Below are 288,358 nucleotides of genomic sequence, written 5' to 3'. Positions count from 1 at the left end.
GCAGAGGGTTGAGGCAACAGTGCATGAAGCCCAGACCTGAAGTGACTGACTTGGCCACATCCACACGGCTTTCTTGGCCACAGTTGCGGGCCAAGGTACCCAGGTCCATGAGGATATCCACCAACACCACCAGGTGGTAGGGAGTCCAGCAGAGGGCAAAGGCCACCACTACGACCACCACCAGCCGCATGGCCCTCAGGCGCCTCTGGCTCCTGGAGAGCAGCAGCACTGCCAGGATGCGGGCATAGCAATAGGCCATAACCAGCAGAGGCAGCAGGAAGCCAGCCACTAGCTGCAGTAGGCGCAGAGCTGTGTGACCTGCCTGCAAGAAGCTGTACTGGCAATGGGTGGCGTTAAGCCTCTCGTCGTGGTGAGCTGACAGGAAGATGAAGTCCGGTAGGGCAAAGAGCAGGCAGAGGCCCCACACAACTACACAGGTAAGGACCACGCGTGCCCGGGGGCCCCGGCGGTAGAGCTGGGTTGCATGCACTATGCTCAGGTAGCGGTCAAAGCTGATGCAGGCCAGCAGGAGGGCCCCTGCATAGAAGTTGATGTTGAAGAGGGCACCTGCCAATTTGCAGAGGCAGGAGCCAAAGATCCACTGGTCGGCAGCATCCACTGCCCAGAGCGGGAGGGTCAGCACCAGTAAGGTGTCAGCCACGGCCAGGTGGAGTAGGAAGGTGTCGGTGCTGCTCAGGGCTGCCCGCTGGCTCAGCAGCACAGCTGCCACAGCACCATTGCCCAGCAGACCCAGCAGAAAAAGGAGACTGTAGAGGGCTGGCAGGAAGGCCTTGTCGAAGTTCAAGCTGAAGTCCTGCAAGCAGGGTGGGGAGGTGCAGCAGGTGCCATTCTCATTATCTGGATAGTCGTAGGAACAACTACTGTTTTCCAGGAGGATGGCAAAATCTGAGGCATCCAGTACCTGGCGTCCGCTCACCTGCCGAGGAAGAGATGGAGGGAGAGCCCCTTTGAGGTCTGGCGGACACTTCTTTCTCATGTAATTAGCTGCTGAGCAGTGCCCCCTGCCCCCAGGTCTGGGGAGACCCTGCACCGGCCCCACCTTTTCTTCAGGATACACCTGAACTCCAGCTACCTTCCTAGCTACCGGGATAGTGACTGCCGTTCTCAGAGGCTGCTTTTCTCACCCTTTTGGGCCATCCTGTGGGTGCTGGGGGTGCAGGTGATGGGCCAGAGAAAAGGCCTCCCACTAGTGTCCAGAGCTCTCCTGCCGCTCTCTCCTTTCTCCTTTCACGGCCACGCCTAGTTCAGGCACCTTTCTTAGCAGTCGCCTGCTGCTCCATGCTGTCTCCTACTTATGGCTCTGTTTTTCTCTCCTCAGCTCATCTGAGGTCCCCAGCTTCCTGCCCACCGCAGGGCCTTTGTGTAAGTCAGTATAGCCACCCCTCTCCCAGCCCTGCTTTCTGTCTGTTTCCTCCCCTCCCCTGTATACAGGTTTGTGCACCTATTTATTTAGCTGTCCACTGGGTCTCCCCCTACCCCAAACTCGAGGAGCAATCTTTTGTCCCCTCACAGCTGCCCTCAAACGACCCCAGAACTGCAAGGTTTCCTAGGGCCAACTCAGTTCAGTAGACAGGACTCAAAGTCCAAGTCAGGGCTGGAGGGAGCCTTAGAGGTCCCCGTAGTTAAGCCACCATCCTCTGCAGCTTTCAGCTGAGGCACTGGAGTCAGACAGGGGAAGAGACTCACCCATGGTCTGACCAAGCTGAGTTCCCAATTCCCTATTTAGTGCTTCCACCGTAACCCCGACACCTCCACCTACCTGCTCACCCCAGCCCTCCACTGACTGAGCAGTGGGCCAACTCCGGAATAGCCTACTACCCTTGGCCGTCTAGCAGAGGCTGTAGCCTAGCCTGGCTGGGCAGCAGTACTTACCTCAGAGACCATGTTACCTGCTGCTCGGGCTGCTGGGCTGTGTGCTGCTTGCTTCTCTGCTTTGCTGCTTGTAGTTGGGAACCTGTGCTGCACAGAGGAAGTGAGGGTTTCACACGGTTTTCGTAGCAGCTTCTTCCAGGAGGTTATACCTACTCCAGACTTCCTCAGCACCCACACCAAATAGTTACTATCTCACCCATTTCAGGGAACCAAGCAAACACTCCTGGGACCAGAAAGGCCATGTCCTTGGGCAGAACACAGGATGGTGGGTGGGGGCAGGTCTTTGGAGGGCAGAGATCTGAAAGAGAAGCTGCCACAGCTGTGAGGGAAAGGCTGCCTTGGTGCCAGGGACAAGAACTGCTTCTCCAGTACTGCTGTGATCGGTGCCCGGAAAATGGGAACTTGTGCTTCCTCTGTGTGGGGCTGGAGTTGCTCTTGGCTTGTTCGCAAAGACTGTATCGTGTAATGGATTGCGTCTATAGCGAATACTGTTTTTCTTCCCCAATTAAAATAGTTAAAAGAAATTCAGCACGTGAAGTCCAGTTCTTTGTCATCACCCACCGTGCAAATCGACAAAGGAAAGGGAAAAGAGCTAGTGTGATGGTGCTACTTGCTGTACACTACATGTTACTTTACGTGTCATCTGCCTGCTTCCAACCACACAAATCCTTTGTGGGTTGTCTTCGTGGGTGACTAAGAAATGAGAGAAGCCTCACCAGCTGCAGCAAGTAACAGTGGGTGCCAGGATTGATTTTGTGGCCGTCTGGTTCTTGTTTTACCACTTATTATGCTACCTATGATTTCTTTGAAATACAGTGACATTATCACGTAGTTAAAAATAAACAAACGGCAGCTACATGTTTGACCACGGATGCATCTAGAAAACTCAATGGCCACATGGTAGAAGAGACAGATTACACAATACTGTGGTGAGGTTGACATCACCTAGGGAAATTCTAAACACCACCAAACAGCAATACCCTATTGTCTTGGATATGGATGTTTGTCTTAAACATTTAAAACAGAGACTTGAAGACACCACAAGATCATTGAGAGCAGGTGCTTTTGGGGTTAGAAAGGAGGAATATATAGGGGCCTCCTGACTGATGGTTCTGGTCCATACTATCAGTCACTGTACGGCACAAAGTAGCAGAAATAGTTTTCTTTCTCATTTTGGTGAAAGTAGATAGTTTTGGAAGTATCTTGTGTTATAAGAAGTTGATAATCCAGCACGTGTTTGTAAAATATAGGAGGGTATTTCAAAAGGTTTGTGGAAAATGGAATTAAAAGGTCAGTTGTTTTTGGTGCAAAAAAAATGAATTATATGCATAGCCTTTACATAATATGCGTTTTCCATGAACTTTTTGAAGATCCCTCTGTTGCAGTGTTACTGGCCCATGTGATGTATAAAAGAATGGTCTCAGGAATCCTGGTCTCCTTCTTGATTCTCTGCGTCTTTGTTACATGGGGATAATGAACTCCCACCTTCTCAGGCTGCTGGAAAGCATAGCTGAGGAGAGGTTTGGGCAAGAGCTTTGTGAAGATGAAACGTTCCAGCATCTTGATATCAGGGCTGGCTCCTGATAGACCACCTGCGGCTGTGGGAATGGACAGCTCATGCTACACACAGGTGACCTTTGTACCATGATAAACAGGGAAGAACTTCTCTGGGCTGTACTCTGTTGAAGCTATGTCACAGTTCGAGCCACCAGGAACCTGTCATATCAAGGGAGTCCGCGAGAGAGTGATGTGTGTTAGTGTGAACTTGGCCAGAGGGCTGCTCCTTCCAGAAAGGCCACCTCTTACCCTGTTGTGTAATTCTGGGCAGATCATTTGATCTCTCTGTTTTCTCATCTGATAGGGTTGCCCTGTGGACTGCAAAAGATATGTATCGAATGTGTCTAGCACAGGTGAAAACCAGTGCCTGGTGAATACCAGTCTCTGCCCCCTGCAGAGAATCTCTAAATCAATCCCTCCCAAGTCCTACAGTGGTAGATCTGTGGCTGGCTTCCTTTGTCCTTCAAAACTAAACAGTCTTAGATGAGTTCTGTGTCATGGGGCTGAGCCAAGTCCTTATCCAGTCCTTCAATTTGGTCTTTTCTAGTCCCAAGAATCTTCCAGACCACATTAGGGCCAGACCCAACCCTTGGGGAGAGCCACCTAGCCAAAAGTTTACCATTGCCTTCTAACTCATGTGCCCTGTGCCCTGGCCCTCCAGAACATCCAGTGGGGAAGCCCAAGGAGGAAGTTAGTCAGAGCGAAGCTGCTCGGGGCCCAGCCTGTGGTCAAGGTGTGAAATGTGCACCTGGCTTTTTTCAGCTGCCCCTCCCCATGTTATTTTTCATTCTTTCACACCTCTGGGCTGTGGTCTAGGGAGATGGGAGGCTCAGAGTTCTGAGCCCTGAGCCAGGTTCCTCACAGGAAGGAGGGCCCCTACAGCTGTCTGTCGGACCAGCTGGCTGGGAACAGGGGCAATTTCTCCCTCTTCCTTTTCCCTCCCAGTTCCTTCACGGCCTCTCTCACAGGTCTTTTAAGTGTGTCTCAGAGCCCTGTTCCCAAAGCTTCTGCACTCAGCTGCCAGCTCCTGGCTGTCAGAGGAGCAGGCTCAGTCAAGCCAGAACTTTCCTCTGAGGCTCAGGCTGGCATTGAGCCTGTATTACCCGGAGTTAGGAAGTCACAGCCGCACACAGGGGAACACATTTGTCAGACCGTGCTGGGACTCCTGGCTTCCTTTTGCTGGCTCTGAACTCTCCATGGGAAGGAGAGTTTAAATCACAGGGAATCTCAGGCACTGGGGATTATCTCCTTCTACTGCCTGATGTCCAGATTTCCTGAAGTTTCAAGTCCTGCTAGGAGGCAAGTGCTTTCTAAGTGCTGGGGCCATGATTGGGGCCTCAGAAATCTTGGGTGGAGACACGCAGTCCTGGCCCATGAGAATTCCGGGAAGCTATTGGTGGTGTTCTCTTTTTGGGAACTAGGTGCGATCCAAAAGGAGGTGAAGGTAGAGGTGGGTCTTTCAGCATGTTGCTGATGTTTTTTTTCAGGCAGCAAAAGGAGACAAAGGAATTCAGAGCCTAGGAACACCAGCTGCTGAAACCAGGAAGTAGGCAAGAGTTTGTTACTGCAGGTGCAGTCAGTCTGGGTGGAACAGAAAGAGAGGGAGAGGTGGCTGGAGAGTAATTCTGGACCCAAGACCCATCACCAAGCACAATTACGTTCCTGCCAGTCTGTCCCCAGCATTATCTGGAAACAGTTAAATAGAAATGGCTTCTATTCTGCAAGCCCTTCCCGCCATACACATGATCTCATAATCTTTTTCACCTCCCTAATGAGGCAGAGGTTTACAATACCCATTTTACAAAAGGGAGATGGAAGTTCAGAGAAGTAAAGTGAATTGTGCAAGGTTACCCAAGAGGATTTGTCAGAAGATTCCAATCAAAGCTGCTTTCTGGGCCAGGCCAAGGTCAGGAGCCTAAGACTTTGGGTCTTTCACGCTAGTGGCAGGGGCCCAAGCACTTGGGCAGTTACCTTCTGCCTTCACAGGTGCATCAGCAGAAAGGAAGTTGGGTTAGAAGCAGAGCAGCTGGGACTCAAACAGGTGTTTCACCAATATATGCTGCCAGTCTTGTACTATACTTGATCTTAGCCAAAAGGCTGAGAAGCGATGCTGCCAGTCTTGTGACAGTTTAATCTGATGCACCACAACGCTGGCCTCACAGGTTGCTTTTTTTTTTTTCTTTCCTTCCTAAAAATTTATCTATTTATTTGAAAGTTACAAAGAGAGAAGGAGAGACAGAGATCTTTCAACCATTGAATCACTCTCCAAATGGTCAGAATGGCTGGGGCTGGGCCAGGCCAAAGCCAAAAGCCAGAAACTTCTGGGTATCCCATATGGGTGGAAGCTTCTCAAATACTTGGATCATCTTCCATTGTTTTTCCAGGTGCATTAGCAAAGAGCTGGATCAAGAAACGGAGCAGCCAGGGCTTGAACATGTGTCCATATGCAATGAGAATGTTGCCAGCTGTGGCTTAGCTTGAAGCACCACAACAGCATCACCCAAGCTAAAATTTTAAAATAACTTTTAGAAAAAAACCAGGCTGGTATGGTGTAGTGAGTCAAATGGCCACTTGTAACACCAGCATATCATACCAAAGTTTTGCTTTGTGTCCTGGATGCTCTGTTTTAGATCCAGCTTTCCATTAATGATCATAGGGAAGGCAGCACATTATGGTCCAGGTGGTTGGACTCTTGCCAACCACATGGGAGGTCAGTATGCTTCTCTGGCTTTAACCCACTCCAGATCTGGCTGTTGAGGCCAATTGGAGAGTGAATCAGCAGGTCTAATATCTCTCTATCACTTGCCTTTCAAAATAAGTAAATAAATCTGCTGGGCCCAGCGTGGTAGCCTAGTGAGTAAGGTCCTTGCCTTGCATGTGCCAGGATCCCATATGGGCACTGGCTATGTCCCGGTGGCCCTACTTCCTATCCAGCTCCCTGCATGTGGCCTGAAAACACAGTTGATGATGGCCCAAGGCCTTGGGACCCTGCACCCATGTGGGAGACCTGGAAGAGGCTCCTGGCTCCTGGTTTTAGATTGGCTCAGCTTTGGCTGTTGTAGCCACTTAGGGAGTGAATCACCAGATGGAAGATCTTCCTCTCTTTCCTTCTCTTTGTATATCTGCCTTTCCAATAAAAATAAATAAATCCTAAAAAGTCTTTAAAAATAAATCTGCAAAAACGTTTCAAAAAAGACTTACTTATTTAGCAGGTAGAGCTACAGAAATACATGAGAGGGTTAGAGAGAGATAAAGAGGTCTTTTATCTGTTCACTTTCCAAATTGTCATGATGATTGGAGCTGTGCCAGGGCAAGGCCAGAAACTATGAACTCTATCTGGGTCTCCCATGTAGGTAGAAGGGGCCCAAACACTTAAGCCATTTTCTGCTGCCTTTCCAGGGGCATCAGTAGTGAGCTGAATTAGAAGTCTAGCAGTGGAACTTGAACTGGAACTCTGATATGGAATACTGACATTGTAGATAGTGGTTTAACCTACTGTGCCATAATCCTAGCTTCCCATTTTTAAATTTTCACTTTTATTTGAAAGAAAGAGAAATGGATTGACCTTTCATCCTCTGGTCCACTTTTCAAATGTCCAAAACAGCCATGTCTGTGCCAGGCTGAAACCAGCAGCCAGGGACTCAGTGGGAATATCTGATGTGGGCAGTAGGGGCTTAATTACTTGAGCCATCACAAATGCCTTTAAATATGTGCATCAACAGGAAGCTGGTGTCAAGAACCAAAGGTTGGCATCAAATCCAAACACATTGGTATAAGATGTAAGCATCCCAAATAGTGTCTTAATTGCTGTGCTAAATACTCATCCCAGTGTTCTTTATTTTTACTTTAATGGTTGCCATCACCATGTATGTGAGCTGATATCTCATTGTGTTTTTTAAGATTTATTTTAATTTTTATTTTAAAGGCATAGCTATACAGAGAGAGAGACGGAGATATTCTATCTACTGATTCACTCTCCAAATGCCCACAACAGCTGGAACTGAGCTAAATTAAGCCAGGAGGTCTGCCATACAAGTACAGGGTCCCCAGGCTTTTTGCTATCCTCCACTGCTTTTTCAGGCCCTAAGCAGCGAGCTGGATGGGAGGTGGAGCAGCCAGGACACAAACCATATGGGATGTTGGCATTTGAGGCAGAGAATTAGCCTGAAATGCCACCATGCTGGCCCCTTTAATTGTGGCTTTGAGTTATATTTCTCTGCTTATTAATGTCTCAAACATATGCCTCCCAACTTATCTTTCAATTTTATTTCCATGACTTTTTAAAGTGTCCTCATAGTTGATGTCTTAACTATGCCGGTACTGTTCTTAGTGCTTTATTGGGGTGAATTAATTTAATATCTATAATTATATTATTATCACCATAATTTTACAGATGACAGGAACACAGAAAGTTTAAGGAACTTGCCTGAAATCATACAAATGGTAAGTGGCAGAGACTCCATGCTATTATCATTTGTATTATAATTCTTTTTGGTTAAAGGGAACCTAGATTAAGTGTGAGGTTCAGAAAGAACTCCCTTGCCCTTATTTGTAATGATTTATCCAGAGGCTGTTTTCATGTACTAGCTGTGTGATTAAGTAATCATAGAGAAGCATAAGATTAAACCAAAATATTGTGACAATTGGTGACTTTTGTATACAGTCTGGAAATTAGAAAAGAATCTGTATCCCTGATATTTTGCTTATGTGAATGTTAAAGGATGTCCTTGTTTGTAGGATGCATGCATTGAAATATTTAGGAATAAGTAAAAGATTCTCACATATGTAACTTAGTATCTCGAGACCTGCAACTCAAATACAAAGAGTGAAAGGATAAAGCACATGAGATGGCAGTGAGTTGGTAGGAGTGGTATGAGGCAAGGGCTGAAGGGAAATAAAGGGTCGCATCCTGTTCTTGCATCTTTTCTGTAAGTTTGAATCATATCAAAATAAAAGTTACCCACAGAGCCTCTGTTATGCAGGATGTATTTGGAGTCAGTGCTACTATCAAGATACGTTTACAAGCTTATGAGAGGGAGACAGGGTCAGATATGCCTAGGAACCAATGTTCCCTGGCCCAGTATGATCTGCACTCCATACTGGTTTCTGCACTTGCCAGTGGGCTTTAGTTTGCCAGGCCCCGCCTGGTCTGCCCCAACTCACACACTTGCTGATGGATGCAGCTAACTTGCCTAGCCTTCCCAACATCCAGGCCTGAACCACATGCTCATCAGCAGAAGCTGTGATCCACTAGGGGAATTTCCCAGGTTCCCCCACTTGGCCCACTCCCAGATTTAGATCTCATGCATGCCAGTGGTTGCTAGGCCCTTGCTCAGCTAAGCCTGACACATCCATCGCTGTCTTTGTATGAGTTGGTGCAGCGTGGCCTGCCCCACACCTTGTTTTAGGGTGCTCATGTGGGTGCTGCAGCCTGGACCTGCCCCACTTGTTCCCAGTCCCAGCACCAGGGAGCATTGGTGAGTTACATGGTCACACCTAGCTCAACCCATCACCATCCCAATTCTCAAGCTAACCAGCAGGACTTGTAGTTCCATAGGGTTGGGCCCACATATTCCCCACAGAATCTACCCCTGGACCTGGTTCTCCTTCTTGCTAGTTGGTGTCATGGCTCAGTCTGATGTGACCCATTCCCTGATCTTACACTCACTGTCAGGTACTCGGATCTAGCCCTGCCAGACAGGCCATCAGCCACAGCTTCATGTGAGCTGGTGTGTGGTAGTCAGCCGTGTTCCATGCTAACAAGCCCAACCCAGGACTCCCATGTGGGCTGGAGCATTGGTCCAACTCCTACAGATCTTCCAGTCTTTCCCCTCCAAACCACCAGGTTTCAGTTCCCTCGCTTAACTGCAAGTACAGTGGCTTTGTCGCTGAGTGTCCCTCAGGATTAATTCCTCACCTACACTCACAGTGACCTAGGATGTCCCTAGGCAGTAATTGATATCCCAAGATCCCAGAGCTCACTGCTGGGCGACCAGTGGGCAGAGCCTGGCGCCATTGGCACACTGGCCGCCCACATGCCCAGGACCCTCCCCCTACTCAGCAGCAGTAGATGGGGAGCTAGGATTCCCAGCAGGCATTCTGGTGTAGCACAGGTTCTCTCAGCCTCAGCTGTGTGGCCTGGAGAGTAAGGTACCCATTCCGTTGTTCAGACTTACCTGGGTTCCCGAAAATACAACTTTGCATCTGTTTGACAGTCCTTGGAGTTGAGATGCTCACCAACAGGGTCAAGGTCACCCCACCTTTGGGTGCTGGTATAGCTGAGGTCCACAGGTCACCCCTTCCCCTATGCAAAGCCAGCTAGCCTTGGGTTCCTTCCTCAAAAAATGACATGAAAACCCATCCTGGGAGGTTTCTGGGCTCTGCGTGTTATTTGCTGCCCCATGTTGGAGAGATGTATGAACAAACCACGTTCAAATGTCCTATTTATTCAGGCTCATGATGGGACTTCAGGATCTCTGTTGTCTCTGGCTGTTACTGATGCTAACAGCACATGGCTCCTTGACTTTGCCCGGGGATATGCCCTGTCTGTGCTGCCCAGGGTTCTGTGCCAGGGGTTAAAAACTGCTAGAGAGGATTATACTTAGTGCTGTTCCAGGCAGGCACAGGTGCATCGCCATGGCCTTTCTGGGATGAGGCCCCGTTCACTGGGCTACAGTGGACTATGGGTGGCAGTTGGAAGGGTTTCAAATAGGAAGGCTGTTCAGGATGTGTGGGGGAGTACAAGCCAGACCCATGGGACCGTAGTTTGATTGATTTAAAAATCATCCTTGGAGTATGGCATGAACATCCTCTGGAACTTCTACTAGCATGTCTAGTGCCTGCGTATTTTGAAACAATGGGCTTAATAACCCTAACACAGGGGCCCTAGAAATGATTTTTAAAACAAACAAACAAAAAAACTGATCAACATCTGTTCCAGCTTGTTCTATAAAGGAGAATGCTCTGTTCCAGCTTGTTCTTAAGAACCTGATACAGAAGCTTTGATCATTCTCTGCAACCTTATCTGAGAAATGCTGAAGCAGTCTTAAGGTTGTAGGATTAGGAATCTGCTACAGGACCTTATCCTCTCTGGGGCTAGTCTCTACAAGCACTGAACAATTAACTCCCTGGCAGACTAACCATGCATTCTCCTTATATACCTGGTAGCCACATTTTGCTAGAAAGGTAATAGTGTTACTTAAATGTCAGAGTCTCAGATGGGGGGGGGGGTACAGATGAGCAAATTATCTACATTCGAGTTAGATTGTTTAGGTTCTTCAAGAGAACGTACTCATATGAAGTGATGGTGTCACAGGCAGATTTACTCCTTACACCACAGTTCCAGGCTTTGATTTCAAATTTTCAAAAAGATTTATTATTTATTTGAAAGTGGAGTGACATAGAGAACGGGAGAGGAAAAGGGAGAGATCTCTTCCATCTACTGGCTCATTCCTCAAATGGCTGGATTGACTGGAGCTGGGCCAGAGTGAAGTCAGAAGCCTGGAACTCCATCTGGAACTCTTACATGGGTACAGGGATTCCATGCACCTGGACCATCTTTCACTGCTTTCCAAGGCTTATTATCAGGGAGCTAGATTGGAAACACATCATCCAGGGTTCAATCAATGCTTCTGTTAGATACTGGTATAGCTGATGGAGGTTTAATTCATTGCGCAACAATGATAGTCCCAAGATTTCAATTTTGTATACAATTATTCACATTTTCCTATGAATGACTTAAAATCCCCTGTATACATGAAGGTACTTGGAACAATGCTTGCCACATGGTAGTGTTGTGGTTGAATTACTAGCTTCTCTCTTGACTGAGGTCCTGTTGTAGAAGCAGATTCATTTGCATTGAAGTATCTCATGCCCCAAAATAGCATGCATAAGCTTGGGCTCTGAGTTAAGAACTCAATCAGGCAGAGTCCATGTAAGTCTGGGCAGAGGTGCCAATGTCTGGATCTACCAGCCATGTGGCTGTCTCTGGGAGAATCCATGTCAGGCCAGACTTCCTGCTGGAGAACCTAGCGCGCAGTCCACCACTGCCAAGTGGTGGGTGAATCCTGGGCTTGCTGGTGGCCAGAGCACTAACAGCACTGAGCTTTGTCTGCTGGCTGCCTGGTGGTAAGCTCTGGGATCTTGGGGTGTGGGATTATTGCCTAGGGACATCCGTGGATAAGATCACTGTACGTGTAGGTGAGGAATTAATCCTGAGGGACACCCAGTGACAGGGTCATCATACTTGCAGTTAAGCGAGGGAAATGAGACCTGGTGGTTTGAAGGGGAGAAGCTGGAAGATCTGTAGGGGTCAGACCATTGCACCAGCCCACATGGGAGTCCTGGGTTGGGCTTGTTAGCATGAAACATTGCTGACCACCCCATGCCAGTCAACATGCATGCTAGGGCTGTGTACTTGTTTAGCAGGACTAGATCTCAGTACCTGACAGTGAGTGTCAGAACAAGAAATGGGCCATGACACTAACCAGCACGCAAGAGAACCAGGTCCTGGAGATAGATTCTGTGGGGGATATGTGGGCCTAACCATGTGGAAATATAAGTCTTGCTGCTTAGCTCAAGAGTTGGGGCAGTGATGGGCTGAGCTAGGTGTGACCATGGAACCTGCCAACACTCACAAGTACAGGGACAGAGAATGGGCTGGGCAGGTCCAAGCTGCAGCACCCGAATGTGCATCCTAACACAGGGTGTGGGGCGGGCTGGGCCCCAACATTCATCAGCTCATACAAGGCCAAAATGGAGGGGCAGGCTAAGCTGAGCAAGGGCATAGCACCCACTGGCATGCATGAAATCTGGGTCTGGGAGTGGGCCAAGTGGGGGAACAGGGGAAGCTCACATGGTGGGTCATAGCTCCTGTTGGTGAGTATGTGGTCCAGGCCTGTGGGTCGGGCAAGCTGGGCAAGGTAGCTCCAACTGTAGGCTAATGTGAGGGTTGGTTTTGAAAGGGGGTAGACTGGGCAGAGCTGAGCAAACCTTAGCTCCCCAGCAATTGCAGAAACCAGGCTGGAGCACAGGTCATGCAACACCCATTGGTTTGAGTGGAAGACAGGGCTGGAGACAGAACTGACCCAGCAATTGCAACCACCAGCATGTGCATAAGCTGATTGGTGCGCTGGACTGTACTGGACCCTGTACTGGCATGCACACACAAGAATCAGGTCTGGTATCACCACAGGAAAAGTTTCTTTGGTGATTCCCCCAACTGAACTGCTGATCTCAGGACCCCAACCATGGAGGATATTGCAGGTTCCGTGGTCTGACTGTGAAGGACAGGTATCAGAGCTGGGTCTCTTCAGTGGCTTAGATGGAGCAGTGGACAGCATATCCATGTGCACATGGAGGATATGGCAGAGGAGTCTGCAGAGGACACCTGGTACCATAACAGAGGTTTGTAGACAGAACAAATCTAAACTACCCCAGCCAAGTGTTGGCAGTGAGTATCTGAGCAAACAGACTCTGAGGTAGACTATGTGAACCAGTGGATTCTGGAGAGATTTAATTGTGCTTGGAGTGGCAAGATCAGCAGTAATTCAGAACTGTTGAACTAACAAAGCCTCTTTAACAGGACCCTTGAAGCATGCCCCACATCGGGGACCCCTGTGTGGTGTCGGGTGATATTTTCCATCTCAGGACACAGAAGTGTTTGGGAGGCTCAGTGTGGCTTTTCCCCTTATCTCTTCCCTTTACCCAGATACAGGAAGGAAAAAAAAAGAATGTGGAAATGCTGATCATTTACCTTCCTGTAGCCCATGACTCTTATCACCCTAATCAACTATGTAAAAATCATCAAAATTAAAGATAATTATTTAAAAAAAAAGAAGTAAAGCAAAACTCTAACACCCAGGTTGGATAATACAGCAAGCTGTCTTTTTAAGTTCCTGTGCCTGGCTGGCTGGCTGTCAATTTAAAGCTGGGGTGAAGCAGAACTGGGCTCAGAAGCTTGGGCTTGTCTATAGAAGTCAGGACTTAAAACAACCTGATGAGGCCTGTGTTGTGGTACAGTGAGTTAACCGATCACCTGCAAAGCTGGCACCCCACGTGAGTGCCTGGTGTGTTCAAGGCCCAGCTGCTTTGCTTTTTGGTTTAATTTCTCATTAATGCACTCAAAAAAGAGCAGCAGAAGATGGTTCGAGTACCTGGGCCACTGTCAGCCATAAGGATGGGTTTTGGCTTCCTGGCTTTGACCTGGAACATATGAGGATGAGATTTTATGTTCCTGGCTTTGGCTTAGAACTTATGAAGACAGAGTTTTCTGTTCCTCACTTTGACCTGATCCAGCTCTGACCATGGCGGCCGCTTGGAGAGTGAACCCGAGGATGTGAAATCACGATCTGTCCCTGTCATTTTGCCTTTCAAATAAAGAAAATAAACCTAAAAAGGAGCTTAAGGAGACACTGGAATTGAAAAGATGCTCTCCTTGTGGACTCATGAATTCCACACTACTATATTACCAGATTATTTGCTAATGTAGCCAGGTGGGTGTCTGGACATGAGTAAGCAGATGGTGGCAACAAAAATATTAATCAGCAAGGCTTAGACAGTGCTGACTGTGCTGAATGATTTTTTAAAAAGCAATGTACTTATTTGTTTTGAAATTGGAGTGACAGAGATAAAGATATAGATAGATAGATAGATAGATAGATAGATAGATAGATAGACAGACAGATAGGGAGAGAGGCTACTTCTAGCTTTTTGTTTATTCTGTAAATGCCCACAAACTAGCTTTGTCTGGGCCAAGCCAAACCTAGTAGCTGAAAGCTCAGTCCAGGCCTCCCATATGAGTGGCAAGGTAGAACAAGTTGAGCTATCTCTGTTACCACCCAGAATGCGAATTAACACGAAGCTAGAATCAAGAAGTAGAGATATGATTGAATCCAGGTATTCCAATGTGGAATGTGGACATCTAAACTGGTATCTTAACCACAAGCTAAATGCTTGCTCTGAGACATGCTCTATTTTTATTTCTATTTTTAATATGAGGCTAAGAAACTTGCCCAAGGTCAAATAACTCACAAGCGACAGAGTCTGGATTTTAATCCAAATCATCTGGCTTCAAAGTCCACACTCTAAGCCACTCTGTCTCCTGCTTCTGGGAACACATTTTACCTTGTGTACATCTTACCTACCCCTAGCAGGATTGAAAAAGGTTGTTATGTGAACTTAGGCAGAGCAGAAGGCCTGGAAGCTGACTTGTGGTTTGGCCTGGTTAGGGGGCACTGCTCATTATGCAAATCCCCATGGCTCTGGAAAGGGGCAGTGCAGGAACTGGAGTGAAGCCAAGACAGGGCCCCTTCCTGGAACAAGGCAGCTGCTCAGTGGGGCCTTCCACACTTGGAGGTCAGGACAGAGGGTGAGAGACAAGAGGCTTAAGAATCAGTAACTGGAAGTATTTCCATAGAAACCAACAGTATGGTAAAGCTCAAAGCTGAGTTTGTTTGCTTCCCCCAGGGTAGGGGGAAAGCGGCAGGCAAATAGTATTTTTAAAAATACAAAATTCAAGGATGGCTTAGCAAAAACCCTCTGTGGAACTCAGATACATTTTTAGCATATTTGCTAGTGAATAGTGGTCTTTCACATAACTGCTTGGGTAGTTATAAATTATGTAGCTTGTAATCTAGCTTGGGCAGCACTTGAGAATAAATAAGTACAGGGTAATTGGGTTGGTAGGAAGGCAGTTCTGGAAGAGGGGAGACAATTTGGGGTAGGTAGGTGCAGAAAGAACAGTTACAGAGCACAATGGTATGAGCTGAAGTGGAGGTGACCGTGGTAACAGGGAAGGGAGAGAAAAGATGATTTAGAGCAAGTCCACAGCTTTACTTGGCCCCTTCCAGCAGAATCTGCCTTTATCAGATCTCTACCCACTCATCCATCCATGAAAATGGCATCTGCTATAGTCCATAGTCTTGCCCCTCTGGCCCTCGTGCCATGGCTGGGAAATCAGGCGATAGTCAAAGGAGGGACTAGAGTCATAATCTTGATTATCTGGCCAAGAACTTTTACTTTCTCACACAAGATCTGTTGCTATTACTGTAATAGCAACCCCAAAATACAAACTGGCTGCAGAAAACCTTCTGGCCGACGGCAATCCTGAGAATGGAAATTTTTCTGTTGACCTGGCCTTCAGGGCCTTCCATGATCTGCCGTGTGTGCCTGCCCTGGCTGATTCTGAACTCTACTTTATGCACCTTTATAGCCTACCCTGCTGGGTCATGGGTTCTTGCAAACTTGTCCCATATTTTCACTGTATAGCTGCTCTCTATATGGGTCCCGCCTATCTTCTGGGATGTAGAGATTTAGCTCAGAACCCTTTATGAATGAATTTTTAAAAATCCCATTTTGTGATTGAGTGGCTTTGCTTGAGAGCCCTGACAGGAAGGATAGGTGAAGAGATCCAGGGAGGAAGAGGAAGGTCGTAGTATCCCATGCTCACAGTCTAAACCCAGAAACAGGTCCAAGGAGCTGTGAAGGACTAATCTTTGATTAGAACTGTCCTTTACCCTCTGACCTTCTGCCTCCAAGTTTCTCATCTTCAGAATCCACTGTTTCTCTTGGGAATCAGTGAACAAGTCTAGAAACGTCAAGGCAGGCTCTGGAGGGCTTAAATTAGCATCCAACTGGGTGCAGTAAACATGTAGTGTGGTCATGGCCAGTGGGCTTTGTTTGGTCTTAAGGCGTGCTTTTCAATCCTCCATTGGCTCCTTAATAACCAATAGTGAAATTCGGGCAAGTCATTAAAAAAAAAAAAAGGTTTATTTTATTATTCTTTGGAAAAGCAGGGTTATAGAGAGGGAAGACACAGAGAGATTTCCTACCCACTGGTTTGCTTCTCAAATGGCTGCAATGGCAGATCTGAACCTAGGAGTAAGGAGTTTTTTTGGGGTTTCCCATATTGGTTCAGGGACCCTAGCACTTGGTCTTTCTTCAGCTGCTTTCTGAGGCGCATTAGTAGGAAGCTGGATCAGAAATTAAACAGGCTGGACTCAAACTGGCACCCACATGGGATGTTGGCATTGCAGGCAGAGGATTAGCCTACTGTACCACAGTGCTGGCTCCTGCCCTTGAGCAAGTCATTTGACTTCTCTGAGCCTAAAATTACTTATCTGCAAAGTGGAGATACCAGAGAGTACTTCAAAAAGTTCATTAATTATATTTCCAGGGCCTTGAATTGCTCCTGACACAGAGTAGGTGCTCATTCAATAAGCAAAGATTTATTTAAAGATCCCGTAAATCAGTCAGTATTAAGTTTGAAAGTGAATGAATAGTAGGTTCTAATGGGGTAGAGCTGTAAATACTGATGTATGTCTGTCTTAGGAATAAAGGTCTTGCACACATGTAGCCTGTAGGGAAATTTGGTTGAGGGTTGCTGGCTAGCATACGACTCACTTGAAGGTGTGCCCTGCTGGGCAATTATTTGGGGCCTGTGTTTGGGAAACAATGCCCACTAACTGAGGTTTCAGGGTATTTTTCTGTAAGGAAGTTAACAGAATCATCTGGGGGCTGGTTTTGTTTAGCACATTAGGCTACCTTCTGCAACACTGCCATTCCATATGGGAGAGCCGGTTTGAGTCTTAGACGTACTGCTTCCATTCCAGCTCGCTGCTCATGCATCTAGGAAAGCACTGGAAGATGGTCCAAGTGCTTAGGCCTTCTACCAATCATAAGGGAGACCCAGATGGAATTCTGAGCTCCTGGCCATTTGGGGAGTGACCCAGTAGATGCAAGATGGATTTCTGTGTTGCTCCCTCTTTTTTTCTATAGCTTTTACTTTCAAATAAATAAATTTATTTACTTTTATTAGAAAGGCAGATTTATAGAGAGAAGAGACAGAGAGAAAGGTCTTCCATTTGCTGGTTCATTCCTCAAATGGTCACAATGGTTGGAGTTGAGTTGATCTGAAGCTAGGTGCCAGGAGCTTCTTCCAGGCCTCCTATATAGGTATGTAGGGTCCCAAGGACTTAGGCCATGTCTCATTGGTTTTTCCAGGCAACACAAAGGGAGCTGGATGGGAAGTGGAGCTGCTGGGACACAAACCAGAACCCACATGGGATGCTGGCACTTCTAGGTGGAGGATTAGCCTGTTGAGCCATGGTACCGGCCTTAAAGATCCTTAACTTAATTACATCCAAAGAGACTTCTTCCCAAATAAGATAATGAAGATCAGGACTGGACTTAAGAGAATAGTTCGGGAGTGGTCATTTGGTGTAGCAGTTAAGATGCTGCTTGGGACACCTTCGTCCCAGTCAGAGTATCTGGGTTGAGTCCTAGCTGCTTCACTTCTGATTCAGCTTTCCACTAATGTACATACTTGGAAGTAGCAGATGGTAGTTCAAGTACTTGGGTCCTTCCACCTATGAGGGAGATTCAGATTGAGTTCCAGGCTCCTGGATTCAGCCTGACCTAGCTCTGGCTTTTGTGAGCATCTGAGGAGTAAAGCGGGCGACAGAAGGTCTCTCTCTCCGTCTGTTTTTCAGCCTTTCAAATAAAATGAAAACATGTTTTAAAGAAATAAGGTACTTTAAAAAGTTTATGGGAAAATGAATTTAAAAGATGTTTGTTTTGGCACAAAAGGTTAGAATTCACAATACTTTTATTTGGATAACATGTATCTCCACAAGCTTTTTAAGAACTTTTGTACATGAATTTCAATTTTTTTAAACAAAATGTGATTATTTTAAATTCAATTATCCATGAAGTTTTTGAAGTCACTGCTTATCTTTAGAAGTCATTATCAGCCACCCATAGTCACATCCTTCTGTGTTTTTCACATTTGTTTTATTATTAGTACAGACCATATTTTGAAAAATGGTGAATTGAGGAAAATGGGCTTTTATATCAGCAGTAGCCAGGACTGGGCAAAGCCAAAGCCAGGAGCTGAGAACTCATTCCAAGTCTCTTACACATGTGGTGGGGACACAACTACTTGAGCCGTCACCTGCTATCTCTCAGGGTGTACATTAACAGAAAATTAGAATTGTGTGGAGCTGGGATTCAAACTTGGGCATTCTGATATGGAATGTGGGCATCCCAATTGCAGCCTAGTGAGGTCAAATGACTTCCAAAATTGTCCTGTAGAAAAGTAATAGTGGAGATTTGAGTATAGAAGAAACAACTTCTTTGTACCAGCCTGGTGGCTCAAGAGTCTAATCCTCTACCTGTAAGTGCCAGCCTCCTTATGGGTGTCAGTTCTAGTCCTATCTATTTCACTTCTGATCCAGCTCTTTGCTTATGGACTAGGAAAGCAGTGGAGGATGGCTCAAGTGTTTGGGACCCTGCACCCACATGAGAGGCTTGGAAGAAACTACTGGCTCCTGTCTTTGGATCGGCTCAGCTCTGTCTTTTGCATGCATTTGGGGAACAAAGCAGCAGGTGGAAGATCTCCCTCTCTCTGTCTCTCCTTACATCTGCAGATCTGCCCTTCAAATAAAAATGAAGAAATCTTTCTTTTTTTTTAAAAAAAGAAGAAATGAGTTTTTGAAAAACTGGGAAGGATATTACATGGAATATATATTTAGCCTAGAGGTTAAGATAACAATGTCCCACACTGGAGTATTCGGATTTGATTCCTGGCTCTGGCTCATGACTCCAGGTTCTGGTAATGCAGATTCTGGGGAGTAGCTATGATAGCTGAAGTAACTGAGCCCCCACCGCTCATGCAGGAAACCAGGATGGAGTTCCTGGCCTTGGCCCCAGCCCAATTCGGCTGTAGCGGGCTACTGAGGAATGAACCAGGGGGATAGACACTTTCTTGCTGTCTTCTCTGGCTCTCAAATAAAGAAAAAAGATTTTTAAATGAACATGTGGCCAAGTAACACTTTAAAAAAAAAAGAATGCAACACTTTCTAGGCCTGCCTCATAATGGGAGAGATGGGACTTGATACTGACCATGCTCTTTTGTTGATTCTTTTTATGTGTCAAGTACTGGGACCCACCATGCACAAAGATGTGGAGAGGTAATTACATTTGATGGAGAGTAATGACTAGCTGTGCTTCTCATTTAATTAGGCCAGGAAGGGTGCCTGGGTATGGGTGGTTTTCAAGAGCTCTCCAGGTAATTGTAATGCACATGAAGAGTAGAAAACCACTAAACAATGGTGTTGAGGCAAGGATTTCCAAACAGCTGTTAATGAATATTATCTTTAAGAGTAATAACAAGGTTCATAACATTGACATCAATAATTAGTCCTCTTGACCTTCTCAGTGAGATAATGGTGAACTTGAAAGAGCCAGAGAATAGCGGCTGCTACCCAGGAGAAGGTGCTTAGCAGGCTTGGAGTGCAGTGGAAAGCACATTGGAACATGCGTTGTTGGAGCTGCCTCAGCCTCCAGATGACACACTGCAGGGCCAGGGAAAAGGGATGCAGGGAAGCAGTAGAAGGAAAAACTGCCAAGAGTTTCCTTGGAAATAAATAGGGAAGATTTCTCATTATCTGTTTTTTGACAAGAGGAAAGTCCTTGGTCAGGGCTCAATGCTTATGAGCAAATTCTTCCTTCTGCCCCAGGAGGACAAGCACAGTCGCAACGATGGCTGAGGCTGGGGTTAGGAGTCTACAACAATGCTCCATCGGCCCAAAAGAGAAGGTGACTCCTAGGATGGTGCCAAAGTATTAAATGGACATGTGAATGAAGTTCATTGTAACTAGAATGAAGCCCCATGTAGGATTGGCTTAAAATCTTTTGAAGGACCCCTCTTGGGTTACCACTTCCATGGGAGGGCACAAAAACTAGGACAGGGGCTGGGGTGGCTAGACAGAGAGGCACTCAACAACAACCGTGAGAGCTTGGTTGTTGAGCTGGTTAGATGGCTCTAAGCTTCAATGCCATTTGCCATGTATGAGAGCCAAGGGGGATGTGGGACGGACTGAACTAGTCTGCTACACAGACTGGCAAACCAGAGTAGGGGGTGAACCTGGTGGGGGTTACTGTGGGTTGCTCTCATCAGGATGCAGCTCCCACTGGTTTATGTGAGGGCCGATTATGCGCTGTAGAGAACCAGTCTGGACTGCAACACACCGTTGGTTCCAGTGGAAGTCCAGGCTGAAAACAGAACCAACCCAGCGATTGCAACTACCAGCTGACCGAGGTGTTGGACTGTGCTGGGCCCTGTACTTGCTAGTGCATACAAGAATCTGGCCTGAGAACACCTCAGATGAAGTTTCTTTGGCGATCTCCCCAATTGAAATGCCGGACTCAGAACCCTAACCATGAAAGGACAGCAGATGGAACAAGTTAATCAACCACCTCAGCTATAGGTTGGCAACGAAATACTGGGCAAATAAAGATGCTATGATGGACAATGTCAATACGTGGATTTTTCAACGACCTCATCTTGTTTGGAGGGGCGAGACTGGCAGCAATTCATAACTGATGAACTATTGAAACCACTTGAGCTAATGCACCCTGTGGGAAGTTAACAGGTGATGTCTCAGTACTTAGGTCTCTGTAACCCATGGGAGACCTGGATTGAACTCTTGGTTTCTTCGTTCATCCTGGACCAGTACTGGCTATTGTGATATCTGGGGAGTAAACTAGATGCTAGGGTTTGTTTTTGTTCCCCTCTCTCCATCTCTCAAAAAAATAAATAAAAATTTAGAAAATTTGAAATTACTTTGGATCATGATAAATAACAGGAAACATATGAAATTTATGTGTGGGACATTATCTTCTTCCCCCACAATTATGGGATGGGTCAAGGACTGTATATTAATCTGGAATTGAATTATTTGTTTGAGTCATGCAATTCAAACAATGGGATTAAGACAAGTGGTTTTCCTTTGGCAGCCAACATGTAATGTTTTTGAAGCATTTTTTCATTTAGAAAATAAAAGATTTGGGCCCAGCACAGCAGCCTAGTGGCTAAATCCTTATCTTATATCCATGGGGATTCCATCTGGTCACCGGTTCTAATCCCGGCTGCCCTACTTCTCATCCAGCTCTCTGCTTGTGGCCTGGGAAAGCAGTAGAGGATAGGTCAAAACCTTGGGACCCTGTACCAGTTTGAGAGACCTGGAAGAAACTTTTTGCTCCTTGCTTTGGATGGACTCAGCTCTGATAATTGCAGCTACTTGGGGAGTGGACCAGCAGATGGAAGATTTTTTTTTTTAAGATTTATTCATTTTTACTTGAAAGTCGGATATACAGAGAGGAAGAGAGACAGAAAGATCTATCCACTGGTTCACTCCCCAAATGGCCACGGTGGTTGGACCTGAGCCAATCGGAAGCCAGGAGCCAGGAGCCTCTTCCAGGTCTCCCATGTGGGTGCAGGATCCCAAGACTTTGGGCTGTCCTCTACTGCTTTCCCAGGCCACAAGCAGGGAGCTGGATGGGAAGCGGGGCCGTCAGCACATGAACTGGCGCCCATAAAGGACCCCAGTGTGTGCAAGACGAAGACTTCAGTTGCTAGGCTACTGCACTGGGCCTGGAAGATCTTTCTCTCTGTCACTCCTCTCTGGAAATCTGCCTTTGTAATAAAAAAATAAAATAAATCTTAGACAAAAAAGAACAAAAAGATGAGATATAATAAGAGAGAGTGTGTCTTTCACAATTTGGTTTATTCCCTAATTGACTGTGACAGGGTTGGACTGAACTTAAGCCAGGAGCCAGGAGCTTCATCTAGGTCTCCTGTGTGGGTGTAAGGAGGGCACCAACTTGGGCCATCTTCTGTTGCTTTCCCAGGAGCAATAGTAGCGAGCTGTATCACAAGTGAAGCAGCTGGGGCGCAATCTGGTGCCCATATGAACTGCTAATGTTGCAGGCAGCGTGGCTTTATCCACTATGCCTTCAGCAAACAATTTTTGTGTGTGTGATAAAATGCACATATCTTAAAATTAGCCATGTTTCCTGTTGTAAGTGCACAGTTAAGTGGCATTAAGTACGTTACATCTTCCAGCACTTATTGCCACCCTCCATTTCTAGAACCTTTCCCATTTTACAGGAGAGCGGCTCCACCTGATATCTCTATTGGAAGGATTTGGAAGTCCTTTGCAAAAACCCTGTTGAGATTCCTTGTTTTTGTAAACCACCTTCTTCTGGTCTTAGGCAGAAGGTATTGGAACCAGAGTAGAAGGGTGGCAGGGGCAGTAAACCCTACTTCCACTCAGATGGCTGAACAGAGAAGTGTGATTTCTGCACTGCATGTCTCTATCTGTCACTTCCTGTGTGGTCATGGACAAATCACAATGTTTGAGCTTCTGTTTCTTCCACTGGAAAATGTGCAAATTGATAATAGCCATTCTCAGAGGTAGTTGTGAGGATTCTGAGAGAGGTAGTTAAAGCATTCTGTAACTGGTTTTCTGCAGCACATGAAGAACCTCCAAAGAATCATTTTAGTCAAAAGTAGCTCAGAGCATAGACAAAAAAAAAAAAAATTGATGGGGACCAGTGTCATGGTGTGGTGGATTGATCTGCTACTTGCGATGCTGGCGTCCTATATGGGCAACAGTTAATGTTCTAGTTACTCAATTGCCAGTCCAAATCTCTGTTAATTTTCTTGAGTAAGCAGTGGATGAAGGCCCAAGTGCTTGAGTTTCTGCACTCATGTGGGAGACATGGGTAGGACTTCTGGATCTTAGTTTCGGCCTGGCACATCCCAGAATGCTGTGACCATCTGGGATGTGAGCTAGTGGATGGAAGACATTTCTCTCTCCTCTCCTGTCTCTGTAACTATGCTTTTCAAATAAGTATAAATGAATTCTTAAAAGAAACCCAGAATTTCCATCGTCAAAAATCATAATAAAAAAGGAACCTGGTCCACAAAGATTAAAATCTCCCATTCTTTTCCCAGTGTATAAACTAACCTGCTGCTTAATTCTGCCTCAAAGTGTTTTCACATGTAGGACACTGACCTCCTTTCTTCGTGCCATCTGTTGTCACATGCCCCATCTCCAGCCCCATTATCGTCAGCGCCAGCAATGCACCAAGTTCCTTCAATGACATGATTAAGCAGATATTTGACTTGTAGTTCTATGTATTCAAATTTTACCTCTACCATTTCCTACCTGTGTGTGTTTGGACTGGTTACTAAACTTCTCAGTGCCTCAATTTCTTCACCTTCTATTTCCCAGGTATGTGATGAGGATCACATGAAACTGTTCCTTTCAATTTCAGTCATCTCCATCTGTGCTCTCATTCAGCCTCCCACACACTTCATCACACCTAGGATGTCACTGCCCTCACTCAATCAGTTTTATTTTCGAGATTTTAAACTTGGAAGTTCTGTTTTCGAAGTGTAACTTCTAATTCGGTTAATATATTACTCACTCTGTTTCTAAATCATCCTTCTCCCATCCCGTATTTTTCTGGTCTCAGTCATGCCTCTACCGAGTCAGAACTCACTGCCAGCCATTTCACCATGCACTCACTGTCAATGCACATTCCTTACACTATCTTCCCCTGGATGATTTCCAGGCCTGGATAGCACTCTGCTTACTCTGATGGCTTCCAAACATCCAAGTTTGCAGATGAAAAGTGCTTCCCTTCCATGCTATGGGAGCAGCCTCAATATCAAAAAGTCTCTGTCCCTCCCTGGACTGCTTTTCCATGGCTAAGGAAGATTGTTCACCTCTGACCAGCGCCGTGATTCCCAGCCCGTTGTTTGTCTTCTAGACCTCCCCGCAATACAGTGGTTCTCAACAGCATTCACCTCTTCAGTTGTTCCTTTTGTCTCTTCTTTTCCTCAGTACGTAGTAAACTGAGGACGTTTGTATGTGGCTTTAACTTTTTCTAGTCCCTTCCTCAATCATGATGCTTTCCTCTCTTGCCACTCATCATATTCTTGATTTAAATATGAGATTGAGAGATTAACTTGCTTTTACATTTTTATTTGTTTTGTATTTTAAAATATTTATTTAAGTAAATCAATATTTGAAAGCCATCGTGACAGAGAGCCAGTGGGGTGGGGTAGAGAGACAGAAAAGGATCTTCCATCTGCTGGTTCACTCCCTAAATGATCACAATGGTCAGCACTGAGTCAAGTCAAAGCCGAAAACCTGAAACTCCATCCAAGTCTCACACACAGGTGGCAGGGTCCAAATATTTGGATCACCATCTGCTGTGTTTTCAGGTGCATTATCAAGGAGCAAGACCAGAAGTGGAGCAGTTGGGACTTGAACTAGCACTCCAATATGGGATGCTGGAGTCGCAAGCAGAGACTTAACCTTCTGTGCCACAATTCTGATTCCCTCCTTTTAAAAAGCATTTAAAAATTTGATTTGTTTATTTAACTTAATTTGAAAAAGAGAGGGAGAGAAAGAGGAACCTTTTATTGTTGATTCACTTACTAAATGCTCACAACAGCGAGGGCTGATCCAGGACAAAGCCAGGAACCCAGAACTCAATCCAGGTTTCTCATGTAGGTGGCAGGAATCTAAGCACTTGAGTCATCATCTATTGCTTTCCACAGTGTGTATCAGCAGGGAGCTGGAATAACACAGCTGGAATAACAGCTGGAATAACACAGCTGGAACACGAACCAAGCTACCCCGGCGATTTCTCTTGACTGTCAAAGAGTAAATATTTTTGCATTTGTGGGTCAAGAGACAAGTCAAGGTAATTATATAGGTATTTATACAATGGTACTTCAATGGGTTCATGGAAATGGAATTAAAATGGCTTATTTTGAGGTGAAAGATTTTTGAATTACAGGCGTATTTTTTCATAATATATATTTGCATGAACTTTTGCAGACCATTTGTATGAACATTTAAAAATAGAAAAATATTTTTTGTTTTTCAAGTCATCAAAAAGCAGATGGTGCACAGTAGGATAACTCATAACAATTAATTTAATTTCTCGAAATAGCTAATACAGAGGATCATGAGTGTTCCCAACATGGAGAAATAATAAACGTTTGAGGTGATGCATATGCTAGTTAATTTGATCATTGCAAAAGATACACATAAGGCATTGAAATATCAACCTGTATCCTACATATATGTAATATATGTACAAATATTTTGTGTCAGTTAAGAATAAAAAATACATTTTAAAAGCAGAAAAAAAATAACAACCAAAACTGGTGGTGGAAGTAAGCCTTTGATCTAGTATGGTGCAAGTTGAAATGTCCACATCCTGGGTCTGACATTGTGACACAGTGGGTTAAGGTGCTGATGGTGATACTAGCATCTCATAACAGAATTCCCATTAGAGTCCCTAACTCTTCTACTTCCTTTCTCTTTCCTTTTAGGATTTATTTTATTTATTTGAAAGGTAGAGTTACAGAGAGAGAGAATGGGGCACATATACACACAGACATACACACACACATTCTTCAACAAGTGGGGGAACAGGGGAAGCTCACATGGTGGGTCATAGCTCCTGTTGGTGAGTATGTGGTCCAGACCTGTGGGTCGGGCAAGCTGGGCAAGGTAGCTCCAACTGTAGGCTAATGTGAGGGTTGGTTTTGAAAGGGGGTAGACTGGGCAGAGCTGAGCAAACCTTAGCTCCCCAGCAAGTGCAGAAACCAGGCTGGAGCACAGGTCATGCTGGGCTAGGCTGTCACACCTACAGAGTTTCATGAGCCAGGGATGGGAGCAGACCGAGCAGGGCCAGGTTCCAGCACCCACCAGTCTGAGCTGGGACTGAGGGCAGGCTGGGTCAGGCCAGGCTATCACATGCAAAGGCCAAGACAAGGGAGAGATTATGCCAGGCTGGGTCAGAACCACCACTGGTACGTGCAGGATCTATGACTGGGAACAGTCCTGGTTGCGGAGCTAAGGGGGCACCCTTGCTGGGTTGTGGGTCCCACTGGTGAGTGCAATGGCAGGAATGAGGCCTACTATCTGGTCTGGACATGACTTCAGTCTCACTTGGCACAAGCATGTACTGGGTCTGGGGTGTGCTATACTGGGCTAGACTTGAGCACCAACTGGTGATTGTGAGAACCAGGGTAGATGTAAGGCTGGCTGGGCTAGGTCTCTGCCCCTACTGAGCCATGTATGAGCTGTGTCTGGGTGTGGAGCAGGCTTGACTGGGCTGTAACACCTAACAGTAAAAACTGGAATGGATTAAGGTCTGTCAAGAAGGCCACTGTTCCTGCTAGGATAGGAGGTGTCGAATTAAGGAGAGCTGACCCATGGACCCACCAAGGTGGATTTGGGCGATGGATTGTGCCAGACCCTGTATTGGCAAGCACACACAAGAATCAGGTCTGGGATCACCTCAGATGAAGTTTCTTTGGGGATCCTCCCAACTGAACTGCTGAACTCAGAACCCCAACCATGGAGAGAATTGCAGGTTCCGTAGTCTGACCGTGGTGTGCATGTATCAGAGCTGGGCCACCTCAGTAGCTTAGACAGAGCAGTGGACAGCATATCCAGTTGCATATGGAAGAAATGGCAGTACACTGAAGACTGCAGAGGACACTTGGTAGTATAACAGAGGATTGAGGACATAACAAATCAATCAGCTGCCCTAGCCAAGTGTTGGCAGTGAATATCTGGGCAGAGACTCTGGACTGTGTCAACTAGTGAATTCTGGAGAGGTTAAATCGTGCTTGGAGTGACTAGATCAGCAGTAATTCAGAACTGTTGAACTATCAAAGCCTCTTTAACAGGACCCTTGAAGCATGCCCCACATTGGAAACTCTGGGATGGCATTGGTTGGCTTTCCTCCATCCCAGGATATAGAGGTGTTCGGGAGGCTCGGTGTGGCTTTTCCCCTTGTCTCGTCCTTCCCCAAGATACATGAAAGAAAAAAGAGAATGTGAAAATAATGGCTTCATCCACCTTCCTGTAGCCCTTGATCCTTACCACCCTAATTAACTATGTAAAAATCATCATCATCAATAAATAAATAAGTCCTTTAAAAAGCTAGCATCTCTAACTCACTCTCTCTGTTTTTCAAATAAATAGATAGGGGAATCTCATGGGGAAGGGAGGGAGGGGAGATCCCAGAGCTGATACAGACCAAAGGAGGCATAAATGATGACCAAAGGGATTGGTCTCCTAACGTGCCATTTGATAGACTTGCCTTAAGTTCTTGTTCCTGGCTTCAGTCTAGCACAGTTCTGGCTGTCGTGGGCTTTGGGGAGTGAGTCAGCAGATGAGAAATGTGTATTTGTCTCTTTTTGTCTGTGTCTGTCTCTCTGCATCTGAAAAAAAATTTATTTTGAATAACAAAAGCAGGTGGTGAGTTAGACTTGACCCCTGGGCCACAGTTTACTGACCCCCTAGTTTCAACCAATTCTTCTAAACAGAAAACTCCCAGACTGGTAACTTTTAGCTGCTCCCTTTCTTTTCAAACTCGGACCTGTGCTTACACTCATCTACTAGGCATTCATACTATACTGCCCTGCATACATCTCAAGTTTATTGTGTTTAAAAGAATTCATATCTCTGGGAGTTGTGTCCTTCTCTAGAATTTCTTAGTATTACTTATGGTGTCATGATTTTCTCAATTACCCATGTTCAATATCATGGTCGTCACTGATTCTTCCCCTTCTCTAAATTTTTGACCATGTCAATTCCTAATTCACCTGTTGAAAACTTCCTTCTTTTCCCTTTCATACCATCGGTCATGGTCCAAGCCCTCAGTATTTCTTACCTGGATAAGTGTCACAGCCCCTAGCTGGTCTCCCTGTGTCCGGTCTGTGACCAGTCAATTCAGGCTCTCTACTAGAGAGAAATAATCTTCCTTTTTATGATGTCTTCCATTGTTTTCAAAGAGTTTCAAGATGGTATTAACTCTAAATGTTTGTCAGACTTCTGCAGTGAAGCCATATACTCCAGGGCTTTTGTTTGCTGGCAAAATTTTGATTACTGACTTAATCTTATTCATCATTAGGTCTGTCCAGATTTTCTGCTGCCTCACGATTCAATTTTGGGTGGTTTGTGTTTCTAGGGATTTGTTATTTCTTCTAGGGTACTCATTCTGTTGAAGAACTATTGAAAATTCTCTTACAATCCTTTTTTTTTGTTTCTGTAGCATTGTTTTTATCTGTTCTTTATTTTCCGATTGCAGTTACAATCTTTCTTCTTACTCTAAGCATTTGTTTATTAGATCTTTCCAAAGCACCACCTCTTCATTTTGTTGATTTTTCCCTCTGGTTTTTCTTTCTTGCTTATCTATAATCTTTGTTATTTCCTTCCTTTTACTAGATTTAGGCTTAGTTATTCTTTTTCTAGTTTCTGGTAGTGAAAATATAGGTTGTTGATTTGTGATGTTTCTTCTCTTTTAATAATGTGTTTATAGCTAGAAACTTCCCTACTAACATTGCTTTCAATAACAAGAACTGGAACAAATGCTTTTATTTTGCATCGTTAAGTAAAAATCTAGCCATGGGACTCCTCCACAGTTGATGTGATCACTGCTTTGGCTATTTAGTAACCAAGGTGCAGGTTGTTGTAGAGTGTGGATATGTAGGATTCAGGCATGATTCATGTCCAGGGAGGGACAGAAAACATGGGACTCATGCTACTCAGAGAAATGTGCAGTTTAAAAGTAAAAAGTTGCTTATTTCTGGAATTTTCTGTTCAATATTTTGGGACCATAGTTGACAATGAGTAGCTGAAAGCTGCAGAAAGTGAAAGTGCGGATAAAGACGCGCTAACCACTAGAAGACAGCTAACTAGTTTATTTTGCTTGTGTTTTCCTTGGTAACTTATGCACAACAAATACACATACTTAAGCAAATATAAATGCGATAGTTCAATAAGGACAAAATAAAAGTGACAAACTCAGTTATACTTCTCTGGGGAATGTAGTCTCAGAAAATCATTTAAAAGAAAAAAAGGCATATACACAGACTTTGGATCTAGTAGTATAATTTAAAATACATATATAACATGTATATATTTATTTATTTGTTTGAAAGGCAGAGCGATAGAGAAATGAGGAAAGACACTGCTTCCCCCCCACACACACAGAGGAGAGAAAAGAGAAAAGAAACAGAGAGACAGAGACAGAGAGACAGAGACAGAGACAGAAAATCTGCCGTCTATTGGTTTGTTTCTCAAGTGTCCACAAGAGTCATGTCTAGACCAGGCCAAACGCAGGAATCAGGAATGTCATTTTAGTCTTCCATGTGTATGGCAGGGTTCAAAGTGTTGGGAAGCTGGGTTAGAAGTGGAGGCAGAATTCAATCGCAGGTACTCCAAGGTGAGGTATGGCTATTCCCAGCCACAATGCCCACCCACACAGTAGTAGAGTTGATAAAAACAAAAACTTGATTAAAGCAGAAATGTTCTGCAAGGACAAAACAGCTGCTAATAGCTGCTGAAACTTCGGTATGTGCCAGGTCCTCTACACACACCATCTCACTTTTCATTATAGCCATGTGAAGTAACTTAATCTTATCCCCGTATCATGTATGAGGCGTAAACATGCTAACTTCCACGAGGTCACATGGGCTTAGGGTGGTAGAATGGGAACTTCCTCTATCGATATGAGCTTACACAGATTCAAGCTGTTTGGAAATACCATACATCAAAATAATAAATGTGCTGGTCAATTCTGAGCCATAAGCAAGAAACCAGGTTTGTACACACGCTGTAAGCACATGTCTGTGTAAGGTATATATGCAGAAAGGGTCACCACTTCAGAAACCCACAAAATACCTAGTGACCAGGTGCTGTAAAACAGACGTGTCCAAGCTCAGTTCCTGGAGATCTGTGGGTCTGTTTCTTTGACGGGGGAGGTAGGGGAGGAGGAAGGTGGTCTGGAGCAGTCTGCTTGTGCTGCTATAACAAAGTGTCACAGGTTGGGTGGATTAAACAACAGAAATACGTTTTCTCACCATTCTGGAGGCTAGAAAGACAAGATCCAGGTGCCAGCAGATTCAGTTTCTGGTGAACACATTCTTTTTGGCGTGCAATGCCTATCTTCTTGCTGTGTCCTCACATGAATGAGAGACAAAGAACTCTGGTGTCTCTTCTCGCATTGTCACCAGTCTTACTGGATTACTCACTCCCTGCCAAATCAGTTCCTGGACTAAAGGCACTGTCTCCAAATGCAGTCACAATGGCGGTTGAGGCTTCACCATGTAGACTGTGGTGGGGTGGCGCACGATCCAGCCCGTAGCAGCAGCCCTTTGGGGAGGTGGAAAAAGCGCCGAATACTGTCCCCAGGAGCCTGCCTATATTATAGCAACAACATTCCCTTCCAACTCTGCATCCAACTTCAGCAAGTTCTTGGACTTCAGGGTGCCAATTACTACTCCATACCACCTTCCTGTTTCACAAGAGGGAGGAATGAAGGTTCAGAAGGGGAAGTGATTTTCAATAGGTTAGCAGAGAGGCAGGGTCCCTTGATTACTCATCCAGTGCCTGCTCCACCTTCTCCTGCCACAAGCATCTGTAACAGAGGAAAAAGCCATCTGGGTGACCTACCATTGATGCAGTGGATGGGATGAAAGACACAGCTGCTTCTTCGTGCACTGTTCACGGGGTTAAGTAGACTCTGGGTGTATGTGATGGCAAACTGAGCTTAGTGCTTCAAGAGGTTGGACAGAAGCTGAACCAAGTTTCACATCAGTACAGATAAAAGCTTGCAAATGCGGTGGTCAGTGGCCTCCCCTTTTGGCCAAGGCATTGTTAACATACAAAATAGAGACAGAGGACCTGGCCTTGAACTGTTTGATACTCTCTATTTTTAATGTAGAGTCTTCACATCCATCTCAATACTGTCTTCTTCTTTTAAAAAAAGATGTATATGTTTTATATATATAATATATAAATATAATAATATATATATATGGGGGGGGGAGGAGAGACAGAGAGGAAGATTTTCTGTCCACTGATTCACTCCCCAAATGATCACAATGGCCAGAACAGATCCAATTTGAAGCCAGGAGCCAGGAGCTTCTCCTGGGTTTCCCACATGGGTGCAGGGTCCCAAGGCTTTGGGCTGTCCTCTACTGTTTTCCCAGGTCACAGGCAGGGAGCTAGATAGGAAGTGAAGCAGCCGGGATTAGAACCAGCACACATATGGGATCCCGGTGCTTGCAAGGTGAGGACTTTTGCCACTAGGCTACCGTGCCTGGCCCTGCTTGATACTCCTTACATGGCACAGTGCCACTGAGCCTCAGACCCCTCACCTGCGCACTGTGCATATGTTGGCCTATTAGAACTAAAATAACTCTTTTCCCCAAGAGTTCTTTTATCTCTAACCTTCTCCACTTCCACGATTCTAGTGCAGGAAACATGGGGAGGGGAGGGGGAAAGCACATCAGGCATTTGTGTCCTATAGTGATGGCAAACATTTGTTTTCCAAAATGTATCCCAGGAGTCAACAGATTTAGCAATAAAGATGCAGCTTAAAAGGATGTTCAAAAGGGTGAAAAGTTCCCAAAGAAGAACCTGCTAAGACCCTTGAACTACTTAAGTTGTCATTTATAGCAATGTTTCCACATAATGGAATTGCTTTGTTTCTGTTTCACGCCCATCCTTCAGTATGGCAGATGGTTTACAGCAGCAAGGCTTCTCAACGAAGGGTCACGAATGGAGCAGTCATGGTAACAGAAAGGTGATTTATCTTTAGGCACTGAGAATCATTTTCACTTCATTTTAACTGCGGTCTGGGGCTGACATTTCAGAATATTCTCCTAGCTTTGCTCCCCACAAACAAGAAGTCCTTGAAAAGCTGTGTGCATCATTTGTTGATTGCCTGTTGGGGCTCAAATAGAGGCCGGGGCAACACCTCAGTGGTTTCAATTTGTGCCTGGGAGGAAGAAAAGTTGCTGCTGGGGAAACAGCGGGAGAGGGGAGGGAAGGTCGTTTTTGAGTTATCGGAGGGGCAAGCAGTGCAGTGGAGTAACACAGCAGTCTATAACGAGTGCAAATAACCCTCAGTCCAGCAGCAGACAGTACAGGATGAACTCAACGGCTGAATCTGGAGCGGCTGCCACTCGCTTGCCATCCAGCAGTGCCGTTGCTGCCCTCAGCTGGTCACATGTAGGTATTACGATTCAAAACAGCAGAATGTATCCATTCTATGTCATTGTATTCTGGGACGTGATAAAACAGCCCAGAAATCCACAAGTCTCTTTTGAAATATTGCATAAAATTTCAGGCAGGTTCTTAGACCCTGGTTCATGCAGACCAGTCGGTGTAACAGCCTAGCTCGGCATGACCTGTGCTCCAGCCTGATTTTTTTTGCTTGGCCCTGCCTGATCTACCCCCTTCCAGTTGCAGCCCGGCCCACGCCACATCCTGTTTTAGGATGCACATTTAGGTGCTGCTGCCTTGACCTGCCTAGACTGTTGTCAGTTCCTTTACCTGTAAGTGAGGGCAGGTTCCATGGTCACACCTAGCTCAGCCCATTACCACCTGAACTTGTGAGCTAAGCAGCGGGACTTGTATTTCCTCAGGGTTGGGCCCACACTTTCCCCACAGAATCTACCCTCAGACCTGATTCTCTCACATGCTGGTTAGTGTCTTGACCCTGCTGAGTGTGACCCATTCCCTGTTCCACCACTCAGTCAGGTGCGGGGACCTAGCCCTGCTAGACAGGCCCCCAGCCATAGCTTTCGTGTGGACTGGTGTGTGGCAGTCAGTGATGCTCTGCACTAACAGCCCATCTCATGATCCCCATGTGGGCTGGTGCATCAGTGTGGCCCAAATAGATTCTATGAACTCTCCCCTCCAAACCACCACGTCTCAGTCCCCACACTTGCCAGAAATTTCCGTGACCCCGTCACTGGGAGTCACACAGGATTCATCTCTCACCTGCACTCGCCCTGGGCTTTTCCATGATGTCCCTTAGGCAGCAATTACATGCCCTAAAACCTCCAGAGCTTGCCACCAGATGACCAGCAGGCAGAGCTTGTGCCCAAATTGGTGCACTGTCCGCCCAAAGCCTAGGACTTTCTCACCACTTGGCAGCAGTGACCATGTCTTGAGTCCCAAGCATTGAGTCCGGCCTGGCTGTGGCACCCCCTGCAGGAGCCACACTGCAGGAGGCTCATTTCGCCCCAACCCCACAACCAAACAGTGCCCTGGCTCTTTCTGCCACCAGATGATAGCGGCAGGCGGAGCCTGGGCCTTAATCCAGTCCCCAAGCTTCCCTCATGGTGTACTTACCCTGAGGGAAGAAGTCTCTCTCGGGGCTGGAATCTTCTAGGACTTGGTCACCACGTGGCAGCAGGGACCATGGCCTGAGTCCCCAGCATTTGGTCCGGCCTGGCTGGGGCACCCTCTGCAGCAGCCAGCTTGGGGAGGCTCCTTTCGCCCCAGCCCCACGGCCGAACCTTATGTCATTTTTTTAGTACTATTCTTTCTTCATTTATGATGTATGTGACATGCACATATGTGAACTCTGAGAAGTGATTGGCCAATGTTTCTGCGTAGAACTCCTCATGCCCCCACAAAGAGCATTACCCTGTCACCTGTCGTTCTTGGGGTAGCCCTGCTTGATCTTGCATTTCTGCTCCAGAAGGAAACACACCTCCTTACTTATGATCATCCTTTCCTTGATTTATTATCCCAGCTGTGCATCCTTGCGTGATATAGGATAGTAATGTCTGCTATTGGTAGTTATGTGAGTGAAATGATTAAATATTCTCGTACTGTATCTTGTTTCTTTCACTCCAAGTTATAAGATTCCTAACTATTGCTCTGTGTAGTGATTCTGCCTATGTTTTCATGGCTACACTAATATTCTATTGTGTGAACAGTCTACAATTTATTGTCTCAGACCTAGGAAAGTGATATGCTGTATTGCTATCATAATTGGAACTGGGTCATTATAAAAATGCCTCCCTTTAACTTTTGTTGATGCAAGTAGCGGAGTACCGACAGGGACGCGTGGCAGGCCGAGGAGTGCAATTAAAGTGCGATCACTGAAAATCAGCAAGAAGTTAGAAAAAGTAGAGCAACGGAAAGTCAAGGCAAACAGAAGGAAGAAAAAAAAAAGGACAAAAGTAAAAATCAGGGAAAGAAGCAATCACACAGCAGGAAGAATGGAAAATAAGATCTGGATAAATAATAAAATTGGTTAAATTATGCTGAAATTGGTAAAACAATAAAAGGAAAGTATTCTTGCAGCAGGAAAAATTGGAAATCACCCAGAATGATGAACACACCCCCGAAATGGTGTTTATTCAGTGGCAGAGAATGGTCAGCACTCTGATCACACATTCAAACAAACACCACAGCTGGGGAAGAGCCTGACATAAACAAACAAATAAAAACCCGCCAATGAACCAATGACGGGCACTGAGGAGGACACTCTATCTCCACGTGGTGTGGCTGATGAGCACAATCAACCTGAAATTATACATGAGAATAATCACAAAATTCCAACTTGAAGGACTTGCTGTGAGACAATTGCATGAGATTTTTTAACTTAAAGATTTATTTATTTTTATTGGAAAGGCAGATTTACAGAGGGAGGATGGTACATAGAGGTCTTCTGTCCACTGGTTCACTCCTCAAGTGGCTGCAACAGCCAGGGCTGAACTGACCCGAAGTCAGGAGCCAGGAGCTTCTTCCGGGTCTCCCACACGGGTGCAGGATCCCAAGGCTTTGGGCTGTCCTCCACTTTTTTCCCAGGCCACAAGCAAGGAGATGGATGGGAAGTGGAGCAGCTGGGAAATGAACTGGTGCCTGTATGGGATCCAGGTGCTTGCAAGGTGAGGATTTAGCCACTAGGCTATTGCTCCAGCCCCAGGAGACACTTATTTATCCTAGAAATTGTAGGATATACCAAGATAATGTGTTATGATGAGGAAGGATTATGATTCAGCAAATGTCTTAATTTGATTTTTGTGTCTAAAAGAAGACACCTGTAACTTACAATGGAAAGAGGTTTATTTAGCTCACACTTCTGGAGGCTGAAAAGTCTGAGATTGGGTGGTTCCATCTGTTTAACCTCTGGTGAGGGTCTTCTGGATCCATCACAACATGGCAGATGTTGTGAAATGCCAGAATCCTGAAGCTTTCCTAGGGTCTCCTATTTGGGTTCAGGGAATCAAGGATTAGGCTGTTTTCCAGTACTTTCCCAGGAACATTAGCAAGGAGCAGGATTGGAAGTGGAGCAGCCCAAATCATGAACTGGTGATCATATGAAATGCTGGGCTTGCAGGCAGAGGCTTAATAAGCTATGCCACAATGCTGGCACGGCAGCGTAATTTGAAACTGCAGTGAACTGGGGCGGGAAAGGAGACAAATGCAGGGACAGAGGAAGCTGTGGGTGGGAAGAAACTGGAGGGCAGTAGCTGGGCCACACATCCTGGGCTCCAATGTAGCAGCTGCCTGTGCGGTAGAAGATGCTGGATTCCACCTGTGAAGCAGAGCAGTCAGGGCAAGGATATACCTGCAAGGCCTGCCCACATGCCTCCTAAATGCCAGGGTTGTGGCAAGGGGTGTGCAATGTACGACACTCACGTTACAGCCTCTGAAACTTCTCAGTGAGGGAACTCATGGCCTCTGAAACAGACACACAACACGGCCCTTCAGATGTTAGCCTGTGGAAACCTGGTCCCATGCCCCCAAGGAGGAGGGAAAGGACCACCTGGCCCTGCCACCTACAACCCCTCCAGCCCATCCACACAGCCTGGGGCAGACCCACCCATCCATCACCTGAGTTCCTTGCAGAGACATCTTCTAAATGGGAACAAAACAGACCAGTCGTTCTCAAATGTCGGGTCATACCAGGACCATTTAGCACATTCAAAAGTAAGTCAACACAGGAAAAGCCACATACATCACAGCAAGCAGCACTTCAGGGAAACACATGCAATAGCTCTAAGCATGCTAAAGAAGGAGGTCTCTGGAACTCTTGGGCAAAGTGCGCCCGTAGCTCAGACCATGCGTTTCCCCTTATGCTCGCCTCTAGTTGTAGGTCAGGTGTGTGGAACCTCTGGTTGAAATCATTTGATCTGGCCCAGCCAAGGCAACTTCAGGAGGGACTTAAAATTTAATAAATCTGTGGCAACCTCATGTTTTCAGTTGATAATTTTGTGTGTATATCATTTGCAAATGATTTTGTAAATATACAAATGGACCTTGGCTGAAAAAAAAAATCCCCCTCTTGCTGTAAATTCATGAAAGCATTCAGAGGCAGGCCTCTTTGGTTTTCTTCCCCATGGGAACATGGAGAGAGAGAGAGAGAGAGAGAGAGAGAGAGAGAGAGAGACTTCCTCTCTCCTCGTCCACATCCTTGGCAATTAGATCTGGCACCTCCCACAGCCCAGTGGCCACGCTGGGTTGGAATCCTAAATGGAAACCAGGAGCTTTTCCTCCTTTGGTGTGAGATTGTGAGTAGGGAACATATGTGTCAGTTGGTCCAAGGACCTAGTGAGCTCCCTGTGCACCTGCCTCTATCTCAGCCTCCTTCTATACCTCCTGCTCCACGCTCATTATGACACCTTGAATCATCAGCATCAATGTCTCCTCACGCATGGTTTTTTAGTATTCCTAGAATTGTTTGGTGTTTTCCTTTCCTCAGTTACAGTCCTCTGAGTAACTGGCCATCACTTTCCTTACGCGAGGACCTCAGCATAGTAATGATACATCCTCCATGTATTGTTTCTGTGACAGCCCCAGCTCTCGCCGGTGGGTGCTGCAGCGTAGCCCAGCCTGGCACACCCCCAGCTCGTATGTGAACTGGCGGGTATTGCGGTCCAACTTAGTCTGGCCCATACCCTGTCCTGGCTTACACACATGCCAGTGTGCGCTGTGGACTAACCCTGCCTGGTTTGCCCCTAGAACCAGCTTACACATGTGCCAACTGCTGCTGCTGCTCAGCCTGGCCTAGTGTGCTTCATACCCCAGATCTTGTGCCCACCAGCTGGACTTGGGTCTAGCAGGGAAGTTCCTAAGTTTCCCCACCAGGTCCGGATCCCAGCCCGATGACGCGTGTGTCATCAGGTGCTGCTGCTTAGACTGATATGGCTGGCCTCCAGTGCTGGCAAAAACTGGTGGGTACTGAGCCCAACCCAACTGGCCCACACCCATTTTGGCTCCTACTGCCGGGTGCTACAGCTTAGCTCAGCCTGACCCACCCCATGACCTGGCTATCACATGACTCGGCAGGTGCCACAGTCTAGCCCGGCCTATGCTACACCCGTTCTGGCTCTCATGAACATCAGTGGGTGATGGAGCCCAGCCCAGTTTGGCTCACCCACAGACCTAGCCCACATACATGCTAATGGGTGCTGCATCCTTATGAATCTGGTCTGCTCGCAGCCCTGGCTCTCACTCTCCCCAGTGGGAGCTTCAGCGTAGCAGGGGAGTCCCCAGAGTTTCCCTACCAGACCTATTCCAAGCATGGGTTCTTGCATGTTCTGTCAGGTGCTTTGACTAAGCACTCATTGCTGAGTGTTGCAGCCTAGCCCAGCCCTGAGTGGTCTACCCCCGTCCTAGTTCTTGTCCTTGTCAGCAGGTGCTAAGGCCTGGCCAACCTGGCCTGTCTCCAGACCCAGTCCACATAAACGCTGATGGGTACTGCAGCCTTGCCTTGCCTGGCCTGCTCCCAGCCTCAGCTCTTGTGTTTCCCAGAGGGAGCTGTGAACTAGTAGGGGAGTTCCCCATGTCCCCCTGCCAGGTCTGTTCCCAAACCTGGATCTCATGCATACCAGCAGAGGCAATGCCTCTGCTTGGCATGGCCTACCCTCAGTTCCTGGCCCATGCGTGTGCCAGTGGGTGCTGTAGCCTGACTCCATTCAGCCTTCTCCCAGGCTCAGTCCCCACAAGTGTCAGGTGGGCTCCTGTCAGATGAATTCTGTGGTTTAGCCGGGCTCAGCCTGTTACCACCCCAGCTCTCCACATGAATTATCGGGTGCTGCAGGTACAGATCCGGTTCTTTCATGTTTTAATAGGTGCTGTGGCCTAGCCTGATGTGACCCACCTCCTGCTCTGACACTCATGGACAGGTACTTCAGCGTGGTCCAGCCAGGCATGACTCCTAGCCCCAGCTTTTGTGAGTGCCAATGGGTAGCAGGTGATGCTATTTAGTGCAACCTAGGTCTCCCATGTGAGTTGATATCTTAGCCTGACCTGAACATGCCCTCCGGTTTCCCTTCTCTAAAGTGGCACTGCAAGCTTACTCATAGTGTGAGCAGCAGGACTGCCTGCCCTTCCTCAAGTGAGGACAAAATTGATCTGTGACCCCACCAGTGCAAATCAAGTCTGATGTGTTGGGAGGGAGAGGTGAAGGACGCAATGTGGTTTCTCAGAGTAAAGTTAATTGTCCAGAGTTCTGCCAGCTCCCCAAACTAGGCTCAAAGACGGTGAGGAACATGAAATTTTCTCTTAGTCAAATGTGCCATTGGAGGGGGCTACAGCAACCTTTTCTTGCCTTGTCCTGGAAAGACGGAATTTCTCAGCTGCTCAATCCACTGTATATCACAACATTGTGCAACATTGTGTGGTTTTTAATTGTAGCAAACCTTGAATATGAAAACTGATATTTGATTCATACCTTAAAAATGTAATGGTGATAAGCATGTTTTTTTCTTAAAAGATTTTGTTTTATTTATTTGAAAGGCAGAGAGAGAGAGAGAGAGAGAGAGAGAGTGAGAGAGATATCTTCCAACCACTGGCTCACTCCTAAATGGCTATAATGGCCAGTCCTGAGCCAAACAGAAGGCAGGAGCCAGGAGTTTCATCTGAGGTTTTCTCTCCTGTGCGGCAGGGGCATAAACACTTGGGCTATTTCCATTGCTTTGCCCAGTTCACTTAGCAGGGCACTGGATTAGAAATAGAGCAGCCGGGCCTGGTGCCATGGCTCACTGCCAAAGTCTTCACCTGCAAGTGCCAGGATCCCACATGGGCACAGGTTCTAACCCTGGAAGCTCCATTTCCCATCCAGCTCCCTGCTTGTGGCCTGGGAAAGCAGTCAAGGACGGCCCAAAGTCTTGGGACCCTGCACCCGTGTGGGAGACCTGGAGGAAGTCCCTGGCTCCTGGCTTCAGATTGGCTCAGCTCCAGTCGTTGCGCTCACTTGGGGAGTGAATCAGAAAATGGAAGCTCTGCCTTTCCAATAAAAGTAGATAAACCTTTGAAAAAAGAGAGAGAGAGAAAGAAACAGAGCACCTGGAGGATGAACTGGCACCCCTATGGGATTCCATTGTGAATGACGGCTTCACTTATTACGCCACAGCGGCAGCCCCGATTAATAGCTCTTGGTGAGTGTTGTTGAACATAGGGACGCCCGCTTTTATAAATAAACTTGAACTGGAAGAAAGTCGGGAAATGGGCATGCTAAAGCTAGGCAAACTGCCATGCTAAGCGATCAACCCATCAGTTCAAGGAAGAGAGCACGCCATTAGACCTGAATTGATCAATCAGAAAGCCTCTATGAGCCCCGGAAGGTGTGTACAGAGAAGTCTCGCGTTGTTTAAGGGCCCCCCATCCCCACCTCTTCCGGTGACCCCTATGCTCACGCATGCGCCAAGAACTCATTGGGCTTTCCACGCCCCCGCCCGTTCTTTCTCTGCGAGGACTTCAACCGAGCCGGACGCGTGTATTCATTCCGGTCTGTGCAGACTTGAACATGAGCGCCCACAGTAAGGCGTCTTGGTTTAGCGAAGGTATCAGGCAGAAGAGTGAGGAGCAGGCTGGCCCTGACCTTCCTGGCGCCCTGTGGGAATCTGGAGAAGGCATGTGTTTGGGAACGCCAGGAAGCGGTCAGGGTCAGGGCCAAGGCGAGGGGGAGAGCGGGCCCTCAAGCCTAGAGGCCTTCAACTTGCAGCTGGACTCGGACTCTGGATGCGAGTCCGAGTGTAAGCCGGGAATGATTCAGGTAGAAGCTCCCAGGCCTTGGGGCTGGAGCGTTGGACCACACCAGTCCACCCCTGAAGGGAAGGGCACTGTAGATTCCATGTTCAAGTTTGCTACAGCGTATGCAGCTGTGGTGCACATGCTGACTGATCCGAGTGTTGGTGCCCTGCGCAGATTTCAGAGTGCAGAAAATGGTGCCACGAAAGTGACCACCGTTTCGGCACCTGTCGAGGAGGACCCCAGCAGTAGAGGTGCTGTGGGCAGCAACTATGCGGCATCGCTGCATGCTTCTGCTGCTCCTCATGTGAGTGCTTCTGAGGAAGACCACACCCAGGGCCTCAGGAAGAGAAGTGTCAGACGACGCATGAACATCACTACCAGTACACATGGCACCTGCGGTACAAGCCTGTTGGGGCCGTCTTCTGATGACCTTGGGAACCTGCAGGCCGTAAGGGTGAGCATTTACCAGAAAGCAGGAGGCCAAGTCAGGGGCAACAGTTCAGAGGAACCACCAGAGTCCTAGACACTGGACTTTCCATGGCAGGGATAATTCCCCCCACATTTATGGCCCTCTCTTGATCTGTACTTTCCAGGTTCTCACTGGGGCCATGGTAAAGCAGATAGCAGAAGAACTGGGTCCCTCTTCCTCTAAAAAAAAAAAAAATGCATAATGTGGTGTCTGGGGAGGCAAGGGCTATACACAGCCATCCATGAACTACTGTTGCTGCTGGTATAGGACGCCTGCCCTGTGTTTTTCCTAGGAGGAAGCCAGGAGAAGAAACCCCCAGGGATTGCCCCCAAGTTGCTACTTGGAACAGCCTTTGCCCCATGGGGGTACAGCCCCTTCCCTACAATATTTGCTGTTTCACTGCTGAGAAGCCCAGCACATCTTCCCCACTCCCTTGGGGACCAAAACAATCCAAGCAGGGAAGAAAGGGGGCCAGAAGGAATAGAGAATCCCAGGCTGTGGTCAGAGAAAATGATGACCGGAATAGAGATCATGTCACAAGGCTATTCCTCCTCTGCTTTCTCTTACTGTTCCTTTGCTTTCCCTTTCCCCTCTCTTCCAGCGTATACCTCTCTAGAACTGCAGATTGGGTTGCTAAGTTGTGTTTACTTTTTCTTACACTCCTAAGTCCTCATTCCTACCTGCTGCCTAAGCCTGTCTGGAGAGGGGACCTGTGCTTCTCAGTACTCCTACTCTTCTCTCTGGCTCAGTTCTACCTTTTGGCCTTAGTGTGAGAAAGACCTGATAGGATGATCCTATAATTCTCCAAAATTCATGACCTCTGCCTTATGCTGGCCCCCTCTTACACAACCCACGTTGTGAACTCTAACCCAACTCTATGAACTTCTTGCTTTAGGTGATTACACACAGACCAGTGGTGCCTTATTGGCACAAACGTCGTGGAGAATTCAGCAGAATATACCAAAACATTCGAAATCTTCAAGTTCCAAAAAACTCAAAATCTTTGTCCCGGAGCCAGAGAGGTATCATGACCACGGACCTGGCACTGTCTGGTGAGTCCAGTGGGTTTGATTTGAGTGCAGCAGAGAGAGAGATCAAGGAGGGAAACCTCAGATTCTGTCTTTTTGGGGGTCTCAGCGTTGGTGCCATTTCCCTGCCTGTGTAGGTAGCTCTCTCATAGGAAATTGGGTGTTAATAGAGCTGGCCTTAAGTTACACCATCCTCTGAGTATGGCCTGTAAGTTGGTAATTGTTGCAAAACCAAAAACAGATGATCAATGGAACAGAGCTTTTTCTGTTAAGCCCTGCACAACCAGATGGCTCTTGCCAAGAGCTGGCTGTGAGTACTGTTCTGTTAACGACCCAAATTCACCATCCTAGGGGGCTGTTGCCAGTGAGGGACTGGGAAGGCAGGTCCAGGGAGAGGGCAGAGCAGTAACAAGTTACTGTTAGCAGTAACTAGTGTTAGACCCTGCCAGACCTTCTACCTCATTCCCAGACTGGGAAGCTGGTTTTTGCATTCTCTTTCAGGCAACAGGGGATCATCTGTCTATCATCCGAGAGTAAGGAGGACCCAAACACAGTCTGGAATCAAGAGTTATCCTCAGGTAATGCTGTCTGTCTCCTAGAAATGCGGGCCTAACAAATGGGGACAGAGGGTGGGAATCCATATCCAGATCAGACTGACTCCTGTGTCTCCTGCTCATTACCCTACACAATACAGAGTGTGACTCCTTTCCATTTAGAATCCCAAGCCAATATGGCCTCTGGGCTGTGGCAGGTGCCAGGTGTAAGGACAAGGGGGTGTGCTTAGAGGTGGGGAGGCATAATATACTCATCATTTCTCTTTTTTTTTGGTGACTGCTACTTTTTCGTGTTTCACCACAGAAAGAAGTAGATGATCTAAGAGAGCAACTAGGTAAGACACATCCTGGACTGACCTGGGGCTAGGGTTAAAGCAGAAGAAACAGTCTTGATGCTGGTGGCAGGGTGTGGAGTGTGGCTAGGTTGCAGGTGCGGGCAGCACCACTGCTACCGTCATTTTTTCTGTGGGGAGGAGAACCAAGCGAGCCTGGCTCTGGAGCCTTGTGTGCATTTATAGCTAGGGCGAGCATAAGAGGAAACGCATGGTCTGAGCTACGGGCGCACTTTGCCCAAGAGTTCCAGAGACCTCCTTCTTTAGCATGCTTAGAGCTATTGCATGTGTTTCCCTGAAGTGCTGCTTGCTGTGATGTATGTGGCTTTTCCTGTGTTGACTTACTTTTGAATATGCTAAATGGTCCTGGTATGACCCGACATTTGAGAACGACTGGTCTGTTTTGTTCCCATTTAGAAGATGTCTCTGCAAGGAACTCAGGTGATAGATGGGTGGGTCTGCCCCAGGCTGTGTGGATGGGCTGGAGGGGTTGTAGGTGGCAGGGCCAGGTGGTCCTTTCCCTCCTCCTTGGGGGCATGGGACCAGGTTTCCACAGGCTAACATCTGAAGGGCTGTGTTGTGTGTCTGTTTCAGAGGCCATGAGTTCCCTCACTGAGAAGTTTCAGAGGCTGTAACGTGAGTGTCGTACATTGCACACCCCTTGCCACAACCCTGGCATTTAGGAGGCATGTGGGCAGGCCTTGCAGGTATATCCTTGTCCTGACTGCTCTGCTTCACAGGTGGAATCCAGCATCTTCTACCGCACAGGCAGCTGCTACATTGGAGCCCAGGATGTGTGGCCCAGCTACTGCCCTCCAGTTTCTTCCCAGCCACAGCTTCCTCTGTCCCTGCATTTGTCTCCTTTCCCGCCCCAGTTCACTTGCAGTTTCAAATTAAAATACCTGTCATGTTCTGTGCTCTGCCCTCTCTGGGGTTTGAGGAACTGCCCTGTGTCAGAGAATGTTAAAATCAGTTCCTCTGTTTAGTTTGTACCACAATAAAGTTATCTTTGAATTGCAGTTTATGTGGTGTACTGTTGTAATCTTGGCCTTATCTTCCTGCTTGTCCAGCATGGCTTAAGTGTCTCTCTAGTGGCACTGTGTACATGGACACAGTTTAATTTAGAAGTTTTGTATCATCCTTAGTTCCTCCTCAGTTTTTCCCTCTCAAAGCCACTTACCAGATGCTGAGTTTCAGTGGAAAAATGGAGGCAGGGACATATCCCAATGGGTGGTAGAGCAAAAGGGCAGGTATAGAACACACAGGAGAAAAGAGCAGGTTCATCTCCATGTGAGTGGGGGACATGAGTCTTCTGGTGCCTTCGGACCAACTCAGGGAATTATATCCCCCAGCGGCTAGAGTGGGTAGTCTGATGATCCAGGCTTCCACTTTTCCAAATCTTAACCAATCAGCTGGTTCTCTGGTGTTTGGAAATGGCCAGTGTCCAAGGAAAGTGTGAATGATGGGTCTGCGTGTTCTTGATGGTCCCTTTAAATAATATGCAATCACTCTGTGACACAGTGTTCCAGCACATGAGGTTTGGGAGTCTCAGCTCCCTTTTGCAGACTTCTCTTCAAGGTCTCTTGAGACTTGTCTGTGCTCCTTGTTCTGATTTCACCCTGCGTGACACTTGGTGTGGCTTTCTTCTTTTAATCAGGGTCTAGAGCAGGGTGGGTGGGTCTGAGACAAAGAAGGACAGATGGATGTTTGGGTTACATGAGTATGGCTTCTGCTAGCTGCCATTCCTGATACATTGTGTGTTTGGTAGACCAAGCAGACAAAGGAGGATACGGTCATGGGCACTGGAATTGACTTTGTTGTCAGTGATAGACTGCATGAATGATGGTGGATCCTTAAGGCTATCATAGGACTGAAACCTTCCTCTCAATGACTTGGTAGCCATGGTATGAAAGTACAACGCATCATTCACTTGAGATGATGCTGGTGTAAACAGACCTTCTACACTGCTGGTCTTACACAGTGATAACAATGGTCTAACACTTTGATATTAACTTGTGTATATGTTTAATATTTACTTATTATTTTTGATGATTATATGGTTGACCAAGGTGGGAAAGATTGAGGGTTAGGGAGAAGTGGGTGAAATAATTGTTTCCAAATTCTCTATTTCTTTTTGTCTCTGGGGGAAGGGGGAGATAAAGGGTGAAGCCACACCCAGCCTCCCAAATGTCCCAGTACCCAGGAATGGGGAACCGCCACCCAGTATCAACCCAGGGTCCCTCTGTAGTGCATGTTCTAATCAAGTGGTTTGGATAGTTCTGAAATGCTGTCGATTTTGCCGATCCAAGGGTGAGGCAACCCTCCCAATGCCCATTGGCTGACATGGTCGACCTCAGTTCTCCATTCATCCAGATTTGTACTGTCATTGTTTTCTGAGATAGTTGTCCAATTTGATCTGTTCTCTTTCCTCTGTGACGGTACCAAATGGGTTACTTTATTCTCCACGTGTGTCAGGGTCTGCGTCCACTGCTCCACCTTCCCCCTCCTTGGGCAGGTTGAAGGACCAGGGCAAGGTGACCTGAGCCCTGCTGGATCCCTCCACCCCTGGGTCTCAAGAACCCGGTACCCACCTTGCACTTGGACCTCAAGACCTGGGTTAGGTGACCCAAGCCCCGCCTGATCCCCCATCCCTGGGGCTCATGAACCTGGCACCCATCTCACAGGTAGGCCCCAAGACCCGAACCAAGTGTCCCAAGCTCTGCTGGGTGCCCCTGGGCTCATGAACTCAGCACCCACCTTGCAGATAGGTCCCAGGACCTGGACCAGGAGAACTGATTTCCGCTGGATTCTCCACTCTTGGGACTCACAAACCCAGTATCCACTTTGCAGGCAGGTCCCAGGACTGAGGCCAGGTAACTTGGAGTTCCACTGAATGCCCTGCCCTCAGGGCTCACAAACCTGGCACCCGCCTCGCAGGCAGGCTCCAGGACTTGAGTCAGGCGACCTGAGCCCTACTGGATCCCCTACCATGGGGCTCATGAACCCAGAATACACCTCACAGGCAGGCCCCAGGATCCAGGCTTGTGGCCTAGGAAAGCAGTGGAAGAGGGCCCAACTTCTTGGGACCCTGCACCCACATAGGAGTCTCAGAAAAGGCTGCTGGCTCCTGGATTCAGATAAGCTCAGTTCTGGCTATTACAGCCATTTGGGGGAGTGAACCAGTGAGTGAAAGATCTGTTTCTTCTTGTCCATGTAAATCTGCTTTTCCAATAAAAAGAAATAAATCTTTAAAAAGAGGTGTTCAAGTCCTAAAATACTGGAAGTCACCCCAAAGGCAGGGATTCAGGCTACGAAAATGGCTCTCCCTTATTCTGGTATAACCAAGACAGAAGGAAGTACAGGTGCAGTGGGGATGGAAAGAAGAGGAGAGGGGCTGTGCTTGCAATGTTGGTCTGCCTTGGCCCATCCCTTCACCCGTGGTCTTGCTCTGTCTCCCTGCTGGCCCTCAGGAGCTATCTGGTAGAGAAACTGTTACTCATGTGGTGGGACAATCTCAGAAGGAACACCAGTGAGGACTGAAATATTCAGGTCAAAACCTTCATGTCACAAGGGGAGCTGGATTTCTGTGGCTAAGGCTTTGCTTCTGATCCATATGGTTATTGGAGATACTGTAACACAGAAAACTGGTGTGTAGGTGAGGAAATTTTACAGAGACATTGCAGCTGGGGTTTCTGTCATGGGAGACATCTTAGGCCTGTTCTGATTGTAGCGAATCTCAGCTCTGTGCATTGTCCCCTGGAAGGCATGATGGCATTAATTCTTTTTCTGCAATGATTTATTTTTATTTGAAAGGTAGATTTTACAGGAGAAACAGGGCAGAAAGCAGCTACAGTTGCTCCCAAGCAGTGATTCCTTGCCCTAGAGATAGGGTTGTTTGAGATGGCCACGTAGCACACCTCTCCCAGGTAGTAGATACTGTGGAGATACATGGTCTGTGCTAACCACCCCCCTCTTTTCATCTGCTGTTTGGAGAGCCCCCTGCTAAGATGTATTTTCCGTTTGCTGGTTTACTCCCCAAATGCTAGTATGATCAAGTTTCCTGTGTGATGGGCTTCTTGGCCATGGAATGGACAAATAGAGATCAGGCTATCTCTATCACATTGGAAAAGAAGTATCTGTGAAAGGAACTGTAAGCAGCTGTCTCCAGCTCCCTTCTTTCCCCTGGGGACCACTATATTAACCCTTTCTAGTACTGGAACCATGACTCAGCAGGTCCCAGTGGAAAGAAGATACTTCCATGTGCTACGTCAGCAAAAGCGGATGCTCCTGGGATCAGGTCCCTACACAGTGAACCACTACTCAGGGCTGTATTGCCCTATGAGCTGGGTGTACTGTCCCAAGTCACCGGGGAACTCGGTAGTGGTCAGGCCTGTATTAGTTGTGATCTGCAAAGTCTAGTGTCCAGCTGGGTGATTGACCCAATACGGAGGAGCTCTGCCTGCATCTCTGCAGTGATAGAGACTTGAGCTATCAGGCTCCAGGGAAGCTGTGACCCTCCTCAACATCTGTAAAGTCAGAAAGGGTGACAGACTGGCATGACACCAGGACAACTATCTGTCAAGAGGAGTCGGGTGAAAGGATCAAATTGCCTAAGACCCATTGCCTAACCCATGATGGGAGTCACTTCCTCTGAGTTCCCATGGAACCCAACAAGTGCATCTGGGACAAGCCCCAGGCACGTGCCTGCATTCCCCACTTCTGCCACCCCTCATGTCCCAGCCATGGCTCTAATCCTGCTGGGATGTGGGTGACATTCTGACGGGCAATATCAAATGCCTGGGTCGCTGGGTCTCACGTCACCACAGATACTGGAGGATGCTAAGCAGCTCTTAGTAACACTGCTGTGGGAAATGCACGGTGGTACTCAGAGCCGATGTCTATCAACACACACAGCCCAACTGCTGCCTGCCCAGGACTCGGGAGCCAACCCTAATAATGACAGCAATAGAAAATGATCATGTGAGTACTTTCCTTTCTTTTTCCTTTCCCTCCCTTCCCTTCTCCTCCCCTGCTCTTTTTCCATTTCTCTTCTCCCTTCCTATCCCGTTCTCTTTCCTGTGCCTTGGAGATGGCCTAGAGACAGCCGTTGTGCAGGCTGGGGTCCCTAGAGGAGGTCTGAGGATTTTGCCCACCCACCCTGGTAAAGAGGAGCCTGAGGCTGTATTTGTTCCATGTAGGTGTACACAAAAGATAAGCCTGCCTAATCCAGTGAACCGGTTGAAGTCCTCAAACACCTTTTCAGAAAGCAAACAGGTAGGTATTGCTTTTTGCTCTCTCCATATTAAGGCAGACATGCTTTACTGACCTCCTATTTCAATTCTCTTTGCAACAGCTACTGGATCTCAGTATGTCACATGAAGCTGATCCTTAAAAAATGGATTATTGCTATAGGCAATTTGACCTACACTTAAGCTACCTTCCTCTATAGCAAGTTCCCTCGTCTGTAGCCACCCTGGCTAAAGCAGTCATGGACAATTGACAGGATTTAGAATAAATATTTGTCGGTCAGGGAACAGTAGGTTAGGTTCCAGATTCTGAGGTCCTGAGAATGTGACACCCATAATACCCCACTAGCCTTGGAGCAGCAGGCTGCGGGTGGAAAGCCAAAGTTCTAGACAGGTTGTACTCATGGTATGCCAATATGCCAGTCTGGAAGTATGCGGATCAGGGGCCTCACGGGTCCTAGGCAAGCCCCTCCCCTGGTACAACAATGTGCCAGCCTGGGAGCAGGCAGGCTGGGGTCTCATGGATTCCAGGCAGGCCGCACACACAGCATGCCAGCATGCTGCTCTGGGAGCAGGTAGGTCAGGGACCTGATGCTGGGGTCCTAGGCAGAGAACTCACAGAATCTAGGCAGGCCACATCCACAGTGCAGCAACTTGCTGGTCTGGGAACATGAAAGCCCCATTAGCTCCACCAGTACTAGACAGGTTGTAGCTGCAGAACACCGAAGCATCAGGCTGGGAGCAGCAGGCAGGATTCATGGATCCTAACCAGGCCATATCTGTGGTACACAAAAGTGCCAGGGTAGGACTTGGTGGGCCAGGGGCCTGAATCTGGGATTCTAGATAGGCTGCATCTGTGGTCTATCACTGAGCTTAGCCAGGGGCTTGAGGCTGGAGTCCCTTGGCAGCGGGCCTCACTGGATGGCCTTTGGGAGCCCAGGTGCCTGATGGTCCTGGGTAGACCACATCCACTATGCAACATCGTGCTGATCTGGGGGAAATAGGCCAGGGACCTGATGAATGCTAGGCAGTCTAAACTGCGCTAGGCAAGGGGCCTATGGATGGGTTCCTGGCAGGAGGGGGGAAATCCCATTGAAGGCCTTTGGTGTCACCAAGAAACCTGAGCTTTCATATTCCGTTGGTTCCAGACACAACGGAATCTCCAATTTCAGAAATTTGAGATTGGTACGTGTCGGTGCATCAGAGCACATAGTGCATGTAATGCCATCTGTTACGACTTCTGTGCAGGGGAGAGGATCAAGTCCAGGTGCATATGAAGGGTGAGTTGGCATGTTCCTATGAACCAGTTGAGGCCCTCGAGTGCTTACTTAAAAGCAAAAATAGCCAGAGACTTCTTGAAATGGTGATGGCAATGCTGGGGATATAGCCATTGGCATCAGTTAGACTTTCTATGACTTGTGAGATAGATCCATTATGTGAGAGGAAAGATTTCTGAATCTGGAGTATGTAAGATCTATACCCTAATCATCCGAAAGTAGCTACAGAAGATGAGATGAATCTACATCCTTCAGCAACCCTGGAAGAACAGGAATCAAAAACCTCAGCAAACAATGAAATGGGATAGATAGGTAGCAAACTTAGTGTCATAAATCAAAAGTCGCATACCTCCACCACCCTATGTAGTACTCTCTTCCTTTCTGTCAATTAAATGACCCCTTCCCAAACATGTACTCCCCCTCACCGAGGACTTGGTGCTGGGGTCATGCAGCTAATTCCATCTCCAAGTTCATGAGAAGCTTGGGAACGGGGAACAGTGCATCTTCTCTCTCTCAGATCCCTCCTACTTTTTTTCCCCCTATTTTTGCGTTTTATTTAATGTACTTGTGTGCTATTTCCTTTATTATTGTTATTATTTAAAGATTTATTTATTTTATTGGAAAGTCAGATGTACAGAGAGAAGGAGAGACAGAGAGGAAGATCTTCCGTCCGATGATTCACTCCCCAAGTGAGCACAATGGCCGATGCTATGCCGATCCAAAGCCAGGATCCAGAAACCTCTTCCAGGTCTCCCACGCGGGTGCAGGATCCCAAGGCTTTGGGCTGTCCTCGACTGCTTTCCCAGGCCACAAGCAGGGAGCTGGATGGGAAGTGGAGCTGCCGGGATTAGAACTGGTGCCCATATGGGATCCCTGCACGTTCAAGGTGAGGACTTCAGCAGCTAGGCCACGCCGCCAGGCCCTATTTCCTTTATTATTTCATTGAATGCATCTTCAAACACAGGTTCTCTTCTGGAATTCCTCTCTCTCTCTCTCTTTTTATTAATTACGTTGCATTATGTGACACAGTTTTATAGGTTCTGGGATTCCCCCAACACCTCCCCATGCCCTCACCCCATGGTGGATTCCTCCACCTTGTTGCAGTATTACAGTTCAAATTAAGTCAAGATTCTTTCTTTGCAAACATATATCAAGCATAGAGTCCAGCATCTTATTGTCCAAATAAATTCAACACCTCCTACTTTTAAAAAGAGATTTATTTATTTTCATTGGAAAGGCATATCAGGGTTACAGATGGAGAGACAGAGAGAAAGATCTTCTGTTCGCTGGTCCAATCCCCAAGTGGCCATAACAGCTGGAATTGAGTTGATCCGAAGCCAGTAGCTAGGAACTTCTTCCAGGTCTCCCAAATGCGTGCAGAGTTTCAATGCTTTGGGCCATCATTCTCTGCTTTCTCAGGCCACAAGCAGGGGGCTGGATGGGAAGTGGAACAGCTGAGACACAAATTGGTGCTTTTAGGGGGCGGATTAGTCAGCTGAATCGTTGTTCTAGTCCCATCCATTGAAAGGAAGCCACTCTATGTGTTTTCCTCACCTTTTAGATAAGCTCTACCAAAAAATGACTGTGGGCATGGCCTCTGTTCCTGAACCCCCAGAGGTAGATTGGCACAGCCTGAAATGGAAGAAAGTGTCATATGAATCTGCCAGTAATTTCCCCATCCCCCGGTGTTACGGATCATTTTCATCAGCTATAAAAATTTCAGAAGGAAGGCCACAGTTACTGCCAGGATAGGAGGTGGACTAAGCAGGGCTGGCCCATGGACCCACGGGTATACGCAAGATCTGGCAATGGGAGAGGTTCTGATGGAGGAGCCTGGGCAACTCCTCTGGCAGGACATAGTCCCTGCAGATGAGCGCAAGAACCATGATAGGTAGCAGCCCAGACAAGGCTAGAGAAAGGTACCCACTGGCATACATTTGGCATAGGTCGGGGGCAGACCAGGCTGAACCAGTTCACATCACCTGCTGGCAAATCTGAGCACCAGAACAGAGTGTGGGTTGTGCCAACTTCAGATGCAACACATACCAGTGCATATTATGGCTAGGATGGGGTGCTAGCTGGGCTGGGTTAGTCTGTAACCCTCACTAGCGGGAGGTGGGATTAGGGGTGGGCCAGGCCAAGCTACAGCATCCACTGGCAAATGCCATGGTCGGGGGGGCCATGTCAGACTGGGCCTCAGCACCCAACCAGCACAAGTAAGAAGTAGTGGAGGAGGAGGCAAAGCCGATAGGGGGAATGTGGAGGGCTCCACTGCTGGACTGCCACTTCCACTGGAGAGCATGAGTTAGGATGAGGGTAGACCAGACTAGGCAGGGCTACAAAACTTGTTGGCCTCATGTGAGCTAGATCAGGGGAAAGCCATGCTCGGCTGACTGTTCCTACTGGCACAAGCATAAATCAGAGTGGGTAATGGTTGGGTGGGCATTGCTGCAGCATCAGCTGGTACTGGGGCCTAAGTCTGTCAAGTTAAACTGCAGAACCACCTGCAGAGAGCATGATCTGGGAGTGGGAGTGACCCAGTAGGGAAAAAGTGGGCACCTCCCTTTTTGGCTACCACTCCCACTGGACACCATGGAAACCAGGACTGGGGCAGGGATGGTTAGACAGAATGACACTCATCAGCATGTATGTGGTCTAGATAGGGGAGCTGGTTAGGTTGAACTAGGCTTCAATGCCCATTGACATGTATAAGAGCTGAATGAGATGTGGGACAGATTGGACCACTCTGAGGTACATAGTGCCAAGCACGGGAACCAGGGTAGAGGGCAGGCCTAGTAGGGGTTATTGGGAGTCACCCTGACTAGGCTGCAGCTCCTACTGGTTTGCATAAGGTTCAAGTGTGTGCTGGGCAGAATCAGGCTTGACTGCAATACCCATTGTTTCCTATGGAAGACAGGTCTGGAAACAGAACTGACCCAAGCAAATGTGCATAAGCTGATTGGGGCGAGGGACTGTGTTGGACCATATACTGGCATTCACACATAAGAATCAGGTCTGGGATCACCTTAGATGAAGTTTCTTTGGGGATCCCTCCAACCGAACTGCTGATCTCAGAACCTCAATCATGAAGAGAATTGCAGGTTCCATGGTCTGACCGTGGAGTGCATGTGTCAAAGCTGAGCTTCCTCAGAGGCTCAGACGGAACAGTGGACAGCATATCCAGGTTCACATGGAGGATATGGCGGTCTATTGGAACCTGCAGAGGACACCTTGATACCACAACACTTGCCTATGTAGAAGGCAACCTAGACTTTTTTGCCTGTAGCTGGGAAACATTTGTGGGTACCTTAGCATTGGATGCATGTACATTCACTGCACTCACATCTTCCTATTGAATTGATCCCTTAATCAGTAAGTAATAACATTCTTGATGTCTTTTAACAATTTTTGTCTTAAAGTCTATTTTGGTGTGATAAGAGTATTGCTATTCCTGCTTGTTTTTGCTGTCCATTTTCATGGAATATTTTTTCCTTATTCTTTCACTTTCAGTCTGTATACATCTTTATGTTTCTTGAAGTCAGAATATATAAAGGCATCTTTTAAAAAATGCATTCAGCCAGTTTGCATCTTTTAATTGGAGAATTTTTTCTATTTGTTTTCAAGGTTGTTACTGATAAGTAATGATTCCTGATAAATAGTTCCTTATTTCATGTAACTCCTTCTCTGGGTTTTTGAGTAATTTTACAATCATGCTTTTGAATTTCTTTTAGGCTTTTTGTCACTTTCCTTGTATTCACAGTTCAATATTAATGTATTATTGCGTTCCTTTTGGGGAGCCACAGTGCTTTCTTTGTATTTCATCTATTTTTGGGTTGATTTTTACGCATCTGGGCAAAGACTTGCTGCTTTGACATCTGAAGCCTTTGTTCTTGGAAATGTGCCTCTGTGGCTTGGAGAAGGGTTTGTGGCTTACATTAGAGATACAGAAGTGTGTGCTGGGTGTGGCCAGGGAGCTGTGCTCACCATTTGTGGGAGGGTAATAGTCCAGAGTAACACCCAAACTGGGCATGGTATATATTCTCTGAATATAGTCAGTTGAAGGAGGCAGTGTCGATGCTGGTTGGCATGAGTCTAGCCTCAGTTATTCTTTGTGCCAAAATGAACCAGCTGATTCAATTCCTAGAGTGAACTCACAGCATGCACTCATTCCATCCACTTAGGTATACAAACCACACAGAACACTGATGCACTCACAGTGTAAACACCGATCACACTGTGAGGCTTGTTTCAGCACTCAAAGAGCTCTGAACTTACAGGGTTGGATAAGGTGAGTGCTCAGGAATGCAGCAAAACCCTACACCCATCTCAATTCTATGACCTGTGCAGACCTCCCACAGTCAAAGGAACTCCACAGCCACAAGCTATAGACGGTTACTGCTGTGCCCCGCAGGCCGCCCTGATCCTGGAACAATCCATCCACAGTTTACTTGAGTCAGAATAGAGGTGGGTTGGAGATTCATTTTTGCAAACTGAGTCTGGCACTTTGGTGGGGGTAGGAGATAGAAACAACAGAGCTAAGTGAATTTCCTATCCCCTTCCAGCTCCCTAGGCCAAATTCAAATTTGGCAGTTGAATTGCAGAATAATAGACAGGAATATTATAGAGATAACAAGGGGTTAGAAAAAGATAAAACAGTGCAGATATATTTATTTGGTAATTATAACCTAAGTGTAAATTCATTTCTTTCCTACTGGGTTGCTCTCTCTCACTCTCCCTCTCTCTCTGGTGACTTCCGAGGGACTTCCATAGACAAGACCACTATATACGAAGGGTTAGATCATGGAACCCACCAGTGAGTGTTGGAACAGTGAATGGGCCAGGAAGCTGACAAACACGTGAATGAATCAGGTCTGGGAGTAGAATCTGCGGGGGGAGTATGTGGGCTCACCCATGTGGAACAGCAATCTCCAGTGGCAAGAGCAAGATCTGTGACTAGGAATAGGCCTTGTTGGGGAGCTAAAGAAGGGGATGCCTGGTTGGGTTGGAATTCCTAAGAGCTGGAATGGGGGCATTGGGTTGTGCTAAACATGGCTGCAGTCTTCCTTGCCATGGGTGTGACTGGGTCTAGAGTGTGCCAGACTGGGCTAGACTCCAGCATCAACTGGTACTCAGAGTCAGGGTGGGTGTAGAACAGGCTGGGCTAGGTCTCGGCTCCCACTGAACCATGTGACAGCTGTGTCTGAGCATGGATCAGGTGTGGCTGGGCTGCAACACCCAACAGTAAAGAACTGGAAAGGGTATGGGCCAATTGGGCAGGGACACTGTTCTTCTCAGGACAAGAGGTGGACAAAGTCAACCTGGGCCAAGTGCCCCCTGGTGTGTGCAAGATCTGCCACTGGGCAGAGACCCAATAAAGGAGCTTGGGAAACTCCTATGTCAGGCTGAAGTCCCTGCAGGTAAACACAAGAATCAAGCAAGGCAACGAGCAGCCCAAACCAGGCCAGGTTACAGTACCTACCAGCAAGCATGTGGGTCAGGTCTGGGGTGGACCAGGCCAGGTCAGTTCATAACATCCACTGGCAGATTCGAGAACCAGGACAAGGTGCAGAAGGGGCCAGATTGAGCCACAATACTAACCAGTTCACACCTGGGTTGGGATAGGGGCCTGGCTGGCCTGGGATAAGCTGAATCACCAACCAGCATGAGCTGGAACGGGGGGAAGGCTGGACTAAACAAAACTGATGCACCCACTGGTGGATGCCGAGGTGAGATGAGCCATGCCAATCTGGGGGCTGTGGGTGCTGGGTCTGTGAGCCTGGGGGTAGAGGGGTACAGTGGGGCCCAGGTCAGTTGACCTGGGCTCTTTAGCCCACCTGCAAGGTGGGTGCTGGTTTCTTGACCCCTGGGGGTGGGATGGTGGGGAAGGTCTGACAGGGCCTGGGTAATCTGGCCCAGGTCCTTGAGACTGCCTGCATGGTGCTTGCTGGGTCCATTAGCTCCACGGGTAGTGGGTACAGTGGGATCTGGGTTGCCTGGCCCAGGTCTTGAGTCAGCCTCCAAAGTGTGTGCTGGAAACATGAGTCCTAGGTGTGGGGCTCCAGTGGGGCCTGGGTGGCCTGGCCTGGTTCCTTGGGCCCACCAGTGCAGTGGGTACCAGATCCATGAGCCCTGGAGGCAGGGGTTCTGGTGGGTCCCAGGTTGTTTGGCCTGGGACCGTTGCCCCACCTGTGTAGTGGGTGTTGGGTTCGTGAGCCCCTGGGTGAGATGTCTGGCAGGGCCTCTGTTATCAGGCCCAGGTCCTTGGGCCTGCCTGTGTGATGGGTGCTGGATCTGTGAGCCCCGGGGTAGGGAGGTCTGGGGAGGCTTAGGCCACCTGGCCCAGCTCCTTGGGCCCACCTGCGTGATGGATGGTGGGTCTGTGAGCCCCGGGGACTGGATGTGTGGTAGGGCCTGAGTTATCTGGCCAAGGACTTTCATCCTGCCTGCTGTGAGTGCTGGATCTTTGAGCTACAGGGGTGGGGATTCAGAGGGACTTGGGTCTCCTGACCTGTCTATGCAGTGGGTGTCGTATCTGGGAGCTGCAGGGACAGGAGAGGGTTCCTTGAGGCCCTCTGTGCAATGGGTGCTGGATCCGTTAGCCCCAGGGTGGAGGTTCAGGTGAGGTCTGGGTCTTCTGGCCTAGGCCCTTGAGCCCACCTGCATGGTGGGTGCTGAGTCCGTGAGCACCAGGTTTGGGGGTCCAGCCATGTCTGGGTCACCTGGCCCGGGACCATGGGCCCACCTGTGCGAAGTAGTCCTCCTTTGTAAAGGATGGAGTGATGGATGGCAGGCCATGGTACACATGGAGGATATGGTAGCCCACTGGGGCCTGCAGAGAACATTTGGTACCATAGCAGGGAATGGAGAACAGAACATATGGACAATTACCCCAGCCAAATGACGACAGCAAATATTTGGACAAAGAGACTCTAAGGTTGTGTCAGTCAATTGACATTGGAAGGGACTCCTTATCCAAAGATTGGCAAGATCAACAGCATTTCAGAGCCATCGCATCCACCTGGGCAGAACCCTGGAGCACTAGGACCCTGGGTTGATATTAGGTGGCTGTTCCTCATTCCTGGGTACTGGGATGGTTGGGAGGTTGGGTATGGTTTCTCATCTTATCTCCCCTCTGTACCCAGAAATGGGAAGAGGAAATAGAAAGTTTGGAAACAATGATCAAACTCCTCCCTAACCCTGAGTCCTTCCTACCCAGATGAATTATGTAAACATCATCTAAATTAATAATAATAAAAAAGAAAAAGAAAAAAAGTAGTTGCATGTCAGCAGTCTGGCACAATGAGTGTGAGTGATGAAGTGGTCTGGCAGGGTGGGGCTCTGAGTGAGAGGCATGGAGAGTGAGTAGGAATGCACTGGGTGCTCATGGGACAGGGGGCTATTTATTCTTGGGGCTGCTTGTGGGGGGTGATGCCTTATCAGGGTTGCAGGGACTTGAGTGTGGCCTCTGAGTCGGCCATGCCAGGGCTGAGGCCCTCTAGGGAATTCTCTCTCAGTTCAGGAATAGGAATTGAGTTTGGGCTCCTGAGTAGTTGTAGGAATCTGTTGGGCTGCCTCCTCCATGCCTTGGTTCTCCCCTTGTTGGCCACCCTGACTTGGCAGCCCAGGGCTGCTACTGGGGGGCAAAGGGACCGGCTCTTTCTTGGGCTCCACCTGAACCATTACAGTCTATAGGGAATCTTGAGAGCTGGCATTCTCTCAGACAGCTTGGATGTTCCTGTTGGATTGGAGACAGGGGCTTTATGCAGTCTTCCGTTTACCAGCCGCTGCTGCCAGTCTGCTCCACCAAGCTGTCCTGCTGCAGGAAGTACTGGGGATGGGGTTTGGTGGGCATCAGGGCTGGACTCTTGGGAACCTTTCTAGGGGCCGGCTTGGGGCGGTTGGTTGGGGGGCTGGTCAAATCCTGAGCTGGTGCTGCCTGCCTCCTGTCCTTGGCCTCTTCTGTGACTTACAGTGGTTTCAGCTGTGTAGATAGCCTGTACCTGGGTCCCGATTGTCCCCTTGGGCCCAGCTCGGCACAACTTTCTGCACACACAAGGGTGCCCTCTTTGGGCCCACTTCTGTAAGTCCAGGGGAGCAGGATGTTGGAGCATTGCCAACACTGGAAGCAGTGCCAGTGGTATAGCCTGCCCTCCTCCAGCTTCCACTATACCATGTGCACATGCTATTGGCGGGCCACACAGGTGCTGTTGGGAGCCTGCTGGGGTTCTGCTTCAATAGAGTGCAGGATAGTTCCTCATGTTGAGTCTCTGCTCCTGGTCCCACTATTGTGAGTAGAATAGATGGTGGTTGGGAAGGGAGAATGTGAGAAACTACCTTGGCCAGGGCTGGTGAAGTGATTGTTACACCAGGGTATGTAGGCTATGATGCTGAGGCTGTCAGTGACACTCATGGAGACAATCATTTGGGTCTAGGAGAGGAGGCGTCTTCAGCTCCTTCTCAACCACTTTGAAGGTCAAATGGTTAGTCTCAAAGACACTATCTTTGAAAAGTAAATAAAAATCTAATAGATCGGGCCTGTGCAGATGCAGGATAGCTAGAAGGCCAGGCTGTTCCAGAAGGAACTGCTCAGGTCGTGAATCTCAATACTGCAGTACTGTTGCATTAGTGGTGGCACTGGACCAGCAGTGTGCCCTGAGGTAGATGTGAGCTCCGGCTCAGCCAGGGGTCAGGTTCACCATGCGAGATGGATTTCTGGCTGTAGCTGTGGCTGCTGTGCACTCTGCCCTGGGCAACTTGGAGTGCAGCATGGCCACGGGTGAACATGGGCCTGATGGGTCTTGTAGTGCTCGTCAGGCTCTGGGTACTGGCTGAAGGTTAACTCCTGCAGCCTCCGCTCCCCTGGTCTGTCCTGCCCTGACTAGCCAGAGTAGCTGCCACTCATCGTGGCCCTGTGTGGCTGGCCACCCTTACTCATGGTGGCCTGCTTGCCTCATTGCAGGCCAGCTGCAGTCACATCCGCAGGCCTCTCACTGCCTCCCTGACCCTGCCCTAAGCGTGCACGCTAAGCTACCTTCTTACCGGCATTTTTATATGTATATTTTCATTCACAATGTAATTGTAATTTTGGGCTCAGAATCTGTGGAAGGGATATATTTCTTTGCAATATCTCAAGAAAGAATTGTTCATGACCCATCCATGTTTTTTAGAGACAGAGATCCAAGAACACAAGGAAAAGACAAGCCAGGCACAAAACACAAATTTCCCATGTTCTGTCTCATGCATTTGTAATGCTAGGAATGCTAATCTCATATAGTAGAGAATAGAATAGAAATTACCAAAGGCTTAGCTATACTACAGTCAGCAGGTTGACTATAGCCAACATTGGAGTATATTTCAGAATACCTGCAAAGGAGGATTTGGCAACTTCTCAGCACACACACACAAAATGGTACATATTTGAGATGGATATGGTAATGACCCCTGATGTGACTACTGAACAGTTTATACTTTGCCAAAATATCCCACTGGGCCTGATTGGTGTAGACAATAATCCTGTGTCAACTGAAATTAAAGTGTGTTATAAAGCCCTCATGTTACCAGAGGAGGACAATAGTGTACAAGGTGATGGCAACTGAGTAACTGAGTGGCTGCTGCAGAGGATTTCATACCTTCAGTTTGTCCTTTTTTTTTTTTTTTTTTTTAAACTTTGCCTCTGGACTGAAGGTTACTTATTGCTGCATAGGAAACAGTGTGGTGAATGTTTCTCTGATGGGCTGCATTTTGGCTGCCTCTTGGATAACTAAACACTGCTCCCACCCTACCTGCCTATGCTGCTTGCTCCTCCTTCCTTTTCCAAGACACAAACTGAAACAACTGAGGTGCTGGCCCAGCCTCCAGGTGTGACCCTAGCACACAGGTCATCTGCAAAGGGGGTGCACAGCCTCTCAGGGGCCATCTGCTTTGTGGAAAGTAAAGCTAAAGGGAATTTTCCTGAAAAGTCCACCTGCAACCCATGGTGAATTTCACTCCATTTTATTTCAAGTCTTGTGCTAACCCAAGATGGGAGGAGGGAAGGCTGGCTCTGGTTTATGGTATTTACAAGCACAAGTAGGAAGAGTTGCATCAGTTGAAAACATGCAGTGAAAATGGATTTCTGAGGCCCAACTAGCCACCTCAAGATTGAACACATTTCTCATTATAATAACTGCTCCATTCTCTAACCCCCTTATTGAGAATTGCAGCTTGTGTAATTCACCTAACTTACACAAGATGGGTGTGAAGCTGAAATAGCCTTTTACGTTTAGATATGGCTGTAATGAGGCCTAACATGTTACCTTGGTCTTCTCAGGTTCTTGTTAGAAAACTTTCATCTTTTTTAAATGCATCATTATTACTAAATATATCATACTACTAGGGAAATTTAAAAATATTTTAACATAATTCTTTTTTTGTAAAATTTTACTTCTTTTTATTATCATCACAATCATTTTATGATACAGTTCCATAGGCCCTGGGATTTCCCTTAACCCCTCCCCAGTTCCCTCCCCAGTTCCCTCCACCTCTCACTGAGTTCCCCTATATCATTATTATAATATAGTTGTTTATACACAGTCATATGTCCATTATTGTGGGCATGGACAATGGCATAAAATCCAGCATCCTATTGTCAAGATATAGCAAACAGTTTCATTGGGAGTCCATCTTTAGTCTGGAAGAAATGCATATTGCATTGTATCCTCACATCTGGATGTGATAGTCTCCATTACACGGTTACTGTACATTCCCTTAAATGAAAAGCCACAATACAAAATCAACAACAGGAAGAAAAAAATGTAACAACACCATGAAGTTAAATAACATGCTACTGAATGACAAATGTGTCGCTGAAGAAATGAAGAAGAAAATCAAGAATGTTCTTGAAGAAAATGCTACTGTATGAGTCAATGAAGAATTTAATCAGAAGAAAGTGTTTTGAAGAGATGAAACTAACAAAAAATATCAAAATCCAAGAGATACAGTTTCCGTTGATCTTTGTTGGTGAAATGTGTCTCCTGTAGGCAACAAATAGATGGGTTTTGCCTTTTATCTGGACTACAAATCTTTGACGTTTGATTGAGGAATTTAAGCCATTTACATTCACGATTAATATGTATGGGTGATAATTTGGTTTTTTTTTTTTTTTTTTTAAAGATTTATTTTTATTATTTTTTATTGGAAAGGCGGATATACAGAGAGGAGATACAGAGAGGAAGATCTTCCATCTGATGATTCACTCCCCAAGTGAGCCGCAACGGGTCGATACTATGCCGATCCGAAGCCAGGAGCCTCTTCTGGGTCTCCCACGCGGGTGCAGGGTCCCAAAGCTTTGGGCCGTCCTCGACTGCTTTCCCGGGCCACAGGCAGGGAGCTGGAAGGGAAGCGGGGCTGCCGGGATTAGAACCGGCGCCCATATGGGATCCCGGGCGTGCAAGGCGAGGACTTAACCACTTGCGCCACCGCGCCGGGCCCGATAATTTGGTTTTGTCATTTTAGCAATGTGTTGTTTCAATTGATTTAGTCTTCTGTTGTTATTTTACTGGGATGTTCTTCGCATTTGCCTTTGTTTTATTTTATTTTATTTTTTTTTTGAGAGAAGAAACACCAATTTATTTATTTTATTTTTTAAATTAATTAAATTGTATTATGTGACACAGTTTTATAGGTACTGGGATACCCCCTACCCCTCCCCTAGCCCTCCCCTCCCCATGGTGGATTCCCACCCCCCTTGTTGTGTAACCACAGTTCAAGTTCAGTTGAGATTCCTTCATTGCAAGCACATACCAAGCATAGAGTCCAGCATCTTATTGTCCAGATAAGTTCAACGGCTTCTTGGGGAGACCTTCTCTGGTCTGAAGGTAGAGCCAACAGAGTAAAATCCCGATCAATTAAAAGCCCCGACATAACATCAGCAATAATACATAATGTTATGGAATTAATTGACATAGTATTGAGTAAAAAATATGTTAAAATTAAATACAAATTCTCAACAACCTCCTGTGACTACTTCAATGACACTTCTACAATTGAGGTGCAAATCAGTTTTAGGAGGGGTGTGCAGAGAATTCTTCAATACCTTGGTGAGGAGTACTTAATCTTTGAGTCCTACCTAGTAAGGTGTGAGTCCATGCTGACCAAGCTTTCCTTGTTCTCTGCCTATCTATTCTAACTTGTGAGAGTGTTTTTGTGTGTGTGTTTGTGTGTTTGGGGGGCTCTGGAGCGACCCTGATGGTCATTACAGAGAGGGTGGGGGCTCAAAGTTGGAACTAAGTAAGGACCAGAGAAAGCTCCTCCCCTAGTCCTGAAGGGAGTTTACTGTTCTGATTCTGAGGACCACTCAGGGCTCCTGGCTGTTGTTCCGATGACCTTGGATCCTATGAGGAAGGGTTCGGGCTTCTTCCAATCTGTGTGGTAGGTCCAAAGGGGGCAGGGGGAATGTCCTCTGAGTCCTCGGCCTCCGAAGGCATTCCAGTTCCCCATGGTTTCTTTGGCAGTTGGGATGTAGTCCTTGGTGCCCATACTGATAGTCCTTGGTGGGGATCCGGGAGTCTCCAGGGTTGGGATAAAAACCTCCTCCTGTCCCCCTGCTCTACTCTGGGGACCCCCCTACTCTGTGCATATGACCTCCTGTTAAGAGTCTGCTAGGATCACTGTTGATTCCCCCCTGTATGTCTTTGTAGTTTGACTATTGTCTAATGCTGTTTTGAATCTATTTTCTACAAGTTACCTGTTATGTTCTTGATAGGCTACACTACTCGGCTTCCCCACATGTCCCATCCAGCAGGACAGTCAACGGGGGTTGCAACCAACCTAGGAGAGAATGAAGGGACAAGAGACATGAAGAATGGACAGCAAGACAGGATGTCTGATCAAGGCGTCAGTTTATTGATTTTAATTGAGGGTTTTTATATTCTTCAGTAACTAAGGCTCAGGGAGGAAAGGAGAAACTGGGATACAACCCATGGTCTCAAGACCAATTGCTCTTGAGCAGCCACCATATCAACAACAGTAACCAACATATCAACAATAGTGTAGGTGACCAGTAACAGGATGTCGGCAGGTACAGCATAAATCACATTCTGAAACAGTTGCTAGAAACAATTGAAGCTAAGCGTGTGATTAGTTTCATAACTTCTTTCCCAAGCATCTAGCCAGCCAGAGGTTTTCCACTGGCCCATAGTTCCATATTCAAAATGGCTTCAGTGTGGCTATAGTACACGGCTCCTGACATTCATACATTGAAAGGAAATGGAAGATTTCTTTGCTCTCCCGCCCCATTTCTAAGTAGCATAAGGTTTTGAAAGTATATTAGGTTTTACAATTTTTCAAAACACATGGGTTGAGACCGTATTAGTTACAGGTTCATCTGAGGAAGATGTGCTGTCATTGGGAATCTTTAGGGTTGATTCACGTCCCCAAAGCCCTGAGGTTTAAGTTAAGTTTCTTTTTTTTTTAGTCTTTTTAAACATTTTATTATTATTATTTTATAATACAGTTCCATAAGCTCCTGGTATTTTCCTTATCCCAGCCCCAATTCTCCCCTCCCCACATACTTCCTCTATAACATTACTAATGTATAGTTCTGGACAGGTTTCCTGTTATGCTGTGAAGAATTTGGAGCTGCCACCAGAAGAACCAGGGCAGGCACCAAGCCAGGGTTTCCTCAGGATGCTGATGAGAATACACAGCCAAACTCTCAGGATTAGGGCAAAGTTCAGGCAGTCTGTCTCTTGACAGGCCACAGGGGGATCTCCCAGTATGATCAATTATTCTGTGTGGTGATCATTCTGCTTGTGGCTTGGACAATTAGTTATTCGGCATGGAGCTACTCTTCATTCCCTATGAGGGAAACTTTGATAGCTTGTTTGCCTCCGGAACTTATATGTACCTTTACAAACAGTGGATGAGAAGAGGGTGATTGGCACAGGTTGCATACCCTCACAGTGCCTACTATCTTGTGATGGTCTGCGGCCCTGTATAAGTCCAGAGGTCCCATTGGAAGGCAAGTGTTTCCTACACAGTATCACCTCTATTCATAGCATCAGGTTCATATGCAGTAGACCAATCCTTGAGGGTATGTTGTTCTTTAAGTTGGCTGTACTGTCCCAGTGACCTAGAGTCTCAACAGTGGTCAGGACTGTATAGGGATTCAGTTGCAAAGAACTAGCACTGAGCTGGATTTTGTCAGCCATGATAGTGGAGCTCTACCTTCATGTCCTGGGTTATAGATGCTTGAGTTACCAGGTTCCAAGGATGCTGGGATCCACCTGAACGTTTGTAATGTTAGAGAGGTTGACAGAGTGGCCTGATACAAAATGGAGCAACATAAAAGGATCAACTTGCAAAACCTCAGCCTAATTCATGGTGGAAGTCACTTCCCCTGAGTTTCCATGGCAACTTACAAGTATAAATGAAGCTGGGGAAAGTGCCTGTCACATGACTGCATTTTCCACTTCTGCGGCCACCTCTCATGTCCCAGTGTGATGTGATTTACACTATAATGGAAAAAATGAAGTGCTCAGACACCTGAATCCTGTTCTGCCACAACAAATTGAGGATGTGAAACAGCTCTTACTAAATCGCCTGTGGAAGCTGCATGGTGGTACTGAAAGCCACTGTTTACTGACATGCACAGCACTACCGCTACCCTCCAGGGCTCAGAAGCCAACTCTGAAAATAACAGTAATAGTAAATGGTCATGCAGTGGCACTGTCCCTGATCCCACACAGGTCCATTGGCACACCCTGGGAGGGGAGGCGGTGGCATATGGCCCTTCCAGATACAACCTCCTTCTCACATGATCCAGGACACTCTCCATCAGCCCTAAACAACCTGAGGTTATCAGAGGGAGAAACTGGAACAACAAAGATGAGCTAGCTCTCAACTGAAGGTGCAGGTGGCCATGAACATCTTGTTGCTTAAACAATCAAAGATAGAGGAAAGGACACAGGAAGCAAAACTGAGCCACAGAGGAATATGAGCCAGTCTGAGCATTTTATTCAAAGCAAAAGTAAAACGCGAATTAAAAAAATATTTATTTTATTTGTTTGTAAGTCAGAGTTAGGCAGTGAAGAGAGAGAGAGAGAGAGAGAAAGAGAGAGAGAGAGAGATCATCCATCTTTTGACTCAGGGATCAGGGCCTTGTAGACATAGGCATTGTGGCACTTTTCCACTCTCTATTTTTGTTTTACCAACAAGAAACAATATGATAAGCTGATTTTCAGGTCCCTAAAAGACTAGTAGACAAAATAAAGCAAAAATATCAGAGATTGCTATTTCAGGGGAACTCCAAGGCTAGAAGGAAAGAAGAGAGGAATGTTAGATGCTGAGCAAGTATTGGCTCTAGCAGTTGAGATGCTGGCCAGCCCTGGGTTTCTTTAGTTTCTGTTGTATACTTGAAATTTTTAGTTTTGTTTATTTCAAAGGCAGAGATTTACAGACACTGGCACACACACACACAAACATGGAGAGAGAGAGAGAGAGAGAGACCTTCCATCTGCTCATTCACTCCCCAAACAGCCGAAATGACCAGGTTTGGGCCAGGCCAGAGCAAGGAACCAGAACCTGCGTTCTGTTTGCATAATGGCACACAACCATTGAAACAGCTCAGCTACAGCTTGCGTTACTTGGAATAGCTCAACTTGGAATAATGCATTCTGTCAAGGCAGTTTCACTACTCACTGCTATATATGAATCTACTCAGAGCCACAAGGAGTCGCTGTGCAGCAAAGCATGTATCGCTATAGCCAGACAACAGCAGTAAGGGCATCAGCCTGTATAAACATGCTTCCCATGTAACATACTGTTGGTCTTTAGATACCCAGCAGCAGAGCTGAAAACCTGGTAAATGTGGCCTGCTGAGAACCTGGTAAATGTGGCCTAGGAAAGGCATCCCCCATGCAAGCCACATCCAAATCCCCTTACTTTCCTGCAGGAGCAAGAATTGTACCTACCCTTCTTCCGTGGGGTGGGGTTGGTTGGCTTGGGGAGCAGTGTGTTGAAAATGGCCCTTCATGACTGGCATAGCCAGCCCTAATATCCCCAAGCACGCCATGTCTCTATTCTTATGTGGACAAGTACTGCACAACAGCTTGGTATAAGAAGTACTCTTCAGGTGTGGGCACTGAGCACTAGTAATTCTTCCAAAGCCAGATTAGGGTATGACTTTCTACTGCCCTATATCCCTTTTGATTTCCTTCACAGTCTAATCTGATTCATCGTTTTTACTTAGACTACTTTTAATTAGGTATGCTGTGGATCAATTGGACTGAAGAACCCACCACAGAGCACCTCATCCAACAACGAGAATGTTCACATCCTTGTCCACAGTGCATGAAACATTTGCCAGGAGACCAGTCAGTGCTGGATCATCAAATAAATATCAATAATTTCAACAAAGTAGGAATCGAACCGGATTTTTATTGTTTAAAAAGATTTGCTCACTTTTATTGGAATGGCAGATTTTACAGAGAGGTGGAGGCATGGAAGATCTCCCATCTGCTGGTTCACTCCCAAAGTGGCCTCAATGGCTGGAACCGAGCCGATCCGAAGCCAGGAGCCAGGACTTTCTTCTGAGTCTCCTACACTGGTGCAGAGTCCCAAAGCTTCGGCCCTGCTTGACTGCTTTAACCAACCACAAGCACGAAGCTGGAAGGGAGGAAGGGAATCAGCCAGGACATGAACCAGAACCCATTTTGGACCTTAGTTAGGAGTGTGCAAGTTGAGGATTTAGCCACTGAGCCAAAGTGCCAGGCCTGGATTTCTCTTCTGATCTCAGTGCAGTAAGACTAAAACTCAGAAACAAGAATTCTGGAAACAATACAAATTAAGCAACCTGCTTCTAAGTAACCAATGGAAGAAATTAAGCAGGGTTTCTAGAAGTATCCTGAAATGTATGAAAATGGAAGCACAGAACAGTAAAAGCTGTGGGTATCGCAGAAACGGTGCACAGAGAGAAATTTAAAGCAGCTATGCCTACATCTATCGAGCAGAAAGATCCCTAATGAATGATGTAATTCTGCACCTGAAGCAATCAGAGAAACAAGCACAGATCAAATTCAAAATTAATAGAATAGGACCAACAAAACTCAGTGCACACAGAAATGATAGTCACACAGAAACCCAACTGAAAAACAAATGAAATGAGGAAATGATAAACAAAATTTAAAAACACTTAGCTAGATTACCTAAGAAAAACAGAGTTTCAAATGTATGAAGTCAGGGATGAAAACAGAGACAGCGCAGCTGCCAACACAGAACTTAAAAAGAATTGTTAGAGAGTATTCTAAGAACAATAATAAAGCAACAGCTCCATAACCCAGAAGAAACAGACAAATCACGGCATGTGCACCTTATCAGGATTGAGCCATGAAGGAAAAACTGCCCCAACAGACAAATAACAAGTATCAAGTTGTAATTGGTAATAATGTCTCCAGTCAAAGAAAGTCCAGACAATTGTACTGTCCAATCCAACAAAACATTCAAAGAGGATTCAAATATATAAGAAAGCATCCTTCCAAGCTCATTTTATGAGGCCACCTTGCCTTGATACCAAAAGTAGACAAGGACATGGCAAAAAAGGAAGAGCTTCTGGAAACTGTACTTATTGAACATGGATATAAATTCCTAGACCAAATACTAGCAAATCAAACTCATCAGCGTATTACTATGGCTATTTACCATGATCAAGTGAGTTCATCCCAGAGGCAGGATTCCAAGGTACAAAGTCAACATGCAAAAGTCAATAACACTGTAATACACCAACAGTGCTTTATCTGAGAAAACACTCCAGGTACTGACATCTGGTACAGTTGTAAAGCCAGCATATACACACCAATATCCCATGTAGAAAAGCCCGGTCTTAGTCCCAGTTCTTCTGTTTCTGATCTATGTTCTTGCTTGTGTGTTCCTTGGGAGGCAGTGGATGATGGCACAAGTACTTGGGTTCCTACTTGTCACAAGGGAGAATTGCTTGATTTCTCCGCTCCTGGGTTTGGTCTTGAACAGCCCTGCCTATTGCAGACATTTGAGAATTGAACCAGCTGATGAAAGTTGAATTTCTCAACATGCATGTCACCTTCCTATTCTCATAAAATAAAACCAAATCCACGTTTTAAAAGTTTCCCCCACATTACCAGATTTCCAATGGTTACACTATAGAAGCTCGATTTTACCACGTTGCAAAAGCAATACCAACATAGTACAAAGCCTACATTCAGATTTTGAGTATTTCCCCAGGTACTGATTTTCAGGATGATTACTACTAGCATAGTTTAGCATTAAGCCGATGTGCTGACCAGTAACCAAATGCATTCTACTGAGTCAATGCTTTTTTGCAAAAATTATATATATATATATATTTTTTTTTACCAAAATCAAGATTATTTTCATTTTAGTGTTTTCTTTTAATCTTTCATGCTATATGGTTCCATAAGCACAGAGATTTCCCTTTCCACCCCCATCTCCCTGCCCCCAATACACACTGATTCCACCCATATGATCGCAATAGTAAAGCCTTTCAGGAATCCTTGTGCTATTTAAGTGTATCATGACATTGTAAGTATGGACAACAGTGGAAAGGCCAGTACTCGATTGTTACGATTTATTTAACATTTTAATTGGGAGTGCTCCTTTAGTTTGGGAGTAGAAGCACATAGTGCAGTGTGTCTTCCCGGTATTCTAAGGGAAAATTGGTGCACTGTATGCTACGGCTGTTCCAATCCTGGGAATATATCCAAAGGATGTGAAATCGACATGTAAGAAAGTGCCCTGAAATCCTAAATTTATAGCAGCACAAACTACAATAACAAAGACTCGGAAACAGCCAGGAAGTTTGTCAAAACGGGAATGTTTGCAGAAATTATGGTAAATCTACTCCACGGAATATCATTCAGCCACTACAAATGAATTCTACCATTTGCAACAACGTTGTCCCAATTCAGCCAATGGCAAAAGGACAAACAGCATAGTCTCTTTCTGAGAAAAGGCAAGCTTCATACCAAATAACGGATAAATAGATATACAGCGAGTCAGATTGGTTAGACGAGTAGGGGGCTGGGATAACCTGTGCCTACTCGGTCTTCACTACGGAACTGTACACCAACCACCATGTCAGACTGCCTGTTCCCTAGAAACAGGAGCACCCTTGTTCCTATTGGCTGGGGCCTGGAGGGGCGGCCCAAGAGCGGGCACGCAGATTGGCTGGGAATTGACCAATGGGAATGCGACGGCGCCCTGCAGGGGATTTGAAGGGCAACCCCGCGTCCTTCCAGAAGATTCCTAGCAACGCCTGGGATAACGGTTTTTCCTCTCTGTTCCTGACTCGCGCCTCCCAGCTCTGCCTGAGGGAAGATCGTGACCAGGTCGACATTTCCCCTCAGCGCGGTCTGCCCAGACGTGCGGCATGAGCTCCACCAGGAAAACATCGAGTGTTGGTCACCGCACTGGCGCGGTTTCCAAGAGGAAGGGCCAGGCCGGCTCTGACGGCCCTGGAGGCCGCTGGGAGCGGGAGCTAGCGGTGGATTCAGGGCTGTTAGGATTCGGTGAAGGCCGGGGCCAAGAGCAGGCCAAGAGCGGCAGGGAGGCGAGGCTCTCGACCCCGCAGGCCCCCCAGTGGCCACTGAAGTCGGAATTGGGGCCAGAGCCAGAGCCGGCCATGATGCAGGCAGGGGCGACGGGCTTCAACGCCTGTGAGGGTCGGCCTGACACTGCCGTCCCTGAGAGGGAGGGCCCTTTGGGGTCCCTGTCGGTTTTTCTTGAGGCACACGCGGCCCTCGTGCAGCCACGGAGCCGCCGGGGTTACAAAGCTATACGCAGGTCCCCGAGCCCGAGACGCCGTGCTGCTGCGGCAGAGGCCGCCATTTGGCTGCCTGAAGAGTCTGGCCCCAGCTGCAGAGGCGCCATGGGCTGGGGTTATGAGAGGTTGCTGGAGGCTTCTGCGGTCCCGTGGCTCGAGAGTCTCCCCAGGGAAGGAGGCCTCAGCTACAGCAGTGCTAGGCCTCAGGCGAGCAGCAGAAGCCATGTCCTGCGAGCCTGTGGGGGAGGCCTCCTGGGGCTGCCTTCTGAGCCCGAGTCCTATGATGAGCTCAGGGGCTCGCACACAGGGAGGGCAAGCACCAATCTGCAACGAGGTAGGCAGGCCAAGGGCAGCGACCTTGCCCAGCCCACAGGAAGCCCTACTTACTCTATTTCCCCGGGCAGTGAGGATTGGCCTCATGTTTCAAGCGCTCTCTCGACCTCTGCCCTTTGGGGTCGCGACAGTGCCATTGAGGGGCAGGTCCTGGGAGAGTCAGGGCCCTCTTCCCTGAAGAAACTGAAGGGTTGGCTCTCTGGGAAGGTTAGGGGCAAGCCTAGTCCCCCCGGGGGTGCTGATGGTGCAGGTGGTACAGAAGTCCTTCCTCAGGCGGTTCCTAGGAGACAGTTATCCCTAGGGAAGAAATGTCTAGGGAATGCCCCTGAAGCTGTCTTGGGGACAGCCCTTGCACCTCAGAAGCAGAGACAAGCTCTCATGGATCCAGCCACCACCCCTGCTACCACTGGGATTTCACTGCTTGGGAAGCCTGGCCCCTCGTCCTCGCTTCCTCGGGAACCCAGACAGTCCAAGCAGGGCTCCCCTCAGGAGAAACCTGGGGCCAAGAGGCAGACCCAGCCTGTGACTAAAGGAGCCTTGGACTCAGATAGAGATGCAGACACAAGCACCGACGTAAGTATGCCTTCCTCTTTCACCCCAGCTTTGTCCCTGTCCTCCTTTCCAGATTTCTTCCCTCCCCTAGCACATGCCACACCACCCCTGCTACATCTAGCACTTAGGTATAATTTTGGAGCCCTCAGTCATTAGGGTGTCAAGGTGGGGTACTTGATTGGAACAAAGTTTAGAGGTCACTTGGGGTTTGATAAGCACTCTCCTTGGCACTTGCACAGTTCCTGCCTCGACTCTAGGTGGTAGATGGGATGGAAGGCAGGGTTCCAGCTGACCCTTTCCAGCATGGAGTAAGTGACCGCTTATGGATTCAGCTGGAGGACGTCAATATCTGGTTTTCTTGGCCTCCTGGAAGCCTGACTGAGGGAAGAGTGAGGGAGAAGGTGCTGCTGACTTGGGCCTCCAATTGCCCTCCTTATTACAAACCCTCAGCCACCAAAATAGAGTGACACTCACACACTTCATTGACAGTTACATACAAGAATTAAAAAAAAATTTTTTTTTTTTTAGCTTCCAGCTCCCAAGCACGTTCTTCATGGAGGATTCAGCAGTGGGGACTCTGACATCCAAGACCCACAAGTTGCAGCAAGCTTCCAGCCTTTGCCCTCAAGCCAGGGAAGTGTCCGAGCCAGAGGCCCTGTGATGTCTGGTAAGTCCAAGAGTTTGGTTTGAGTGGAAGGGAGGAGTGAAGGAGGGAAATTTGTGGCTCTGTCACTTTGGGGGGCTTAGTCTTGCTCCCAGCATTCCCTGCCTACCCAGGCAGCTCACTCAGAGGAAACAGATGTTATCAGCACTGCCTTAGGTCAAATCATTCTAACAGTACAGTTGATGAGACTGGGGGGAATTCTGGCAGTGCCCCAGGTTCCATCAGCAGCAGTGGAGCAGAGCCTTTCCTGTTGTTTCTTGAACATGGGTATGACTCCTTGGTGTAGCTTGCTGTAACTGTGACTCAGCTAGCATCCAACCCCTATTCACAGTCCTAGGAGTCAGGACTCACAGCACGTGTGTCTCTGTGGGACAGGGAGGCACGCCCAGGGAGAGGCTTGCAATCTCTGGGCAGAGCCAAGACAGCTTATGAGGAGAGGGTGAAGCAGCTCACATTAGAATCCACATAGTCCTTTCCATCTCATCTCAGGTGCGGATGTTGGATTTTGTGTTCTGTTTCAGGTGACCAGGAACCATGTGTTCATCGACAGAATCCAGAAACGCCAGAATTGACACCTGAATCAGAGGGCTGTCTTCGGGTAATGCTGTCTCTTGTTCCTAAAAATGCAGGCCCCAAATGGATGTTGGGACCCATGTCTGGGTCAAGCTTTACCCCATCCTGTATGCCTGACCCCAACTCCATGGAGGGCGAGGATTCCCACTTATTGAAATTCCAATACAACATGTCCACTTACCTGTGGGAGGTGCTAAATAGAAGGGCTGGTGAGGGGTGGGGGTCCTAGATGGGGTCAGAGGAAGCTAAAATCAATTCATATTCTCCCTCCCTCTCTCTCTCTCTGTGTGTCTCTCTTTCTCTCTGTGTTGTTCATTGCTGCAGTGTGTCGTGCTGTGAGACGAGGTGGAAGATCTTAGAGATGAACTAGGTATGACAAACCCGTGCTGGGGGTGGGACTGGGACAGGCCAAGCCGTCACTTTGCAGGTGCCAGAGCTAGGAGAGGAGGTGGATTGTAAGTGTGTGCAGAGTCACAAGGTCTTTGTTCCTGTGGGGAAGAGAACTAGGCATGTCTGCCCTGGAAGCTTGTGTGCATTTACAGTTAAGTGTGTGTGCGAGGAGAGATGCAATGTCTGAGCCACACGTGCACTTCACCAAAGTCCCAGAGATCTTCTCTAGGACATTCAGAGCTCCTGAGGATGTTTTTCCCGAGGGTGTACTTGCTGTGGCTTGTGAACCTCCTTCTGTAATTATTTTTTTTGAACATGTTCTGGATGGTTCTGATGACTCAGTGTTTGAGACAGCTTCCACATTTTGCTCCTTTTTAGACTATCTTCCCACATGTAGTTCAGGTGATGGGTGGTTGGGTCTGTCCCAGGGCTGTTTGAATAGGGGTTTAGAGTTGGCAGGTGGCAGGACTAGGTGATACCTCTGCTCCTCCCTGGAGCACAGGTCCAGGATTCCTGAGGTCTATGGCTGAAGTTCTTTCTTGTGTCTCTATTTCAGTAGTGATCCAGTACAAATGTAAACAGTTCCGGAATGTATGATGTGAGTATTGCACATTTCACACCCTTGTTGCAGTCAGGTTGTTTAGGAGGGATGTGTGGACGTAGTGGCTCGAGCATGGCTTTGACCTGACACTGCTCTACTTCACAGGTTGAACCCGGCGTCTTCTACCAGAAGAGCAGATGGTGCCTGTGGACCCCAGGAGCTCTGTCCCAGTTGCTTCCCTCCTGTTCCTCCTTAGCCAGAGCTGCTTTTTGTAGGACATTTTATTGAAATACTGTGTACGCAACCATTTTAGAGATGAGTGTGGCTTTGTTTTCTGCTCACACTCACAATCAACCCCCAAATTAGGTAGAACGGCTTGCTAGCACCCCAAGATTCTTCAGTGTTCCTCCTCTCTATTTCTTCTTTTAATGTAATAAAGACAGATATATTGTCATTTATACATTATGATTCAGTTAAGCAATATTCATCATAACTGTATACCAAATGATATGACACCCACACAATTTTTATAGTAGCAACGAGAAAACATGTGGTGTTTGTGCTTTTGGGTTTGATTTCTTTCACTTGGCATAGTGATCTCCATTTGCATCCATGTTGTTGCAGATGTCAGGATTTCATTCCTGTAGCTCTGCACAGGAAGAGGCGAGAGGGAGAATAAGGAGACACACTGGGTCACTCCTCAGATGGCCGCAAAGATCAGTACTGGGTCCGTCTGAAGCCAAGAGCCTGAAGCTTCATTTTGGTCATCCATGGGGATAGCAGGGGCATGAGCACTTGGGTCATTTTTCTGCTTTCCCAGGCCATCTGCAGGAAGCCAGGAGATCAGCCAACACCCATATAGGATGCTGCAAACACAGGCTGCAGCTTTACCTATTGTTTCACACTGCTGGCCCGCACATTTACTTGATGCAGCCATCAGTTGTCGAACATCTAGTTTGGTTTTGTACCGTAGCTATCTAAGTTGGCTATGATTATGGGAGTACATGTGACTCTTCCATGCTTATGTTATTTTATTCAGTTATATTCTCAGGAGTGAGATTACCCTGTCACACAGTAGGTTTATTTGTAGATTTCAAAGTACTCTGGGTACAGTATTTCAAGCCAGTTGTTATTGTACCAGGGCAAAGTGATATGTTATTGTGGTTTTCATTTTTATGTCTCTGAATGATAGTGATTCTGAGTATTTTTTCATTTGTGTGTTGGCCATTAGTGTTTAATCCTTTGATAATGCCAGCTAAAACACACCCGTTTGCAGAACAGACAGCAAGGTAACATCAAATAATAAGAATTAGCAGCACCATATCTCCAAGAGTAGGGAAGCATATGTATTTTTTTTAGCATCTGTGTGTTTGTGTATTTTTCAGAGTTTCTCTTGATTTTAATTATCAGCTTTATTCTTTTGTGGTATGAAAATATATGTGATATGATTTAAAAATTTTAGAAATTATTTGAGACTTATTTTAAGGCTTATAATATGATCTATTCTGGGGCACTAATGGAAAGAATGTGTATTTCGCAGCTAAGGGTTGAAATGTTCTGTAACTACCTATCAGATCCAATTGGTATATAGTGTAGATGAACTAAGTTGTTTTGTTGTTGATTTTTTGTCACATTGCTCTGTTGATTGCTCAGAGCAGGTGTTGAGCTTAAATTAGTTCTACCACTATTGCTATATCAGAACATAAGCTTCACTTTAGATCTAGTAACATTTGTTTAATAAAGATCGATGCACATTTATGATATACACATCTTGTTGAATTAATCCCTTAATAAATACATAATGAGCTTCTTTGTTCCTGTGAATAATTGTTGTCTTCTTTTAACTTTTATTTTTCATGATGTTTTTCATAGTTGATTAGGGTGGGAATGGTTCAAGATTGAGAGAAAGTGGCTGAGACCATTGTTTTAAAATTTCCTTCATCTTCTTCCTGTATCTGGGGGAAGGGAGTAGAGAAAGGGAGAAGCCACACCCAGCCTCCCAACCTCCTTAGTACCCAGGGATGGGGAAAGGCCACGCACGCGATGTTATCCCAGGTCCCCGATGTGGAGCATGTTCTGAGGGTTGTGCTCAGGTGTTTTCAGTAGTTCTGAGATGCTGTTGATCCCGCTGATCCAAAGATGAGGAAACCCTTCCAAGGTCCACTGGCTGAAATAATCCAGCTTAGAGTCTCCGTTCACCCAGACATTTGCTGTCAAGCTTTTCTGGAATAGTTGACTAATTTGTTCTGCCCTCATTCCCCTGATATGGTATCAGAATCCCCTGCAAGCTCCATTGGACCCATATCCTCAATGTGCATCTGGGTATGCCACACGCTGCTCCATGTTTTCCATCGAGGAGGCCCAATTCTGACATACACATTCGTTTGTCAGACCACAGGTCCTACCTCTCTCCACATGGTTGGAGTTCTGAGTCCGGCGGCGGCTTAATTGGGGAGACCCTCAAAGGAATCTTATCTGAGGTCATTCCCAGACCTGCCCTTCATATGTGCTCACCATATTGGGTCCAGCTCATTTTGTCATCCACATCAGCCTATATACAAGCTGGTAGTACTAATATTGCTAGATCAGATCTATCTGCATCCCCATCTCTTAGGCAAGCCAATGGGTTCGGTGGGCCAGCCCAGCCCTGCCCAGCACACACTCAGCCCTCACATGCAGGTCAGTTCCATTTTGGCTGTTCCACTTCCAATTCAGCTCTCTGCTAAAGTAGTATGGAAAGCAGGAGAGGATGGCAGAGGTGCTTGAACCCCTATACACATAAGGGACCTAGGAAGAGGCCGCTGGATTCTAGTCTTAGAGTGTTCCAGCTCATTTGTGGAGTGAACCAGCAGTTGCAGTTGTAAAATCTCTCGCTCCACCTCACCCCCTCTGTCTCTAGCTTTCAACTAACTAAATATTTTTTTTAAATGTTCTGTGAAACCATTTTTTAAAAACTACTAAAGAAAACTCTTTGTATGACAGAGATCATAAAATTTCTTTGACTTATTTTAGTTTCATCAAGGTTATGTGAATGACAGCATTTCATGCTTTCATAGCTGAGTAGCATTACAGGTGATGAATATACCACATTTTCTTTGTATATTCATCAGGAGATGGACACACAGGATGTCTCCACTTCTTTGCTGTTATGAATGGTTCTCAAATAAACATGGCTATAAAATGTATCTACAACACACTAATGCCATGTTTCCAGAATATGTAACCTGGTATGGCTTAGCAGGATCAGATGGTAGATGTGTTGTCAGTTTCCTGAAGAATCTCCTCACCATTTTCCATACTGGTTGTAGTAATTTTTATTCTCCTCATCAATGAGAATGGTTCCTTTTCCTCCACATCCTCAACAACATTTTTTAATTTTTTGTCATTTTTAGAATAATATTTATTTATTTAATATTTTATGATACAGTTCCATAGGCTCTGGGATTTCCTTTCCCCCTTCCCAAACTCACTCCTCCCTTTGTTGAGTTCCCCTATATTATTACAATAGTACAGTCTTTCATAAGCAGTCATAGGTTCATTATTCTACCATTTAAGCGTATCCTGTCATTGCAGACATGGACAATGGCAGAGAGTCCAGCATCTTATTGTCAAGATATATTTAACAGATCATTGGAAGTCCATTTTTTATTTGAAAGTAGAGATGCATACTACATTATACCTTCACCCCTGGATATGATATTCCCTATCATATATTTATTATGCATCCCATTAACTGAAAAGCCACAAAACAAAATCAACAACAGGAAGAAAACCATAAAGAATGAACACCAACATAAAGTTAAATAACATGCTACTGAATGACTGATGTGTTGCTGAAGAAAGGAAAAAAGAAAATAAAAAAACCTTCTTGAAGCAAATGATGCCATTGTGAAATCTATGAGTCAGTGAAGAAATTAATAAGAAAAAACCTTTTTGAATGAGAATAAAAACAAAAATACCAAAGCCACAGAGATGTAGCACAAATAATATTGCAAGGGCTATTGATGTTGTATTTTGCATGAAGATTATCTCATATCAGAGAGATCATATGATATTTTTCCTTTTGGGGTTGCCTTATTTCACTGAGCATAATGTTCTCAAGTTGGGATCATTTGGTTGCAAAAGGCAGAATTTCGTCCGTTTTTTTCCTGTAGGTCATTCTTATTTTTAATTTTTAATATATTTTTTATTCTGATAATCTTTACATACTTGATTAGGGGGAAAAGGGTCAAGGGCTACAGGAAATTGCGTAAGACCATTGTTTCCACACTAATATCATTTTTTCCCCCTGTATCTGGGGTCAGGGGAGAAACAAAGGGAAAAGCCCCACCCAGCCTCCCACCCATCTCAGGTCTCCGATGTGAGGGACGCTCTGAGGGTCCTGCTCAAGCAGTTTTGAGAGTTCAACAGTTCTGAATTGCTGCCAATCTCACGGTTCCAAGCACAATGAAATCTCTTCAGGATCCACTGGATGACATAGGTTCTTCATGATTGGGGTTCTGTGATCAGCACTTCAGTTGGAGGGATCTCCAAAGAAACTTTGTCTGAGGTGATCCCAAACCTAATTCTTGTGTGACTTTACCAGTACAGGGTGATCTGGCACAGTAAGTCACCCCAATCAGTTTGTGCACATGTTGGTCATTGCAGTTGCTGTGTCAGTTCTGTTTCCAGCTTGTCTTTCACATGAACCAATAGGTGTTACAGTCCAGCCCAATCCTGCCCACTTCACACTTGAGCCTTATGCAAACCAGCGGGAGCTGCAGCCTAGTCTATTCTGAGCGACTCCCCATAACCCCTACCAGGCCTGCTCCCTACTCTGGTTCCCATGCCAGTATGTACCGCAGACTTGTTCGGTCTGTCCCACATCCCATTTAGCCCTGGTATTGACAATGAGTATTGAAGCCTAGTTCAACCCAACCAACCTACCATCCAGCCCACACATGTTCTCGGGATGCCATTCTGTTTAGCCATGTCAGCCCCGTCCTGGTTTTCTTGGTGTCCAGTGGGAGGGGTAGCTCAAGAGGGAGGTGTCCACTATTTCCCTAAGGGCCAATCTCTCTCCCAGATTATGCACTCTGCAGGTGGTTCTGCAGTTTAACTTGACAGAATTAGGCCCCAGTGCCAGCCTCTGCCAGCCTCTGCCAGCTGATGCTGTGGCAACACCCAACCAACCTTCACCCAGTCTGATTCATGCTTGTACCAGCAGGAACATTCATCCCAGTTTGGCTTTTCCATAATCCAGCTCACATGAGGCCGACAGGCATTGTAGCCCTGCCTGGTCTGGTCTGCCCCCATCCCAAATCATGCTCTCCAGTGGGAGAGGCTGTTCAGCAGGGGAGCCCTCCACATTCCTACTACTGACTTTCCCCCCTCCCTTCCTGGTTCTCACGTGTGCTGTTGAGCACAGTGGCCATATCTGGTACAGCTCACCTCACCTTGGCTTTCCGTAATATGTACTTGTATGTGTTGCAACCGAACCTGGCTCAACCCACAATCTGTCCTGGTGCTCGCACTTGCAAGCAGGTGATGTGAACTGGTTCAGCCTGGTCTGTCTCTGACCTGCGCCAAATGTATGCCAGTGGGTACCTTTATCTGGTCTGATCTGGGTTGCTCCATGTGGTAGTTCTTGCACTCACCTGCAGGACTGTGTCCTGCCAGAAGAGTTGCCCAGGCTCCTCCATCAGAACCTCTCCCATTGACAGATCTTGCACATACTGGTGGGTCCATGGCCAGCCCTACTTAGTCCACCTCCTGTCCTGTCCTGGCAGTAGCAGTGGCCTTTCCTTGCTGGCCTTCAATCCATTCTGGTTCTTACTGTTGGATGTTTCAGCCCAGCCAAGGCTCGTCCAAACCCAGACACAGCTCACACATGGCTCAACGTTGGCAGAGACCTAGCCTAGTCCATCCTACATCTACCCCAGCTCTCCAGAACCCCAGATAGTACTGGAGTCTAGCCCGGTTAGGTGCACCCAGCCTCAGTCCACACTTGTGCCAAGGATACTGCAGCCATATCCAGACCAGAATGCAGACCCCACTATGGCCCCCGCACTCACCAGTGGGAACCCCAGCCCAGCAATGGTGTTATTTAGCTCTCCAACCGAGCCTGTTCCCAGCCGAGGAATACGCCCATGCCAGTGGTTGCTCTGACTAGCTTGGCATAGCCCCTCACCTGTCTTGGCCTCTGCCTTCAATGCTGTGTCCTGGCTTTGGGCTATCCTCCAATGCTTTCCCAGGCCACAAGCAGGGAGCTGGATGGGAAGTGGAGCTGCCGGGATTAGAACCAGGACCAGGAGTCCAAAAAATAAAATCATACTTGGCAGATGGAAAATGAGTCCAATAGTATACACCACACAAAGATGGTGAAAAGTGGAAGAGATGAGTTTATTGCATAAATTAAACATGCAGACTCTCACCAGTCACCACTCAGAGAAGGCAGAGAATATAACATCAGAGGTATTGATTTTGAAACTTCTGTGAATTAGAGCGGGGAAGGAAGCAAAAGCAGCGGCTGAGAGAGAGAAGAGCGTTGACTGTAGAGAAACTGAAGAGAAGTGGATGGACAGGTATCAGCTGCTTGTCTGGTAGAAGATGTTGGGTTCAACCTGTGAGGTAGCGCAGAGTCAGAGCAAGGTCATCCCTTCTAGACAGTCAGGATTGTGTAAAGGGGAATGGCATGTGTAACACTCACTTCAAAGGGTTAGCAGCTTCTCAATGACAGATCACATCACTGCTGAAAGACAGACATACAATAAGACACATCAGACATTGGCCAACAACTAGACACTTGGAGCTGTGTCCCTAGGGATGGGGAAGGGATCTCTTAGCTCTGCTATCTGTAATCCCACCAACCCATGCAAACACCCTGGGACAGATCCATCCACCCATCTCCTGTGTTACATGCTGGATCATCCTGTAATAAGCAACAGAATGGATAAGTTCTCATCAAATGTTGGATCATATCAGAACCATTCAAAACACTCAAACAACATGAAAAACACATGAAGTTTAGCAAGCAGTAGTTCCAGGCAAAACATGCAGTAGCTCTAACTTTCCTAAAGAAAGTGGTCCCTGGAGATCTTGGCAAAATGTTAGTGCTGTTCAGACAATGCACTTTCCTAACTGCCCCATATGTTAACCAGGGATGATGAAACTGCATTGCAGGTTGTGTGATTTCAGAAAAACCATCTGTCCTGGCCCTACCAAGACAACTGAAGGCAGAACTTGAAATTTAATAAATCTACAGCAGGATTAGTTTTACTTGATAATTTTGTATGATCCATAGATGTTATAAATATGCAAGTGGTCCTTGGCACACAAAAAGTTCTCCGCTCCTGATGTAAATGCACAGAAGCATCGGAGCTAGCCCTCTTTGGCACTCCTGAAAGGAACATAAGTCCCAGTAATGCCTATCCCACTGCAGCCCCACAGCCTGAAACACGCACAAACTCTCCCTCTTCTGCTCCAGCCCAGCCCAAGGTTCAACAAGCCTAGTTTCCTTCCTAGATCTTATACTTCCTTCTGTGACATGAAAAAATGACCCGGTAGAGACTAGAGAAAAATAATGATGACCATATTATGGCTTCCTTTATCTCCATCCATGCCCTTGGCCTTTTCATGTGGCAGCTTCCACATGGATTTGAGTACTATACATGGGAATGAGGATCCCTCTTTCCTGTGGTGTAGGATGGTAAGTGATGACTCAGGAGTCAGTCTGACATGGACAGGGATCCCACCATGTAGTTGGGTCTGCATTTCTAGGAACCACAGAAGCAGAGATTACCTGAGGATGCTCCTGTCTTCTAGGTGCCATCCGCTTACTCCCTGGTCTTGGAAGATGGACAAATGGCTCCATGTCACCTGAAAGATAATTTAAAAATCCAGCTTCCCAACCTGAGATTAAGGGTGAAAGGGACTAGCTAGTTCTAATGTGAGGCAGCCTCGCCATCTGAAGGTAGCGAGTTGCCCTTACTCTGCCCAGTGGCTCTGAGCTTATTCCTTGTTTTTCTTTTTTTTTTTTTTCTATTCTCTATCCCTTAGTGCTGGCTCATGCATCTTTGTGGATGCATGGCTGGCTCTGTTTTATTCTAGGATAGCCACAGCCTTGGAAAGCTCTTAGGAGAAACCACATAGCTATGCAGGACACAGCAGGAAGCGCTGCTTTACTGATCATCTAATTCTGGATTTGGAGCTTGGGACACTATCACAAACAACCCCTATTTCACAAACCACATGCAAGAGGTGATGTGCACTTAGAACAGCCCTGTTGACACCCACTTTCCTGTGGGAGAGATGAATGGGTAGGTAGAGAAGCCTGGGAACAAAACTGAGCTTCCTGAAGTGAATAGAACCCTCTTCCCTCCATTGAATCCAAACTCACCAGAGAGTGTAGGGCCTTTGGATGTGGTGCCTTTATGAATCTTGGATAAAGATTGCCATTTGGGCCCAGTGTGGCGGTCTTTGGTGTTAGGGCCCTTACGTCTGAATTCTCCAAGATGACCCGATGTCCCTGGTTTGCAGGTCGAGGGCTGAAACAAAATTTTCTCAGGTTAAGCCCGGGTTTCACTGAGATTCACAGAGAAGATTGTGTGTGGAACCATGATGAGATAATGTCAGGAATTAGCATAAAATGGCATGGACAGAAGGACCAGGATTAAAGTGATGTGTTGTGGGTAACGGGGAAGGGCTACATAGGAGGAATAAGAGGCAAAGGAGGAGGAAGAGGAAGGCATACTCACTTGGGTCCTTGGGACTGCTTTGTTTTGGTCACCACCTCCTCTGAACACAGGCTGGATATTCTTCCTCTTGTTCCCAAATTTCTTCTTAGCGATGTCCTGCTTGGATGGTCCATCTCTCCAGAGGTCAGGGAGAGGGGTACCGGGCTTCACAGAAACCGGACGGTAGGTGTATGGATCCACGGAAGCTGCTGACTCTCTGTGTTCCCATGGAGCAAAGGCTGTCCTCAGGAGAACTTCTGCATCAACACCTAAGGATTTCTTCTCCTGGGCCTCCCTCTTTGTAGGACTGGCGTGGGACAGGCCCTCGGCACCAGCAGCAGGAGCAGAATTAGCAGCATCTGGGGAGCTGGGCCTGTCACCTGTGTGGGAAAGCACACTGTGTGCTTGCTTAGACAAAGAGGAACCCAGCCCTCCCACTGTCTGCCTTTTCATGGTCCAAGTGCGTCCACCCTTTATCAACCCCCCACCCCCAAGCAGAGCTCAAGGGAGGTATTCCCTCACATCTGTGCAAGTTTCCTGCCATGCTAAGTCGAGCGTCTGGGGATGGCTGCTGGTTCCTCAGAGCTGATGCCCCCGGTATGGGCTCCTTCCTAACGAGTGCTCACCCTCATGGGCTTCATTCACTTCCCTGAGCTCAGCAGAGGACTTGGGGTCAGAAGGTATCCCAACCAAGAGGTCCATGCACTGGACATGGGTGTTGATGCTCCAACTGCATGCTACCTCTTTTCTTCCTATTAGCCTGGCCATGACCTTCTGAGGGGCACTGAGGTGCCTAGTAGCAGCACAGACTATGGTGAGTCTAGGAGATCCCGCCCTGTGTGCCTCTAACTGGATCTGCCTCAAAGTGCGCCCAGTTGACAGCTGGGTTGTGGCGCTGCTCGCTCTGCTCCGAAATCGGCAGATAGACCTGGCACACACATCACTGAGGGTTCAGGACGACTGTTGAAGCCTCAGGGAAATGGGGGGGAGAACCCACAGTACCCTCGGGTATGCTCTGTGTTAGTGGAGAGGGTGGCAGGCCTCGCCTGGCAGCCCCAAAGCACTGCCAGTTCTTTCTGGATCATTTCCCCTGAGCCTCAGACCCGAGGTCCACCTCCAGCCGCCACTTTGAGGGCGTTCGGGCCTGAACCTTCTCACCCCAGACCCCTTCTTGGCCCTGACCCTCCCGGGGGTCCAGGCTCCCCAAACCCAAGGGGCTGCTGTGACTGGCCTGCTCCTCGCTCTCTATGATCATACCATCACTAAAACTAGACGTCTCACAGGGGGAGCTCATGTCCCTAGTCCTGGCCGGGGGCAGCAGGCCCAACTGGTCCGGATCCTGCCTTCCCCAACTGGTCCGGATCCTGGCTTCCCCAGCTCTTCCGGATCCTGGCTTCGGGAAAGCTCGGGGGGGGGGGGGGGGGAGCGCGTCAGCAGCAACGGCACCAGAAAACCGTTACCGCAAGGGTCTGTGGGAACTTCCTCAAAACACATGAGGCTTCTGTGCGGGCAGGCCGCATTTCACAGTCCTTCTCATTGGTCATCCCCTGGCCAATCAGCACACGCCCTCTTCCCTCCCTCCCCCCGCACCCTGGTGTTCCAGCAACACTGACAAGAACGCCCTGTGGCTTAACAAGCCAGTCATCTGCTGCCAGTGCCGGCATCCCACAGGAACACTGTTCGTGTCCCGCTTGCTCCACTTCCCAGCTAGCTCCGCTAATTGTGCCCCCGGGAAAGCAGCAGAAGATGGTTCAAGTCCTTGGGCCCCTACACCCAAGTGCGAGACCCAGAAGGCGCTCCTGGGTACCGATTTTAGATCTGCTTTAGCTCTGTCCACTGCAGGCATTTGGGGAGTACACCAACGGATGGAAGATCTGGTGCGACAATAACAACAAAAAAGATTGGCAGCTCTGTTGTGGAATGTGTATCTAGGAATTTTCCTAGCACTAGCAGTGTCTTAAGAGTATTAGGAGAAATGCAAAAATGTGTCGGCTGGGAAGCATAATAGCTTTCTATTATGCTTTCCTAAAGTGTAAATGACTTCCCACCGTTTCAGCTACTCATGTTCAAGTGTGATTGAAAATGCTAAATGGAAATTCTAGAAAAAAAATATTGCTAGTATTTAAGTCGTGCTGTTTTTATTTCCCTGAAATGTATGAAGAAATCTTGTGCCGTCACTCCAAGGAAAAGAATAGTTTCTACCTCCATTGTATCCATGGTTACATTAGCCCATTAGTCAGCAAGTACTCATTTCAGGGATAAGAGCAACTGAAGAGGCTCCCCAGGGCTCATTCTGTTAGATATTATGATGAATACAAAGCACAAAATTTTGTTCTGTTCTTACTATTAAAACAAGGCTAATGGTAACTTTTATAGCTGTGATAGCATGCAATAGAACTGTCTGGAACATAAACTTCAACTTCACACCCAACAAATTTTAAGAAGTAAAAACTGGATTTGAATACAACAACAGAAAATCACATTTGAACCAAGTTAAATGGAATATGAAAAGTAAAGGGAAAACTAGTGAACCTATGAGTCAATGCTTTGAAAACATAAGCAAACTACTTATGAACTAGATAAAAGATGGTAACAAAAATCAGAATGTAAAGAGAAAATATTACAACACATGGCACAGAAATAAAAAGAATTCAAAGGGAATAGTACCATCGTAAGTCAAGCAAAGGAATAAACGTGTTGAAATGACAAATTCCTACAAACACACGACCTATGAATCATGAAGAATTGGGAAATCTGGGCAGAGGAAATAATGAGTAAGAAGATTGCAGCAGGATTTCAGCTGCTGAGTCAAAGGAAAGCCCTGAAGTACCTGGCTTCAAGCACTTCAAGCCTAGCAGACATTTTCAACAGTAACACCCATCATCTTTAAAGCCTTTGAAAAACTGAAGGCAACCTAAAATGAGCAAGAAATGACTCTGAACGTAATACAGACACTGGATTAACTGGGGCAAAGACTGAACTTTAGAAAAGCAGTGAGAGGCTGTGGAAGCTGTCCAGGCCAGGGCTCTGGGGGCGTTGGGACATGGCAGACTGTCGAGGAAAGGAGAAGGGATTTCAACAAATGTTTAGGAAGTGACACTGGAAATTTAGAGAGGGAGAGAAACGTCAGAGGTGACTAAGATTCTGAACCTGGATCATTGAAAAGGCCAAGACACCATGAATAAAACCAGGATATTCAGGAAATGCAAATGGTTTGGAGAGAGATACATTTATGTTGAACCTCTAACCTTAATGTGCATGTGGGAAAGATAAGCATAGCAGCAAGGTGACAGTAGACGCACAGGTGGTGTGTAACCAGGGATATCATGAGGCAGATAAAGTTATCCATTTACAACTTTCGCTTAGATTAGTAGATGAAACCATAGGTCAATAAAATGTGGACAACTGGGCAAATCAAATCCACCTCCCAGTTTGTTAATTTTCACATTTAGAATTGTAGTTTTTATTGAGATGATGACACGACAGCTGATTATATGCATTTCATATATTGAGCTTTGAAACCATAGGACTTCCCATGCTTCCTCCCTCCTCACCTTCTCACCCTTCCTTTCTCATTTTCCTTTTCATTTTTGTGATGCTAAACCTTTTGCTTTGTAATTACAAGCTCAATCCTCCACTAAGTATAAAAATTCTACTAATCCATGAAGAGGAATGAATTTCTTGTCATGTTTTGGTGTCTTCTATTTCTTTCTTCAATATTTTGTAATTTTCATCATGTAGATCTCATACAACCTTGGCCAGATTTATTGCAATGTGCTTACATTTTTTGGTAGATTTTGTGAGACTAGTCTTACATGGCTATTTCTAATCATGGAGTTATTGGTGTGTGTAAAACCTACTGATTTTTGTTTGTTAATTTTATATCCTTGCAACTTTACCAAACACGTGAGTTGGAATAGTCTTTTAGCAGTGTCTTTTTCTTCTCAATAAAAAGTTTCACATCATCTGTAAGCAGGGAAAGCCTGACATCCTCTTTTCCGATTTACATTCCTTTGATTTCTTTTTCTTACTTAAAAGCTCTTTCTAGAACCACCAGGAAAATATTGAATGGCTGTGGTGAGAATGGGCATCCTTTTCTGGTCCACATCTTAGTTACAATACCTCCAAACTGTCCCCCTTTCAAGATGGTGCTGGCCATGGTCTTTTCTCATATAGCACCTTCGTTGTATTGAGGAATGATCCATCTATACCTAAATTTCATAAGATTTTTATCATGAAGGGATGTTGTGTTTACCAAATGCCTTCTCTGAGCCTAGTGAGATAAGCTTATGGTTTTATTTTTCAACTTGTTCATGTGATGTATTGTGTTTATTAATTTGCAAATGTTGAATCATCTCTGTGTGCCAGGAATAAATCCCACTTAGTCCTCTGCATGCTTTTTATGATGCGTTATTGGTTTTAATTAACCAGTATTTTGCTGAAGATTTTTCCATCTATGGTCATCGGGATATTGCTCTATAGCTCTCATTTTCTACTGCACTTTTCCTGGTTTTAGAATTAATTTTGTCCAAACATATATACTGCCACAAATAATTTACAGACTGAATGCTATCCAAACCAGCATACCTATGACATTGCTCTCATATTTGGGAAAAAGAATTAGCTAAAATTCACATGGAAACACAAGAGTACCAGAAAGGCTAAAGCAATTTTAAACAGCAGCAACAAAAAAAAAATCACAATAGCAGATTTCAAGATGTCCTACATGCGGTAGTAATCAAAACAGCCTGGTACCATCACAGACAGATCTGCAGATCACTGGAACAGAATAGGAATCCCAGCAATGAGTCTACACACACAAATCCAACTAATTTTTGATAAATGAGTCAAAATTAGTCACAGGAAAACAAGTCTGTATAAAAAATGGAGCTGGAAAAAGTGGATCTATGTGTGCATACTCATAGAACAAGACCCCTACCTCACATTTTACAAAAATAAACTCTGAATGGAGCAAGGATCAAGGTCTGTGACTTGATGCCACCAAATCACTAGAAGGAAATATTGGGGACACTATTTAGGACATAAGCATATGCACAGACTTCTAGGGAAAGAACCCTCTGGGTCTTTGGTTGGATAGGAAATCAAAACAAAATAAAGAAATTACATCATATCAATCTAAGAAGTTTCTGCACTCCAAAGGAAGCCACCAAAAATGTGAAGAGGAAGCTAATAGAATAGAGGATTTTGCAAACCATACAATTGAGTACTGAGTAGAAAAATGTAATCTATAGTGTGAAAATGACACAATGGGATTGGATTACTATGTATGGTCTTTGTTTTTTACTCTCAAGAAACAGTACCTTTGATTCGGCCGGGGGGTTAGAGCGAAAGAGCCCTCTGCAGTATGGCAGCTGTGAAGGGTGCCCAAGCCAAGTCAGACCCAATGCTTGGGACTTGATTTATGGACACCATCGCCACATGGTAACCAAGTCCTTGGCGTTCCCAGGACTGAGAGATTTATTCCCTTGGGGTAAGTACACCATGAGGGAACCTCTGGAACTGGTTAAACCCCTGACTCCACCCTGCTGCAACCATCTTGTTGCAGGAAGAGTCTGGGCAGTGTTTGGCCATGGGGATGGGGTGAAAGGAGCCCTCTGCAGCATCGCTGCTGCAGGGGATGCCACAGCCAGGCAGGACCCAGTACTTGGGACTCGGATGATGGACACTGTCGCCACATGATAAGCGAGTGCTAGGTTGGCTCTGCCTGCCTGCTGGCCACCTGGTGGCAAGCTCTGGAGTCTTTAGGGTATATAATTCCTGCTTAGGGACAACATGGATAAGACCAGTGTGAGTGTGAGTGAGGGATGAATCTTGTGTGACTCCCAGCAATGGGGTCATGGAACTTGCTGGCAAGTGTGGGGACTGAGACATGGTGGTTTGAAGGGAAGAGTCCATAAGATCTATTTGGCCCACACTGATGTACCAGCCCACATGGGAATCCTGAGATGGGCTGTTAGTGCAGAGCATCACTGACTGCCACACACCAGTCCACATGAAAGCTATGGCTGGGGGCCTGTCTAGCAGGGCTAGGTACCAGTACCTGACTGAGTGGTGGAACAGGGGACAGGTCACACTCAGCAGGCTCAAGGCACCAACCAGCACACTAGAGAACCAGGTCCAAGGGTAGACTCTGTGGGGATTGTGTGGGAATACAAGTTCCGCTGGTTAGCTCATGAGTTGGGGTGGTGATGGGCTGAGCTAGGTGTGACCATGGAACTTGTTGTCACTCACAGTCTGGGCAGGTCAAGGCAGCAGCACCCAAATGCGCATCCTAAAACAGGATGTGGGGTGAGCTGAGCTGCAACTGAAGGGGGCAGACTGGGCAGGGCCAAGCAAACTTTAGCTCACAGGCAAGAACAGAAATGAGGATGGAGCACAGGTCATGCCGAGCTAGGCTCTTACACTGGCTGCTTTGCATGAGCCAGGGATGCCCAAAGCCAGGACACAGCATTGAAGGCAGAGGCCAAGACAGGTGAGGGGCTATGCCAAGATAGTCAGAGCAACCACTGGCATGGGCGTATTCTGTGGCTGGGAACAGGCTCGGTTGGAGAGCTAAATAACACCCTCGCTGGGCTGGGGTTCCCACTGGTGAGTGCGGGGGCCATAGTGGGGTCTGCATTCTGGTCTGGATATGGCCGCAGTATCCTTGGCACAAGTGTGGACTGAGGCTGGGTGCACCTAACCGGGCTAGACTCCAGTACTATCTGGGGTTCTGGAGAGCTGGGGTAGATGTAGGATGGACTAGGCTAGGTCTCTGCCAACGTTGAGCCATGTGTGAGCTGTGTCTGGGTTTGGACGAGCCTTGGCTGGGCTGAAACATCCAACAGTAAGAACCAGAATGGATTGAAGGCCAGCAAGGAAAGGCCACTGCTACTGCCAGGACAGGACAGGAGGTGGACTAAGTAGGGCTGGCCATGGACCCACCAGTATGTGCAAGATCTGTCAATGGGAGAGGTTCTGATGGAGGAGCCTGGGCAACTCTTCTGGCAGGACACAGTCCTGCAGGTGAGTGCAAGAACCATGACAGGGAGAGGTACAGAGAAAGGTACCCACTGGCATACATTTGGCACAGGTCAGGGACAGACCAGGCTGAACCAGTTCACAGTGTGGTCCATTCGGGGGTTACTGGGGATTGGGGTTTCTTTGTCTGGGCTGTCACATCCACTGATATGCCTAAGCACCATTCTGTGATGGGCTGGGCTGGGTTGTAGCATCCCTTGTAAGATATGGGCTAGGCAGAAGTGAAGAAGCTATACACACCAGTATTTGCATTGCTAATGCAAGTGAAAAACCATACCTGAACCTGCACTGGCTGGCACTCAGAAGAGTCAACTCTTCATTCACAGCAGAAGACGTTTCTTGGAAGAATCTCTGACTAGATCGCTGGACTCAGACCCTGGCCACAAAGAAAGTCACAAAATGTGTCATCCGTCCTTGGAGTGCTTTTGTTGGTACCAGGCCTCCTCAGTTTGTGATGCCTGTGCAATGGACAGCATGTCCATGTGCACACAGGGCCATGACAGCAAGTTCATCTAGACCAGCAGGAGATATCTACTGCCTCATAACTGGAAGGAAAGCAAGCCACGTTGGACAATCCTCCTGGCCAAACTTTGTAGCCTGTTTTTGGTTCTGTGGATATTCTAAGCTGCAGTGTATCAGCCAGTAGACCCTGGAAAGATTTCCTCAACTTCTGAGCAACAAAACTGACCATGTCTCAGAATTATCGAAACAACTCAAGTAACACCCTCGGAACGTTCTTCCCCACATCCAGGTCTCCCGGGCATCATCCAGGACCATCCTCCCTCTTATGCTGCAGACACAAGAGAAATGAGAAGACTGAAGCATGTGTCTCACGAATCCTTCTCCACATCCAACATTCCTACCCTAATCAGAGGCCCACATTGGGCATGCTGCCCTCTTAATTAAGTAAATGATATAAAAAATTGAATAAAAGAGACAAAAGGCAGGGCAATCATCCTGAGTGCTGCAGCTGGCATTTTACCCAGCACATAATATTCCTCTTCTTGTTGTAGTCACAGACTTCTGAAGGGGCCATCTCAGTTTTGTTTCGTGTGCTGTACTTTTTAGTAACAAGAAACTTAAGTTCTTACATTTACTATCTGGTCGGTAAGAGCAAATATGAGTGAGAATAAAAACATCAAAGTGTCTATCAATTATGGCGCTGAACACAAGATACAATTCATCTTCATCTTGCTATTGCTTTCATTAAAACTTTTATAGCAGCTTCTTGTCTTTTGTTGTTTCTCTCACTGTCAATTATAGACAAGTCCCCAGTGGCATGAAGCAGTATCTGCAAGGAGCATGCTCCCTTTGTGGTTCTGTTTCTTTCTTCTGCTGGCCATCTCACATCATTTAGCACTGGTGTAGAGTGATGGGGGACACCTGGAGAGGAGGCTGTGCCTGGCAGAGCCTCCCATTTCAGGGTGTCCTGACCAACCTCTGCAGGATAAAGGACAGGTCCTACCTCAGAGTCCATCTTCTATTGCTGTCATTATTAGGGTTGGCTCCCGAGTCCTGGGCAGGCAGCAGTTGGGCTGTGTGTGTTGATAGACATCGGCTCTGAGTACCACCGTGCATTTCCCACAGCAGTGTTACTAAGAGCTGCTTAGCATCCTCCAGTATCTGTGGTGACGTGAGACCCAGTGACCCAGGCATTTGATATTGCCTGTCAGAATATCACCCACATCCCAGCAGGATTAGAGCAATGGCTGGGACATGAGGGGTGGCAGAAGTGGGGGATGCAGGCACGTGCCTGGGGCTTGTCCCAGATGCACTTGTTGGGTTCCATGGGAACTCAGAGGAAGTGACTCCCATCATGGGTTAGGCAATGGGTCTTAGGCAATTTGATCCTTTCACTTGACTCTTCTTGACAGATAGTTGTCCTGGTGTCATGCCAGTCTGTCACCCTTTCTGACTTTACAGATGTTGAGGAGGGTCACAGCTTCCCTGGAGCCTGATAGCTCAAGTCTCTATCACTGCAGAGATGCAGGCAGAGCTCCTCCGTATTGGGTCAATCACCCAGCTGGACACTAGACTTTGCAGATCACAACTAATACAGGCCTGACCACTACCGAGTTCCCCGGTGACTGGGGACAGTACACCCAGCTCATAGGGCAATACAGCCCTGAGTTCACTATGTAGGGACCTGATTTGATAAACTGAGGCTGAGTCTGAACACGGCAAACACCATCCTTCCATTGGAACCTGCCCTCTGGTGGCTATAGGGGTGACCAATGGCTTTCAACCCTGGATCCAACCACTACATTTAGAAGAGAATCTAAATCCACACACAACAAAAGTAGCACAGAGTAGCTGTAGATGCTTCCAGGCAGTGATTCCTTTTCACAGAGACAGGGCTCTCCAGGAAGACCAATTAGCAGACTATTCCCAGGTAGGAGGCATGTGGATGTGGGCAACCTGATCCATGATTGCCCCTTTTCAATCATGGCTTTGAGTTTCCAGGAAAATTGGATAGCTCCTGGTACCCTAGTAATCCTTCCCTCTCAGGAAATGAAAGCGTTCACAGAGTTGTATTCATGGGTACTTATTTTTCAGTATGATGGCCCGGCTCATTCATCCAAACCATAACCAGGGAAACCATTACATGGGAAACTTGGTCATACTGGGAAATTTTCTCAAAATCTTTGTGCATCTCATGTCCAGGTTATGCCAGCCTGACCATGGCTCTGTCCCTAAGATCTTTACTCTGTGTTTGTGCCACATTTTGAGTGAAAACTCTGCCTGGGACAGGCTCTGATTCCTCAGGAAGTAGATGTAAATTCCCCCCAACAACATGAAACAGCTCAAAGAGCTGCAGTTAAAATACCTGGGAAAGGAGGGCATAATGATTCAAGGGGGTAGTTTGCATCCCTGAAATTGCATAGTCAGGGATGTAGTCAAGTAGAGTGGGAGAAAGAAGAAGAGGGAGGGATAGACGGGGAGACAGAAATGCTGAGAGTGAGAGCAAGAGCAAGAGAGCAAGTGAGAGAGAGAGAGAGAGGAGAGAGATTGGGATACAACCAGCAGAATGTATATACACTGCCATTTCAAAAATTTGCAAAATGGGTTACTCTCCCAGCTGTGTGGCTGCAGCTGGGGGACATCAGGCAGGCCAGACTTGAGGCTTGGGATCCTAATTCTGTCCACTGCTGCCATGCTGTGGGCAGATCTCAAGCTACTCTGGGCTTGAGGTTTGACAATTTTCTGAGTCCACTGACACCATGCTCTGGGCAGATCTCAAGTGGGTCTGGGCATGCTCGGGATCTTGGCTCCGCCCAAAGCCACCATGCTTGAGTGGATCCCAAGTAAGTCTGGGCTGGAGGTGTGGTTGTTTACTCTCCCTGCTGCATGGATGCAACTGGGGAAAAACGGTCCAGTGACGAGGGCATCAACTGTGCCAGGCAAAGCCCTAGGACCACCCAGAAGTGTGTTTTTGGAACTTGGGCAAGTGGTGTTACAGGGAGTCTGGATGATGACACAGGTAGAGACGAGCAGGGACCTGAGGGTTCATGCCCAGGTGAACAATGATTTCTCTGGCACTTCCCTGGACAAGGCCATTCTACTGAAAAGAGCAGAAGATGGAATCCCCCAGCGACTATCAGAAAAGGGAACTGCTACTGTGAGGCTGGAGTATGGGGCTGACAGACACGTGAGTGAATCAGGTCTTAGGGTAGAATCTGCAGGGGAGTATGTGGGCTCACCCATGTGTAACAGCAATCTCTGTTGGCATGCACAAGATCAGTGGCTGGGAATAGGCTTGGTTGGGGAACTAAGGGTATGTCCGGCTGTGCTGGAATTCCTACTGGTGATGGTGAGAGCCAGAACTGGGACATTGTGCTGGGCTGGACATGGCTGCAAGGTCTCTTAGCACTGGTGTGACTGGGTCTAGAGTGTGCCAGACTGGGCTAGACTCCAGCACCCACTGGCACCCGTGAGAGCCAGTGTGGGTGTAGAATAGGATGGGCTAAGTCTCAGCTCCCACTGAACCATGTGAGAGCTATGTCTTGGCACAGACCAAGTGTGGCTGGGTTGTAACACACAACAGTAAGAACTGGAAAGTACATGGACAGGTTGGTTCCTGCAAAGACAAGATGTGCACAAAGTCAAACTTGGCCAAGGACCCACCAGTGTGCACAAGATTTGCCACTGGGAGGAGACTGGATAGGGCAGCTTCATGAATGCCTTTGTCAGGCCCCTGCAGTTATGTGCAAGTATGAAGTAATGGGGCAGCCCATACCAGACCAGGTTACAGTATCTGCCAGCATACATGTGGGTCAGGTCTGAGTGTGTGCCAGAATGAAAAAGATCATAACATGCACTGGCAGATCCGAGAACCTGGATGAGGTGCAGATGGGACTGGGTTGTGCCACATCATCAGCTAGCTCACACTGGGGCCAGGATGGGGGCGGGGCTGAAGCATCCACTGGTGGATGCTGAGGTGAGATGAATCATGCCAGTCTGGGGTTAGTTGGTGCCAGGTCCATGAGCCTCACAGATGGAGTGACTTTTCAGCCCACTTGTGAGGTAGGTACTGCATCCTTGAGCCCCAGGGATGGGAGCGGGGAGTTGGCTGAACTTGGGTCACCTGATCCAGGTTCTGGGACCCACCTGCATGGGTCCATGATGTTGGGTCCATGAGCCCCAGAGGCAGTTGGTTCTGTAGAGCCTGGATCATGTGGCCCAGGATTTCAGGCTATGAGTGTGGATCCATGAGCCCTGGGGGTTGGGGCTTCGGTGGGGCCTGTGTCATGTGATCCAGGACTTTCAGTCTGCCTGCATGGTGGATGCCAGGTCCATGAACCCAAGATATGGGAGTCTAGGGCATTCTGTGTGACATGGCTCAGATCCTTGGTCACTATCTGCATGGTGGGTGCTAGATTTGTGAGCCCCAGGGATGCGGGATCTGAAGGGGCCTGGGTCTTCTGGCCCAGATGCTAGGTGCCAGATCCCACCTGTGTAGTGGGATTCAGATCTGTGTTTCTTGGGGGTGGAGGGTTCTGCAGGGGCTTGGGTCTCCTGGCCCAGGTCACTGGGCCCGCCTGTGTGGTAGGAACTGGGTCCATGAGTACCGTGTGTGGGGTCCTGCAGGGCCTGGTTCACCTGGTCCAGGTCCATGAGTCCACCTATGAGAACTGGTCCTCCTCAATTTAGAGGATCGAGTGGCTGGAAGGCAGACCATGGTGCACACAGAGGACATGGTAGCCCATTGGGGCCTGCAGAGGACACCTGATACCAATGAAGAGAATAGAAAACAGAACATATGGACAACTACCCCAGACAAATGAAACGAATATCTGGGCAATCAATGGACATTCAAGGGATTCCTCATCCACAGATCGGTGAGATCGACAGCATTTCTGAACTATCACATCCATCTGGGAGGAACCCTCGGAGCATGTGCCACATTTTGTCCCTGGGTTGATACTGGGTGGCCCTTCTCCATCCTCGGGTACTGGAATGGTTGGGAGGATGGGTATGGCCTATCCTCTTATCTACCCCAACTCCCCAGAAATGGGAAGAAGAAATAGAAAGTTTGGAAACAATGATCACACCCACTTCTCCCTAACCCTAGATCCTTCCCACCCTGATCAACTATGTAAACCACCTAAAACAATTTTTAAAAAAATAATAAAATTTGGAAAATGGAATTAAAAGTGTGAGTTGGTAGGACTTCCATGGCAGTGTAGCAAACTAATCCTCCACCTGTGGTGCCAACATTCCATATGGGTGTTGGTTCATGTCCTGGCTGCACCTCTTCCCAGCCAGCTCCCTGATTAAGGCCTGAGTCAGCAGTGGAAGATGGCTCAAGTCCTTGGGCCCCGACAAATCCTCAGGAGATTTGTAAGAAACTCCATTCTCAGCTACATCTGTTGCTGCTATTTGAGCAGTGAACTAGTGGATGCAAAAATTCACTCTCACTTTCTCTCTCATGAGCACGCACACTCCTCTCTCTCTTGCTCTGAGACTCAAATACATAAAAAACATTTTAAAGCACACACAAGTTTGGTGCAATACAGTTTAAAATTTATATGACTGAATAATGCACATCAGCTTGAACTTTGGCAAGTACACAGTTTTGAGAGAATGCAGGGAGGGCAGTCTGTTCAGACAGAAAAATCTAAGTTCTCATCTCTGGCCCTTGCCCTGAGAAATGTGGCCTGTGTCCTATAGCAATGCCAGGGGCTAGGAGGGGGTGGCAACAAGGCAGGGGTGTGATTTATAGAGCCTTTTTCCTGATGAGAAATGCACACTGGTTTTGTAAGCAGACACTCAGTTTACATGCAATTATAAGTTTTACACAACATTCCTCCAAGGGCAGTGTGGTGCATGGAGCTGGAGTTGCCCCAAGAAGAACCAGCCTAAGACATCTCTGGGGGTAGAAACACCAGCTGGAAGGCTTCTGCCAAACTTCTTCCCCCAGATGCCAGTCTGCTGTGCATACTAGCTCTAAGCAATAAGCACTGGGTCTAGGGTCAAAGCCTTAAACACATAAATCCAGCCCATCTGGCCAAGTAAGGGTTTGGGTACCTATAGCTTAGGACCCACTCGTGCTGCTTCGGGCTGTGAGCCCCATCAGCATCTCACCATATGCCGGATGGTCTCTCTGCCTGAGCTCTTGCCACAGTCCTGGCAGGGAGGCAGAGGAAGAATACTGGGGAAAAGGAGCCACAAGTAAGACCAACATTCTAAATGGAGCCCCCTTTCTCTTTCTTCTCTTCCTCAGCCCACCCATCCTTCCCAGGACTTGTTTAGCTCGGGTCACAGATTTCTCCTTTAGAGGACAATGTGTCTGGCTTGATGCCTGTCTCTGTTATTCTGATGCAGGCAGCATTCATGCCGTCATTTCATCCACACACTGGGTTTGATGAGTTATCCCATCCACCCCAGAGCAGGATGGAGAGCTTCTTCCAGGAAGCCCACTGTTTTGAGAACCCTGACTCCCTGCTGTACTAAGGCTTGAACACCACATGTGAAAGGCAGATTGATTCTGAGATCTGGTTCGTTTAATCCATTGCAGATTCTTGACCCCTCTCTCTCCCCCTTAACTGCAGGAGTCAGGTGTCTCCCCTTCAGTGAAAATCAACCCCTATATTATTCACAAGCACAAGAAGACACATGCAACTCTTGAATGGGGTGCATCCTTGCGATACTTGTCAACATGGAATCATGTGTTGTTAGCTTGTTTTCCTGTGAAAATATTGTGTATTTTACATACATAGACCAAGGTACCTTAGGGCATTCATTAGTCCAGGCTCTTGCTACAACAAAGGGACACAAAAAGTGGTGTTTGTTAGGCTGCTATACGTGTTGCATGGCACATTGGTTTACACTAAAGGTTTTCTAAATATTAGTAAGGATAACCTCCACATAATGATAAAGGTACAATAAATGCACACATCAGTAGCACTGTTGTCAAACACTGCACACTGACACTTGGGTTGGTGTCCTTCTTTCCGCCAGTATTGGGGGAGGGCAGGTTAGAGACTCACAGGGACAGATGCATGTTTGGGTGACATCAGTGTAGTCTGTGCCTAGACCCTGTTCCTGACATGTTGTGTACTTAGTAGATAAAAGAAAGGAAAGAAGATGTATCAAGGGTGCCCCATAATATTATCATGGGACTCAAACATTGTTTTTGGAAGTGACATTGAAGTCATCATGATGGGATAACACAAAGCATAGCCCATGTGACTGTCATGATGCTGCTGTAAAGAAAGGTGCAATTGCCAGTCATGTCAGTGAAGGTGAAATCAGAACACAGAAGAGACACAATGTCCTGGGACATGAAGGAGGGGGGTCAGCATCATTGGGCTGGAACACTCAACTATCACATCCAGGAAAACTTGTTCCATGGGGCAGGGTAAAGAGCATTGATTTGGAACATTCTGAACATTCAAATCCACTGTCCAGAGAAGCAAACAAACAGACAAAAGAAAACCTCACCATTTCCAAAGGGAGTATGAAGCCTTGCCCCAGAGAAGAGGAAGTAGGCTGCCTACGGTAAGAAGCATGCAAAAGCTGTGATCACCAACACATCAACCCTAACTTCTTGTGGCAGTCCCGCACGTTGCCTCACAAACACCAAAACAAACTTATCTCATGCACTCATGCCACTCATGCTCAGAGTGGACCAGCTTTGTCTCCTCTCTTTCTTGAAACTGACCATGCGAATCCTGCCTGTAATTTTACATTGAAGCTCAGCAGGGAAAACTAGCTTTGACTGCAACCGACTTCCAGGAGCAAGGGCTGAGCAGGAACTGAGGATGACACCACAGATTCTGGTTGAAGTGCTCTTGTGCGTGCTGACACCAGAGGGAAACTGAGTCCAGAAAGAAGACTAGGATTGACAAAGTAGAAGGTTGTCCCAACCATGCTCACTCATTCCTGCAGTTGGAATCATGTGTGAGCCTGCCAGAGGAAAGCCAAAGGTTGGATCAGGATCCACAAAGCGGACAGATCACACGGGGAAGAGTACTGCTTTTTAATAATTTGTTAACTTTCGGGAGATACATAAGCCTGCATATTTTCATGCGGCACCAGGTCATGTGTGGACGCTGTCTACAAACAATGCGTTTATGGTGAAAACATTCAAAACATTTCCATTAACATTTTCTATCCACACAAACAGAATACATTGTCATTACGTCCATCTCTACTATTGTGGAACAAAACAGGACAACTTTGGTTTCTAAAATGCTCTGAGATGCAACACTTCCACAACCGCAGAGAAGGCAGAGCACAGAACATGAGAAACACTGCAAATGGAAAGTGCTGGCAACTAGGGTGGGAAGGGGATCCGAGCAGGGGAGGAGGGGAAGCGCTGGCTGTTGAGGAGCTGGAGAGAAGCAGCTAGGCTCCAGTTCCTGGGCTCCACGGGTTCCAGGTGTTGCTTGTCTTGTAGAAGAGGCTGCTTTGACCTGTGGAGCAGAGCACAATGAGGGCAGGTGTGCAGCCCTGCTGAGGAGTTAGGGTCGTGGAAAGAGGTATGGTGTGTAACACTCACGTCATAGGGTCTGATATCTCTCAGCAAGAGACCGCATCACATCTGAAACAGAGACCCCACAGGACACTGTAGATATATGCAGAAGGAAAAATGGTCTTCTGTCCTTAAGGCCAGCGGTAGAGATGTGGGACTGCCTAGCCCCTCTGTCTAAATTGTCCACATGCAAACAGACCTGTGACTGACTCCCTCACCCCGCACCTGCATTACATGTAGAAGTGTCCTCTCAATGAGAAAAAAAAATCATGCCAGCAGTTCTCAAACTTTGGGCCATGCCAGAGCCATTCAGAAAACACTAGAAAAGCCATCAAGCTAACGGTTAACAACAGAAACCCTGATATCCAGGGCATGCTGCACTTCCAGGGGAAGAACAGGAGGTAGCTCTAAACGTCCTAACGGTAGGAGATCTCTGAGTCTCCTTAGCCAAGGGCGTGCACAGCTCAGGCAGTGTGTTTCATCCTGTGTGCACCCCTGGTTGTAAATGGGCACAGGGTTCCAGGGCAGGCCAGCTTGATTCTCCTCCCCTGAAGAGGCCGAGTCCCAGAGATGCCACCACGCTCACCTTATCCCAGGCACCTGCACATATTCAAATCTATGTCTCTGTTCAATCCCACCCTGGCCCCAGCCCACAAGTTATAGTACCTATTCGCTCTGTAAGATCCTCTGCTTCTTTCTCTAGTGCGATGCACTGGTCCAGCCATCACCAGAGAGAGCAGCAGCAGGGAGAGACAGAGACGACACATAGAGAGCAAGCGAGAAATGATCAGTATACCTTGGTGTCCCTGAACCCCAGTTTTCAACCATGATCCCTCCTTTACTCCTTCCCACACCCCAGAGGCCAAGACTGCAGGCCAAGACTCCTAAATGGAGAGGAGAGGTCCTTTCTCCTGTGATGTGCAATGGTGAGTAGAGCACACACAAGTCAGTCTGATCTGGACATGTATCCCCCTGTCTGGCCTGGTTCCGCATTTCTAGGAGCCAGAAATAGGCCTACCCGAGGACAGCCTTCTATTCCAGGTGGTAACTGTCGCCTTTTTGATCTTCGAGGATGGACATGTGATTCCTGGTGGCCTGAAAGAGAAAACAAAATCCAGCTTTCCATCCAAGATTTGGGGTGGAAAGGGCCTGGCAGGGTGCAAAGTAAGGCAGCCTCACTCTCTGTAGGCAAAAAATAGTCCCTGATCTTCCCAGGGCAAGGGAGCTCCCCTTACCCTCTTGCTGGGTTGTCTTCCCTGTCCCAGGGTCAGCCCACACTGACTATGGCACTGAGGGTTGCACACAAGCAGAACCATAGCCACAGTGAACTTTAGGTATGATCTTTCCAGCAAGGGACTGTTCCACTCTACTTCTGTTTCGCAGCTTGGAGTACTGCCAGGGAACTCCCCTCCCTACCTCACAAATCCCACTCAGAAGATGACGTGCTCAGGCATGATGACAGCTGCTTCCACTGAGCAGGCTGCTTGAAGAAGCATCAAATCCGGGAGCAAGTCGGAACCCGCAAAAGTGACAGTATTACAGGTTTCCTGGACTGACCCCACTTGCCCTCTGCTGTACAAACCCATGAGACTCACCAGAGTGTGCAGGGCCTAGGGGCTGATGGCGTCTTGGGCTGGATCCCCGAGGCTGTAAGTTTTCTGGAACACTGTGGTCTTGGGTATGAGCATGGGCACAGCGGAATTCTGCATGACGTGTATACCCGGAGGGTGACTCTCTCACTTGTGCTGGAAGCTAAAAGAAGCATTTCTCAGAGTTGGACTGGAGCCCGAATACCACTGAGGCTTGTGTATCTAGGGCCAAGTGATATGAGAAGTAGGCAGGGGAGCTGTGTGCCCATGTTTCCAACTCTTTCTCCCTCAGTCAGCCACAGGACAGGAGTCAGAGCAGAGACAGAAGATTAGAGGTGATGAGAAGGCTAGCTCTTCTGCCAGAAGGACTTGGAAGAAAGATTTAGAGAGGGAGGGATCAGGAGGCAGAGGCAACATCGACTGGCCACCTTGCCTTCCTCTCCAATTCCCTCTCTGCCGAGGAACTGGGAAATGGGCAAAGTGTCAAAGACAGTGCCTGGCACACAGGAGAAGCCTCCAAAGCTTTGTCCCTATCACAAGGGCACCAATTTGTGCGATACTGACAAAGCAATCCAAAGGGCAATCCCCTGTGAAGGTACAGAGACAAGAGGGGTGGGTCAGCGAATGCTGGCGGAGTGTCAGAGAAGAGAAGTGAAGGAAGATGGGCCGAGAGGCACACAGAATCGTGTGGTGGGCTGACAAGTGAAGTAATGGGGACAGAAGGAGCGCGCAGTAGGACAAGGGCATACTCACTTGAGCCCTTTGCAGTGGGTCTCTGTTGGGGTGGGCCTGTCTTGCAGCTGCAGGCTGGGACTTCCTGCTGGCCCCAGATTTCTTCCCAGAGTCACCCTGCTGGGGCTGTCTGGGTTTCAAAGGGATGGTAGAAGAGGGACTGGGCCTCTCCAGCAGCGAAATACCAAGCACCGGGGGGATGGTGGCGGGATCTGCGGGACCTGCTAGTCCCCTGTGCCCCCATGGAGGAAAGGCTCCCCCCAGGACAACTTGGGGGGCAGCACGTGAGGATTTCTTCTTTTGACCAGCTTTCTTCCTAGGGCTGGCCCGGGAAGTGGTCACTGGTACAGCAGCCTCCATGCCAGCGGCCTCCGTGCCAGCAGCTGTCAGGTGTCTGGGCGCGTGCCCTCCCTTTTGGGACACAACACCCTGCATTTCCTTGGAGAAACAGGGCCCTGCTTCTCCCACTGTCTGCACTTGCATGGCCCACGTGGGATCCCCGGGAGCGGTGGTCAGGGGAGCTCCTGGCTGCTCATGGGGGAATTTGTCCCTGGCCTTGGAAGCTGAGTATGTGGGGCTCGCTGCTGCTTCTACACGGATCCTGCCTTGGGTGGGGCCTCCACTTTTCCAGCGAATGACCGCACAGTCCTGGGGCTGGCCTCTGCTGCGGACACTATTGTGCCGAGGGCTAGCACATGGTGGGAGCGACTCCACACAGCTTGGGCCCTGCTCACCTCTGCCGCTTGGGTCTGTCTGGGGGTATTCCCGAATGGAGGCTGCCTCAGGGCCGCCACTTTCTATGATGGGCATTCCGCGTTCGGCCCGAACATCTGGGTCTCTCCCTGGCTGCACAGAGGCCCCACATGACTCAGCAATATGGGTCACGTCATTCACGGGATCCTGCCCATCCGGGGCAGAAGTGCTGGGCCAGGCCTGGCTGCTCCAAGGCTCTGACAGTTCTATGTGGATCGTTTCTGCCTCGGACTCAGACGCAGAGTCCAAGTCCAGCAGCCACTTGAGGGCCAAGGGACTTGAAGGCCTGTACTGCCCTGCACCATTGCCCAGATCCTGGCCTTGATCTCCGCCGTTGCCCTCGCCCCTCCCTGGAGGCCCCAAGTCCGAGTCTGGTTCCGGTGCCTGAGAGGCACGAGGGCTGCCAGGACCTGCTTGCTCCTCCCTTATGTTGCCGACTCTGTCCCCTAAACCAGACACCTTACTGTGAGAGCTCATGCTGCCAGTCTAGGAAGCCCTGGCTGAGGGGAGTCGGACGGCCCGGATCACAACCCTCACGGAAAGAGCTGGAAGGTTCGTACCAGCCGCCAGTACTCCCAAGGCTGTTACCGCCAGGATCGCGGGAACCTCCTCAAACAACGCGAGGCTTCCCTGCGTGCATTCCACAGTCGGCAGCCCTGTTCTCATTGGTTGGCCTCCCGCCAATCCAGTGAGACCCCCTGGGGGCGGCCCCACGCTGGCTCCAGCCAACAGGCAAAAGGACACTCAATCTGCAGCCAAGCATGGTGGTCTGATTAGGAGGCCACTCATATGGCGAGTATTGAGTGTCCAGGGTTTCACACTTCTTTCCTTCAAGCTCCTCCTGTCCTGGCACCTGCTTTCAAAGGACATCCGGGTTTCGGAGTCTCGTTTTACCCAAGGTATAGCTGAGGTGGGGGAGATGAAAGTATCTCTCGTAGGGCCTTTGGAGAACTAAAGTAATGATGACTGTGAATCTCACTCAGCACAAACGGTTTGCAAACACCCATTTGCCATGTGGATTTATGTTCTGATAGCAAAAGGAACAATGATGGCCGTCCCCAGTGATCAGGGGTCTTCATTTTTCCTCTACACATGCCGGACGCTTTAGAATTTATGACCTCGTGGTATTGCAGCTGCTTCATTTGGAAATGTAACCAAATGTTCCGTTGGCAGGAACCTGCCGTGCACTCATAGAAGCAGGTTTTTAAATAGTCAGATGCACCCCTAGAAATGTTTTATTTACCATCGCTTCTCACAAAGGCACAGGGGGAGAAATATCAGAGCGTATGCTAGATTGCTACACTTAAAAAGCAAGAGCATTCCAAAGGTGGCAGAGTGCTTTTGTCCATTGTCTGGGAAAAGTCAGAAGCAGACATTAGAGAATGTAACTTGCCAGAATCCTCGAAATGCAGGTTATACTTCATTGCATACATGTCCACACTAGGCTAGGCATTATAGACTAATCTTAACGGAACTGCTTGCCTGTCCATGTTGTAAACACCTGCCATTCATGTGTACTCAGGATAAAAATTAGGCACAAGCTATGCAAAAACTCACAAGCTTGTTTGACTTACCAGTCTTAAACATAGAATCTGTTTCTTGAGTCACTGCTATTTTAAGAACTATTGTTAGAGAAGGAGAAAAATCACAACACACAAACACACACACACACACAGAGAGAGAGAGAGAGAGAGAGAGAGAGAGAGAGAGAGAGAGAGAGCCTTATTTCTCTAACTTACATCCCGAAGTCCAGTACAACATAAGTCAGAACCAGGGAGATGAAAATTCACTCCATGCCTCCCACTTGGATGGCAACAACCCCACCACTTCAGCATCTACACTGCCTCAAAACTCCACTGTAGCATAAACAGTCTACAGGTCATCATGGGTTTAGCCAGCCAGTCTGCAGAAGTTTGCTACATCACATGAAGTCATAACATGTAAACTAAGCATCTGTCCCCTGAGGGGACGCTGTGAGTTAAGAATCTCAAATTGAAAAACTCCCATTCTCTTAATGATCCTGAGTTGCTGCTGCTGGGTCCATATTCCACAGAGTTCCTGGTGTGTCTACTGTACAAAGTCGATAGCTAGTGCAAAAACCTGGAGATGTTGTAAATTCCCATCAATAATGAAGTAAGCGATTACAACATGGAGTGTGAGTCCACTACATGAGGCACAGTAGCAGTAGTCCAAAGGAATACAGGAGGCTGTTGACACATTTCCAAAGTAGAAGCTGAGCACATCCACCCCATCGGTAGTACACAGCCTCAAAATCATTTGACTTTCTCCTACCAAAGTTGCCCCAGACAGAACACGAAACTCAATAGCACATTTGCTTATCCACCTCCCTTGCTCAGCACCTTCCACCTCTGATCTCAGCAGCAATCCCCTTCTCTTCTAGGGACAAGTCAGCTCTTTTTAGCAACTTCCTTGTTGTGCCATCCCTTCATGGCATCATCAGCCTGGCTATCAGTCAACACAGTCTGGAGAGAGAAGATGGGGGCTAGGGGACAGTCCCCGTGGGGAGTAACTGTGGCTTTGGTGGGGAAGAATAAGGACTCTAAAGCATCCACAATTGCAGTGCACATACTTGCTTTGGCTAGTGAAGGAAGACCTGCTCTGCAACTCTGAGCATTCTCCAGGTGAAGCTCTGCCAAAGCAGCATCTTCAGGAACATCCAGTCCAGCACTCCCCTCCCTTTCAGGGTCAAGATCTTTGACCAACAAGGCATCTGCCTTAAAGGAGCAGGTGTGAGCTGGTTGAGGACAAGGGCTTCTCTAGATTTCCTCATCTCTTGGTTCATGTCGCTGTGGATTCCCCAGAGACCAGGTCCCTGGACCATCCCTACTGTTGGTGCAGTCTTGGGGTATGACAGGGAAGTGGGAGTAGAGTTTGTCAGCAAACATGCCTCCTGGGGCAGGAGATCTACAGGGTACATGTCCATAGTCACTTTAGGGAGCCAGAAATAAAGGACGACTAGCATTCTTGAATTGAATGACTCGTGTTGGGGTGCTCACCAGAAAGGGATATAATGGCTTGATGATCAAGCAAAGGCAGTAAGATGGGGTTGTGGGGCATGTCTCTGAGCACCTGAATGACATAGAGGGTGCCATCGTGAGAGTTTAGTGACACCAGATTGGCCTCTTTTGCAAGGTCAGGCAGGGTGCAGTGGGGGTTGGTTTTGGGCTCTTGGAGTTCAGGTGTTCATGTAGGACTTGCAGAATTCTTCTTGGGGAATTTCTTTTTGTTAGGGAGGGGTCTGAGATAAAGCTGCAGATTGGCTTTATTCCATTCTCTCAGCAATTGTTCATGAAGGTGTTTATTCACAGGACACTGTCCACTAACCAGGGCCTTTTGGATCCCACTGCCTTCACTCTCTTCAGAAGCCATCTCTGCCCAAAACTTCTCTTCAGTTTTCAAGCCTTTTATTAAGACAGTTTTATACATTTCTTTATATTCCTAACTATACGTTCCTGAGTTTACCTGTTAGGGTTTTTTAGTTAGGGAATCATTTATAATGTGTCTGGTTTGTGCTCAGATGTTATGCATCAGACATTCATGCATATGGTTGCACTTGGGAGCTGCTTGGCATTGCCGTTGCTGTGTAGTATTCCTCAAGACTAGTATATCTCTATCTGATCACCTGTTGTGCTGATTGGACTTTGGGCACTTACTCTTTGAAGGAATTAGAACACAGTGCTGCTTATGATTCCGGGCTCCCCTAGGTAAGCTTTCTCCAAGGCAATGCCACTCACATGGTGAGAAGTGTAGTTTCAGGAGAGCGACTAATTATTCCATGTGCCTGGGGTCAGTGGCCCTGAGTACCTTTACTGTTTTTCTCCTGTAAGGGAAACGTGAATTATTTTCCACGTCGGCCTTAAAAATGTGCGTGAACCTTTCTTTCTGCCTGGAAATGGAATTTTTGACTTAGGAAAAGCATACCTCCACCTCTATCAGATTGTGTTGAGTTTTTTTCACAAGTGATTGCACCAACGAACACTGTTGCCTGAGGTGTTTCAAAGTTTTAATTGACCTACATCTCAGCAGCATTTTATATTAGCCAATGTGGTAGCATTTTAAGTACACCATCTACGTTGTAATGTGGAATTCCTCGAGTAATAACATTACTGCTTACATCTTCATATATATTGAATATATGTATACATATACATATATATGTATATATATATTTCATATGTATTGGCATTTCAAACATGATGACCCATCTACCTTTTGCAAACACCCTCTTTTCTTCATTTTCATTGACACCTTATTCCTTTCCACAGCCCTAATTCTTGGCAGATTTCTCTTTTACTTTGTGTTTAAGTTACTGATTTGCATTTTAGTTTGAAATGCAGGCAAAAATGGAAAGGAAGAAAGTAAAGGTCTATCTGCTGTTAAGTCCCATCTGCTCGCTAGTTGAGGCATAACTCAGCAGCCTGGAACTCAATCCAGTCTTACACATTGTGGGCGGGAACCAAAGTAGGTCAGTTATCAGTCCCCAATCTAGAAATTATACTCCTTTGTGTGATACTTAAAATCAAATCATAGTCATGGGTGTACTCAATTCAAAATGGGCCTACATTCATCATCAAAGCCTCACTAGATTCAGTGGCTACAGTAGGGAACACATCAACCAACAGCACTCCAGTCTGAATCTGAGAATAATGTCTTTAGCTTCCAGCTTCACACACAGATCATGGATGTCTTGCCGATATCAGCATCAAAGGGAATTCAGAAGTGGAAATTCTGACACCCAGGAACTCTACGCTGCAGCACAATTGAGCTTCTGTTCACAAGCCAGAGTGGTGCCATATCCAGAGGACATGTACTGTTTGGGTGAGTCCAGTAGTTTCTATTAGGGCAGAGAAGAGGAAGTCTAGGGAGGTTCACATCTGGCTCAGTCACATTTAAGGCTCAGTTTTGATCTCAAACTATAAATCCTGAAGTAGTTGGTCATTGCAGCAGAGCCTTACCTGTTTAGTTCTACGCAGCATGTGGGACCAGGAACTGATTGTGCCTATGACATTCTCATAGTGCCACCCAGATTTGCAATCCAGGGCCCCATGGTCACATGCAGACTGATGTTAGCAGACAGGGAAGGCAGGCCCAGAAAAAGTGGGTTGAAGCCCCTGGGCAGAACAGGGACAACTGGTTGTAAACAGAAAGTGAGACTGGATTCATTTTGGACCCCAGGAAGCCATTTCCACCTCATTTCCAGGTTGGAAAACTGGATTTGTGTTCTGTATCAAGACTCTGGGAACCAACTGCCAATAGCTGTAGAACAGAAAGGGAGTGGTAGGCACTGGGAACAGAGGGCCAACCTTGGATATGGCTGCCCTGGCTTCTAGAAACACAGGAGCAAACTCAATGCTGGGATCTATGTTTATATCAAAATAATGTCAAACATGCGTACTGTTCACAACACCACCACAGCGATCTGTAGGAATCTTCAGTAAAGTACCCCTGCAACATTATCAATGCATTCCTCCTTGTGCACAACCTTAACGGTAAGCCTGGTGGGGATTCTTTGGCCTATGGCTGTATAAGACTAGCAAAATCCTTCAGAGGCTCTAGTGTGACTTAAAGCAATTCTCTGATGGTTAATGTTGAAAAAGGAATTGAACAACACTGTTGTGTAGCATGCTGTCAGGCTCTACTATCTGTGTCTCTATTGCAACCAGGCAGACCCAGTAGCAGATATATTTTCTACCAGTCAGCAGTCCCAAAAATGCTGATACATTTTCTGCTGGATAACTGTTTGCATATTGGCCACTATTGTGGAAATTCCCCATCAATGCCAACTAATAAACTGTTTTGCTATTGCTATTGCTAATGCTGCTGCTGTTGTTGCCATATTTGCTGAGTAAAAAATATCCCTCCCCTAAATATAGCTTCTTTGATATTCTTCAAACTACCTGCTATGGGCAGCCAAACTGAGATGTGGCATAAGGTGTAGCTGGCTGGACTCATGACTAAGTGCCCTCAGTGCCCAGCCAGAAGACACGTGGCCTCCAGTCATGCCATGTTATTCTGTGTTGGTGTTCCTGAAGTCTTGTCACACCTCCCCAGAGCAGTGAAAAATCTGAGAGATGCAAAGCCATAGAAAAGGCTTTATGTATCCTAGACAAAATTTGAACCACAGATAGTCAGGTGAGATGGATGTTCCTTATAGCATTGAAGCATAAGCATGAAGGCACAGTTGCCAGTGACACCCTGGTATAAAATTTCCAGTATAGGCATACAGTTTGGTATATAGACAGCATTTTCTTCAAGCCTGTGTGAAATTCACGAGTGAATAGCTACAAGTTTGTATCGATTGGTGGCTGTGCCCCAAAAATAGGTTGGCATATATGACTCATCCATTAGTATAAAAAGACCATGCCTGGCTTCATGGAGATGTCTCAGCAGGGAGATGCCCACAGAATGGCAGGGATGGCAGACTTGGTCTTGCTAACTGCCTTGAGGATCAAAAATAATGCCAATTTGCCACAAGCTGGGACTCTAGAACAGGACCTGCTGGTTGCCCTAGAAGAGGCAAAAAAAAAAAAAAAAAAAAAAAAAAAAAAAAAAAAAAACCAAAAAAAAAACCACTCAGTAAGATGCCCAGTTGAGAGCTGATGATGTGGTGTTAGTGCTTCTCATTTCTTCTGAGCAGAAAATAATATGGATTCGCAGGCAGAGATCTGAAGTAAACAGAGACGGGGGGGGGGGGAATAGAAGGAAGAACAGTTTGGCAGCAATTATTCTGAGCTCTGTCCGAGGCAAGACACTCACCTCCCCTTCTTTTTTTTAATTAATTTTTAAAATTGATTACATTGCATTATGTGACACAGTTTTATAGGCACTGGGATTCCTCCCTCCCCTCCCCAACCCCGCCCCACCCCCATGTTGGATTCCTCCACCTTGTTGCATTACCACAGTTCAAATTCAGTTGAGATTCTTTCATTGCAAGCATATACCAAGCATAAAGTCCAGCGTCTTATTGTCCAGATAAGTTCAACGGCTTCTTGGGGAGACCATCTCTGGTCTGAAGGTGGAGCCGACAGAGTATCATCCCAATCAGTTAAAAGCCCCATCAGTAACAGTTTATAACGTTATGGAATTAGTTCACATGGTATTGAGTAACCAACATGTTAAAAGAGAGAGAGAAAAAAAGAATGCAAGTTCTGAACCACATCCTATGACTTCTACGTTGACGTTTCAATTGTTAGTTTATATACAACTTCACCTCCCCTTCTTAAGGGGAATGGTGCACAGATTAGAGAGGTGGTTACAACAGTTGTGGAAACAGCAGTTAAAAACCAGGTGAGGCCCTGAGTCAGTGTGCCTGCAGAGGGCTGCAGCAATGATACCAGGTGGAGACTAAAGCTGTAGACAAGGCACATTTCAGCTGCAAATTTGAGCTGTTACGTCTGTGATTTGGAGACATCTGTGAAGCATGACAGCAATTTTGCCAACATTGACAAGCAGTGCAGGCATGGCAACACCAATTACCTGGAGAGCATGAAAAGACTGGAAAATTAATCTCCAGGTGGAGAAACTGCACCCCTGCACAGTGCTACCATTTGTCATGAACTGGTAGCCAAGGACTGGGATGCTTGGCAACATCTCCCATTGCTGTTTTAACTCATGATATTGAAAATATCATGATAACATCTGATTCTCTTGTGGATTTAAAAATTATAGCTGACAGTTTAAAGCATGCCATAGATTCAGGAGGATGGGCAGGCAACAATAGCATGGCTTGTCTGCCATTTTCTTGGGAGTCATTTGTTCCACTAAAACCAAACTCACACCTAAAGCAAAGATACAGGCCTATTAAAGGCCTTTGTGGACCTACCTAGCACAAATTTTGTCTGTTATATAAATTGTGCTAACAGGGGCAACATGGAACTGGACTCAAGAGGCTGAGCAGGCCATCACAGTACATAACAGTTCAGTGACCGGGGCACAGTGTCACGCCACCTCCAGTGGAGCCTGCGTGAGAAATCATCGGGCTGAGGCAGAAGCTTCAAGGAAGGATGCCTCCTGGATTCAACTGCATCTCCAGTGGTCTTGGCATTCCTGGCTGTACTCTCTTTGCTCTTTTCTTGATGGCTGGAATAACACTGTTTATGTGCGGCAAAGGCTCAATGTTCCTTTATAGTTCTGTGAAGCCTTCTGACAGGAGACTGGACAAGGATAGCAAGCAGTATGAGATAAAAAGTATCAAGTCTCTAGCTTTAATAAACCTACCTGGGACTGTTTTGGAAAATTCCTAAAAAGAAGATTATAGTAAAAATCTATAGCTTAAAAAGCCATACAGGAAGAAAAACTAAGAAAAACAGACAGGTTAATATTAAAACCAACATAAGGCACAAAACACAATGAGAGCTAACCGCTTAATGATTAAAACTGCAGCTGGGCCAAACTGCGTCCACAAGAAATAGCAACCGCAGTCTGTCACCAGGCTGTCAGAGAACAATCTTTTCTCAACAGCCTCGCATACCTCCCTGGAATAATTGTTTGTAAAAATGTAACCACATGAATAAGCAAATAAAATGTCCCTTTGCAATAATCTATTGTATATAAGCTGATGCCTTGCTTTTGCAAAATGCACTCAGATGCAACTTCCTTGAGTTGTCGTGTCTGTCACTTGCCAAATCCTTGCCCACCGTTCCCGGGGTCCTGTTCCTGTCGGACTGATTGCTCCCAGCCCAGCCGGTTTGTCGCAGCACAGGTATTGCCAAGTGGTGTATCCCACCAGGACTTTCCAGCTGGATGTTACTGACACAGATGCTAGTTTGGGATGAGGGCCCCAGGGCAATGAGCAAGATCATAAACATTCCTGTTAGGTTATGGACCTGGCTTTGAAAGCAAGGTGAGTTGTTGCAGTACTCTCCTGTTGAGAAGCAATTAGCAGGTGTGTATGCTGCTTTACAGCCCTGTGACTCTATACCTGTTCATGAGAAGGTCAAAGTAGTAACCAAGTATCCCACAGCTGAGTGATAGCACCAAAGACAGGAGTAGTTCAGACATCCACTCTGACCAAATAAGGGGGAACATCTAGATGAGAGAATGGTCATTTGTACCAGCCTCTCTCCCAGGAGTTACAAGGCCTTTTAGGTCCAGTATCGTACCCTACCTGATGAATATTTTCTGGAGATCCTGAGGGTTAACTTTGTAGCTGACCAAGGGGAGCGACGCAACTTTCATAGGACATTGGTCAGTATGGGGACAAACCTTGAGGAGGAATCTGTGGGACATGGGATGTCCACATTATACACATACACATTAAAATATATGATAAACTTTTAATAGCCATAGAGACAGAGTGGCCCAAATGGCTAACTATTGTTGCCAGCCCCACCTCCTTTGGTGGGAGGAGAAACAGCTGATTGATTGGTCATGGTCTTGGTTGGACACAACTGATGGAACATGCTAGACAGTTTTTCTTGCTCCAGGGGGAAGGGGAGGTGGCATACATAGAATACCAGTTACAAGTAACACCCATAGCAATTACCTGATCCACCTCAGTAATGCTACAGGTCCCCAAATGACAAAGACATGTTACTAAGTAAATGTATGTGTTATATATATGAACTATTCCGTGCTGATAATGTTAACAGCTGAACATAAGAGAAACACATTACTTGGTGCAGAAGGCTCCATCTTGCTTTTGCATGCACCCAAATTCTTGCAGCAGCAATAGGTTTCCTTGTGGTATACTCACTCACCAGCTAAGAAGAATCAACCTGTGTAAGAGGTGGAATGTTGGAACACAAGCAAGTCTAGTTAAACCGGTTGAATAATGCATATTAAATTACTGTAACAACCATGCAGACCCTGTTGCCTTATAAATTTTCTACTGGTCAGCATGACCAGAAGGTTGATGCACTTTCAGCTGGGTAACTGTTTGACTAGTGGTCCCTATTGTGGAAAACCTCTATTAAAGCCAACTCATAAACTATTTGTTGGGCTGTAGCTGCTGCCATTGTTGCTGCTTTCATGCTGATAGAATAATGTCCCAGCTACATTTACAGCTCCATAACCGTTCTTTCACCCCAAGTCCTGAATGGTCAGGCTCAGATCTGACATCTTCCCTAATCTGAAACTACCATTGACTCCGTTTGCTTCAACTATCATGCATTGTGCCACACAGTGACACATCCTAAGAATGAGGATTTCCATATCTTGAGGGATCATAACTTTGCCCGCCCCCACCATGCAGCTCACTCACCATTTCAGCTCACTTCTTCCTACTAGCTGAGCTAACGTGTAACTATAGGGCTGAGGACACTATACATCCCAGCACAGGGCAGTGCATGGTGCTGAAGTTCACCACAATCAGAACTGGCCTAATACGTCTCCCATGACAGGCATCCCAGCTGTAAAGGCCCTATATGATGTTTCCACCCCCACACTAGACATGTCACAGAACATGAGAGTACTATAATTCGACACTGCTGCGAAATGGGGTGGGGAAGAAATTGGAGGACTGCAGCTGGACCACACATTCTGAGCTCCACAGGTGCCAGATGTTTGGTACAAGATACTGGATTTCGTCTACGAAACGGAGCAGAGTCAGAGCAAAGTCACACCCAAGCCAGGATCTACCCACATCCCTCCTAAACAGCCAGAATTGTGGCAAGGGGAACGCTATGTGCAACACTCACTTCAGTGGGTCAGGAACTTCTCACTGAGGGATTAAATTTCTGCTGAAACCCAGAGGCAAAACAAGGCACTCCAAACACTGGCCTATAGAAAACTGAGCCTGTGTCCCCCAGTGAGGGGGGAAAGGGATCATTCAGTCCTGTTTTTGGGACCCCCTCTAGCCCCATCAACAGTGAAGCAACAAACAAACCCACCCATCATCTGAATCACACATGAGAATGTTTTCTGTATAGAAAAAAAAATGGACCAATCCATTCTCAAATGTTGAGTCATAGGAGAACTGTTCAAAACTTATTAAAAAGGAAATAATTTAAGCAGGAGAAACTACACAAGACACAACAAGTAGCACTTCCAAGGACAATACATATTGTAGCTCTAATCATTTTAAAGAATATTTCTAGGGCCCAGAGCAGTACCCTAGCAGCTAAAATCCTTATCTTTCCCGGTGCTAGGATCCCATACAGGCACCAGTGCTAATACCAGGGGACCCATGTCACATCCAGCTCCCTGCCTGTGGTCTGGCAAAGGAATCAAGGATAGCCCAAAGCCTTGGGACCCTGTGCCCATGTGGGAGGCCCGGAAGAGGCCTCAGGCTGCTGGCTCCAGATGGGCGTAGCTCTGGCTGATGCTGTCGCTTGGAGAGTGAATCGATGGACGGAAGATCTTCCTCTCTGTGTCTCCTCTTCTCTGTTCATCTGCATTTCCAATAAAAAGGAAATCTTAAGAGAAAATAGTGAAAATTAAAATACAGTTATGGATTTCAGTTTCTTCTCACTATCTATCTTGTAGTACGTGAACAAAGTCAGTGATGCTTAAAAAAAATATTTCTAGGACCCTTTGGCAAAACAGCACTGCAGGTCCTCTTGTGCTCACCCCAGGCTGCAAATTAAGGACGGGAAGCTTCTGCCCCATGGGCTGTAAGGCCAGCAAACCTTTTTCCCCAGTCCTGCCAAGGTGTTTCTTGAAATTCAATAAATCTGTAGCAGGTTGAGTTTTAAGTTGATAATTTTGTTTGGCCCACGAGTGATGTAAATATCCAAATGTCCCTTTCAGGAAAAAAAAAAAAAGAAAAGAAAGGAAAAGAAAAAAAGAAAAGATTTGGCACCCTTAGTGTAAATGCATAGCATTCAGAGCCAAGCATCTTCAGATCTCTCTCCCAGGCAAAACGGTTCCCTGTAATGCCAGGCACAGTTGTAGGGCACCTCTGCCCCACACCTGGAAATCTCATCAGCCCCAGCCCAGCCTAGTCCCGGTCAAGCCCAGCCTTCAACAAAACTACTAGCTTTCTCAGGTCATCTATATCCTTTTGTAGTATAGTACACTGGTGCAGGAATTGAGACAGAGAGAGGGAGAGAGAGACAGAGAGACAAAGGAATAAATGAATGACTTCCCTCCCCACCCATGTTCTTTCTAACTGTCACCTCACACAGCACAATGACCACACTGGGTAAACACTACATTGAAAGGAGGTATCCTGTCTCCTGTGCTGTGGGACTGGGAGTTGGGAACACAGCATGTTTGACCAAAAATAAAGGAAGAAGTCCTATATTTCCCACCACCGACTTGGGCTCACATTTCTAGGAGTCAGAAGCAAGTTGCAGCAGTTGCAGGAAGTTGTATCAGAAGCAGAGATAGGATCTGAACCCAGGCAGCCCAATATGGAATGACAGCATCTTGAACCGTGGCCTACCCTGCTGTGCCACAATGCCTGACTCTCTATGACTTTTAAGTCAGGCAGTGTGATGCCTCCTGCTTGGTGGTTTGTATTCAAGAAGGCAGTGATTCTTTAATGTCTTCTCTGAGGTTTCATACAAGGTTTAGTATATGTTTTTATTTTGAGAACATGACATCGGTATTTTGATAGGAATGAATAGATTCTGTAAATTGCTTTGTGTAATGTGGACATTTTAATATTGACCCTTCTAATCCATGACCATGGGTCGGGGCCTTTCAATTTTTGTGTGTTTTATTTTGTTTCATGAATGATTTATTTTTCTCGTTCACCAAGGACTTTTACCTATTTGTGAAATTTATTACTCAGTATTTTTACTTGTTATTGTAAGTGCATTTTTCTTTATAAAAATTATTTTACATTATTCATTTATTTGAAAAGGAAAGAGAGAGAATCAATCTTTCATTTGCTGATTCACTTCCCACAAGCTCCCATCAGCAAGGGCTGGGCCAGGCAAGATCTAGCATCCTAGCCTGGAATTCAATATCTGTTCCTGATGTGTGTGACAGGCAAGCAAGTACTTGAACCATCATCTGCTGCCTTGCGGGGTATACATCAACAGGAAGCTCCACAGGAAGAAGAAGAGCACGTATTTAAACCAGACAGTCCAATATGGGATAAAAGAATCCCAAGAGGCAATTTAATAACTGCACAAAATGCCCACCTATGGGACTAGTCTTTTTTAAAAATGTATCTTTTTCAGATAAATTGCTATTAGTGTGCAAGAACATTACTCATTTTACAGAGTGTTTTTTATTTGTTTTAACATGTTTTGGTGGAGTGCTTGGGGTTTACTAAGCACAAGATGGTGTTATCTGTAAGCACGATTTGACTTCTTCCTTTATTTTTGGATGCCTGTTACTGCTTTCCCTTGCCCGCTCTGACTGGTACAGTCATATATTAAGTAACACTGTTACAATAGTGCTGAACATGAGCATCCTTCTAGATCTCAGAGAAGCCTTTGCCCATTTCTCCATTTAGTATGTTTGTTGCTGGCTTGTTCTCTACGGATGTATTATGTTACTAGCTATTCCTTGCTATTCCTGTTTGACTCAGAGTTGTAATGATGAATGGATGTCTAACTTTATCCAATGCTGTTTCAATATCCATTGGCTGATATAGTCCACCTTAGACTCTCCATTTGCCGAGATATTTGTTGCCATCATTTGGCTGGGGTAATTGACCAATTGTCCTGTTCTATTCTGTTGTTAAGGTAGCAAATATCTTCTGCAGGCCTCCATGGGATGCAAGGTCCTCTGTGTTGTTCTGTGCCAGGCGTTCACTACACCATCTTTTCTACTGAGGAGGAACAATTCTCACATGTGGGCACAAAATCCAGGGCCAGGTGACCCAGACCACGCTGGACCCTCAGCCACCAGGGCTCATGGATCCAAGATCCACCACACAGGTGAGCCCAAGACCAAGGGCAAGGTGACACAGGCCCCACCGGATCCCCCACCTCTGAGATTCATGGTCCTTGTGTCAGACTGCCATGGCTTGCCTCACCTCAGTATTAACCAGAGAGTGTTTTAGCCTGGCTCAGCCGAGAGCACCCCCAGTTCCAGGTTCTGCTGGTTGGTGCTGCAGCCTATCTTAGCCCATCCATCCCCTGTCCCAACCTCAATGTGAACTGGTTGGATGTGCCCTGACCCAGCCTCTCTTGCATTCAGGCCTGGTTCTCAGATCTGCCAGTGGATGTTATGAACTGGCCCAGCCTGGCCCATCCCCAGCCCTGATCCAGTACTGTAGGCTGGTCAGTACTATAGGCTGGCCTGGCTGGGGCTGCTACTAGCCTCAATGCTTGCACTTTCCAGCAGGGACTGTGTCATGACAAAGGAGTTTTCCAAGCTCCTCTATTAGGCACCTCCCTTTAGCGGGTCTGGCACACACTGGTGGGTCCTTGGCCCAGGCCGACTTTGCCTACCTCTGGTTCTGGCAGGAAGGTTGTCCTTGCCCAATTGATCCAAACCCAAATTCGGTTCTTACTGTTGGATGTTGCAGCCTAACCTCACCTATTCCACAACCAGACACAGACCTCATGTGGTTCAGCGGGAGACGAGACCTAGCCCAGCCTGTTCTATACCCACCCTGGCTCTTACTAGTACCAGTGGGTGCTGAAGTCTAGCCCTTTCTGATGCTCCACAGACTCAGGCCCCACCCAATGCCAAGGGAGAACGTGCCAATGGAGATTGCTTTTCAACCCGGGAGCACTCACATACTTCATGACCTAATCTGTCCCCCAGATACACTTCACTCACATGCTGGTTAGTGTCATGGGCCAGCATCACTTTACGCATTCCCTGCCCAAACTCTCACTGATGGGTTCCATAACCTAGCCCCTAAAGTACAGTGACCTTGTCCATGCAAGATGCTCAAAAGTCATCCCTCACCTGGACATGAAACCTCACGTCCGTCCCTTTTTACCCCCACCTGTGCCTTCCCCCAGACCAAATGTCAATCTACACCCCCAAAGACTACAGAGCACTGCATTGGGCAGCCTGAGGGCTTTCCCTAGCATCATTGGCACCCGGGCAGACCAGACCCTCCCCCCAGGAAGCCACGCCTCCTGGCTGTCCACACCTGTGCCAGTCACAAGGCTTCCAGACTGGGGAAGGCATGAAACCCTGCTAGCCCCCAATCCCCTTCTATGGGAGACACATCACCCAGTTGTCTGCACCTGGGCCAGTCAAAAGGCTTCCAGCCAGGGAGGGCCTAAAGCCCTACCAATCCTCCCCTCCCCAGCCCCAGGGAGCCACGCTGCTCAGCTGTGCACACCCTACCAACACAATTCTTACCAAGTACAAAGAAGCAAAGAGGTAACTTAAGCAACATCCCAGAAGATTGTACACACCCCAAAGAACTTTTGCTTTGTTTAGCATCACAAAAATGAAAAGGAAAATGAGAAAGGAAGGATGAGAAGGTGAGGAGGGAGGAAGCATGGGAAGTCCTATGGTTTCAAAGCTCAATATATGAAATGCATATAATCAGCTGTCGTGTCATCATCTCAATAAAAACTACAATTCCAAATGTGAAAATTAACAAACTGGGAGGTGGATTTGATTTGCCCAGTTGTCCACATTTTATTGACCTATGGTTTCATCTACTAATCTAAACGAAAGTTGTAAATGGATAACTTTATCTGCCTCATGATATCCCTGGTTACACACCACCTGTGCGTCTACTGTCACCTTGCTGCTATGCTTATCTTTCCCACATGCACATTAAGGTTAGAGCTTCAACATAAATGTATCTCTCTCCAAACCATTTGCATTTCCTGAATATCCTGGTTTTATTCATGGTGTCTTGGCCTTTTCAATGATCCAGGTTCAGAATCTTAGTCACCTCTGACGTTTCTCTCCCTCTCTAAATTTCCAGTGTCACTTCCTAAACATTTGTTGAAATCCCTTCTCCTTTCCTCGACAGTCTGCCATGTCCCAACGCCCCCAGAGCCCTGGCCTGGACAGCTTCCACAGCCTCTCACTGCTTTTCTAAAGTTCAGTCTTTGCCCCAGTTAATCCAGTGTCTGTATTACGTTCAGAGTCATTTCTTGCTCATTTTAGGTTGCCTTCAGTTTTTCAAAGGCTTTAAAGATGATGGGTGTTACTGTTGAAAATGTCTGCTAGGCTTGAAGTGCTTGAAGCCATGTACTTCAGGGCTTTCCTTTGACTCAGCAGCTGAAATCCTGCTGCAATCTTCTTACTCATTATTTCCTCTGCCCAGATTTCCCAATTCTTCATGATTCATAGGTCGTGTGTTTGTAGGAATTTGTCATTTCAACACGTTTATTCCTTTGCTTGACTTACGATGGTACTATTCCCTTTGAATTCTTTTTATTTCTGTGCCATGTGTTGTAATATTTTCTCTTTACATTCTGATTTTTGTTACCATCTTTTATCTAGTTCATAAGTAGTTTGCTTATGTTTTCAAAGCATTGACTCATAGGTTCACTAGTTTTCCCTTTACTTTTCATATTCCATTTAACTTGGTTCAAATGTGATTTTCTGTTGCTGTATTCAAATCCAGTTTTTACTTCTTAAAATTTGTTGGGTGTGAAGTTGAAGTTTATGTTCCAGACACTTCTGTTGCATGCTATCACAGCTATAAAAGTTACCATTAGCCTTGTTTTAATAGTAAGAACAGAACAAAATTTTGTGCTTTGTATTCATCATAATATCTAACAGAATGAGCCCTGGGGAGCCTCTTCAGTTGCTCTTATCCCTGAAATGAGTACTTGCTGACTAATGGGCTAATGTAACCATGGATACAATGGAGGTAGAAACTATTCTTTTCCTTGGAGTGACGGCACAAGATTTCTTCATACATTTCAGGGAAATAAAAACAGCACGACTTAACTACTAGCAATATTTTTTTTCTAGAATTTCCATTTAGCATTTTCAATCACACTTGAACATGAGTAGCTGAAACGGTGGGAAGTCATTTACACTTTAGGAAAGCATAATAGAAAGCTATTATGCTTCCCAGCCGACACATTTTTGCATTTCTCCTAATACTCTTAAGACACTGCTAGTGCTAGGAAAATTCCTAGATACACATTCCACAACAGAGCTGCCAATCTTTTTTGTTGTTATTGTCGCACCAGATCTTCCATCCGTTGGTGTACTCCCCAAATGCCTGCAGTGGACAGAGCTAAAGCAGATCTAAAATCGGTACCCAGGAGCGCCTTCTGGGTCTCGCACTTGGGTGTAGGGGCCCAAGGACTTGAACCATCTTCTGCTGCTTTCCCGGGGGCACAATTAGCGGAGCTAGCTGGGAAGTGGAGCAAGCGGGACACGAACAGTGTTCCTGTGGGATGCCGGCACTGGCAGCAGATGACTGGCTTGTTAAGCCACAGGGCGTTCTTGTCAGTGTTGCTGGAACACCAGGGTGCGGGGGGAGGGAGGGAAGAGGGCGTGTGCTGATTGGCCAGGGGATGACCAATGAGAAGGACTGTGAAATGCGGCCTGCCCGCACAGAAGCCTCATGTGTTTTGAGGAAGTTCCCACAGACCCTTGCGGTAACGGTTTTCTGGTGCCGTTGCTGCTGACCCGCCCCCCCCCCCCCCCCCCGAGCTTTCCCGAAGCCAGGATCCGGAAGAGCTGGGGAAGCCAGGATCCGGACCAGTTGGGGAAGGCAGGATCCGGACCAGTTGGGCCTGCTGCCCCCGGCCAGGACTAGGGACATGAGCTCCCCCTGTGAGACGTCTAGTTTTAGTGATGGTATGATCATAGAGAGCGAGGAGCAGGCCAGTCACAGCAGCCCCTTGGGTTTGGGGAGCCTGGACCCCCGGGAGGGTCAGGGCCAAGAAGGGGTCTGGGGTGAGAAGGTTCAGGCCCGAACGCCCTCAAAGTGGCGGCTGGAGGTGGACCTCGGGTCTGAGGCTCAGGGGAAATGATCCAGAAAGAACTGGCAGTGCTTTGGGGCTGCCAGGCGAGGCCTGCCACCCTCTCCACTAACACAGAGCATACCCGAGCGTACTGTGGGTTCTCCCCCCCATTTCCCTGAGGCTTCAACAGTCGTCCTGAACCCTCTGAGTGATGTGTGTGCCAGGTCTATCTGCCGATTTCGGAGCAGAGCGAGCAGCGCCACAACCCAGCCGTCAACTGGGCGCACTTTGAGGCAGATCCAGTTAGAGGCACACAGGGCGGGATCTCCTAGACTCACCATAGTCTGTGCTGCTACTGGGCACCTCAGTGCCCCTCAGAAGGTCATGGCCAGGCTAATAGGAAGAAAAGAGGTAGCATGCAGTTGGAGCATCAACACCCATGTCCAGTGCATGGACCTCTTGGTTGGGATACCTTCTGACCCCAAGTCCTCTGCTGAGCTCAGGGAAGTGAATGAAGCCCATGAGGGTGAGCACTCGTTAGGAAGGAGCCCATACCGGGGGCATCAGTTCTGAGGAACCAGCAGCCATCCCCCGACGCTCGACTTAGCATGGCAGGAAACTTGCACAGATGTGAGGGAATACCTCCCTTGAGCTCTGCTTGGGGGGTGGGGGGTTGATAAAGGGTGGACGCACTTGGACCATGAAAAGGCAGACAGTGGGAGGGCTGGGTTCCTCTTTGTCTAAGCAAGCACACAGTGTGCTTTCCCACACAGGTGACAGGCCCAGCTCCCCAGATGCTGCTAATTCTGCTCCTGCTGCTGGTGCCGAGGGCCTGTCCCACGCCAGTCCTACAAAGAGGGAGGCCCAGGAGAAGAAATCCTTAGGTGTTGATGCAGAAGTTCTCCTGAGGACAGCCTTTGCTCCATGGGAACACAGAGAGTCAGCAGCTTCCGTGGATCCATACACCTACCGTCCGGTTTCTGTGAAGCCCGGTACCCCTCTCCCTGACCTCTGGAGAGATGGACCATCCAAGCAGGACATCGCTAAGAAGAAATTTGGGAACAAGAGGAAGAATATCCAGCCTGTGTTCAGAGGAGGTGGTGACCAAAACAAAGAAGCAGTCCCAAGGACCCAAGTGAGTATGCCTTCCTCTTCCTCCTCCTTTGCCTCTTATTCCTCCTATGCAGCCCTTCCCCGTTACCCACAACACAACACTTTAATCCTGGTCCTTCTGTCCATGCCATTTTATGCTAATTCCTGACATTATCTCATCATGGTTCCACACACAATCTTCTCTGTGAATCTCAGTGAAACCCTGGCTTAACCTGAGAAAAATTATTTCAGCCCTCAACATGCAAACCAGGGACATCGGGTCGTCGTGCAGAATTCCAAAGTAAGGGATCCACTGATGTCCTGCGAGCCTGTGGGGGAGGCCTCCTGGGGCTGCCTTCTGAGCCCGAGTCCTATGATGAGCTCAGGGGCTCGCACACAGGGAGGGCAAGCACCAATCTGCAACGAGGTAGGCAGGCCAAGGGCAGCGACCTTGCCCAGCCCACAGGAAGCCCTACTTACTCTATTTCCCCGGGCAGTGAGGATTGGCCTCATGTTTCAAGCGCTCTCTCGACCTCTGCCCTTTGGGGTCACGAAGGTGCCATTGAGGGGCAGGTCCTGGGAGAGTCAGGGCCCTCTTCCCTGAAGAAACTGAAGGGTTGGCTCTCTGGGAAGGTTAGGGGCAAGCCTAGTCCCCCCGGGGGTGCTGATGGTGCAGGTGGTACAGAAGTCCTTCCTCAGGCGGTTCCTAGGAGACAGTTATCCCTAGGGAAGAAATGTCTAGGGAATGCCCCTGAAGCTGTCTTGGGGACAGCCCTTGCACCTCAGAAGCAGAGACAAGCTCTCATGGATCCAGCCACCACCCCTGCTGCCACTGGGATTTCACTGCTTGGGAAGCCTGGCCCCTCGTCTTCGCTTCCTCGGGAACCCAGACAGTCCAAGCAGGGCTCCCCTCAGGAGAAACCTGGGGCCAAGAGGCAGACCCAGCCTGTGACTAAAGGAGCCTTGGACTCAGATAGAGATGCAGACACAAGCACCAACGTAAGTATGCCTTCCTCTTTCACCCTAGCTTTGTCCCTGTCCTCCTTTCCAGATTTCTTCCCTCCCCTAGCACATGCCACACCACCCTGCTACATCTAGCACGTAGGTATAATTTTGGAGCCCTCAGTCATTAGGGTGTCAAGGTGGGGTACTTGATTGGAACAAAGTTTAGAGGTCACTTGGGGTTTGATAAGCACTCTCCTTGGCACTTGCACAGTTCCTGCCTCGACTCTAGGTGGTAGATGGGATGGAAGGCAGGGTTCCAGCTGACCCTTTCCAGCATGGAGGAAGTGACCGCTTATGGATTCAGCTGGAGGACGTCAATATCTGGTTTTCTTGGCCTCCTGGAAGCCTGACTGAGGGAAGAGTAAGGGAGAAAGTGCTGCTGACTTGGGCCTCCAATTGCCCTCCTTATTACAAACTCTCAGCCACCAAAATAGAGTGACACTCACACACTTCATTACTAGTTACACGCAATAATTTTTTTTTCAGCTTCCAGCTCCCAAGCACGTTCATCATGGAGGATTCAGCAGTGGGGACTCTGACATCCAAGACCCACAAGTTGCAGCAAACTTCCAGCCTTTGCCCTCAAGCCAGGGAAGTGTCCGAGCCAGAGGCCCTGTGATGTCTGGTAAGTCCAGGAGTTTGGTTTGAGTGGAAGGGAGGAGTGAAGGAGGGAAATCTGTGGCTCTGTCACTTTGGGGGGCTTAGTCTTGCTCCCAGCATTCCCTGCCTACCCAGGCAGCTCACTCAGAGGAAACAGATGTTATCAGCACTGCCTTAGGTCAAATCATTCTAACAGTACAGTTGATGAGACTGGGGGGAATTCTGGCAGTGCCCCAGGCTCCATCAGCAGCAGTGGAGCAGAGCCTTTCCTGTTGTTTCTTGAACATGGGTATGACTCCTTGGTGTAGCTCGCTGTAACTGTGACTCAGCTAGCATCCAACCCCTATTCACAGTCCTAGGAGTCAGGACTCACAGCACGTGTGTCTCTGTGGGACAGGGAGGCACGCCCAGGGAGAGGCTTGCAATCTCTGGGCAGAGCCAAGACAGCTTATGAGGAGAGGGTGAAGCAGCTCACATTAGAATCCACATAGTCCTTTCCATCTCATCTCAGGTGCGGATGTTGGATTTTGTGTTCTGTTTCAGGTGACCAGGAACCATGTGTTCATCGACAGAATCCAGAAATGCCAGAATTGACACCTGAATCAGAGGGCTGTCTTCGGGTAATGCTGTCTCTTGTTCCTAAAAATGCAGGCCCCAAATGGATGTTGGAACCCATGTCTGGGTCAAGCTTTACCCCATCCTGTATGCCTGACCCCAACTCCATGGAGGGCGAGGATTCCCACTTATTGAAATTCCAATACAACATGTCCACTTACCTGTGGGACGTGCTAAATAGAAGGGCTGGTGAGGGGTGGGGGTCCTAGATGGGGTCAGAGGAAGCTAAAATCAATTCATATTCTCTCTCTCTCTCTCTCTGTCTCTCTCTCTCTGTGTCTCTCTTTCTCTCTGTGTTGTTCATTGCTGCAGTGTGTCGTGCTGTGAGACGAGGTGGAAGATCTTAGAGATGAACTAGGTATGACAAACCCGTGCTGGGGGTGGGACTGGGACAGGCCAAGCCGTCACTTTGCAGGTGCCAGAGCTAGGAGAGGAGGTGGATTGTAAGTGTGTGCAGAGTCACAAGGTCTTTGTTCCTGTGGGGAAGAGAACTAGGCATGTCTGCCCTGGAAGCTTGTGTGCATTTACAGTTAAGTGTGTGTGCGAGGAGAGATGCAATGTCTGAGCCACACGTGCACTTCACCAAAGTCCCAGAGATCTTCTCTAGGACATTCAGAGCTCCTGAGGATGTTTTTCCCGAGGGTGTACTTGCTGTGGCTTGTGGACCTCCTTCTGTAATTATTTTTTTTGAACATGTTCTGGATGGTTCTGATGACTCAGTGTTTGAGACAGCTTCCACATTTTGCTCCTTTTTAGACTATCTTCCCACATGTAGTTCAGGTGATGGGTGGTTGGGTCTGTCCCAGGGCTGTTTGAATAGGGGTTTAGAGTTGGCAGGTGGCAGGACTAGGTGATACCTCTGCTCCTCCCTGGAGCACAGGTCCAGGATTCCTGAGGTCTATGGCTGAAGTTCTTTCTTGTGTCTCTATTTCAGTAGTGATCCAGTACAAATGTAAACAGTTCCGGAATGTATGATGTGAGTATTGCACATTTCACACCCTTGTTGCAGTCAGGTTGTTTAGGAGGGATGTGTGGACGTAGTGGCTCGAGCATGGCTTTGACCTGACACTGCTCTACTTCACAGGTTGAACCCGGCGTCTTCTACCAGAAGAACAGATGGTGCCTGTGGACCCCAGGAGCTCTGTCCCAGTTGCTTCCCTCCTGTTCCTCCTTAGCCAGAGCTGCTTTTTGTAGAACATTTTATTGAAATACTGTGTACGCAACCATTTTAGAGATGAGTGTGGCTTTGTTTTCTGCTCACACTCACAATCAACCCCCAAATTAGGTAGAACGGCTTGCTAGCACCCCAAGATTCTTCAGTGTTCCTCCTCTCTATTTCTTCTTTTAATGTAATAAAGACAGATATATTGTCATTTATACATTATGATTCAGTTAAGCAATATTCATCATAACTGTATACCAAATGATATGACACCCACACAATTTTTATACTAGCAAAGAGGAAACATGTGGTGTTTGTGCTTTTGGGTTTGATTTCTTTCACTTGGCATAGTGATCTCCATTTGCATCCATGTTGTTGCAGATGTCAGGATTTCATTGCTGTAGCTCTGCATTTCTTCCTGTATAGGTATATTTTCTTTCTTTTGTTGAAATTTTTTTGACATTTTGAGAGCCCATATGTCCTACATTGGTGCTATCTTTATAGTGTTTTCAATAAGGGTAAATCTCATTCTTATTTTCTCCTCGATTGACGTTTCACAGACAGCCTTGTTGGATCCTATGTCCAGTTCCCGTTAGTATAAGTCAGATCTTTCTCCGCCAAACAAATCACATGAAATGGCATGCATATAACAATCATGCATACACCCATCTATTGAATGGCATGTAGTGATGAGTCAATTAGAAGTGTAATGCTTCCTCTATTGTTCAACGTTGTGAGCACAGAAAACCCATGACGTGGTCCAATACAAATTGAAGTGGCATACACCAATCACTGTGTCTCAATACAATCAGAAGCTGCAGTAACAGATTGCCACACAGCTGGTGGTTTATCACACCCTGATTTACAGTATACACTGTTATATGTAAGAACACCTCCTGAGTGTCCTGCAGGGTAGCCTAGTGGATAAAAGCGTCCAAACACCGGGATTCCATATGGGCACCGGTTCTAATCCTGGCTGCAAGGCTTCCCCTGCAACTCCCTGCTTGTAGCCTGGGAAAGCAGTCGAGGATGTCCTAAAGTCTTGGAATCCTGCCTCCTTGTGGAAGACCTCCTGGCTTGAGGTTCCTGTTTCCTGGCCCCTGTCTTACCGTCAGCCTGGCTCAACTCCGGCCATTGTAGCCGCTTGGGCAATGATTTGCCAGATGGAAGGTCTTTTTTCTGTCTCTCCTTCTCTTTGCATATCTATGACTTTCTAGTAGAAAATAAATAAAAGAGTAAATTTTTTCAAAAAGAACACATCCAGAAACAACAAGCAATAAATATAGTAAATAGATTAGCTACTTAGCAACCACTTATTATGAAATGTAATGCACATAAATGGAAAAGTACTGGTGTTGATGACTGGAAGTGTTCAAGAATTGTTTAAAACAGTATAACTACATGAAATTAAATAAGCATTGTAACATTATGTAACAGTGACCATATTACTGGGCAATAGAAACATTTTGGTCCTATTAAACATCACTGTTATGTACATTCTCTGTTGACCACTACCAGTGCCCATGACTGTATCTTCATTAATCATCCCTGTCTACTAATCACACAATCTGATGGGAATTGGGGCTGATGGAGTGTGTACTAATATCACTCAAACATAAATTTTTCCCTCTGAGCTCCTGGCATGTCTTGCCCCAGATCCTGCCTGAAGGCAGGAGACTACCTCAATGGGCAGCAGCAGTGACAAAGCTCTGTGGGTTCCTTCCCCAGTTTAGTATAGAAATAAAAAGCTAGAGATCAGCTGCAGACAGAGGGGAAGTTCATTTGTGAAATGAACAAGTGAATGTGAAAAGAGGAAGGAATGGGAAAGTACCTCCCTTGACAGATGTGGCATATGGGGTATCTCCAAAAAAAGAGAAAGGGGCAACGGGGTATCAGAAAGTACCCCTGTTTTTTAAAGGTTTCTTGACCCATCCTTCTTTGGGTGGGAATCTGCACAAGCCCTTGCCTAGTGGTGATTTCTAAGCAATTGGGAGATGGCTGTGCAATCCCCCTGTTGTCCACTTGAAGGCAATATTTTCTTGGTCACCCAGTGCAGTGCAAACAGGAGACAGGCAGTGTATGTGCATCCATAGGGCAGTGAGATGGTGGCCCAGGGAGAATATCCTCAGAAGGTTTGCCCTGAACCTGACACAAGAGACGTCAATGGTCTCAGACAGTAAGGGCAAACTCAGGTTAAAAAGAAACAAACGGAGCACAGACAGCTTCTAAAGGAACCTGAGGAAGCAGTCTACAAGATTCAACTCTAAAGCCCAAATACAACATCAATAAAAACATGTGACATGGGAATGATCGAATGGAAGATAATGGGCACTGTTCAGGACTTTCACATCCAAAGTTCACCCTTCCCTTTACAAAAGCAAACTGGTCATTGCTCTGACAAGGACAGGGATCCATCACCAGATAAGAGCTTTTAGACTGTCTAGGACATGAAGGGTACAGAAGCTCCAAGTGAATAAAACAAGAAACTTCATAAAATATTCTGATATGTAGAAGCTCTCTCTCTCTCTCCTTCCCAGGAGGGGAAATCACACAGAAAATAGCATATAGTTTAATTTGTAACTACCGTTAACTGAAGAAGGAACAAAGGCACAGAAGAGAGTCTGGCTGGCAGGTCCAAACTTGCTGATTAGTGAGTAACCGCACTGACCGCAGTCAGCCACAGAAAGACACCATGTTTCCACCAGAATGTCTCCACTGATCAGCAAGCTGCTCCAGCAGGATCTACTTGAGTGTTATTTTGGACGTAGCACCACACATGTGCAGTGACCAGGGATCTCCGGCCACACATCAAACATCCCTGATATTCAGGTGTAAGCTGTAGGCACTCCACCAAACATCACATTTATCCTTGAGGCTTACATCTTCAAACAGGAAATGTTCTTCAGACAAAAAGTCACAAACATCACTATGCAAACACGCATGTGCACACATACAGCATAACCAAAGAAGGCAATATGGCTTTACAAAAGGAATACAATAATAATAATCATTCAAAAGGATGACTGAGGGCCCGGCGTGGTAGCCTAGCGTCTAAAGTCCTAGTCTTTCACATCACAGTCCCAAATGGACTCCAGTTCTAATCCCGGGGTTGTTGCTTCCAATCTAGCTCACTGCTTCAGGCGTGGGAAAGCAGTAGAGGACACCCCAAAGCCTTGGGACCCTGCACCCATGTGGGAGACATGGAAGAGACTCCTCCAGGCTCCTGGCTTCAGATTGGCGCAGCTCTAGCCATTGCAGACACTTGGGGAATGAATGAAAACATGGAAGATCTTCCTCTCAGTCTCCCCTCCTCTATGTATAACTGACTTTGCAATAAAAATAAATGAAATATTTAAAACTAAAAAGAATGACTGAGATGTTACTCAAACATAGAGAAATAGTTCATTGCAACAAGGAAGGTTTACAATGAGATAGATATATTAAAAAAACAAATATAATGAATGATGTATTCAATCTGCCAAATATAAAATACAGGGAAAGCCTTAACAGCAAACCTACGGAACTAGAAGAAAGAATACGTGACTTGGGATACAGATCTTTAGATATACTTCAATCAGACCAATGCACCCTCTGAAATGGCAGATCTGAGCTGAGCTACTTAGCATCACCCACCGCTTCAATATAAGAGGACAAACCTTCACATACAAAAAACACATATGGTCAAAGGATAAAAAAGTATATCCCACCTATATAGTGCCTATAGAAAATACATTTCACTCAAAAAGAAACACACTGACTGAAAGTGGAAGAATGGAAAAAGGTATTCCATGAAAAGGGAAAAGAAAGTAAGCCTGAACAGCTAGACTCATATCAGACAGAATAAGGCATCCTACAATTGTGCCAGGGCACCTGGGGTTGCTGCCACTTCAGCTGGCACATGAGGGTTTAGGGATGTGGGGTTGCAGAAAAAAACTCAGGGATGGCCCCAGTGAGGTCGTGCGGGGACTTGCTGACTCATGTCCAGGCAGGCAGAGCAAGCCTGGGGATATTCCATGTGCATGGTCCTGGGAAGAGTGCGGGAGGAGAGGGGACCACTAGGTTAGCATGCTGGCCTGCTGTGCTGGTGGACCAGGATTGGGGAATTTTGAAAGGGCCTGGATCTTGGGCTTGTGAAGGGGTAAGGTCCCAGGCCAGCACACATGCCAGGAGTTTGGAATCCTAATGACTGGACAGTGCTACAGGACAGCACACCATTCCACTAGAAGCTTGGGCTTTGGAAGGCAGGACTGTAGAACCCATGTGCTCCAGGGTACAGGCTCTGTGGATTGATCAAGGAAAGGGGAAGTGTAGGAGGGAGGACCATTGAGGAATAGATTACAGGTAAGGATCGACTTCTGAGGGGCTTCCACCAACAATGCCACTGCACTTGCCAGTAAGCAAGGGGGCTGAGACTAAGTGTTTTGCAGGGGGAGAAGCTGGAAGATCTTTATGGGTTAGACTAATACATTAGCCTACGTTCAGACCTGAGCTGGGCTAGTAAGCATGGCTAAGCGAAGACTACCACACGCTGGTCCACACTTCAATCACGGCTGGGGTGCCTACCTGACAGGGCTAGATCACAGTACCTACCAATAAGAGTTGGAACAATGGGTCATGTTGAGCTGGGCCATGACACTAATCAGCATGTGAGAGGACTACATCTGGGGTCAGAATCTGTGGGGGATTCCCATTCCGGTGGAACTGCAACATCCACTGGTTTGCTTGAGAGTTGGAGGTGGTGATGGGCCGAGCTAGGCATGACCATGAAGGCCTCTGACACTCATAGGTATTGGGGTTAGGAACAGGCCAAGCTGAACCAGGCTGCAAATAAAGATGTGGGGCAGGTCAACCTGCAACATCCACCAGTTCATACATAGGCCAGGATGCAGGCTTAGACTATGCTGAATAAGGACCTAGCACCCACAGACACATGCAAGATCTGGCTCTCAGATCTGAGTCTGGGAATGGACCTGGTGGGGGAACTTGGGGCCTGCTAGCAAATGCCAAGGCGAGATGTGCCATGCCACACTGGGTGGCAGCACCAACCAGCACCCCTGGTGGGCTGTAGCTGCCACTGATGAGCATGTGATTCAGGCATGGGTGTTGGTCAGTCCAGGGAGGAGAAGTCACATATTCTCATCTGTGTATGTTGGTTCTGGAGCAAGGTGGACTGGGCAAGGCCAGGCCTACCTTAGCTCACTGGCAAGTGCACGAGCCAGACTAGAGTGTGGGTCATGCCAGTCCAGGCTATCACAACTATCAGTTTGCATGAGTCAGGGATGGGAGCAGACTGGGAAGGGCTAGGCTGTAGCACCTGCCAGTGAGAGTCGGGACTGGGGTGGGATTGGGCCTGGCCAGGCTGCAGCATCTGATGGCAAAGGCCAAGAAAGGGGGTGGGCTACGCCGAGCTGGGTCAGAGCAACCACTGGCACACACAGGATTTGTGACTGGGAACAGGACTGGATGGCTAGCTAAGGGGAAGCACGGTTGGGGTGTGGTTCCCACTGGTGAGTGTGAGGACTGGAATGGGGATGGCCATGTGGGCTGGACATGACTGCAGTATCCTTCAACATGGCTGTGGACTGGAATTGGCTTGTACTAGGCTAGACTGGGCTAGGCCTAGCATTCACTGGTGCTCATAAGTGCTAGGGTAGGTGTAGGATTGGCAAGGCGAGGTCTCAGACCCTGTTGGACAACATGGGAGCTGTGTCTGGGTGAGGATCATTGGTGGCTGGGCGGCAGCATCCAAAGGAAGAACTGGAATGGGTATAGGCCCCTCAGGCAAAGCCATTGTTCCTGCTAGGACAGGAGGTAGACTAAGTCAGGCTGTGCCAAAGACCCCGCCTTGTGCGTGAATGTTGCTTCTGGGAGGAGACCTGTTAGAAGAGCTGCGAAATTTCTTGATCAGGATTGATTGTGACAGACTGGCTCAGCCAGGAGCAATCAGTCTAACAGGAACAGGACCCCGGGAATGGTGGGCAAGGATTCGGCGAGTGACAAACAGACACGACAACTCAAGGAAGTTGCATCTGAGTGCATTTTGCAAAAGCAAGGCATCAGCTTATATACAATAGATTATTGCAAAGGGACATTTTATTTGCTTATTCATGTGGTTACATTTTTACAAACAATTATTCCAGGGAGGTATGCGGGGCTGTTGAGAAAAGATTGTTCTCTGACAGCCTGGTGACAGACTGCGGTTGCTATTTCTTGTGGACGCAGTTTGGCACCAGCTGCAGTTTTAATCATTAAGCGGTTAGCTCTCATTCTGTTTTGTGCCTTACGTTGGTTTTAATATTAACCTGTCTGTTTTTCTTAGTTTTTCTTCCTGTATGGCTTTTTAAGCTATAGATTTTTACTATAATCTTCTTTTTAGGAATTTTCCAAAACAGTCCCAGGTAGGTTTATTAAAGCTAGAGACTTGATACTTTTTATCTCATACTGCTTGCTATCCTTGTCCAGTCTCCTGTCAGAAGGCTTCATAGAACTATAAAGGAACATTGAGCCTTTGCCGCACATAAACAGTATTATTCCAGCCATCAAGAAAAGAGCAAAGAGAGTACAGCCAGGAACGCCAAGACCACTGGAGATGCAGTTGAATCCAGGAGGCATCCTTCCTTGAAGCTTCTGCCTCGGCCCGGTGATTTCTCACACAGGCACCACTGGAGGTGGCGTGACATTGGATTCTCTGCAGGTGAGCACAAGGCAAAATGCAGCACCGACCAGGCCAAGTTTCAGTACTCAGCAGCATATGTATGTGTCAGGTCTGAGGGCAGGCTAAGCTGGGCTACTTCATAACACCTGACGGCAGATCTGAACATTAGGATGAAGTACAAGACAGGCTCAGTCAGACCATAGCATAAGCCAGTTCACATTAGGGCAAGGCCTGGGGCTTGGCTGCGCAGGGATGGGGGCAGCACTCACCAGCACAAGCTAAAACTGGGGGTAGATCAGGCTCGGCCAGGTTACAGCACCCTCTGGCAATTGTCATGGTGAGATGTGCCATGCCAGACTGGGTAGCAGCGGCCACCAGCACACATGAGACTAGGGTGGTGCAGGTCCGATAGACTGGGGGACTATTCAGTTGGGCCATTGCTGTTTCTGATGAGCAAGAGAGCTGGGACCACAGGCACACCAGGCTGGGCAGGGCCACAACACATGTTTGTCTGCATATGAACCGGGTTAGGGGGAGAGCCAGGCTGGGCTAACCAACTGTACCCATTGTAGCAGGCATGACCCAGAATAAGGGCAGGCTGTCTGGGTTTTGCTGCAGAACCAGCTGGCATGTGCTTTACTGGAATGGGGCAAGTCTTGTCAAACTACACTGCAGAAACACCTGGAGAGTGTGACATCTGGTACAGAGAGTGGGTTCAGTAGGGAAACTGTGAGCAGCTCTCCAATGTGCTGTAACTCCCACTAGTGAACATGAGAATCAGGACTGGGGGTGAACCTGGCTAGTGAGGTGGTGACACTCACTGGCATCAGTGTGGGCTGGGTAGTGGAGCCAGTTGTATTGAAAGCTGATTGGGATGTGGGCCAGACAGGACAAGTCTGCTGCACATACTGGCAGGCACAGGAACCAGGCCAGGGGATAACTGGGAATCGCTCTGACTGGGCTGTAGCTCCCATTTGCACATGTGAGGGCTGAGTGTGTGCTGGGCAGGGCTGGGCTGGCCCACCGAACCCATTGGCTTGCCTAAGAGATGGGGATGCAGATAGATCTGACCTAGCAATATTAGTACTACCAGCTTGTATATAGGCTGATGTGGATGACAAAATGAGCTGGACCCAATATGGTGAGCACATATGAAGGGCAGGTCTGGGAATGACCTCAGATAAGATTCCTTTGAGGGTCTCCCCAATTAAGCCGCCGCCGGACTCAGAACTCCAACCATGTGGAGAGAGGTAGGACCTGTGGTCTGACAAAGGAATGTGTATGTCAGAATTGGGCCTCCTCGATGGAAAACATGGAGCAGCGTGTGGCATACCCAGATGCACATTGAGGATATGGGTCCAATGGAGCTTGCAGGGGATTCTGATACCATACCAGGGGAATGAGGGCAGAACAAATTAGTCAACTATTCCAGAAAAGCTTGACAGCAAATGTCTGGGTGAACGGAGACTCTAAGCTGGATCATTTCAGCCAGTGGACCTTGGAAGGGTTTCCTCATCTTTGGATCAGCGGGATCAACAGCATCTCAGAACTACTGAAAACACCTGAGAACAACCCTCAGAAGATGCTCCACATCGGGGACCTGGGATAACATCGCGTGGCCTTTCCCCATCCCTGGGTACTAAGGAGGTTGGGAGGCTGGGTGTGGCTTCTCCCTTTCTCTACTCCCTTCCCCCAGATACAGGAAGAAGATGAAGGAAATTTTAAAACAATGGTCTCAGCCACTTTCTCTCAATCTTGAACCATTCCCACCCTAATCAACTATGAAAAACATCATGAAAAATAAAAGTTAAAAGAAGACAACAATTATTCACAGGAACAAAGAAGCTCATTATGTATTTATTAAGGGATTAATTCAACAAGATGTGTATATCATAAATGCGCATCGATCTTTATTAAACAAATGTTACTAGATCTAAAGTGAAGCATATGTTCTGATACAGCAATAGTGGTGGAACTAATTCAAGCTCAACAACTGCTCTGAGCAATCAACAGAGCAATGTGACAAAAAATCAACAACAAAACAACTTAGTTCATCTACACTATATACCAATTGGATCTGATAGGTAGTTACAGAACATTTCAACCCTTAGCTGCGAAATACACGTTCTTTCCATTAGTGCCCCAGAATAGATCATATTATACGCCTTAAAATAAGTCTCAAATAATTTCTAAGATTTTAAAATCATATCACATATATTTTCATACCACAAAAGAATAAAGCTGATAATTAAAATCAAGAGAAACTCTGAAAAATACACAAACACACAGATGCTAAAAAAAATACATATGCTTCCCTACTCTTGGAGCAATGGAGCTAATTCTTATTATTTGATGTTACCTTGCTGTCTGTTCTGCAAACGGGTGTGTTTTAGCTGGCATTATCAAAGGATTAAACACTAATGGCCAACACACACATGAAAAAATACTCAGAATCACTATCATTCAGAGACATAAAAATGAAAACCACAATAACATATCACTTTGCCCCTGGTACAATAACTGGCTTGAAATACTGTATCCAGAGTACTTTGAAATCTACAAATAAACCTACTGTGTGACAGGGTAATCTCACTCCTGAGAATATAACTGAATAAAATAACATAAGCATGGAAGAGTCACATGTACTCCCATAATCATAGCCAACTTAGATAGCTACGGTACAAAACCAAACTAGATCTAGTTCGACAACTGATGGCTGCATCAAGTAAATGTGCGGGCCAGCAGTGTGAAACAATAGGTAAAGCTGCAGCCTGTGTTTGCAGCATCCTATATGGGTGTTGGCTGATCTCCTGGCTTCCTGCAGATGGCCTGGGAAAGCAGAAAAATGACCCAAGTGCTCATGCCCCTGCTATCCCCATGGATGACCAAAATGAAGCTTCAGGCTCTTGGCTTCAGACGGACCCAGTACTGATCTTTGTGGTCATCTAGGAGTGACCCAGTGTGTCTCCTTATTCTCCCTCTCGCCTCTTCCTGTGCAGAGCTACAGGAATGAAATCCTGACATCTGCAACAACATGGATGCAAATGGAGATCACTATGCCAAGTGAAAGAAATCAAACCCAAAAGCACAAACACCACATGTTTCCTCTTTGCTAGTATAAAAATTGTGTGGGTGTCATATCATTTGGTATACAGTTATGATGAATATTGCTTAACTGAATCATACTGTATAAATGACAATATATCTGTCTTTATTACATTAAAAGAAGAAATAGAGAGGAGGAACACTGAAGAATCTTGGGGTGCTAGCAAGCCGTTCTACCTAATTTGGGGGTTGATTGTGAGTGTGAGCAGAAAACAAAGCCACACTCATCTCTAAAATGGTTGCGTACACAGTATTTCAATAAAATGTTCTACAAAAAGCAGCTCTGGCTAAGGAGGAACAGGAGGGAAGCAACTGGGACAGAGCTCCTGGGGTCCACAGGCACCATCTGCTCTTCTGGTAGAAGACGCCGGGTTCAACCTGTGAAGTAGAGCAGTGTCAGGTCAAAGCCATGCTCGAGCCACTACGTCCACACATCCCTCCTAAACAACCTGACTGCAACAAGGGTGTGAAATGTGCAATACTCACATCATACATTCCGGAACTGTTTACATTTGTACTGGATCACTACTGAAATAGAGACACAAGAAAGAACTTCAGCCATAGACCTCAGGAATCCTGGACCTGTGCTCCAGGGAGGAGCAGAGGTATCACCTAGTCCTGCCACCTGCCAACTCTAAACCCCTATTCAAACAGCCCTGGGACAGACCCAACCACCCATCACCTGAACTACATGTGGGAAGATAGTCTAAAAAGGAGCAAAATGTGGAAGCTGTCTCAAACATTGAGTCATCAGAACCATCCAGAACATGTTCAAAAAAAATTACAGAAGGAGGTTCACAAGCCACAGCAAGTACACCCTCGGGAAAAACATCCTCAGGAGCTCTGAATGTCCTAGGGAAGATCTCTGGGACTTTGGTGAAGTGCACGTGTGGCTCAGACATTGCATCTCTCCTCGCACACACACTTAACTGTAAATGCACACAAGCTTCCAGGGCAGACATGCCTAGTTCTCTTCCCCACAGGAACAAAGACCTTGTGACTCTGCACACACTTACAATCCACCTCCTCTCCTAGCTCTGGCACCTGCAAAGTGACGGCTTGGCCTGTCCCAGTCCCACCCCCAGCACGGGTTTGTCATACCTAGTTCATCTCTAAGATCTTCCACCTCGTCTCACAGCATGACACACTGCAGCAATGAACAACACAGAGAGAAAGAGAGAGACAGAGAGAGAGAGAGAGAGAATATGAATTGATTATAGCTTCCTCTGACCCCATCTAGGACCCCCACCCCTCACCAGCCCTTCTATTTAGCACGTCCCACAGGTAAGTGGACAAGTTGTATTGGAATTTCAATAAGTGGGAATCCTCGCCCTCCATGGAGTTGGGGTCAGGCATACAGGATGGGGTAAAGCTTGACCCAGACATGGGTCCCAACATCCATTTGGGGCCTGCATTTTTAGGAACAAGAGACAGCATTACCCGAAGACAGCCCTCTGATTCAGGTGTCAATTCTGGCGTTTCTAGATTCTGTCGATGAACACATGGTTCCTGGTCACCTGAAACAGAACACAAAATCCAACATCCGCACCTGAGATGAGATGGAAAGGACTATGTGGATTCTAATGTGAGCTGCTTCACCCTCTCCTCATAAGCTGTCTTGGCTCTGCCCAGAGATTGCAAGCCTCTCCCTGGGCGTGCCTCCCTGTCCCACAGAGACACACGTGCTGTGAGTCCTGACTCTAGGACTGTGAACAGGGGTTGGATGCTAGCTGAGTCACAGTTACAGCGAGCTACACCAAGGAGTCATACCCATGTTCAAGAAACAACAGGAAAGGCTCTGCTCCACTGCTGCTGATGGAACCTGGGGCACTGCCAGAATTCCCCCCAGTCTCATCAACTGTACTGTTAGAATGATTTGACCTAAGGCAGTGCTGATAACATCTGCTTCCTCTGAGTGAGCTGCCTGGGTAGGCAGGGAATGCTGGGAGCAAGACTAAGCCCCCCAAAGTGACAGAGCCACAGATTTCTCTCCTTCACGCCTCCCTTCCACTCAAACCAAACTCCTGGACTTACCAGACATCACAGGGCCTCTGGCTCGGACACTTCCCTGGCTTGAGGGCAAAGGCTGGAAGTTTGCTGCAACTTGTGGGTCTTGGATGTCAGAGTCCCCACTGCTGAATCCTCCATGAAGAACGTGCTTGGGAGCTGGAAGCTGAAAAAAAAATTATTGCGTGTAACTAGCAATGAAGTGTGTGAGTGTCACTCTATTTTGGTGGCTGAGGGTTTGTAATAAGGAGGGCAATTGGAGGCCCAAGTCAGCAGCACCTTCTCCCTCACTCTTCCCTCAGTCAGGCTTCCAGGAGGCCAAGAAAACCAGATATTGACGTAAGCAGTCACTTCCTCCATGCTGGAAAGGGTCAGCTGGAACCCTGCCTTCCATCCCATCTACCACCTAGAGTCGAGGCAGGAACTGTGCAAGTGCCAAGGAGAGTGCTTATCAAACCCCAAGTGACCTCTAAACTTTGTTCCAATCAAGTACCCCACCTTGACACCCTAATGACTGAGGGCTCCAAAATTATACCTAAGTGCTAGATGTAGCAGGGGTGGTGTGGCATGTGCTAGGGGAGGGAAGAAATCTGGAAAGGAGGACAGGGACAAAGCTAGGGTGAAAGAGGAAGGCATACTTACGTCGGTGCTTGTGTCTGCATCTCTATCTGAGTCCAAGGCTCCTTTAGTCACAGGCTGGGTCTGCCTCTTGGCCCCAGGTTTCTCCTGAGGGGAGCCCTGCTTGGACTGTCTGGGTTCCCGAGGAAGCCAGGACGAGGGGCCAGGCTTCCCAAGCAGTGAAATCCCAGTCGTAGCAGGGGTGGTGGCTGGATCCATGAGAGCTTGTCTCTGCTTCTGAGGTGCAAGGGCTGTCCCCAAGACAGCTTCAGGGGCATTCCCTAGACATTTCTTCCCTAGGGATAACTGTCTCCCAGGAACCGCCTGAGGAAGGACTTCTGTACCACCTGCACCATCAGCACCCCCGGGGGGACTAGGCTTGCCCCTAACCTTCCCAGAGAGCCAACCCTTCAGTTTCTTCAGGGAAGAGGGCCCTGACTCTCCCAGGACCTGCCCCTCAATGGCACCTTCGCGACCCCAAAGGGCAGAGGTCGAGAGAGCGCTTGAAACATGAGGCCAATCCTCACTGCCCGGGGAAATAGAGTAAGTAGGGCTTCCTGTGGGCTGGGCAAGGTCGCTGCCCTTGGCCTGCCTACCTCGTTGCAGATTGGTGCTTGCCCTCCCTGTGTGCGAGCCCCTGAGCTCATCATAGGACTCGGGCTCAGAAGGCAGCCCCAGGAGGCCTCCCCCACAGGCTCGCAGGACATGGCTTCTGCTGCTCGCCCGAGGCCTAGCACTGCTGTAGCTGAGGCCTCCTTCCCTGGGGAGACTCTCGAGCCACGGGACCGCAGAAGCCTCCAGCAACCTCTCATAACCCCAGCCCATGGCGCCTCTGCAGCTGGGGCCAGACTCTTCAGGCAGCCAAATGGCGGCCTCTGCCGCAGCAGCACGGCGTCTCGGGCTCGGGGACCTGCGTATAGCTTTGTAACCCCGGCGGCTCCGTGGCTGCACGAGGGCCGCGTGTGCCTCAAGAAAAACCGACAGGGACCCCAAAGGGCCCTCCCTCTCAGGAACGGCAGTGTCAGGCCGACCCTCACAGGCGTTGAAGCCCGTCGCCCCTGCCTGCATCATGGCCGGCTCTGGCTCTGGCCCCAATTCCGACTTCAGTGGCCACTGGGGGGCCTGCGGGGTCGAGAGCCTCGCCTCCCTGCCGCTCTTGGCCTGCTCTTGGCCCCGGCCTTCACCGAATCCTAACAGCCCTGAATCCACCGCTAGCTCCCGCTCCCAGCGGCCTCCAGGGCCGTCAGAGCCGGCCTGGCCCTTCCTCTTGGAAACCGCGCCAGTGCGGTGACCAACACTCGATGTTTTCCTGGTGGAGCTCATGCCGCACGTCTGGGCAGACCGCGCTGAGGGGAAATGTCGACCTGGTCACGATCTTCCCTCAGGCAGAGCTGGGAGGCGCGAGTCAGGAACAGAGAGGAAAAACCGTTATCCCAGGCGTTGCTAGGAATCTTCTGGAAGGACGCGGGGTTGCCCTTCAAATCCCCTGCAGGGCGCCATCGCATTCCCATTGGTCAATTCCCAGCCAATCTGCGTGCCCGCTCTTGGGCCGCCCCTCCAGGCCCCAGCCAATAGGAACAAGGGTGCTCCTGTTTCTAGGGAACAGGCAGTCTGACATGGTGGTTGGTGTACAGTTCCGTAGTGAAGACCGAGTAGGCACAGGTTATCCCAGCCCCCTACTCGTCTAACCAATCTGACTCGCTGTATATCTATTTATCCGTTATTTGGTATGAAGCTTGCCTTTTCTCAGAAAGAGACTATGCTGTTTGTCCTTTTGCCATTGGCTGAATTGGGACAACGTTGTTGCAAATGGTAGAATTCATTTGTAGTGGCTGAATGATATTCCGTGGAGTAGATTTACCATAATTTCTGCAAACATTCCCGTTTTGACAAACTTCCTGGCTGTTTCCGAGTCTTTGTTATTGTAGTTTGTGCTGCTATAAATTTAGGATTTCAGGGCACTTTCTTACATGTCGATTTCACATCCTTTGGATATATTCCCAGGATTGGAACAGCCGTAGCATACAGTGCACCAATTTTCCCTTAGAATACCGGGAAGACACACTGCACTATGTGCTTCTACTCCCAAACTAAAGGAGCACTCCCAATTAAAATGTTAAATAAATCGTAACAATCGAGTACTGGCCTTTCCACTGTTGTCCATACTTACAATGTCATGATACACTTAAATAGCACAAGGATTCCTGAAAGGCTTTACTATTGCGATCATATGGGTGGAATCAGTGTGTATTGGGGGCAGGGAGATGGGGGTGGAAAGGGAAATCTCTGTGCTTATGGAACCATATAGCATGAAAGATTAAAAGAAAACACTAAAATGAAAATAATCTTGATTTTGGTAAAAAAAATATATATAATTTTTGAAAAAAGCATTGACTCAGTAGAATGCATTTGGTTACTGGTCAGCACATCGGCTTAATGCTAAACTATGCTAGTAATTAACAGCCTGAAAATCAGTACCTGGGGAAATACTCAAAATCTGAATGTAGGCTTTGTACTATGTTGGTATTGCTTTTGCAACGTGGTAAAATCGAGCTTTTATAGTGTAACCATTTGAAATCTGGTAATGTGGGGGAAACTTTCAAAATGTGGATTTGGTTTTATTTTATGAGAATAGGAAGGTGACATGCATGTTGAGAAATTCAACTTTCATCAGCTGGTTCAATTCTCAAATGTCTGCAATAGGCAGGGCTGTTCAAGACCAAACCCAGGAGCGCAGAAATCAAGCAATTCTCCCTTGTGACAAGTAGGAACCCAAGTACTTGTGCCATCATCCACTGCCTCCCAAGGAACACACAAGCAAGAACATAGATCAGAAACAGAAGAACTGGGACTAAGACCGGGCTTTTCTACATGGGATATTGGTGTGTATATGCTGGCTTTACAACTGTACCAGATGTCAGAACCTGGGGTGTTTTCTCAGATAAAGCACTGTTGGTGTATTACAGTGTTATTGACTTTTGCATGTTGACTTTGTACCTTGGAATCCTGCCTCTGGGATGAACTCACTTGATCATGGTAAATAGCCATAGTAATACGCTGATGAGTTTGATTTGCTAGTATTTGGTCTAGGAATTTATATCCATGTTCAATAAGTACAGTTTCCAGAAGCTCTTCCTTTTTTGCCATGTCCTTGTCTGCTTTTGGTATCCAGGCAAGGTGGCCTCATAAAATGAGCTTGGAAGGATGCTTTCTTATATATTTGAATCCTCTTTGAATGTTTCGTTGGATTGGACAGTACAATTGTCTGGACTTTCTTTGACTGGAGACATTATTACCACTTACAACTTGATACTTGTTATTTGTCTGTTGGGGCAGTTTTTCCTTCATGGCTCAATCCTGATAAGGGGCACATGCCCAGTGATTTGTCTGTTTCTTCTGGGTTATGGCGCTGTTGCTTTATTATTGTTCTTAGAATACTCTCTAACAATTCTTTTTAAGTTCTGTGTTGGCAGCTGCGCTGTCTCTGTTTTCATCCCTGACTTCATACATTTGAAACTCTGTTTTTCTTAGGTAATCTAGCTAAGTGTTTTTAAATTTTGTGTATCATTTCCTCATTTCATTTGTTTTTCAGTTGGGTTTCTATGTGACTATCATTTCTGTGTGCACTGAGTTTTGTTGGTCCTATTCTATTAATTTTGAATTTGATCTGTGCTTGTTTCTCTGATTGCTTCAGGTGCAGAATTACATCATTCATTAGGGATCTTTCTGCTCGATAGATGTAGGCATAGCTGCTTTAAATTTCTCTCTGTGCACCGTTTCTGCGATACCCACAGCTTTTACTGTTCTGTGCTTCCATTTTCATACATTTCAGGATACTTCTAGAAACCCTGCTTAATTTCTTCCATTGGTTACTTAGAAGTAGGTTGCTTAATTTGTATTGTTTCCAGAATTCTTGTTTCTGAGTTTTAGTCTTACTGCACTGAGATCAGAAGAGAAATCCAGGCCTGGCACTTTGGCTCAGTGGCTAAATCCTCAACTTGCACACTCCTAACTAAGGTCCAAAATGGGTTCTGGTTCATGTCCTGGCTGCTTCCCTTCCTCCCTTCCAGCTTCGTGCTTGTGGTTGGTTAAAGCAGTCAAGCAGGGCCGAAGCTTTGGGACTCTGCACCTGTGTAGGAGACTCAGAAGAAAGTCCTGGCTCCTGGCTTCGGATCGGCTCGGTTCCAGCCATTGAGGCCACTTTGGGAGTGAACCAGCAGATGGGAGATCTTCCATACCTCCTCCTCTCTGTAAAATCTGCCATTCCAATAAAAGTGAGCAAATCTTTTTAAACAATAAAAAATCCGGTTCGATTCCTACTTTGTTGAAATTGTTGATATTTATTTGATGATCCAGCACTGACTGGTCTCCTGGCAAATGTTTCATGCACTGTGGACAAGGATGTGAACATTCTCGTTGTTGGATGAGGTGCTCTGTGGTGGGTTCTTCAGTCCAATTGATCCACAGCATACCTAATTAAAAGTAGTCTAAGTAAAAACGATGAATCAAATTAGACTGTGAAGGAAATCAAAAGGGATATAGGGCAGTAGAAAGTCATACCCTAATCTGGCTTTGGAAGAATTACTAGTGCTCAGTGCCCACACCTGAAGAGTACTTCTTATACCAAGCTGTTGTGCAGTACTTGTCCACATAAGAACAGAGACATGGTGTGCTTGGGGATATTAGGGCTGGCTATGCCAGTCATGAAGGGCCATTTTCAACACACTGCTCCCCAAGCCAACCAACCCCACCCCACGGAGGAAGGGCAGGTACAATTCTTGCTCCTGTAGGAAAGTAAGGGGATTTGGATGTGGCTTGCATGGGGGATGCCTTTCCTAGGCCACATTTACCAGGTTCTCAGCTCTGCTGCTGGGTATCTAAAGACCAGCAGTATGTTGCATGGGAAGCATGTTTATACAGGCTGATGCCCTTAGTGCTGTTGTCTGCCTACAGCGATACATGCTTTGCTGCACAGCGACTCCTTGTGGCTCTGAGTAGATTCATATATAGCAGTGAGTAGTGAAACTGCCTTGACAGAATGCATTATTACAAGTTGAGCTATTCCAAGTAACACAAGCTGTAGCTGAGCTGTTTCAATGGTTGTGTGCCATTATACAAACAGAACGCAGGTGCTGGTTCCTTGCTCTGGCCTGGCCCAAACCTGGTCATTTCGGCTGTTTGGGGAGTGAATGAGCAGATGGAAGGTCTGTCTCTCTCTCTCTCTCTCTTTCCATATTTGTGTGTGTGTGTGCCAGTGTCTGTAAATCTCTGCCTTTGAAATAAACAAAACTAAAAATTTCAAGTATACAACAGAAAATAAAGAAACCCAGGGCTGGCCAGCATCTCAACTGCTAGAGCCAATACTTGCTCAGCATCTAACATTCCTCTCTTCTTTCCTTCTAGCCTTGGAGTTCCCCTGAAATAGCAGTCTCTGATATTTTTGCTTTATTTTGTCTACTAGTCTTTTAGGGACCTGAAAATCAGCTTATCATATTGTTTCTTGTTGGTAAAACAAAAATAGAGAGTGGAAAAATGCCACAATGCCTATATCTACAAGGCCCTGATCCCTGAGTCAAAAGATGGATGATCTCTCTCTCTCTCTCTCTCTCTCTCTCTTCACTGCCTAACTCTGACTTACAAATAAAGAAAATAAATATTTTTTTAATTCGCATTTTACTTTTGCTTTGAATAAAATGCTCAGACTGGCTCAATTCCTCTGTGGCTCAGTTTTGCTTCCTGTGTCCTTTCCTCTATCTTTGATTGTTTAAGCAACAAGATGTTCATGGCCACCTGCACCTTCAGTTGAGAGCTAGCTCATCTTTGTTGTTCCAGTTTCTCCCTCTGATAACCTCAGGTTGTTTAGGGCTGATGGAGAGTGTCCTGGATCATGTGAGAAGGAGGTTGTGTCTGGAAGGGCCATATGCCACCGCCTCCCCTCCCAGGGTGTGCCGATGGACCTGTGTGGGATCAGGGACAGTGCCACTGCATGACCATTTACTATTACTGTTATTTTCAGAGTTGGCTTCTGAGCCCTGGAGGGTAGCGGAGGTGCTGTGCATGTCAGTAAACAGTGGCTTTCAGTACCGCCACACAGCTTCCACAGGCGATTTAGTAAGAGCTGTTTCACATCCTCAATTTGTTGTGGCAGAACAGAGGTAGGTGGGAAATGGAATGCAGAAGATAAGTCTATTTTGAAGCAAGACATTTTAAAATCACTGATAACTTTTTTAAATTTTTGAGTTTTTTATAATACACATAACCATCAAATTTGCACATCCCCTGGTATTAAAGAATAGGCTGTGGAACATGTGGAGCTTTCAGAAAATGTCTATATGATCTGTGTAAAGCCACGTGTTCAGACATGGGGAAATCTTGTCAGCCATGCCACGGTGGGGGTGGGGTGGGGAGATGTATCTGTGTTTTCATCTCTGGTCACTGGCTTCAGATGTGTGGGTGTGATGTAGCATTGCAGGCTGCAAACAGTACCTGGGAACAAAGACATGCTGGTCCTCACATTGAATTCCAAGACTATGGCACACAAGTTCCCAGGGCAGGGTAAAGCACGCTTCTGGAGTGTATTCCAATCAAGGCTAGCTTAAATGGCACTCATAGCAGAAATCCCAACTAGAATCTCCACAGAGACACCAGTCTGTTGTTTCCGTATCTCTGAAAATAACCAGTTGACTCAGGGTCAAATCCCTAGCCACAGGACTCTGGCACGCCTGGTTAAAGTGAAGGGCTGGACTGAAGTGTAACTACTGTCTCCACTCCTCCACTGATACAAAGGTGGGAGGGGAGGGCTGCATCTGATATGTGAATTTCAGAAATGAAAGATGAGGATTGCTGAGGATGCCATGCAGCTTCTGCCTGAGTTGTCCTTGTATTTGGTGGTGAGAGGGAGATTAACAGTATAGAAATAAGATTGCATCAGGCAAGTGCAAGGATGAGTCCATCAGTACAATACTACACAGACATGGTGGAAACTGAATTTAAATTACTTAGGTTTATTGTGGTGCAATCTAAAATGACTTGAGCGGGTGCAGTTTCCAACCCTCTCAAGGGGACAGGACATGTAACATGGGAGGTACTTACTGTGAAACTGGGATAGGGAGGGAACAAAAGCATAGATACGGAGGAAGGGTTGGCTGAAGAGAAACTGGAGGGAAGCAGGCGGGCCACAGTTCCTGGGCTCTGCAGGTAGCAGCTGCTTATCCGGTGAAGGATCCCGAGTTCCACCTGTGAAGTAGAGTCAGGGCATGGCCTTGCCCAGGGGCTGCCCACATCCCCCCTAAACAGCCAGGATGTAGCAAGGGCATGGTATATGTCACACTCACTTCATAGTTGCTGGAACTTCTCAGTGAGGGATTGAATCGCCACTGAAACACAGATACAACAAGGCACTTCAGACCTGGCCCTATGGAAACCCACTGCCCTAAATCCTATGTGTGGAGATGGGGCCACTTAATCATGTATTGTGTTAGCCCCTCCAGCCCCATCCAATCAGCTCTGGGACAGACCTTCCCACCCATCACCTGAATTACATATGGGAACTTCTAAGCAGAAATAATATGTACCAGTCATTTTCAAATACTGGGTCATACCAGAGTCACTCAGAAAATGTTAAAACAACAACAACCACACAACATGAGAAAGCTCACAAGCCACAGCAGGCAGCAGTACCAGAGAAAACACATATGATGTCTCTGAGCATGCTAAACAAGGAGGTCTCTGCAAATATTTGGAAAAGTGCCCTTGTGGTTCACAAACTGCATCTTCTAGAGCACACTCTTAGCTGTGCACACAAGGCTCTCAGCTGGTTCTGCTTGGCTCTCTCCCGCACAAGAACAGGAGTCCCAGGAATGCCACACTCGCCTGTGGCCCACCCAAACCCCATGACCTGCATGGAGACCCTCAACTCCAGCCCCAGTCCCAGCACAGCATGTATCATACCTGGCTGCCCTCTAAGGTCATATATTTCCTTCTCTGGCATGGCACGCTATTTTGGGAAGTGGAAGGAGAGAGAGAGAGAGAGAAAGAGAGAGAGAGAGAATATGAGTGATTGTGGCTTCCTTTTGTGGTTTCTAACTGTCCTCACCCCAGGTGCTCACAGCTGTCACCTGCCACAATCCAGTGACCAGGCTGTTTTGGAAAACTAAAAGGAGGTGTCCTCTCTCCTGTTGTATGAAATAGTAGAAGGGGGTGCAGGAGTCAACTTAACATAGACGCAGTTCCAGCCATAGAAATTTGGGTCATTGGGCCCAGCTGCGTGGCCTAGTGGCTAAAGTCCTCGCCTTGAACGCGCCAGGATCCCATAGGGGCGCCGGTTCTAATCCCAGCAGCTCCACTTTCCATCCAGCTCCTTGCTTGTGGCCTGGGAAAGCAGTTGAGGATGGCCCAAAGCCTTGGGACCCTGTACTCATGTGGGAGATCTGGAAGAATTTCCTGGCTCCTGGCTTTGGATCGGCATAGCATCGGCCATTGCACTCACTCGGGGAGTCAATCATCAGACGGAAAATCTTCCTCTCTGTCTCTCCTCTCCTCTCTGTATATCTGACTTTCCAATAAAATAAATAAATCTTTAAAAAAAAAAAAGAAATTTGGGTCATTATTTCTAGGAGCAAGACCAGAGCAGCATTACCACAGCACAGCCTTCTGTTCCAGGTGGCAATTGCAGCATTCCCACTCGCCGAAGATGGACAAGTAGTTCTTGCCCTCCTGAAAGAAAACACAAATCCAGCTTTCCAGCCTGGGAATGAGATTAAAAGGAGCTGGCTGGATCTAATATGAATCAGTCTCCTCCTCTGCTGGCAATAGGTTGCCCTGTTCCGCCCATGGGCTCCAACTCTGTGTGTGGGCCAGCCTTCCCTGTACATAATGTCAGCCCATGTGCCCTTTGGCTCCCTGGCACTGTGGCTGTGGCTAGCAGACTGAGGCACACCCCTGGCACCTGCCAGTAGGAGCCACATGACTGAGCATAGCATAACAGGAAAGGCTGTGATCTACCAAGTGTCTTCTGGTTTTAGAGCCTGGGTTAATGCTACAAACAACCCCCACTTCCCACATCCCACTCCTAGGGTGATGTGGACGAAGGCAAGCCGTGATGACATGCTGCTTTCAGTGGAGAGCAGCAAAGCAAGGCAGGCAACAATGCTGAGTCTCTAGAAACGACAGAGCCAGAGGAGCCCCTCCTCAACCCTCCCCAAACCAAGAAATCTAAATCCAATGGACTCACCACATACTGTAGGACATCTGGGTGTGGCACTGCCCTGACTTGGGGACAAACATTCTGAGTGTTCTGAATCTTGAAGGTCTCTTTTGTTAGGGTCTCCACTGATGAATTCTCCACCACGAACACATTCACAGGATGTTCCTGGCTTATTTGCTGGAAGTTCTGCCGGGGTGGTCCTGAGCAGGTGGCACAAGTTCTGACTGGGTGGTCCTGAACAGGTGGCACAAGTTCTGCCTGGGTGGTTGTAAACAAGAGGCACAAGTTCTGACTCTATGGTTGTAAAGAAGTGTTGACAAGTCTCCACACTTTGTTTCTGATGCAGGTGTCCCAGCACCTGCTCTGTAAGGCCATCCTGATATGGGAGCCTGTTTTCCCCACAGTACAGCTGGGAGCCTGGATGGAAATGACTACACCATGTATTCAGGCCCTTGTGACATATTTCTTAAACCCTTGGTGTGTGTTAGAGGAGATGCTGGATGACCCCGGCTCATACTGCACCGTGGTTCTGGATTGTTTGAGTAGCCCGTCCTCATCCTCGGGTACTGGGACGGTTGGGAGGCCGGGTATGACCTATCCTCCTATCTCCTTCCCTCTCCAGAAATGAGAAGAAATAGAAAGCTTGGAAACAATGATCACACCCACTTCCCCCTAATCTTAGCTCCTTCCCACCCTGATTGACTATGTAAACATCAACTAAAAAAAAGAGAGAAAACAAAAAATAAATAAATAAAAGTTAGGAAAAAAGACGCAATTTAAACTGATGTCAACAAACAGAAAAGGTCCTTAAAGCACTAAAGTTTTCATGTACAGTAATGTTTACATATAAATGATTCTTTTATTTCTGTTTCAAAGCTATGCTTAAATATGGCAGATGATTCAGAGCAGCTGGGTTTCTGAATAAAGGAATCAGATGAAACAGTCGTGGTAATGAGAAATGTGGCTTATCTTTAGGCAGTGGCCTCGAGAATCATTTTCATGTCATTTCATTAATTGGTAAGATGAAATGTCCATCACATTTCTTTTTGACCCTGTGGATGCCACAAACCCTGGTGCCACATCGTGGGCAACAAAAGACTACAAATCAAAACCGGGAAACTCACTGTGGGCAGCACACTATCTTTTCAGAAAATCCTCCTAGCCTTGCTCTTTTTGCTCAAGAAGGCCTCTAAGGGCTGAGTACATCACCTGCTAATTGTTTGCCCGTGGGGTGTCAAACAGAAGCTGTGGTCAAGGCCTCAGTGGCCTCATTTTGTATCTGGGAGGAAGAACTGAGGGAGAAAAGTTGCTTCTGGGAAGCCTCATGAGTGGGGAGGACACTGTTTTGTCAGTGGGACAAGTGAGAAACAGCCAATCGGAGCAAAAGTCACAACTACCACTGCAACCACTTATCTGGTCACAAATAATCCTCAGTCCTCTGGGTGACTGTAAAGCAAAGGACAAACTCAGGGTGTGAGGACCTGAGCCACTGCCACTTGTTGTCTTATAGTTTTGATACCATTGCCCCCAGCTGGCCACATCAGAGTATGGCAATCCGAGCACTTCAATTCCACTTTTAATGGACACACGGTCATTGCGTACACTGATAGGGTCCAGTGTGACATTTCAGCACAGGTGTCTACTGTGTAATAACATCAGGATCCTTACCATACATGCACCCTTGACCAAATCTATCATTTCTTTGTTCCTAGAAGATTCAAAATCCTCCTTTCTAGGTGTTTTGCTTGATGCACTCCTGTTCACTGTAATCATCTTACTGAGGTGCAGATCACCAGAATGTATCCATCCTGTGTCATTGTATTCTAGAACCTGTTAATACGGTCATGGAGGTGACAAGTCTCCTCTGAGATATAGCAAGCAAGCATAATCTCTCAGCGGATTTTCAGCCCAAAATTAACCACTAAATTCCAAATATAAATACCCAAAGAGGATATATTTATAAAACTGATGTTGCTGTCATAATTTGTTCACACTCTTCCCATTATTTTAGTAAACTTTCTATTTGGAAATGGAGCTATTTATAGAAATGAGATGACATTATTATTTATAAGAGCATCTGCTATAAATAAACAATTTTAGGTAGGATTCTGGTTACAAAATATTTTATTGTATGTTTATTGGGAAGTTATTTTACTCACTACTATTCTCCACTTATAGTAAAATGTGACATGCATGAAAGAAACATAACAGCATATATGTGTTGTTTAAGTGGTGATTGTCAAGTTTACCTCTGCAGAGACCTCACTCCTGTCCGCCCTGGGTAACAAAACAACATCATCCCCATCACCTGCTATTCCTTCATAACCCTGCCAGGTCTCAGTCACATTCCTACTTTAAGAGGAACCAGGTGGGGCAGCCCAGGTGAGTCTGAAGCTGGAGGCTGCATGTTGCCTGCTGGGGAGACCGGGGCCGAGCCAGGCTCAATGCATGGGATCCTAGCTTCAGTCACTACTGCCAAGTGGTGGGCAAATCGTGAGCTTGTCCCGAGGCCCAAGAAACTCCTCCTCCCACAGTAATTACAATGTGGGCAGATCTTGGGAAGAACTAGGCAGACACAGTACCCTGGCTCTGGCCACCACTGCCATCTTGCTGAGGACAGCTCAAGGTCGTAACATGGAACCCACCAGACAGAGAGTGTCACAAAAGGGAACAAGTTCTGTGAAGCTGGTCCATGAAGTTGACAAATATGTAAGTGAATCAGATCTGGGGGGTAGAATCTGCAGGGAAATATGTGGCTCACCCACGTGGAACAGCAATATCCATTGGCACATGCAAGTACTTTGGTTGGGGAGCTCAAAAGGATGCCCCCCCTGGACTGGAATTCCCATTGGTGAACGCGAATACCAGAATTGGTGTTTTTCTGGGCTCAACTTGGCTTCAATCTCCCTCGGTACAGGTGTGGCCTGGATCTCCAGAGGGCCAGGCTGGGCTAAACTCAGCACCCACTGGTACTTGTGAGAGTCAAGGTGGGTGTGGAACGGGCTGGGTTAGTTCTTGGCTCCCGCTGAACCACGTGAAAGCTAAGTCTTGGTATGGACCAGTTGTAGATAGCTGCAACACCCAACAGTAAGAAATGGAAAGGGTATGGGCCAATTGGGCAAGGGAACTCTCCCTGCCAGGACAACAGGTGGACAAAGACAACCTGGGTCAGGGACCCACTGGTATGTGCAAGATCTGCCACTGGGAGGGGATTGGCTAGAGGAATTTGGTGAACTCCTCTGTCAGATTGCAGTACCTACAGGTAAGTGCAAGAATCAAGGCAAGGAGCAGCCCAACCCAGACTAGGTTACAAACAATACCCACCAGCATACATGTGGATTAGGTCAAGGGGGTGAGCCATGCCAGGCCAGTTCATAACATCCACTCACAGATCCAAGAACCAGGATGGGGTGCAAGAGGGGCCAAGTCGGGCCTCATCACCAGTCAGTCTAAACTCAAACCAGGACTTGGGGATGATTCAGCCATTAAAGTACCTACTAGTGGATGCCAAGGTACGTTGAGCCATGTCAGTCTGGAGGTGGTGGGTACCAGGTCTGTGAGCCCCAGGGATGGTGGACCCAGAGGACCCTGGGTCTCCTGGTCCAGGTCACCAAGCCAGCCTACATGGTGGGGGCCAGGTCCATGAGCCCCGCAGGTGGTAGTTCCAGCTGAACAGCAGACCATGGTGCACATGGAGTACATGGTAGCTCACTGGGGCCTGCAGAAGACATCTGGTACCATAGCAGAAAATGGAGAACAGAATATATGGACAGCTACCCCCAGCCAAACGATGAGAGCAAATATCTGGGCGATTGGGGATCAGATGTAGGATAGCCTGTACTTGAACTGGTATCCAGATAGGATGCTAGCCCCATAGGCAGTGGTTTAACCTGCAACACCACAGTACCAGCCCTGAAACGCAGTCTTTTTAGAGGAGGACCTTGGCATAGTAATGACACATTGTCAAATGCATTGTTCCTGGTTCTTCATCCAGGGACTCTTCATCCTTTGGAGAATGGAAGCAGAGCAAATGTCCTATGATCAGGAACTCAGTGTGTCTTTCTGCAGCGAGCACACCGTGTGTCAAGACCCTTGCCCGCACTTCTGAACTGTTTTGTTCCTACCCCAAATGCAGCCTCCTGTCATCTGTTGTCTGAGAACAAGCTGTATCCTACTTCCTATCATGTCCCATTGCTCCCTAGATGGCAGAAGTAAGCCCAGGCCTGGACCACATCCCTTCATGAATTCACATTTGTAGCTGAGGAAAGCATCTCTAAACTCATGCCTGTTGAGGACCCTCTTATCTGAACCCTTTCAACAGCGCATGGCCCATGTATTACCATATTATCTAACCCTCAGCCTGGGCACTGGTTTCAGGTTTGCTGCCACTTCCAGCATGGCTGCATTATTAGACCTTATTATTTACCCCTCTGCCACTTTCCAGTATGAGGCAGACATGTTCACCTCTCTAAGGGTCACCCTGGCAGTGATTTTCTGACATGCCAGAAGCCAAAGTTCATGGTACATGTGAATGTGTCTCCTCTGTACAAACACAATTAGGAGGACAAGGGGGAAACTCACCAGCGTAAAACCATAGCAGGCTGTAATTCTGTGAGAAAGTTCCAAGTACTCAGGGCAAAGGTCCTAAGCAGTAGGAGTGGAAAAGCCTGGGTGCAAGAAATCCCTAATCCTTAATATTTGATGACAAATCAAAGAGAGGTGTTTCTTCTAGTGCATGCTGTTTATTAGTAGCCTGTTATAAGGATGCATTGTCCTCAGTTTGATGTGTATGCAAGCATGTAAGCCACATCATTTCAGACCCCTCTTCCTTATGCCTAGGTGACCGTCAGTCTTAAAAATTCTTTAGTTGTTAATAAACGTTGGCTGCTGGCCATCAGTTAGCAGTCATTGTGTGATTATTGGCTATGTGCACAGTCCTTTGCTGCTGCACAGTGAACATACCTCTTCAAAAGTGTTTATACGGTCCTATATTCCAGAAGAGCTCGCTGGCTATTCTTTATAAATGCCTTAGTGTGTCATCCCTCCACTGCTTCATCAGCCTCAGCATTAGCCAGCAATGAGGAGAAAGCAGATGGGGCCGCCCCCAAAGGACACACCTGTGGCTTTGATGTGAAGGAGCAAGGACTCAGTGGAACTCACGGGGCACATACCAGCTCTTGCAAGGGAAGAAAGGCATGCTATATAGATGTGATTCTTCAACAAGGGATGGCCTGAGAAACCAGCACTCTCAGGGATATCCACTTGGATACGTTCAGGATCCAAGGCTTTTACCAACAATTCATCTATCTTAACAGAATGGACCTTGGTTGAACTGGACATGAGCCAGGCTGGAGCCACGATGCTTTGGGTCTGTGAGGGCCAACATGGCACACCCAATGCCGACAGTGATGTTGGGACATAATTTGTTTGTGTTTTGTGTTTTGCAACACAATTCACTGAGGTGTGCGCACACCAGGGGAGCCTAACATCTTGTGATTCAGCCTTTGTGTAAAGGGAGCTTGTGGAATAGGAGTGCTCTGGACCCTGCAGCCCAGGAAGGTGAGCATTCACCTTGAAAGGAGGAGAGCAGGAGGAGAGCAGGAGGAGGGCAGGAGGAGGGCAGTATTCCCAAGAAAAAGGCAGAAACCCAGTGATACAGGTTTCCATAGCAGAGGGAAAATACCTGCTATGCCAGTTCCTCCTCTAATCTCTATTCCCTGGGGGTCTTACTTGGGCCACGGAAAAGCAGGTGGTGGGAGATTAGGCCCCTCTTCCTCTAAAACAATTCAGAGTATAGTGTCTCAGAAGATGCAGGCCCAGCCACGTGGGAGCTTCTGCTACTGATGCTGGTGGAATGCCCCAAGCCACTCGGAGAAGGAAGCCCACCCAGGAGTAAAATCCCTAGGGAGTGCCCACAAAGTTGGCCCGTGAACAGCCTTTGCTCCATGGGGGCACAGATAAGTAGCTCTTGTGGAGCCAGCCTACTTCTCTCCAGTGTCTGATATTTAACTGCTTGAGAAGCCCAGCGTATCTTCCTCACTTCCTCAGGGACCCAGGCAAAGCAGGGTGGCACTGGGAAGTAATTTGGGGCCAGGAGGAATACCAACCGGTGGCTGATAGAGGTCGTGGTACAGAGTCCTGGGCTGAAAGATTGAAATACATAGGCCCTCCCCTTCCTCCCCTGTAATTCTGTCCCCAATCCTTTCTTTCTTCTTGTATCCCCTTCCTCCCCTCTTCACACTATGCCACGCTAAAGGAAACCTCTTCACCATGCTTTTTTTCCCCCTGATTCTGGAGATCACCATTCTGAGGATGTCACCTGCGTGAGCAAAAAGTTCAGAGGGGCGTTGGTGCGTATCAGGCAGTGCTCTTATCATTTGCATATTCCCTGGCTCCTCCCTGGAGAAGGGTTGAGCAGGAAGACAGGACTGCCAGCTGGTTTTGAATGTACTGGGTGACCTCTTACCTATCTAACTACAGTGTTTTAGTGCTTCTGGGTCTCCCAGACTCTTCATAACTCAATTCCAGGTGCTCCCCAAACCTGTCATGTAGAGGGCACGTGCTTCTCAGTACAATATTTTCTTCCTGGTCTCTGCTCTGCTTCCTTGCTTGTAGCTATCCAGGAAGGAAAAGCTGGTGAGATGAGTCACCAATTCCCCTATTCCCCACTTCACCTCACCCCAGGACCTAAATATGAAATCCACACTGGCATGCACATCCTAGCCCAAGTGTGAGAAATTTTGTTTTAGCTTCTAGAACATAGGACAGGGCACTTTGCCAGTACTTGCATCATGGAGGATTCAATAGTGAGGATCTCAACATGCAAGATTACTCAGTTGTAGGACATCTGCAGCCTTTGCCTGCAAATCAGATACCACACACCCAGAGGACCCACACTCACTAAGAAACCTTGTCACTTTGGGGGGATTCAATCTTGTTCCCAAGCCTCCCAGCCTATGCACAGATTTCCCACAGAAAATGGAGTATTGATGGGGCAAATTTCAGATCACATCCTCCTCTAAGTGAAATTTGGGAAGTTGGGGTGGTTTGTGGCAATGCCCAAGCTCCATAACCAAAAGTGGCTGGCCAGCAAAACAGACCATTTCCTGTTTAGCACTGCAGTCATGCAGCTGCTTCTGGGAGCTGGCTGTGGCTGAGGTCCTGCTAGAGTGCAACACAGAGCCACAGTCTTAGTAGGTTCCTGGAACACACGACTGATACTAGGAGACAAGGAAGGCAGACCCCGAGTAAAGGCTCAGACCCCTGGGCAGAGCAGGTGCCATTTGTTTCCGGCAGGGTATGAAGCTACCTTACATTAAACTAAATCTGGCCCTTTCCTCCTCATTCCCAGGCTGGGAGGCTGGATTTTGTGTTCTCTTTCAGACAACCAGAAACCACCTGTCCATCCTTCGAGACCACAAAGGCAGCAGTTCTCACCCAGAATGCGGGGCTGTCCCTGGCTAAAGCTTTCTTTGGCTCTTGGTAATGTGGCTTCAAATGAAATGGTGGATCCATGTGTAGATCAAATGACTCCTATGATTTCTGCTCACCATCTCACATCCCATAGCTACAGTTAGCTCTTTTCCAATTAGCATTCTAAGCCTGCATGGTTGCTGGGTTGTGGGAGGTGTCACACAGAAGAGCAAATGAGTGCATAGGTGGGAGGAGGCCTTAACATACAGAAATCTCTCCTTTTTTCTGTCACTCTTTCAAATAAATAAATTATAATAAATTAAGCTTTGCTATGGAATACATATGACAGGAACATGATTAGGACATCAGCTGGGTTGCCCTCATCCTGTATCAGAGTGCTTAGGTTTAAGTTCTAGCTCTTGTGCTGACTACAGCTTTCTGCTAATAGAAAACTTGAGAAACAGCAGTGATGATGACTCAAGTAGAGTCCTAGCCACCGGTGTCAGAGATGCAAATCGAGCCTTCTGCTTCTAGCTGTGAGCTGCCCCAGGTCTTACTGCTGTGGACACTTTGGGGAGATAATCTGTGGATGTGAACCGTGTCTGTTTATCTGGAGGTTTCTATGCCTCTGCCTTTCAAATAAATGAACAGGGCCCTGCACAATGGCTCAATGTCTAACTCCTCGTCATGCATTCTCCAGGATCCTTTATGGGTGCCAGTTCATATCCGAGCTGCTCCACTTCCCATCCAGCTCCCTGCTTGTGGCCTGGGAAAACAGTAGAGGGTGGCTTAAAGGCTTGATACCCTGTAGCATGTGGGAGACCCGGAAGAGGCTCCTGGCTTCGGATCGGCATAGTATCGGCCCGTTGCGCTCACTTGGGGAGTGAATCATCGGATGGAAGATCTTCCTCTCTGTCTCTCCTCTCTGTATATCCGCCTTTCCAATACAAAGGTAATAAAAAATAAATCTTTCAAAAAAAAATTCAGAAAAACTGTTTCTATGTAAATGTATACATTTTATACCAAATACAACAAAAGGCTACAGTAGATAAGAAAATATTATACTAGCATAGAAAAAAATTCATAAGCCAGTGGAACCAAATACACTCCAGAATCAAATCCTGTTCCTTTCCAACAGTGCTAAGAATGTACATTCAACTAAAGAACATTCCTTTCAATAAGTTGTTCTAGGAAAATGGATATCCATATGCATAGGAATGAATCTTGACCCTCTCTCACCATGTTCATAGTTCAATTCAAAATGTATTTAAAACCCCAATGTAGGACTTTAGATTATTAGAAGAAATCTTAGTAAAATGCCTCATATATGTTTTTAAGATTTCTCAAAGTTTATTATCTGAGCACTGCTTATAGTATCATATCATAGGAATCAAAGATGTAACTTAAAAAACTTAAATAAACTTTTGAGACTCATTTCCATTCCTTAAAGCACAATCCAATCAATAAAACAATACAATTTCCACATCAAATACAAGTCAGTAAAATAATTCCCCAAGTAGTGCTGCATGAGTTACAACTTTACCTCAACTCTATCATTATGATTTGAGATTTTCTAATACGCAAGAGCACTAGACTGGGTGGTTACTACCTAGGCAAGAAAACAAATGTATCACCAGCAAATATCAGAATTAGGATCATGGTTGTCATGTTAAACTCTTCTGGTTAACAATATTTATTAGAGTGTGCACTATTCTAACCAGGAACTGTGTCACATTTGTAGAGGTCAATACTCTTGATAAAATAACTTGGAAGGATCTATATATACCCTAAATTTAGCAAAATACTTTATTATGTACAGAAACCTAACTTATCTTGGGTTTGGGTAACTGACGAAGACAACTGCCAAATAAATTCGTCAGGGCTTGTTTTCTATGAATATTGAAAACCAGTCCCTGATCTTGGATGCATTCCATCTAGGTACATATTCAGACACTTCAGAGAAAAGCAAACAGCTGCACCTATCCACTCTATTCCATTCAAATTCTTTAACTTAATGTCTTATATTACCTCACATGTTGAATAGAGCCCACACATTTCAGCGTGGGATCAGACCGTTTGCTTACATTTGAAGCCACGTGAAGGTTTTATGAAGCCATGTGTGGGTATTGCCTTGGGTAGTCCATTTCGGTACTGCCAAGTTCTTTGGAAATCAGAAAAATGAAATAATCTACACCATGTAGATCCTTTTAAAAGCTGCACATGGAGGACACCTGGTACCATGGCAGAGGACGGAGGACAGAACAAATTGATCAACTGCCCCCAGCCAAGTGTTGGCAGTTAAGATCTGGGCAGATGGAGACACTAAGGTGGACCAGAGCAGCCAGTGGATTCAGGAGATTCATCGAGGCTGGAGTGGCGGGATCACTTCAAAACCTCTTGAGAAATTTATGGTGTTGTGAATTTCTTTTTTTCTTCCTGTTGGTGATTCTGTATTATGGCTTTTCATTGAAGAGGAATGTGTGGTGACTGTAATGGAGACTATCGTGTCCAGATGTGAGGATGCAGTGCAGTGTGCATCTCTACTTCCAGATCAAAGATGGACTCCCAATGAAACTATTAGCTATATCTTGACAATGGGAGGCTGGACTCTCTGCCATTATCCATGCCTGCAATGTTGGACATGTGAGTGTTTATGAAGAGCTATGCTATACTAATAATATAGGGGAATGGGGGGGTGGCAGGGGAAATCCCAGGGGCTATGGAACTGTATCAATAGAATGATGATAATAATTTTAAAAGAAGTTAAAATAAAATAAAATAATATGTATATATTTTTAAAAGCTGCACATGATTTCAGTGTGCCTTCAGTGACCTAGTTAGTGCAACCCTATTAGAGTTGACATCAAAAAAGTAATAAGAATGAACCAAAATTCCTAATGCAAGGAAAACAAAAGTCTGTCCAAGTAAAATGCATTCTCAACACAGAGTATGAATGTAGTCTGCAGCATATCTTCTTGATTTTCCATTCAGAAAGTGGAGACTGCCTGCTTGATTATTTCCTTTTCTTTCCCTAGCTTAGGTATATGCTGAAAAAGAATTTGTACATGCTGTCATGAAATTAAAAATTCATTTATATGTACTTTAAATCACTCAAAATTGTAGCTTACATGTATATGATTTCTGAAAATAACACTTTTAATACAATTCTGTTCTGTAAAAATATTTTACATAATGCGTATAATCAATTTTTACTTGATTGGGAAGTTTCCTGCATCAGTTTTCCAAGGATAAATGTGTGCCGCCTAGTGTTCAATCTCTGTAACTACTAATCTTACAAATTCACAATTATTAAAACTCATTTTTTTAAACTACATTTTAGAAATGGTTCTCATAGATAAATTCAGGGCAAAATAAAATCATGAAAAGAATGTGTATTATACCAAAATTAGTATAAAAATAGCGATATACTACTTAAATACAAAAAACAGACTTTTTTTTTTACTTCACATGCAAATATGTACCCTTTACATTTTATTAAAATGTCTAGAGAACACCTACGTAACTAGAGTATACAGAAAAACTGTACAGTCTAGTCCAAACCAGGATTTACGCAGAGTCCATAATGAGAACAACACAAATGGCTGATCCAAGACATCTATTTACGCAAAGGAAGTGGCTAAAGCAGGAAAGGTAGTGATGCAACTTCTTTCACAGATGTGGTCTTCTACCCATAATTTCCATTACATCCAAAGAGCAAGGTGCGCTTAATATCCCATTTAAGATTATTGAGCATTACCCAGTTTTCAAAGCAACAAACATCTTAAAAATAATAAATCAGTCTGTCTTAACAAATTGCAATCATGCTAATGAAATTTGAATCTTCTCTTAAGGGTCGTGGCCAAATTCCAAACTGTGGGACAATCTTCAGAAAAACTGGAATGTAAAATGTTGAGTTCCATTTAGATCTGAAAGGGAGAAAAACATCAGGTTAAAGGAAGAGTTTTACATTCCATCAGTCCACTACATATGAGGGAGAGTTTCATCACCTTAGGCTATCAGGGAAACAAGCCTAGTCTGATGAAGAAATTTCATGCATCAGGCATTTCTCAATTCTAGTCTGTTAGTTAACAAATCTTTATGCTCTCACTGGTAATGTTCTATTGTGCAGCATATTTTGGATAAAGCTCAGTGTCTCCCTTCACGTTTGTAGTAGCTTGGTGATGGGGGTCCACATGGGCGAGTAGGATGTCTAACAGGACCAATATGTGGCCAGTGTATTGGTGCAGAGGGAGATGCCATGGAATACAACACTGGACTCCCACAAGTGTCACAAGTTTGTGTCCTAGCTGCTCTACTTCCAATACCAGCTCCCCGCTAATGGCCTGGGAAACACCAAAGATGCCCCAAGTGCTGGGACCTCTGAAGTCCACATGGGAGAGCCAGACGAAGGTCCTGGCATCAGCCTGGCTCAGTCCTGGCTACCGCAGCCTTCTGAAGCTCTCTCCCTCTCTGGAATTGAATTTCAAATAAATATTTTAAAAATGAGAAAAAAACCACAGGGCACATCTGACCTTATTGTCTTCCTAAGTCAACTTGTTACAGCAGTGTAACTACGTAGTTACACTGTGCAATCTTGGTGCTATCACACATGGTTCCTGAACCCAACTCCCCAACACCAGGCTTTATAAAAAAAAAAAAAAAAAAACCTCCGGTAATCATATTGCACAGTCTTGGTCAGGAACAACTAACTACTTTAGCTATTGTAAAGTATTAGTAAAAGTAAAGCATTGTAAAGCATTAGTGGAATATAATATACAAGGTGCCTTGTGAATGACATCTTAGGTAGAGGGTTGAGAAGACAGACCCAACTTCTGATATTAGCCTAATTACTTAAGTCAATTTATGCTGCTAGAAGACCAACTTTGAATTTTATTCAAATATAATAAAAGCAAAAATACAATGCACATACATGCCTGTGGGTACTATTGCTTTATTATTAGGAAAAATACTTGCCTCAAAATAAATACACCAACTAGAAATCAAGAGTCTGCCAAAAGGGCACACCCATTGAGACATACTCATTGGCAATAGGCTTCCATTTTAACAATGCTTTCAAAAAGCATGTGTCATAATTCCAATGCTTCACAAGTTGAGACAAGATTTTTCTTTTACCATTAATCATGAAGGCCTGTTCCTTTGATACGATCTGGTATTTCTCAATCGCCTACCAAATTTCTTAAGATCTAGCTCTTCAGATATTTATGCTTCTATGGCTTGGCATTCATATTGCAAAACAACAATTCATATTTTTCTGGAGAAATCATGAAGAGGATTGTAAGAATCCTGAAAGTCAGAGTTTGACTACTTCTCTTAAAAAACTGAATATTTCCAGCCTTTGGTAAGACTCAGAACATAACAGGAAGTATGATACATTATTAGAAAGAAAGGAATCTATTATGGGAAAGAGCTGGTTTCTCTGTGGATTTCTGTTCATGGAAATCCAAACATGAGGTGCATCTACTTACATCATCAATATCTTCATCATCATCTCCAATGTCATCAAACTGGATTTCATCATCATCTCCGGGACCAAATGTATCAGTTTCATTGATTTTCGCTAAAATGACAAGCACACACGCTCAATATAATCAAGACATCATTAAACAAGCAACTTAATGTAAGTGGATCGCACATCCAATATTGCATCACAAAAGGCTACCCATCCAAGTCAGCCTCCTGACAAAAGGGAAGCAATGCTCATTTTAAGAAAAGCTCTCGGCCCAGTGGCGTACCTAGTGGCTAAAGTCCTCGCCTTGAATGCTCCGGGATCCCATATGGGCAGGCGCCATTTCTAATCCCAGCAGCTCCACTTCCTATCCAGCTCCCTGCTTGTGGCCTGGGAAAGCAGTCAAGGACGGCCCAAAGCCTTGAGACCCTGTACCCATGTGGGAGACCTGGAGTAAGCTCTTGGCACCTGGCTTTGGATCAGCTCAGCTCCAGCCATTGTGGCCCACTGGGACAGTGAATCAGTGGACAGAAGATCTTCCTCTCGTCTCTCATCCTCTCTGTATGTCTGACTTTGTAATAAAAATAAATAAATCTTTAAAAGAAAAAAAAAAGAAAGAAAAGCTCTCCTGCAGCAGGCATTCTGGCACAGCACATGAAGCCACTATTAGTGGCACCAGCACCACACAGTGTCAGCTTATGTCCTGGCTGCTCCACTTCCAAGCCAGCTCCCTGCTGATAGCATAGGGCATCCTGGTGTGCATGAGGTGAGGACTTTAGCCACTAGGCTATTACATCAGGTCCACAAAGGCATTTTTAGTAAGGCAGTTTACCATCACACTAATTCTGAAGCTTTTATAATCTTGAAAATGCTAGCATTATGGGACTAAGAAAAAAGCAAGTAAGCACATGCTAGTCTTATTCCCATGATGCTTAGTGTTTTCAAGATTAGAAACATCAAGAAAGTAACTGTTGGGCCCAGTGTGAAGGCTCAGTGGTTAAATCCTCTCCCTGCACATGCCAGGATCCCATACGGGCACTTGTTCTAATCCCGGCAGCTCTGCTTCCCGTCTAGCTCCCTGCTTGTGGCCTGGAGAAACAGTTAAGGACAGTCCAAAGCCTTGGGACCCTGCACCTGTGTAGGAGACCCGGAAGAAGCTCTTGGCTTCAGATTGGCTCAGCTCTGGCTGTTATGGCCATTAGGGGAGCTGAACTCCTGTGGCCATTTGAGGAGTCAATCTGCAGATGGCAGATCTCTTTCTGTTACTCTACCTTTCAAGTAAAAGAATTTTTTTTTTTTTTTAAATTAAGCGATACTAGCTCGGCACCTGGAGGGAGAAAACAGACTATTGGTTCTAGTGGCTGAGCTTGCTGAACTGCACAGCTGGGTGCCCAGGCCCAAGCACTGCCTCTGATCCCAATTCCAGCTTCTGGTCAGTGATGACCTGCGCTGAGCTCCGGGCTCCTGGCTTCAGCTGGACCTAACCTTAGCAGCTGTAGGCCCTCAGAGTGTGAGCCAGAGGATGGAATATAGTCTGTCTCTTGCTTTGCTTTTTATTTAAAATAGGTAAATATTTAAAAGAAAATTTGGGATACAGAGTTTGGACATGATGGATTCAACACCATAAAAACAAAGAATAATGTGTAGCTATTTTCCTTCTTTTTTAACATAAAAAAACCCCGACAATCTATAGAATTTCAAAACAAGTAGTAGAGAAGCATTATTTTCTTTTTAAAAAAGATTTATTTTTTATTTCTATTGGAAACTCAGATATACCAAAAGGAGGAGAGACAGAGAGGAAGACCCTCCATCCACTGATTCACTCCCCAAGTGGCCACGGCAGTCAGAGCCACACCGATTCAAAGTCAGAGCAAAGTCAGGGTTCCCCATGCAAGTGCAGGGTCCCAAGGTTTTAGGCTGTCCTCCACTGCTTTCCCAGGCCACAAGCAGGTAACTGGAAGAAAGTGGGGCTACTGGGATTAGAACTGGTGCCTATATGGGATTCCAGTGCATAAAAGGCAAGGACTTTAGTTGCTAGGCTACCGTGCCAGGCTCAAACATTATTTCCTTGACTGACACTAAGCCAAACTCCCAGGCTTTTAACTCAATAACAGAAGAATCTCTATTACAAACAGAATTCTAGTATTTTTTTTTTCTTATAGCATCTACCATTATAAAATATATGCAGGCCGACTTGAAACTGATCCTGTTAAGTACAAAAATAAATGCACAACATTCCAGCCATATTCGTTCACCTAAACAGATGACATTCGTGTAACCCAGACATTACCGTGCTCTGGCAGCTCGCCATACGCTTTCAGACTTCTGGCTTCATCTGCATTGTACTTTAAAATTACATCAGCCTTGTTGTCCTTAAATGGAGACAAGTAACGTATAGAATTGATCATGATAGAAATATTATCAGCCACATAAAATTATATTCAGATTGAATTAAAAATACAATCTCTCTGTCCTATTGCAAAGCCTTCTCCATATTTTAAATCTTAGTTCCTTCCTAACCTCTGAAAAAACCTCACTTACATACATACATACGTACATGATTAGATGGATGAACAATAAGCTGAAGATATTTATAGATCTGACTTCAGTCAGAACTGTGTACATATAATCTTTTAATTATTATCCTTTGATTACAAGTCTTTTGAAACATTAAAGTTTCCTGGGACCGTAATTTTCAGGGTGATCAAACACTGCAATTTAAAAATCTAAACTTACTAGAACAACCTCAGGAAACAGACCTTGCTTCTTAGGGTATGTCAATCGGAATCTCCTGAAGCCAGACTCCAAGTAAAGTGAAGTTCAGGAGTCTTCTGCCCTGGCTGGCATGGCACAATCAGGGAAGCTCAGTCCTTTCAGAATCTTGCTGTCTCTACCCATCAATTATTCTCACATCATTAAGCAAAAGAGGATAACAAACATTAGAATTGTGTAAATTCAAAACAGGTATCTTCCACCGTGGTGTCAGTATGTGGCTGGCGATAGTCCTCCCCTCACCCAGGGTTTTTTTTTTTTTTCTTTTGACAATCAGAAATGTCTCTAGACACTGCCAATGTCCTGGAGCACATAATCACCCATGGTTGATAATCAGCGACTTAACACAAAGCTCCCAGTGTTGGCTTTTATTTTATTTTGGAACATACATTCTAAATATCAAAATAGAATCAGGACCATAAAAAGATAAGCACATGGTGATACATTTTTGCAGGGGAAAATCAAATTAATTTCAGACTCAATGAGTCAGGGTAGAAATAATAAAGGCCAACTACCATTTCCCCTTTAAGTGCTCATCTCCACTGCCCACACACTCCCGGCGCTGCCTGCACATGCCATTACTCACGCACCTGTCTTACTGCCTCCACCAGCCGGCTGTAAGGCCAGGTGGAATGGAAGCTTGACTCACTCAGCTGCATTTCCTCGAATAAGAGTTCTTAGATTTTGATTCAGACTCATAAGCTAAAAACAGAAAACACTCATCCCAAAAAGGAGGGAACTTCTGGGATCACAATCTATCTCACTCAAAGGCTCTTAAGAGATGGCTTCAATAAACAATGAAAATTATAAATGATAATTACCTGATAGTCTCGGAGGCCAACCAATATAATGTCGGAGGTATTTATCCAAACCTATAAAAGAAGAGTCACTGCATAAGCATCCCATCTGGGCACCAGTTCTAGTCCTGGATGCTCTGCCCTAATGCACCTGGGCAAGCAGCGGGCAGGATCCAAGTGCTTGGGTGCCCCTGCACAAACGTGGGAGCCCTGGAGGAGCACCTGTCTTCACCACAGCCCAGCACTGGCCTTTGTGGCTATCTGGGGGACTGAACTAGCAACTGGAACATTTCTCCCTCCGTAAATGCCTTTCAAATAAATAAATAAATAAATATTTTTAAAATAAAAATCAAGATTCCAGAGTGGGTCCAGCACTGCAGCACAGGGGTTAGGTCAAGGCCTGCAGCACTGGTATCCCATAATGGCATCGATCCATTTCCCATCCAGCTTTCTGCCCATTTCCCTGGGAAATCAGAAGACAGGCCAAATTCCTGGGTCCTTTCACCCTCTTGGGAAAGACACATGAAGTTCCAGGCTCCTGGCTCCGGCCAGGCACAGCATTGGTTGTTATAGTCAATTGGGGAGTGAACCAGCAGATGGAAGATCCTTCCTTCCTTCCTCTTCCTATCTTCCCTTATCTTTCTGTTAATTCTGCCCTTCAAATAAAAATAAAAATCTTAAAATTGCAGAGTAACAATGATTGGTTTACAAATTCTCTGTGGTTGTGAGCTATGAAGTGGTAACTGTCAAGTTCATGAAAACACAACGGTAAAATGGTTTTCTTCTTCCCTTTCTTCATATCCCAGGGCCCAGAGCTTCCAAAAGAAACAGAAGAATTAGTACCTCAAGCTTAAATATCTATTTAAACCAGCATGCTTAATAAATCTGCTAAAGCACTGTGATGGCTAATTAATCATCACGTCACAAGGCAACCCACTCATGATCACATTTGGAAAATGTAACAGTAATTCAACATTTACCTAACAGAATTCATCTTCATAGCTTTTAACAGCTAACCCCCCAGCCTCCGTAACAGATGGAGACAAGAGTCACATCCTGTGAATCTACCAGGTTTTAAGTTTCCTCGATGCTCGAACAGTTTCCCAGCATCAAGCTTCCCATTCTATTAAAAGCTGGGCAGGCCAACTGATTCACAGCAGTTCCATTATTTTGGATTTACCATTTACTCAACATCTGGATCCAGGTTAAAGCTTTTATACGAGGTTGCCAACACGGATGATGCAGAAAATCTGCACTAAAGGTCATGAATAATATTACAGGTAAATCAAACATATGTGAATCAGCAATTCACAAAAAGCAAGGTTCTTAACACATAAAATTCGCAGAGGCATTTTCACTTTAGTCAACTGTACATTAGAAAGAACAAATTTCCAGACCTACCTTTTTTCTCAATTTCCCTCTGATGTGACACAACCTCTTTACACCATCAAAACACATTGCTTCTAATCTTCCATTCCCCAACATTTTGATTACTTGAGCGTACTCTGGGGGGGGGGGGGGAAGAGCAGAAAGGAGGGTATGACATACTGTTCACTTTTGACAAAAGCAACTGAAGAACCCACACAGAGTGACAAAAAAGACAGATATACTGAATGGGAATAAATATGCATAGCAGTAATTAGACAAGGGAGTTATAAACATCAAGCTAATGTCAGAACCATAACCAAGGTTCTAATGAGATTACACATGTTGAGTAAGTAGACTGGTAGTTGTTTTCATGACTGTCTGCTCTATTTTTAGAAATCAAAGGTGGCCTGTTCTGAAGTGTACAAAGCATCAGTCTTTCACAGGCATGGCCAGCACTGAGTGTCTGGCACAGTGGTTAAGACTGCTTGGAACACCAGCATCCCACATGGGAGCGTCTGCTGCTTCCAAGCCCAGGTTCCTGCTAAGGGGGGCAGCAGGCGAGAGCTGCCGCCTGACGCCCGCATGGTACACTGGATTGGGCAGGCTGGACTGTTCTAAGCATTTGGCAGTCACCTTGGGACAAAAAGATCCAAAGATCACTCTGTGTCTCCCTCCCGGCCTTTCAAGTAAAATGAAACAAAAAGAAACAATTTAAAAAAACCCTGTCCAACCGTGAATCTCCTTTTCCTCAGAAATCTTTGAAGGACATCTTACAGAATTTTAGTACAGTTGTCAAATAAAAGAAATTCAAAAGTTAACATCTTGTTAAGATAATTCTAGAATTCTCAGAAAGTCAGTAAGATATATACAAGTGAAACATTATACTCTTTGTTTTTCACCCATGCGGGTGCAGGGTCCCACTGGTTTCCCAACAAGCAAGGGACTGGATGGGAAGTGGAGCAGCTGGGACCCGAACCAGCACCCATATGGGATGTTGGTGCTTAAAGCTGGAGGATTAGCCTGCTGAGCCACCACACTGGCCCCGAAACACTAAACTTTCGGCCAGGAGCTTCTAACCAGCATACCCAGGAAAGCATGGTGCTGAAACTGGCTCAAGTTACTTAGAACACAGTGAGCCCAGAGCCTTCAAGGTGAAACCTCTCTTCCAAAAACAGGAAAATATGAACAAGCACTGTCTACTGAAGACAAACGCTAACTGAGGCAAGGATGAAGTCCTAGAGACTTGTTTAACTTTTGGAAGTTTATCTGCACAAATAAATCTGCCAAAAATTCTATAAAAGGAGTGGGCATCTGCCCTGATGGTGAAGACCTTACTGTGCCCTATCAGAGCAGCTGGCTATGGCCTGGGCTCAGCCTTCCAGCTCCATCCTCCTGCCAATGCAGCCCCAGGGAGGCAGTGGTGACTGCTGAGGGATCTGGGCTCCTGCCAGCGACCAACCATTGTGTGCCTAGCTCCAGCCCCAGCCCTTACAAAAGAAAAGCATAAATTGTAACAAGTTATTTGCAAGAAGTAGCAGGCTGTTAACTTGAAACTGGAGAAGGAAGAGATTTAAGGGTCTCAGAGTAATCCTTCCAATATCCACGGCCTACTGAATACACTGCACAGCACCATTTGCTAACAAAACATTCCACTATCAGTCCCAATACTTAAAGTATGAAGCATAGCTTTCCAGGCTGAACTTTGTCTAAACCACACTCCCCAGTGCAGACTAAGTAGATCAGGAAATGATTACTGAAAAAAAGGCTATATAGAAGTTTGGGTAGGAAAAAAAAAATAGAGAAGAGCAAAATGGACAAGAGGTTTACTACTAGGATTACAAACAGAATCCCTTATACAATAAATTCACAGAGCACAAGTCCATGCTAAAAGCAAAAGATACTGCTTAAAAACATCTTAAAAGGATTGGTGCAGTGGCACTGCTTGTTAACTTGTCAACTGCAATGCTGTAATACAAGCCAAAGTTCAAGTCTCTGCTGCTCTATTTCCAATCTTATTCCCTGCTAATGCATCTGGAAAAGCAGCAGATAATGGCCCAAGTATTGAGCCACCATGTGATAGACTCACATGGCATTCCAGGCTCCTGGTTGGAGTCTTGGCCTCTCCACTTCTAATCCAGCTCCTTGCCAATGCACCTGGGCATGCGAGACAATCCAAGTGCTTAGGCTCCTGCTGCCCCCATGTGGGAGACCCACACAGCTCTTGGACCTGCCCTGGTTGCTGGGGCCACTTGAGGAGTTAGCTAGCAGACAGAAGGTTCTTGATAAACTGGTCGCTCAAACACTTACCTTGTCCATCCTCTTTGAACACCAGTTCTCTTTTTTCAGATTCATTTTCATTCTTACCTCTGCGTCTGTTTTTACCTCCTTTACCTACAAGTTGGAAAAAAAGAGAAGGGAAGATATTAGTTATCTACACAGTGTGAAAAGAGGCTAAATTAAGGCTTATAAAAATCAAATTTAAAAATTCACCTAATTTAGTTATTCACAGTGAGCTTACAACTACCAACATTAAGCATAATTATGTTATCTTTCTATCCTTCTTGGAATTTCTTTTGGGATGTTGCTGACAGCAAACAGCAGGTAACATATACTGTTACACAGAAAAATATTCCACTTCAGCACCCAATCTTTCCAAAAGAGTACAACCCCACACATATTTATCAAAATTGAAGTCTCAGGTGCTTTTAAGATTTTAATTATTTGGAGCCAGAGCGATAGCTTAATGGCTAAGTCCTTACTTTCAAAGTGCCAGGATCCCACAAGTATGCTGGTTCGTATTCTGGCTGCTCCACATCCCATCCAGCTCCCTGCTAGTGGCGTGGGAAAGCAGCGGAGAAGGATGGTTCAAAGCCTTGGGACCCTGCACCCACATAGAAGACAGGCTTCAGATGGGATCAGCTCCGGCCGTTGTGGCCACTTGAGGAGCGAACCAGCAGATGGAAGATCTGTCTCTCCTTTCCATAAATCTGCTCTGCCTTTCCAATACTAAGGGGGAAAAAAGCTTTTTAAGGAATTTATTTGAAAGGCAGAGTTAGTGGGGTAGATGGAGACAGAGATCCTCCATCTACCGATTCACTCTACAAATGGTCACACGTCCAAGGATGACTCATGCCAACGCCAGGGACAGAGGCTTCACCAGGCTTCCCATGTGGGTGCAGGGACCCAAGGACTTGGGCCATCTTTCACGGCAAGGAGGTGCACAGATGTGGAGTAGCTGGGATTCAGCCTGCTGAATGCCAGCTCCCTTTAGGGGTCTGCACAAATTAAGTGAGCAGTGACTGCACAGAACTGTGGTTTGCAACCTTTCGGTAGCAGGACAGTGCAAGCACTGTAATCTCTATTCAAAACTTGACTTGTCCGTCGTAGGATCAGTTAACAGCAATCATTTATTCCTGCCAATTGGGTTCACTGAAGCTCCCAAGATACTCACCTAAGATTCACTCCTAATCCTTTTTTGTTTCTTGCCCTCAACATTATTTTGTTCCAATTCCAGAGTCTAAAAGGTGGGAGCAAAGCTCTAAGGGATTCACGAAGTTAACAACTAAACAACCTATGGTGGTTAAGACATCTGTTGGGTCTATCAGGATGTTCTTGTCCTATGAGGGAGGCCATGGGATCCGTTCCAGGCTCTGAGTCTTGATCCAAGCCTGAGGTACCTGGCCTTCTGCCAGACCTGTCCAAGCCTCCAATTTGAGTTCCTGGGGAGTGAACCAGCTGACATGAGGCACCAAACACAGGAAGTGCTTGGGCAGTTCGTGGCTTCTGCTTTCCAGCTTAGCCTCTGCTGCGGAAGGCTTAGGGAGGGAAGCAGCTTCTGAAACACCTGTCTCCCTCCTTCCAAAGAAACAAAAATACTACACAGACAGACCACTAGTGTCTTATTTAAAGCACCCCCACTCTCTGCTAGGGATGTCTCCCACTGATGTAGCTATTGTTATGGGGACTCTACAATTTCCTGGCCCCGGAATTAAGGCCTTCTTGGAATATTCAACATCAGAAGCTCAGACCAGAGGCCAGGATCATGCATAACTTCACTGATTATATACCTGAAAGTCTTACAATGAACCAAGAATAGCCCAAAGGTTTGGTTATTTAAAAATTATATGTCGTTAAGTTCTTCAAAATAAGAAACACTATCCCAAGAGCTCCATGAGAGCCTTTTCTTTTTTCAATTTGAGGACAGGTTTCTATGATTTTGTAGAGGAAATAAGTTCACAGAATCAGTTCAAAGTACAACTCATCCAACACATAGTTCATGGGAATGTTTGCATCTATACAATCATCACATTACATTTACAGGGCATCTTGCATTCCAACTAAGAACAAAATAGAAAAAGTGAATTTATTTCTATATCAGCAAGTTTCAATTCATAAAATTCAGAGTCCCTGCAAAGTAGCCTTCCTCTTAAAAAAAAGAAAAAGAAAAAGAAAAAAGGCAATTAAGAAGCCTACTGGGTTTTACCTGTGTCTGAATGAGGAAACCCTGAGCCCAGCAAGGGTGCTCCCTTTTGCGAGAGTCAAAGCAGGAGCACAAAGAGGGCATGACCACAACTGGTGCTACTTTTTCCTTCTTTAAATATTTCTTGATTTGAATGGCCGACTCACAGAGAGCAAGGGAGAGACAAGAGCCCTCTCTTGCAGCTGCTGGTACACTCCCTGCGTGGCAGTGTGGGAGCCAGCAGGAAGTCAGCATCCCAGGGTTGTACCTCGGTCTCTGCCAGGGCTGGCAGGGGCACATGCGAGCAGCTGGACAGGAAGCAGAGTAGGCCAAACTGCTAATTGCACAGGACGTTGGCCTTGCACACGGTGGCTTACCCACTGTGCCACAATTCCCAATTTTCAACTTCAGAGTAATAGATTCCTAGGTACTCATTGTATTATCTATTTTTTTGTATGCCTGATCATTTCCAAATGTTCTCATGATAAACATTACTGCAACGATCAGGCAACTATGTATCTTAGTACAGAAGCCCTGTTCCTTTGGAACAAAGGGGACCCTGTTATTTACCTAAGTAAGGGTGGAGTGAACAAGACAAATGACATGGTCCAACAAATATTTATTGAGCATCTTCTTAGTGTCAAGTCCCAGCCATTCAATGTGATTAAGACAGATACTACTCGTGCCCTTTAGAGCATCACCAAAATCGGGGAGGGGGGGTGGGAGGAGAGAATAAGCTACCCTGGATGTTATATAAAAAAAAAGGCATTGCACAGACTAGAAGCGAACTCCAAGGCTTTCCAAATACCATGTGCATCATTGTGCCTTTACTACCAGTGTGATCTGTAAAGCAGTGTCACCTGGGTACTGCACAGGACTCCCAGGACCCTGAGGGGCAGTGAGCTGCAACAGCTACAAAGAAACACAGGAGCCCTAGTTGGGGGCAGCGGTCCCCAGGGCGGATGATCAAAGAAGATACCGCCTCACTCCCTCCTCTGCCACTCAACACAGTGCTCTTTCTCCTGCTTTCACTAGCTCAAGTTGCCTCGAGAAAAGATAGTGATGTTTTAGAAAATGGTAAAAACAATCTGCATCTACACAAAGAAATTTCTTCAGGAGTGCCTCGCTCTCTCTTCCATGACGCCTTCCACTTGGAAAACCACAAACCAACATCCCAGAGTCCGAGCATTTCTGCACGTTCCACTTCAGAATGGAAGGGAACTTAAAGGGCTTTGTTCCTACAACACATGCATGATCTGAAGCAATAGTGGAAAACTTGGCAGAATACGGAGCAAGTTCTTTCCCGGGTGAGGGAGGTGTGAGGGAATAAAGTTAAACCCTGGGAAGCGATGGAAGGCAATCAAACGCCACAGCTGAAACCTTAAAACACACACACTAGCTTTCGCCCACGGTTTCCGAGGGACGCGGAGTGGCCTCAATAATACCGAACAAGTGCCTACCAAGAAGCCGGCCAAGCACCTGACGGTCCCGAAAAGCAAGCATTCCTCCTTTAAAGTTCAGCACTGCTTCTAAGGGCTGAATTCCCAGGCCCGGTAGGGACACGAGGACCCAGCTGGAAAGCCGGGGCGCTTCGGGGGACATCTCCCTCCGGTCGCTCTCATGCCTACTGAGTCTGGCGCGAAAGCGAAGCAACAGCCCACGTTCTCCCACAGGAGGCCCTACAAAAATGGCGTCGGCTCCACCCCAATGTGACCACACTGGGAGATACCAGTAACTTCCTTACTGCCCTCCCAAGGCACGAGTCGCAGGCATGGCACCCAGCTCGGAGAGGGGGAGATCGGGACGGGAAGGTCATGGCGGCCCGGGCGACGCGGACAGCGATGGCAGGGAGCGGGAGCCCGGTGGTGCCGGGGTTGCGGACCTCATTACCTTTATTCTTCGGCATGGTGGTGACGGTGACCTCGCGCCGTTTCTAACTGTTGTGCTGGTGGGTGCTGGTGTCGGTGGTCGTGGCGGTGACGGCGGCGCCGACCTGTCCGAGGCTGCGCTCCAGGCTTGACGGGCGGGAGCGTGCGGGACGACACGGCGCCGGGGGACCGAGCGGCGTGCGCGCGGGAGCCTCGCGGTGGACTTCTCCCAAGATGCGCCGGCGCCCACGCTCGGCAGCGGCAAATGGCGTCGCGGCTGCCGGCGTAGCTTTGGCCCGCCTCTCGCCGCCGCAGCGCAGGCGTGGCCGGCCGACCTTTATTGTTAAGGCCGAGGCGACGCGTTCTGGGAGTGTTCGCTGGCGGCCGGGGGGCGGGGGGGGGGGGGGGAGAACGTGGGTGTGGTGGGGGAGGGGAAGGGTGGGGGAGGGCGGGGCGGGGCGGAGGCCCTCTCACCCCCCACACCCTCCCCCCCCCGGAGGAAATGGGCGGGAGGTGGCGTCACAGTCCCGGGCAACTTGATGGCGCACGCTGCTGCTGCTGCTGCTGCCAGCCGCCGGGCTCCTATCACAAATCCGCGACTCCCGCTTTGACAGGTTGCTGACTCATTGAACCCCAAAGTTAGCTCAGTTTTAACGTGGCTCCCAACGTGGAAATGTGACAGGAGGGCACGCACGACCTTTTCCGGTCGCTCACCCATGACCAAGAATATTAGGGGTGGCGTTTGTTAACAGCTTTTAAAAAGTGCTGCCTTTCCTATCTCACTGCCTCACCTCATGAGGCAGGAGAGCACACGGATGGCTTATGATTGGCAGCACGTGGCCGAATGAGTGGCACTGAGCAGGTGTCTGTAGACTAACAGGAAAGACAAGAATTGAGAGGAAAGGAGACGTAAGCCCCGTGTTATCTGGATTGTGCCCCTGAATTGTGTCTGCTCCACAATTTCGTCTGTGAAAATTCTAACCATTGTTGGCTGTATTGGCAGCTAGGATCTCTAGAGCATTAATTTGAAATAAGGTCATTGGGGTGGAGTGTGATCCAGTCTAACTGGTGTATCCTCCTAAGAAGAGGATACAGAGACACAAGCCAAGCGAATAGCTCCTGAACAACCAGGCCAGCCCAGCGGGGGGAAATGGGCCTGGGAAACAAGCAGGGAGTGCCAACACTTTGTGGCACCCCTAGCCAACTAATACAGCTGATGACGCTGGGAAAATAGGTTTACTTTTAAGTATATTTATTCTATTTCAAACATATTCTGGCCCGGCATTGTGTTACAACAGCTTAAGCAGCTGCCTGCGACCACAGCAGCCCATATGGGTGCCAGTTCTGTCCCAGCCGTTCCACTTCCCATCCAGCTCCCTGCTTGTGGCCTGGGAAAGCAGTCGAGGATGGCCCAAAGCCTTGGGACCCTGCACCCGCGTGGAAGACCTGGAGGTGGTTCCTGGCTCCTGGCTTTGATTCCCTTTCTCTTTTCCTCTCTGTAACTTCTGGCTAAATAAATCTTTAAAAATTACTTACTGTAGTTATTTGAAAGAGAGAAACAGAGATCACCTAACCTTGAAGGCACACAACAGGTGTACGCAGAAGCCAGAAACAAGGAGCTTCATCTGGGTGTCCCACATGGGTGGCAGAGAGCCGGGCTGCATCCCGGGATGCAAACAGCAGGACTCTGGGACAGGATCCGAATCTGATCATGCAATGCGGGTGCCCCGTAAGGCAGCGTAACTGCAGTGGCAGTGCCCAACCTGTGCATCTGTTTCATTTATCTTTATTTGAAGGAGAGCAGGTGCTGACCATTGCTGTTGCTGAGTCCCTGTTGCCTGTGGGGGCGCTCTGGATTCTGTTCGAGTGAGTCCTGGCGTTTATCTTCTAGCCCAGACAGTTGTGGGTCTCTGGGGAATGAAGCAGCAAATGAAGATCTCTGCTTTTTAAATAACCAAGTATTTAAAAAGGACTCAAAGGGATAAAATGTAAAGCCCTCAACTTGATTATGTTTTGGTGATCAGGGCCTGGCCTGTGTCTTGAACTTCCTGTCTAACTTCTTTTCTAACATGTTAATCTCTGGGTATACAGAGCTTTTTTTTTTTCTGGTCTGCCATTAACTGCGTCCCTATACATTCTGTTCTAAACAGTCCCCCCTTTTGCCTTAATGTTTATAGTTTCCTTAGGTCTGCCCCAATCCCTAGGCAAGCCTGCTAACATATTTCTACAGTATCCTGCCTGTCGTTTAGCTAGCTTTTCTAGCATGCGTTGATTCTTTTAATTTCAAGGGCATTAACAGGGCTGTAGAAGCATCACCACAGCAGACAGGACTACTGTGTCAGCCTGTCTGGAGAACCCACCAGGATAATCCCGGCAAGCTGACTACTACACCACAGAAATGTCCTTGGAAGCTGAGAATATGCGAGTCCTCTGGCCATAAGTGATTAAAACTGCAAATGTAATTTTTAAAAGTTTTATTTATTTGGACGTCATGCAGAGAGGGAAAGGTTTTCCACGCACTAGTTCACCTCCCACATGGTCACCATGGCCACGGCCAAGCCAGGAGGGAGCCGGGAGCCAGGAACTTCATCTGGACCAAGCGTGGTAGCAGGAGCCCAAGCACTTGGGTCATCTTCAGCTGCTTTCCCAGGCCATGGGCAGGGAGCTGGATCTGAAGTGAAGCAGCCAGGAGAGGAACCAGCCTGCGTTAAGATTATCCTAGCAGCCTCTCCAACCTACCCTGCCCCGCCTCAGTCTGAGAGGCAATTATTTGCTCATCACTTTTCCTTCTCCTAGGGAGATTATTTTCTGTCACTCAAGTGTGTCAAATCTAATCACAGGTGAAGCAGCAGAAGGCAGGGACCAGAGATGCACACTAGGAAGTTTCAACCCATCATTGCTGGTTAGAAGGTGGAGGAAGAGGCCTTTAGAAAGTGCAAGAGGTAAGGAAACTTCCTCTAGAGCCCTGAAAATGTGTTGCAGTCCTGCTAATACTTTGATTTTAGGCTAGTGAGTCCTGCATCGTAGTTGTGCCTTGGTGGATTATAAGATAATTGATATGGGACAGTATTGTGGCATAGTGCGTTAAGCCTCCACTTGCAATGCCAACATCCTATGTGGGCAGCAGTAATCCTGCTTCCTCCGTAATTCAGCTGCCTACTAATGCACCTGGAAAAGCAACAGAAGGTCCAAATTCTTGGACCATGGCACCCATATGAGAGACCTAGATGGAATCCCAGGCTCCTGGCTTCTACCTGGCTCAGCCCTAGCAGTTGCAGCCACTTGGGGGGTTGGGTGAAGTAGAAGATGGAAGATCTCTCTCCCTACCTACTTCTCTAACTCTGCCTTTCAAATAAAAATTTCAAAAAAAGGTAAATTGATTATTAATCCAAGTGGACATCCTTAACCAGATGATCTGGTGTGAGGAGTGTCCTCCAACCCCCACACCTCAATCCCCCATATCATTACAACAGTGATTGGATTCAAATAAGGCTGGGGCTGGAACATCTGACTTTGCTTTTTGGAAGCTGCTTGGAACGTCGGCATCCCATGTCCCAGGGCTGTTTTTCAAGCCCTGGTTCTGCACCCAAGTTCCACTTCCTGCTGCTGTGCATTCTGGGAAACAACAGTGATGGCTCAAGTCCCCCACCTGGAGACCCAGTGTCTGACTCCCTTATTCCCATCATGGCTGTTGTGGACACGCTGGGGGAGAGACCCAGCATACAGGCACTCTGCCTCTCAAGAAATTAAAAAAAAAAAAAAAAACCCACAAGCATTTTGATCTTGAACTTCAGCCTCTAGCCTCTTAAACAACTTCATTGTTTAAGCCACCTTGTCTGTAGTTTCATAATACAAAGCTGCTAAAAGGCATCAATCTGCGAAGTGCTAACTTCAGCTGTAGATAACCCACTCCCTTGCTGCCCTGAGCCGATCGTCCTCTGAAATAGGGTAACTATACTTATATGAGGAAAGGAAACAAAATGTTCTTCTTTCTAAATCGCTTTTATTAAGATCAAGTAATTGAACTCATGAGGTATGGATGACTGGAAAATAGGGACTCACTTAAATTATGTAAACAATGAAGTCTAAAAAAGGCACTGTTCAGGGCCCGGTGTGGTAACCCAGTGGTTAAAGTTCTCGCCATGCATGTGCCAGGATCCCATATGGGTGTTGGTTCTAATCCTGGTATCCCCACTTCCCATCCAGCTCCCTGCTTGTGGCCTGGGAAAGCAGTTGAGGACAGCCCAAAGCCTTGGGACCCTGCACCCACTTGGGAGATCCAGAAGAAGCTCCTAGCTCCTGACTGCGGATCGGCTTAGCTCCGGCTGTTGCAGCTGCTTGGGGTGTGAATCATTGGACGAAAGATGTTCCTCTCTGTATATCTGTCTTTCCAATAAAAAAAAAAAATCGCCATCAGCTTGTCCCAGCCCTTGCTGTTGTGGCCACTTGGGGATGAAGCAGCAAGTGGAAGGTTTTTCTTTGTCTCTTTCATCTGTCTTATATAAATCTTTTAAGAATTCAACATTTTAAAAATCTGTGGCTCCTTTTGTTAGATCAAGGTCTTCACACACACTGTGCTCAGAAGGAACTTGCCCTTTAATTCTAAATAAAAAAACTACAGCATAAGAGAAAATGAATAGGGCAGTGTGAGACGTCCCTGAGGTGTCATCTCCGGTCCCGATTAGCCTCTGAATCATTCATCAATTTGATGTTAAGACTTATTTTTTATGTGAATTTGATTTGACAAAACCTTTGAGCAAGCCAAGATCATGCACAGCAAAACTTTGCACTCCTTACCTTGGAAATATTTCTGTTTTAAATACTATCAATCCAACTTGTATAAATACTTTGGATGTATTATAAAGAAATAATCATAGTGGAAATGATCTGATAAAAGTGACATACATGCATTTATTTCAAACTTTATTATATAAATTTTCATTTCTTTTAAAGATTACAAAACCTGTTCCATGACAGGAATACAAGCAATATTGTTCCAAGATTATTCATGGATACATCTGAGAGAGCTTAGAGTACACATTAATAGTATGATTTGCAAATTTCCCAGATTAGATTCTAAAGTAAAACAATTTAAACTATTCAGTGATATTTGATCCAAGCATTTCATAATTATGGCAGCAGTGCCAAGCATCTGATGCGATTTATACCATCAATAAAAGGTACAATACATAAGAACTCATGATATGGTAATTTGGGCTTCTGGCATGCCTTACATGAGAGAAACTAGTAATAAAGTAAGATCATATATAATAGTAGAAAAATATTTGTGATTTTTTTCTTTTTTAAAAATTGTTTAAGTAGACCCCACCCATATCCCCCATGGCCAAAACTGCCAAATAATTACATCCCTTAGGTGTATGCCTTCCTCTTTTTTTAGGGCAAGAGAAAATAAAACTAATACATATATATAATTTAAGAGTTAAAAACTCATCCCTCACAATCATTAAGGATGCTAATGAATGGCAACACTTGAAGCCTTTATTTTTAAATGAAAAAACAAAAGCTTTAGATGGTAAGCCACACTTACAGAAACACAAACCGAATTCTTTATGCTTTATGCCCTTACTTGCATTTAGAAATTCTATTTTAAATCCTTGTCTGAAAAACTCAATATACAGTTCACGCAGTACAACAGTGATAACAGGAGTAAAGATGTTCACTTCCATTAGATATTGAACTAATCTACTTAGGACTATATCAGCAACTCTCTTCTCATACGCATTTACATACACTGTACTCACATGGCATGTTGCTCTAAAGAAGTCTTCACCTCTAAAACTGAAATCTCTACGTTTTCCTTTTCACTAATCTCTAGTCAAAATGCCATATGCTTTGCTAATTGTTCTGGGAGAAGTCATGGACATTTAAACAGCTTATCATGCAGTTCAAGGTTATATGGCAAAATAAAAAGAAAGTGCCTTAGGAGGTAGGAAGTAGGCTCTCATCCCAATCTGCTATGCTCTGTTACGAACAGTTGCAAGACTGGAATCAAAGTGGTAAGTATGAGCGTGACAGTAATACCAGGCTTAAGAAAATTAGGTTGACTTAGTTACTCGAGTTCTTTGAGAACACTCAGTCACATTGGAACCAGTCACTGGATCACAAAGAATACAGCAGTGTTAAAAGTACATAAAGTACACTGAAGACAAAAATTCTTCTTGGCCATCCGTATTTGAGTATTATCGTTCTGTAGATTCTTCACTCCAAAGTGGTTAAATGTGACTCTGCAGAATACCACAGTCCCAAGAAAAGAGAAATTCATTCCTTCATATACTGGTCTCCACCAATGGCCACTGGGGGAGACCAGCAAAACGTAAGCAATCTTGGGTTGAAAAGAGGAGTATTTTCATTAACTGCAATGATAGTACTGAGTTCAGTCAACTTAGCTGTGAATTAAAGAGGCTGAAACATATATATCCAGTTTAATGTTAAGTCACAGGGAGTTGGGCCTTTCGGAGACACAGAACTCCAGGACTAGATTCAAACCCCTAGCTTTAAGCACCAAGGTCAGTCATGGATTTTGCGATATCTGTTCATGTTCATCATAGAACATAGACCTTTTGTAACCCTTTGTGTTCCTGAGCTAGCCAACATACCTTCCAACGTATTAAATGCTCAATACCTCAAGACAGAATTTTCTCTACAAAACATGGTGAATCGAGCTGAAAATTTTAGGACAATGCTAAAGGCCATGAAATAGAGAATCTCAAAGTCATGCTGACATGTATAACCAAAGCCCTCAAATCTTGAAGGTTTTGTTCTTTTACCCCAGGCTGGGCTTTCCTACCAAGTACATTCATTCTGTGAATTCTGTGAAGCCTTTATATCCACCAATGCAGTTTAAATCTTTCCTGGGACAAGGATACATGACAGAGGAAACTGGACAGTTCCACCTCCCCAGGCCTTAGTAGTGGCCACTTCTTAAAAAGTCAGTGTGGCCTGGGTTGACTTGAACTTGCTCTTTGGATCACACTGTATGTGAAATGAGAAAATTGACCCTATATTCACCAAACCCACTCTCCACAGACACTTGCAAGTTTCTTTTCCCACACACCACACCACTCTAACAGCACAACTTCATGCCTTGTCAAACTCATTACACTTTTACTTTTGTGGTTGCTTGTGAATAAATGCACTTATATCAAAAGCTGTTCAAAATCAAAGGCCTTCTGTATTTAGAAGACATCTCTATAAATTACAAAGAGCTGAAATCATTCAAACATTCAAAACATTCAAAATAGAAGTGGGGAGGGAGAGGAGACAAAGAACTTACCTTAATTTAACATCATCACTCCAAAGAGAAAATAGAAAACCCAGGTTAGTGTAACTTGTATTTCCCAGTATGTGCCTGGCAATGTTAAATGCAGTCTTCTATTTTGGATTTTATTCTACATTATAAACTAAGAGGACGTTTGTAGAAGGGGCCTGATGGGTTCATTCTTTCACAGTGAAATATGAAAGACTGGCCTGACACCTCCTCAGAGAAGCCCCAGTAACCACCAGCACTAACTGGTGAAGGGGAGAAGCCAGCAGGTGCCCCACTACCACAATTCAACATCACAAAGAGATACATTTTGAGAAATGAATGGAAAGATGAATCAAACAAAACCACTATTTCTAGCACACTCTTGTCCACTACAAATCAAAAGCAATGAGAACACCAGAACCACAGATGAAAGAAATAAATTATGTTCACAAACTTGCTTTTCACGCAAAACATTTTCAGCTTTGTAAACACATAATTTGCTTTTCTTCAATAAAACTGGCAGCTTGACTAGAGAGAAAAGGCATTTGATTCTGAAAGAAAGAAATGATATCCCATATGACTAGCAAACTGCCCCAAGGAATCCAGTTTTTTTTTTGTTTTGTTTTGTTTTGTTTTTTAAAACTCAGTTACTGGTCAGGTGAAACCACGAAGGAAAGGCAGCATGGTGTTACAAGGGAGGGAAAGAAAAGCTAATGGGGAAAAGTTAAGGATTCTAGTCTTTGATTTGGGCTTCAGCCTCTTATACTGCAATGTGACAACACTGGGCCTATTTATGGTGCTGACCTTAATCCAAAGACATATTATAGGCAACACATTTAAGCAATTGTGAAGTAGCAACAGGATCAAAAACCTGGAAAGTTTTTTGATTTTTGTTTGCTTAGCATTACATTAACATTTAACAAGTGACAAAGAATTACAGAAGATCATGGTTTGAAACACCGAATAGACAAGGGGAAATAAAAGCTTCTCCCTAGATTTGATTTTTCTCTTTGCATACATTTTCCATTTAGAGGTTGGATTTTTATGCAGCAGTCATTTATGTCACCTGGACAAGAGGAATTTTATAGATGCCCCCCTTCTTCTCCAATTACATGGGAGAAATTTTGGAATAACAATTGGCTTTCAAGACATTTAGGCGAGCTGCTTTCTCTGTTGGCTTTATACTCTCCATGGAAGAGTTAAAATGTCTGGCTGAAAAAAAGATTTCTGATATGAATGGGTTAGTACATGACTAAGAATGATCTATTTGGGTACATTCTTGATGAGGTAAGTTAAATTATTCTTTCCTTGCTTATATATCTTTTACATTACATGGTGATATATACTAGGTAACTTGGCAAAGATAGAGTTTATAATGGATACTTAAGTTTATTTCATCAGTTAAATTGTGGAAACTGCCAAACTGACATAGGTAACAACTACTGCCATCCAAGCTAACCCAATGGCCATTATGAAAATGGAGCAGTTTGGAAATCAAAGGAAGTGCTATATGGCCAGAATCCTCAGGAGGAATTCAGAAAACACCCGTTGCTTAATGTTCACGCAGACTACTTTAGCCATGAGTTCAGGTTCAAACAGATATTGTTTGATCAAGAATGTTTTATTCTCTAAAATAAGAAAGTTTAAATCCAATTTCATAGAGGCCTGTGGCCTTTATTACATTCAAATTAGTGTTTATGTAGAATATCTATTTAAACATGAACTATATCTATTAGGACTTCAATTACCTGTGTCTGAGTTTCCCTTCACCAATCTCTTACCACGATTCTTAAAGGCCTTCTAGGTAATTGGCAAAATCCCAAATGATATGCCAAATACTAAGTGTGGATACAAGACTAAAAGTGTGAGGACTACTTCCTTAATTAAGGAAAAAAGAACCCAAAGGAGTTGCAAAGTATATGGGCTAACTTTAGAGATGTACTCTTGATTTCATGCCAAACACATATGATAACTTTCTCTATCGTAGCAGCTCTCTAAGTTAGTCTGACAGAGCACCTGACTTTAGAAACAAACCAACCAACAAACCAGTGAAACAGACATGGGGAAAGATATGTACATTTGAAAGCATTACATTCAACAGCTGTTTCACAATCTGGCCATTTTTTAGGGTTGTCCAACAATACTGCTAATTCAGGTGAACTATTTAACCAGATTTAATAGTCAATTGGTTAATAGATTCCAAGTTAAACAAGGCATGTATACATTAAAGAAAGCAGTACAGAAATGTACTGTATATGAACTGTTTACAAAAACATACAAAATGTTGGATGGCACAAGGGATACAGTGCTAATATAAACGGATTGTTTAAGCTAAGTGCTTAACATAAACTGTCCATCCCTATAACTAACAAAGAATATTGAAGGGACATGAAATATCTCCTATAAAAATAATGCTATATGGTGTAAAGTACTTTATTCAGTGTATTTTAGGTGGTATTCATATGTTCATTATTTTCTTGTTGATTGTGTGAATATATCTTCATCATGTTTCCATTTTCATTTCATCCGAAGCTCCAGGAAAATCTACCTTGCTAACAATCATTAAAGCGAGAAGAGACGAAAGCAGGAGCAGCAGCAGGAGCAGCAGCATTGTGGGTACCAGCTGGGACAGTGTGTGCTTGCAGGTGTCTCTCAGATATGTGCTACCTGTCGCCAGAACTTGTGCTATCAGCTTACACCATGGTACCAAATAGCTCACTGAGGTCACTTCACAGGGCTGTTGAGGTGATCTTTTTAATACCTCTCCGCTGAGCAAGAGTGGAGCGGCCTACTGGTTCCAAAACTGGGGACTGGTTACGGTTTAAGGCAGAATATGTAGCTGCCATGGCACCCTGAAAAAACAAACAAACAAACAAACAGAAACGGTAAGAGCAAACATGACATCACAGAATCACGCAGAGAGAATTGGAAAATGAGTTTTTCAGGTTATTTTTTCATATGTATATGCATACAGGTATTATTAAGTTCATGATGGAAATTATCATACTGGTCCAATTCCCGACACAGGCCAATGTGGTGGCGGGGGTGGAGACTGTCATGGGAGAGGACAGGAATGGACTTAACAAGCAGTCCTCACTTCTCCCAGGATGATTCAAGTTTTCTTCTTGGCAGTCCTCTAATATGAGCGTCAGGAAGCTATGTTCTTAAAGTTGGGAAATGCATGAGTTAACTGATACAGGAAATTTATTTACACAGACTGACAGAAATTTAAGAGTCATTCTGAAATAGTTTTTACTTTTAACCTTTTGCCATGCCCTTGACTTTTGCTTTTCTACGTCAGTTACTGGAAAAAAATTCCACATTGTAACCAGGCATGAGCGGGTATGGAGCGGCTCTGCTGGAGTCAAAGGCAGCCTGCCTTCCTGGGGGACATGGAGGGTGCCCCTCACCTTCACTAGATGTGGCGCATCCTGTCTGTTCAGTTGGTACTGCGGCAGTTGGTCCCAGTGGACAATCCAGGGATGTCTGAGCACGAGAGCAGCAGTGAGTCTCTGATGGGGGTCCACGTGAAGCATCTTGGACACCAGGTCCTGTTGTGGGAAGAATAAGGACAAAACAAGCTTCAATTACCCTCCCCCATTTCTTTTTTAAAAATATTTATTTATTTATTTATTTTTTAAAGATTTATTTATTTTTATTACAAAGTCAGATATACAGAGAGAAGGAGAGACAGACAGGAAGATCTTCCGTCTAATGATTCACTCCCCAAGTGAGCGCAACGGCCGGTGCTGTGCCGATCCGAAGCCGGGAACCAGGAACCTCTTCCGGGTCTCCCACATGGGTGCAGGGTCCCAAAGCTTTGGGTCGTCCTCAACTGCTTTCCCAGACCACAAGCAGGGAGCTGGATGGGAAGCGGGGCTGCTGGGATTAGAACCTGCACCCGTATGGGATCCCCGCGCATACAAGGCAAGGATTTTAGCTGCTAGGGCACCGCACAGGGTCCTGAACATTGTCCATTTCTATGGTAATTGTTATTAGTAAACACTGCTCAGCTTTATGACCCCATATTTTCCTGGAAGCAGCCTCTGGGGTCAAAGCAATTTGGTAAATATGACACTTCAGTCTCTATTTTTTGCTCTTTCACTAACACTGATTTTGATATATGAAAATGGCCACATTTTCTCTATCTTTAAGTACTCTGGCGCTCTTTTTCCTTGGATTTCTTCTTTCTAAAAAAAAATTATTTAATTGAAAGGCATAGTGATAGAGAGAAGCAGAGACAGGCAGACAGAAACTCCCATCTCTATCTGTTGCTCGTTCACTCCCTGAATAGCCACAACCACTGAGGATGGGCTAGGCTGAAGCCAGGAGCCAGGCACTCCAACTGCGTCTCCCATGTGGTGGCTGAAACTCAAATACTTCATCCATCATGCTCGTTCCCAGGCACATTAGCAAGGAATTGGACTGGAAGTGGAATCGCCAAAACCCCAAATGGGCATATGATGGATGAGAATTACTGCTCTATGGAGTGTTCTTTAAAAATGAAAATCTGATCATTGAATTGCTAAATAGTTTCAATTCGTTAATACCAGCAGAAAGCCTACATCAGCACAAGCCCCAAAGCCCTTTCACAGTTTGGGTTCCTCATCTATTTTCTGTGTACTGCACTAGTTAGACCGAATGTCTATTCTCACACCATCATCACCTCGATGCAGGTGCTACTCCCTCCGCTTCAGACACGCTGCATCTTTCTCTTCGCTAAATGTGCATGGCATAATGTAGGAGGACAATTGATTCGATATCATTTGAATGGGAATAATTGACTGGATATGCAAAACAAAGAGAGAGATTTTCAGACAAGGGTATGGAAATAATTGATGGGTTCCATAGTCAGGCTTATGGGAACTATATAAGCTCCTCAATACCTCCTCCCTTATCCTTTGTGACCCTCAGTCTATGAAAGCCTGATGCCACTAATAAACTTGGGCTATTGACCATCAGTTGGTAGCCCCTGTGTGTTAGTATCAGCTCCATGCACCAAGTCCATTGCTGCAGGGCAGCAAGCAGTATACACTGCTTTGAGAAAGTTTTCCTTAAAATCCTTCTGATTGAGCACCACCCATCTCAGCATAGAAACTGTTCTACTGTTAATAGTATATGTGACAATGCACTATACAATTTTTGACTGTGAGCTCCATAAGAGCGGGAACTTTCATCACATACTTTTATCTCTGGGGCCTTTCATGTGTTAAGCATATTGCAGATGTTCAATAAGGGAATTACAAAAAGAAACAGGTACCCAAAGAAATTGTCTGCTTTGGGAAATTTTATTGTGAGAAAAAGGCAAAGGCCAACATGTCATTTTAAATGCAGTTATAAAGCCTAATATCTATCTGTAGCCATTAAATTGGATAACTGAGGTCTCACATGCTATGCCAAAAGAATCTATACAAATGTTTGATGTGTTCTATTTCCTCACAGTCAGCTGGCCTCACACTTCTCCAAGTACTTCAAGACATTCATGGATGACATAATCAAAGATAGGGTTTCTTTGGTGCAAACAATTTCAAAATGTATGCACATGCTTTTCATAATAAGCATATTCATGAAGTTTCTGAAGACCCCAGGCATGCATGGATTTCAAAACAGTTCCTAACATGGTGAATTTATCTTTTATTTCGATCTTTCTACAAACTTTCTGAAATAACTTGTTTCTTCAAATCATGAAAATTACCATTATTATTCATTAAGTTTGTGTCTGTAAGAGCTTCAGATGTATTCATAAGGCAGGATTAATGTCTTCTGGGAAATGAAACACTCAACTCATTTATGAGTTTAAATTACACAAAAGTTTTGAATTGACAGCATTTTCCCCCTTTATATGCAAGAAAAGTTATTTACTCAAAGACTTATAATCAAAAGGCATACTTACCTTTGCTGTGTCGGAAACAGAATTCCAGTAACCGCCACTGAGGGAGAACTTTCCGCTACCTATTCGTGCCAGTATTTCCTCTGGAGTGTCATCAGGGCCATTTGCAAATGGAGTGTAGCTAATTTATAATAAGATGAAAGTGTTAATGAATCAAACTTCTGTTTTGGTTGTTGATCTTTATTTGCAGTGTCCATATATAACATAAAAATTAGATATATATAATATACAAACATAAACACTATAAACTATGATACAATATACAGTAACACTAAAAACTAGTGTATGCTTATGAAATAAAGTATAAAGTATAAAAGAGATTTGAAAAGTAATCTTAGGATATCAAGACATTAAAACAGCATATCATAGATGATAACAGTATAAATGTAGTGTTATTGCAGGAAAGTACACATTTGTTAGTTTGGAAAAACACAGACATAAATTATAACACAAGCATTAAGAAGACTCACCTGGATCATTTAAGCAAATATACTAATGAAGAAATGTTTAGAATACATGGCCTGTACTTACCCAGTAAGCATTGTATAGAGGAGGACACCAAGACTCCATATATCACAGGCAGCGTCATAGCCTTGTCGCTTTAAAACCTAGAAAAAGCAAAAATGTAGCATTATCACACCAATGCTTTTAAAATATATTGATAGGTTATGAATCAAATTATATTTACCAAATCAGTAACAGAAAACCTCAACAGACCATAACTGACAAATAAGACAATATACTCAATCTTATTCTAGAAGTCTATTATTAATTCATATATTTCATGTTGATTTTTATATTATTATTTATTGAGGGTCATTGTAGACACAAAGGTGAATATAATTTTCTTACTTAAAAGGCAGAGTGGCAAGGTTAAGGGGACAGAGACAGAGGTAGAGTTTATCTGCTGCTGCACTCCCCAAATGGCCACAATGGCTGGGGATTGACCAGACCTAAAGCTAGGTTCCAGGAACTAATTATTTGGGCCACCATCTGCTGCTTTCCCATGCACATGAGCAGGGAACTGTATTGGAAGCAGAGTGGCCAGGACTTAATATGACACTCTGATAAAGGATGTTGGCAATGCAAGCAACAGCTTAACTTGCTGTGCCACAAGGCACATGAAGCTTCCATGCGATAGGCAGGGCTGGGTCGGGCTGAAGCCAGGAGCTGGCATTCAATCTGGGTCTCCCACATGGGTACCATGTACTCAAGTCTTTGAGCCATCATCTGTAGTCTCCATGTGTGCACACAAGCAGAGGTTAGCAGAAGAGTCAGGACCTGATCCTAGATATTCCAATAGCAGGATGTAGTTGGGACAGAGCAGTATCCTAACTTCTGCACCAAAAGCCTGTGCTGAAGTTTCTTATTTTAATGAATTTATCATTTGTTTGGGTCTATAGAAAGGGTTACTAAAACCATGACTCTTTTCAAACCACATATGGGGTGGGCATATAGCCTGCAGCCTGGTGGTTAAGCTACCCACCATTCCAAGCTAAGTGTTTGGCCTATGTTTAATGTGCCAGGTGAGAAGCCTGCATGCCAGGCTGCAGCTCCTGGCTCCAACTTTCTGCTGATGCAGACTGTGCAAGCAGAGCTGGCATCTGGGCATTGAACCTATGGACAGAATCTCTGTTTATTTTTGTCAAACAAAATTTTACTTGTACAAGATTTATTTTTTAACGTTTTATTTACTTAGAAATGCAGATTTACAAAGAAGGAGAGAGATCTTCCATTCGCTGTTTCACAGCCCAAATAGCCACAACAACCAGAGTTGAGCTGATCCAAATCCAGGAGCTTCTTCTGGGTCTTTCACTTGAGTGCATGGGCCCAAGGACTTGGGCCATCCTCTGTTGCCCTCCCAGGCATAAGCAGAAAGCTGAATTGAAGTGGAGTAGCCAGAACACGAATTGGCTCCCATATGGGATGCTAGTACTTACAGGTGGACAATTAGCTTGTTGAGCCACAGCGCCAGCCCCAAACAAAGCTCTAAAAATCACACAATGGCATAGTACAAAATACTACTTTTCTAACAAAATCCCATTGAAATGCTATGAGTATAAATGTCAGGATGTCAATTTATATATGTTCACATTTATTCTAATGATTTAAAAGATAGAGATAGAGGTCTTCCATCTGCTGTTTTACATGCCCAACATCCACAACAGCTGGGGCTGGGACAGGCTGAAGTTAAGAGCCTGGCACTCCACAGGAGTGTCTGCATTTGAGCCACCACTACTGCCCTAGGGTGCACATGAACAGGAAGCTGGGTTGAAAACTGAGATTTAAACCCAAGACTCTAACAGGAGACACAGGCATCAAAAGCGCTGATTCCACCGCTGTGCCAATGCCTGCCCCATCCTTACTCTGAAAGATTATTTATTAATCTATGTACTCGGAAGGCAAAAAGGACAATAAGGGCCTCAAGGATTAGAGACGGACACAGAGAGATGAGCTGCTGCCCTCCGAGGGAGGGAATTCCCGTGTGGGAAACTGGGCTTGGGACCAGAGCCGGGAGCTGACCGCAGACTCTGAGATGCAGGTGTCCGAGGTAGCATCTTATCCGCTATGTCCAATGCCTGCCTCCAAAGCGGTTTCTTTTTGATATGGGGAAAGAGGAAGGGCTAGAGGGTAGCTACTCAGCTTACCTGGAACATTTAAGACAGGATTTAGTAGCTAAAAGAAGGAGCTGTGGGACAGTAGAAGATATCCAAAGGGCATTAAGAAGAGGACAAGGCATTACCAAGAGGGCAAGGAGTTCAGAATGGTGAGAACTTCACCTGAGAAATGCCAGGGACCAGAAGGGCTGTTTGTTACAGCATACTGTCAAGAATTTCGCTTTTCCTCCTGTATGCATTTTATCCTGATTATTTGTTCAGTACGTCTTCAAACAAACATCTACTAATTGTTTTACTTTAAACACGACAAGTTTTAAAATACACTGCAATTCTATAAGCAAATTCTCACATCATTACCTCTGGCGCAACAAAATTTGCAGTATAACAAGGAGTCATGAGAAGACCATTTTCCGCTCTCAGCTGTTTTGCAAAGCCAAAATCACAAATTCGAATAGATTCTGGATTACCAGACTCATCCACATAAAGAATGTTGCTAGGTTTCAAGTCTCTGTGAACAACCTAATTGAAATACACATGAAAGAACTGCATCAACAACACGTTTCCATTATTTAAAATTCTTTATTCACATATTGTCTAGCAAGGCACTTCACATGCTGAGCTACACATGACTTAATATATACCCGGGAAAGGGACTGACTTACAGCCTCTGCCCACCTGAGTAATTAGGTTAAGGAGAAATGCAAATGGCAATCTCTCCCTCCAGGTTACTCACTCATTTGGCAATATATACTAAGTGTCGTCATGTGCCATAGCTTCTTTTTTTTTTCAATAAGGAGCTGTACACGTGAGTGAAAAAGATCTTAAGAACCTGGCCTTGTCATAGTAGGAGCTCAAACGGTAGTAAGAGAGGCAGAGAATAGGCAGGCTGAGATATGGCGCATAACTGGGAGGTCACTTTAAATAAGGATATCAGGGTGTCTCCAGAGGAGGTAATATCAATGATCTAAGTACAGAAAGAATAAACCCTAAGAACTTGTTCCAAGTAGAGGGATCAGCATGTACAAGGCATATACATAATAAATACAAGTTATGTGTTGAAGGACTACATGGAACATGTATGGCTTTTAGAAGTAAAAAGAAAAAACAAGAACCCCAAATCCAGATTTTGAGTATTTCATGTTTTACATACGAGATGTTACATATGCAAAAAGATGCCTTTTCTTGTTTTGTGCTACATTCCCCTTGAATAACCTGCCTCGGAACTGCCGTCAGTGGCAGCGTTCCTGGGGCGCCTTCTTAGACTCAACTCTCTTCTACATTTTAAACCAATCACTGTTGCTTTAGCTGCTAACACCCAGACCATTAATTCTTTCGTCATCCAAGATAACTAAGTATTTATTGCTGAGGCCCTGGGAAAACAACATGGAAGACTGAGATAAATGCAAGGTCATAAATCCTGCAAACACTGCACTCTCCTCTTTTCAAGATACAGCACTGGGAAGATTGTGATAAGCTAGGAATCAGGAAGCTCCAGCATTAACACCTAACTGCGTAATGGACGTAACCTTCTGGTACAATGCATGAAAATATCATGTTGTACATCATAAATGCATACAATTTCTGTCATTGAAAGTTGAAAAAGTAATCTCTCATTTTTCCTCTTCAAACTCTGCTGTTTCCCTTGGCTCTCTCTCTCTCCCAGACTTCATTTCTTCGAAACGATGACGGTTTTTCTGTTTTGGGAAGTCTCTAAGCAGGAAGAGATGAGGAGGGCATCTACCAGCCGGAAGACAGATGACAACGTGGCTTCGAGGATTTCCTTTAATACAAGAATATAAACCAGGATTCCCTGGTTCCGCCTCTAACCTTCAGTGGGCCTGGTTTTCACGAATACAGAACAGCCTGTCAGAAATTGCTGTGCTCTCCAGGTCAGAGATATTGCATGCTTTTTCTTGGAAAGCATTAAGAATTATGCTTTCAGGAGTCTGAAGCTTACGAGAGAGGTTTCTGTAGAGGACAACTAGTATTATGCTAATAGTAGCTATTTTTCCATTACATGTATAAAGTAACTTCTACATTTACAATTTTAGCTCAAGAAACAGGCATGTGAACTTAGATATGTGTGTGTGCACACACATAGGCTGCCAGACTTACCCCTTGCGCATGAAGATATTCAACAGTTTTGGTTATGGTAAACAGGACAGCACTGGCTTCTCGCTCAGAGAAAAATTTCTGTCTAAGAATTTTATCCAGTAATTCACCTCCTTTCATCAGTTCTGTTACTACATACACGTATTTTCCATCATCATATACCTAGAAAATTTGACAATTCAATATAAACAGTTACATGAAGCTTTATGTACCCCCAAAGTTCAGCATACTAAGGAGAAATAAAAACATTCAAGAAAACAAATTTTTTCATGTAGATAGTAAAACATGCCATGAATTTATTATCCCTGAACACATGAACTATCCTTCGCAGCCTGTACTATGGTCCCACATATTTATTTGACTGTCACCACATATCTGTGGGGCTTGGTATTACTAGCGCATTTGTCTTGGAGGTCACTTGTTCAAGTGCCACATTCTGATGGCTTTGTTATCTGACCTTTGGTCCTGACATTCTTTTTGTAGTCTGTAGGTTTCAGAGGAGTAATTGAGCCAGTGTGAGGAAGCAGGCTAAGGCATCTCCATCTAGGGCATCAGGTTAAGTCTCAGCTGCTCCAATTCTGATCCAGCTTCTGCTAATGGGAAAGCAGCAGAGGAAGGGCAAAGCGTTTGGGTCCCTGCCGCCCATGCTGGCGACATGGCTGGAGTTCCAGTTTTCTGGCTTTAGGTTGGCCTGGTCTTGGCTGTTGTGGGAATCTGGGGAGTGAGTCAGGGGATGGAAAATCCCCTATTCCACTCTTCTCAAATAAATCCTTAGGGGAGGATTAAAAAAAAGGCATGGGAGGAATGTTACAGGCTTGAACTAAGGTAGGGTTCAGAACCAGGAAACAGGGCCCTACATGGTAGCCCAGTAGCTAAAGTCCTTACCTTGCATGTGCCAGGATCCCATATGGGTGCCGGTTGGCATCCTGGCAGCGCGGCCTCCCAACCAGCTCCCTGCCTGTGGCCTGAGAAAGCAGTCGAGGACTGCCCGAGGCTTTGGGGACCCTGCACCCACTTGGGAGACTTGGAGGAGGCTCCAGGATCCTGGTTTCTGACTGGCTCAGCTCCAGCCATTCACTTGCAGAGGGAATCATTGGATAGAAGATCTTTCTCTCTGTCTCTCTGAATCTCTGACTTCTCAATAAAAATAAATAAATACACATATTTTAAAAGAAGCAGCAAACACTGCAGATCCCCCAGGATGAGAGGCATTGTCAATTCAGCCTCTTTACTCCACGACTCAAAACTCTTAGGTGCTTTCAAGTTGTGTGTGCCCCCTTGCCTATAACCTGTACTTTTTTTTAATGACTTATTTTTCTTGGAAAGGCAGATTTACAGAGAGGAGAGATGGAAAGATCTTCCCTTCGCTTGTTCATCCCAAGTGGCCACAAAGGCCAGAGCTGAGCCGATCCGAAGCCAGGAGCCTCCTCCAGGTCACCCAAGTGGGTGCAGGGCCCCAAGGCTTCAGGCCGTCCTCAACTGCTTTCCCAGGCCACAGGCAGGGAGCTGGATGGGAAGCGGAGGGGACATGACCTGGTGCATTTGTGGGATCCCAGCACGTATGAGGCGAGGACTTTAGTCACTGGGCTACCGTGCTGCGCCCATCTGTGCTTAATGCTCAAAAAGGTACTTATTTATTACTGGAAAGGCAAATTTTGCAGCGGAAGACCTTTCATCCGCTGGCGCCCACCGCTTTCCCAAGCAGGTAGAGGATCAGTGTGTGAAAGTGACTGCCCATTCAAGAACACTTTTATTCTCTGCAACTAATAGAGGATATAACATATAATATGTGTAAACAATTTGTAATCTAAGAATATTAGAACAGGAATTGATGAGACCAAATGTTGGAAAGATAGCCAGTACTTTGCTTCTGTGAACCTTAACTCATGGCAACCCAAGGAACCCTGGGCACCATGCATCTGCCAAAGGCCCTGAACTTTGGCTCTCAGGGTCTGCTCTCTTAATCTCTTGCTATCACTGATAATAACAGGGACTAGTGTAAAGATCTACTTCGGGGTCCAGCGTGATAGCCTAGTGGCTAAATCTTCACCTTCTATTTACCAGGATCCCATATGGGTGCCTGTTCCTGTCCTGGCTGCTCCATTTCCCATCCAGCTCCCTGCTTGTGGCAGGGGGAAGCAGTCAAGGATGGACCAGAGCCTTGGGACCCTGCATCCACATGGGAGATCAGGAAGAAGCTCCTGGCTCCTGGCTTCAGACTGCCTTAGCTCTGGCAGTTGTAGCCACTTGGGGAGTGAACCAGTGGACAAAAGATTTTTCTGTCTCTCCTTCTCTTTGTACATCTGTCTTTCCAATAAAAATGGACAAATCTTAACAAAAAGGGATACACTGTTACAATGTCCTTGAATTTCTGCAATGCAGAACCTCTGCATTAACATACAAGAATTAGGTATTTTGATTGTGATTAAACTAAAAGACAAGTTGAAGACAAGAATTAAGGGGGAAGATTGAAAAGCAAATAAAAATGCTGTGCAATTGCACAAAAACATACCAGTGAACAAGCAACACAGGGACAGAAAGCTAGACAATGTTTTGGACTTGTGCGCAGGCAATCTTTAACTGAAAGAATCCCTATATTAAACTCCACTTCTGAGTCCAATGAGTCCAATGTTGTGAAGTAGCACGTAAGGCTGCTGCCTGTAGAGCAAGCACCCAACTGGGCAAGGTGCCAGTTCCCAATGGCTCCAGCTCCTGCTTAACGGCCTAGAAAAAGCAGCAGCACATGTCCCAAGTACTTGGGCACTGTGCCATCCATGTGGGAGACCTAGAAGAAACTCCTGGCTCCTAGCTTAGGCCTGGCTCAACTCTGGCTGTTGTGGCCACTGCGGAGTGACCCAGCAGAACTGTTTCAGTCTCTCTCTGTAATTCTTTCATCTAAATAAACATCACTCACCATAATATTACTGGAAAATTTTACTTAATTCCATAAAAAGGATCAAGTAGTGGAGTCCCAAATAGGAGAAAAACAAAAATCTTTCCCCCAAATTTTTTATTTGACTTTTAAAATAGATTTATTCATTTTACTTGGAAACTCAAAGTAACAGAGAGAGAAGAGACAGGTATTTCCATCCACTGCTTGACTCCTCCAAATAACCACAACACTAGACCTAAAGCCAATAACCAGCCTGAAGCCAGGAGCCAGGAACTTCTTGCAGGTCTTCCACGTGGGTGGAGAGGCCTAATGACTTTAGCCATCCTCTGTGCTTTCCCAGTCCATAAGTAGGGACCTGGATCTGAAGTAGAGGAGTAGAGACATAAACTGGCACCCACATGAGATGCCAATGCCGGTAGGTGGAAGATTAACCTGATACACCACTGCACCAGGGCTGGTCCTCAAATTTTTAATTTTAGTAGACAAAATAAAGATGTAAGCAAAAATGTTATAGACATTGTAATAAAAGTGTACAGAAATTTTAGAGACTTTGTGGAGTTTGAAGTGAAGGAAAGAACAAAGATAAACACACACACACATACACACACACACACACACACAAAACAAAGGTGAAGTGACAAGTTAGGGAGTTCTTATAGAAAGAATAATTCATTTTGAATGTTGTTGGTTGGTTTCTCTCTTTTTAAAAGATTTATATATTTATTTATTTATTGGAAAGTCAGATATACAGAGAGGAGGAGAGACAGAGAGGCAGGGAGCTGGATGGGAAACGGGGTTGCCGGGATTAGAACCAGTGCCCATATGGGATCCTGGCTCATGCAAGGTGAGGACTTTTGGACACTAGGCCACCACACTGGGCCCTGGTTGGTTTCTTGAAGAGTAAGTTATTTAACTACTTACATTAGTTGGCTTCATATTTCGATGAGACTAAGCATCATTCATCTAACAATAAGCAGTGATAAGAGCTATTGGGGAGTTCACGTCCTTTGCTCATACCGTTACAATAGAAGCCAGAGAGTCAGGAAGGAGTGTAATGTAACACAGCCCAGGGAAGGAATACCTCACTAGTCCTGTGGGTGGCAATGGGCAGTGCAAGCTTGTTTCAAGAGAAGAAATGGTGTCTGAGCAAAGTTGTAGATACGTGTCAGTTAGTCAAGCAAGGAAGGGAAACAGTGTTCCGAACCACTAAGGGAGCAATATGTTAAAAGCTGGAGCAGTGCAAGAAAACAGGCATGCTCAGAAAATTAAACACACTAGAGTCTGGCTAGAGTGTGTAGGGGAGTGTGCAGGGTGCATGACGAAACCTCAAAATCACCACAAAGGCAGGCAGCGGTGTGAGGGCTAAGGGGTCCTCTCTGCAGGCAGGAAAGTAACCCGGGTAAGCATGAGAGCTAGATCTTTCCAGCAGTATAGAGGGGGACAGTTCAGGAAATCTGGAGCAAAGTTAGACTAATGAATCCTGAATATTAATTAGTAGTAATGTTAATATTGACATTTGACGCTTTAATTAAAAGCAGATGCTAAAAACAACATCAGAGATACTTCTATAGAAGCAGAAAATCGCATACTTTCTTTAGAAATGAAGGTATACTATATACATTGCTTTGAAGCTTACTTTCTAAACTTTCTACAATAAGTTTCCAATCTACCAAAAGATATTTGAGATTTTCCAAATGTTAGACAAACAATTCAAATTATGCCCATGAAAGATTGTACTTACATCCTTCAGAGTAATAATATTTGGATGCTGTCCATAACGGAGAAGAATTTCAATTTCTTCAGTTGGATCTCTCTTGCTTTTATCAATAATCTGAAAGGCAAAATTTGTTATAAAATACCACAAACTAGATGGTTGCAATCTATGAAACTGAAGTACTACTTTATTTAAATACCAAACATGAGTCATTTATCAATCATATTTATTCAACTACCTGGCCAGAAGGTTTCATTAGAAATTTAGTCTTGAAGGCTGGTTGTGGTGTAGCACATTAAGCTACCTGACACACTAGCATCCCATATCAGTGCAAGTTCAAATCCGGGCCACTCCACTTCTGATCCAATTCCCTTATAATAATGTACCAGGAAAAGTAGTACAAAATATCCAGAAAAAATGGACCCATGTCATCCATGCGCAAAATCCATTTGGAGTTCTAAGCTCCTTGCTATGGCCTGGCCCAGTACCAGCTGTTTCACACTAACTCAAAAGCCTTTTCTTTCATTCTTGAACATCTTCAAACATTTGGCAACTCAGTCAATGTCTTTTTGCTAACAATACAGATAATTAAAAGCTGTGTGTATATATAACACCATCACTAGCATCTGTGTATTGAATTAGCTTTGCTTCCTTTAATAAAAGTGCTACCATGGAATACCCCAGTAGATGTTAGTTATGCATAAAAATTAATAGCTAACTAGAAGTTACTTTTGAAGCTAGGCAGAAAATTTAAAGATCACACCTAGAACTTTACTTGGCTAGAATTGTTTAATTATTGTAATAAACCCCTTCAAAATATTAATGTAGCTTTTTTAACCTTTAAGTCAGCTTCTTTAAAATTTTTTTCTTGATGTTTTGATCTGTTACTGACACATTTTTTTTTTACGATGAGTTTTACTTGCAATTCAAGTGGTCATTTGAAACAAATGTGGTAGCCTTTGTATATCTGATGTCCAAACAGCATAATGATTGTGTCCAATAAATTCCTAAACACTCCAGCAACCTAGGGAGAGGGCTTACAACTCTCAGCATGAATTTAATCTTCTGTCTGAAATAGATTTAGTGGGAAAACAATTCTGTATTTGGAGAACAAGAAAGGTAAACACAGGTGTCCACCGTGATCAATTGTAAATAATAGTGAGAAATTTGGTAAATGGATGGTTGTCAGACGCATATGGAATAGACATGCTAATTCAGAGAGATGGTCTGGAACTAGTCTTTTGGAAAAAAAAGAACACCCAGAAAGGTGCTGTTTTTCACAATGTTTTCTGATTTTGCTATTTTGAGCCCCAGTACACATTTATCTCCATAACATATACTTGTGGGCCCCGGATTTATGATAATTTTAATAAAATCCAGTTGTGCTTGGCTTGGTTTTATGAAACTAATCGAAGAATCTACAATATCTTAGAAGTATTCTCAAGGCTTTGGAAATACTGCTTTTTCATTGTACTTAAAGAAAAAGGATATAGTAAAACTTTCCCACCAAGTGCATTATTTTCTTCTTTCCTTTTATGTAAACATTTTGGAATTTCTATATAACCCACATAAAAGAATAAGAGCAGAGACAATTAAATGTGTTTCTGTGATTTGCCATTTATGTGGTAGAAAGCCTTATGGACCAAGATGACTTTGTATAAAGTAATTGCATCCAACTTTGGAACAGTAATCTAACCCTGAATGGCACTCCATCGCTGCCAGGTATCCTGATGGGATAGCTGATGAAATCATAACAGCCCAGAGCAAAGTAGTTTACAGTGGTGGTCTTAGTCCTTTTACTGGTTCACATAGCCTTTTGGATACGAAAAGAGGTTTGCAATCTTTTTTTTTTTTTTTGTAAGAAAATGTAAACATGCACAATTTGATGCACAATTCTGAGACAGTCTCTGACACCCTACTGGAAAAAGGAAACTTTTAAGAGTAAAAGTGGTATTATTAAAAATCATGTAAGGGGTATGTGTTTGGTCTAGCAGTTAAGATGCTCACATCCCACGAGAGTGTGTGGGTTCAAGTCCCGGCAATGCTCCCAACTCTGGCTTCCTCCTGGGAGGCTGTAGATGATGGCTACAGTGGCTGCTTCACTGCCGCCTAGGTGGGAAGATTAGATTGAGTGAGTTTCAGGCCCCAAGCTTTACTCTGCGACATTTCCAGCTGTGGTGGACATTTGGGAAGCAAGCCAGGGGTTGGAAGCACTACCAGTCTCCATTTTTTTGACTCTCAAATAAAAAAGAAATCATGTGAGATATATACTAGCATTGCCCTGGGCAAACTGGACATGTCTATCTCACCATTAGCCCAGAAGGGGATCTATGCTACCAGACCTCTAAAAATCCCTAGTCAGATATTTCACTGATTTTTTTTCTTTAACAAAAAGTATTTTCATCAAAAGTGTAATTTTTAACTGGTACTTACATGCATGAATAAGGACTGCTAGAACTGCATTTGAAATGGAAAAAAAATATTTACCTTCACTGCAAACTCCATGTTCGTGGCTTTATGTATACATCGCTTGCAAACAGAGTATGAGCCAACTCCAATATCCTCTTTCACTTCATATCCATCGGTAAACTGAATACTGTTCCTGTGTAATTGCTACAAATAAAATGATAAACTGAGTTCCATACCTTTTTTTAAGAAGAGTGCACTTCATAATAGGGGGATATGCTACTGAGTGTGCATTACTGATGTTAATGTGAGTTGAGCATTCATTCCTTACAAGTGCATATTTTAGTAAGTTCCTACCGTAAAATATTCAGCATGAAATATGCCTTCAAATCTACTTCCACTAAAAGTTTAAAAAAAGGGGGGGGGATGCCACTGAAGCACAGTGGGTAAAGCCACTCCTAGAAAAAGCACTGAAGCAGGCCCATGTGCTTGGGCCTCTGCCACACATGTGGGAGACCTGGATGAAGTTCCTGGCTTCAGGCTGGTCTAGTCCTGGCAATCGCAGTCGCCTGAGAAGTAAATCAGCAGATGGAAGATCTAACTTTGAGTTTCAAATAAAGAAAACAATAAATAAATAAATAAATAAATACATCTTTAAAGAAAGAAAAAAATTCAGTATGTACACCAGAAAAAGCCAAATTACTTAAGGGGGCCTACAGCTTTCTCTTTAATCTTGCTTAACTACACTTCCTAACTGGATCTAAGGTTTTGAAGCACCTTTGCAAATGAGAAGACCAAAATCGCTGGTGGAGAGAATGTTTAAGTAGATTCAGAATTAGAACATGCCCATTATCGTTTTAGATGTATCAGTGAGCAGTAGGCTGTGTAATCTAAGGATTAAGTAGCAATGACGTGTCATCATTCTAGACTGAAGTCATGCTCCGCTGCTTTAACTCAGATCACAGCTTCATACAACCTCGGTTAAAGAAGCTATTCATGAGTTAGGGGCAAGTAATATACACTTGATTGAGTAGCAGTTACTGGTTCCAAAAACAGGCTGAGGAAGTTGTGATGCATTTAACTTTACTGACATGAGACTTTCCACGCCCACGTTAGAACTTGAATTCTGCAGCATATGCTTGTGGTTTCTATTTTAGGTATAGAAACTATAATTTTAAAACTTGATATATATTCATGTGCTTATACAGTAAAAGGGACGGACTACTCACTTTCCAACATAAATTTTGCTTAAAAATTATCATTTAAGTTGGTTTTCTTGGGTGACAAAATGACTGTCTTGCACACACACAATCAGATGAAAAGCAACTTAATCACGAACAAATTTCAAACACTAATGATATGCTTAAAACAATTCAATACTTCAAAAGACTGATGTAGTTCCTTTTATGGATTGAAGGATGAAGTAAATTTCTTTTGCCATGGTATTAGGATGGGAAGAAGGAAATATAGTTAGACTGCACCACTGTGTTCCTCTAACGTATCAGCCCAGTGTCGTGTTCTGCACTTACCCCTTCCCCACTGCCCATACTCACGCATGTGCCTAAAAATCTGCTTGTGTGGTCTTTACTTACCTTTTTTGAACAATTCTGACAAGTAATGGGAAAAAGAGGCAGAAGGAACTCTACGTCAGTACCCATAGCCCACAGCTGGCCTGATAAAGGCAGAGGCTAAGGCTGAAGAAACCAGGCCTGGCAAACACCGAGGCACAGCAGGCAGAAGGACAAGACCACGATGCTTATTTCAACTTCCTCAGAATAACATTCTCAAATCACACAGACATTCAGGAATTTTATTCACACAATCTTTTTAATGACATAGGAAAGGAATTCCTAACGGTAATAATAATGATATAAACTGTATCTTCAGCTAGCTAGCACCTAAGAAATAACGATTCATATAATGACCTGCACATTATGGCATTTCCAATTTAAAATCATTTAGACATTCACTCACCTGAACAATTGAATGTACACCCACTGTCTGCATCGCTTGGCTTTCATCATCTGAGGTAATAGCAACAAAGCTAAACCCCCGAAAAAGCTGGTGTGCATTAGCACTAGGTGGAATGCCAGGTGAATCTGAAACGAGTAAGAAATTAACAGCAAGGTTACTTTGAAAAGCAATTATATTACCTACCAGCATATCTCAACACTGTATCTGATCTGATCTGATCACTCACTCCAACCACAGCACTAACAATTGGTTCCTTGAAAATTAGAAAATAACAAATTCATTTGAAAAGCATAATAAATCAAAGAATTACAGGGTTAGTGATATTTAAAATTAAGGTTATCCCATAAAACTTCCTGGAATGATGGAATTTTTATTTGTGCTGATACTGTAGCCACTGTACACGTGTTGTTACTAAGCATGTCAAATATGTCTGGTGATTGAAAACCTATCTATGTTTTCATTAGTCTCATGCAAGTAATTGCCACTATATTGAACAATACCACTCTAAATGACAATACAACAATACTGCACATTTTAGTTAGGGAGAAGATAGAAGGCAGACCCACAGCAGAAACAGGGAACTTCAAAAATAAAACAAAAGAATTATGCGCAAAAATACTTTGTAATCAACAAGAATAGCATGCACTCATTGTTTTATATTTGAGTTTTAATGTTTTCTTCTTACCTTTGGGAGTTTTTGCAGTAAATTCAGGATCAAAATAGAATGTATCTTCAGGCCTGCCGGTTGCAGGTTTAAAAGGTGGATGAATTTCTCTTCTATATAGTTTCTGGAGGGAAAAAGAGATACTTAGACATGAGTTAATTATAAGAAACATTTCAAGCAAATTTTCATTCCATACTTACATTCCAGTCTATGGTCGAGAAAAACGAATGTCTCTTAATTTCTTCAACTCCATCTGGTCCTGCACCTATTATAAACATTTTTGGGGAGAAATATATTTGGAAACATTGTTCAGAGTTTTAATGTTTTCTGAATATCTAACAATCAGCAGAAAAACAAATATCTATTTCCCATGCTTCAACAAAAACATCAAAAGCACAAAATAAAAATGTAATCAAAAGATTTACCTAATCTGTTGGCTGGATTTCGTTTGAAAAGCATTCGTAAAAGACTCTGTGCTTCAGGACTCAAAAACTGTGGCATTCCAAGTTTGGCTCTAAATAACAAATCCATAAACAAAATGTTATTTTTGGGAGGTCTGTGCATTTTTACTTTTAATTTTTAAGACTTTTAATTTTGAGATAACTGTACAAAGTCCCAGTTGTATCTGCATTTGTTTGTATTTAGTTCCAAGCCTTAAAAAAACCCCCAAGATTTATACATGTATTTATCTGAAAGAGTAAAGCAAGAAGGAGAGACAGGGCTCAACCCCCCATGTGTTGGTTGACTCCCCAGATGGCCACAATGAACAGAGCTGGTCCTGGATAAAGCCAGGAGCCCAGCAATGTGGGCCATCTTTCACGGCCTTAACAGGCACATCATCAAGGAGGTGGATTGCCAATGGGGTAGTTAGGACTTGGTGTTCATATGGAATATTGGTGTCACAGGTGGCAGCTCAGCACATTATATAATGCAAGCCCCCAGTTCCAAGTCATTTGTATCACACGCATATAGGTTCTTCACTGCATATGCCATATTCAAAATTGTACCTATTAAAGGGTATCTGAATTGTGTGTAGCTATGAGCTATCACAAATAAAGCTGCTATGGACATTGCACTATAGGTTTTTGTCTGAACACAGAATTTCAATCCAAAATCTTCAAATGAATGTTTTTCATCTTTCAGTTTTCTCCAAAGAGCACTACGGTTAGAGTAAGAACATTTGAGTGTTAGCTTAGTTCTATTACCTAGAACTCCATGATCTTTGGAAAACCAATCCTTCTTGGTCTGTTGCCATTTTTTTCATAATGGGATTGGATGCTAGGCTAATGACTCCTAAACTGTATCCCTGGAATCCTTCCCCCCCCCTTTTTTTAAGATTTATTTATTTATTAGAAAGTCAGATATACAGAGAGGAGGAGAGGCAAAGAGGAAGATCTTCTGTCCAATGATTCACTCCCCAAGTGATTGCAATGGCCGATGCTATGCCGATCCAAAGCCAGGATCCAGGAACTTCTTCCGGGTCTCCCACACGAGTGCAGGGTCCCCAGGCTTTGGGCTGTCCTTGACTGCTTTCCCAGGCCACAAGCAGGGAGCTGGATGGGAAGTGGAGCTGCCGGGATTAGAACCGGCACCCATATGGGATCCTGGCGCATTCAAGGCAAGAACTTAGCCACTAGGCCATGGCGCCGGGCCCTGGAATCCCTTTCCTAAGGCAATTTAAACAATGTGCTAAGAGAACATGTACTTCATCTGCTAATTCGCTTTCCTATTTCCTTTCACAGTTCCTGCAAGGAAGAACTGGTGGGAGAAGGCTTTGGAAGCATCCAAGACTCTGACACACAGTCTAAAAATCAATGGCTTGAATGAGCTTGAAGGCCATTTTTGCTGTAACATATAATTTTATTCTTTTTCCTACCCTACAAATTAAAGAAACCAATGATCCTTTCAGCATGACAGTAATAAGAGAGCTGGGGAAAATGACTTGGAGAGTTTTAGTTCAGAAATAGACCCACTTAATATTCAGTGAGTTGTTCTTGAGCACCTACACTACTTAGTGCTGAGGATGCAGACACCAACAGCCTGGTGGCTAGGAGGAAAGCAGATATAGATAACTCTACTTCAGTAAGAGACCAACGCAGAAAATAATACAGCCAAAGTGGGAAGGGAATGATAACATAGGAGATCATGATAGGACTGAAATGTAATCCACAGGTTGAACATTTATTTACTTGAGCAGTGCTTTCTAAAATTATATCAAATAACATTAATCCCTGTAGATTCTTAGTAACAAAAGAAAAAAATATTTCATGAGTCAATCACTTTGTGCACTATTTTGGTTGATTCTCTTTTTAGCTATTATAAACAGTGCTACTATGAAGAGCTTTGTGCTTTTCTTTTTTACAAAATTTGTTTATTTGAAAAGAAGAGCTAGAGATGGAAAGAGAGAGAGAGAGAGAGAAAGAGAGAGAGAGAGAGAGAGAGAGAGAGAGAGAGAGAGAGAGAAAGAGTGACAGGGCACCTACATCTGCTGGTTTCCTCCCCCAATGCTGGTAATGCATGTGGCTGAACAGGCTAAAGCCAGGAGCTTTATGCGGCTCTTCGAGAGGGGTACAGGGCTGTAAGCATTTGTGCTTATATTCCCAGGCACGTTAACGGGGAGCTGGATCAGAAGTGGAGCAGCCAGGATTCGAACTGGGGTCCATATAGGATTCCAGAGTTGCAGATGGGAGGCTTAATTTAATATGCTACAAAGTCAGATTCTGCATTTGTGGTTTTTAAAGCTTTTCTATAGCCTTTTTCCTAAAGGGAGAAGGGTGGGGTGGGAAGAGGAGAGCTCCCATCTGCCGACTCACTCTTTAAATTGCCTCAACAGCCAGAGCTGTGTCAAGCTGAAGCCAGGAGCTGGGAACTCATGCTTAGTCAACCATACGGTGGCAAGAGTTAATACTACAAGCCACTTCCTGCTGTTTCCAATGGCATGCTTTAGCAGAAAGCTGGAAATGGGAGCAGGGCTGGAGCTTGAAAGTAATCACTCTGAGATGGGATAGGGGCATCGCAAGGAACATGTAACATCTTAACCAATGCACCAGATGCTCACCCCTGTGTTGACTTTTTCTGATGTGCAAGTATCATGGCAAAGGGGGACTATCATATGAGACATATTTTATCTTGAAATGACAAAATGGCTTACAAGTATTTATATTTCTTCTACCCACGTAGCGAAGATGTTACTGTCCCATGGTCCACCAAAACCTGTACTGCCACTTTCCTAAACGTTTATTTATTTATTTATTTATTTAAGATGTTTAAAATTTTTATTGCAAAGTCGGACAGAGAGAAGGAGGGAAAAAGAAGAAGAGCTTATGTCTATTGATTCACTCCCCAAGTGATTGCAACGGCCAGTGCTACACCAATCTGAAGCCAGGATCCAGGAGCCTCCTCCTGGTCTCCCATGTAGTTGCAGGGTCCCCAGGCTTTGGGCTGCCCTCAACTGCTTTCCCAGGCCACAAGCAGGGAGCTGAATGGGAAGTAGGGCTGCTGGGATTAGAACCGGTACCCATATGGGATCCTGGCGCGTTCAAGGTGAGGACTTTAGTTGGTGGGCCACCATGCCGGGCCCTGTTTTTTTGTTTTCATATGCTAGAATGGCAGAGTGAGAGATTCACTGGTCTTACCACTTGCTGGTTCATTTCCTCCACCCAATCCCTTGTCCCAGTTGTCTTAACAGCTAGGGCTGGGCCAAGCCAAAGCCAGTACCAGAAACTCCATCTGGGTCTCCCTAGTGGGTGCCATTGGCACAAGCACTTGAGCCACCACCTGATACTTCCTAGGGTGTATTTGGAGGAAGAACTTGAACTGCGTACTTTGATATGGCATGCTGGAGTCCCAATAGGCAGCTTCAGCTTCTGTGCTACAACACTCACCCCTGTCAACTGTCCCAACTTGAGATGTCTGGTGAGTATGTAGTGGTACCTCACTGGATTTTAAAGTTGCATTTTCTGATTTCATGCTAAGGCATGGTTTTTTTTTTTTTTAATAAAAGTTTAGTATTAATTGAATATCCTTCTATGGGATCCCCAAGTCTGGCACGTTTCTATTGAACTCTCTTTTTCAAACTTGATTGAATGGAAGTATTGATATACTCTTATATAAGCCTTTTTTAGGTGTTGTTAACATTTTCTGCTCTTAGTGAAGTCTTTTGATAGTAAACACTTAATTTTAATGTGGTACTAATATATATGGCTAGCGCTTTTTATATACTAAGACAACTTTTTTACCCTACTGTAATGAAGACATTCTTCTACATTCTTCTCTAAAAATTTCTTTGCCTTTTTATATATATAGACACATTTATAATATAATTGCAAATAATTTTTGCATATGGTGTGAATGTTAGAAAGTATTTTGATTTTTATCTTTAGGACTATATTTTTCATGATTCATTTGTAAAACGTTGTTCTTTCTCTATTGCTCTGCAGCTCCCAATGGTCATAAACTAAGTGTCCATACACGTACAGGTCTGTTTCTGTATTCTTTATTGTAATACACAGGTTTATTTTCCATACTTGCTTCAGTGCGTATTATTCTAATTAACAGTTGCATGAGTTAGACTGATAACGTGGCAAAGCAGGCCTTTTTACTTGGTTTTCTTAACAGTATTTTAAGCTATTTATGATTGTTTACATTTTAATATTATTTTATTAAATTTCACACAAAAACATGCTAGGATTTTTATTTGATTTGCATTTCCCACATAGGGGCACAGAGCCCTTGAAATGTGGCCAGTCCAAATGCTAAATGCAAAATGAGAAAAGAATTTCAAATGTGCATGGAAAAAATTACAGTACAGCAATAACTTTTTAATGTTCATTAAATATCTAATTAAAATCTTGTATGTGATGAGTTAAATAGAACTATTTCTAGAATTATTTTTAATAGATCAGTTTTACTTTTTAAAATGCAGCTAAAATTAAGTATGTTGCTTATATTTGATTTCTGCTGAGTAACACTAACGTATAAACCAACACCTTTACAGCATGGCTCTTACATAATACTGAAGCCAGGCACCTCCTTGGGGGACACAGGCATCCTAATGAGTATGTCAGCTGCTAGGAGAAATGCTCACACCAATAATTTTTTTACATTTTGTAAACAGTATCTTTTTAGAAAATGCCAATCTTCACTGTGTATTAGCTTTTCATTACTATCATGAAACACACAAGGTAGGCTGCTTTATGAAGAAAAGTGGTTATACTGGCCTGTTTTCTTCATAAAGTTCTGGAGGTGTACATTCTAAACAGGACACACTTTTGGCTGCATTGTATCATAGCAAGAACACACACACATCTGGGCTTGGTGGGGTGGCCCAGCAGCTAATGTCCTCGCCTTGTATGTGCCAGGATCCCATATAGGTGCCGGTTCTCATCTTGGAAGCTCCACTTCCCATCCAGCTCCCTGCTTGTGGCCTGGGAAAGCAGCGGAGGACGGCCCAAAGCCTTGGGATCCTGTACCCACAAGGGAGACCAGGAGGAGGCTCCTGGCTCCTGGTTTCAGATTGGTGCAGCACTGGCTGTTGCAATCACTTGGGGAGTGAATCATTGGACAGAAGATCTTCCTCTTTTTCTCTCCTCCTCTCTGTGTATCTGACTTTGAGAAAAAAATAAATAAACCTTTACAAAAAAAGAAAACACACATCTGTTTCTATGTGGTCCCTTTTGTTCTCCCTATCAAGCCAATAGGATTCAGTCACGAGAACTGTACTCCAATGTACCGATTCAATCCAACCACTTCCCCAAAAACTTTCCTATAAACGATAAGAGCAAGTTTCTAATGTCTTAGTACCATTACTATGAGATTTTAGAGACTAAAATTCTGCATGGGAGGCAGGGAACAAATCTCCAGCGTGTTGTTATCATACCAACATAAAACAGAATTTCATTTACTTAGCATCAAGTAATTTATATGTTGACTGGATTTTCATGTAGTCATGGTATCTAAGTCATGATAAATTTTTATTCTCCTAAAAAATATATATTTTTGCCTGCTTTGTCATACTGGCTAACACCTCCCAGGCAATGGACAGTATAATAAGCATGCCTATCATATTCCAAGTCTCAAAGATAATGAATGCCTTCAGCAGTCACTGCTAACATGAAGATAATATAATGAGCACTTTGAATCTAAGCAGTCTCCTTGTATCTAAACTATGGAATGCTGATGAATTTCTCAAAAATTTCTTAATACTACTGCTAATAGTATTACATACAAGTTTTCAGTGTGAAGGGTTTATTATTATAAAAATTATTTTCTGGAAGGGGGAAGAGAGCACACAAGCACCTGCCTCATTTAATGGTCAACTCCCCCAATGCCTGTCAGCCTGAAGGGAGCTCAGCCCAGGCTGAGTGGGCGGGAAATCACAATCAGCGGTTAGGTGTTGAACACAGGCATGCCAGTATGTGATGTGAGTGTATCAAGTGGTACATCACTTGCTAGGGCAAGCAACTGCTCCTGAAGCATTTTCAATCATATCAAACCATCTCCATTAGGAAGTACTTACTTAAGAATCATAGTCATTGTTTCTTTTCGATCTTTTCCTTGGAAAGGTAGTGTACCAGTGAGCATTTCAAACTACACAAAGGCAAAATAGTTATTAGTCACCATGTCTGAAATTTCAAGGCTAGAAAATTAAAAACATACACATCCTCTTCGTTAACTAAATCTTCCAAAATTGTTACACAATAAAATAAGTGTTTTATATCTTCACCATACTCATTGAATTTTTTGAGAATTGCTAAAAGATAATTAAGGTATAAGCAGGCCTGCATAAATTAATCACATTTAAACGGCAACTATAAAGTGTAGATAGGTTAACAATTTGACAGACATGCCAATTTCATACAAACTTATTTAAGGGTCACTTACTATAAATTCTTGAGGTAGGTTCATCCAAAGAGTAATCAACAGAAATGCTTTGTTTTGTTACTATTAGCAGGAAATCTAAGGCAACATGTTTTTGCCTTTTCAAATTTTGAAGGTGAAAAGCAATCGACAGGTTCCAGAATCCTACACTGCATAATTTTTCTTGCTTATTTATCACACATAAGTTACAGAACATAAAATCATCACCTTGTCTCATAAAAGTAGCTGCTGGTTCTCATTTAACAACAACAACAACAAAAGTCCTAAGCCTCTAAAACTCAAAGCTTAAATCTTACCATTAACACACCAAATGACCACCAGTCAGCACTCTGAGTATGACCACGCCGGTTAACTACTTCTGGAGCCATATATTCCACAGTTCCACAAAAAGAATATGCCTTCTTTTCATGGTCAATAGACTCTTTACTTAGTCCAAAATCTGTCCAAATAAACATTTAAATCATAAATACATAGGACTTTTCAAATGAGTTATAGCAGTTACATTAATTACTAAAAATCCCCAAGTTAAAAAAAACCCAAGTTTTTAATGCATTATTTAATATTTATAACATAAAAGGAAACTATAGAGTAGGATAAAATATTTAATGAGAATTATACCTGTTAACTTGATGTGACCTTCTTCATCAAGAAGTATACTGAAAGAAAAAAAAGAAAATGTTCTAATAACTACTAAATTCAGATTTTTAGAAGCTAAAATTGAAATCCATTAAGCATTGTTTTTATTCTAAAATTAGTATGATTTGGATTGAAGGAAGATTAAGGTAAAAGAGAGGAAATTTTTGGACACATATTTATTTAAAAAAATGCCAAAAGCAATACTGTAAATCTCCAAGGGTATTTGGAAACTAAGCAACAAGCAGCATATACATGTTTTTTCAAGCTGACCCTTAATGTCTTTCTGTAGACTGGCCTAAGTTTCTTAGTGGTCACAAAATGTAGAAGAGGGTCCAAGATGTGCATAAATGGAGGGTAAAGGGAAACCAATTTGCAATTTTAGAAAATACAGAAGGGAAATAAAGGGCATCAAGTTGGCTCTCTGGTTCACGGCAAAGACAGTTAACGGGATAACCACATACAGGTACTGGCTGTAGGAGACCAATGTTACTCAGCACTAAGTTGTCAGCCAGAAAATATTTCTAAATGGGTATTTTACTGTCTTGACTTGCAAGATCAAGTAATAAATCTTTTTACATTCACACACAGATATTACATACACATACATATGTTTTCAATATTTATTTGAAAAGCAGCATGACACCGGGAGGCCAAGAGGGAGAGACAGAGTGTGAGATCTTGCACTTGCTGGTTCACTGTTGAGCTGGGGCTGAAGTCATTTCCTTTTAACTCTAGCTAAAACTGTGTGAGTCGAATGACTCACATCTTTAAAAGCAAGGTACTTATTTTGAAAACTGAATTCTGATGATGTTGGACTATGATACAGGAAACATAAAGGAATTAGTGGGGACAAAAATTTAAATTGTTGCCAAGTTCTACGTGATGGTATTTACTTGTATCACTTAGCACTTAAATACTATTTGATTTAATATCATCTAGACATCCATGTGAAAGATTTTACCATAATCAATGTTACCTATATTTATCTTATTCAAGTCTTGTAACAGAATCTGTGCTTTATATGCAATTTAACAATTTAATAATGTTAAAACAATGATCTATAATAAATATATTCAGTCAAATGGTATAAAGTGCTAACACACTTTTCTGCTAAGGTCTATCTGCCTCAATATTTATTCTTACCAGGAACCTTATTTTGTGTCATGACAGTGAGAAGTTGAGAAATGATGAAGATAACTCAGTAATTATTTCAGGAATAAGAATGAGACAACATGAAAGCCAAAACATTAAAAAAATGTAAAAACATAATTTCTTTTTAAAAATTATGTATTTTTGTTGGAAAGGCAGATCCACGGATAGGAGAGACAGAAAAATCTTCCATCCACTGGTTCACTCCCCAAGTGGATGCAACAGTCAGAGCTGAGTCGATCCTAAGCCAGGAGCTTCCTCCATGTCTCCCATGCAGGTGCAGGTCCCAGTGCCCATATGGGATCCTGGCATGTGTAAGGTAAGGACTTAGCCAGTAGGCTATTGCGGTGGGCCCAAAACATACCAATTTCTAAAAGATCACTTAAAAGAGTTCCCAAAGGAGCATTCCCTCTATTTCCCAAAGTAATAGATAATAAGCATTTTGCAGGTAACCTTTGAAAATGATATTCAAAGTTGTTGATAAAGGCGGTATCTGTACAACTCTGAGTATATACTAAAAACCAATGAACTGTACATTTTAAATGAATTGTATGGTGTGTGAATAGTAACTCAAGAAAGTTGTTTATAAATACTTTACAAATTATTTACTGATTTGAAAGGCTGAATTACAGGGCAAGGGGAGGGAGATAAACAGATCTTTCTCATCTGCTACATCACTCCCCAAATACCTGCAGTGGTTGAGGCTGGACCAGGACAAAGCCAGGAGCCAGGAGCCAGGAGCTTCACTCGGATCTCCCATGTAAGTCCACCCTCTGCTGCCTTCCCAAGCACATTAGCAAGGACTTGGATTGCCAAGTGTAGCAGCCAAGACTCAAACAGGTGACCCTAGGGGATACAGGCTTTATAGGAGGTGGCATAACCTGTCGAGTCAGATTGACAGCCCCTGTTTATAAACATTCTTAACAGAACCAGGCTCTGGCTTATATTCTTAAGAAAGAAAAAAACCCTTTGTAAATAATGTGAGCCTCTTCGTAGCTACTACTATAAAAAAATGGGAAAGTTGCTTAAATTTAAAATTACATGGAGAGGTCAACATCATGGCATCCCATGAGGGTACCAGGTTGTGTCCCAGCCGCACCACTTCTGCTCCAGCTCCCTGGTGATGACCTGGCAGCACAGTGGAAGATGGTCCAAGTATTGGGGGAGACCCAAAGACTCGCCTGGCTCCGGTTTCAGCCTGGCCCATCCCTAGCCTTGTAAATATCTGGACAGTGAAACAGCAGAGGGAAGATTTCTCTTTCTTTATTGTTCTAGGTTTCTTCTCTGTGACTCTGACTTTCAGAAAATAAACACATGTTTAAAAAAGAAAGTCATGATAGATATCACAAAGGGAAGCCTGATACACGTGAGAGAAGAGGAAAAACTATGTAGAATAAAACAACATGAAGTTAAAAATAAAGAGTGGGAGAATGGATTTGTAACAAGTCAAATGGTTAAAATTCTTAATTTTTAAAGTTCTCTTATGAATCAATGAGGAAAAATGACACTCTAAAAGAAAACTGAGCATAGGAACTCACACAAAAATACAAATTGTCAGCTAGGATTACCACTCATGTGGCAGGCCTGAATTGAATTCCCAGTTCCCAGTTCCAGCTAGGGCCAATGCAGGCACTTAGGCAGTAAGTGAGTCAATGGATGGGACACTTTTTTTTCTTTTTTTACTGCTTTTTCCCACTCAAGTAAATGAAAAGCAACAATGAACTGCCACTAAACATGGATTTCAACCTCACGAAATATCAGAGACCAGAAATGACAAGATAATATTTTTAGATTGAGTGAAATTTTTAAATTATCAGGATACACAGTGTTAGCAGGAATGTGAAGTATACGCCCATAGTATTTCAGGGAAGTTCTATAAAGTCGCTTTATTTTGTAAGATCTTCAGAATAATTATATTATTATGCTACAGTCAGCTTATTAGCCTGATTTCTTACTTTTCTGGCTTTAAGTCTCTATAGATTATTCCCAGGCTATGTAGATGGTCTAAAGCAAGTGCAAGTTCAGCCAAGTAGAATTTGACATCTTCTTCTGTGAACATCACCTGGAATGAAACAGCATTTTTTTCTGAGTTTATTTTTTGTGCCTGTTATTTCTATTTAAAGTTCTTCTCTAGAATTTATGCATTCAACAAATCTATAAATATGCTAATTAATAGTTTTAGCCACAACTCACCAAAGAAATTGGTAAAACTGATTTATTCAAATACAGCCAATTACTAAATGCTAACTAAGCACAATAGGGGCAAATATTTTAAGAAAGAACTGCATTCAGGTTGTGACACTGCTGAATTTCTGTGACTAGTTGTTTAAATATACCTTACCAATATATTAAAGCTTCCCAGAAGACTATTTAAAAAGCTGCGCTAGTGCAAGGATTGCCAATTTAAAGGCCTGTCTTCAGAAAAAAAAAAATTTAAAAGTCGGAAATTAACTTTTTTGGATCAGATTCTCCAACATTAAGAATCTTACACTGATAGAGAATACAATAAACTTAACATTGAAATATAATAAAACATTAGCTAAAAACAGGATGAGTATAAACAGATTACAAAACAGAAATTACATACCTCTTTGGATAAGCGTGTAAACAAATCTCCTCCCCTGAGAAAGTCCAAAATAAGATACAACTTCCCTTCAGTTTGAAAAGCTGAATGAAGAAATGAAATGTTCCATTTAATCCACCATAATTTATTTTTAAGAGCTTATATAAGGTCAATTAATTCACACATGGTCATTATTTCTGAGAAATTAATTATCATATTATAGATTTAAACTTATTTTTGCTTTAAACCATTGATTTATCTTAGCTTTTCATGTAGAAATTCAGTGTTGTTTCTTTTTTAAAAATTATAGACCCATTAGCTTTTCTATAGGTTAAGAGTCTCTCAAGAAAATAATAGTTTTAAGTATGGCCTGTCAGAAACACCTGCAACAGAGCAATATTTATTTAACCATGAAACAAAATACAACAATGATACCTGCAAGCATATGGAAATTTTTGAGCTAGCTAAATTTAATTAAGCACAATAAAGGTCACAAGGGCTTTAGTCACTTTAATCACAAGGTCTTTACTGGCTTTTAGAAAAAAGATAGTTTTTAGGACTTTCAAAATAAAGATCTTTCTTGATTTTAGGTTGGGTTAACATACACAAACTAAAATGCTGGCACACTATCATTATTATTAAAAAGCAATGACTATTCCTATGGCAGCTACTTACAAACTGTATATTGTTTAAAACAAACATGGCATAAATACAATGCAAACTTCTAAAGTTTACCTAGGATGTAACAGTTTAATTCCCATAACTTTATGCATCTGATAAATATATAAAAATGTGTACTTATATACATTAGTATGTCCAAATGTGCTTGGGAGTAGGAGATAAGGTGATAAGATTTAGTGGCAGGTGGTTCATAACTTACCATAATGCAACTTGACAATAAAAGGATGATTCACTTCTACTAAGATATCACGTTCCATTTTTGTCCGAACACGGTCACGAACTAGAAAAGATTATAGCACATGGTACACTGTAATGTCTGTCAAAGACAATCTTTAAAACAAATTCTTTTTAGTGTTTATTTGAAATAAAACTTTTCTCATGTGTATAGAAACGTGAACATTTTGTTTACTGTTCTTGAATTTACAAAATAAATATACTTTACTACATTCTACAATCAAATGAAAATGTATACTTAAAAAAATCAATGCTTTCAGTTAAAGATAAATATGGAGAATCTATTGAATACTGACTTTAACATCACATTTACAGGAGTTTTAACCAAACTTGTGGAGAGTAAAGGAAAAAAAATCATACAACTAGAAAAAAAAACCTTAATGAAACATGAAAATGCAGAAAGCTAGAATAAGTTTCAATATCCTATCAACCCAATTCAATTAAGCAACCATAAAATGTGGTAGACATAGTAAAGAATGGATATGCTCCAAAATTTCTATTTTAGAGGGAGAGAAGGAAGAGGAGGAGGAGAGATGAGAGTAGCTTCCTGCCGAGGGCACTCAGGTGGGCACTTGCTCTACCTGTCCCTCAACCCTGCCTCTCTGCCTCTCCAATAAATACAAATTAAATCTAGTGGGAATAACAGATGAATAAATCAAAATACATTTTGATAAAAGTATTTCAAATAACTGTGTCAACAATTAAAACAGAAAGAAATAGGAGTTTTTTCGTGGAGTAGAATGGGGATAGCTAAACAGTTGTATTGGTTTTAAAAGTATTAGGACAAAGCCAGGAGCTTCATCCGGGTCTCCAATCTGAGTGGCAGGGGCACAAAAAGTTGGGTCAGCTGCTGCTTTTCCCCTAAGCCATTAGCATGGAACTGATTGATGCTGAACAGCCAGAATTTGAACCAGCATTCACATGGGATGCCAATGTTGGAGGTGGTGGCTTTGCCTACTATGTCACAATGCCAGCTCCCTCACAAAGCCTATAGTTTGGCGAGGTATAACACTCCAGGTCAGAAAAAATTTGCTTTTGTCTTCTGGTTTCTAATCTACTTCCACTGTCTTCTAGTTTCCTGGGTTGTAATGATGAAGTATACAGCCATTCTGACTCCTGATCCTTCAAATTAAGCTGCCTTTCCTCTTGGAAAGTTTTCAGATAGTCTTGTTGTTCTGAAATGTATTTTGTGTACTCGTGTGTGTGTGTGTGTGCGCACGCGCGCATGTGTATTAACATTTTTCTTCAACCAGAAACAGATTAATCCATTTCAATGTAGAAACTCATTTCTTTCATTTTGGAATTTTCTTTCTTTCTTTTTTCTGGTCATTTATTCTCCATTTTTGTGATTTTTGGATACACTGGACCCTCTAAATTATCATTTAATTTTTATTTTTCTGTCTCCTGTATTCTCTATTTTCTACTTTCTGGAAAAAAACATACATCTTCTGTCTTCTTTTAATCTTTATATTTCTGTCTTTTTTTTAAACTTGCATATAATTTTATTTTAGATGATGTTTACATAGTGATCAGGGTGGGAAGGTCTAGGGCTAGGGAAAAGTGGGTGTGATCATTGTTTCTAAATTTGCTATTGCTTCTTCCTGTTTCTGGTGGGGGGGGGAGAGAGATAAGGGGAGAAGCCACACTCAGCTTCCCAAATGCCCTGGTACCCAGGGATGCGGAATGGCACCCGAAATCAACCTATTTACCATCATGTTTTATTTTTTTCTTTGATTATTCGCTTTTTCTTCATTATGAGAAAGTGCCAAACATTTAAGGAAGAACGAAAAAAAATATAGTTAGCTCCATATACCTTTCCTCTGCCTCGATATTTATCAACTCATAACCTTTTCCCAACTATATTCTCCTTTACCTCTTGGTATTCTGGGGCAAATCCTAGACTTTGCATAACTTCTGACATGAATATTTTAGTATACATCTCTCAAGACAGGGTCCTAAAATAATGCAAGCTCTACTATTATATCAATAAAATTAACAGGCATTTATCTTGTCAATTCAAATTTCTAGTTGCTTAATGTTTATGCAAGCTTTTTGGATCAGTATCCATACGTGCAAGATCTATATTTTATAACTGATGTTTTTTTATCTATGAGCTCTGTCTCCATTTCTTTTTTTCCCCTTGTTTACTTGTCAAGAATTCTTCTTCTTTCCCCCATTTCATTCCATTTAAAGCTTCTTATCTGTGCTGTGTCATTAGATGGAAATTACAAGGATACAGACCTGCATTGTGGCACGGCATATTAGGCTGTTTTTTGGGATGCCAGCATCCAGTATTGGAGTAGCCAACTTGTGACCTAGTTGTGCCTCTCTGCTCTTAGCTCTCTGCTGAGAAAGCATGAAAGAATGGCCCAAATACTTGGCACCCTGCTATGTACACGGGACACACGAATGCAGTTCCAGGCTTGTGGAATCTGCCTGATCCAGCCCTGGCCTTGTTAAAGTTATCTGTGGAATGAACCAATGGATGGAAACTCTCTCTGTATGTCAATCTCTCTGTCATTCCACCTGTCAAACAAATAAATAAGTCTTTTTAAAATTATAAGGTTGATCTGTGTTCTACTGTGCCTAAGTGTTCTTTTGCTCCTCTGTCCTTTTACTTTTTCCTGCTTATTTTGATGTTTTCTATATTTAGGGAATTTATTCAAATGCCTGGGAATTCTTTGCTGCTTTTTTCATTTAAGAATAAGATATTAAAAACTGACTGGGAAAGGTTCTATGGCAAGAATTTACTTGCTTCTCATTGGCTTTCTTCCTTAGGCTCCGATTTGAGCTTTCTTGGAAAAGCCATGCTAGTTATACATAACTTGCTCACCTTCCGTTATTATTCCCTTTCCTGTTCTTTGACTTCATGAGTAGTCCCCATATCCACCCATAGTTTCTATTACCCACAGTCAATCTTAGCCTGATCATATTAGATGGGAAATTTCAGAAATATATGTTTTAAAGTTTATGACATTTTGTATAGTGATGAAATATTGTGTTGTCCTTCCCAGAACATGAATCAACCCTTTGCCAGTTTAACTGGGCTCTATATGCTACCAGCCTGGCAGCTACTTAATAGTTATTCGGGTATCAAATTCATGGTATTGCATGCTAACAAAGCACAGGAGAAGTAATGCCAAAGAGTACTAAAGTGCCTCTTTTAACATAATGAGACCCTATTCACACAGCTTTCATTGCAATACATTGTTATAACCATTCCATTCTAGTTCTATTGTAGCTAATCTTATTGGTCTTAATGTATACATTAAATGATATCACAGATATGTATATATCTAAGAAAAAACAAAGTGCATATAGAGTTTGGTACTATCTGCAGTTTCAGGTGTCCAATGGATTTCTTGTAGATAAAGGCTGGCTATTGCTTTACTGTTATTTCACTGGAGTTTTGGAAGAAAGTAGAGAATTAAACATCCATGTTTAAGCAGAAGACTGTATTTCAGGGTTTCTCTTAATACAGTAAGTAGAGTCAAATGGAAATCAGGAGTAGTGAGATACTGTCTTATTTAGGTAGTCTCATAGCCTAAAAGGGTGTTGTAAACCACCATCTAAAACAGCTTAAGCAGCATTTCTTCTTGTTTGTTTTCATGCTAATGCCTGGGGTTTAAATCCAGTAACAATTACATAAGACAAATTATTTTGGAGGGATCTACTAGCCTAGTCATCATGAGTCAACATTAAACTACTTTAGAGTTTAGGAGTTGACATGCCTTCCTTTTGATTTTTTTTTGGGGGGGGAGGGAAAGGGAGATGTTAATGGTTACTTATTTGAAAACGAAAGTTAGAGAAGAGGAGAGATAAAAAGAGAATCTTTATCCAATGGTTTATTTCTCAAATGACTGCAATTGCTGGGGCTGGACCAGGCTGAAGCCAGGACCCCAGAGCTTCTTCCAGGTCTGCCACGTGGATGCAGAAATCCAAGAATTTGGATTATTTTATGCTACTTTCCCAGGTACATTAGCAGGGAGCTGGATAGGACGTGAAGCAGCCAGGGCTGACAGGAAACAAACCTATGCCTACATGGGATCCCAGAGCTTGTGACGGGAGGATTAGCCAATGGAGCCACCATGCAGGGCTCCATCCAATTCCCAAAGGTTGTGCGAGTTCTAACCAAGTGGGAAAAACTGAAAGTCAATCGCAGTTTGCAGCTGGTAACAGAAATGATTTAGAATGTAACCAACTCCGCAGTCTTGTGAGCCCTCCGAGGCCCTCTAGTTGGTTTATAAAGTCCCAGTGCTATGAACGGCAGCAGAGCTTACCTTTCAGCGTGGCCTTCTTCAATACCTTCATGGCATAAAGCTGTCTAGCATCAGAGCCTGAGATTTTTTTAACCAAGAAAACCTGTATTTAAATAAAAGAAATCAAATAACCAGGTATTAGAAACTATATCATTGTTAAAATAACACCCCTGTCATACTCTGCCATAATAGAATTCATTAACTCGATTCTGTTAAGAGATGATGTCCTTTTAAAATGTACCAACGACGATGATCAAGTAGCTACAGTTGTAAGAGATATTAACATGAGTGAATACTTTCCTTAGCTTTGTTGTTTGCCATTTCCCAAAGATCATATAACACATTAAGATCGAAACATTTAAACAACACATAGAGCAATTAGAGGGAAAAGAGCCCAGGGTGTTTACAGCATAGCATAGGTAGTGATGATGCTACTTTTAACAAAACAAAGTCTTCTGAGTTCATCCAAACTGTTGAAAAGGATCTCTCTTGACTAGTTTTCTGCTGATATAATTATCTGCTGATGAATGGGCTTGTCTACATACATACATTGATGATAACTACAAGTACATATCACCACTGGGCACAAAAACAACATTTGGATCCTAGTTAAAAAGACTTGATGTCAGAAGTCACTCTTCACTTTTTACAAATAGTTATACAACCAGTGTGTTCTTTAACATTTACAGTAGGGGTCAGTGCTGTGGCATAGTAGGCTAAGCCTCCATTAGTGGTGCTGGCATCCCATATGAGCACTGGTTCAGGTCCCAGTGGCTACATTTCCAATCCAGCTCCCTTTTGTGACTTGGGAAAACAGCCGAGGATGGACTAAGTTCTTGGACTCCTGCACTCACAAGGGACATCTGGAGGATGCTCCTGATTTCTGGTTTTGGACCAGCCCAGTTGTGGCCATTTGGGGAGCGAGCCAGTAGATGGAAAATCTCTCTATCTCTCTTTCTCTCTGTCACTGTATGTTATTGAGATACTAAGTTTTCTAAATATTTTTGATTGCTCTCAAATCACAATGTGTGGGAATTTACGCAAAATGAATAGCTTTTCTTCTAAGTAAGTCATGGTCATGCTACAATGTGACTCCAAGAGTACCAATTAATATTGCCCATGCATTCTGACCATTAAGTTCATGATCTTTTCTACCAAACTTTTAAACAAATCTACTCAATGGGTCTGAGTTTCAATTGTCCCCGGAACCAGTGTTTTGTAGCAGTGTTCTTGAGCTGCTAGAGATGGCAAGGAGTAACTATAAGCGAGAATTCACTTTAGAGCCCATTCTTAATCGACTTAGCGGGCTAGGGTGTTAGTACTAACAATCATCTGTTAAACTGATTTTAGGGTGAGGTAGTTTCTCACTTTGAAAAACTGTGCCAAAAACAGTGAGCAAGGGCTCCAAATCCAGTGAGCAGGTGTATGCCTGAAAACCTGGATGTAGGGGTGTTGCTCTCCTCAGACCACTCCCTTCCCCTTGCCCCAAGCCCCACCTTTAGATTCTTCCAGCCTTAGATTGGCCAATCTAGGGAAAGAAAAACACCCTTGGGGCAGGCACAAGGTGGAACAACATTCAAATGTTACAAATATTCAGAGCTTCATCATGCTTTTCAGCAGAAATAGATTCTAAATATGTGGGAATAATTAGGGTTTATCTGATATTTATTCAGCCTGAAGATTCCCTAATCGAGCTTCTTCCATTCTGTAAGAAACATTTTCTAAACTTCAAACAGTTGTTTAAAAATACTCTCCTAATATTTTTGGCACTTCTTGGTTTGCAAAGTGGTTTCATACACATTTGTAATAGAGTATGGCAATTTTGGGAGACACACCTACTACGCAATGTCTATTTTATGGTTGCCTAACCTAGGGCTTAATGAGGTTAAGTGACTTGCCCTGTGTCACAGAGGGAGTACCCAGCCTCGTGCTTCTGCTCAGGGTGTTCTCTATGTGTCCCCTCTGGCTGGAGAGCTGCCGAAGCCAGCAGCAGGAGCAGCAGCAGTCCCAGCAGCCACAGGGCCTTCCTCCCGGGGAGCATTGCCGACCTTTCTCCAGCACAAAGCTATTCTCGGCAGGGCAAGGCCGGCCAAACTTTCCGGGCTTGTACCATTCTTCCCCCTCCCCCTTTTCATGATGAGTAAGAAAGGAGTCACTATTTTTAATGTTTGCTATTTGTAATAAAGTATTAAAATTATTTTTAAAAGAAATAAAGGGAACAGCACATTAATTCTTAGGAACTTAAATATTATGTTTCCTGAATATATATTGCATAAAAATAGACTAAAATATTTGGCCTTATCCAGTGGCATGCTAATACAATTTAATACCAGATATTATGCACTTGGCCTTAATCATTTAATTCTTACGACTACTCTATAGCTAATTCTCTCCAGAATTACATGTTAGGAACTGTACTACTGACAGGATGTTGAGACACAGTAAAAGGCATGGCCCTTCTATTCAAGGGTCATACCAGCAATAGGGGAGACAGCCAACAACCAAATAATTACACAGATGAAAAATTAAAATTATGGTTACATGCCATGAAGATGGTGTGCATAGTGTTTTAATATCCTAACATGGGACCATGACCTGGATTGGGTGGTAGAAAGGCTTCTGATACCAGAGCTACAAGAGGAGCTAATCACCCAAGGAAGGTGTGCAGGTGGGCCAGTGTTTCGATGAAAAGGTGTGTAAAGGCTTTCTAGCGGGATCAAGCCCCACATGCTTAAAGATTGAAAACAATGAATGTGGCCTGAAGACAGAGGGTGAAAAGTGCATGAACTGGTGTTGAAATGATAGTTAGGAGTCTCAGTGAGGAACTTCCAGAAATCTGAAGAATCTGTCCTTATCAGAAAGTGCAGGAAGGCTACAACAGATGGGTTAAAGGTGGTAGAGTACATAAGATCAGATCATGCTGGCCGTCATGTGAGCGTTGGACTGTAGCAAGAATAAATTTGGAATACAGAATTATGAGATTCCTTTAGCACGCCAAAGAGAAATAGTGACAGCACACTCTGGAGAGAAAGCAGTGGGGGAGAGGACAGAAATCTTTACTTAAGCAACACATCTCGGTGACAGATCAGAACAGTCAGGGCAGGGAAGTGGGACACTATAAAGATATGTCAAAAATGTCTTCCAAAGTTCTGGCTTGCTTAACTGGATGCCAGTCATAGTGACAGAGAAAAATGAAACGGGACAGCTTTTAGGGGCATGGGAAGGTCATGAGTTTGGTCATAGACATGCTGAATTTACAGCACCTTTGAGACAAGCAAATGGAAAGAAAATCAAGCAGCTCTACATGGAGTCCAAAGTCTGGAGGAGCAAACTAAATTGTAGATATAAATGTTACAGTGCACGTACATGAGTTATAATGAAGACAGTGGGTCCAGAGTAAACCAAGCACTAGACAACATAGAGGAGATGGCAGTAAGTCTAGAATCAAAGCTTGCCAATGTCAGGGGCCAATGCTATTGTAGAGCATGCTAATTCTCATCCCTGTGGCACCAGCATCCCATATGGGCACCAGTTCAAGTCCCAGCTGTTCCACTTTCCATCCAGCTTATGGCTTGGAAAAGCAGCGGAAGACAGCCCAAGGCCTCAGTATGCTTCTGCACCCAGGAGACCCAGAAGCAGCTCAGGACTCTCAATTCAGATCATCTCAACTCTGGCCACTGTGACCATTTAGGGAATGAACCAGCAGATGAAAGATCTCTCTATTTCTCCTTCTGTTTCTATAAAATTTGCCTTTCAAGAAAAATTAATCTTTAAAAAAAAACTTGCCAACTTCCATATCTAATGACTGGCTAGAAAACAAAAATGGGACATCAAGAGGTAAAGTAAGTTGCTCAAGCACACACAGTGAATAAGCAGGATGAAAACAAACAAAATAAGATGGATCCAAGTCTGACGGACTCAGGGCTTGCAACTATTATGCTCTGTTGGGCACTTAGTGTATAGCCGGATTAAAAGCAGTGCTTTAGGTTTGAAAGAAGTTGGTACTGTAACAAATTGTCTCTGTAAACCAAGCATGCTAGAAAGGCCTCCAGACTTCTCTGAAGCCTGCAGCTTCCCAACTAGGTGGGGACATGGGCTCAGTTGGCGGCAATGGGTTCTGTGTCCAAGCAGCAGTTTGCAAGTGGCTATACCAAGGTGGTACAGAAGTTACCAAAGGACATGGACTGGCTGGCTGATGAGGCACAGCAGCTGCACCAAGTAGGCATCTGTCAGTGGTGCATGAGGTTTGGCTTCCTGCCCTGCCACTACACATTCTAGGGTTGTGCTCAGCTCCACGGAGGACATCTCTGTGCAGCAGACTAAGCCAAACATAGTCAGTTTCTTGAGCTTGAACAAGGTGAAGCATTTGGGTGCCAGTCCTAGTCCCAGTGGGTCCACTTCCAATCCAGTTCTTTGCTAATGGGCAGGGAAAGCATTGGAAGGCCCTAGCCCTTGGGCACCTGCACCCATGTGTGAGACCTGGAAGAAAGTTATGGCTCTGTACTTTTCCAGCTCTAAGTGTCATGGCCACTTGGGGAATGAACCAGAGACTAGAAGGTCTCCTTCTATCTCTTTTCTACTCTGTAACTCTACCTTTCAAATAAAAATAAACAAATTTTAAAAACTCTGCCAAGGACCCATAACCATCTGTGGCACCTGGCCTCCTGGGGTGTTCCATATCAGGAGTGAAAGGCCACCAGAGTGGAAGAACATGCAGAAGTGCAGAGCTAAAGGACACAGGAGCTACCACTGGGGAGCTCTGGATCACCATGTCCAGCAGTGCAAGCTGCCACAACAGCATAAGAAGTATCATTTCCATCAGAGCATCAGCATTTGGCGGTCTCATGGCCCTGAAGGCTCAGCAGACCCACAGATGCCAGGGCCTTCCTAGAGGATGAAGAGACCCACAGCCTTGCACTGCTCCCTGAGGCCCAGAATTGAGCCCCAGTTGGGGGTGGGAGGTGGGGGAGGGCTATTCTTTTGCTATCAGAAAGTTTCAAGGAGGAGGCATCAAGCAAAGAATGGAGAAAATGGGGAAGGGTGAGGAGGGGGCAGCAGGCCCTGTCATTATCTCTGCAGCATAGCCTTTTCACTCGTGCTAGGAAGAAGGAGTGAGGCAAAGGAATTACAACTCCTCTCCATCCAAATTCAAGGGCGGGCTTTGAAGGAGACATCTCTAAAACCTGCATGCTGTATCGGGAGTCCCACATTCAGAATCTCCAGCATTAGAAAGGAGCCTGGATGAGGAAGTTGTTTTTCTTTCAAGGAAGAATATGGAATTATGCTTCAGTTGCCAGAGTGCAGAGATTGGTTGCGGTTCTCCCAAATCCCTGCATCCTATGGAAAGGGATTTCTCAGGAGTAAGGCAGGGTTTTCTGCATCCTGTTTGCTCATAACCCAATCCTGGGATAGGGTGCTGGGAACTGTTCCTAGTAATGTGTTGTGATGTCGGTCAAAAAGGGTGGTTAGTGGAACAGCCACAGATGTGCTACTATTCAGCTCATCACCTCTCCCTGATACACAGTGCCACCATCATTCTAGCAAAATGTGATCTTATTTGCTCCCTGGATAACTGTACCTTGGGTCTTTCCCCAGGAAGACAATTGCACGGGATGTGATCAATGCGCCTTGTGCAGTTTAATTTTTCTTTAATATAACATTTTGGCTTTGTATCTTTTAGCTTAAGGCCCTTGTCCCTGCACCGTGTTCTTGGGCACACAAACAAGCTTGGGGATAAGTGGACAGCAACTCCAGGTCTGCACAGGAATACTGCTCCAGGAATATCTCTTGCTTGTGCTACCATGGACAGCAGCAATTTGGAGTACATAGCTACTGGACTGCCTCATTTTGTCAACTACAGCAGGCTTTTTGTTTGTTTGTTAAATCCTCCTGTATCTTGAAAATGTTTCATGGGGGATGACATGCCCCATGACTTGATCTCATTCTCCTAGAAGACTGAAAATTATTCTAATCAGGAAAAAAAATGATGTAGAGAAGTTAAAAGAGAGGCCAAGGCAGGAGAAAGACCCAGAAAGTAAGCCATGGTTAGGACTGCCTGTTCCTAGGTCATAAGTCTTTTCCTTCACATAACAGAACTACCTTTTACTAGATTAGGCCAGGCATATATGTGACAGTGTGTTTGTATGTAAAAACTGAGCTGACAACGATGAATTTGAAAACTATTACCCCTGAACCCATCCTGTGTGGCCCAAGGATAGAAATATGAAATAAGGACTAACACCTTTAACCTTCCCAAGATCTTGGCTTCCAGGGAGATCCCTATGTGATGGCCTGTTGCATGGTGTCCTGCTCTGCTATATTGGTGATTATTAGTATGTGGTAACTAAAGGAGAAAAAAAATGAGGTTTTCCTTTAGCAACTAAGAGGTCACTTTGCAAACCTACCTCACTCTTTTGAAACAAGACATATGCAATACAGTGGACTGCGGTGGTGTGTTTAATGCTGGGTTCTTGTCTGCGACAAATGCTGCTTCCTTTTAGTGACTGTATTATCTGGGAGTTCACTAAGTGGCCACATTTATGTAAATATGTTTTGGTTTTTCTTTCTTTTTTTTTTTAAGATTTATTTTTCTTGAAAAGTCAGATTTACAGAGAGGAGAGAGAGAAAGATCTGTCCACTGGATCACTTCTCAAGTGGCCACAACAGTCGGAGCTGAGCTGATCCGAAGCCAGCAGCTTCTTCCAGGCCTCCCATGCAGGTGCAGGGTCCCAAGGCTTTGGGCCATCCTCGACTGCTTTCCCAGGCCACAGGCGGGGAGCTGGATGGGAAGCAGGGCCGCCAGGACACAAACCAGCACCCATCTGGGATCCTGGTGCATTGCAAGGCCATTAGCCACTAGGATATATGTGCTGAGTCCTCTGTGTTAGTTTGGAGTTTTATTGCTTACAGAATTATTTTAGTATTGAGAGAAAAATAGCCAAATTATCTTTGACGGAAGGTTCTGCACCGGACAAAGGATCTGAAACATACATTTGGAGGGTTGGGTGGGAAACCACCTTCATGATATACAGATCATTTTTTATTCTGAAATGTATGGCACAATTCCATGGGGTCTGGGATCCCTCCCCCATATGAGGAACTTAAATCATCCTGATTTTCATGTTCCCCTTCCCCTATCCTATTTTTTATCTTCCACCTTTAAGACTCGTATCCTACTCTCTTCTCTAAACCTTACCCACAAATGGAAATCTATACACCCATATATAAATGTTCAGTTCTTGGGGTGTCTCTATAACTCTAAAGAATTCATGCAAAAATCATGAAGCAAATGGGAAGCCTCCACCTCTTGTTTCCAACCTTCTGAGTCAAGACTATGTCTTAAAAAGATTCATGCAGAAACTTAAGACACTGGCATAATTAGATAGATCAAATCTACCTTATATCTGAAGAAGAAAACAAGAGGGAACATCTCCATAAGAAGCAGGGTTTGAAGATCAAGAAGGGCACTTTGAATACAAGCACTTTGCTTGATAGGAAGCAGACAAATGTAATTCCATGTTTACTGCTAGAAACCAAAGGTGCGTGTGGAACCCTAAATTTATGGGGAAGGAGGATAGGAAAGTTTGTATCTGTTTTTTCACTGGTCCCTTCCCTTTAGTCCTGAACTGCAGGAGACTAAGCCTCTTTGGGCTTTGGTGGGCCCATCACTTGAGTATGTTTATTTGGGGGTTGACAGTGTTGTACTGAGTACTAACTCTTTATTTTTCAAATATTATTGGGCCCAATGGAATAGCAGAGCAGCTAAAGTCCTTGCCTTGAATGCGCTGGGATCCCATACGGACACCAGTTTTAATCCCAGTGGCCCCACTTCCCCTCCAGCTCCCTGCTTATGGCCTGGGAAAGCAGTCAAGGACGGCCCAAAACCCTGGGACCCTGCATCTGTGTGGGAGACCTGGAAGAAGCTAATGGTTCTTTGCTTCAGATAAGCTCAGCTCCGACTGTTGCCACTTGGGGAGTGAATCACCGGACAGAAGATCTTCTTCTCTGTCTCTCCTTCTCTCTGTAAATCTGACTTTTCAATAAAAATAAATAAATCTTTAAAAATATTAATTAATTAATTGTATTATTCCATGATACAGTTACATAGGCTCTGGGATTTCCCTTTCCTCCTCCCCAAATCCCTGCCCCGTACTAATTTCCTCCACGTCATTATAACAGTATAGTCCTTCCCAATCAGTCCTAAGTCCATCATATCTACTATTTAAGTGTATCCTGATACTGTAGGCACGGACAATGGCCGAGATTTCTCAATCTTCTACTCGCTCTATAACACATATGCTGACTCTCTCCACCCCTTCTCCATCATTGGGAAAATACAATGAATAAATGCAGACCTCATTGGCACTGAAAAAAAAAAAAAAGAATTGCTAAACAGCCCAATAAAATACATATCAGAGTTAAATTGGTATTATTTTTGAATCTTGCAAAACACCATATCATAAGGAATCACTGCACTGGGAAAGTTGAACGCGATCTTAGAATCTTCCTCTTGCTGAGAAATGCACTAGACAGAGCAGGTAGCGGGAGTTAGAATGCTGCACTTCTCACTGCATTGTCCTGAATGTGTGGAGCCGGGGGCAAGGACTGCCTGAAGAAGACAGACAATGATGTTGCATCTTATGAAACAATTTTTATTTGGTGATTTGGGGAGATCTTTATATATGAAAAAAATCCAGGTGTTATTGAACACAGTGCAAACCTGGCATTTATCTCAAAGACAAGCCATAAAGTGTGGGCATTTGGCAAGCTAATTCTGATGCAGCTTTCTGTTAATGAGCTCCCTGGGACGCAGCAGATGATGGATCAGGTCCTTAGGCTGCTCTCATATACATTTGACACTCAAACCAAGGCTCCTGGCTGCTGCAGGCACATGGGAAGCGTAACAGTAAAAGAAATGTCAATCTTTCTCTGACTTGCAAACAAAACGAACACAAATTTCTAAAAGATTCTAAAAGTACATAAGTCAGAAATGCAAAAAGTTCATACTTGTACCAGTAACCAATAACTCCTTGGGAGCACTCACCCATTTCTTTTTGTTTTTTTTTTTTTAAAGATTTATTTATTTTTATTGGAAAGGCAGATATACAGAGAGGAGGAGAGGCAGAGAGGAAGATCTTCTGTCCGATGGTTCACTCCTCAAGTGGCTGTAATGGCGGGAGCTGAGCCAGCTAATCTGAAGCCAGGAGCCAGGAGTTACCTCCAGGTCTCCCACGCGGGTGCAGGGTCCCAAGGCTTTGGGCTGTCCTCAACTGCTTTCCCAAGCCACAAGCAGGGAGCTGGATGAGAAGTGGGGCCACTGGGATTAGAACTGTTGCCCATATGGGATCATGGTGTATTCAAGGTGAGAACTTTAACTGCTATGCTATCGTGCCAGACCCATTTCAAGCGGGTATTAGGGTATGCTGAAAGGAGAGCTGAGACGTACTGTTAAAATATATTATAGTATCGCCTTCCAACTCTACACAGGCTAAAAAACAGATCCGTGTATCAAAAAATATAGTATGAATTTTAATCACAATGTATAACTAGAGAAGTCAAGGTTTTAAAGATAAACTGGGTATGAAGTGGATACTGCCAATTTACTCAAGTTTCCAGCACACTTTTGAATGACTTTCTTCTTTATCCTATACTTACTCATAATGAAAAATATAAAACAAACAGAAAATGTCACTGGTAGGGAGAATGGTAGCATTTCATAAAACGCGTGTTTCCCCACGTGTATGAAATATATATGAATTATAAAAACAACTTCTAAACAGCATGCACACAGGACTTACCTTTCCAAATGACCCCTGTCCTAATACTTTTAAAAGCTCAAACTGGGAAGGATCTGCTTTTTCATGCCCTTCCTTCACATGATGTGTGATTGCAATTTCTTTGATGCTGCCTTCTTCCTATTGAGGCAAATGGGGGAGAAAACAGAGTTAGAGCTACTTTCTATTCCCTGAAATTAATAACAATGTATACCATATTAAAATCCTTAAATGTGACATACAGAAAATACCTTTCCTAGACCCACCATGTGAACAGAAAACATACATCAAGCAAATATACTTTCAAGTGAAATCTTGGGTAGAATTATACCACTCACTATGTACGCCAATTTCACTTATATGTGACTTTATCGCAATGTCATTCCAAGTATGATTTCATTCTCCATACTAAAAGTCGTTGCAATAAGTACTTCAAAGGGGAGAGGGCAGAGTTTAGCAACTGTGAACATAAACAATCTGTGGTGCTCTGGTGTGTGGCTATATCAGGCAGGAATAATGCCACATTAAAAAAAAAAATCTGTCCACTGGGGGGGGGGGGAGAGAACTGAAAACTGTTCCAGGGTAAACATGAGATTTGTGAGCTTGATATAGCTGCTTTAGTAAGCACGCTGACGCTTCATCTGCTTGGAACACTTTCTGTCCCAGAATAATCTGGGATTTGAGAGAGAAGAAAGGAGTTACTCCAAAACACAAAACCAGGAAAAAAAAATTTAACATTTGGATGGAAGATCAGACACAGAAAAAGACTATTCAGTGTGACTGAACAATGAAATGTATCTGGGTTAAGAGAAGAATTTTTGAAGATAATGGAAACTTGAACACATCTGAGGGAGGGTGTTAGAACACAGAGAAAAACACACATGTACATAGAATTTTACTTGTTTTTGTTGAGATTAGATGATTAAGTAGACCTTATTATATGACACATATACTATATGTGACAGCCAAAACCAACAATGTAAAATCAGAAACATAAGCCCATCCAATAAAGATGATGATCAGCTCTGTTTTGTTGATTACAATGTATCGTGTTCTAGGCGCATTAATACTCTTAGTGGAATCTAAATGTGTTATACAAACTGAAGTAATTCCTTTTGTTACTATTATATTCCAAACGCTTAAACTAATGTTATCTGAGGTACCCTTAGAACGTTGGTAATATAAGGAATTATGAAGAGTTCTCAGAAACATGGAGCAGAAGATCCTAACACAGCAGGTTCTGGATCTGAACAGCACAATAACTTACGGTAAAATCCCATCTTCCGTGACTCTTTCTCAAGTGCCCTCAAAGACTATGCAGATGCAAGTTAGGGACCCCTCCCACGCTCCTAATGACCGGTGTTTTTTTGGGGCCTGCTGCACAGCCATCTTCTCAGGGCAACTCTTCAGTTCTGGTTGAATTCACTGTTTTCAATCTCATCTCTCTCTTACATTACTCTTGTGTAACTTCTAAGATGACATGCAGTAAACTTTCTGAACCTCACACATCTGTATGAATTTGTCTTCACCTTTGTATATTTTATTTTGATAAAAAAAAATTTCTAGAATAAAAATATCTTGCCTCAGATTTTGATATCTCTGGCCCATTCTTTTCTAGTCAGCACTGCTAATGAACTGGCCAGCTTATACCTTTTCATAGTGACCTTGTTTTTCTTTCTGGAAGCTTTTAGGATTTTGTCCTTGCATTTCTGAAATTCCACTCTAGCGAAATAAAGGAGCCTTCTTTCTTTCAGAATGCAACATGGTTGATAAATCTATATAACCTTTCTAAAGAACCTACATTTTTACAAATCTGTTGAGGATTTTTTTTAACTTAATATTTTTTATTGGTGATGCATTCTGACCTTAAGTAATTTCAAATGCATTCTAGTAGTTGATCCTTTACAACCATTAGGATGTGGAAAACACAGACAAAATATATTCCCTACTCAAAATCAAGTTTGAATTTGAGGCTGATGGGGATATATGGTTTAAAAACCTACATGACAACACAAGTAGGCATTTTAGGTGGTAAAGATAGCACTGGAATAAGGAAGATGTATATATTTTTTTAATATTTTAATTTATTTTTTAAAAAATGATCTTACTTAGTTGATTAGGGTACAAAGAGTCAGGAGCTACTGGAAAGTGAGTAATGTTGAGGATTCTAACATTTCTTCGACAATGTCCTTCTATCCTTGTCCCAGTGCTTCTTTTTCTACTAGTCCGGAGTGGAATCCTTTATGTTACTATTTTGTGTCTCCACTTAAAAATTTTTTTTTTTTTATTTATTTGAAAGGCAGAGTGACAGAGGAGAAAGAGAAACAAGATTTTTCACTTGCTGTTTCACTGCTCAAATGGCTACAAGAGCAAGGGCTGTTCAGGCTGAGGTCAGGCTGATGACCTAGTATGTAGGTGGCAGGGCCCAAGTACCTGGGCCATCTTCTGCTAAACTGCCAGGTGCCTTAGCAGGAAAACAGACTGAAGTAGAGCAGCTCGGACTTAAAGCAATGCTCCAATATGGATGTCAGCTTCGCAATATGTGGCTTTATTGCTTTTGCCACAATGTTGATCCCTCTGTCTCCACTCTGAGTACCTATCTTCCTGTCTTCATACTATTTTATTCTGGTAAATCTTATTTTAAAATAAGATTAAGTGTTCTCAGTCCTTTAAACAAACCTTATTTTTAAAAAAAAAAACTTATTTGAAAGGCAGGAAGGCAGGCAAACACACACACACACACACACACACACACACACACACACACACAGAGAGAGAGAGAGAGAGAGAAATTCTTGTATGCACTGATTTGCTTCCCAAATGCCTGCAACCAGCTGAAGCCCGAGCTGGGAATGCCACACAGGGCTGCCACAGTGGTCATCACTTGCTGTCTTCTAGGGTCTCCATTAGCAGGACGCTGAACCAGGAGCAGAGCTGGAAGTCAAACTGTGGATTTTTCATATAGCATACAGGTATCCCAACCGCTATCTCAATCCCTGTGCCAAATGCCTGCTCTTTTCTTTTTGAGAGCATCTTCCCCTACTCCCTACCCTTGCCCACCAAAAGTGTTGTAATCATTCCAAATGTGTTTGAGCACAGAAAATTTTCTTGGGGGTAGAGAGATTAGTTTATGTGACAAGTATGACATAAACCCAAGTTCCTAAAACCTCTCATTGCTTTATCCTGAACACATTTTTCTGTTTCTTCTAGACATAACATTTTTATAATTTTCTATTTACACACACACACACACACACACACACACATGCCTCACTGCCTCATGAGGATTTAGAAATGAATCTGAGGTCCAACTAGGACATCATACTAATGCTTGGGCAATCTTGGACAACAGGTGGAAAAACAGCAATGTGCTCTTCTAGCTCATAAATGGAATCCAACAAGAGATGCAGAAGGGAATCAAATTTCTGAAGGCACTGATAGCACCAAGAACAGACTGACATGTGCATGTGACACATGTATCTTGTGTCACCTAATCACTTGTTCCTGAAATAAAACTGCCACATGAAAACTAAAACTACAACTTGACAGGCTGGAAAACTATGGTTTTGCCCATAAGTACACAGCGAAGCAGCCAGGATCTTAAAAAAAAGTTTTATATTCTCTGTATATTATTTTATGTTTTGTTGTACAATAAGTATTTTCTTGTAATAATAATACTTTAACTGTATTTCATCTTTAGAATTTTATTTATTTATTTGAAAGAGTTAGAGACAGACAGCCTAATCGTCCATGTCCTGGTATACCCAAAGATAGCCATGACAGCCAGAGCCAGGCCAGGAAGAAGCCGGGAGCTTCATCTGGGCTTTCCATATGGGTGGCAGGGGACCAAACTAATTCTGCTGCTTTTAACCATTAGCAGGAAGCTGGATCTAATGTCATGCAATTAGAACACAAACTGGTGCCCACATGGGAAACCAGTGTCACAATGCTGCCTCCAACACAACAATATTTCAAATGGCACATGCTTCTGACCTATGACACACCCTACTGATAGCAGTCCTTTTTGCAACAAGGCTATTCAAATTATGGACATGGTCCTGTGTTAGGTATTAGACACTAAGATAAGGAGTATCTGCCCCTGGAGTGGGCATTTGGCATAGCAGTTATGATGTTGGTTAGGATGCTCATGATGCTTGGTTCGACAATATGCACCTCTGGCTCCTGACTCCAGCTTCCTACTAACTCAGACCTGAGAGTCAGTAGACATAATTCAAATAATTGGGACCCTGCACCCAGGTGACAGACCTAAGTTGAGTTCTCAGCTGATAACTTTGGCCCTTGTTATTTGTGGAGATCTAGCTCATTTGCTTTCTCCCTTTCTTCCAAAGAAATAATTTTAAAAAACAAGGCCAGTCCTCCAGGAATTTACTGGAATTTCAAGGATTATTATTTGAGTATCTATTCACCTGGTAGGTAAAACAAAGTCAGCACAATTAATAAAACAAAATTTAAAAAATCAGAGTTTAGACATTGCAGAAAAACAGCAAAAGGAAACCCATGGTCAGGTGGATCTTTTTGTATTCCTCCAGTTACATAGAAAGCCACAGTGTGTCTTTCCCAGGATCAACAAAACGTCCTTGGGTCTTACATAGACTTGAAGGTTCATCCATTAGTATGGACAAACGGAATGTTTCCTTTTCAAGCTGTGAAGGAAAAATACAACTTTGACACTAATATGTAAAAAGGATTAGAGAAATGGGACTATAACTAATGCTGTCTGAGTTATAGGAAACTAATACTGTAACATACTAACATTAAGAAAACAAACCAGGCAATATTAACTGATTTTAAAGAATGATTCAACATTTGGCATTATGCCCTGCCTTGTATACATAATTTCCTTTTTCCTCCCCTCCCTTGAGTCAGGAAGTGTATTCTTAAGGCATTTGTATTTTCTAAATTGTTTTGAATGTCAGAAAATATTACTGAAGCTTTCAGTAAAGCATTTAAATATTCTTCAGGAAAAAAGGCAGTAAATAAGTGTTTCTAACCATAGATATATAGCTGTTTTTGGGGCCTTACAAATGAAAAAATGCATACTTTATCTGTTAAATATAATCCTCAATTGTATCACTTATTATACAGATATCTATTAATTCCATAATACAGCTTATTTTAAAAATAGATTTTTAAACTTTTAAAAATATGGTCAGCATACACAAAAATTATTTGGCTGTGACACACAATTACACTGGTTATTTGGGCCAGGGTCAGAAAGCTCATTCTAAGTTATCCTAGATTACAATTGGATTAAATGTATTTATTTGATAACGGAATGGTTAATATGTACATCACTTTCCATTTAGCCAGATTGTTTTAGAGTGTGTCAATAGCCAACTTTTCAAACCTACATTTGAAAAGATAACATTGCTAGGTCTCCAAACCAACACTCTCAATTGTTGGGGCAAACAGCAGTTTTATTCCAATCAGCAATTTTAATTCTTAAAAAGCTGTGAAAAAGCCCAATTCCCACAGTGAAATATTGAATTTGATTTGGGCAAGATTTTAGATTAAATTTAAATTACCACTGCTAGTTCTAGTTTAACAAAGTAGCTGTTTCAAAATTGTGCCTATTGTAAGTCAGATAAAATTATTTGCTTAAGGTTACTAACACAAAATTGCTGGAAAACTTTCCAAGTTTCACAATGGCAATAATTCGAAAGAATAAAACCTTATTTTTAGGTTTTTGATTCTTAAAATAACACATTTTACTACTTGCCAAAATATTACTTACATTAAATTGATCCCCTAAATATTAGCAACTTTGAAATTCTTTTCATGCTTGGTTCAATACTGGGAGTCATTTGGTTGGCTATTACACAAAATTACAAACACTATCAAGATAAAAATTACTCTCCACTAAAAAAATCCAATGTAAAAGTAAAGTGAAAAAACAGAGTTGAAATGTATCTTTACATAACTGGTTTAGTTTTAGTGAACAGGAATATTACTATTTAAAGGTTCTATCAAAACTGGTTTTGAATTTTGAAAAGGTTCTCAAAAGAACATGTAAGATATAAAAACTAATTAGTATTAAAGCAAGTTCCAACTAAAACATTTAGAAGAAGTTGAACAAAGCTTACCTGTATAGAGCGAACACGAAAAGACAAAAATTTTAACATGGCTACGAAACCATGACGGTGATAAAGAAATTTCCAACTTACGGTAAAACTTAAGTTAGAAAGGAAGGGCCAAGCCCCAGTAACGTTTTCTCCTACCAGCTGTTCCGGCAATTAGAAAATTTCCTGTCAGGCGGGTCCTGAAAATGCTAGAAAAAGAGGCTGGACAATTTTCCTGTGGTAAAAGAAATAGAAACCTGCCAGCAGGGGCACCAAGGCACTAATGTAGCTGATAGGTAGTGAGGCCAGACAGGAAAACAAAACAGATTTGTTGATAGTTAAATCCTGTTAAAATGTTCTTTTCACCCATTCCTCACCATTCCAGGCAATTTTCACAACCAATAAAATGAATGTTACTATATTAAAACCCTGACAGATGTTGGTATTTCTCAACTATATGGGCCTTTATGGGAACTGAAACTAGTCATCACCAGAAAAGTAGAAGTTATTCATGCACATGTGGAGTTCTTCTGCCCTTTGTAATGTTTACACACACATTCACGACATGTTCTCAAGATGATTACGGTTACACGTAGACATGTTATACTTGTTCCCTCTTAATAAGGAAGTTTTATAACTGTGTAGAAGACAGATATCACAACAAACTTTTCAATATAAGCACAAATTCTTCCTACTTTAAATAAAACTAAACTATTTAAAGTTTTACTGTTTATAAACATTGATTATCAACCTGGTTAAAGCTTTTAAGGATCATAAAAACTCAGACTCCTAGTTGATAAAATCTAAATTTCAAAGCAGTTCGATCCATGGCTTATTAGTGAGTAAAAAGGAACATCTGAGAAGCCACTTTGGAAAAGGAGGAGTCGAGCTACCACAGGATCTCTTACCCCATTTCGTCATTTAATATTACCTTATTGAAATCCTTCTAAGGTCCTTTTGTCATGGGAACTATCTTTAAAGGGATGTCAATATTCAGAACATGATTACTGCAGCAGGAGCAATTCACCAAAGGACAGCAGCTTCAAGAGCTAGAGAAAAGTGCTTTGTATAACATACATTACCTGTGGGGAACCCACAAAAATCTCATGTCAAGCTAATAGCTCGTAAGAATTTAATGAAATCATGGATTTCGCAAAGCCTGAAGAGACTCTAGAGAACACCAAGAACAACCTGGACTCACTTTCTGGGTGAACAAATTATCATCACGTTAGAACATGTTTGGTGGAAGAACTCTGTGGAATGGGAGCGCAGTTCTTTTTGAGCCAACTAGTGTCCATTATGTGCTACAAGTACTGTATGAAAAGTCAAGGCTTTTGCTAATAAAATTTTACCAAATTTATGTAGCAATGCTCTATAAATGATGCAATGGAAGCAAATAGCTTGAAAAAAAAAATACTGCCCAATTAGAGGAATTATCCTGGGACCTGTGATGTGGCTCAACAGGCTAATTCTCCACCTGCTGGTGCCAGAATCCCATATGGGGACTGGTTCATGCTCCAGCTACTCCACTTTTGATTCAGCTCCCTGTTTGTGGCCTGGGAGGGGAGCAATCCCTGCAAGCATGTGGGAGGTCAGAAGAAGCTCTTGGCTTCAGATCAGCTCAGCTCCGACCATTGCAGCCATGAGGTGGGGATGAGCCAGAGGAAGGAAGATTCAGATTTTCATTCCTCATTTCTCTCTCTCTCTCTCTCTATATATATATATATGTGTGTGTGTGTGTGTGTGTGTGTGTGTGTACATATATAATTTTATATTTATATACATATATAATGATTGAAATTAAGTCAACTTGGATCTTGTATTCAAATTAAGTATCCAAGATAGAACTTTCAATTCTGCATGGAAAACTATGCACTTACATTGATTAACAATGCAGGCCTGGTGGGGTGGGCATTTGGTGCAGAGGCTGACACTGCATCCCTTATCAGAGTGCTTGGGTTTGGATCCTGCCTCTGGTGCCAATTCAGCATCCTGATAAGCATCTACTGCAATGTGAGCTTGAGGTGCTTCTAAGGACTGTGCTAGGCAGAAGTATTGTGCCTCATTGCAAAGGATTAAGGAGTATCTCTACAGAAAGCAATTTATACTAGTAATACTTTTGAACAGAAACCATTAAATATTTTAAACTTAAATGATTAGTCAAAATTGGCTTTAATTATTACTGCTCAGATTAATAATTTTTACTGCACATAATTGATACTATAATTGATAGAATATAAAATTGAAGCAGTTGCTCTATTTAGATGCTACCTATTTCTTAATCAGAACATAAGTTTTAAAGTCCCTTCATTATCTGACAGGGGGTGAGAGTTTGGGGGAATCTTAGCCTACCACAAAATTGTATCACACAACCCAAAATTCAAAATAAAAATTTATTAAAAAAATAAATATATTCACCTCTTAAGGGCATTCATTATACACATCTGTTAAGCACATCCTACTGCTACTTCCAGATTAATCCTCAGAATACAAATTAAATCTACCACAGGATTCCCATAGCAAACAGCACATAATAAGAACTCAGAAAATAGTTGCATATGTAACTATAATATGCTGAAATATGAAATGGATGCTACTTGTACAGCTGTACACAGAAAATAAGGCTTTGTTGTAATTTTTTCCATCTGTAAAATTAAAATTTCTTACACTTAGTAAATTTTTAGCTAATTTTTGTTCACATTCCATCTTACTAGCTTGAACAGATTATTTTAAAAAACCTTTTTGTTATGAAAATGATATGGCCATTACAGAAAACTTACATAATAAACAAAAAATGAATGAAAAATCACTGGCAAATTTCTTTCCAGTCTTTTTCTGTCCATATATAAACTCGGACCACAGTACACATATTGTCACATTAAAAGGCCAAATAAACTCTTTCAGCTTTGCAGGATGCATGGCTTCTGCCACATTTGCCAGGACAGTGGGAAAATAAATGTGGGTTATGTTCCAGCAAACATGCACTTATAAAAGCTAGTTGCAAAATACATTACTAAAACATGTAGGAGATGTGGTTTGAGTTCCCAGCTCCAAGCTTCAACTGGCTGTGGTGGGCACTGGGAACCAGCCTAGGAGAGCTTGGTTTCTCTCTCACTCTCAAACAGGCTTAGGGCTATAGATTGCTGACTCTTGTTCTTCATTATTGAACAGCCTTCAATGTATTATGCAAATCCTACTACATAAACCTCTTTATGTTGGACATTTGATCTTCTATATCCCCATATCTCAGCCTTTGTGCACATTCACAATGATTTAGAAATCATTTCTAGATGTAGCACTGCATGGTAAAGAGTATTCTGCATCAAGGTTTTCAATTTTTATTTGCCAGGTTGTCCTCCAGGAAGAACCTGAATAAAAAGATGTGAACTGCACCAAGTACTCTTTAGCAGGAACAAATACAGCCTGGTCTGGTCAGCCAAGAATCAAATTCTTCCATCCTCACCTTTATTTACATATTATCTTTTGCTGTTTTTGTCCTATAATGTTTATCATTGAGTCAAGTAGTTATAACACAAAGAAACAACCACAAAAATAAAGACATGTATATATTCTCTAGGCCTTTAGAGAGTTTGCTGACCTATAATCTAAAGCCCTCAAACATAAAGAGCAAAATATACCAGCGTCCTGGTGGTTTGCTCCATGAATTCAAGACAGAAGAAAAACGAAGGGTGGCTGGAGAGGCATGAACAGAAGAAAGTCAGCAGATTGATTTTGGATTTGGGGAATAGGGATGCTCAACCAGTAATGCTCAGCATATATCCCACAATTCGAAAAGTTATGAAATCAGAAACATTCCTGGTATCAAGTATTTCAGTATCAACACATTAAAGATTGGATTCTATTGCAGGTGTAATGGACAGTTAGTCTTCCTTGTTTTTGATGGCAACGTCTTTAACATAATCCTCAACTCTACAAATCCTTTTTGGCTCTTTCCCTTTTTGGAACTTAAAGTAAGCACCACTAAATGTTATCTTGATCCTGATGTGTGAATATATTCACTAAATCATCTAGGTATGACATGAATATTTGGTTTCAGATCTAGGATTTTTTAATTTCTGAAAGATTTATATATTTGAAAGGCAGAGTGACAGGGAAGAAAGAGAGGGAGAGACAGAGGGGAATCTTTCATTTGTTGGTCTCTCCCCAAATGGCTGCAATAGATGGGGCTTGGCCAGGCAGAAGTGCAGAGCCCAGAGCCTTGCTTGGGTCTCATGCATGTGCCAGAGGTCACAGCACTCGGGCCATCTTCTGCCGCTGTTTCACCTTCATTCACAAGGACCTGGGTCAGAAGAAGTGCAGCCAGGACTTGAACCAGTACTCATGGGATGCTGGCAGCACAGGAGAGAGATTAATCCACTGTGACACACTGGCCCCAGACACAACATGTCAAGGTCAGACTATCTCTTCTTTACTAAAATGGTGAACGTACAATCCTATAAAATGTATTTTAATTATGTACTAGTATAGTAATTTAAGTTTTCCACCTCTGAGCTAGTGATAATTTAGATAAAAAAAATCTCCAATTTTGACTTATGTTTGTATCTGAGGAAAAATCAGTACATAATTCCACACCTGATTGTCAAATATATTTTTAAAGATCTATTTTTATTGGGAAGTCAGTTGTACAGAGAGGAGGAGAGACAGAGAGGAAGACCTTCTGTCCGATGGTTCACTCCCCAAGTGACCGCAACAACTGGAGCTCAGCCGATCACAAGCTAGGAGTCAGGAGCCAGGAGCTTCTTCTGGGTCCCACTCGAAGGTGCAGGGTCCCAAGGCTTTGGGCCGTCCTTGACTGCTTTCCCAGGCCACAAGCAGGGAGCTGGATGGGAATTGGGGCCATTGTGATTAGAACTGACGCCCTTATGGGATCTCAGTACGTGCAAGGTGAGGACTTTAGCCACTAGGTTACCGTGTCGGGCCCTGATTTTCAAATTTTTTAGGATTTTGCACTTATATGAACTACATTAGCACATGGTTTCCCATTCAAAGTCAATTTCAATTTGGGGGGGGGAGGTCATAATTTTTAAAATAGGCCAGAATGAAAAGCAGAGATTTTGTATGCACTGAGACAACTCAAAGACCACAGTAATGATTTGTTTCCTGAAAGTTTCAGAATTTATCTCCTAAGAAACCACTGAGTCTGGCACTGCAGCTGGAGTGTGGTATGGGTGGAAAGCACAGAAGTGATCATTCTAAGATTTAAATTATTCTCATGGTGACTGGCATATTCATTTTTTCCCCTCCTTTCCTAAATGGTAAAGCTGAAATTTTCCTCAGGGAAAAAACCCTACACGTTTCAGCAATACTTTGATACCAGTTCATTGTTACATGTATTACTCAATTAAATTTTGAAATTATCTAAAACTGTATAGAATGCATCCAAAAGCTGACAGAACAGTCTTATTCTCATGTGTCCATCACATAGGCATAACAATTTTGAAATTATAGCCAATCTTATTTCATACCTTTATATATCCCAACTTGTGTAATTATTTTGAAGCAAGTTTAACATATCATTTTGTCTATAATTATTCAGTTGTTACATTTTGTTGGCCTTCCTATATGTAGTTATAGCTTGTTTTGCTTACATATGCTATGTATTTCTTCCCCCCACCCCATTTTTCTAATTTACTGATTTCAGAATTTATATTGAACTCCTTCACCTTGCTTTGCATAGGTTTCTTTTATAATTCTTTTTTCCCCCTAGCTTCTTCATTGAATCTTTAGTTGTTTTATTTGAACTCTCTTATTTAAGTTTTCTTTAGTTCATTCTCACCCTAATACTATCATCCATGCTAGAGCTGAAGAGATTGAGGCTTGGAGAGAAGTAAGCTGAAACTTTTAACAGTTGCCAAGCAGAAATGGTCACAATACTGAGTTAAAAAACCAAAGGTGCTGAACCATTTGACAGACTTTGAATTGAACAACTTGTGACTATCTCAACAAAAACTTAAAAAAAAAAAAAAGGTGCTTGTGTAGCATAATCATGCCCTGGTAAGAAAGAACAAACAAAATTGCAGGACAAGCGTTTGGTCGAGCGCCCACAGCAGAGTTCCTATAAGCTGTTCCACATCATACATGTCTGGCAAAATCCCAAACACAGCCGAACCTAATTATTAACATCTATCATGGCCCCATGATAGTTGAAGCCTACTGGAAATACCATTCCATATGACTAAAACTTAAAACTGAGCTACACTTAATTGATTCCTTTGGATAAATTTTGTGCTATGGATCATTCCATTTTTCAGACACTAATGGGTTTAGTATCTAATGACTTCAATCTAAATCCACACATGCATAAGTAGTAAAGTGCTGGAAGTCTGAGATTTTAAACTAAAAATGGAAAATAAGTTTCATAGAGAAGGTCAACTGAAACAACTGTGGGGCTTCCGAGAGCACTGACAAGTACTACTGCTAAGGCCCTCTCCACGCGCAGTATTTCCTGTGGACAAGCAGGTAGAGTGTCAGCTAGTAGCACCACGATCTGGGACCCGAATTTTTGCAATAAGCAGCAGAATCCTCCAGGTGCCTCTCTGTCCACATGTTTGCTTTTCTTTTTTTCCCCCTGTGCTTAGGCTGAAGTGCTTTCTACTTAGTCATGCACATTTGAAACTTCCTATTAGGTAAATAAATTATAGGGTTTTTTCATATGATTTAAACAATCATACGGGAATCTAACTTAAGCCATGTTGCTTTATCCCCAAATATGGAAATCATTCAGATAGAAGGAATAGGTATTATGACTGGAACAAAGCAGAGAATAATAAACAAATCAGAGCAGACAGTAGATCAGAGGTACCATATGAAGGCGACAAGTCATGACAAAGGGAGGTTACTTCTTTAAAGTTCTTAGGGCTGGAGGAAAGAGGAACTAGGAAGCAAAAAGGAAAAAAAAGAAAGCTCCAAAAGAGAACCAAAAATTGAGCCAAGGTAAACCACACAACCTTAGAAATTTTGCTTATGTACAGAGGCTCAATTTAGTATCACCATGAAATGCTAATTACAATGTTATTTCAGAAATATTTTCCTAAATGGTATGTACTTAATTTGCCAGAGTGTCAAGCTCTGAGCACTGAAATACTGTCTCAACCAAAGTGACAGACAATAACCTGCCACAGGAAGTCACTACATCAACGCAGCATACCATGAATTTTCCCTGCCAATGAACACTCTACTGTTTTTGCTGTAATGAGTAACTAATTCATTTCGTGTTGCATATTCTGCTGGGTTTTTCTAGATTCTTTTGTGTAGGAATCATCGTCATGACCGTAAGAGACGTACTACTGTGTACTGGACTACTAAGTGTCACGCTGGATGCTTAGATGCAACCTTTAAGGCAGCTTGAGGGAGCTTGCAAGGAAATGGAGGATAAAACCAAGAGGAAACATTTCCTCCGGAACTTGTGACATTCCATGAATATCATGAAGAGCATCATATAAACACAGCGGCCTTAGGGCTACTGTATGAACTGTAGCTGGGAAAAACTACTACTAAAAGCCCCACTTCGGGGGATCTGAAAAGAACAGGAGGTGTATGGTTTGCTCTAGCGGTTAAGACGCCAGTTGGGAAGGCAGCATCCCACACTGCACTGTCAGGGTTCCTGTCCTGGCTCCACTGTTAATGTGCACCCTGGGACGCAACCAATGGTGGCTAAGATTTGGGTCTCTGCCATCCATGTGGAGACTTAGATGGTCTTCTGGCTCCCAGCTCTGGCCACTGCGAGCATGTGTAGAGTGAATCAGTGGAGGAGCTCTCTCTCCCCTAAATAAATAAATAAGAAGAGAGAGAAAGACAGAGAAGAAAAGGAGAGGGCACTGCCCATGTCCTTCTGCCAATGACCTTTTCAGAGGTACTCTTTTTTTAACTAGACATTTTAGGTAATCTCCAATCTACGCTCACTTGATGATTCTAAACTGCTTTTATCAACACTTCTTCTAATAAGCAGTTATCATCACTTCTTTTTTAAAGATTTATGAGCCAATCCAAAGCCAGGAACCAGGAACTTCTTCCAGGTCTCCCACATGGGTGCAGGGTCCCAAGGCTTTGGGTCATCATTGACTGCTTTCCCAGACCACAGGTAGGGAGACTGACAGAAAGTGGAGCAGTCAGAACACGAACCAGCGCCCATATGGAATCCTGGTGCATGCAAGGTGAGGATTTAGTCACTAGACTACTGTGCAGGGCCCGAGCCCGGAAGTTCTTCTGGACCTCCAGAGCAACTGGCAGGGACCCTATTGCTTGGGTCATCCTCTGCTGCTTTCTCAGGCCATTAGCAGGGAGCTGGATGGGAAGTGGAGCAGCCTGGACTAGAACCAGCACTCTCATGGGAGACTGGGTCAGCACTGCAGGCTGAAGTTTAGCTTGCTACACCAAGATGCCAGCCTCCATTCAATACTTACTCATCACATGCATGATTATGATATGCAAGAGTCATGAAGACTCAGATCTGGCACAGTAGCCTAGTGGCTAAAGTGTTCACCTTGCATGAACTAGGATCCCATATGGGTGCTGGTTCATGCCCTAGCTGCTCCACTTGCCTTCCAGCTCCCTGCCTATGGCCCGGGAAAGCAGTAGAGGATGGCCCAAAGCTTTGGGACCCTGCACCCGCATGAGAGACACGGAGGAGGCTCCCAGCTTTGGATCAGCTCAGCTCTAGCTGTTGAGGCCACTTAGGAAGTGAATCAGTGGGTGGAAGATTTAAAAAAACAAGTCATAAAGGTTGAGGTGATAGAACACCGTACTATGGATTATAATGTAAATTTACAAAGTTATGAGTAATTGATGTTTCATGGTCATCAGAAATACAGGACAAAGGGAACAGAAGGGTCAAATGATCAAGCCCAGGGAAAGTCAATTCATTTCACCACTTTGCCGAGGTCAGGACAATTGTTAACCACAAAATTACTGGCTACTCTCATCCTAGTTCCTACTGGGGGATACTTTACCCCATAAATGGTTTTGAGAAAGGCCAGCCTGTTGGAAGGGAGAAGACAGGAAGATGAACACTCATGCTTTTGGGGCTGGAAACTTATTTGTTTCTTTCAGTTCTGAAACCTCAGAAGGACCCATGCCTGGTATTGCAACAACTGCTAAAAGATTATCTCCCCACCAAGTGGGAAACTGCTTTAATGATTCTTTGATGATTCAGCAGATCTTAATAATCAAGACTCCCTATTTCTCTAGCATGGAGAAGATCAAGGAGTCTGCCAGCCAGCTGAGAAAGGACAGAAAATTCTGCAGTCTAGAAAGCTATCCTAGGGCTGGCCTGCAATGGCTCAACTAACTAATCCTCTACCTCCACGTGCCGGAATCCTTTTTGGGTGTTGGTTCATGTGCTGGTTGCTCCACTTCCCATCCAGCTCCCTGCTTGTGGCCTGGGAAAGCAGCTGAGGATGGCCCAAAGCTTTGGGACCCTGTACCTATATGGGAGACCCAGAGGAGGCTGCCAGCTCTTGGCTTTGGATTGGCTCAGATCCGGCTGCTACAGCCACTTCGAGAGTGAAGCAGTGGATGGAAAAATCTGTCTCTTCTCTCTGTGTGTCTTTACAATAAAAATAAGTAATTCTTTGGGGAAAAAAAGGGGAAAGCTACCTTGGCTTGAGGTGCTATATGGGGTATTCTACCTTCTGCTAGAGGCAATGCTTCTTCCCAGTCACATGGGAATCCAGAAGAAGCACAATATAGCCTTTCTGGCAGGTAATGGAGAACAACAGATACTGGCTGCAGTGAGTTAACTCTGTGAGAAATTCAACTAACTGCACATAAATGTGGAGTAAGAAGAAAACATTCCTGGGGAGGCAGATGAGGTAAGGTGGCGACTGTCAATCTTCTCTTGTAGATCAACTTAATTAGATACACGTTCTATTTTGAGATACACTGAGGAAATATAGGTGAGTAAAGATAGGAAAGGGCTAAACTTTTACAAAGCAAAAAAAAAAAAAACAATTAAAAATTAGAAAGGCATACAATTTCAAAATGGCAGTAAAAGAGAAGCTGGTCGAAGAGAAAGGCAAGTCTCAGGACAAGGAACAAAAGCCAGAAGAGCTGAGGCATGCTGGGGAAACCCAACCACAACAAGATGGCTCTATCACAGAGAGGGAAACTTGGGGTATTTTTAAGAGCTAGCACATGACTGACTCACAGGAAACTGGTCTCAGTGAAGGCGCTTGATGTTCGGGAGAAATCAGGCTCCACTTTCAGATGATCCTGTTAGTCCAACCAATATAGCTACTTCAACACATCCCAAAGCCCTTCTCCTATTGTTTTCATGTATACCACTTTCCCACAAGATTGTCTTAATCCAAACACTGGTACTTACTTCTCAAAACCCTGCAACTTTCTCTCAAAAGTCAGATTATTTTGTGTCTTTTGTGATCACACCAGTTACAACTACATTTTAAAAATTATCAACTATTAAAATATCAGGGGAAAAAAACCTGCTAAAAGGGTTACAAGGACAAAGCAGTAATGGCTTGTGCCTCTGCTGTCCCTTTGCAGCTCTTTTCAGTTCCATTGTCCCCACCGATGTTTCTCTGTACTTGATGAATATAATAACCTTATGCTACTTTCTTGTGTCATCAATTTCAGATATTACCTTTAAATAGCCTATTATAGATGACTTAGCACTTATAACATTACCAATTTTGCTTATGTCAAGATTTAGTCTTTACAACTATTATGCCATTACAAAGCATTATTCACTGCTGTAGTAATGTACTCATTACATTGTATAATCACATTACAATGCAACGTACTCACTAATTTCTCATGCTCAGCTTTTGTTTCTCAAGTTTATAATTTCTTTGTTTCTTTGCATTTTTTTTCTTTGCCTTTTCTTTCTATCTATCTCAAATTCTTCCCACTCAGCAATTGCCACTCAAGTGAATTTTTCTGGAAATTAAAGTGAATATCTGGAAAGGCAGATATACAGAGAGGAAGCCCTTCAGTCCATTGATTCACTCCCCAAGCAGCTGCAACGGCGGGAGCTGAGCCAACCCAAAGCCAGGAGCTAGTAGGCTTTTTCAGGTCACTCGAGTGGGTACAGGTCCCAAGGCTTTGGGCTGTCCTCAACTGCTTTCCCAGGCCACAAGCAGGGAGCTGGCTGGGAAGCAGGGCTAATGGGATATAAACAGGTGCACCCATATGAGATTCGGGTGCATGCTAGGCAAGGACTTTAGCTGCTAGGTTACTACGCTAGGCCCTCAAGTGAATTTTTAATACTCAAATTTATAGGACCATTCACAACTTCGATTCTCCCTACCCAGCTGTATCTGGAGACAGACTTTCTACAATCACGATGCTTTCATCTAGAGTGGGCGCTGTATAAGCCTCCTGACTAATTTCATTTGCTTCAGTTTCCTTTACTCATTATAATGGGGGGAACTTTCCTCACATGCTTGCAGTGTTTTCTGAATCTCGGGTCTCTTTTTTTGTAACAATCCTCTAAAGCTGGTGGAGACTTTTCCAGCAACTTGCTAAAACAGGTATGTGTTTGAAAATATCTTGCTGTTTGGGCCCAGCGTGGTGGCGCAAGTGGTTAAGGTCCTCACCTTGCACGCCCGGGATCCCATATGGGCGCCGGTTCTAATCCCGGCAGCCCCGCTTCCCTTCCAGCTCCCTGCCTGTGGCCCGGGAAAGCAGTCGAGGATGGCCCAAAGCTTTGGGACCCTGCACCCGCGTGGGAGACCCAGAAGAGGCTCCTGGCTTCGGATAGGCATAGTATCGGCCGTTGTGCTCACTTGGGGAGTGAATCATGGGACGGAAGATCTCCCTCTCTGTATATCCGCCTTTCCAATGAAAAAAATAATAAAAATAAATCTTTAAAAAAAAAGAAAATATCTTGCTGTCATTTTCACTAAGCACTTTAAAGGCTCTACTCCTTGTCTTCTAACCTTCATGTTAAAGAAGCGAATATTATTCCTACATCTAATTCCTTATATATGTTTTTAAAATAAGTCTAAAAGCTTTAAATTTTTAATCTGATTGTTGGAGAGAGTTAGAGAGAGCGAGAGAGGGATAGAATAGGTAAGAAGGAGACAGGGTGATGGGGAAGGGAGGTGAAGAGGGAGGGAGAGGGGAAAAGAGAGGTAGAGAGAGAGAGAGAGAAATATATCTTCTATCCACTGGTTCATTCCCCAGAAGTCAGCAGCCAAGAGCCAGGAGCTTCTTCTGAGTCTCCCATGTGGGTGTAGAGTCCCAAGTACTGGGCCATCTTCTGTTGTGTTTCCCATTAGCAGAGTATACAAAGTGACACAGCAAGCTAATCCTCCAACTACAGTGCCAGCATTTCATATGGGTATTGGATCATGTCCTGGCTGCCCCACTTCCCTTCCAGCTCCCTGCTTGTGGCCTGGGAAAACAGTCAAGGATGGCCCAAAGCCTTGGGACCCTGCACCCATGTGGGAGACCTGGAAGAAGCTCCTGGCTCCTGGCTTTGGAGTGGCTTAGCTCCAGTCATTGCAGTCATCTGGGAAGTGAATCAGCAGACAGAAGATCACTCTCTTTCCGTTTTTCCTCTCTGTAAATTTGCCTTTCAAATAAAAATGCTAAAATCTTTTTAAAAATGTAGATCTTCCTGAGAGTAGCAATTTCTTTGATAAGCTTCTAGTGGGATGTTTTAATTTACAGACTCATTTAACTCACTAGGGAGGGATTTAATTTTTTGATATTACGTTCTTGGTATAACCTAACAACATAATTACTATACCATTATAAAAGAAAATAAATACTCTCAATTAAAAATGTGTCACACCATTACTAATTACAATAAGCATTCTAACTTCAGAAATACTAAAAATGTGGGTAAAGGGGTAGGTGTTTAGCCTTGCAATTAAGACCCTTGCATCCCATCTTGGAGTAGTAGAGTTCGACATCTGGTTCTGGCTCCTGACTCTAGCTTCCTGCTAATCTGAATGCTGGAGTCAGCGGTGATGGCGCAAGTAGTGGACTCCATGCCATCCATTTGGAAGCTCCAAATTGAGTTCCCAGCCCCTGCATTTCACCTGCTCCAGCCCTTTCTGTCACAAGCATTAAAGAAATAAATCACTGGATGGGAGCTGTGTTCTTTCTCAAATAAATAAAAAATAAATCATAATGAAATAAAAATTAAAAGCTTTAAAAAGGTAACAATTAAAATCTCTAGATATATACAATGAAAAACACAAAAATCAAGATTTAAAAAGGGGGGTGGCGAAGGACCTGTGCATAGCACAGTAAGCTAATCCTCAGCATGTGGTACCAGCATCCCATAGGGACGCCAATTCAAGTCTTGGCTGTTCCACATCCCATCCGGCTCCCTGCTGATGTTCTGGGAGAACAGCAGAGGATGGGACAAGGCCGTGGGCTCCTACACCCATGTGGGAGTCAGAGGAAGCTCCTGGCTCCTGGCTCCAGCTTACCCAGCTCTGGCCATTGTACCATTTAGGGAATAAATCAATGGAGGGGAGATCTCTCTGGCTTCTCCCTCTGTCTCTGTAGTTGTGACTTTAAAGCAAGTAAATCTTTTAAAAATATATTTTAAAAAAGAGAGAAAAAACACTTGCAACACATACAAGAAACATGGAGTTAATATTCAGATTATACACAGAAACGCAAGAAGACAATAATTAGCCAAAAGAAAACTGGGCAAAACAAAACATAAAGACCAATAAGACATGTATATTAAACCTAATCATCAAGTGAGATGCAAATTAAAATGAGAACCCATTGCATGTTCTCTATTTTCTGATGATATCCAGTGTTGAATATGGACATTGTCAGAATCAAAGAGGTACTCCTATACACTGAAACTTTCATATCTTTTGGGAATGCATTTTGGTAATATCTTGAGATGTAAATGTTTATATTCTTTATTCCAGTACATCTTTTTTTAAATGATCTATCTATTTAGCACATCCTTTTCTAAGATTATGCCAGTGAAACACAACTTCACAAAACAGGGGGAAACTACATGAATTATAGGATTTACATAATATAGAATATTGTGTAACCATTTGAGCAAGAACTAATCTATATGTACTGTCTTAAAATTGCTAAACACAGCAAGTGAAAAGATCAAGCTGCAGAATATACATTTTGTAAATATATGCTAATAATTGTCTTACGTAGCGAAAAGACCAAGGTGCAAAATACACGTTATGTAAGCATTCACCAACAATTGTCTTATGTAGTGAATAACAAGAGAACTAAAATTGAGCTATTGTGCAAAAGGGGGATTCAGAGTAACCAAAAAAATTTTTGAAGAAATGGTAAATATCTACCTTCTACATGAAATAGTTCTGTAAAGTAGGATGTTTAAAAAGTTTTAGTTCAATTAATTTATGGTCAGTTTAATTTGTAAAAATAAGCCTTATGACACTAATGAGAAACTTTCAACAACACAAAGCAGTTTGTTTTGTCATTCTCTTAAAAATCAGTCTCATCAAGTGCTTTCAGGAAGCTTACTGAACTATTTGAGAATGTATTTTGGTAAAATGAATGTGAAAACATCAACAAGTTTCTACAACTAAAGTCATTAGTTTGTTCAGTTGCATTATGGTATCTGATTCACCCATACCTCCTGTAACACAGTGTTTTACTTACACTTTGTGGATTAATCTCCTCCTCTCCCATAGGCTCATCCATAATTTGCTGTCCATTCTGTGGAAAGTACAGCAAGTAGCAAGTTACTAAAGCAGAATTCAATTCAGAGGTAAATGATGATAAACCCCTCCCCTACCCAAACTGCTCAGGAATATTTGCATTCCTGATGGGCTTTACTGAGGCAGAATGACTATGTAAGAACGCAGTCTGAAATCTGCAGCAGGTGAAGCTCTCATAGGGACTTTGTAAGCTAACTATGTGAAATTACAAAAACATTTTTTCCATGGAAATAATATGGTAAATGCTGATTACCTTGCTAGGTGAGCTCTTTAACTTAATAGTTAGGTATAATACTTAAGCCTTACTTAAGCCTCACCAAACATCATTTACATCACCCTGGATGGCAAGACACATTCTACATTCCAACTCCACTGATAATTAATCAGAGCAACTGATTAATTAATCATAGAATTTTTTGATCTCTACATTAAATTCAAGGTAGATTATAAACATTTAAATGTCAAAAAAAAAAGGTACTAAGCTATATGCCAATAATATTAATGGGGTAAAGAGAGCAGAAATTATACGGGAAAAATGACATTTAAATCCATAAAAGTTTAAGACTTCTTCTGCCAGACACAAAAAGGTAAAAGACAAACTAACTACAAAAAGAAGCAACGGAAGACAAAAGGTTGTTATCCTCAATACACAGAGCTTTTACAAACCTGCAAGAAAAAAATGAGGAACCTCACAAAAACTGAGCAGTAAGGGAAGAGTTCAGCCTTAGTACTAATTAAATGCAATTAATCCAAAGATTGCTTTCATCTTTCAAACTGGTAAAGATTTATATAAGGAAACAAATAACTAAGTAGGAGCCAGTGCTGAAAGAGTCTAGGGGAAATGCGCATTGAGGGTATACTGTTGAATAGTGTCGATCAGCACAACCTTCCAAGAAGGCATTCTTCCTCTATTAAATACAAAACACCACTACGGACAGTTTTGAAAGGTCCCATCAACTCTACTCCTTCAAAAAAAAAAAAGCTGACAAGTGTACAAAGATGTACATATAAGAATGCTCACCATAATTTTTTTTCCTAAAAGAACTTCAAATTGGAAACCTAAACTTCTGACAGAGAACTAGTTATAATTAATGCACATCCATAATGGAATACTATGCAGTCATTAAAAATGATAAAATGTAAATTCATTGACATGGAAAGACAGTCACATGTAATAAGTGAAAAAGCAGTTTACAAAACAATATGGATTATAATGATCCCATTCTAAATAAATATATACATGTTCCAATGTATATATTTGTATGGGAAAATTCTGGAAGGATATACACCAAAATGTTAACAGTGGCTATCTGGGTGGTAAAATTTTAGAAATCCTAAATGTTATTTGCTTTTGTTTACTTGAATTTTCTAAGGTGACTACAATATCTTCAATGAATATTATTACTTGTGCAATTAAAAAAATAAAAAACAAGAAATCAAGAACACATAGGGGTCTTCTTTCATTCTCTTTTTGAAAAAAGGAGTAGCCTGATTAATTGTTAGTAAGTTAACATCTAACATCTCACTTCCTTTGGAGAATTAGCAACTATGATGTAAATGGTACTCCATCCATCAGTCCATACTCCGCATGAGGCAGCCGCTCTGATTTTAAACTTCTCTCCTCTTCTTCCTATCCCTATTGACTATTCATTTGCTCATTCCATTGCATTCATGCTCATGGTTCTAGGCACTAGAGACAAAGTAAAACATGACCCCCCTCCCCATCCCAGAAGGTCTAATGACTTATTCAAAGGGCATTTTTCACCTACTCAGAGTTCATGTTCCTAGGTTATTAGAATGCCTGTACAACACTAGAGAGCATGGAAACAGTGCCAAAATGCAGGAAAAGAGGGCAGGCTACTATAAAAGATGTCCCTAAGACGTTTTTAGAAATCACAATATTGTAGACTAGCTCTATGGTAAGAAGACTCAATGCCTCTAGGACATTGCTCTCCCCTAAAAGCCACGGCCATAGATGAAACTGACTGCTGATTGTTTTCATCCAAATGTACCAAAGGAACAAACTAGCTTTTAAGATGTTGGAGTCAGACACATATGCTTAAATTCCTACTCTTACATTACCAGATACAAAGCCTTGAACAGGTTAAGTAAGCCATATTAGCTACAGCTTCTTCATATGAATACTGAGCATATAAAGTTTTACCATCATTGGATTTTTGTGAAGACGAAATGAGATAAATGCTATGAAACCCTAAGCATAGTATCTTGCACTTAATAAACCATTGATGTTTGCTATATTGATTATGTTCAACATTCAGTCACCTCACTTATGGCCAACCAATCTGTTATCTCTCCTGCATTTGTTATTTTAGTTAAATTAATGGCATCATTAAATAGATTTTCCCATTAGTTATAAATAAATAATTTTTTTCCAATAATATAGATCTGATAATCAATGATTCCACATTGTTGGGTTTATAGAACTCGTGGTTTAATTTGAGCTATAGTTATATTTCCATAGGAATAAAATTTGAGAGCCATCTGTTCCTTGTGATTTTCATGTATGCAAAGCAAGTATCGCAACTTGTAACTTATTTTTAAAGCAAATTAGTATAACAGAAATAGCACTGAACTTGGACTTAGCAGACCAGAGGTACAATCCAGGTTTTCCACTTATATAAAACTTTATGATTTTGAGCAATTCAGATGTGCTCTCTTACTTTATTCAAAATGGGAATACTCGCTTGGTCTATGAAAGCTCAAAACAGGTAACTCCTAAGAAAACATTTTAAATAGTGTTAAGAGCTGTACCACTGCAAGTCTCTACTATTAAAGTGAGGTGGCTTTGTGGGGATAAAGTAAAATCCTTTTGATGTTAGAATCTTTAAAAAAAAAATTCCAACTTTAAGACTGATAAGGCTTTTTGAAAGTCTTCTCTACTGGGACTGCTGTTGTGACTTAGCAACTAAAACTGCTACCTCAGACAGTGCCAGCATCCCTTATGCGTGCCAGTTCATGTCCTCCCATTTGCTCCACCTCTGAGCCAGCTCACTGTTGATGGCCTGGATTAGTATTAGAAGACAGCCCAACTGTTTGGGCCTCTGCCATTCACGTGAGTGACCCCTTGAGGCTCTTGACTTCCGGTTTTGGCCTGACCCATCCCCAGCCATTGCAAACACCTAAGTAGGAAAAAAGTGGATGGAAGATCTGTCTCTCCTGCTTTGTAATGCTGAGTTTCTAAACCAACCAATATTTTAAAAAAAATAAGAAAATCTCTTCTACCAACAACACATATATACATACTCTTTCTAGCCCCTTCTCACCTATACTTGAACACTATAAGGCTAAGAATAGTCTCATAGAAAGCCTCATCTTCTACAAAAATTTCATTATATAGTAACTTTTAGAAAGCCAGAAATTCCATTAAAGATTACTAAAAAATGACTAACAAGTCTGTATGCTAGCTGCAAAGTCACTGAAAATGAATCTACATCTATGACTACAAACCACTCCAACTCTTGTCTTTTCTAGATAACCTGAGTTCCTTTAAAATGTTTCTCCAAGACAAAATGAGATCCATCATCAGTCTTTTTTCTCAGCATGCTCTAACTCATCTTAAAGGGTATTAGATGGAATTAGATACAATTACATTACAATCTTGGCAGGACCAATGCAGGGTCCCTCGTCCCAGATAATAAATTTATGTTAATACAGTTCACATAAGCAATATTTTGGAATGACCACAACACACTACTGAGTCAGATACGAGCCTTCTGTCTTCTTTGTCATTGTCCTCTTTGCTTACATTGCATCAAAGCTCTGCATCCCCTTTCCTGTTCCTATTATTATTCTTAGTTCCAGGAATAAAATCTTAAGTTTTTGCTTCATCCTTTCCAGTTCTGACCCAGTGGCTAGTGTCTGCAGATTGGATTCCAAATCTATCACCTGATTCAGCTAATTAACAGTATATACTAACAAAACTACTTGAGAAAATAAAGTAGGTGAAACATGATCAAGATGGTTATTTTCCATTCAACTTTTGAAAAAGTAGTGACTTCCTTTCTGAGTTTGGCAGATTTAAAAATTTGAGCATTTTTATTTTTAATGCAGCAAGACAAGAAACCTCATGCTATCCTACATACCAGTAAAAACCTCACAAAGCTTTTTCTATTAAAAAAAGAAGCGCCTTTATTTTAACAAGCCTTTTGTAGCACTTCATGAAAACAAGGATTAAAACGTTATCTACTGGAAATGAGCACAAAGTTACTTCTGAAGTAAGCTTCCGTTTTGAAAAATGACTCCTGGTTTCATCAGAGATTTTTCAGTTGGCCTCCACATTTGTACTCTGCACAGTTCCCAGAGCACCATTAGACAAAGAAATGCATGCTTCTCTACTTCTAAGAAACAAATAGATAAATGTGTGCTGAAGCTGACCGATACCAGGCTGCATTCCCAACGCTGTCACCTACTGGTATAGCTCCCTGAGCATGGGTAAGTTCTTGAACTTCTTGAGCACTGCCTTCGTATTTATAAGGTCCATGTAGCATCCACCTCAGAGGGCAGCTGGCAGTGAGGGACCCAGGGACAGCAGATGCCTAGTAACTACTACTTCTCTTTTCCTCTTCTGTGTAAAATTGGTTACATAATATTTGCATTTCTTCATATAACTTCTAAAGATGTAATGCAATGAAGAACACAAGGGTGTTGAGATACTTGTTCCACCACTTGCAGTCTAACTCCTGTCAAACAAGGTGGAAGAGATCACTCATATATACTATAATTTTACAGAATATGGCTAAAGAACGACTATGGAGCAAATATAGTTTGGGAGTAAGGCAAATGTATTTATCCTCTCTCATTCCACCATAATGTCTGCCAGCCAAAAAACTGGAGCTTGGCAGATTGTACATATGCAAATAAGATGCAAAATACTGGGAAAGGTTAGGAAATGCTAATCATGCTTTACTACATTAGTTTGAAATGTGTAAAAAGTCACAAATTTGGATAACCTACAATATGGGCCTCATCAGAACAAAACAGATTAAAGGAGACTGCTTAAGCTTCAGCAGGAATTGTTTTCAAGTTAACTTTCAGTGTTGTACTTAACATCATCTCCCCGATTTAAAGAGGAAGAATAATTCAGCCAGTAATTCTGAATCATGGTTTCACGATCTCTAGATTATTCCTAAGGGAAATTCTAATCTGTTAAAAATAAGGAGTCATTAAAGTATCTATTTTAAGCAACTCCACCAAGCCAATTGTTTTGTTATAACGACATGTTCAAATAATGCCCATTTTGACGCTGCTCTCTGTTACATCTTAAGAAAATATAAAACAAAAAAATATTTTTCAGATTATTATATGCAAGTATACTAGGACTGAAAAATGAACTGTGACTGATACAACACTACCTTCAACTTAGTAGAATATATCATCTTCTGACATTATCCTAAATTCAAGTTAAATGTACACAAGAATACTGGGGGGAAAAAAGACTTTCTACAGATAACACTAGTTTGAAATAACAGGAAGCAGAGATGAAAGGGTCCGAGCCCTAGCATATCAATACACAGACCCGAGCTGTAGGAATGAGCAAGCAGCATGCTGCCGTTTTTTATTCAGTCTCAACTTTCCACCTGTAAATCTTGGCCTTCCAAACTCCCTGATATTAGCAGTGGTCTTCCTGCCCAAAGAGACAGGAGTTTCTTCATGAAGGTGCTGAGTAGGAGGCATTAGAAACCTCTCTCAATTGGTTAAGATACCACCAAATTGTTTGGAATCCAAAGAATCGTCTATGCAATCACATTGAAACAATAAGAAACAAGCATTTTATATTCTTAATAAGGAATGTATATAATCCTTACCAATGTGACAGGATTAAGAATCAGCTCCTCATTTATCCTAAGGAAATATCAGAGATGTGCATAAAGACTTATGTACAGTGAGAGTCATCATACTCATTATACTGAAAAATAGAAAACAGTCTAAGTGACCAACAGGGGACTGGTAAAATAAATCAAAAGACATCTATTCAAATGTAGGAATACTATGCAATGGTTAAAATCAGGGCCTCAAAGAAAAAAAGAGATGCAAAAAATGCTTGCAAGAGTCAGTCAGAAAAGGTACAAAACCATATAGTATGACCACAATTTTGCACTCCCCTCCCAACACGGGTGCACGTAACCAGCAAAACACACCAAATCTTATCAGTAGTTACCTGGCATAGAGTTTTCTTCTTGGTACTATATTTTCAAAATTATATGCACATAATTTGCATTATTTTTAGAAAAGCAATAAATGTAATTAGAAAAATCCGGGTTTTTTTCTACTCAAGGTATCCTTATGCCTGCTTTGCTATTCATCTGGCTTCTAAAGGCCTAGTATCCAAGCCTGCTCCACTTTCTGAACTAGGTTGTACCCACGGTTCAATTTTATGCGGACTCCTTCAGAAGCTGAAGCTTTTTTTCTGGTCCTGTGGTTGAGGCCTCAGAAAACAGGTAAATTTCAGGCCTGACTCCAGCTCATGATTTAAAAAGTGTATCCCTATGCGGAATTCTGCTGATGAAGCAGGAGTATGTCGAGATAAATATAAAGAAATGAAAACACAGTAGCTAAAATTAAATTTGCATTGTGAATAGCAGATATTAGAATTGACACTGCAGAAAACAGAATCCATGCCACGGAGGACAAACTTGAACAATGGGAGGGAAAAAAAAAAGCAAGCAAAGATGAAAAAACTATGGAGGACAGACATCAAAATTATCTAGTAATAACAGATGTTCCTAAAGAAAAACACAGAGCAGTTCAGTCAATTGAAAGTATAAGAAAATTTTCCAGTTCTGAAAAAAATACCTGAGACTGGAGACTGACAAGGTTCGACAGAGATCATCAACACCAAGACATGTCCTGGCAAAGGTTTTTAAATTTCAAGGATAAAGATATAATCCTATAAGCATACAAGCAGAAAAAAATAGGTTATTTCAGAGGAACTAAAAGCAGATTGACCTCAGATTTCTCCATTGCAATAATAAAATGCCGGAAGACAATGAAGTAATGACTTTGAGAGAATTGAAAGGAAAAAGTTAGGATCTAAGAACTTCATACTTCATCCTAGTTCTCCAGGTACAAAGGTCACAATAAATTATCCTCAGAGCTGTAAAGTGTTAGAAAATGTCACCATTCCAGAAGTATATTATATACAAACTGTTCAAACGTATGCTCTTCCATCAAAGGAAAATCAAAGAGCTCAGAAATAAAGAGGTAGGAACGAACTGGGAAGTACACTGACACCAACTTTATGTTCAGAAATAACTAAATACAATAATTAACCCCACTAAGAGAAAAATTGTTACTAATGAAGAACATATGTGTTTATATATTTGTGTGTGTGTAAATGATTAAAAGAAAAAACATTTTAGGATATTTGCAACTTTAGGCTAAGTTAATGGGAACTCAAGATAGTGGAAGAAGCAAAAAACAAAACAAAACAAAACAAAAACAAAAAACAGTTTTTCCTTAAAAGGATATTTTAAATACACTATTTTCAGGGATTATCTAATAAATAGAAATTTGGGGATATTTTTGAAAACTCACAGAATAGAAAGAATAGACATTTATTACAATCCAAAATAACTGGCAAAGACTATTCATAGTAATCTACACAATCACTGTATTCAACTCTAAGAACACGATAAGCAGGCATAATTATTCCTCTTTTACAGTTGAGGAAATCAAGGCTCAGCAAGTTGATTAGTAAATGGCAAACCCATGTCTTTCTCTCTCCATAATTCTTCCTTCTGTATTTCACAACCTTCTCAAACAAAGCAATACATATTGCAAGAAAAAAATAAAACCCACAGGGAAAGAATTTAAAATATGAAATGACAATTTATTCCAAAAGAAATAATGCAGGATACGTAAAATTTTAAATAAAACATAAGGAAAGTGATTTATTAGATATCAAATGCTATTATATAATCACATTTTATGGGCAATGATGATGCAGTGGGTATGTGCTTTAGAAAGAATTCTCTTTTAAGAAATAAAATGCAGGGCCCCGTGTGCTATTCTAGCTGCTAAAGTCCTCACCTTGCATGCACCAGGATCCCATATGGGCGCTGGTTCTAATCCTGGCAGCCCCATTTCCCATCCAGCTCCCTGCTCGTGGCCTGGGAAAGCAGTCGAGGACGGCCCAAAAATCTTGGGACCCTGCACACGCGTGGGAGACCAGGAAGAGCTCCTGGCTTCGGATCGGCTCGGCTCCAGCTGTTGTGACCGCTTGGGGAGTGAGTCATCGGACAGAAGATCTTCCTCTGGGGTGGACTAGGCAGATACTGTGGTTCACTGTACTACTCTCTTTTTTATTTGAAATGTTTGATAATAGAAACTTGAGGTCCAGTTACAATTTTCAGAAAAGTAAACAACTACTTACTGATTTAAACAGGAACTCAAGCATAGAAAAGCACAGAGTTTATACTCTATATCAAAAATCAGACTAAGGTAAAAACATTTAGCTCTTTAAAAAAAGAGCTAAAGATTTATTTTTACTGCAGTTAGATTTATAGGGAGCAGAGGAGAGACAGAGAAATATATTCCGTCCGACGATTCACTCCCCAAGTGACTGCGACGGCTGGAGCTGAGCCAATCCGAAGCCAGGAGCCTTCTTCTGGGTCTCCCACATGGGTGCGGGGTCTCAAGGCTTTGGGCCGTCCTCGACTGCTTTCCCAGGTCACAGGCAGGGAGCTGGATGGGAAGTGGGGCTGCCAGGACCAGAACCGGCGCCCATATGGGATCCCAGAATGTATGAGGTGAGGACTGCAGCTACTAGGCCACTGCGCTGGGCCCAAAAACATTTATAGCTTTTTAAAGTGATAATTTTTATTGAACTGAAGACACAATTAGTGTTAAGTATATATAATAGTGATCGTTGCCATTCACTGATCTCTTGCCACACAGCAGGAAAATATTGTGCACCATTAAACACTTTTGATGCCTCAAACAACTTTGTGAGACACTATCATCAATTTATTTAAACAAGAAAGTAAGTCAAGACAGATGTCAATCTTTCAAAGCAATGGTCCCTAGACCCTAGAGAATGCCTGGCACACAGTAGCTGCTCAACAAATATTTGCTGAATATACAAATAAAGTCTAATATTCTGCGTAAGGCTAATAAGAGCCCAAATCAAATCTGAATCTAATCCTAAAATCTCTACTCCTAATCACATAGAAACCTTTGAATAGTGAAATAATAATTGTAAGCACACAGGTATTAATTCCTTCCATTTTTTAAAGATTTTTCTATAAGTAGCATACATGCTTTTTAAAAAGTCATTAAAATAGTGATAACAGTATCATACATTCAAACCACAGACTTGTAGTTAGTTTTATAATTAAATGCAAAAGCAGATGCTTTTGAAGCTGTAACATGAAATACAGGTAAGCAAAATAGGGAACTTTTAGCACACTAATACGATCCAGTGTAATGAATAAGGACAAAGTATTTGAAATCTTTTATATCAGGACTGACACTGCATTTCATTATGTAAAGGAGATATGGGTGTCTATGAAAAGTTACAAAAACTGACCATATTATAGACCATGAAGTAGACCTAAAATTTGTAAATACATAAGTCATATAGCTCATAAATATTGAAGAATACATTTAACAAATGAACACTTTCAGAACATGTAATATTAAGGAGGAAATCTTAAGTTTTCTCCATATTTATTACAAGATTTCATTTTATGAATAGAGAAAAGTCAGCACAGATGCCTGTCGATATGGTATTTATTTTCAGCATTACTGTGTTTGCTTCAATGTGCATTACACCATACCTCATGGTTTAGTAATGATCAAGATTGTTGTCGTCTACCGCCATACCACCCTGAAGGCGCCTGATCTCGGAAGCTAATACTGATCAAGATAAAATAAGTAAACACACAGAAGACAATACTGCAGTTTGCACAAAACAGGCAGTGAGCACATTATAGCTGTTACAGCTTCCTTGATCTACTAATTAGAAGACTATTACTTTCTGAGCAAATGCTTCCATTTATTTCTTTATTAATCATAATCAGTATAGATGAGCTTCTGATCAGGCTTCCTGCTAACACACACCCTGGGAGGAATCAGGTGATAGTTCAAGTACGTATAGTCCTGCTGCCACATGGAAAATGCGATGGGGTTGTGGTAGGTATGAATTAAAACTACATTTACTGTTCAAAACTGATATGGCATTGGAAAAAGACACTTTTTCTGGCATTTATTTGTGATCCTTAAGAGTCCTACAGAACCGTGGCCAGCATGGATTTGATAGTCAGCCTCTCAATGTGGGTAAACCCCTAAGCCTCTCTGAGTTGTGGTTTCTTTATCCATAAAGTATTTGGCTGAGAGCTCTCCCTGCTTGAAATTTGTATAATCCTGTCACTTTGGGAATTAAAGCTTCAAATTAAGGTTATTTAAGACTTAATGGGAGTTTTTAAACCTGAGGAAATGACTATGTTGAACTGTGTTTTATGTTATTTCTAATTCCTTCTCTCTCTTCTGGATTCAAAATAGTTTTACTTATGCCCATCAGCGATGTATTTGCTCAGCAGTGTAAAGATATTGCCAAACAACTTATCCTGCTGACACCTGAAAGAAAAAATAATAAAAAGAAGTATTTCTGTATAGGTTAAGGAATCTAAAATCAATTTTGTGATTTCCACAATCCAAACCTATTGTTCTTATTTTACTGCTAGAGAAGAATGAAGAACCAATTTCTAAACTCCTCTTTCTACTCCTAATCCTACCCATGTCTCCACACGACAGAACTGGTAGCGTCTCCCAAACTTACTGGATGACTAGAGTTACGGAAGATTCCTGTTTGAGGTATGTTACTTGGCTTTAACCCCAAATGAAACTGAATCACAATTTCCAGAAGCTCCGTGGCAGGGTATTTATTTTTCAAACAGGCATCTTAAGGGTGGGTTATTTATGTTAAGAAGTCACTTGGTAAGCCTGCATTCCATTTCAGAGTGCCTGGGGTTCAGGTCCTAAGCCTGCTAATTATGGCTTCTTGCTAAGGACCCTGGGAAACAACAGGTGATAGCTCAAGTAATTGGACCCTGGCCACCCATGTGGAGACCCAGACTGAGTTCCCAGCTCCCAGCTTCAGCCTCGTCCAGCACTGATGGCTGCTGTGGACCTTTGCACAGTGAGACGGCAGGTGGGAGATCTGTCTTTCTGATTTTACATAAAGGAAATCAGGATGGCTCCTTGGATGACTCCTATGGAAATCACAGGGTAGGGAAAAGACCACAAGCTTTGGAGCCTGCCATAACCAATGTTAAAGCCTGGCTTTGCTCTCTACTATCGGAGTGACTTTGAGCAAAAGACTTAAATATGAATATTGGTTTCAAATCCACAACATTTAGATGCTAACTATATTAGAAGTTGCGGTATACTCCAGTGTGCCCAGCCATGTTTGGCATTTTCTGTCAGCCTCTTTTTCCTGCTTCTCACCTTTTCAGAAGACATGGCAAACACTGACACTTGAGAGGATTTTGAAGAGTCTCCTGCTCTATGCAGGAGTGAGGAACATCCAGCCTATGTGTCTCAAAAGGCCTGTGAAACCAATTGGTCTGGCCTTGCCAAGGCAAGTGCAGGTAGACTGGAAATTCAATAAATCTATAGCAGCTAATTTTCTGAAAGATTTGTTTTTATTGGAAAGTCAGATTTGCAGAGAGAAGGAGAGACAGAAAGATCTTCCATTTGCTGATTCACATCCCAAGTGGCCACAATGGCAGAGTGGAGCTGTGGAGTCAGGAGCTTCTTCTGGGTCTCCCACACGGGTACAAGGTCCTGAAGCTTTGCGCCATCCTTAACTGCTTTTCCAGGCCACAAGCAAGGAGCTGGATGAGAAGTGGAGCAGCTGGGACAGGAACAGGCTCCCATATGGGATCCCGGCGCATACAAGGGAAGGACTTTATCTACTAGGCTACCTCGCTGGGCCCAGTAAGCTAATTTTTAAGTTGACAATTTTGTATGGTTTGCAGATGTTGTTACAAATGGCCACAAGAACGCTGGTACTACAAATGTTCCCTACTGCTACTGAGTCCACTTGCATTTCTAGGGCTGCAAACACGAGTTCTAGATAACCCATTACTTGGGTTGGCTGAGTGTCACAAACAAGCCCAGTGATTTACTGACTGGTTGCCAGAGGCCTTCCTATTCTGGACTTCGAAGTCTGCATTTTTATTTGCTGACTATAACAAAATCACTTGAACCTCTGCTTTCTCCTGTGTAAGACAAGTGATATATAACTGTCTACTAAGCCGAATACAGTATACATTATTGTTAATGGTTATTAATCACTTCAAATCATTAAACTTACACAAAGATACTTCCAAACAGCTCATGGAAAATGGAATTAAAAGGTAAACTACTTTGGGTGCATAACATTTTTAAAGTCCATGCATACTCTTTTAATAGGCATGTCCCATGAATGCACTGAAGAATTCTTGCACGCAGTTTTATACACATCATTTTGGACAAAAGACAACACTGATACGTGCAGGTAAAACAACACAGTGGGATTTACTGCGATGCATACTTACCATCTGAGAACAGTTATGTAATATCAACTAAATCTCAATACAAAGTATTGTAGAGAAGTACTGAAGTGAATTTAAGAAGCAACAATCCAAACACTTCATACAGTTCCATGATTAATTTAGCTATACATTTAAGTGTGAGCGCCAGTAACAGAGCATTTTATGACAGGTTGTTAGTCTTAACTGTTCACATACATTATAAAATAGTTCAGAGAAATCAAAAGAAAATATCAGACAAATATTCTAGCCGCATACAGTCAAGATAGTGGAAGGAGCTACCTTCAATTCTTAAAATTAACCTCAAATCCTATTGAAAATAATTTATATTAAGGAATTACAGCTTGTCTCTCAATTTTTCAAATTATTCTTTAACGTAATCCACAACTTTTCTTTAGGTCTTAGCTTTTGTTATGTTTATTTCCAAACATTTTTGTTGTGATTTTAAAGGAAATTTTTTTTTCACTATAATTTGTAATTGATAAAGACTGCTCAACAAAAAGCTTGGTTCCTGAAAATATTTTGTACAATGCCATTTTACTACAGTAACATAATTTTTAACAGATCTTTTCAGGGTCCCGTGTGGTAGCCTAGTGGATAAAGTCCTAGCCTTGCATGTGCTGGGATCCTATATGGATGCCGGTTCTAATCCCGGCGCCCCAAAGCTTTGGACCCTGCACCTGTGTGGGAGACCTTGGAAGAGGTTCCTGGCTCCTGGCTTCTGCTTGGCTCAGCTCTGGCTGTTGTGGCCATTTGGGAAACAACTCAATGGATGGAGGATCTTTCTCTTTGTCTCTCTTTCTCACTGAAAAAATCTGACTTTCCAATAAAACAAATAAATAAATCTTTAAAAAATAAATAACAAACCTTTTCAGATTTCCTTTATCGAAGCAATCATCTATGAATAATCTTATCCTTCTTTCAAGCACTCTGATTTTGTCTAATTGCATAAATAATTTTTCTAATATGTAAAATTGAAGTGAAAATAGCAAGCATAGTTTTAATGATAGTGACTATAATATGTTTCCATCAAGTATGACACTTGCTTTTGGTCTAAGTTTTTGTTCTTCTTAGTAAAATTATTAAAAAGAAATTCCTAATTGAGACTAGACATTTTATCTAATGTTTAACTTTCTCTCCTTCCCCTTGGTCAGTTACAAGTCACAAAAATAACAGAGGTCCCACACACCCTTCATCCAGCTTATCCCAGTGATGCCAGCTGACCCAAACTGGGGTTAAAATCAAGAAATTGGTATTACTATAATTTATTCAGATTTCACTGTTTTTTTCCAGTACTCATTTGAGTGTATAAACTCTCTCTTCCATTTTGTCACATTCACATGACTTGTATTTATCAGCACAGTAAATATACTGAACAATTTATCATCACCAAGCTCCTTCCCTCACATTACCCTTTCATGACCATAATAACTTCTTCCTTCCCTCCCCTCTTCCTAAACCTTGGCAACCACGAATCTATGCTCCAATTCTATAATTCTGCCACATCAAAAACTTCATACAGAAACTGATATGCTAACAACTAGCAAATCTTCCATCTGTAAGTGCAAGCAATCCATATGGGCGTTCGTTCATGTTCCAGTTGCTTTACTTGGAAAACAGTCAAGGATGGCCCAAAAACTTGGGACTCTGTATGCACATGGGAGAACCAGAGGAAACTCTTGGTTCCTGGCTTCAGACTGGCTCAGTTCAGCTATTTGGGTCATTTGGGGAGTGATCCAGCAGATGGAAGATATTTATCTCTCTTCCTTGTAAATCTTATGAATAAAAACAATCTTTAAAAGAAAAATTTAAAAAGCTTCACACTAAAAAAAAAAGGCTCCATACTAAGTAAACTATACAATATGCAAATATTTTTTCACTCAGCATAAACCCTTTGGAATTCATCCAAGTTTTTTATACTGACGATCAATTCTTTTTCATTCGCAGAACAGTGCTACCTAGAGTGGATGTATTATAGATTATCTAACCACCTACCTACTGAAGGACATTTCCTTTCTAATTTTTGGATATTATAAATAAGATTGCAATGAACACATATGCATGTTTTTACGTGGACAATTAGGTTTCGTTTTTATTTGGTAAATGACCAAGAATGCATCTGGTGGATCATATGATTGGTTTAGCTTCTTAATAAATGGCTAACTATTTTTCAGATTTGGCTGCACCATTTTGAATCCTCAGCAGTAAAGCATGAGATCCAGGTTTTCTGCATCTTCCATCAATATTTCATATTACCAACTTTTTCTAACATCTACTAGATCACGGTATTTAATTCTTATATAACTGGATTTGTTTTGCTACTATTATTTTGAGGATTCTGTGCCTAAATGTTTTAGTGTTTTTTTGGTTTTTTTTGTCTGTGGTTTTCTATACCAAGGTAGCACTGGTCTAATAAAGCGAGCTGTGAATACTCCCACTCTGGTTTTTTTTTTTTTTTTAAAGAAACCATGCAGAGTTCATGTTATTTTTATTCTTTACTTTTGATGTCTCCAGTCTATTTTTCCTTTCAGTTTCAAGAATTACCTTTAATCCATTCATTCCTTCAGGGTCTTCAACTAACTCCTTCTAGTTTTACTACATCTAAGACTGTTCTCTTTTCACTTTTCTGAAGATATTTTCATTGGGTACAAATTATACATTTTTTTTTCTCCAGAATTTAAAAAATAGTGTGCCATTTCCTTCTGACTGATAAGAAATCTGCTCCCATGTGAATCATTCCCTATGGCAGAGCTTGCTTCTTTCCTGATGCTTTGAAGATTTTGTCTTTAATTTTCAAAAGCATGATTTCAAAACTTAGAAAATACCCATGAAATTCACTATCTTAACCATGCTCAAGTGTACTTTCAAACAACCAGTAATGAAAACTTTTCACTCTGCAATACTGAAAATTCACACTTATTAAACAGTAACTCCCTATTTCTAAAATTTTGGTTTTGATATTTCGGTGCTTAGATTACTTTGTATTTATCTTATCTGGGGTTCAGTCAATCGCTTGAATCCATAGGATTGTCTTTTGTCTTTTCAGGTGCATTTTTATTTGTCTTTGACATTGTTCTCTATTTTTAGCATGGCTGCTTCAAAATTCTGGTCTGGTCTGAGTATTCAACCCAGCAGTTAAGATATCCTCTGGGATATCTGTACCCCACCATGGAGTAATTTGTGGGGTACAGGTCCTGGCTTTGGCTCCTGGTTTCCTGCTGGTCAAGACCATGGGAGCAGTACTGATGGCTCAAGCTGCATCTCTGTCACCTGCCTGGGCAATGCGGATTGAGTTCTCGGCTTCTGACTCTGGTCTGGCCCATTCCTCAACTATTGCTGGTGTTTGGGGGATGTGCCAGTGAACGGAGGATATATCTCTGTCAGCTTCTTAAATATTTAAAAATCACTTTCTTTTAAAAATATCTGTTATTCTTTTCCATTCATGTGATTTTTCTGTTTCTCAGTATAAGTGACTTTTCAATGTCTAATGGACATCTTAGACATTAGATTATAAGACCCTGGACACTATTTAGTCTTTTTTAGTGAGCAATTCTGTGTGAGTTATAATGCGAAGGCAAGGTGGGTGTATACTTGCATGCTGAACTTCCTTCAGGGTGCAACACACCCTTAAAAGTAGAGCAATACACCACACTGTTGGGATGGAAGTATAGCTTTACCTGAGGCTCTAGTGACAGTAGGGCAACATTACGTTGTTGCCTCTGAGTAGGGATGTAAGCTCAACTCCTTACTGGTTCCCACCTATGACAGGAAAGGGGAAAGTGCTGGGCTGACTCGTGTGTGTGTGTGTGTGTGTGTGTGTGTGTGTGTGTGTGTACACACACTAGAGAGTCAAAAGTTCAGCTCCTCCAAAAGTCTGGCTTACAGGAATGGGCAGAGGGGAAGTAGAGTACCAGCCATTTCTGTCATATACCACATTATAGATAAGGTTCATCTCTCCAGTGGGGCCACTAACATCAGCGGATCTGAGAAGCAGGGTTTGGAATCTCACTGTATCTCAACCATCTTGTTCTGTCTTGCTGATACTGAGTGAGGGTAGAGGTTTAGTGTGGAGTAGCCCTGCTTTAAACCCCTCCTAAGTTTCATTAATTCTTGGTTGGGGTGGAGGCTTCAAATTGGTGTTGGACCGCACTGACAATACCTTGGCAAGTACACAGCCTCCCTTCACATAGAGTTGGGCTGGGGTCAGGCAAGATCATCTCCCTGCACAGTATGCCAAAACCACCAGCAGGGGGAACCAAAGAACTACCTGCTTTTTAAGGCAAGGAATGGATGATTAGGTACTGCTGGATAGCCCTAGCTAATACCAGTGCGCTGGGGAGTCAGAACATTCTTACTTGCTGGGGGGTGGGGGGGTGGCGAGAGTGTTAGTACGCTTTTTGTTGGTGGTGGTGGTATTTGGCTAGGGTAAACCCAGAAAGATTTGGTCTTGTTAGGCTATCCTTTCCTCAACTGTTTAGCTAAAGAGAATAAGCTTTTCTTGGAACTCTGTGACTACTGGGTTGGTTCTTAATTGCATAATTTTGTTAACACCATGTTCAGGACATATGGGAGGCATATATGTGTTATTCCAATGAGTCCCAAGGTCCTCAGGCAGTCTATCTTATCATTTTCAGAGTACTATGTTACGTGTAAGGTGTTTTAGTTGTGAGGAAAAACCTTGGAGGAACAGGGTATCTATCTTGGCAGAACCAGGAATCTATGCCAAGTGATTTACTTTCACATTGGAAATATTTTTCTCATTTCCCACAACATGTTGAAAAATGCACTATGGAGAACTGTTAAAATGTGGTAGATTACAATTTTCTTCAAAAGATTCAATTGTATCTGTTCATATTATCCCTGACTATTTTGGTTTCCATGGCATTCAACTGCATGTCCACTAACTTTTAGACCATACTATGAGAGAGAGAGAGAGAGAGAGAGAGAGAAATTCTATTTAATTCATTACTTTCTGTACTATTCTATAGACACTCGGAAGAGCCAGCCTGCGGGGCGGGGGGTGGGGGGAGTGACAGATCACTTTAAAATTCATTTCTATGTTCCTTTCAATTAATTCAAGGCAAATCTTCTTAGTTACATTTCTCTAAGTACCCTCCACCTTACTGATATCAAAATACATTTTAAACATTCCTCGTGATTTATATTCACTGGCAGCAGGAATTTGAGAGAAAGGAAGCAAGCAGGGTTTTCCTGGTGTCTGCTTTTTAACTTCAATTTAAACACCTGTATATATCTAAAAAGGACTGTTACATCTACTTTTAAAGATTTTAGACTTTGCATTCTGAGTGACCTTCAATTAATTCCCATACTTTTGCTTTAAATAAGAAAACAAGAGTGGGTCTCGCTTTGCAGCACAGTAGGCTAAGCATCACACACGGGAATGCTGGTTCAAGCCCTGGCTGCTTTGTTTCCCAATTTAGCACACTGCTAATGTGACCAGGACAGCAACAGAAGGTGACCCAGGTGCTTGGACCCCTGCCACCCATATGTGGGGCACAGATAGAGTTCCTGGCTTCTGTCTTCAGCCTGGCCTAGCCCTGGTTATTGCTACTATTTCAGGAGGGAACCAACAGATGAAAATTATTTTTTAATTCCCTCTCCGTCATCCTTCATTTCAAATAAAGAAATACATATTTTTAAAAAAAGAAAATGTAGAGTAAGAAGACTATAGACAGTCTAAGGAAAAATATCAGTCCTCTATTCTTTGTTTTCTTTTCCTAACTTTCTACAATTAATTTTTAACTCCTTGTTACGTTCTTCAAGAAACTCTGATCTGGTGGAGAGCAGGGGTACAGGATTCTAAGGCAATTCCATAGAACGTACAGCTCTGTTAACCCAGCTGGAAAACTACTGTTTTAGGAAAACTGTTACTTATCACATAAAAAATGAAGAAATCTTTAAAAGTAAAAAACAAAACTAAAATTTTCTGAGAAGAAACAAATATATAACACAAGAAATTTCTGTATCAGTACTAGAGTAAAAACTCCATTTAAGTCACCAGATCTGTACAAACTAGGCACACAAATTATGAACACAAATGGACAATAAACATATGAAAAGATCCTTAACATTAGCAATAGGGAAATGCAAGGCAGAACAATGAGACATCACATCACATCCACTAAGATGGTTACAGTAACAAAAAGATAGTAACTCATGCTAGTGAGAATGTGAAGAAACAAACTCAACACACTACAACTAGTAATGTAGAATGGGGCAAGTGAATTGAAAAATAAGTTTGGCAGTTCCTCAAAATGTTATACACTTACCATATAACTCAGCAATTTCACTCCTAGGTACATACACAAAATAATTAAAAATATACATTCACATAAAACAAATGCTCACAGCAACATAATTTTTAATAGCTAAAAAAATAGAGACAATCCAAACATCCATCAGCTGATGTATGAGTCAACAAAATGTGATACAGCCATGTAATGGAATACCATTGAGCCATAAAGAAGAATGAAACTTTACTATATATACCAAAGCAGGGACGAATCTCAGAAACAGCAATGGTAAATGAAAGAAGCTAGATACAGAAGGCACATACTGTAGGATTCCATTAATATGAAATGTCCAGAATAGGCAAATCTGGAGACAGAAGGTAGATAGTTACTCAGGGGAAGGGAAGGTGAAATGGGGACTGTGAGTATGGGTTTTTTCCTGGGGTGATGAAACTGTTCTAACATTATAAAATGGTGATGCCTGCACAATTTCTGAATATATTAAACCCACTGAACTGTATATTTTTACAAGTGTAATCTTCATGGTATGTAAATTGTATCTCAATTAAGATTTAATTAAGGTAATTTCACTTAACAGGTTAAGAGTCTTTTGTAAAACCTTCAATTATTGTGTAAATTCTTTTAATTTTCTCTTTCATATACTATAGAAACTTAATTATTAACTTTCAGGATTGAGCCAGGTCCCGTTTCCTGACACTTCAAGGCAATACTACATAAATTTTTCTGAAGAGATGCAAATATAAACAGGTAGTGACTTTATAAGACGCAAAGAACAGAGCACGTTTGCTCAACACTTAGATTTTTTTTTCCAAGGACAATCTAGGCAGTCTCCATTTTCCAAATGAAAGGTATTTTGTTTCATTTGTAAGGCAGCTGTTTAGAAATCATAAAGCATTTTCCCCTACAAGCACTTTTTCTCAGGCTAGCTCACAAAGGCCTGTGTAACCCACACTGTCACTCAATGTTACCAGCATTTCTAACTACCTACTAACTGTGTACACCTTGTCTTTCTTAACAGCAGCAATCCTAGTTCCCCAGTTCAAATCTTTGCAGGTCTCCTGGTGAGAGAGAGGAGAGCTTCCTGCTACAAATGTAGAAGGCATTTACCTGCCTAGATCTTTATCCTCTACAGTACCACATAAATAGCTACTTACGCAAACCACCTGGATGCTTTTTTTTCCCCCAATAGGAGATTTCATCTAGACAGGTACTTATCTACATGTTGTTCTTAATTCAAGCACGACAGTCTAGTGCAAAGTCAATGGAATTTGCACTTGGTGTGACTCAGGTTTGAATGCTGGCTCCTCCATTTATTAGCCCTGCTAACAAGAGCAGTTGACTTAATTTCCCTAGGCTTTGGGTTCCTCACTTGTAAGTTGAGCACAGTTATGTCTACCTCATTCAAGTTGATGTATACAAAGGCTTTCAGTAAATTTGTTTCTTTTCATCCTTTCCCTGAAAGCAAAGATCCTGACATACCTGCCACCCACCACTTATTTGTAGGTAGGTCTGCTCTCAAGTTGTTTTTGTAAACTAAGAACCAACCAGATTTCCCAGATTTAGAAATCAAAGCTAAGGGAAGGCTTTTAGATTTGAGTACTTGGTTACTGCAACAAGAAAGCAGAGAAAACATAATATTTGAGTCTTCAAGCATTGTGGTACTTTGAGAATTTGTATTTAAGATAGATATAATAAAATATTTCAGTTTAATTAATATGTTCTGGATGGCAAAAACAAGTTTTAGTAAAATGAAATGAGCTGCACACCATAGTTCTTTGTCAACATATGACCTGGGTGCAGCTCTGCCTCAATAGGTCTCAATTTGCAAATAGGACAGGACTCAACAGGTCACAGCTCTAAAATTTTATGCTAAATTAAGAATAAAATCTGTCACGGTCCATGAAATATCACTGTACTTTCCCAATTCTAATTACAATAGTATAGCGAAAGGAACATAATATTAAACTTACCATGCAATAATTTATTCATCCAATAACACACAATATAATTATATCTAGCATGAAATTATTTTGTTTTATGCCTCTGTCACTCAGCTCACTAGAACAAACTTATAATATTTATATATTATTATATTATAATATTGATAGTTGAATTTCCACCAACATTTGGGAGTTATCATTTGTATGAGACACGTCACTATAAAACTAGTAACACTGGAGGAAGAGCAGAATGGTGATTTAAGGGGAACGTATCACATAGGGCAACAGGCTAGGAAAGGAATAAGAAAAACTGCAATTAGAAAAAAAATATTAAAAATTATAAGATTACTTAGTTTTTTGAAAGGCAGAGTGATGTGGCTGTGGAGTTGGCTCACTTCCCAAATGAGCTCATCAGCAGGGAGCCTAGACTCCACCTGGGTTTCCTAAGTGGATGGCACGGACCCAGGTACTTGGACTACCTATCACACCTTCCTGGGCACCAGCAGCAGGCAGCAGCATTGGAAGTGTGGCACTCAGGACTGAACTAAGAACTGCTAGAGGATCACCAGAGTCTCCAGTGGCAGCTTAATCTGCTGGATCAAAATGCCTGGCTCATTCACATTTTTATTTAGAAAAAGACTTAGACTATTAATTTCAAAATTCAAATAATAAAAGGTAGAGTTACAAAAAAAACAAAACCTAGCATAGAAAAAGGGGACTTAATTTAGAACTCTGTGATTCATACAGTAGCCAAGAGCCATTGGCAACTATTAAGCTTATAAAACTGGATCACATAATACAATGTTATTAACAATAAAAAAAATTTCATTTCCTCGGTCACACTTCAAGTGTTCAGTAGTCATGTTTATCCAGGGGCTAATGTATTCATAGTACTTCTACAGAAGTTTTACTTTTTAGGGGTCAGCATGGTGGCATACATATCAGGATAATCCTCTACCCATGGTGCCAGCATCCCATATGGGTGCCTATTTGCTGCCCAACTGGTCCACTTTTAACCCAGCTCTCTGCTTATGGCCTGGGTCCCTACGTGAGGGACCCACAGGAAGCATCTGGCTCTCAGCTTCAGACTGGCCCAGTCTGGCTGTGCTGTCTATTTGGGGAGTAAAAGAAGATGGAAGATTCCTCTCTCTGTCTCTTCCTGTCTCTGACTTTCAAGATTAGTAAATAAATCTTTAAGACTAAAAAAGAATTTTTCCTTTTTCTCTTCGCTTTTCTGGTACCTGCTTCTGCCTTTAAGTGTGAAGAACTAAGATCCCATTCTAAGTAGCTAAGGTTTTTTTCCTTTTTTTTTTTTTTTTAACTATGGGCTTTACAGGATTTCTAGAGTGAAGATTTCTTATAAGCTACAGCTCTTAAGATGTCCAATCTATTAATGTAAAAAGGATCTTTCGCTTCAGGCTATCATTTAACATTTGCTTCCAACATACATCAAATGACTGAACCGAGATTCCTGTAATAAACTTTGCGGGCCAAAGGATTAGAGTTAAGCTCACAGAAATCTGGATGACCAGGTCAGATTAGAAGATGAGATCATGATCATATATAAGATTATAAAAATCAATTTACATAGCAGACAAAACATAACTAATGTTTATAGTCCATAAAAAATCACAGATACATTAGTTAAGATAAAGAAATTTCACTTACAACATGGAAGTGATTCTACTTATATTAATAGACAATGACAAGAAATCTCAAAGTGTTTTGCATTTACATGATGTACAGTACCTAACATTTAGGAAACCAGCAGCATTTCACGAGAATAACAAACAAGGAATCACAATGTGGGGCCAGCACCTTGGCATAAAGCTAAGCCAGGCTATTCCACTTCCATCCAGCTTCCTGCTTATGGACTGTGATAACAGCAGAGGATAGCTCAAGTCCTTGGGCTCCTGCACCTACTTGGGAGGCCAGAAAAACCTCCTGGCTTCAGATCAGCAAAGCTCTGGGCAGTGGAGAGTGAACCAGTGGATGGAAGATTCTCATCTCTCTGAAACTTTTTCAGAAAATAAAAACAAATCTTAAAAAAAGACTCACAATGTAGAGATCTGACTGCAGCTAGACCAGCCAGCTGGTTTTCTACTTTATAGCTGCTAGCCCTTTAGTTCATTTTTATGTTATTTTCTGGCTGACATTTTCAAAACAAATTAAATATGCATAACAGGTGATGCCACTACTTGAGCCATTTTGTTATGATATGTTAAAAAAAGAAAAACCCTTCCAGTCCAGTCCATAAAATCCCTTTTTATGATTAAGTAATATGCCCAACAGAATACATTTGATACCAGAGGTATGTGTACATGATGGGCAGACTCCCCCAAGCTAAAAGTGATGATGCTATATTATAGAATTTGGTAAATTGTGGCTTTTTCTTGAAGATGAAGTCAGAATATTTCTAAGCTGAAAAACGGTTGCATCAGGGCTGGCACCGTGGTGCAGCAAGTTAAGCGGTTGCTTGCTACACCAATATCTCCTATAGGAGGAGCAGCTGGAGTCCTGCCTCCTCTGCCTCCAATGCCACTTGCTACTACTGCACTCTGGCAGACAGCGGAAGACAGCCTAAATCCTGGAGCTCCTGCCACCCACACAGGAGACCCGGGTGGATTTCTGTTCTTGGGAGTTGAAAGTATTTGGGGAATGAACAGAAGGCCTTTTCTCTCCTTCTCCTCCCTCCCCCTGCCTCTCTGTCATATTGCCTTTCAAATAAATAAATAGAGATCTTTAAAAAAAAAAAAAAGGCTGCATCAAAATATTACTACTAACTCTAGCAATCTGCTCTCCTAGTGACTTCAAGTTAGAAACGATGAATTAAAAAGAATAGGAAAGGTAGGCAGATTGACAGTGGCATATGATAAAAAAAAAAGAATTTTCATAACCATGAATATTAGGGGGAAAAGCTGCAAAATAGTCAATTAAAGAGAGCAGCTCACTTGCAGGCGCTACTGGATCATGTTACTGTAGTTATCACTTTCCAAAACTGTGTTCTGCGGAAGCACTTGTGTCCTTTGAGACCTCAATAGGAGGTTCACGAAAAAGTGGTTGACACTAAATCTCAAACAGTGTGCATTATCAGAAACTATATAAAGATACTGCTTAAATCTTTTTTCACTCCATTTCCCAAACATTTGATTTATATTTATCCTCTCATTTTTCTCAGAGGGGAGAATGGCTCTTGAGGGGCGAAGACACACCTTAAAATATCACATATCCCAATACTTCTTGTTTAGAAAAATATTTTATGTACTATTTTGATTTCATTAAACATCAATACCACATAACAAAGAAAAATACTAAAAAGTCAAACACTACATTTTGATAGGGAAATCAAGATACTGAAGTCATATTCCATTAACCAAAACACATGTTTAGAGAAAAGGAGAGTGATATATTAATTTTTTTCTGTACAATTGAAGTTAATAGAAATGATGGATTCTAAACTATAAAAACGTATGCACATTTTATTTTTGTATGCTTCAGAAAAAAATTACAATTTTACCTATTGGTGGTATGTATTTTTAGCCATTCCAGAACACACTACCTTTAAGAGGCTCACAGATAGGGTATTCAGTATTCAATCAATTAAATACATCATCTACTAGTGTCCTACACATTGCTAAGACAAAAAAAAAAAAACCCACAGAAACAAACAAACAAACAAACAAAAACACTTGAGGACCCAGCACGGTGGCTTAGCAGTTAAAGTCCTCACCTTGAACACGCTGGGATCCCATATGGGCACCGGTTCTAATCCCGGCAGCTTCACTTCCCATCCAGCTCCCTGCTTGTGACCTGGGAAAGCAGTCAAGGACAGCCCAAAGCTTTGGGACCCTGCACCCGTGTGGGAGACCTGGAAGAGGCTCCTGGCTTCGGAATGGCTCAGCTCCAGCCGTTGTGGCCACTTGGGGAGTAAATTATCGGACAGAATCCTCTCTGTCTCTCCTTCTCTCTGTCTGACTTTGCAATAAAAATAAATAAATCTTAAAAAAAAAACACTTGAACAGTGAGAAAACATGAATATATTTTCCTTCTACAGTGTTCAGAATGTTACTTAACTGATGCTTCCATTTAAGTATTGAGAAGGGCAAAACAGCAAAGCTCAGGAATTAAGAGTTCTAGTCACATTATCCTCATGATTATTTTTAGAGGTCACAATGATTGTGTTTAAAGAGATCAAGTAAATCATTCTGAATTATTTTGTTTGGTTTTGGAAAAATTACCTCAGAAGAAAAACAAAGGACTTTTTCAGACAGTTCTGTGAGAAAGCATTTATTTTAACCAGGTACTAAATCAAATGCTTTACTTTTACTGCAATCCCATGTAATTCACCATATTCATAAGAGGTGAGTATTTTCTTCCCTATTCTATAGATTTAGATGTTGAAGTAGAGACACTAGGAACTTATATAAAGCTATGAAGTAATTAGCAGAGCTAGCACTCAAATAGATGTTTAAGGCTCCAAAGCTTAGGTTAAAATGTTGCCATTAATCCAAATTGTCCCACAGAAACCCTAAGTTTTAGGCAATAAGTTTATATTACTAATATATTTGCTAAATATAAGCCAAAATACATATAAATGTATCATGTAATGATAGATTTAATTATCTTTAATGATAGAATAATACAGTTATAGGAAAAATATTTTGAGTTACATGATTTGTGTCAATTAATGATTAAAACAGAACACAAATAGATTATACATATATTTATTTTAAAACAGGTTCAGCATAGAATGAATCCATGTAACACATCATATTAATCATGTCATTTAACCAACAAATTATATAGGTCAGGAATTGTTTTGTAAGATATATACAGTACACTTGTATTTGTTTTCTTAAAATAACACATTTTACCCAACAATTAAGATTTATGGGGTGGGCACTTGGCTTAGCAGTTAGGATGTTTCCATCCTACATAAGGGAGAAGTACCAGGTTCTACACGCGCGTCCAGCCCCTGGCACCATCCCACTAACGCAGACCAGGGCAGGGCTGCAGGGCTGTCTCAGATGACTGGGTTCTTAGCCACCACTGAGCAAGCTCCAGCCCTGGGCTTGGCCGCTGCAGGCATATTGGGAGTGAGTCCACACATGGGAGCTTGTTCTTTCTTTCTGTGTACCTCCCAAAGAAATCATTTTTTAAAAGATCTATCATTATTTTTCTTTTCTCATATGCCACCATGCCCAAGATCTGATAACTGGATGACAGAGGTCACTGTCTTAACTACAAAAGAATACTACTGGGGGACATTTACTATTAGCTGTTAGAATGCGGGGTTTTTTTTTTCTATGAAAACTGGGGAATGGGATATGCAATCTATATTATACATACTGCCTCCATCAAGACACAAATAACTGAGCACTACCACACTCATGCATTACCAGGGAGACCACCAAGATGTCACTGTTGTTCATTATGATCCGAACTGTTGGCACTTAAGCTCCCAGTTCGCATTGGATGCACCAAAGCACTCTGACCTCACCTCTCAGCATGCAACTCTGCAGCAAATTTTGCTAGCTATCACAACAGGGATGCTTCAGCAGATGGCAACTTAAAAAAAAATACTCAGAACAACTGTATGGCAATTCAGATAAGGGATCTAGGTTTTTGATCCATTTCATCATTTACCCAGTATCAAGTCATTGGTGAGGAGTGCACATCCCACATGTGTCATCTTCCAGCATAAATACAGTATTACAGCCATCGCGATTTTCAGAAAAAGCAAACTCATTTCTTTAATCTGATAAAAGTTTATTTTTTCATCTGAAAATTTAAATGCAGTTAGTTTTAGATTTTGGATCTCATCTATTAGCACAGGGTCAAACTGTCAAAGCATGCTACACTAAAAAAAAAAAAAAAACACCTTGACACATCACAATCGCTGAAAACGATGCAGTTACGATGCAGTTTTGAGAAATGTCAGTTACTTAGTAGTTGATGCAGAATAAGATCTGCTGACTTCTCCCCAAATCTTCGTTTTGTACAAAGAGAAAAACATTCTGAAAGGTGGTGAAAATGAAAAAGGAAAGACATTCATTAACAAAACTTTTTTTTTCCAAAATCACTTATCATACTTTAAAAAGAAGGTTTTCCCTGCAGATAAGGAATTTTACTATCGATAGGGTAGAAATACTACGGAATCTATGTACTATATTACATGTATACTCCAGCTGTAATACAGAATACTATACCACACATGTTCTCCAAAGACAACCTTCAACACAGGCTCTCATTTTCTTGTAGTAAGAGCTTTAGAGAGGTAATATTTTCCAATGCATGGAGGGGGGGCAGTTGTTATTTAAAGGAAGTCAAGGTGATATTTGTATACAACACATTATTGTGGCTATTTTTACATAACAGATTTCCACAGAGGAAAAATAGCCACTTTAATTTTGTTATTTTGAAAATTGTTCATTTAGATTTACTATCATTTATACCTGTATGATCACTACTGGGGAAAAAGAATCACTCCAGATTTCAGATTAAGATCTAGTGAACACTGCCTCTGACCGCAGTGACAAAGCATCTGTAAACAGGAGGACCACATTTCTTGACATGTCTTGTAGACAAATATAAAAAAAAAATTTTTAAAGAACTTACCAAATAGTTCTGAATTCACCTATATCATTTAGGAAGTGAACTTGTTTTTTTATCTTTTACCAACCCTTACTTTGCTTACATAGTACTTCCTTTATTATCCTAAACATGCTTCTTTAAACATTTGGCCTAGTTTTACTCTATCATGTTATAACCCATGTTTGAGTTCAACCACAAGGGTTTTTTTGTTTTGAACACCATGAGACTCCTGTGAGGTCTCAGAGCAGGAAGGCTGGTATAGAGGAATGAAGAAACTGCCTGTTTTTTGTAGACACTCAGGGCTTTTAAATTTGTTCAATTTCAATAGGAGATTAAAATGATAGGAAGAGATATAATGCATAATTACCCTGACCTTCATGATTCACTTAGCAGATATTTAGAGAGTCCAGAATACATATGTGCCAGGCATTGTGTTAAATGTTGAAGATTTGACAGAAAAGTGAACTGCTTTCAAGTGAACTGCTTTCAAGTGTTCAGTTTATTAAGAATAAGACCATAAACCTGAATTTCTATTCAAACCAACCCTGAGATCGTCCAGCCTGGGGAGATTCTGGTGCATTTACTCTGATGTTATTGTGGTTCTGCTGATGTTACTGTTCCCCGCCAGCAGCCTGCTGGAGGAGCAGGCACAGGGCAGCAATGCTAGACCTTGCAGTGCAAGTTCACAAGTCTTTCCTCACGGCCTTTCATTTTTTTTTCTCAAATGGTAACAGATCATTTACTTGAAACAGCTGAACAACCAAAGGAAACAAAGTATCTAAAGGCAATTAGTTAAAATCTAGTTTGAATAAATCTAGGCTGTGGTCGGCTCTGTTTCACGTACCTTAATGCCAGAATAACAAGAAAATTCTCAGAACATGGCAAATTGTGGAATCCTATCTGCCAGGTTCTGGAAAACACAACACTAACCGCAACAACAAGGCTTTACTAAGTGAGAGCTGTTTCTGAAAACCCATGCCTTTGAACTACGGCCTAGGTATTCGGCCCTCCAAAGTTTTGCACAAAGGATTCCAAGCAGTCATCCTAACATAAAGCAGACCCTCAATGGTATCCACCTGGCTGCAAATAAAGGCTCTGCCATTTCCTATTTATTTTTGTGCCCTTAACCTCAGAGCCCGTTTCCTAATTTGTAGCAACAGGCACCATAACGTTGCCCTACCAGGTCCTATGAAGGCAAAAAATGAAGCATGCAGCACAGTATCTGGCATACAGTAGTTGCTAAATGAATTAAGTAATACTTTTTTGCCTTCCTTATCCAGATGGGTGCTACATAGACAAAAAAAGAGTAAAGTGGAGTCTAAAATTCTTTCCTACGTATTAACACATGCCAAGCACACATGTGCACTTCAACGTATAACTGTTAATATTGATATCTTTAAAAAAATAAAGTTAGGCTGAAGGAAAATTCGATTTGTTTGTGCAAATTCAGCACTTTAAGAACATTTACTAACCTTTGGCTGTATCATTTAATGCAAAACCATATCTGAAGTTAAAAAAAGAAGAACAGTCTTCTGGTATACAATTTTGCACACTTCCCATTCAAAAGATGATTACACATTCTAAATTTGGCTTTCTTATACAAGATTTCGACTATAGGCTAGCTAACAATTTTAAATGCAATTTTACTAAATCCTCCTGTATTTAAAAACGTGAGTTTCTTCTTTCTTTTAGATAAGATGTATCATTGTGTTTCCTGTGGAATAGCAGCTTTTCGTTTAGGTTTTAAAAGTACGATCCAAGATGCAAAATGCTAAGCACCAATCGGAAGCACTATTGCAACTCTGCTTGTGTTAAGAAGAACAAGTAAACATTTTTACACAGTAGCAGAGGTGACTGGGGGGGGGGAACGAAAGGCAATTTGAACTGATCTCCCCTCCCCCTCCATTACACAGAGAATGCCAGTGTCCCGCATCTCAGATCTAACTGAGCCTGGGTTTTACTGACGTAACCAGTAACCCTATCCACCGCTCACAGTGCGGAGGCAGGCAGGGCAGCGGCCGCCGCCAAGTACACCACTCATCGGAGCCTGCCCCATTCCACCCCCGCGCTTCAGTCATGCTTTCCAGAAACGGGGTCACTCACTATTACACACACGCAGCCGATCATCCTGGAATCCCCCAAAAGCCGCTGCGGAGATAGAAGGCAGCCAAAAAGTCAAGAATCGCAGACGCGCCACCATCAGGAATTGATTTTCGACTCCGAGGGGAGCGCTGATACCCAGGAAAGGCTCTGGTCTGGATTACTGTCGCAAAGCCCGAGTTGGTTCCGGGACAGGGTGGCTGCGAAAGGCTCGGCGCGGTGATGTGTCCGAGGGGGGCCTGTTTTGCCCCTTCTTTGGGTACACTAGGTTTTTGGTACTCGGGTGGGTGTCTCAGGGTCGGTCACCAGATTTCGGCAGAGGAAATCAGAAAGCCCTTTACGGCTGCCGCTGATCTCCTTGACTATCACCCCCTCACCTCCATGGACAGGAAACTCAAGTTAAACTCGCGGGGACCGAGTCCTTGAGCTCGGTGACCTCAGAAACGAGGGGTTTAGGGGAGACGGAGGGCCTCGGGTGTCCACTTCCTTTCCTGTAGCAGCAGAAAACGCTGTAGTCGAGGTGGACAGACAAAATCCTTGGCTGTCCTGCACCCTTGTCCGAAACGCCCAAGGGTCTAGAGCCTTGCTCCCTTGCGCCAGTCTCTCCGCCGCAGACTCCCGGCGCTCGCCGAGGAGCTCAATCCACATCCTACCCTAATGGCCCTCGAAGTAGCCTAAGTCCGGGTAAGCCCCCCGACCCGGCAGGGCCAAACTTCGCAACTCCTCTCCGGCCCCCACTCCGCCTACCGCTTCCCCCCCCCCCACGCAAAGTTGATGAGAATCGGTCTCTCGCAAAGCCCCAAGCGCCCACTCCAAAGCCCACGCGCCGCCACACCGGCAGCCTCCCGAGCGAGGGAGGGAGGTGAGGGTGCGAGTGGGAGGAATAGACAGACGGGCAAGCAGACCAACCCAAACCGGAATCCCGGACCCGGGGAAGACGCGAGCGGTTAGAAGAAGGGGCCAAGTGGCCGGTTCGGGGCAGAGGGGATCGAGCCGGCAGGGGAGCGCCGACCCGGGCCACCCCGCTGCACTCACCTCAGCGCTGTCGGACGGGCTCTCCACAGCCATCTTCTGCCACGGGTCCGCCAGCTGCGCCAGCGGCATCTTCCCCCCCGGCCCGCTGCCTTCACCGCCTCCTCCCTCCCCGCCCGCCCCGCTCCCTCGCCGCCCGAGCCCCACGGCAGCAGCAGCGGCAGCGGCGGCAGCGGCAGCAGCAGCAGCAGCAGCGGCGGCGGTGGCGGTCCCGTAGAGGGCTCGACGCTGGCACCGATAGCCCGAATGCCGAGCGCCTTTGGCCGGAGACGCCCGCACAGGGAGCTAGAGCCTTGCGTCGCCGCCGCCGCCGCCGCCGCCGCCGGGCACTGGGTCTCGCCCCTTTCTTCCTCTCCTCCTTCCGCCGCTGGGACTACGGCTCCGCCCCCCGCCGCCGGTTCCCGCGCCAGCTCCCAGCCCAACAGGGACCGCCGCGCGTTTCCCCACTTCCGCTCACAACATGGCGCCTAAGCGATACCTGTCTCTCAGAGCGAGGCTGGGCCGCCGCCACCACCGCCGCGCGCACCCAGGGGTGGGGCTAGCGGAGGACACGCCCCGGGCCGCCAGGCTCCGCTCCTCCCCTTTCCCACCCTCCTCGCTCTTCGCCCCAGCCGCAGCTTCTGGGCCTCGCCTACTTTCAGGAAGAGCTAGCCCAAGAGATCTGGGGGCGTCGGCGGGAGGCGGGGAAAAGAAATGGAAAAGCCTGGAGTGGGAGAAAGGCTGAGAGCTATCGCGGATCCAAGAGGTCTGAGGTTCCTTTGGGAATGTGAGGGAACAATGGTCCTCGTCCGGTAGGGAAGGGCGACGGGCAAGGCGCCGGGGTCGCTGGCCCCTGCCAAGGACCGAAGGTGTGGGCTTGCAGTGTTTTGCATCCTGCCTCCTCCTGAGGTGCATCCAGGAGCGCCTCGTCTAAGGGCACGTCGCATAGTGGCCCGAGGGGCTCTCGCTCTCCAGGGTCACGCGCTGGGCATTCACCTGCCTCCTCTCCTGATGGACACTTGGAAGGCTCAGTGCCTGGGAGCGATACAAAGCTCTCCAAGTTGATGATGTTCATTCCTCCTACAGCAGGTCATCCACTCTGTCCCCTACCCACCCCAAGCCCGGCCAGTTTCTCTTCCCAAGTGTACAGAACACTGGGGCTTCAGCTCGGACCCCCGAATTCTGCCCGCCCCACTCCCTACAACCTAAATCCTCAAGGAGAAAACAAGCTTCCTTAAAGTTGCCCCTCTCGGCAAAGGTTGGAAAATTGTTACAGAACATCTCGTGGGCAGGTGCGCAGGATTCAAGCTCCTCTGTTGACTTTAAATAAAAGATTAGATTAAAAACTCAGGCTGACCAAGGGCGGAGGAGGAGGAGGAAGAGAAGGGAGGATGAGAGGGAGGGAGGGGAAGGGTTCTGACTCCTCCTCCTGCCCAAGATGGGGAAGCCCTGCTTTAAGGAAACTCAATCCTCAAACAGCGGCAGAATCTCAGCCAGGAGAGTTTGGGGGTGGGGGGGGTGGGGAGGAGGGAAGACCTGCAAATCCAGAGTGGATCACGGGGGGGTTGCGACCTGGTGTTCGCCTCACTAGGGGCAGTGGCTCGCACGACCGGGCAGAAATGCGGAAAAGTCATTACACAGGGTGAAAAACTACTGTAGCCCCTGAGTAATCGCCCTGCAAGGGGAATGCGAAACGTGGAGCCATCTCCAGGTCAGCCGGCCCCTTCAGTCCCTGAGGCCTTGGCAGTTCCGTCCTCCCACGCTTGGCGACCACAGCGCGTCCCCCCGCTGTGCTGGGCTGCACGCCTTTTCAACAACTTCCTTTCATCCTCCCAGACACCTGGGAAGCCCTCGCCTTCCTCCCTAGGGCAGGTGGGAGAGATTGAAGACCCACACCCAGCCGGCCGGGTCTGTGCAAGATTTCTCTCGGGGCCTGGTATGGGGCTCTTTCTTCGGCCTCCACAAGAGCGCCCCTAGGTACAGACTCGAGGCCCACGACCCTCCTGGTCATCTGAATAGGCTCCGACTGTTTCAGAGAGCCGGAGAAGGCAGCTGGAAATCCTTGTTACGCGCCCACTCTCCCAGCCTGGGGACTCAGGGGGACAGCTTGGGTTGTGCAACATCTAGGCAGGCTCAGCATGGTCTGAGGGCAGATGAGGCCATTTAGGTCCCGCTTGTGGGACTTCCCACAACTTGATTCAGGTGCTGTAAATCCAATCTGGACCCAAACGGCGAAGCTGGCCGCACTTTCGCAGTTTAATTCCCGAGGATAAGAGGGTTTGCAGAAGTTGGAAGATACGGGCTAATTTTGCTTTTTTGCACAAAATGGCAAATCCATCTTTCGTTTACATTGCAAAGCCCTATTGCCACACCTAATAACGAAAGAAACAACTGCAACAATGGGTGGGAGGGGCGGTTACGGTAAATTAGTTCTCTACTGATCAAGTATTACAGCTAATATTTTTGCTTTAGTAAAACACATAGTCAAAATGAGACAATCATGTATCTATCCAGCACTAATCACTCCATACAAAGGATGAACTTTTAAGACATAAAGCAAACTGCCTGCTTTCAGCATCAACTTGCTTTCATTTCTGATTGGCCTAAGAACCAGAGGAATACATTTTCGAACAAAGTTAATTGTAGAAGTAATGTGGGCGGATAGTGGTCACAGTGTGGGAATTAAGTACTAAATGAACTGTTAATAACAGGCTAAGGAATCACTATCACAGAGATCTTGCACAGAGGATCAACTTGATAAGAATTTCTGAATTAATATTAGAAAAATACTGTCCTTCCTGATGCCTCAAAAGAACACAGAGAGTCTTTTGTTAGCAATAAACGCCCCCTTCCCCCCATTTTTATTTATTTTGGTCGGGAGAATCTGGGAAAATCAAATGAGATTGGAAGATTTTTTTCTTGTAGTTGGCAGTAAAAAGTTATTTGAAATAGAAGCTGATATTCCCTGAAAAGGATTACTTTCTTTTTTCTTTTTCTTTTTTTTTTTCTGTTTAACAAAGGGGGACTCTCAAGTGTAGCTATTCAAATAGACGCCGCTGATCTCTAGACCCGAGCAGGCTAATATGGTAGCCGGGAGCCACAAGTGGCTCCTAAGCACTTAAAATGAGGCTGGGTGGTCGAAATTGAGATGTGCTGTAAGTGGCGTATCAAATTTCAAAGAGTTAGTTAAAACAAGAATGTGAAGTATCTCATGGATACTTTTTGCATTGTCTACATATTGAAATGATTTTTTGAAGACATATTAGGTTAAGTAAAAGATAGCATTAAAATTATTTTCACTTCTTTAAAACACATGAAATTGGTTCTTTACTAATAAAGATATGTACATTTTGAATGTCCAATAGTATGTATTTTCTCACAAAATAGTTGCTTCAAATCATCGGCAATTATTTTAACTTCTTAGGAACCTTAAGTGGCTACTACAGATGAACTCAAGCATATGTGAGTGACTTGTCCAGGGTCCTACTCTCGCTTTGTAGGGCAGCACTGCTCTACAATGTTCTTTTAACTCTGAACATTTCATGTACTCCTACAAGTCCTACAGTGTTAAGTGACAGCCTCAGATTCCACAGTCTTTTGGCTTCCTCAGTGCAAAATCAGCAGAAAGTGCTGATGATGGTTCCCTACGGATCCTCTGCCCCAAATCTCTCAGTCAGAACCCAAATACTGGAAAGTTATTATTGAAACTACAGCAGAGGGAAACAGCAAACCTCAGTTTAAAAAAAAAAATTGAACTAGGATTCCAAGAAATCATTCCTGATGTATGACAGGACAACTAGATTTAACCTCCTCTGTCCCCAACAATTTCCTGCTATAATTATAACCTTTGCGTACAAGTTTAAATGGACATTTATTCAACAAAATAACATTTGTTTTAAAATGGAGTTGCATCAGTCTATAAAAGTGGCAAGATGACTAACTATGGCTCATGGGCCAATCTCTACAGATATCTGAAATGCATAGCCCTATACCCAGAAAGGAGCTTCAAAGTTCAAATGAAATTTGTATTATCTTTAAACTAATTTGTTCCACAAACTTTTCAAATTCCCTTTGTATATACTTGCTACTACTACAGGAAAGCTACACAGAAGCTGTAATCATCATCGCCTCCAGAAAAATATTTTTCTTTCCTGTTATCTGAAGCATATTTATTTTTCACCAAAAAAGGTGGGGGGGGGGTGCTAACACTAGGGACTATTTAACAATCTGTTTCTAGAAAAAAGAAAGATAAGATTTAAGCTAAACTCTTTTCTCCTTTGACAACAGTTTAACAAAATACATGGTGACACATCTTTCATGTATTAAAATTTTATTTTTCCCTTTGAAATTTCTCAAATACAAATTATTAAGACTATTTTCCTGATTGACATGCATCTTAGGAAAGAAAAGGAATTCCTAAATACAGTTGAGCATTTTACTTGAGAAAATCCAAATTCTAAAAAAAGTAAGGATCTTTCTAGGTTCTCTTTCAGATATTAACTTGAATGAGTTTAGAGTTGCATGTTATCAGAGGCATTAATAATATCTACAAGGAACTAATGTAAAGACATTCTCTGATACAAACTTTTTTTTTTCTTGAACATTCTTCGCAATAAGGCAGGAATGGAGCCAGAGGAGCAGAGACAAACCTGTGTCCGAACTCTGGCCTTCTTATCTCTCTGAGCTTCAGTTTGGTCAGTACAGGGACTGTCATATAGTATTTGCTTCACAAATATTTGCAGGATAAGCTTTGTTTTCCTCAATTGGGACCCACTTTGTAGGATTGTTGGAAAGATTAACTGGAGATAATGTCTGCAAAGCATTAAACAGTGTCTTCTACTCAGGAAACTGAGTAAATGGGGTTATTGTTCCCAGTTTAAGAAAGAGAGTACTTCTGTTTGTGCAATGTAGTTAAGCTATACCACATTTAAAAGCTGTCTCTTTCCATTTGTTGTGAGCATTTTGTTGTAGTAATATCAGTTTCTTGGAGCACTCTTACATCACACACACACACACACACACACACACGCATACACAAACACAAACACAACTGTGAGTAACTTCCTGTGGAATTCAAATAAAAGAACATGTTTTTCAAGCTACATATGAACAGCAAATGATTACAGGTCAGTTGCTTCATAGGCTATGATCAAAACCTTGTTTATATAATGCTCAAAAGAAACTAACAAACGTATGATTCAAAGTTAACATTACCTGACTCATACTTATGTAGTGAGAATGGGAGGAACAGGAAGTATGGAGCCTGTGTCAGACAGGCTTTAATGTTTTCTTCTTTTATTGGTTTCCAAGATGTTTAATCCTTAGAGGTGTCATTTTGTTTTAGAGTCATTTAAAGCAAAAGAATTATGGGGCTTTGAGACTTGACAAGGAACTGGGAAGCTATCTTGGGAGCTTTAATAAGCTACTGTTTTCCTTCAGTTTTCATTTTACTAGAACAGAAAAGACCCTCTAAATGTTCTTACTTATAAACACTAATTCATAAGAGGGAGATAATGCATTAAGTTTTCATTTTAAAGCTGATATTAAAAACTGTTGCTTTAACATTCGGCAAAAATCGCAGTAGAAAGTATTCCTTCAGAGGATAAACATTCCAGTTTTATAACCATCACTTTACTTTGGTTGGATAGAAGAGTGGTTCTCAAAATTTTTTTTTAATCCACAAGCCATTTTGAAGCAAAAACCAAGGACCACCAGTCCTACACAGCATCATAAAAAACAAACAACAAAACAAACAAATAAAAATACCAAAAATTTGTGAAACTATAGCTTTAGAACATTTCTGTGATTTTGGTTGTATTTTCTTAAAGTTTATACTTATACTTCTGAATGTACATTTTACTCTGTAGCTGGAAAAAACATCCTTTAAAAATTCTGATTTTTTTTTTTTAGTGACTTGTATTCAGACCAGCCCATAACCAGACCTCAAATGAAAATGACTTTGAGGAGCTCACCAGAATGAAGTGAAACCCATTTTTTATTCACCAACTAAAGCCCAAATCTCCTTGCTTAGGAAATCTGAAGATTTAATGGCAAAAGTTTTACATATGGCACATTGTCAACCTAAGTCCACTGATGAAAAAATTAGTTGTGGATTAGTGATCCTATATTTGTAAATGAAGTACATTTTCATTAAACAACACATTGATTGTCATTTCACTAGCTTATTTGCAAGTCATGTTTCTGGTAACTAGCAAAGCAAAAATGAATACCTTAGGAAGCACAAATATTAAGGAATTCAATTTTTTAAAAGATTTATTTGCTTTTATCGGGAAGTCAGATTTGCAGAGAGGAGGAGAGACAGAGAGGAAGCTCTTCCAACTGTTGATGCATTTCCCAAGCAGCTGCAATGGCCAGAGCTGAACCAATCTGAACCCAGAAGCCTGGAGCCTCTTCTAGGTCACCCATGTGAGTGCAGAGTCCCAAGGATTTGGGCCTTCCTCCACTGCTTTCCCAGGCCACAAGCAGGGAGCTGGATGGGAAGTGGAGCTGCCGGGATTAGAACCGGCACCTGCCTATATGGGATCCTGGTGCGTTCAAGAAGACCTTAGCCACTAGACAACCACGCCGGGCCTGGAATTCATTTTTAAAAGAAGTTTTTAAAAATATACATTTTTAAATTTGAAAAGCAGATTTTACAGAGAGAGAAAAAGAGAGAGGTCTTCCATCCACTGGTTCACTCCACAAATGGCTGCAATGGCCAGAGCTGAGCTGTGCTGATCCAAGCTGGCAGACAGGAGCTTTTTCTTGGTTTCCACATGGGTACAGGGTGCAAGGACTAGGGCTATCCTCTGCTGCTTTCCCAGGCCACAAGCAGGGAGCTGGATCAGAAATAGAGCAGTTGGGACAGGAAGCAGCTCCCACATGGGATGCTGGCACTAAAGAGTAGAGGATTAACCTGTTGACTCACAGTATCAGCTCCTAAAGAATTTTTAAATTTTAATTTTACCTATTTGAAAGGCAGAAAGAGAACAAGAATAATAAACTCTTCTATTTGCTCTTTTACTCCCCAAATAGCACGATAGAAGTGATCCTAGCCAAAGCCAGGAGCCAGGAACTCTATCTGGATCTCCCATGGGTGCAGCAAGTATCCAAGCATGTGATCCATTACTTGCTGCTTTCCAGGGTATGCATTAACTAGAAACTGGATCAAAAGAGGAGGTAGGACTCAGTTCCAGGGACTTGAATAAGGGAAATAAGGGATGGCTTAATGTGCTATGCTGCAATGCCCACCACACAATCTGAATTTAAATGATTTATAGCCATCAACCAGATAAGCAATAGATTCTATAGACTAAATGATCTTATTTGAAACTTTAATAACCCCCATATAATAAAACTATATACAAATAATAGTGAATATAAGTTAAGCAAGAATAAACCAATTGATTTGAAGTAGCATTACATTTTTGCACACTTCATCTTATTTTTTTCTTCTTCTATTTTCTTTTTAATTTTATGATACAATTCCATTGGCTCTGGGATTTCCCCAACCCCCTCCCTAAATCCTTCTACCCCAACTGATTTTCCCTACATTATTATAATAGTATAGTCCTTCATAAGCAGTCATCCGTCCATCAGTCTGTTATCTAAGTGTATCCTGACATTGCAGGTACAGACAATGGCAAACAGTCCAACATCCTATTGTCAAGATACATCCAGCAGTTTCATTGGGAGTCCATCTTTTATTTAGAAGTAGAGATGCTTATTGCACTATATCTTCACATCTGGATATGACAGATACTATACATTCCCTTAAATGAAAAGCCATAAAATAAAATCAACAATAAGAATAAAATTTAAAATTTTTGCAACACCATGGAGATAAATAACATGCTATCAAATAATCAATGGGTTGATGAAATGAAAAACAAAACAATAAAACTTTCTTGGGAAAAATGATGCTACTTACTGCATGATCTATGAGTCAGTAAAGAATTCAGTAACAAAAAACTATTTTGAAGAAATAAAAATAAAATATGAACACACATGAATTGCAGCAAAAACAGTATTGAAAGAGCTATTGATCTTATAATTTGCACGAAGGTTGCCTTATATCAGAGAGAATATATGGTATTTGTCCTTTTGGGATTGACTTATCTCACTGAGCATAATGGTCTCTGGTTGGGACCATCTGGGTATCTGGCATCTTGGTCGTTTCCATGTCTTTGCTATCGTAGATTGTGCTGCTGTAAATATAGGAATACAGATCCCTTTCTCATATGCAGATTTCATTTCCTTTGGATATATTCCTAGGAGTGGGACAGCTGGGTCATATGGCAGCTTATTTGCAGTTCTTTAAGTACTCTCCATACTGACTTCCATAGTGGTAGATTTTATGTGTCCAAAAATCTATCCATTTCTTCTCCGTCTTCTGATTTCTTTGCATATAGTTGTTTGTAATAGCTCCTAATAATCCTATGTATGTCCGAGGTATCTGTTATATTTTCTTTTTCATCTCTGATGCTATTGATGCATATCTTCTGCCTCCTTTTTTGTTGATTAGTTGGACTAGTGGGAAATCTATTTTGTTGATATTTTTCAAAGAACCAGCTCTTTGATTCCTTTATCTTATGTATTGTTCTTTTGATTTCTGGCTTATTTCCTCCCTTATTTTGGCTTTTTCTTTTTTCCTACCAGTCTTGGGATTGCTTTGCTGTTATTTATCTTTTTTGTTTGTTTTTAGCTTTTAAAATTTTTTATTTTACTTCTTTTTTTATTATCATTTTATGATACAGTTCCACAGGCCCTGGGATATCCCTTACCCCCTCTGCAAGTACCTTCTTTCCTCCACTGAGTTCCCCTCTATTATTACAATAGTATAGTTCTTCATAAACAGTCACAAATCCATCATTGCGGGTATGGACAATGGCAGATAGTCCAGCATCCTATTGTCAAGATATAGCTAACAGTTTCATTGGGGAGTCCATCTTTGGTCTGGAAGTAGAGATGCATACTGTATTGTATCCTCACATCTGGATATGATAGTCTCCATTACACAGTTACTATGCATTCCCTTAAATTAAAAGCCATAATACAAAATGAACAACAAAAGAAGAAAAATAGAAATTTATAACACCATGAAGTTAAATAACATGCTACTGAATGGCTAATATGTCGCTGAAGAAATGAAAAAGAAAATCAAGAACTTTCTTGAAGAAAATGACACTATTGTATGATATATGAGTCAGTGAAGAGTTTAATTAGAAATAAAGTGTTTTGAAGAGGTAAAGCTAAAAACAAACAAACAACAAAGAAGATCTACTTATCTTTGCTGGTGAGGTATGTCTCCTATATGGAACAAATACATGGTTTTTTTTTTTTAAATTCAGTCTATTAATCTATGACATTTGATGGATGAGTTTAAGTTATTTACATTCAGAATTAATATAAATAGGAGTGGTAATTTGGTCCTGTCATTTATCAATGGGCTGTCCATTGACTTAGTCTTCTGTCGTCATTTTACTGGGATGTTCCTCACATTTGCCTTTGGTTTTGGTGGGTGCTATTCCTCTTCTCTGTCAAGAGACCATCTTGAAGTATCATTTGTAGGGCAGGTTTGGAAGAGGCACATCCTTTTTTTTAAAAAAAAAAAAAGATCTATTTATTTATTGGAAAGTTAGATATACAGAGAGGAGGAGAGGCAGAGAGGAAGAGGAAGATCTTCTGTCCATTGATTCACTCCCCAAGTGAGCACAACAGCCGATGCTATGCCGATCCGAAGCCAGGATCCAGGAACTTCTTCCGGGTATCCCATGCAGCTGCAGGGTCCCAAGGCTTTGGGCTGTCCTCGACTGCTTTCCCAGGCCACAAGCAGGGAGATGGATGGGAAGTGGAGCTGCTGGGATTAGAACCAGTGCCCATATGGGATCCTGGAGTGTTCAGGGTGAGAACTTTAGCAGCTATTCTATCACGCTGGGCCCCAAACCCCAACATCTTTGCATAGATGCAAGACACTTGCAAATATTTTTCTTAACCATCAATGACAATTAAAAAGGAACAAGGATTTATTTTGCCCTTTCTTGTATAAACTGTATTTCAGATTGGCCAGATAATTAATGAAAGAACAGTCCTTGTAGAAGAATTTTATCTTACAGATGTAGGAATGTTAGGCTAGAAAAAACATCATTTTAAAGCAAGTAATAAAATAACTGATTTAGGCAGTAATCACCAGTTAATAAAGCCATCGGATGTAAAGTGCACAGGGAATTTCAAATTGAAACGATCAGGCTATCAGAACATATAGCTACTGATCAATGAAGATGCGACAGTCAGATGTTAGAAAGTTTTTACGTCATTTCATATGTATATGAGGGCACTTAAATTTTTCATGGAAAATGTAATTAAAAGTTAAATTTATTTTTGTGTCAAAAAGAAAAATTTATGCACAGGGAAGTTTTAAAAAGTTTGTGGAAATGCATTCATGCAAAAGTTATGTATGACTTTATTTTTTTTTGTACTACAATCAATCTTTAAATTGTTTTCCATGAACATTTTAAGTATCTTCATAATATATCTGTGACTCATTCTTAAAAAAAAACCCTGAAGCTGAATTCAATTAGATCTCTAGAGGTGCATTGTCCTATGTGATAGACACTTGTGACATGTGGCTAAATTCAAAGGGAAGTGTTCTACTGGACAGTACTGCTCTACAGACAATATCCACGTTTTGGGAAATAGAGGGCCAGAGAATGTAGTTAAGTGACATCACAAAGAAGCTAATAGATAACTACAAAGAAGCTAATAGATAACTAATAGCTAATAGATATTCTCCAGGACAAGTTGACTTAGTTTCCGCAACAAATCAATGAGTGAATAAAAAGGAGAAGGGGAGTTAACTAATTTTAAGGGGCAGGCAGATGTAATGTGTGGACTTCGTTTGAATTCTGATTTAAGAAAAGCAGTTGTGACTATCTTTGAAAATCCTATTAAAGTGGTTTTAAAATTTTCAGCACTTCACGCAGCTCCCACTGGTATATGTGAGGCCCCAATTTATGCTGGGCAGCATCAGGCTGGACTGCAACACCCATTTGTTCCAGTGGAAGACAGGGCTGGAAACAGAACCAATCCAGCAATTGCAACCACCAGCTCATTGGGGCAATGGACTGTGCCGGGCCTTGTGCTTGCAAGTACACACGAGAATCTGGTCTGGGATCACCACAAACTTTCTTTGGAGATCTCCCCAATCGAACTGCCGGACTCAGAACCCTAACCATGAAGAAAAGTACAGGTTTCATGGCCTGACCATGGAGTGCAAGTGTCGGAGCTGAGCCTCCTCAGAGGCTCAGACGGAGCGGTGGACAGCATAACCAGGTGAACGTGGAGGATATGGCAGTCCATCGGAACCTGCAGAAGACACCTGGCACCACAACAGAGGACAGAACAAATCAATCAACCACCCCAGCCATATGTTGGCAGTGAAAAACTGGGCAAACGGAGACTCTAAGGTGGACTGTGTCAACCAGTGGATTCAGCAGCGACCTCATCGTGCTTGGAATGGCAAGGTTGGCAGCGATTCATAACTATTGAACTATCAAAATCACTTGAGCAAGACCCTTGGAGCATGCCCCACATCAGGCACCTGGGATGGGTGGGCGGGAGGGTGGGGCTTCTCCCTTTATCTTCCCCTTTGCCCCAGTTACAGAAAAGAAAAAAACAAATAATAATGTGGAAATAATAGTCTTACCCACTTTTCTGTAACCCTTGAACCTTCGTGCCCTAATTAACTATGTAAAGATTGTAAAAAACAAGAAATTCAGCACTTCAGTATTTTATTCAACTCTTGGGACCTTCCCATTTCCCTGAATTTAAAAATTGTGGTAGCTTCAAGTGAGGAGTTCTCCAGGTATGAGAAGACATTCTGAATATAATGAATCGGCAAGCAGTAAAAGTAACGAGAACCAGTCAAATGTGAGCACATGGAATGGCAGAAGTTTTTTTTTTTACTTTCCTGGCAGCTAAAGGACAGCCCTGCAGCCAACAAATCCTGAATATGGAATTGATCATACAAAGAATGAACATGATTAGAAACTTGGAACTTTCAGCCCCACATCCTCATTCTCCAGAGAGGAGAAATGAATTGGAGATAGGGTTAATAATTGATCATACCTATATGACAATGCTGCCACTTAAAAATTCCTGAACTGTGAAACTTGGAGAGCTTCCAGATTGGTGAAGCAGCCATCTGCCTAGAGGATGGTACAGCGCAGTCCCACAGGGACAGGAGCTCCAGTGCTTGGGACCTATGGACCTCTTCATCTGCCTGTTTTATGTATCCTTGGTGTATCCTTTATAATAAACCAGGTACATAAACCCACATTTTTAATCCATTCATCTGTCAGGGAACATTTCAGTTGCTTCTACCTCATGGATATTGTAAATATTTCTGCTGTAACATGGGCATGCAAATCCAAACATTTATTGTTTACTTTGTAATAGATTGCAAAATGGCCACAACTTTGTTTCATATCCCTATCTGTTTTCAATGCAACTTTGCAGTTTCTCCCATCAAAGTATGCACTTGATTTTTTCTACTACTTCAATCTGGGAGAGCTTTGGCCAATGGAATGCAATGGAAAGTAATATGGTACTGGTTCTTAGTCTGAGCCCCAAGAAGTCTTGCACATTTCTGCTTGCTCTCTCAGATTTTGAGGGAACACACCCGGGTTAGACTGTTAAAGGGTGAGTGAGCATATGGAGCAGGTGAGTCGTCCCAGATGAGGCCTGAATGAGCTGAGTGCTCCAGCACCTCCCAGGGAACTACTGATATACTAATAAGCCTGCAAGGAATCACCACAAGCATCCAGTTGAACTGAGCCCAAATTGCCAACCTGTGGAATTATGAATCAGGTAAATAGTTGTAGCCTGAAGTGCTTATTATTTTTTGCCAGTGAAATAGATAACTGAAAACTAACACATATTATTTCTATTGTAACTATATATATTTTTCTTCGGAGATCTAGTCTAATTTCACAAGGACTTCAATGTTCATTTAAAGATTGAATGACCCAAATTATTCTCCTTAGCCTTGACTCTGACCTTCCGCAGAGATCCATCCTGCTCTGGAACTCCATCTGGATCTCATTTATCCAAAGCTGTCATTGTCATCCTATACCTAAGTCTGTATCCTTCACTAAGTTTCTATTTATGTTGGTGATATTCCTATTCTTTCAGGAAACCATACTTAAAACCCTAGTGCCAACAACAATCTCTTTTCTCCATTATCACATCTTCCAAAGTATCTTTTTTTTTTTGCCAACTTTCCCCTCTTTGTGTCTTCAAAGTTACTGATCAGTCAATTGTCCTCACCTCTGGCCTATACATCCTCAAATTTTTTGTCCACTGACTTAAGATTCATGTTTTCCAAGATATATTTATTAATTTGAAAGGCACAGTTACACAGAGAAGGAGAGAGACAGAGAGTTGGAGACCTTCCATGCACTAAATGATCATTAACATCTAGGGCTGGGATAAGTTGAATTCAGGAGACTGGAACTCCATCTGGGTCTCACACATGGGTGCAGTGGACCAAGTCCATGGACCACCTTTTGCTGCTTTCCCAGGTGCATTATCAGCGAGCTGGTTCACAAGTGGGGCAGCCAGGATTTGAACTGGCTTTCACGTGGAATGTCAGATTCACAAGTTGCATCTTAATCCCATGTGTCACAATGCCAGCCTCTAAGATTCATTCTTGTGTGTCACAGAATGACAACCCGATTCTTCAGCTTTAGTCACTACCTTGCTTTCGTTTGCTTATTCCAACATTTGAACCATCTCCTTTGATTATTGAGTGTGGATCATGTTTTAACATCTCTTCATATGGTTAATAATTTTAGACATATGTCCTCGATATCGTAAGCAGACATTTTTAGAGATTTTGGCTTCTCTTCTCTTTCTCTTAAGGAGCATTGTTCCTCTTGTTTGTTTCTGTAGGCAGTAAACTTGACTGAGCTGAAATTTCAAGTGGCATTTCCCCTGTCATGGGCAGAAATTTGAAGTCTTAGTCCAGTCTTTTAGCCTTAGCTGGGCTTCTTGGAGTTTATCCTGTACACACATCCTTCCAAGATCAGTCAGGGATTTAGACAACAAACACAGAACTTGAAGTACCTCTTTTTGGCTCCTTTTTTTCCTCCTAGTCTCTGTTTGCCAGTTCTTCAAGTTGATGAAACCACCATTTTAACTATACTGTTCCATGAACAATGGGACTTGCTTGAGGTAGACATCATAAAATAAATGTGGGAAACTCATAAATATCAACTTCCTTCCATATCTGTCTACTTTTGTTTGTCTCTCCAGTGTCTTCAGGTAGTTTTTTTTTTAATTTGTTTGGTGGTTGTTCTCTAGAGAAAAGTGATCACATATAGTATTTACTCCAACATTTTGAGAAAGTGAACCTTTTCACACTATAGAAATCATCCAGAATTTTCCACTGAAGTCTGTATTCTAAATCTGGGGCCTGATATCTGTTATGCATTCTCTTCTAAATAGCCAACTCTCTAAGCATATTTTTTACATTTGAACTTTAAAGAAAATTGATTTAAAAATTTATTAGAAAGGCAAAAAGACAGGAATCTTCCATCTGCTGGTTTACAGCCCACCCCAATATCAGCAACAGTTGGGGTTAGGTTAGGCTGAGGCCAAGAGCCCAGAACTCAGTCTGGTTTTTTTTGTTGTTGTTGTTGTTGTTTTGTTTTTTAACATGGGTGGTGGAAATTCAGTTACCTAAGTCACCATGTTCTGCCTTTTAGAGTACACTAACACAGAGCTAGGATTGGAATCAGTGCCAAACTTTGAACCAATGAGATGCAGGTGCCCAAGCAGTGTCCCAACTGCTGTATGAAATGCCTGCCTTCTGAGTTTTGGTTATTCTGTGCCTTTCTGTTATATGCCCTTTCCATCTCTGACTTGGTTCTAGGTCTCTTTCCTACTCTATCAGTACTTCCTCCATATTGCTCTTATTCGAATGCATAGTTTTATGCAGTATCTATGTGGCAACAGTTCGCAAATCTGAATCCTCAGCCCTTATATCTATCTGCATTGAGCTGTTCCAGATTAGTTTATGTAACTGTCAGCAGCTAGATATTACCACTTGGATGCTCAACAAACATCTCAGACTTTTTTTTTCAACAGGATCAGATTAGAAATCTTGTTCATCTCACTTCTCAACTCCACCCTCTGTGAACGCTTCTCAATTTCAGTAAATGTCACCTACATTCATAAGCTCAAAGTTTAGCAGTAATCTTAATTCCTGCACTCTCTTACACCTCACATGCAATCCATCAGGTAGCTCCTTTGGTTCTTTCACAATCAATCTCAAATCTATTTAACTTTTCTAGCACCTTGGTTGCCACTGAGGCTTAGGTCATCACCATCCTTTACCTGGATCATTACAAGAGATGTTTCTACTGGTACCCTTACTTCTCCACAATTCAGTCTCCACCCATTCAGTTGCAATGTTTTTTTTTTTTTTAATGCAAACAAGGGCACAACACAATGGCTCAGTGGCTACATCCTCCAACGTACTTTGCACATCTCCCAGGTTGTGTGTTAGCAGGAAGCTGGAATCAGGGAGTGAAGCTGGGACTTGAACCTAAGTACTCTGAAGCAGGATGCAGGTGCCCTGAGCAGCATTTTAAGCAGTACATCAAATACTCACCACTCTATTAATATCTCCTGATTTCACAAATCCCTTTCTGTTTTGCTGGGACACTGAATCCCCAAATCTTCATTTGTTCATTGTCTGTTTTCCCTATTGGAATATACTTTCTGTGATGGCAGGGACATTTCTAGTAAACTTTTGTTAAAAGAAGGAATGAAT

General features: G+C 43.8%; 4 protein-coding genes and 2 long non-coding RNA genes across 9 annotated transcripts in view; 2 read left to right on the top strand and 4 right to left on the bottom strand.

Moving 5' to 3' along the window:
* The window catches only part of CXCR3 (C-X-C motif chemokine receptor 3), a 2,531-nt gene extending 428 nt beyond the window's left edge, over nucleotides 1-2,103 (bottom strand). Inside the window, exons 1-2 of one of the 2 annotated variants that reach the window (XM_041002115.1) lie at nucleotides 1,894-2,103; nucleotides 1-937 (exon numbers count right to left, since the gene is read on the bottom strand). The exon at nucleotides 1-937 is cut by the window's left edge and continues 428 nt beyond it. In XM_041002115.1, the coding sequence (XP_040858049.1) occupies nucleotides 1-937; nucleotides 1,894-1,905 (949 nt within the window). In that variant the 5' untranslated portion in view covers nucleotides 1,906-2,103. Of the gene's footprint in view, nucleotides 1,222-1,893 lie in introns of those variants that run through there. The other variant, XM_041002107.1, reaches the window with a different exon arrangement.
* A 33,492-nt stretch (nucleotides 2,104-35,595) lies between these two features.
* Nucleotides 35,596-36,179, bottom strand: LOC121170789. The gene is made up of 3 exons (XR_005886055.1): nucleotides 35,979-36,179; nucleotides 35,784-35,825; nucleotides 35,596-35,679 (listed from the first exon to the last, which is right to left on the bottom strand). It is a non-coding gene; the product is annotated as an uncharacterized LOC121170789 (long non-coding RNA).
* A 6,681-nt stretch (nucleotides 36,180-42,860) lies between these two features.
* Nucleotides 42,861-43,490, top strand: LOC121170785. The gene is made up of 3 exons (XR_005886054.1): nucleotides 42,861-42,945; nucleotides 43,099-43,140; nucleotides 43,245-43,490. It is a non-coding gene; the product is annotated as an uncharacterized LOC121170785 (long non-coding RNA).
* A 24,936-nt stretch (nucleotides 43,491-68,426) lies between these two features.
* LOC121171616 (uncharacterized protein CXorf49 homolog) lies at nucleotides 68,427-70,940 on the top strand. The gene is made up of 2 exons (XM_041003372.1): nucleotides 68,427-69,725; nucleotides 70,890-70,940. The coding sequence occupies exons 1-2, from the start codon at nucleotides 68,427-68,429 to the stop codon at nucleotides 70,938-70,940; spliced, it is 1,350 nt and encodes a 449-aa protein (XP_040859306.1).
* An 83,403-nt stretch (nucleotides 70,941-154,343) lies between these two features.
* On the bottom strand, nucleotides 154,344-167,880 carry EIF1AX (eukaryotic translation initiation factor 1A X-linked). Its single transcript, XM_041000438.1, has 7 exons — nucleotides 167,620-167,880; nucleotides 163,578-163,661; nucleotides 161,304-161,407; nucleotides 159,927-159,977; nucleotides 158,624-158,705; nucleotides 156,353-156,444; nucleotides 154,344-154,792 (listed from the first exon to the last, which is right to left on the bottom strand). Exons 1-7 carry the CDS (start codon nucleotides 167,633-167,635, stop codon nucleotides 154,787-154,789), a joined length of 435 nt encoding a protein of 144 aa, XP_040856372.1. The 5' UTR covers nucleotides 167,636-167,880; the 3' UTR covers nucleotides 154,344-154,786.
* A 4,605-nt stretch (nucleotides 167,881-172,485) lies between these two features.
* On the bottom strand, nucleotides 172,486-272,727 carry RPS6KA3 (ribosomal protein S6 kinase A3). Of its 3 annotated transcripts, XM_041000417.1 has the most exons (23): nucleotides 248,866-249,872; nucleotides 247,878-247,978; nucleotides 241,994-242,050; nucleotides 221,334-221,450; nucleotides 211,558-211,639; nucleotides 207,243-207,323; nucleotides 206,387-206,466; nucleotides 205,755-205,861; nucleotides 202,633-202,670; nucleotides 202,311-202,453; nucleotides 201,653-201,723; nucleotides 195,561-195,649; nucleotides 195,336-195,400; nucleotides 195,157-195,259; nucleotides 194,472-194,596; nucleotides 192,579-192,704; nucleotides 190,119-190,208; nucleotides 185,488-185,646; nucleotides 183,730-183,891; nucleotides 181,286-181,362; nucleotides 180,758-180,875; nucleotides 178,275-178,415; nucleotides 172,486-177,716 (listed from the first exon to the last, which is right to left on the bottom strand). In XM_041000417.1, the coding sequence occupies exons 3-23, from the start codon at nucleotides 242,033-242,035 to the stop codon at nucleotides 177,594-177,596; spliced, it is 2,139 nt and encodes a 712-aa protein (XP_040856351.1). In that variant the 5' UTR covers nucleotides 242,036-242,050; nucleotides 247,878-247,978; nucleotides 248,866-249,872; the 3' UTR covers nucleotides 172,486-177,593. The 3 variants fall into 3 exon arrangements, with proteins under 3 accessions (XP_040856351.1, XP_040856361.1, XP_040856342.1); XM_041000427.1 differs by lacking the exons at nucleotides 247,878-247,978; nucleotides 248,866-249,872 and adding an exon at nucleotides 272,548-272,727; XM_041000408.1 differs by lacking the exon at nucleotides 248,866-249,872 and having other exon boundaries at nucleotides 247,878-248,243.
* Between the last annotated feature and the right edge of the window lie 15,631 nt (nucleotides 272,728-288,358).

Source organism: Ochotona curzoniae, unplaced genomic scaffold (genome assembly GCF_017591425.1).
Source record: "Ochotona curzoniae isolate NIBS_2020 unplaced genomic scaffold, NIBS_Ocur_1.0 contig_1274, whole genome shotgun sequence".
NCBI classification, from domain to species: domain Eukaryota; kingdom Metazoa; phylum Chordata; class Mammalia; order Lagomorpha; family Ochotonidae; genus Ochotona; species Ochotona curzoniae.
The sequence above is the reverse complement of the archived record's forward strand: the minus strand, read 5'-3'. Positions and strand labels throughout refer to the sequence as shown.

Bases quoted from the DNA above. Each gene is read 5' to 3' on its own strand.
- RPS6KA3 (XM_041000427.1), bottom strand. From the start codon at position 272,616: ATGCCGCTGGCGCAGCTGGCGGACCCGTGGCAGAAGATGGCTGTGGAG. The intron at 205,862-206,386 runs GTATGTAATTTC...GTTTCATTCCAG, and splicing joins TTACACGCTTATCCAAAGAG to GTGATGTTCACAGAAGAAGA. The intron at 183,892-185,487 runs GTAAGTCTGGCA...TATTTCAATTAG, and splicing joins AATATCTTCATGCGCAAGGG to GTTGTTCACAGAGACTTGAA.
- EIF1AX (XM_041000438.1), bottom strand. The intron at 161,408-163,577 runs GTAAGTGTTTGA...CCCCCCCCCCAG, and splicing joins GTTCAAAGAGGATGGACAAG to AGTACGCTCAAGTAATCAAA. The intron at 156,445-158,623 runs GTAATGTCTGGG...TTGTCATTTTAG, and splicing joins TGGCGAGCTGCCAGAGCACG to CGAAAATCAATGAAACTGAT.
- LOC121171616 (XM_041003372.1), top strand. From the start codon at position 68,427: ATGAGCTCCACCAGGAAAACATCGAGTGTTGGTCACCGCACTGGCGCG. The intron at 69,726-70,889 runs GTAAGTATGCCT...GTTCTGTTTCAG, and splicing joins ATGCAGACACAAGCACCGAC to GTGACCAGGAACCATGTGTT.